The 288358-nt window shown below is 42.2% G+C and overlaps 1 protein-coding gene across 1 annotated transcript; it reads right to left on the minus strand.

Annotated features, from left to right (window-relative positions):
• Nucleotides 1-44826: 44826 nt before the first annotated feature.
• PIK3AP1 (phosphoinositide-3-kinase adaptor protein 1) lies at nucleotides 44827-211587 on the minus strand. Its single transcript, XM_089656196.1, has 17 exons — nucleotides 211262-211587; nucleotides 159969-160376; nucleotides 139826-139935; nucleotides 136345-136489; nucleotides 135148-135290; nucleotides 132538-132670; nucleotides 120608-120804; nucleotides 115973-116150; nucleotides 101793-101885; nucleotides 100607-100795; nucleotides 92794-92862; nucleotides 91374-91579; nucleotides 83803-83872; nucleotides 67584-67733; nucleotides 65299-65363; nucleotides 56247-56365; nucleotides 44827-45372 (listed from the first exon to the last, which is right to left on the minus strand). The coding sequence occupies exons 1-17, from the start codon at nucleotides 211272-211274 to the stop codon at nucleotides 45306-45308; spliced, it is 2355 nt and encodes a 784-aa protein (XP_089512322.1). The 5' UTR covers nucleotides 211275-211587; the 3' UTR covers nucleotides 44827-45305.
• Nucleotides 211588-288358: the final 76771 nt, after the last annotated feature.

Consider the following 288358-nt stretch of genomic DNA (forward strand, 5'->3'; position numbering starts at 1 on the left):
AAAGAAAAGGATGGGAAGAGATCCCAAACTCAAAGACGATTATTTGAAATTCATGAAAGAAATCCTCAAAGAAGGGCATGCAGAGAAAGTTGAGGGTCAGCCTAAAAATGGAGAAGTGTGGTACATTCCACATCAAGGTGTCTATCACCCAAAGAAACCAGATAAGATCAGAGTAGTTTTTGATTGCTCAGCAAGGTACAATGATGTTGCATTGAACGATCATCTACTAAAGGGACTAGATCTTACAAACACTGTACCTGGAGTACTCTGTAGATTCAGAAAGTATCCCATAGCAGTCATGTGCGACGTTGAAAAGATGTTCCACCAATTTCATGTGAAGGAAGAAGATAGAGACTTCCTGAGGTTCCTATGGTGGGAAGACGGAGATACAGATACAGAGCCAGCAGAATACAGGATGAAAGTACACTTGTTTGGAGCAGCATCATCCCCAGGTTGTGCCAATTATGGTATGAAGTATCTGGCCAATCAAAATGAAAAGGATTGTCCATCAGCAGCAAATTTTTTGAAGAAAAACTTTTATGTAGATGATGGTCTTATAAGCCTAGAATCCTCAGAATCGGCAATTCAATTGGTGAGAGAGAGCCAAGAGTTATGCACAAAGGGAAACCTGTGTCTTCACAAAATCATCTCAAACGACAGAGAGGTACTAGAATCCATCAGTGACTCCGAACGTGCATCAACAATGAAGAATGTGGATCTTAACTATGATCCTCTTCCAGTTCAGAATGTACTCGGATTGGGATGGAATGTAGAAAACGACAATTTTTTCTTTGAAATATCCATGGAAGAGAAAGTTCCAACTAGACGTATCATTCTTTCCACAGTAGCCTCAATTTATGATCCGTTGGGATTCTTGGCACCAGTAATCCTCAGAGCAAAAGAAATACTGCAAGAATTATGCAGACAGAAGTTGGGATGGGACGAACCCATACCTGCAGGCTTGAGGCCAAGGTGGGAGAGTTGGATAAGAGACTTGCAAAATTTGAAAGAAATTCGGATACCCAGATGTTTTGTACCTCCTGATTTCGGAAAGTACAAGAAAATAGAACTTCATCACTTTTCAGATGCCAGTAGTCATGGTTATGGTCAGTGCTCCTACATCAGAGTAATAGGAGAAGAAAAGATACACTGTGCCCTAGTTATGGGAAAGGCCAGAGTAGCACCCAACAATATTCAGACAATACCAAGACTCGAACTAGGGCAGCCGTCGTTTCAGCATCAGTAAGTCAGTTTCTGAGAGAAGAATTGGAACTGAAAATAGATGAAGAGCATTTTTGGACAGACTCACAAGTTGTCCTAGGTTACATAAACAATGAAGCTCGAAGATTCCACACCTTTGTCGCTAACAGAGTTCAAAAAATTTGAAAAGCAACAAATCCAGAACATTGGCACTATGTTGACACAAAGCAAAACCCGGCAGATCATGCTTCAAGAGGCCTAAATGTAACAGAATTGAAGAATTCAATCTGGTTCACCGGTCCAGAGTTCCTTTGGGAAAGGGAAATCATACCCAGTGAAGGTTATACAGAACTGTCTATGGGTGATCCAGAAGTAAAGGTAGTTCAAACATTGAGCACTGCTGCCAAGTGTCAAGATGACATACTTGAACGACTAGCCAGATGTTCAAAGTGGAATACAGTCATAAACATTGTAGCTCGAATTCAACGCTTAGCAAAAGGAATCAGAAAGAAAGAATCGTTGAATGTAGAGGAAAGAGTGAAAGCTGAAGAAACAGTTATAAGACTCATTCATCAAAGATTCTACAGTGAAGAATTGAAGAGACTTAGTCAAGAACCTAAGAGACTTCCAAACAACCACCCATTGTACAAGCTTAATCTTATTCTGCAGGATGGTATACTGAAGGTGGGAGGGAGGCTGGAAAATGCGTCGCTACCTAACAGAGTTAAGCATCCAGCAATTCTACCCAAAAATTCTGCCTTCACAAGATTGATTATCAATCACTACCACAACAAATCCTTGCATCAAGGTAGAAGCTTTACTCAAAGCTGTTTGAGAGAAGGTGGTTACTGGATAGTGAAAGGAAGCAAAGTTATAGCGAAGTACATAAGTAAATGTGTAATCTGTAGAAAGACACGTAGACCTACAGAAGAACAAAGAATGGCTGATCTACCAGCTGATCGTGTAAACCCATCACCACCATTTCTTTATAGCGGAATAGATTGCTTCGGCCCACTTATCACCAAACAAAACCGTAAGGAGAACAAGAGATATGGACTGATATTTACGTGTCTAAGCTCCAGAGCAATTCACCTGGAAATGTTGGAAGATATGTCAACTGGCGCCTTTATCAACGCCTTAAGATGTTTCATAGCCATTAGAGGTACTGTCAGAGAACTTAGATCTGACCAAGGATCTAATTTTGTTGGAGCAAAGAACGAACTGAACAAGGCTCTAAAAGAGATTGATAAAGAAAAAGTAACTGAGTACTTGTTAGAGAAACAGTGTAATTTTCACATGAATGCTCCACATGCAAGCCATACAGGCGGAGTCTGGGAGAGGCAAATCAGAACTGTAAGAAACGTACTAAGTTCAGTTTTGAAAAAGAACGCCGGAAGATTAGATGATGCTTCACTTAGGACACTATTCTATGAAGTAATGTCTATTGTTAACAGTCGTCCACTTACAGTCAACAACATCAACGACCCAACAAGCTTGGAACCTATAACTCCCAACCATCTACTTCACCTTAAAGCTGATTACATACAGCCACCGCCTGGCAACTTCACCAAAGAGGATTTATACGCAAGGAAAAGATGGCGAAGAGTTCAATATCTATCAGAGCAGTTTTGGAATAGATGGAGCAAGGAGTACTTAGCTCATCTCATACTAAGAAGTAAATGGCAAACGCCTAGAAGAAATGTTCATGTTGATGACATAGTGCTAGTAAAGGAAGACGACTTACCTAGAAGTCAATGGAAATTGGCCAAAGTCCTAGAAGCTCGAAAGGATGAAGAAGGACTAGTAAGAAGAGTATTGTTACAAATGGGAGACTCAAAACTGGACAAAAGGGGAAAACGTCTCACAACTCCACTCAAGTTGGAATGTCCAATACAAAAGTTAGTTGTTCTGCTTGAGAGTAACAAAGACACTGGAGAGTTGAGAAACTGATGGAAAATTCCTCAAATTCATGTTCGAATCCTATTACTGAGAACATAGAATTATAGGTAATTTTGGTGGGAGTGTAGCTGGCCAGCTAAGACCAGTCCTAGGTTGTTAATATGGTTCACATATATGTGTATACCAAACCTGCCAATAACCTCAGTATAGTATATATGTGCATATGTTAAAGCCAAAAGCAAAATCATTGCTGTAATTTATGTCTTTGATTGTTATGACATTTATATATTCATTGTGTTAGCAGAAGCAGAAAAGGAAAATATGCCTTTAAGAGTTAATGTAAGGTGAGCCAATCACAGACAGCCTTACACTGTACAGAGCCTTAACCAATCCCAGCCAGTTTCACATTTATGCCTGTGTAAAACTCCCTGCTAGGATTTTCTAGAGACACATGCTCACCAGACAGAAGACGAAACAGACAGTTCCAATCAGAAAAGCTTTATGGAAGCAGAGCAGGCCAAATAGGTATTTAATGCACTTGTGTGTTCCTCTATTGTTTAACAGTGCAGGTAGATCTGTGTCTAAAAATGTTGTATGTGTTTACTTTAGTTCCACCGAACTTATCGAATTTACGAACTTACGAATCAAGTCACTGTAGAGTAATCATAATCCAATCGAATCTATCAAACCTATCAAATCTATCGAGAAATGCTATTGAATCAACCCAATGTAATACAAATTAAACCACTGTAATATTAAAGAAACAAGCCATTGTAAGCAGTGTTATATGAAGAAGATTGAAGTTATTAAAGACGTTAACTAAAGTATTCGGTGTGCTCTTTAAACCTACTGCATCCATAGAGCGGCATTGGAGGAATTACAGAGTAAACTCAGTCTAATCAAACAAAGAAACAGCAATTGCATAATTTTTCTAATGCCACAGCGCACTAGGCACCAAAGGGTGCTGCGCCTGCCACACTGCAGAACCAACCTGAATTCGTAAGATAGATGGTCAAGGAAATCCAAAAAAAAAAAGAAATAAAAAAGGAAACCCTAAACATACCCATAGAATGTACTAACTAGAGGTGTAAGCGAGCCACATGGAGAAAGTCAAGGGGGGACCTGGCAAAAATATTCCAACTAGGAGAGAGAAAGCACATATGCTTCATTAATACAGTGCCCTTATCTTCTGTTAACTGCAATGGAACTCCCAACGTATTATCGATGGTGCCCAAAAGAAACTGGAAGACACCCACCCAGAGTCATATGAAATGGAGTAAGCCAACTATAATGAAGCCAAATATGTTATAATTATACACATATAAAATACCACTATTAAAACACCTCTTTGGGGGAGATTAGTATGGTCTCTCCAAAACCTACCTCAAAATCGGGTGACTAAAGTACCCTCGGTCGGTAGACTTCAGAATAAAGCTTATACCCAAATGTCTCGAAAAACTACCCAAAAGGGACTAAAATCAATTAAAAAAAAGGGAGAAATTACACAACCAAACTCATCTTCAAATAGTTACAACTCAATAGATATTCATTGAACCCTCTACTGAAAAGCCCAATGTGTGTCATACCCTCAGGTCCTTCTAGTCTTCCACCATCATGCAGGATGTAATCTAACAAGACCCACACAATGCACATGCATCTATATATAATGGAGTCAAATTGGATAATCAATCCCAACTGGATCTGTCATCCCCCACGTCCCATCCATCTAATACCGCCTCTAACATTGAGGTACAATGGACAGGACGTTCTACAAAGTAAGCGTCATCTCCTGGCATGATGTCACTATGCACCTAGCATAACGTGCAATGTCATGACGCATGCTGAGAAATGGACCAGAAGTGCCTAGACCGCCATGTTGGATCAGGGAGCATCAGCGCCAACATGGCACGGAGATGCACCCATAACGATCTGAAGAACAAAAAAAGGGGAACAACTGAAAAACAAGAGGCAAATTGGCCAGTTACTTTCAACTATGGTAAACCCCTCAAACAATGTCGAAATATACCACCGTGCAGACCTGACTGACCCCATGCGGCCGACACACAACAACCAGAGCAAAACAAAACAAAAACAAAAACATAACCAAAAATGAAGCAAAACAATAAATAAATAAAACCAAGGCAAAAAAAATTCAAACAATTAAAAAGACCTTCGATCCAAACAAAACTAATCAAAATACAAAATAAGAATAGAAATATCAAACAGTTACTTCAACCCACCCAAATATATACTCGGTGCTTCCAGAAAAAGGTAGAATTACCCTGGCAGTTTTACAAGCAATAAATGAAAACATATACAGAAAAATTACAACTCAGACAAATGATCAAACCCCCCTAATCATTTCATAGCGGGGAGAAAAGCAATAGAATGTGTCATTACAGATCTAAAAAGTCTTTCATAGAAAAGGGGCAAAGCTCATTTTTTCATTTAGCCCTGGTTTTCTACAGGCCTTTAAAGTAAAAATTCACCGGCATTCCCTTTTCAAAAAAGTTTTATCAAAATGCCCACCTCTTGCATGGGGATAGATTCTTTCCGAAGCCCTGAAACGTAGTCCCTTCGGACTATAATTGTGATGTTGGGAAAAATGTCTAGCTACTGGGCTCTATAAATCCCCTCCTTTGATGTCATTTACATGGTCGCGTATTCGTTCCCACAATCTACGTTTGGTCTTTCCTACGTAAAAGCAGTTACAGGGGCATGTCAGCAAATATACAATTCCTACCTTTTGGCAGGTCACAAAATGTTTCATGTGGAGGACCCTTCCATCAGGTAAAATGCCCTTTGGTTCTCCTTCAATGAATTTACAGAAATTACAGTTACCACAAAGAAATGTCCCCTGTGGGCGACCCTGACATGAGTCAACACCACCATCTGCCCTGTAATGACTTGAAACAATCATGTCCTTAATTGACGTATTTCTCCGAAATGTGATTTTAGGTGTGATATCTATTAATTTTCCTGATACTTTATCATCTGTTAGGATATGCCAATGCTTCTTAAAAATGTCCCTGATCTGTTCAGATTGCATATTGAATGTAGTAATAAATCTAGTTGTCTGTAAAGGAGTGGGTTTATCACCTTGAAATAACAACAAATCTCTAGGGCTACTTTTTGCCCTTTGATAGGCCTGTTTCAAAGATTTTGTACTATAACCTCGCCTGAGAAGTCTGTTTTTCAATTTCAAAGCTTCTGTTTCAAATTCTCCGGGGTTAGAACAGTTCCTTTGTATTCTGGTGTATTGGCCTGAGGGTATCCCCTTCACTAAATTACGGGGTTTGCACTCTCAAAATGGAGAAACGCATTACTAGCCGTAGGTTTTCGAAAGAGTTTAGTGCAAATACATATCATCATTTCCCCTATATATTTGCAAATCCAAAAATGGTAAACACCACTTAATTATGGACATTGTGAAAAAGAGATTAAAGATATTGTTTTTCAAGATTTGGTTATGTTCAAGTAAGATTTTCACTGGTCCCTTCCAAAGAAAAATGTCACCAATGTACCTCCACCACAATTCAATGTGGCAGAGGTATTTAACAGCTTCCTCATCAGAAAAAAGTCATCCCCCAAGGCACAGGTTTGCGTAGATGGGGCACACTTAATCCCCATTGCCACTCCGTGCACCTGGAGGTAGTGGGACCCATCAACTACAAACACATTATGTGTCAGAATGAATTCTAGAAGCGATACTGCGAATTCACCATAATCATGTTGTTTAATACTCCATTCACGGAGAAAGGATCTCACCATTGAAATCCTCCTATTATGTGGTATATTAGAATAAAGGGACTCAGTGGACACAAAGATTTTGTCTACTGTAATGTGGATACCGTCCAGTAAAGAAAGTACATGCATCGTATCTTTAAGATAAGATGGTAGAGTCTCAGCATGCAATCTAAGATAGTCATCAACTAGAGATCGCACATTTTCTGTCAAACACTGAATACTAGAAACTATCAGCCTTCCTGGAGGGTCTGTAGTACTTTTATGCACTTTAGGAAGTGCATAAAATGTAGGTGTCATTTCTTCTTTAATCAGTAAAAATTCTTTTAACTCAGTGATATAAAATCACGTTTATTCTCCACCAAAATACAACAAATTTTTTTAAACCAAGAGTCATTGCTTAGTATATGTATGTAAAATTGCTTAGTATATGTATGTAAAAGTTTATAATCATTTTTCAAAAAATCACGCCAATCTTTCAAAATACCTCCCAGTGGGGCTTGTCTTTGTCTGCTTTTAGGTCCCTCTATTAGATATTTAAAATTGAACTTACAGGCAAAACTACCTCGAATTTATCCAAATCCTTACTAGGACAAAAATTGAGACCGAGGGTTTAATCTCCTCCTCAGTGGAGAGGGGATAATGAGAAAGATTAATTATTTTTAAATCATGTGTGGCATTTTTCTTGTCGCCCATCAAGGCGACTTCTCCTGCCTGTGATGTTCGTTCTAGGCCTAAAAAAACTGTGTTATTTTTATATTTAGGAGTGGCCCCTAAATTAGATGGACCTACCTGCCATGAATTACTGAAAGTGTAGAACCACCACCATAGTTCGAGGCACTCAAGGGTTTCTCTACTTCACCATTAAGAGATGTGTGTGCAATTTTAACAGTATGTGAATTGTGAGATCCCTGATCAAGATTACCGCCACCATTCATAATGTTGTGTTCATCCTCTTTCTTCCCTTTAATTGCTGGTTCTGACCGTGCTCTGAAACGTTGTTTTCTGCTCTGCATTTTCCTGTGTGAGAAGATACAGACGAAGAAACAGAAGAATCAGAAATATCACCTTCATCATGTGTATTCTGTGTATAAGGGCCAGAATGTGACATCCTACTGTGAGATTTAAACTAAAGTTTTCTCAGAAGCCTGTCTCTCCACCTGCCCCCTGGATCCTGTCCCCTCACAACTACTATGGTCACCCTCTTCTTCTATCCTATGCTCCCTAACTCACATCTTCAATCTCTCCCTCTCTACTAGTGCCTTCCCCACCCTTCTAAAGCATGCGCACATCACTCCCATACTTAAAAAGCCCTCCCTGGACCCCACCAACCTAAACAACTTAAGACCCATCTCCCTGCTCCCATTTACCTCTAAACTTTAAGAACGTTTAGTCTACAATCGCCTGATCTCCTACCTCACTGACAGCAACCTTCTTGACCCTTTACAGTCTGGCTTTCGCTCAGTACACTCCACTGAAACTGCCCTACTAAAACTCACTATTGATCTACTAACTGCTAAAACCAAACTGCTCTATACTCTTACTACTTGATCTCTCTGCGGCTTTTTGATACTCTTGACCATCCCCTCCTCAAAAAAACTCCACTCTCTTGGTATCCGAGACCCTGCTCTCTCCTGGTTCTTCTCCTACCTATCGCAGCACTCCTTCAGCTTTACCTATAACTTTGTCTCCTCCTCTCCACTCCCTCTTTCTGTAGGGGTCCCTCAAGATTCTGTCCTTGGACCCCTTCTCTTGTCCATCTACACCTCCTCCCTTGGTCGCTTGATAAACTCCCATGGCTTTAAGTACTATTTCTATGCTGATGACACACAAATCTATCTTTCTTCTCCTCTCCTCACCCCTTCAGTCTCCTTTCGCATTACTAACCTACTATGTGACATATCGGCATGGATGTCACTCCACTTCCTCAAACTTAATCTTTCCAAAACGGAGCTCATACTATTCTCTCCAACCCGTGCCCCCTTCCCTGACTTCTCCATCAAGATCAATAATACAACCATCAGTCCCTCCCCTCATGCCAGGGTACTAGGTGTAATCCTGGACTCCCATCTGTCCTTTCAGCCCCAAATACAATCGCTGTCCAAATCTTGTAGACTTCACCTCCGCAACATCTCCAAGATACTCCCGTTCTTAACCTCAGAAACTACTAAGCAACTTATTCACTCCCTTGTTATATCTCGCCTTGACTATTGCAACTCCCTCCTTATTGGCCTACCTCATCGCAGGCTATCCCCTCTTCAGTCTATCATGAATGCTGCCACCAGACTTATCCACCTTACTAACCGTTCTGTATCTGCCACCCCTCTCTGCCAATATATATATATATATATATATATATATATATATATATATACATATATATACTGTATATATATATTATGTGGTGTATTTTACAAAAGCAGCCAAGAAGTCTTTGCTATGTTAATTTTATGCACGATAACCTGGGCACTCAGGGGCCAACTTGTTACAATTCAAAGTATGTAATTTGCAAACTTGCAAGGGTGATAAAATGCAGATAGCTCAGTCAGACTTGAAAGGAGTTGGTCAACATCTGCTAAAAGAGGTATTAACCACCTCCCGTCCGGCCATTGTATATAAACGGCCAGACGGTGGCAGTGCAGGTTCGGGTGGTTGTTTATAAACGGCCTTCCTGCCCCCTGCTTGTGCGCGCTCCCTGGAAGCATGCAGCACCGCGATCCGGTGCCCGCTGTGTCCTCTGTGCGAGGTCCCGATCATGTGATCACTGATTGGCCAATCAGTGATCACATGCAGAGTAGTAAGCAAGATGTCACTTCTGACATAATCAACTATTAAGAGTACAATTCAAATTTTATCGAACAAACCTCCTAATGATAACAGTATTTTTTTTAAACATAAAAAACTTACAATGCACTGTTCCAAATTATTACGCACAGTAAGTTTCAAAACTTTATAAGTTGTAAAGAACTTAAAATTGTCATTTGTTGTGTTTGCAGCATATTTACTGTTAATTAAAAGCTATTTCAATCAAACTTTTAACAACATTTGAACTTTTTAAACATTTTAACAGGTCACGTTACATTTTAGCATAGGACCCCTTATTTGATAGCAGCTTCACAAGTCTTGCATCCATTGAACTTCTGAGTTTTTGGACATTTTCTGCTTGAATGTTTGCAAGATGTCAGAATAGCCTCCCAGAGCTGCTGTTTGGATGTAAACTGCCTCCCACCCTCATAGATTGTTTGCTTGAGGATGCTCCAAAGGTTCTCAATAGGATTGAGGTCAGGGGAGGATGGAGGCCACACCATGACTTTCTCTCCTTTTATCCCCATAGCAGCCATTGATGAAGAGGTATTCTTTGCAGCATGAGATGGTGCATTGTCATGCATGAAGATGATTTTATTATGGAAAGCATAGTTCTTCCTTCTGTACCAGGGAAGAAAGTGGTCGGTCAGAAACTCCACATACTTTGCAGAGGTCATCTTTACACCTTCGGGGGCTCTTAAGGGGCCGACCCGCTCTGTACCCATGATTCCGGCCTAAAACATGACTCCACCACCGCCTTGCTGACGTCGCAGCCTTGTTGGAACAGGGTGGCTGTCCACCAAGCATCCACTATTCCATCCATCTGGACCATCCAGGGTTGCACGGCACTCATCAGTAAACAGGACTGTTTGAAAATTAGTCTTCATGTATTTTTCTGCCCAATGCATCCGTTTCTGCTTGTGAGCATTGGTTAGTGGTGGCCGAATAGAAGGTTTATGTACAGTTGTAAGACTCTGGAGGACTCTACACCTTGATGTCCGTGGGACTCCAGAGCCACCAGCTGCTTCAGATATCTGTTTGCTGCTATGTAATGGTATCTTAGCAGCTGCTCTCTTGATCCGATGCATGGATCTGGCAGAAATCTTCTTCAATGTGCCTTTATCTGCACAAACCCGTCTGTGCTCTGAATCAGCCACAAATCTCTTAATAGTGCGATGATCACGCTTAAGTTTTCATGAAATATCTAATGTTTTCGTACCTCGTCCAAGGCATTGAACTATTTCACTCTTTTCGGCAGCAGAGAGATCCTTTTTCTTCCCCATATTGCTTGAAAATGGTACTCTGCTTAATAATGTGGAACATCCTCCTGTAGTAGTTTTTCCTTAAATTGGGCTCACCTGCCAATCTAATTCTCACAGGTGTCCGAGATTGTTTTCAGGGATCAAAAGAGCCCTGACACACAATGCCATCCATGATTTAAACTGAAAAACAAAATATTTAATCTTTGTGACACTTAAATAGAATTTGTATAATAATTTGGGACAGGGTTAATTTGGGTTATTTTTTTTTTACTAAAAAGATAATGGAATAAATTTTGACCAAGATTTATGATGAAACATTATTTATTTGCAAAATGTTGTAAGAAAAACACTTTTTTTCATAATTTTTGGACTTTCATTTACATAGCAAAAAAAACAAAAAAATCCCAGTGGTGAATAAATACCACCAAAATAAAGCTTTATCTGTCTCAAAAAATGCTACAAAACTCATATGGGTACAGTGTTGCATGACCGCGCAATTGTCATTCAAAGTGTGATAGCACTGAAAGCTGAAAATTGGCCTGGACAGGAAGGGGGTAAAAGTGTCCGGACTTGAAGTGGTTAAGTATGGTAAATAGCATTCTTCAAAGGGTAACTTGTTTATCTAATTAATAGTAAAAGAATGCAGTTTAGAAAACATCTAGACAACTTTACTTCAGCTGTCCAAGCCCAAAAGGCATTACTTGTCACCCAGAAGATCAAAAAGATCAAAGGAGCTGCTAAAAGTGGCCAATTAGAGTGCTTGCCATTGTACTGAATGGGAAAAATGTGTATATTAAGGAAGCTTATTTTTGGTTAAATGTCACAGGAAGGTTTTCTGAAGGTTTCTAATGATTGCATGAATATTCTAGGTATCCTGTCATCTGCCTTGTCTGTACCTGTCTTATGAACTATTGCTGAACTGAATAAATGCATCTCTCTGGAAAAGAACTGTTAGTTGCTGCGGGAAAAGTACATTTATAAATATACACTGATCATACATCCTCCATCATTGATATAAGACAACAGATTTGTCTTATGAACTGTTTTTGTGTGGACCTCATAATTGATAAGACAACACACCTCCGCAACATCTCCAAGATACACCCGTTCTGAACCTCTGAAACTACTAAGCAACTTATTCACTACCTGGTTATCTCTCTCCTTGATTATTGTAACTCAATGGCCTACCTCAAAACAGGCAATCCCCTCTTCAGTCTATCATGAATGCTGCTGCCAGACTCATCCACCTTACTAACCGTTTTGTATCTGCCACCCCTCTCTGCCAATCCCTCCACTGGCTTCCCATTGCCCAACGAATAAAATTCAAAACCTTAAAGCTACGTTCACACTAGCCTTGTGTGCAGGAGGCAGAGAGGCGTTTGGGAAGCGTTTTTACCGCTTCCCAAACGCCTCTGCCAATTCTGCACATTACAGCACATGGTGCTGTTCTAACAGGAGCGTTTGCGTCGCGTCGCGGCAAAACGGACGCCTCTGGACGAGTCAGGAGGCTTTGAAGCCTCCTATTCTCGTCTATGGTGCCGCTCCGCAAACGCCCGGCCGGCGTTTGCGGTGCGGTTGCGATGCGGTTGCGGGGTGTTTGCGGAGCGGTAACACCACTCAAATGCATTATAGGCGTTTGTGGGGCGTTATTAACGCTCGGCAAACGCCTAGCAACCGCCGCTAAACTGCGCATGCGGCGTTTGCGGAGCGGTTGCTGAGCGTTAAAAATGCTCCGCAAACACCGGAGCAACGCTTGCAAAAACGCTATAGGGGCGTTTGGCAAGCGTTGGCAAAACAGCCTAGTGTGAACGAGCCCTTACAATCACATATAAAACCATTTATAACTCTGCCCCAAATTACATCACCAATCTTGTCTCCAAATATTACCCAAACCGTCCTCTCCGCTCCTCGCATGACCTCCTGCTCTTTAGCTCCCTTGTCTCCCCCTCCCATGCTCATCTCCAGGACTTCTTTGGAGCCTCCCCCATCCTCTGGAACTCTCTACCCCAATCTATCAGACTATCGCCTACTCTGCCCACTTTTAGGCAATCTCTGAAAACCTCTCTCTTCAGGGAAGACTATCCTGCCTTCAGCTAATAACAGAATCTCTTATTCCTCCTACCAGTCCATCCCCCACAGTTATTACCTTTTGTACCACCAGCCCTTCCTTCTTAGATTGTAAGCTCCAAGGAGCAGGGCCCTCAAATAGAGGATTATCTTGAAACAATGTTAGTTTCATTGTAAGTTCTTGAATTTCTTAAGAGCTTGCCTTGTTGTCATAGTGCTGTTGTAGTATATGCATCATCTCAATAGAGCATTCTGTAAGAGTATTTTCCCATCTTACTTCTAAATCTGTTGGTACAGAATAAATGGTGGGAAAAATTTGAATGCATAGTCCTATAGGGACTGTTTTAGTTTCAATATATTGCTGGAAATAAAAGGAATGCCAAAGAAATGTAGTTGTTTTAGTCTCCAGGCAGTTAAAGTGATCTCATTTTCATCCTTATTAAGCCCTTTGATATCTGTATGTATTTTATACATGAGTTACCAAGGTACTCTGCCATTCTGAAAAGCACAATATCTGGGTCACAAGCCACAAAAGTACAATAATTATAAACAAGAAAGACAAAAAGAATAATACATACAAAAAGAAAGATCCTATCCACACATACAAAAAACAGTGTTTACCACCTGGAGAGCTATCAAAAAATAGATTTGGATAGGACCTAATATCTATAAACAGGCACCATCTGCATAAACAATGGCAAATGTAATATTACTATCAAACCTTCTTAAACAGGGGGGCTGGAGTATAGAGAAGGGGATTTTTTTGTGTGCCATGTAAATACAACCATATAACAATTTAAAAAAAATTATGAAATTTTATTACAAGACATAGTATCACAAAAACGTTAAAAACGTAATCTGCACAACAATATCCAACAAGATAGCAGGTGATATCAGTTTGTGCATATACAATAGACCACTATGTCACTGTGTTGATAATATACGTTCAGGATCAACGCATTTCACTCACATCCCTTCGTCAGGATCCATGCAAACACAGAGACATTCACAAACTGTACAGATTAAGACAAAATTTTCATATAATACACAAGATATTACAAAACATAAATATCTTCCAAATTTAATTTCCGGTCCGCCATGTTGGAACAGTGCGCATCAGCGCCATAATGGCAAGGAGATGGCACTATAACAATATAAAGAATGAAAAAAACATTTTTTTGCCTTGGTTTTATTTATTTGTTTAATTTTTGTGTTTTTTTTGTTTTGTTTTGTTCTGGTTGTTGTGTGTCAGCCTCATGGGGTCAGTAAGGTCTGCGTTGTGGTGTATTTTGATATTGTTTGAGGGGTTTAGTGTAGTTGGACGTGACTGGCCCTGTCAGCACCTGTGGTAGTGAGCTTTATTGATCCACAACTTGGGGTTCCCCAGGGCGCGGAGTCTAAGCCCCAGCCTGCTTGTTCACCAGAGCCCCTGATGGTGGGGATGGACTTGCAGCAGGCTGGGACCAGGTCGCGGGCCCCAAGTACACCCAGCTGAGGTAGAGGAGACCGCTAGCAGGAGCAGGGTACAACGGGAGAAGACACAGGAAATCCAATAGGCAAGCCGAGGTCAGGACAGGTGGAAAACAAGCAAGGTCAGGAACGAAGCCAGGGTCTGTACACAGATAGACAATATAGAATTCACAGCAGAAACACATGGGAGCTCCAACAACTAAGCCGTTGCTCTGGCAAAGTGGCCTAGTCTGAGCACATCTTATATAGACAGGCAGACAAGGAGGCGGGACAGGAAGTGATGGAAGGGAAGGAAATAAAACCTAGAGACCAGCAGATGACGCCCATAGAAGCACAGACAAACATGAGAAGGGATCAGAAACAGGACTGCAGCAAGAAAGGTAAGAACACAAACGAAACTGCAGTCTAACATGTGACAGGCCCATTTTCCTCGTTTTTAATTTTTTCCCCTTTTTTTTGTTCTTCAGATTGTTATAGTGGCATCTCCTTCTTATTTTGGTGCTAATGCGCCCTGCTCCAACATGGCAATCCAGACACTTCCAGTCCTTTTCTCTGCATGTGTCATTACGGTGAACGTTACGCTATCTGCGCCGTGACGTCACACCAGGAGATGAAGCTCACCGCGCAGAACGTTCCATCAATTGCACAACGCTGTTAGACGTGGTATTAGATGGATGGGACATGGGGGACAGCAGACCCAGCTGGGATTGATTATCCAATTTGACTCCCTTATATATGAATACAGGTGTATTTTGTGGGTCTTGTTAGATTACATCCTGCATGATGGTAGGAGACTAGAAGGATCAAGACCTGAGAGTATGACACACATTAGGCTTTTCAGTAGAAGATTCAGTGAATATCTATTGAGATGTAACTATTTGGAGTTGAGAGTTTGGTTGTGTAGTTTTTCCCTTTTTTTAAATTGATTTTAGCCCCTTTTGGGTTGTTTTTCGAGACCTTTGGGTATAAGCTTTATTCTGAAGTCTACCAACCAAGGGTACTTTAGTCATCGGGTTTTGAGGTAGGTTTGGGAGAGACCATACTAATGCCCCCCAATGAGGTGTTTTACTAGTGGTGTTTTCTGTGTGTATAATTATAACATATTTGGCTTCATTATAGTTGGCTTACTCCATTTCATATGACCCTGGGTGGGTGCCTTCTTTTGGACACCATCGATAATACGTTTTTTTATTGCAGTTAACAGAAGGTAAAGGCACTGTATGAATGGAGCATATGTGCTTTCTCTCTCCTAGTTGGAATTTTTTTGCCAGGTCCCCCCTTGACTTTCTCCATAAGGCCCATTGGGTGGGTATGTTTAGTGTTTCCCTTTTTTTGTATTTCCTAGATCACTGATCTTATGAATTCAGGTTGGTTATGCAGTAGTTATGGTTTTAGGATATAATTAACCGCTTCCCGCCCGCAATGTACTGTGGACGGGCAGCAGCTACAGGCAAAGCAATGAACGGGTATGTTGCTCCGGTTATACTAACACAGGGGGCCGCTGTGCACCCGAGTGGGCATGCAGCACTCCCCACCTGCGACTGCTGTGTCCAGCGGAATGAAGATCCTGTTGAACGGGACCCGGTGATCATGTGATTGCTATGCGATCACATGATCACAATGTTAGCAAAGCTGTTATGAATCAATCTGATTCATAACAGATCTGTTTCTCTTCCTAGTAAGCAGTGATTGGCCCACACCTGTCACATGATACATGGGGACAATGACAGCACCAGCCAATCACAGATCACTATCTTGAGCTGTCAAAAACCTAACTCATTCATGATAGTTCATGAATGAGTTAGGTTCATGACAGTAAGCTTTGCATTGATTTGTCCTGCACAGCAAAGTGTAAAAAAAAAATTATTAAAAAAAAGTTAAAAAAAATAAAATAAGAAATACTGTATTGAGAATTAAAAAAAAAAATTAAGGGTTTTTTTAAAACTACTTGCTGACCACTTACCCATATTTTGCGGGCGAGCAGCAGCTCTGGGCAAAGCAACGTAATCTTACATTGCTTTCTATTTCGGGTTGCAAACGCGCCTCCCGCAATGTACTGGTATGTGGACTTGCAGTGTACTGGTATGCTGCTGGACTTTGAGTAGTTATAGCGGGATGATGTCTGCAGCTACATGCATCATCCTGGTATCATTTTTTTTCAGTTGATGGTCTGTTTTCATGTAAAAGCAATCCTAGTGGCAAATTAGCTGTTCGATCATTTTTACAAGCAGCGGGTAGAGACATACCCCACTCCTTCTGCTTTCCACAGTTTTCTTGGGCTCTCCTTTCCCACCAGGGAACCCCAAAATGCAGCCAGCAGTTCCGCTGGTTGACCATAGAGAGATCAGACCATCAGAGACCAGAATGGCTCCAATCATCTCTATGGTCTGAGACCGGAAGCTAAAACATTTAATCATTTCCATTTTGGCAGACTTTAGCAGCGCCATTTTTAAATTGGGAAAGCATCTGATCACACCAATCTTGGTGTGATCAGATGCTTTAAGGGCAGAGGAGATATCTAGAGTCTAATAGACCCCAGATTTCTCAGAAAAGAGAACCTGTCACTGCCTATTACTATCACAGGGGATATTTACATTCCCTGTGATAAGAATAAAAAAAAAAAAGAAGGGACATTATAAAAAAATAAAAAAAAAATATCACCCCTCCACCCTTCCCGTGGTCGTGTACAAAGGTGAACACAAGCTTTGATCCCGTGTCGGTATGTAAACAGAGAATGCACCATGCATGTGAGGTATCACCATGAATATCAGATTGAGGGCAGTAATTCTAGTACTAGAACTCCTGTGTAAATATAAATTGGTGACCTGTAAAGGTTTTTAAAGCATCACCTATCGATATTAAAAATGTATGTACTTTGTCGCCATTGCACATGCATGCACAATTTTAACTTCACCCCTGCCACCCTATAACACATATACTGCTGCAGGGCAGCAGGGTTGTGCAAAATCACGTATATATACGTGATTTTGTATTTCCTGGTAGGGGCCGCATGCAAGCCGAGTGCACGCCCTACCCACGCCGCCATTCGCGGCCGTGTCTGTCAATCACTGGGTCCCAGCCGGTGATTACCCGCCAGCGCCCGGTGATTACTGAGGATCTCCGATGGGGAGGAGGGCTGCTTTGTTTACTAAAAGTCCTCCCTGTTGGCTTGGGCACACTACTCTGGATGGCTGTGCACAGCACATAGAGCAGTGTGCTTACAGTGAAGCACCAACACACCGCCCCCCAGTAAAACACTCCCAGCACACAGTTAACCCTTTGATCGCCCCTCATGTTACCCCTTCCTGCCCAGTGTCATTAGTACAGTGTCAGTGCTTTTTTTTAGCTGCTACATGTCTTTGATTCTGCAGATTTAACTGACAATTGCGTGGGCATGCAACGCTGCACCCAGATGAAATTTAAATCCTTTCCCACAAATAGAGCTTTCTTTCAGTGGTGAAGTAACTAGCTACTTAGCTTGACTTTACTGTAAGTCAAAGTGTTACTAAACCCACAACAGTAACATCAGTCTGTATATGCAGTAAAGCATGCTTGTTATACTCACTGTGGAACCTAAGGGGTTAATCTGCTGCATTGTGTAAAAAGGATGTTTGATCCTGTCTTCTCTGATCCTCCCCTTATTCCACAGTCCAAAATATACCTCCTGATAGAACAGAGGTTTGTGGTCACTCTGCACATGCTCAGTTTGGTGTGTACTGCTAGAGAGTTTATTTTTTCTTGGGAGAGTGCATGTGATCAGCACAGGGCCAAACAGCACTATCCAAACATAGGGTCAGGGGTCATGCAGCCTCATAGGGGAGAATGAAAACTCCTACAAGCTTTAACCAGTGCTTTGCTGGACACTGATAAAAGTCACAAGGCTGTTCTAACTGCTGATAAGAAAAGGTATTTAGTAGTTCATATTTACTAAAATAATTACATTTCCATGTTCTGCGAATGGGGGAGACCAGATATAGTGTATGCAGGGTCCTGGGTTTGGTAACACTTTAAGAACACATTTCTTTTCTGTGAGCAAAAAGGGTGATACCATCAACTCCACTCTTACCAGGTCTCTTCTGCTGCAAGTAAATAATTGTCTAGCCAAGATCTGTCAGGTTTAATACATCTGTAATAACTGGCACCTTGGACAACTCCCACCGGGAAAATACATTCAGTCTGTCAGAGAAGTGGTGCTTTATCATTTTGAAACCAGCACAACCTAAATTAAAATCAGAAAAATCAGCACAAGGGACATGAATTACAGTCAGTAGAATGTGCCACTTGTTTTGAAGATTCTTCTTTAAGGCTAAATCTTCCTCTGACCATGCCCCTACCTATCTTCTAGTGCAGCAGGGGTTAATAGAACTAAAGGGCTGTCACAGGCTTTCATCAAGAGAACCCGGCTATGCCCACCCTTTCTGCCCAGCTGTACCATTGACAGAAGCCATACTACAGCTTCTGTGAATGAAACAGGATCTAAGAATGGAGGAAAAGTGAGTGAATGATTGGTCCACCCCCTCTATTCATAGATAATGTTTAATTGATAGAAGCTGTAGTATGGAAGATTATGGTGCCAGGGGTGGGGCGCATGGACAGATGAAGATTTTGCCTAAAGGAAAAGGCATCAGCACAAGGGACACATCTTACTGACTGTAAGTTACATGTCCTTTTTGCTGATTTTTCTGGGGGTTTTTTTTATATAGGCTGCACTCAAGATTTAAAGAAAATTTTACATGACTCCCTGTTGCTATAATCACATGTTTAAAGGAAAATGGTTATCCAGATTTTGACTTATTCTCAATAAATGACACATGGGCCTCCTCAAACACCCAAATTTATTTGTACAGCAAAATGATGACCAAATGTGGTCATTTTAGGGGTTTAGGATGTTGGATGTTCACTTGAGCAGGCTGATAGTCACAATCTTGCTTTCATTTAATGAACTGTAAAGTAGTTCAAAGTACCTGGTTGTGTTACTGATTGACTCAGGTTTTAGGGTTCTTGATTGTTCTGGTGGTCACTAAAGCTAGCATGCATTTACCTGGTAAGACACTTGCTGAGTAGCAGCTTACTTTTCATTTAAGGCCACAGTTTAACTTATTTATTATGTAAAAAGTATTCTTCAACTAGCTATATACAGTATATTTATATTACATAGTTACATCGTTTGTCTAGCTGAATAAAAACAAAAGTCCATCCAGTTCAACCATAGAAAAAAAAAAAGTTATGATCCTATAATTACATAGTTAGTACGGCTGAAAAAAGGCAAAAATCTACATGCTCAGACCGGACCTTTTTACTATTAACATATTTGAAGAATTTTTTGGGGTTGGTCCTGCTATCTTTTGCAATCTGTCATTCGTTTTCAATTTTTGCGGCCTTTATTTCCTTTTTGCATATTCTGTTATATTCTTTGTAATGTTTAAATGATGATAGCGTTCCTTCATTTTTATATTTAATAAAAGCTCTTTTCTTATTATCTACAGCTTTTTTAACTTAGGTTTGATTTTTAGCCTTTTAAACTTGTTGCCCATGGGAACTCCCATTTTTGTGTTGTGTTCATCGATGCCAATATCCCTCCCAGTCTAAGTCTTGTAGAGCAGCTCTCAGCCTTGGAAAATTAGCTCTCTTGATATTGAGTGTTTTATTTTTCCCGTATGTGCTCGCTGTTTACAGCTAACAATAAATGAAATCATGTTATGGTCACTGCAACCCAGATGTTCTTTTATATGGACATTCGTAATAAGCTCTGCATGGTTTTAAATTACCAGGTCCAGCAGAGCATCATTCCTAGTAGGGGCTTCTATGAACTGTACCATAAAATTGTCCTGCAGTAGGTTTATAAATGTTTGCCCTTTAACTGTTCCTGCAGTACCATTACTCCAGTCAATTTCCGGGTAGTTAAAATCCCCCATTATTATCACTGTCCCAGCCCTTGCATCCCTTTTGATCTGTACAAGGAGCTGAGTTTCCACCTCCTCTTTAACACTGGGAGGCCTATAACAAACTCCAATGATTACCTTTGTAGTACGCACCCCCATGTGCAATTCCACCCATAACTCTTCAGCCTTATCACACTCTCCATCAACTAGGTCCTTTTTCACACTCGCTCTGAGATCACTTCTCACATAGAGACAGACACCTTTCCTATTTACTCTGTCTCTCCGAAAGAGAACAGGAATATTAATGGTCCAGTAATGCAAAGAATGAAGCCAAGATTCAGCAATACCAATTAAATCATAGTTCTCTTCATGCACCAAAGCTTCCAACTTACCTATTTTTCTTGGCAGACTTCTGGCATTGGTGAACAAACACTTTAATGCATTGACACCTTGTTCACACGTATTTTTAATATTTTTTATTTTCATACAAATGGTACCAATTCCATTGGTTGTTTGTAACATGGGAACCTTCTTATCATCTGCCATAGCCTTCCCCCCTTCTTTCCCCATTCCACCCACCAACATGTACTGACCCCTGTTTAATCTGTCTACCCTGTTATAATCTAATTCTCTCTCCCTCCTCCATCCTAGTTTAAATACTCCTCCAGCCTTTCCAAAATCCTCTCCCCTAGCACAGCAGACCCCCTTCCATTTAGATGCAGACCGTCTCTAGCATATAGTATAGGCTGCACCCCAATGAAAAGTCAGCCCAGTGCTCTAGAACCCCAAATCCTTCCCTCTTATACCAGGTCTTCAGCCATGCATTGAGTTCTCTAATCTCCCCCTGTCTTTCCTGAGTTGTGCATGGCACAGGTAATATTTCAGAGAATATCACCTTGGAGGTCATTCCCTTCAACTTGCAGCCTAATTCTTTAAATTGATTCTTAAGGAGCCTCCACCTTCCATGTATTCTGTCATTGGTTCCAACATGAACCAAGACAGGTGGGTCATGCCCAGCCCCTCCCAGTAATTTATTATGCTGGTCCACCACAAGCTGAACCCTGGCACCAGGGAGACAGCAAACCATTCAGTTGAGGCAATCCTGGCGACAAATTATTCTATCAGTCCTTATGATTATAGAATCCCCTACTACCACCAGCTGTCTAGGCCTTCCTGCACTACCCTCACCACCCTTCCCAGATGGTCTACCCTCCTGGCTGTTAGGGATAGCAGTGACATCCAGGGGTGCCACCCCTGAGCTTGCCACCCCCATATCTTCACCCAACTTGGCAAATCTGTTTGGGTGCTCAAACCCAGGGCTGGCCTTCCTTTTCTGTGGGCCCCTACCACTCCCTCTCGTTACAGTAACCCATCTTTCTAATTGATAATCCTGATTAGCCCCTCCACATCAATCCCATCAATTCCATGAGCAGGGAGCAGAAGACCCCTTTCAAGGTTGTTGGTACTGCCCAGTGTTGCAACTTGGTCCTCTAGATCTCTAATGCGAGTTTCCAGAAGGGCAAGCCGTTTACATCTGTCGCAGCGGTATCCATTCTGGAGCTGTTGCTCCATTGCTGCATACATGCGGCACACTGTGCACCGCACAAAACCTTCAACCCTGCTAGCATTCATATCCCAGTTACAATATGTCCACTTGGTCAAAGGTCCGGCAAGCAAAACACAGGCAAACTCAAAATGAGCAAGCTCAGAGTGAGCTCTACAGCAAGTTATATAGGACCAGTGGTGTCCCGAGGCATGTGCGGGGGGTACTGTCCGCACCGGGTGACACCGACCGCACGGGGTGACACCAGACCCGCTCCACAAAAAGGCAAGTTGTAAAGCAAGCCAATGATCCCCGCAGGATGGATCCGATCCATCCGAGACTGACCGAGACTGACCAGAGACTGACCGAGACTGACCAGAGACTGCCAGGTGACTGACCAGAGACTGACCAGAGACTGCTAGGTGACTGACCAGAGACTGACCAGAGACTGCCAGGTGACTTACCAGAGACTGACCGAGACTGGCCAGAGACTGACCGAGACTGACCAGAGACTGCCAGGTGACTGACCAAGACTGGCCAGAGACTGCCAGGTGGCTGACTCATACCACTAACTGACACCTAGGCACCGCTCATACCATTAACTGACACCTTCTCGCCACTCTTACCACTAACGACACCTTCCCGCCACTCATACTACTAACTGACACCTTGTCTCCGCTCATACCACTAACTGACACCTCGCCGCTCATACCACTAACTGACACCTTCTCTCTGCTCATACCAGTAACAATACTTTCTCGCTGCTCATACCACTAAATGACACCTTCACAGAAAGATGTGGCCGACCACTAAGTTCCGCACAGCAAACGGTGCACTAGAGACAGTGGGGGTGCACTGGGGGGTGGGGAGACGATTTTTGTGTTGCCTAGGGCAGCACAAAATATAAATACACCACTGCTCCCATGTAGATGTCCCCCCTGAAGCAACTGTCCATGTCCTGGTTTCAGGAACAATCAATCGATGATAGAACTACTGCTATCATCAATTGATCGTGCCTGAAACCGGGACATGCGCAGTTGCTTCAAGGGGGACATATCTACATGGGAGACACATCTTGCCGCTACACCCGGACCCGCTCCAAGAAAAGGTAAGTTGTAAAGAATGCCGATGATCCCCGCAGGATGGATCTGATCTGCGGATTGAGCATAATAGAGTCTGATCCATTATGCCCAATCCGCAGATCCGATCCATTCTGCGGGGATCGTCGGAGGGGGTGTCACCAAGTGTTACCGCACCGGGTGACACCAACCCTAGGGACGCCTCTGTATAGTACTTGTATCACCTGTGACCAACTAACCCCTCCCCTTAATTAGCAGACTGAAGGAAGACAAGGAAAAGAAGAAAAAAGAAATGCTATTTAAAAAGTGACAGAAAAAAGGGATTTAAAAAAGTAAAAGCTTTTAGCAAGACCCAAAGAAGAAAATAAAACAACTACAAACACCAGCAATCACCAGCAGTCAAAAGTAAAACTTTTTCAAATTTCGCACTCTTTTTAGCTATCAGCCAGCAAAAAAATGCCAGACCTTTGAGAAAACATGACCTTGCACTCTTCTTCAACAGAAGCCAATTCATTTTGTTCCCTACTGTAGTTCGGCACTCAGGTAAAATTGACCTGTAGGATGACTTCGCACTGATCCGCTGTGCTTTGAACGCAAAGCAGCGTACTCGTGGTTTCTGTGCAAGTTAGCTGTGCTGTTCTATATGTAATGACCTCCACATTAGCTAGAAAATATTTTTGTTAGAGTCTGAGTAGTAGCCTGGGATGAGTCAGCCTGGGAGTGAGGCAGGAGTTCACCTCAGGACAGGCTGGGGAGGTTCTACAGGTTAGGGCTTCTGGAGCCCTTCCACCTTTCCAGAAACTTAGAGAACTTTCTTGAACAGGGGTGGAGGAGGGGAAGAGGCTCAGATCTGCATGTTTGATGGACCTTGGTCAATCCCCTGGCAGGAGGCTGGGCATGGTGACCAAGGACAACCCTTAAATATGACAGAGCCTGGAGAGTAGTGTCAGGTGGAAGATGGACTGAGAGGAAGGCTGGAGTTCGGAACCTGGAAGGGGGCCCCAGGAAGGGGAGCCTACCTACAGGCAGGTCACTGGCAGTGAGGATCTCTGCTGTCCCATCATCTCTTGGGGAGGACAACCTTTGCAGCAGGGAAAGAGCCAGCCCAGCATAAGGCCTGAAGGCAATCACCAATCAACCACACTAACAGGACAGGACAGTGTGAGAACTCCTACACCCCCTGGGCCAGATAAGGGGAGAGGGTGGTCAAGTGAAAGACCCAACTAGTTCTCATCTGGGAATACTTCATTGTTAGCTCTTGGGACCCGTTGCCCAGGGTTATCCTCAGGGCAGCTTCATCCAGGGTTTGAGGAGGTACATCAAGGGAACTTCAGTGCTCCTTAAAGAGACAGAGCTTTTTTTTCTAATCCACAATTGTGTACAGTTTTTGTTGCTAAGAAGTGTGTCCTCATGTTTTATAGTTCCTTGGGCATCCCATATAAACCTGAACCCCATCCAAGTTGTTAAAAAGAACTAAAAACCATCTCAAGGACTGTTTACTGACTCCAAGCATGCATCAATGTGGAAAATGTGTGTTGCCTGGCTGTGCAGCGCATGGGGGGGGGTGCAAAACTAACTAGGCAGCCCCTAAGGGGGTAGAGTTACATGTAGATTTCTATTACGTCCCAAGATTTTGGTGCATAAATAAAACCCCTCGGACCTTGAGTGCAGACATCAAGCTGAAATACTAGCCTTTTTCTTCACTTCTGAGGCCTTCTATGTTTGCATTGCGCTGCCTTTGTAAGCAAGGTGTCCTAGCAGGGTCCTCTTCCTAGTACGTATTTGCAGTAAAAGAAAAGTTGCCTTTAAAGTATATCTAAACCTAAAACATTTTTTTTTTTATTTTGGTTGGAATAGGCAAGAGTTAAAACCCTTGTTATTTTTTTTTTGCCCTCTGTGCCCCCATTGATGGTTACAAGTCTAAATCTTTTTGTGATGGATGGAGATCAATAGGCTGAAATACAGCACCTCAAATGGCTGGTGTTAAAACTGATCACATGTACAACACAATGGGAACTGCAGATATATTAGAGGCTAAGATGGCAGCTTTCTTAGTTGTAAAGGATAGGAGAGTTGGTTCTGCTTTAAATCAATAGGTTTAGTTCCACCTTAATATTTTGTACCTAGTGCAAGGACAAATAACATATTCTTTCAATGCAACTGAACGTATATACTGCAGTATGTACAAGGACTAGTACGTTAGTAGGAGTAGACCAGCGGTAGGCAAACTTTGAGAGGTGGATATCTCCCTGGCCAATGTGGAATAGATCAAAGGGTGCAGTGCCTTTTTTTTGTAAAGAAATTAACTAGCAAGTCTCATTTAAGTTAAGGTCTCATTCACAAAGGTGTACTTAGGCATACAGCTGTGTGAAGGACCATGTTTGCCCATGTAGGATGCACAGGCATTCCTGTCTGCATTCCAGGATTTGCACCCATATCTATACAGATGCCAAATTGGGAGCAGCCACTGCTTTCCAATAGACATAAATGGGACTGCCTGCCCACCATTGCCTGAACACCTGTGCTCCTCTTCAGGGCAAACATGGCCCTTTGCTGGGGTGTACGTTTAAGTACACCCATGTGAATGAGGGATAAGGATAGTATGAAAAAAACGTAGAACTTGCAGTGTACCTGGTGATGAAGCCTGAGGTGCAGAGGAAGGCCTCTCTTACAGCTCTGGCTAAATAGCAATGGTAAAGTAACAGGGAGCCCCATTGCACAGAGTGGCACGAATACCTGATAAGACTTCAGCTGATGGATGCTGATGTGTGTCTGGGTACACAGGAGCTGCTGGCTGATGGCACGCTGATAGAATAGAAGAAGTTGGAGACAGGCAGGACTCAGCTGGTCAAGGTGCAGGGAGAAGGATAAATGCAAGGCTAGACAGTCCAGGTTGGCAACTAATAGGCAGATCAGGCATAAATGACAGGCAGAGGAGTAGGCAGGAGTCAAGCCAGGGGTCAATGCGGGCAGCGTTCAGGCAAAGTCAGGAGCAGATCAGATTGGGAACAGAAGAGCAATACAGGAACAGATGCACAGATGCTTACAAATGTAGTAAACTAAATAGCACTGACATAGGGAACTAGTGCACTTTAAATAGCCTGCCTGGCGCCAATGCGCCCTCACGCAAGCGCACATGCACGCACCTGCCAAATAGCCACTAGCAGGGCTTACAGGAATTCTGCACCAGTGCATAAGTATGTGCATTCCATGACAAGAGTACAGGAGTCAGCAAGTTGTAGGGCAGATTATAGGGGTTGGCAGGGCAGTGTACAGTGGGTTAGCAGGGTAGGGGTCAGCAGGGTAGTGCACAGGGGGTCGGTAGGGCAGAGGTTAGGGGTCAGCAGAGCAGCGGACAGGGGTCAGTAGGCAGGGTGCAGTGGGTCAGCATGGTGAAGGACAAAGTTTAGCAGGGCAGAGGACAGGGGTCAGCAGGACAGTGTATAAGGGTCAGTAGGGTACTGTATAGGGATCAATAAGGCAGAGGATGGAGGTCAGCAGGGTAGAGATGTTACCCATATGCAGAGCAGGGAAGTAGCAGTTCTGGTGTGCTGATCCCGGCCACCCCTCCTCTCTCATTTGTCCCATGTGATGTCACATACAAGTTCCTGGCATTGACAGAAGAGAAGGGCCAGTGATGATCTGTGCAGTACACATAGGAATGTTGCTTCCCTGCATACTCTGAAGGTGAGGGAGGAACACTTTTCATAAAGGGTTGGCAAAGTGGGCATGCGGTCTACCCGTCAACTGCAATCCATGGGTAGATTGTGATTAATGGGTTGCCGACCCCCCGATTAGACAAATTCAGCATATATGATTGTGCACTGGCTGTTCTGGGTGCTCATACTCTTTTTTTTTTTTTTTTTTAGGCCATACTCTTTTTAGGCTAGACACTTACTTTCAAAATCTATCAATGTTATTAAGTGTTACTAAGTTTTTTAAAATAGAACTGAAGGTAAAACTTTTTTTTATCCCTGTCAGGTGTTTTTTGTCATCTGTGTCTCATTGGGGAGTTGAGAGTAATCAATAGTAGTCACCAGAACTAGTGTCCCCATTAGAATGTTTTCCTTCTAGTCCTGTTCTGGTGACCACTGAAAATGTGGGATTTTCCTTTGCTTTCAGTTTCAATGACAAGGAACACCAAGACAAAAAAAGATGGTAATTCTCCTTTATGAGGGCGCAGAGAACAATAAAAACCCAACAGTTGTTCTAATACCTCTTCCAAAAAAAAGTTTTGCCTTCAGTTATTCTTTAATAGCATGTGAAGTTCTGTCACAAATCTAAGCAACTATAAAGCAGACTGAAATGATATAAAAATAAACTTTGACTTTTACTTGTCAAGTTGTGGCCCTGCCCCTAATCAGTATGGTAGCACAGCGTGATTAGCAAACCCACCTTGAGGGATGTTGTGGTCAAGTTGTGGCCCTGTTCACTCCTTTTTTATATCAAGTGTTAACCAGATAATCTCTGCTGATGCATTTTATCATAATGTGCTTATTTTCAGTTTCTAGTTTCCCAAAATGGTAACAGTTTTATTGTGGGGGAAAGCAATAGGTTTGCTTTAATGCCCAATCCTTGGCAACACATACTCACCTTATGTCCACCACTCTTCAGCTGCAGAAAATAAGAAAAGGAAACCCTGTGTAAGCTCTGAGTCATTCTACTTGGCCCTTACACCGGGCTGAGGACTCCATCTCAGCCCTCATGAGATAGTTCTGGACAGGTTCAGTGCTAGACTATTTTGCGCCCTAGGCAAGACCAGCTACTTGCACCCCTCCTAGCACACATTCTCTTTCCCCTTAAATTTTCCACCCTAGCACAAATTCTTCATCTAAATCAACCCTCCTAGCATAAATCCCCCCAATCCCGCCTCCTAGCACAAATCCCCCTAAATCCCTCCAGCTAGCACAACCTTCACCATATTACCATTCCCAGCACAAATCCTTCCTCCCCACCCAAGTCCCCCCTCAAAAACACAAATCCCCCCTTCTAACACAAATTCCCCCCTGTCCCCCTCTCCTAGCACACATTCCCCCCCCAATCCTCTCTCCTAGCACAAATTCATTCCAATCCCCCTCCCTGTGCAAACCCCCCATCATCCCTCCTAGCAAAACCACACACACCCAATCCTCTCTCCTAGCACAAATCCCCCCCCCCCATCTCTCCTCCTACTACAAATGCCCCCTGCAACCCCCCTCCTAACACAAATCCTCCCAACCCCTTTCCTAACACAATTCCCTCCAATCCCGCCTCCTAGCAGAAATCCCTCCTCCTAGCATAACTCCCTCCAAATTACCCTTCCCGGCACAAATCCTTCCTTCGCACACAAACCCCCCTTCACAGCACAGATTTCCCCCTCCTAGCACAACTCCTCCCAATCCCCTCTCCTGGCACAAATTCCCCCCAAATCCCACCTCCTAGCACGACTCCTCCCAATCCCCTCTCCTAGCAGAAATTTCCCCCAAATTCTCCTCCTAGCACAGTTTCCCCAAATCCCCCCCCCCATCCTTCTTCTTAGCACAACCACACGCACCCAATCCCCTCTCCTAGCACAAATCCCCTCCCAAATCCCCCCTCTTAACAGAAATCCCCCCAAACACCCCTCCTAACACAAATCCCCCCCAATCCCCTTTCCTAACACAATTCCCCCCCAATCTGCCCTTCAACCACAAATTCCCCGTCCCAGCACCAGTCCTCTTCCTTCATTCCCTCCTCCTAGGACAAATTTTCTCAAATCCCTCCTCTAGCTAAACCCCTCTAAATTACCTAGCATACAATCCTCCCACCTTACCCAAATCCCCCCCCCCCCTCCTGCACAAACCTCTCATTTCAGCACAGATGATTGTTACCACTCCCCTCCTTGTTTCATTGTGTACAGTTCCAAGGGCTTGTAGAACTTACAGATGGGAAACCAGGTAGAGTAGCAGGCTGTGCTTTGCTCACTCCTGTCACTGGAGCGATCCTCCATACAGCAGATGACACTGGATTGCTCTTGGATCGAGCTGTACACAGCTTGATTACCCCATCCCCTATCTCCTCTAATGACCGCTCATCTCTCAGCAGCAGGCAGCCAGGGAATGAATCAGACACTGAACTTGCTCTCTCCTGTTATTTTTCCTTTGCAGGCTTCACTGCTTCAGGCTGCTCTCCCCTTGTCCCAGATGTGATTGCAGGGATGGGGGAAGGCACTCAGCGGCCAAGCACAGTGTCCATGGAAAGACCAGCCTGGGGAGACACAACCCATAGCCCACCCCAGGACCCCCCTAGACCCAGCCATGGCAGAGAGTAGGTAAACCATCAGTGATGGCTGTTCCCTAGGTGGCTGCCTAGCTCACTTAGTGGTAGCGCCAGCCCTAGTTCTGGACCAAAAGCCAGCACTGTCACAAGCTCTACCATACAGAATAATGGAGAAGTATCGAAAAGCAAGTGTGTGTTGATGTGCTGCTTGGGAAGGAGGCATCAAAGTGAACCTGTTGTGTTGTCCCAAAGGGGCAAAGCACAAGTTTGTTTTAAGAGTGGGTTACCTGAACCTGTGGCAGGGTAATCACTTTCACAAAGGTAACTGAACATCGCTTGGCATTTGTTACATACCCTTACCAACAGCTGTTATCTGACTTATACTTGGAATAATAGAAAAGAAGGACAAAGTGACCTCTGTCATTCCAGGGGCAGCAATCCAACGATGGCAGCGGTTACTTTGTCAGTTTTTCCTCTGAAACCTGGAAAATATATAACTGGCATGGGAATTTTTCCCATTTAATAGCGTGCAGCAACAGCCCTGAAGAAGGGAGAGGAAATTGACCACTTACTATGCGCAACAGCTCAACTTCTTTGGTTTTCAGTGTCTTTTAAAATGTTAGTTGGGGTTCACATAATGTGCGTTGTAGTTAGCATGTTTTGATACGTGTTAAAACATTTGTGCTGACATGCATTGTGGTGAGTTTTGTTGCATTGCGGTGCTTTGCATTTTTACCTGATGAACTGTCTGTAGTGCTGCCCTCATGAGGGATGCTTGTATGTTGCCTCAGTTTCCCCTTTGCTTCGCCTCGCAGCAAAGTGCACACACATTTTGGTTCATTGTCTTCAATGACCAGTCTGGGGGATGTTTTGTTTTTGGAGTTTTATTGTAGAACTGGGGATAGGGATGGGTAATTTGTAGTAGGATACTCCATAATTAGAACAATTCACATTGAGGACATCTGAACTTATCTCTCATTTGAGCAATGTAGAAGTTCCGGCTAAGAGCAGATAGCAGACTTCCTTGTAACATATAGCAGCAAGTAGTTTAAGGGGTGAGCCAAGTCCCTTTAGTTGTAGTAGTAGCAATAGGGTTGAGCTCCTCGAGTACAGGCTCGTTATGGCAGACTGCAGCAGTCTAGTAGTAATAGCAACCGAGCAAAGTCCTTTGCAGTAGCATCAATTGGACAAGCTCTTCAGAACACTAGCCAGTGTTCCCTTTCTCAGACCCACACTGACTATCAAGCACCAGAGGGGTAGCAAAGCACACAGAGTCCCCAAGATCTCTCAATGTCTGTAATCACACATTCAAAGACAGAATGATTGCCTCCTTCCAATCTTCCAAGCGACTCTCTCCAGTGGTACCAGACAGATCTTTGCCAGACAGCTCCCCTCAGTCAGCTTACTGTGGACCCAGGGTCACTTTCTCTCTAGCTTCAGGCACTCAGGTCACCCACCTGAAGCCACATGTCAGCAACTGCCAGACGAGGCAGCCTGACTCCAGCCTAGCTTGGTGCAATCCACTCCCAGGAAAGACGCTGAACCCATGAGCTCACAGAACATAAATAACACTCCCAACATGCAATGGAGCCACCTTCTCCTGCAATTGGCCAGGGCTGTATCCATACTCATGCTGCTTATTTGCTTAGTCCCTACGCATGTTCTATAAGGTTCTCATAGCTTCATGAAGGCGGGCAGAATTCAAACAAACGCAAACCATACCAGAGCATCATGAGCAGACCTGACTAATCAATTACACCACTTTGTTAAACAGAATACCACACTGAAGTTACCTTAACTATACAAATCCTAGCACCTAACTTGGAGGGTACTACATGCCTATTCACCCCTATGGACCGGCGAGTGTAATCAGAGTTGTCTCCATTTACACCCGCCTACCTCCAATTCGGTCCACTTTAAAACAAAAAAAAAACAGAAGAGTATCCTTTTTTTTTTCTTATTTTTAGCAGTAGTTCTATATTTTCACTTTCTAGATGAATTGTTGTCAGTAGTATTTACAGCTTGGTTGCACAGCAGACTTCAAATGTAATCTAATTTTACTATTGGGATATATTGAATTGCTATCAAACTTTGCCAATTTGGCACAATGTTACCTTGCAGTCTCTTTACATACTGTATAACTCCATTATATTTGGCAAGTTGAAAATAGGCCGCACCTATGGCTAAAATCATACAAGCTCATTGAGCATTTTTTAAGTTTATATAAGAGACAATTTACACCAGCGCATTGATCTGCATTTCAGTGCAGCTGTAAAAAACGCAGATCAACGGAAGGACATCTGAAAAACAATTATTTCCAATGTGTCCTATTTACACCATAACGCTGTGCATGCATGTAAATGGACATCAAAATGTACGTCAACAGACATCAGTGCACATTAAAACCCGACTAAAATGGATGTCAGTGTGAATTGGCCCTAAAATTTGAAGCCAACATCTGTGTAGTAAGCATTAGCTGAGCTTTTCAAATAAAAGCTTAAAGTTCCCCAGAAAATCTCTGTCCTGATCCTCATATACTTATAAAGAATCCACAAAGTTGCCACTCCTCATTTTATCTTTGTTTTTCAATCTATGTAATTTGGTATTTCTAGTCTCTTGTTTAACCTTTCATTACCAGAGGTCATTAAATCCTAAATGCTGACCACATTTAGAAGCTTCAGTTTAAGTGTACATAAAGCCAAAACTTTTTCTGTTGTTTTGTAAAGTGAACAATGGTTATGAGCCTTCTCGGGTTTATTTGTCCCATAAAGGAGTTTTCCATTTATCTCCTATGCCAGAGATACAGAAGTAAGTAAAAGGAGATCTCTTTAAAGCGGAGTTCCACTCACCCTGTCCAAAAAATAAAAGTCAGCAGTTACAAAAACTGTAGCTGCTGACTTTTAAAAAACAGCCACTTACCTATCCCTCTGTCCCGTGGTGTGTCCCCCGCAGCTCGTTTCACCGGCCGTCCTGTATTCCAGGTGCCGGCATCTTCAGTGTGGGCACCCGGCTGTGATTGCTTGCGGCTTCACAGACGGGTACCCACTGCGCATGCGCAAGTAGCGCTGCGCTTCATGAATGGTCCTGTAGTCTTCTGGGACCTGTCACATGTCCTAAAAGACTACAGGCATGGAGGGAGGGAGGACACCTTCCATTTACTCATTGCCTAGGCGATCGAACCAAACGTGGGAGCGGGTACCTGTCAAATTCGAGTACCAGCCCCCCCAAAGGTGCCAATCCTTAATGGGGAGCGGGGGAGCAGTCCTTAAAGCGGAACTTCCCCTTTTGGGTGGAGCTCCGCTTTGCAAATCCTGCTTAGACAGTTGCCACCAGAACAGATTTACAAATCAGATTTCCCCTCATTTATTCCTGTGACAACTCAATGTTTTTGGATTTGGTCAGGGGGTATGTTGGCTGAACACACTACTCAATACAAGCATGCTGTGTGTCTGCACAGTGTCCTGTACTTCTGAATGGCCAAAGGATGAAAGCTGACCACACTAACAAAAATCAGAGTCTGTACTTTGTATGGTCAGTTTAGAATAAGTAGAAAATTGACTAGCAGGATCAACCAGGTAAAAATGATAGAGACTATGATTTATAAAATACACATACATATATTAAAAAAATACTTAGAGTAACATACAGTAAAGGAAATATGAAACATGCTGAATAAACATTCAATCTCCAAGATTAAAAAAAAGATATAATGAATATTAATGTGTACAAATTTGTCTTCTACAGCATCTGCAAGATTAGTTTCACAGAAATACACCCTGTTCCAAATTATTATGCAAATTCTATTTAAGTGTCACAAAGATGAAATATTTTGTTTTTCAGTTTAACTCTTGGATGGCATTGTGTGTCAGGGCTCTTTTGATCACTGAAAACAATCTGGGACACCTGTGATAATTAGATTGGCAGGTGAGCCCAATTTAAGGAAAAACTACTAAAGGAGGGTGTTCCACATTATTAAGCAGAGCACCATTTTCAAGCAATATGGGGAAGAAAAAGGATCTCTCTGCTGCCAAAAAGAGTGAAATAGTTCAATGCCTTGGACAAGGTATGAAAACATTAGATATTTCACGAAAACGTAAGCGTGATCATCGCACTATTAAGAGATTTGTGGCTGATTCAGAGCATAGACGGGTTCGTGCAGATAAAGGCACATTGAGGAAGATTTCTGCCAGATCCATGCATCGGATCAAGAGAGCGGCTGCTAAAATACCATTACATAGCAGCAAACAGATATTTGAAGCTGCTGGTGCCTCTGGAGTCCCACGGACATCAAGGTGTAGAGTCCTCTAGAGTCTTGCAACTGTGCATAAACGTTCTATTCGGCCACCACTAACCAATGCTCACAAGCAGAAACGGCTGCATTGGGCAGAAAAATACATGGACTAATTTTCAAATAGTCCTGTTCACTGATGAGTGCCGTGCAACCCTGGATGGTCCAGATGGATGGAGTAATGGATGGTTGGTGGACGGCCACCCTGTTCCAACAAGGCTGCGACATCAGCAAGGTGGTGGTGGAGTCATGTTTTGGGCCGGAATCATGGGAACAGAGCTGGTCGGCCCCTTTAGGGTCCCCGAAGGTGTAAAGATGACCTCTGCAAAGTATGTGGAGTTTATGACTGACCACTTTCTTCCCTGGCACAGAAGGAAGAACTATGCTTTCCGTAATAAAATCATCTTCATGCATGATAATGCACCATCTCATGCTGCAAAGAATACCTCTACATCAATGGCTGTTATGGGGATAAAAGGAGAGAAAGTCATGGTGTGGCCTCCATCCTCCCCTGAACTCAATCCTATTGAGAACCTTTGGAGCATCCTCAAGCAAAAGATCTAAGAGGGTGGGAGGCAGTTTACATCCAAACAGCAGCTCTGGGAAGCTATTCTGACATCTTGCAAACAAATTCAAGCAGAAACTGTCCAAAAACTCACAAGTTCAATGGATGCAAGACTTGTGAAGCTGCTATCAAATAAGGGGTCCTATGTTAAAATGTAATGTGACCTGTTAAAATGTTGTTAAAGGTTTGATTGAAATAGCTTTTAATTTCAGTAAATATGCTGCAAACACAACAAATGACAATTTTCAGTTCTTTACAACCTATAAAGTGTTTTGAAACTTACTGTGCGTAATAATTTGGAACAGTGCATTGTAAGTTTTTTATGCTTAAAAAAAATACTGTTATCATTAGGAGGTTTGTTCAATAAAATTTGAATTGTACTCTTAACTAGTTGCCGACCGCAGATAGCCGAATGATGGCTGCACTGCGGCCGGCCAGTTCTGGGTGGACGTCATATGACATCCTCCCAGAACACGCTCTCCTGCGCGCCCCAGGGGGCGCGCACCCGGCGATCTCCGTGATCGCTGTGTCCTACGGACACAGCTGATCACGTGATGTGGTAAAAGGCCAATCACAGCGGCCTTTTACCACGTGATCAGCGGTGTCCAATGACACGCTGATCACAGGGAAATGCAAGTGCCGGTTCTCGGCTGCACTTTCCTCACGCTGTCAGATCGTGAGGAAAGTACTGCCGAGAACCGGCAGTTGTCAGAGCGAGGATCGGCACCGATCATTAGGGCACTGATGATCAGTGCCCTGATGATCGGTGCCCAGCAGTGCCACCCACAAGTTCCGCCCACCTGTGCCCAGCAGTGCGCCCACTAGCTCCACCCACCTGTGCCCAGCAGATCACCCACCTGTGCCCAGCAGTGCACCCACCTGTGCCCAGCAGTGCACCCACCTGTGCCACTCTGCAGTGTCACACACCTGTGCCCAGAAGTGCCACCTACCTGTGCCCAGCAGTGCCACCCACCTGTGCCCACCAGTGCCACCCACCTGTGCCCACCCACCAGTGCTGCCCACCAGTGCCACCCACCAGTGCAGCCCAGCAGTGCTGCCAGTCAGTGCCACCAGTCAGTGCCCAGCGGTTGTGCCAGTCAGTGCCCAGCAGTGATGCCAGTCAGTGCCATCTATCAGTACCCATCATCAGTGTCACCTATCAGTGCCGCCTATCAGTGCTGCATATTAGTGCCGCCTATCCGTGACACCTCATTAGTGCTGTCTATCAGTGCCGCCTATCCGTGCCACCTCATTAGTACTGCCTATCAGTGCCCTTTAGTGCTGCCTATCAGTGCCCATCAGTGCTGCCTATCAGTGCCCATCAGTGCTGCCTCATCAACGCACATCAGTGAAGGAGAAAAATTACCTGTTTGAAAAATTTTATAATAGAAACAAAGAAACTTTTGTTTTCAATTTTTTTTGCAATTTTTTATTTATAGCGCAAAAAGTAAAGCGCCCAGTGGCGATTAAATACCACCAAAAAGAAAGCTCTATTTGTGAGAAAAAAATGATCAAAATTTCATATGGGTACAATGTTGCATGACCGCGCAATTGTCAATCAAAGTGTGGCAGCGCTGAAAGCTGAAAATTGGCCTGGTAAATAAGGGGGTATAAGTGCCTGGTAGGCAAGTGGTTAATAGTTGATAACATGAGAATTATGCTGACTTATTTACATCAATTATTTAGGTAAATGAGAAAAATATCATAATAATTTGGAACAGGGTGTAGAAAGACATGGAGGAAATCATCTATGTAATATTTATATTGGTATGGTTTAGCTAAATCTATGCAGTTAATACATTATGTGAATTCAGAACACCATAAAGTGTAGTATTCTTGGGAGTTAAAAAATAATAATAAAAAAAAATGTTTGAATGTGTAACCAAAAATGGACTTTTGCTGCCCTGCAGTTATAGTTACGAGAAGGATGGTGTTACACAGTTTAGCCACAGGAGGCCCTCCTTGCATGAATTTTAAAGGCATTTGAAATGACCTGCAGCATAAATTAGCTGTGCCTTATACTGTATGATATGAAATAAAAAGGATACTGTATATGCAATAGACATACCAGTACAAGATAAATATTTGGCGCACTTAGAAGAAAAAGATAAGATGTATAATGTGATCGCTAGTATATTAACCACACAGGTAAAGTCCTTACAGTCCAAAGATGGTTAAGGGATAATCCAACAATGCTTGACTCAGTGGCAGCCGATTCAAAAAGAGCTAGAAGAGACTCTGTGTGAACCATAAAAGAGAGAGAAGCAGCGCCATCTAAGTGCAACAATATAAGCAAATCATTTATTTCCACAAAATTGGCAACTCACAATAGTAGTAGTCAAATGAGCTCTTGTCAAACTGGTGTCAACCGCTGTGCGACTCCTGGCTGGTCCCGCTGCAGGTAGGTCTCTAAAGTACTGTCCTTGGCTGTGCTGGTGGTTCCCAGTACTTCCTGGTCGATGTGGATCCTCAGGGCAGGCAGGAGTGATGTCAGCTCCAGGTACAGGAGCAGTAGGCTGGGCACACCTTTGGAGCATGCATGCTACTTTCTTCAGGCCACAGAGGGGGCATATATTGGCAAATGATAGTGGCAGACTATAAGGCCCAGCCAACTCTTCCATCAGTCTGGAAAGACAACCCTTATGCAGCCCATATCATCTTTTATGGGTATTATAGATGATATTATTGTCACACTGTAACAACAACAATATGGGGCTGTCCTTTACCTCAGTCTGTGATGCAGAAAAACAGGCTTTTCTAGATTTGGAATAAGGGTAATACCATCTATGCCCATAATTACACGAAGCCCAAGGCAGGCAACTCTTATCTACACTTTCAGAGTTGTCACCATCCTTGTTTGGTACAAAACATGCCGAAAAGCCAGTTTTTTCAGTTCAGACAATTGTACCCGTGATACAGACTATATTACCCATGGTAACTGTCAAGGCTCTGTCCACAGCAGAGGCACTCGGAGACCTGGCATTCCTACCAGTACTTTGCATGGCTGCAGTAATGCACACTGGTGGACATTTATGCTTGTTAAAGTCTATCTAAATCCAAAAAATAAAATGTCATATACTGTAGCTTACCAGTACTTAAGCGTGGTGGCTGCATTAAAGTGTTAATTCACCTTTACAGAAAAAAATGGCTGCACTAATCAATCAAAATCCATGTGGTCCACCCCGAGATGGACCATCTCTCAGAAAAGAGGGAAAACAGCAGGGATTTCAAATGCCCAGACCACTGGAGTGGCTGCGGAGTTGCTGATCGTCCTGAAACCCCAGAGGTAAGTACTGGGGTCCAGGGGGTGGGCAGGATTTCCAGCATTAGTTCAATGTTACATTTTTTCTATAAAGGTGAACTGTTGAATTTTCTTTTTATATCTGCTTTTTCCTCCTTATTTTGACCTAGTAATACTGCCAGTAACACGCTTGTCCTAGGGTGACTATATATGAGAAGGAGCAGTATTGTTACCCTAAGCTCTCACCACTAACAGTGTAATGAATCAAGTACTACAGAATGAATTGCTATACAGAACTGATACAATGCTGCAGAGACAAAACTCCATTGTTTGACAAGTTGCACATGTGTACTTGTGACAGATGCTGGTGCCATAAGGGCCATTTAAACTGGGCTATATCATGTACCTGGTGATGGAGGCCAGTGGAGAGAGGGCTTCCCTTGCGGCTAAGTTCTGGACTCCCCTGAGAGTGGGACAGCGCGAGTCAAGCCCAAAGTTGCACAGGTCGCCTGTAGGAGTGCTGGTTGGTGGTCCACTCAGAAGCACAGCTGGTGCACGGAGATAGGTCTGCGGACAGGAGGCGCCTGTGTGTGGTATGCAAGCCCTTCCGGGATTTAGATGTTTACTGGGTAGTCGGTTCAAGCCAAGGTCAGGTACCAGGTGGGAATCAGAACAGACGTAGTCAGATGGGATAGCCGAGGTCATACACAGAGGAGCGAGAGAGAGAGAGAGAGTATCCGTAAGCCAGGCCGAGGTCAGATCAGGGGTAAATCAGAGTAGGCAGGTCCAGGAGCAAGCCGAGTTGGTAACAGAAAATCACAGGTCAAAGTCACAGGAAACAGGAACAGGGCACGGGGAGCTAGAGATCATCCAGCAACTTGAGGAAGTGATGAGCCTCCTTATAAAGGCCGTCTGGCACCAGACTGAGGCTGAGGTGTTCTTCTGCGGCCATGCAGAGTACTGGCAGAAATGCCAGATCTTCCAGAATCTCTGCTGTGGACAGGACCCTGACAGGCTAGTGCTTAGGATCTGTGATGCTTTGTCTTCAGCCTCCTGTGTATCTTTTGTTCCTGTGATTCTGTACCCTAATTCCAGTTGCTGACCCGGATTGTCCTTACTGCCCCCTGAACTCTGCCTGCACTGACCTTGGCTTGTCCTCTGACCTCCGTGTTGGTCTGTTCCATTGGCTTCTGCTTCACTGACTGGCTTCCAGATTTGGCTTTCACCTAGACCATGCTTCTGCTTGTGCCCTGTACCTGATAAGTGCTGCCTGTATATGACCTGGCTTGTCTGACTCTGCTACTTTCCTGCTGCCACTGGTACCTGCTTACCACTCTGCTGTTCCTGACGATCTTCAGTCTGCTAACAGCAACTGCCTCATCTGCCTGCTGTCACCAGTACCAGTCTTCTTCAGTCCACTGCCCAACTGCCTGCTAGTCTGCCTGCCTTACTGAAGACCCCTGATGGCTTCAGCTGCCCAGCGTGGACACCTGCTCTGCTGCTGGCAGGACGTATAGGCACTAGTGCCACTCTGCGCCTTCTGTGTACACTGCCAGGGGCCCCGCATCAGAGGTATAAGAGAGGCCCTCCTCATTACATCAGGCTTTACTACCAGGTACGTGATAACTACACTGTTGCTGATGGGCACAGAAATCTTTAAACCAGGGGTGTCCTGCCCACAGCCAGCATGTGGCCCAAGAGCATTCAGCATGTGTGGAGGGATGCTGTGCCAGCATTGAAGCCATGGCTGCTGGCACTGAGAGTCCAGGCCCAGGCACAGCTGGAGGGATTTGGGGCTGCCATTTCTGGAATAGCACTGGCAGCAGTGAATGCAGGGATAGTTCCAGGCAGGTAAATGCCACATGGCTTTCTCTAGGGAGATGCTGGGGTGGGCTGCGCCCCCCAGGTTTCAGTTGTCCGCCCACAACCATTCTTCTACCTCTGTAAGAACAAAATAGCAATAGGTACATTATCTATATCAGTGATCGTTAACTTATCACCTATCCTTAATGTTAGTACATTTTATGTGTGGCCAAAGATAATTCCTCTTCTTCCAATATGACCCAGGAAGATCAAAAGTTTAGACACCCCTACTCTAAACACTTTGTACATAGTGCAGAAGTCTGCCTCAAATTATTTCCTCTTCTGGTTGAATGTTTTTAGCCTATAGCATTAGGCTATTCTCTCTATTGGTCAAATATTCTTTAACTCTTCTGGTTGAATGGTATTGTAACTTTTTTTCTCTTAGTCGGATAGTCGGAGAGGTACAAGGGGACTTTATTAATGTATTACCTCTCAGAAAGGAACAGACATGCACCAATTAAAAAACAAACTTTTATTAATGTCAACTCAACCTAGCATAACCAGGTTGATTATGCTAGGTTGAGTTGCACATACACATGGTTTGGAGCTTGACTGGTCTCTTTATCCCCCATATATACCAAGGGTCTATGATAAGTAATGCTGGGTTATATCTTCTTTCTCTTGGGTATCTGTGGGTTCCCATAAAAAGCCCGTTTGCCTTTTGGCTTGGGGATTGTCAGCCTGCCTTGTGGTGCCCCCCTTCATTTTCCCGTCTTTCTGGCAGTGGCTTATCTCATATACTTACATGGAAGATCTATCCACATCTTTTTGAACTCCCTTCTCTTGAAGAAGAATGTCCACAAAACACACTGAGAAATTGTAACCCCCCCAAAAAAAATCGCTTTGTTACTTTTCATACATTATAATATACTGGCATACATCCAGTGGGTGGATTTTATAGCCCTTTTTGGAGTAGTCATATGTCTATGCTTATATAAATTCTGTAGATGGGACTATGAATACAAGATGTTTTGGTCATACCAACAATGTGCAAATGTTTGTAAACCTTTTTGTGTATTATTTGGATTTTAGCTACAACAAACTGGTTATGCTAGGCTGAGTTGACATTAAAAGTTTGATTTTGCATGTCTGTTCTTATTTGAGGGGTAAAACACCAATACGTACTTTTCCAACTGTCTTCAATATGTCTTTGACAGTGATCTCGTTTTGTATGTCAGTGTTTGGATATGGTGTTAGGGAATGATACATTCGCCCTGCACAAGGTAATAGAAACTAACATTTTACACATACAGCATTATAAACATGATGGGTATTTTTCATGGCTTTTGTGCAAAGCAAAATTTCATAGATAAACCCCTATGTATTTTTAGTGGCTCTTGAGGATTACAGAACCTCCTGAGCACTATCCTTGACCTGTTGTTGTGTCCAAAAAAATTATACTTTAAAAAACAAAATTGAAAAAAAAGTTTAGCAAAATTACACAAAGATCAATTACACCAAATACAAATAGAACTAAATAAAAATAATATCCAATGTAACCCAACCCCATTTTGCAGTGAAATCTTCTAGAATCACTTCTCTCATTCCTAATCAGGAGGTATCTCTCATCCTCCTGACTGACAGCAGAGTGGGGCATGCACACTCCTAGATTGTAAGCTATTGGGCCCTCTGATTCCTCTTGTACCAAACTGTATTGTAACTGTAAAGTCTACCTTCAGTTTGTAAAGCGCTGCGCAGACTGTTGGCGCTATATAAATCCTGCATAATAATAATATAATAATAATATAGCAATGTCTAACTTCATCTTAAATTGGATTTGTGTACTTATTGTTGATTGAAATTTTTTTTTACTACTTGAGTCTCCAGTGCCATTTTAAAACAGTACAGGGACAGCAATACGTTTCTGTATATGGAGTGGAGTGATGTCACAGCACTTCCTGTCAGTATGCAGACTTCCTGTTACAGGAATTTCCCTTCTCTCTATACAATAATAGATCATTGCTATAGTGATCTATTGCTGGCTGATTGCCAACAACAATAAATCACTATAAGGCTACGTTCACACTAGCTTTGTCAGCAGGCATCAGACAGGCGCTTGGGAAGTGTTTTTAACGCTTCTCAAATGCCTATCAAAATTCTGCACATGGCAGCACACAGTGCTGTTCACACGGATGCATTAGCGTTGCGTCGCATCATGGCAAAACTGATGCCTCATGTCAAGTCAGGAGGAGTTGAAGCCTCCCATTCAAGTCTATGGTGCCGCTCCACAAATGCCTGGCAGGCGTTTGCGGTGTGGTTGAGAGGCAGTTGCGGAGTGTTAATACCATTTAACTTCATTATAGGAGTTTGTGGTGCGGTTTTAACGCTTGGCAAATGCCTGTCAACCGCCTCAAAACCACGCATAGGGCGTTTTGGGAGCGTTAAAAACGCTTCCCAAATGCCTAACGTCTGTCAAACGCTATAGGGGCTTTTGGCAAGAGTTAGAAATAAAGTCAAGTGTGAACGAGCCATACTTAAGTGATTTGCTGCTGCCCAGATACATTGGGGTGGGGGGCAAGTGGGAGTCTGGGTCTGGTCAGTGAAGAAGAAAAATTCCAAATAAATGAAAACATAAACTGAAATATACAGTATGTGTGTATATATTAAATAAAAAATTATTTCCTCCCCAAATTAATCCCAGGTTGCAATGATGCTATCGGATGATTTAAATCAGATTTTGCACAAGTTTCTAATGTTTACTTGAGTAATGTCACTCAAATGTCATTATACTAACAATTTATGTTGCATTGAAAGAGAAATAAAGCTCCTTTAAAGTAAAACACATACGGTAATTTAAAGCTTTAGCATTCCATTATATTACATACACTAGTGTGATCATTTTAATCAGCAGACTTTATTGTTTACATTATGCAGTAAATATACAGGGGTGCACAAATGACAAAGCATTGTGTTGCAAAAAATTGCAGGAAAATTATTTTGTTTTCACATTTTATATTTATCCCCAATTAAAAACAAGGAAATACAAAATATATGTATCCAAGGATAAGTACACCTTTGTAAAATAAATAATAAATGCAAACTTTTTGCAGGTAAAAAAAAAAAATGTATTACTGTATTTCTTTTTACTAGGAGCCTACAAAGCATTGCGCTCGCGGTCAGCAGACGGGTGCAATGCAGGGCTCTTGTAGATTGTCAGTGTGAGCTGTCTGCTTGTACCTTGTTACACACTGACAGGAGGCATCAATGCTCAGCAGTTTAGGCCTTGGGTTTGTACAGAGTACATATCTCACAACTGTTTACTATACTGTACCTACTTTCTTTCTCTCTGGAGGGTATGATGTATGGTGGTTCTTGCACTGTTGCTAGCCTTGTCATCCCGCTCTTCCAAGTGCATTTGTATGTGGTAATACACGATATATGATGACCAGTTAATTCTGTCTTTGTCGAGTTTGTTAAACCATATCTTTTACCTCAGACTTGTCCTGGGCCTATTAAATCTATATGCTTCTTAACTGGTGTGTCGGTGATTGTTGGGTCCAGGTACAGGACGGGTCATCACTGGGAGTAGCCTGAGCATATGCAGTGTTTCCACATGATATGTCTTATCAGGAGATAAGAGGGGGGCACTGGAAGAAGGGGAGGATCAGAGAAATTAGGATCAAACAACATATATTTTTTTTCTAAATATATTGGAAATATATTTCTCTTCCATTTGGGCGACTTTAGCCAGCAAACACAAATGAAAAATACTGAGCCACCTGGCTCTCTGGTCAGCAGTACCACTGGTTGTTTTGGTCTGCCAGACCACTTGCTATTCAGACTCTCTCTCAGCCTAGGTGACAGCACCTTGCTGTTCAGGCTCAGAGAGCCTCTTGACAGGCATTTCCCAATATCTTCAGCTTGCATACAACAGAGACTTCTGGATTCTCTCCAGCCCCCCTGGACTCACTGGCCTCTGCAGCTTCCTTCTCCCCCCAGATCCTCTCTTTGTCTCCCAGACTCTCTGAGCTGCCCAGACTTTCCCAGTCTTGTGCCCAGAATCCCCTTCACACCTTCTACTGCTTTCACCAGTCCATCATTATAAGGGCTGTGTGCACCAGGGCACACACTCTGCAGGTTGTCCACATTACCCAGACACTGGGTTACAGATTCTGTTCTGACCAAGAAGCCTAGGGATCTCCTAACTACAGAGCCCCATCCGGAAATACAAAGGTCTGGAGAAACCTGCAGAAACAGTTTTCTCCACTCAAAATCTATGTTCTGTAGCCCTGAAGTCAGCAGACATACAAACTATGTGTCTTTTTCCTGGTCATCTCCATAGTGACAGGGCCTCGCACTGTCACAAGGTGTAAAAATGAACAATTTTTTTCAGAATTTATCATGCGAGCCATTGTTTGGGAAGATTAAATCTTCTGTTTGTTGAATGTCATTCACCTTGGCATGCCACATAGCTATTGTGGGAACGTATTGCTCTTTCCATAAGTCTGGGCTATAGCTTCTGGCTGCACTGATCAAATGTGGTATGACCAATCATTTATATGTCAACCATGGAATATTATGGTGGTGCAAAACAAAGAAGGCAGGGTCCATTGGATTTCAAAATCTGTTCATCTATGTAATTTATGCGACCAAGACTTGCATTGATTTTAAGAGCATCTGCACCATGTAAGACGTGTATTTTAAATTATTGTTACCCCACTCTGCATAATGCATGAGCAAATAAAGGTAACTGAAGTGAAGTTTATTCAAGTTTAAATGTGTATTGAAAGCATTTGCTCTATACTTAGGTGTGTAAGGGCCTTTATAAGACATGCAGGATAATATATATTTAGGAGGCTTGCCTTCTTTTCTAGGATGTACTGTATATACCTCTTTCTACTTACAGCAAAGACTTGGGAAGACAAACTCCACAAAAGGTGAACATGTATTTATCTGCATCATAAAATATATGACAACAAATAGACCAACATACTCAAAACAGCATTATACAGTTAGATACCTTTACAGAGTCTGGGTATTATTTAAAAAAAACCCTGGAACATGCAAGAGCCAACAGGGAATTAATAAAATGTAACATGCCACACCAAATTAACAGAGAGATGCTCTCCACAAAAGTAAACATGTATTTATATCTCAAATTAATGTATTTTTTTTTAACAGGTTGTGTACAACAATCTTACAATAAGAATTCATTATTTGAAACTGGAAGGAGATAGATGGCTGTGCATAAGCATCAGTCTCATGCTACACACTCACAAAGTGTTGTATGCCACTTTGATTAATTTGATGCAAGAAGCTCCACATGGGTCTGCAAATAGAACTTTGCACAAGTATTTTTTTTACTTTTATTTTAAAATTAGTGTTTTTTACTTCCTGCCTTTTTGAGGCTCTGGTGATGCAACCAGAGCCTTATAGATGCATCCAGGGAAGTTCATGTCACTTGTTTCAGAAGGCAGACCCAGAAATCTTGGCAGAGTACTTGGAAGTAAAGGGAGATGTATTCATCTGCCTTTAGTGAAAATTGCCACCATGAGAAGAAAGGGGAGAATTACAAGCCTGCTGTTATCTATAAGGATCTGTTTGTAGATTGCCATTACAACACATTTCTAAAGGTGCCTTTGTTATAATTTTTATGATAAGGATGAATTTCTTCTTTAATATGATTTTTAAGTAATGTACATGAGGAATGTAACATGAAATAAAAAACATGTGTCAAGCTATTTCTTTTGATTCACTTTAATGGTGCTTAAAAGTCAAAACTGGTAAATTAATTTGTACAGAAAGTACCACTATTCAATATATGAATAAGAGCAAAATTATACAAACACAGCAACATTGTATCTTCAGGTGGTAACCAGTAAGTCTGCATGTATTTGGTTTCAATTTCTTAACATTTAAATTAAGGTTTTTTAGGCCCTTTTAGGGTTCATGTTGGCTGCCATTATCATGATCATGCTACGTGATGTTATTCATTCCAAGCTGACCGATGTCACATTCAGGCTGTCTGGTGAAATGCTCATTTCCAGGCTGGCTAATGGTAAAAATGAGGAGACCTTTATAGAGGTTCTCGAGTCCACTGTTATAATCTGTGATAGCTAAAATTCCTTGGAAAAGGCCAGAAAAATGACATTTATCCTCAAAAACTTTGGGGGAAGTGTCATCCATGAAAAAAATATTTTTTCCTATTCCAGCGACTCCATTAATTATTGCCTCTAGGTGGCACAGGAGGTGCTCTCCAATTGTGACTAGAAGAAGGTGTCTGGGACCTAGGACACAAAAAAAGATATCATTGAGATACATTTTTGAATGCTTAAACCCACCAGGTACATTTAAAGTTTAACTTAAGGCAAAAAAATACACATTAGAGATTTCTGCAGTACATGCACATTGCTCCATCGTTTGCCCCTTTGAAGACCCTGCAAGTAAAATAAAAATACCCCTATCTTTTTGAAGTTCAATCAGCTCTAAATATCTCAAGGTAATTTGCCTTCTCTAAATGAAAAATTGTTAGAAAAGGTGTCAGCTCTTCCCTGTTGTCTTTTGCTAAACTACAGAATCTTTCTCCCTCTTCACAACACATTACAGCGGCACAGAAAATGATACCATCTTCTCTCCCTGGAGCACATTCTGTCCAAGAGAGAGGAGAAAGCAGATCCACATGAGTCTAAGCAGCACACTTACACAGTAAAAACCACTGCTAGGTCACATTTAACCCCCCCTCCCCCCGTTAACCCTTTCACTGCCCTATCACCAGTGTCATTATTACAATGTACAGATTTTTTTACTGACCACTGTATTAGTGTCACGGGCGACTTCAGATAGCATTAGCGGCAGTTAGCGTCCCTCTCAGATAGTGTCAGTTTGCCCGACACTACATCATTCATCACATTTACCCCTTTGATTGCCAGGAACATGTTCACATACATAATAAATCTCCATTGCTAGTATAGTGTCTGAACGGATCAATATCGTTGATCAGAACAGAACTATACCAGCGTTCACTATAGTACAGTGTCCCCAAAAATGCAGTGTTAGCAGGATAAGCCCTGACGCCTACCAGCACCTGTGTTTAGCCCCTATGCTTAACCTCCCCCTTCTAGCACCAGTAAGTGTAGTGTCAGTAGATCACTGTCAATAGATACATTGCACACAAAACTGCAGAGTTAGCAAGGTCAGGCCTGATCTCTGCTAGCACTAGCAGGTAAACTGTTTTGTAGTGGTTCAAGTAGTCCCTGTCAGCCAGGTGCTCTTTTTCTCGTGAGTTGCACTAGGTACCTATACATTTAGTGGCCAAAATGTCCAACAAAAGCTACACTAGTGAAGAGACCTACAGAATTCTGAGCATGTCAGATGAGAGCGAAGGTCAAGCCTCACTGACAGAATCAGGCTCAGAATACGAACCTGTAGAGAGCAGCAACACCCTGACAGATCACTCAGACAAAAGAGTAGAGGTCCTTGAGAAGGTCAGGCGTACCCGACCCCATTTCCAGGTTGCTGAGGTGCTACAATTGCATGATGAGTCTCATAGGCAGCAGAGTGCCAGTAGTAGTGCTGCTCTAACTTTTGGTGAACTGGCAAGCATCAGTGGCCTAGTACATCCTGGTCTTTTACATACCAGCATTGCAGTATCACTTGGTGACGTGGAGAGTCCCATAAGTGCAGTATAACATGGTGCAGTCGCTAGCACAAGTAGTGTCCCACAGCCACCAAGGATTCAAACACAGGCCCGTAGAGCCCATAGTGTCCTTCCAGATGAGCTTGCAAATCTTGATTGGCAGCCTACAAATTCTGCAACACCCGTACTTCCCCCTTTTACTGCCCAACCCGTAATTCAAGTGGAAACAGCAAATGTAACTATACTCCCCTTGATTTTTTGGAGCTGTTTTTCACAGAAGATCTGTATGGATTGATTGTGGATCAAAGCAATTTATATGCACAACAATTTATCACTGGAAACCCAAATTCAAATATTGCCAGACCATTTGCATGGAAACCTACTACCGTTTTCAAATTTAAAGTTTTTGTGGGCCTAACCCTCAACATGGGCATTACTAAAAAGAATTATTTGCGGTTGTATTGGTCCACAGACCCGTTTCATCATATGTCCGTGTTCTGTGCTGCCATGGCCAGGCATAGATATGAGAATATAATGCTATTTATGCATTTCAATGACAACACATTCTGTCGTAAATCACCTTAACTAGAAATTTTCAGATGTGTACAATCCCCAGCAAAACATGCGTTTATGAGTCCCTCATTAATTTTTCTGGCTGTCTCGCATTCAAACAATTTCTCCCCAGCAAGCGTGCCAGATATGGGGTCAAAATTTATATGACCTGTGAGAGGCAAACCGGCTATGCATGTAATTTTTGGATTTATGAGGGAAAAGATAGCCACATGGAGCCCCCCGGATGCCCAGACTACATGAGGAGCAGTGGCAAGATAGTTTGGGACTTGGTGTCATCTTTTTCCCATATGTGGTACCATACCATACCATCGTGGATTACGTGGATCATTTTTATACAAGCATGCCACTATTTAGACATTTGTACAATCTTGGAATTGGCGCATGTGGCACCGCACGACCTAATCACTGGGGCATCCCCAACAGCTTGTAGATACCCAAGTGGGAGAAAGCCTGCTTGAAAAACGACAAATTGCTCACAGTGAAGTGGAAGGGCAAACGTGATGTTTACGTCCTGTCTTCAATTTACACAGCCACGACCATCCAAGTTTTCAAGGCAGCTGGTGTTGTTGAGAAGCCCCTTTGTGTCCACAACTATAACCTTAACATGGGAGGGGTGAACTTCAACGACCAGATGATGAAGCCATACTTAGTTTCCCATAAAGCCAAAAATTTCAGGAAGTGATCATCATCACGACCCTTTTGTATCCAGAAGGTGCTGTGGCACAAACCCCCAACCCAGATGCAGTGAGCTGGCTGCATGAGAGGCATTTTCCTCATGCCATTCCTGGTACCTCAACCCAAAAGTCATCCCAAAAAAGAAGTTGTGTCTGTAACAGACAAGGATTTAGTTGTGATACCTGCTTTTTTTGTCCCTCCTGTTCTGGCCAACCTGATCTCTGCCTCAAGGACTGCTTCCGTCGCTACGACACTCTAGTGGAGTGTTAATATAGGGTACAGCATGGCAGAGTCTAACAGGGTCTCAAAAGATGTTAGGTAGTCAGTAAATTCCAGTATCTATACCATGGTTTGTAGATGCTATAACTTTCACACAAACCAATTAATATACACTTATTGGGATTTTTTTTTTACCAAAGACATGTAGCAAAATTTTATATTTTTTATAACAGAAATGAGAAAATAAAGTTTTTAAAAATTTTCAGTCTTTTTTTGTTTATAGGGCAAAAAATAAAAACCCCAGGAGGTGATCAAATACCACCAACAGAAACCTCTATTTGTGAAAAAAAAGCACCTACATTTCGGCTGGGTACAGCGTTGCATGACTGCGCAATTACCAGCTGAAATAGCACAGTGCCGAATGGCAAAAATGGCCTGGTCAGGAAGGGGGGTAAATCTTCCAGAGGGCAAGTGGTTAAACACCATCAGATAACACAAGCAGAGTGAAAAGGACAGCTTTGAATTTCTGACAGGATCAACAGGTATTTTTTGCACTTACAGTTTCAAAAAGATTAACAAAATGCTTTCAATGATGTATTTAACAGACCAAGAGGGAACAAATAGGAGATGTTTGCTGTTAGGGTTTTCATATACTGTAAAGCTGTATTAATCACATGCACAAAACATTTATTTATTGCAGTTCACCAATCTTCAAATGTGGTGGCTGCATTAGGTTTCTCTTTATTTTCCTTTTTTTCACCTGGTGATCTGGCCAGAAACATACTTCCTGTCTTAGTGTGTCTCCACTCTGGATGGAGGAGTATCAGAGATACCTTTGGACAGCAGCACTGTCAATCTGGGTGGGGGGGGGGAGGCTTGGGTAGGTTAGATGCTCCAGCAGATTTCGATGTACTTGACTGATGAATTAAAGCTGAGCTCCATCTAGCAATGTTTGAGCAGTTACAGCAAAATTTTTTTTACCTTTGGGGATAAAAGTTTTGCATAAATGAATAATCAATGACTGTTGTAAGAATCCTGTCAGTGTTAAATGGTTTCTCTAAAACCTCCAACTGCCACTTTTCCTGGACAGCTTGGTCTGTTAAAAGAAGTTGAAAAATAACAGACTGACTGGCAGGGTCACAAGGTGAAAATAAAGGAAAATAGCCTAAAAATTAAAACTAATTCGGCCACCACATCTAGGAATTGGTAAGGTTAGTTAGAATACTTACCTGCCTGTTCGCAGCATCCCCCTGTATGTAAACTGAGCTGCGCATGCATACCTCAGCTTACAGCAGCCAACCCGATCCCTGTGTGGCAGACTCATGGCCTCCTGCACATGCATAGGAGTGATGTCATCCTGCACCAGCCAATGAAGATTAGTGAAAAATTAGCACGAAGATGCCAGAGAGGGACAGGGGCCATTGGAGGAAAAGTAAGTATAAGCTGCCTTTAGTTCTTCTTAGGGAAAGAGGAGTGCCAGGAAAGCCAGTGGCATGACACTAATGATCATTCTAGAATCTGGAATTCTCATCACCATTTTAAAGATTGCTATCTTCCAACTGACCACCGATGTAAGGGGAAGTTTTCTCATTGATCCCCAATGAATTGGTTTTGGTAAGGGTTCCTCTGGGGTAAAAAGTTTGGGAAAGGATGCTCTAAAGTTGGGTTTCAATTGCTTTCAGATTAACACCCACTGGTTGTTTACATTAGAGAGCTGGCAGCTTGCCCTGATCCTGTTCAGAAAAAAACAGTGCCTCTGTAGTAAACTTTGAAAATTCATTTCTTCACAATGCTTAGGGATACAGGGATGAATAAGGGTGTGTTTTAAGCTGGCACAGGTTTGCTTTAAAGTGCAATTCCATTCACATTTTATTTTAGTTATGGACATAGGGTTAGATCCTCTGTTTTTCTTTCTTTCTGAGGTTTCATCGAGATTCCACCTTGTCTCCTGCCCCAGTATGAACTTTATGGCCAGGACAGTTGGTGTGGAATAATCTCCAGTAGGTGGACACAGACAGCAATAAAAAAAAGGTTTTGGCGGCTATTTTTTATTGCCGTCTGTGTCTTGTTGACAACAATGTCTGCCCAATGGGCACACAGCATAACTAACATGAACAATTTAATGGATCCACTCTGTGGCAGCCCTTTCTTACATATATTAAACAAAATGATGTTGAATGATTAAAGATGAAAAAAAGATCTTCAGAAGCCTACCAGAAACCATTTTTTTTTATAAAGTATTATTTTACCCAAAGAGTAGTTGATACTCTGAATAGACTTCCAGCAAAGGTAGTGAGTCTATCAACAGCAAGTGGATTCAAACATGCTTGGGACATAAATAGATAAAATGGATAGAGAAAAGAATCACCCCCTTTAAAATAATCATATTTAGTTGCTTTGCAGCCTGAAATGAAGACAGACACCGTTTTTGTTTTATCCAGCTCTATTTACTCCAAGTGAAAGATATAACACCAAGATGTCAGAAAAGGTTTTAAAAAATTCAAAAACAGAATCACTGAATTGGGAAAAAGATCACCTCCCTCCTAAAAATGACTCAATCAGATGTAGCTAATGACCTTCTCAATGGCACACAAAGCCATTTTACTTTCAACTGTGAGCAACTGTGGTCATTTTGATTTGATATAAATATATGTCTGTTTTATGATTTTTTTTCTTACACTTACAGGAAATGATCTGTTTGTTGTTTGTCTTTGAAACAGAGATCAGGTTATGTTTGAATGTTTGAGTGGACTTCTCAAAAAAATGTCTTGGTAACAACTTACACAAGCTATCTTCTGCAACAATGAGAACTTAGATACCATTGTTATATGTGGGGCTTTTCTATTGTTCTACATTTAATTATGTAACTGAAAGCATCAAGTTAATCAATGGTTAACAATACCTTGACCTTCTGACATATATGACCTATGGCATGTATGATACAACAAAGCTATCTAGAGGTCCAACTGGAGAATGTTTCTCCCATTGAAACACAGTTTTCCAAAAAGACCACACCCATGTGGGATGGTAAAACTTTCCAAATATAAAGGCCTACAACAGAAACTGAAAAGGATGACTTTAGGATGACTTAACAACAAGGAAGATCTCTGACAGAAGAAGAAGACATCTTTGCCCAATCTTCTGCAACTGCTGTAGAGTGAGCCTGGGTCCTCATTGCCTAAGGAGATCGTGAACCCACTCTAACTTGAGTTAAGTAACCTTTCAGCATATTTCCATTGTATACAGACTTGCTTATTTGCTAGGATGTAGGTAGCATTTTGCGTGTTGTATGTATATCTGCCAGTTCTGTACTTGTTTTTATATAATTGTCATAGATTCTATGTACAGCATTTTCATTCAGTAAAACACATTAACACACTAAAGAGGTCAAAGTTTCCTTGACTTATACAGCACAGTAATCTTAACTAGACACCAAGCAAAAAAATAGCTGAGCATGAAAAGAGCTTTCCTGGAGCATTTTAGTTCCTGGTAGTGCAGAATCACTGAGTTGGAAAAAGGATCACCCCCTTGTGTCAGTATTTTGTTGAACCACCTTTTGCTTTAATTGCAGCCTAAAGTCTGTTGGAATATGTCTCTACAAAATTTGTAGATCTAGACTTTGCAGTATTTACCCATCTTCTTTGCAGAACTGCTCATGTTCAGTTAAATTTGATGGTGACTGTTTGTGGACTGCAGTCGTAAAGTCATTCCACGGATTTTCAGTGGGGCTTAAGTCTGGGCTCTGATTAGGCTATGCAAGGACATTCAACTTTTTCTCCTTCAACCTATGTCATGTTGGAAGGTAAACCTTCTTCCCATTGACAACCCTTTGATACTGTTGACCACACAACCCTTCTCAATAAACTCCACTCCCTTGGCCTCAAAGATTCTGCTCTTTTCTGGTTCTCCAATCTATCACAAAGCTCCTTCAGTGTTACCTATAACTATGTCTCTTCCTCCTCACTTCCTCTTACTGTAGGGGTCCCCCAAGGCTCTATTCTTGGACCCCTTCTCTTCGCTATCTACACCTCCTCTCTTGGTCACTTGATACCCTCCCAGAGCTTCCAATACCACCTGTATACCTATGACATCCAAAGCTATCTCTCTACTCCTCACCTCACTCCTTCAGTCTCCTCTCGCATTACTAACTTACTAACTGACATATCGAAATGGATGTCACACTATTTCCCCAAACTAAGTCTCTCTAAAACTGAGCTGGTAATATTGCCCCCCCCCCCCCACTCACTTGTGCACTCCTACATGACTTTTCTATCAAAATCAATAACACAACTATCAGTCCCTCCCCTCATGACAGGGTGCTAGGTGTAATCCTAAACTCTGGCCTATCCTTTCAGCCCCAAATCCAGTCACTTCCAAGAGCTTGTAGACTTCACCTCTGTAACGAGTTTGTAGACTTCACCTCTGTAACATCTCTAGATCGTGCCCTTTTTAAACTAATGAAACCACCAAGTTACTCATTAATTTCCTTGTTATCTCTTGCCTTGACTATTGTACCTCCCTGCTCATCGGCCTACTTTTCTATAGGCTATCCCCTTTTCCATAGGTTATCCTCTCTTCAGTCTATTATCATGAATGCTTCTGCCAGACTCATCTACCTTGCCATCAGTGTCTGCCACCCCAGTCTTCCAATCCCTCCACTGGCTTTCGATTGCTTAGTGAATTGAATGCAATATATTTATAACAACATACAAAGCCATCCACAACTCTGCCCTGAGCCACATCACCAATCTTGTCTCCAAATATCACCCAAACCATTCTCTCCACTCCTCCCAAGAGCTTCCTGCTCTAAAGCTCCCTTGTCTCCTCCTCTCATGTCTGTCTCCAGAACTTCCCCTGATCCTCTCCCATCCTCTGGAATGCTCTACCTCATTCTGTCCAGCTATCTCCTACTGAAAACCCATCTTTTCATGCCTCCAACAACTGAACTTTTAACTCTTCCATCAGCTCATCCCCCAAAGTTATAACCTTTTGTACCATTTGCACCATCCTATTAGATTGTAAGCTCCAAGCAAATACAGCACAAGCGACCATATTTTGGGCGTGAACATACAGTGCCATATCCTATATACATATGTTCAAAAATTCAGAACCAACAGATTCCGTTAATTAAAAGAGACTTAAAGGCACCGTACAAGAATTTGCAGTAAAGACACAATTAAGAAAATCAAAATACAGAAAATGTATTAGTCACAATTCATTGTCAAAACCATACAAAATTATGTATCGTACTCTCCCTCTAATAAGTATTTTGCAATAATTAATGCAGCACTTTGACACTCAAAAAAGTCCATATGCAGTCCATATTGTAAACTGGTGCTTGGTGTCATTATACTATTGCATTATTTGGGATCCAGGGCCGAAGACCGCTGCTTCTTCAGGGGAAGAACACGAGAGTATCACAATAGTAAAAACACATGAGGAGACATCAAGCATGTTCAGTGCTCCAACCCACCAGAGGCAAAGACAATTCCAACTCCTTCCCAACCAAATGTAGGGAATGGCATCAAATTACTAAACCACACAGGTAGGAGACTGAAGCAGCAAATAGCGCAACACCCCCAGGCAGTCAAACTGTTTTACAGTCCAGCATACCAGTATCCAGCATTTCCAAATAATGCAACAGTATAAGGACACCAAGTGCCAGTATACAATATGGACTGTTTATGGATTTTTTTGAGTCTCAAAGTGCTGAATTAATTATTGCAAAATACTTACTAAAGGGAGAATATGATATGTGATTTTGTATGGTTTCGATAATGCATTGTGATTATCAAATTGTGTGTATTTGAATTTTCTTAATTGTGTCTTTGCTGCCTATTCTTCTATGGTGCTTTTAAAGTTCCTTTCAATGATAGGAATTTGTTGGTTTCTAATTTTTTAATCGATTGTAAGCACTTAAACAGTCATGGACAAAAATTTTGGCACCCCTCCATTTCTGTCAGATAATGCACCACTTCGCCCAGAAAATTGTTGCAATTACAAATGTTTAGTCATTCTCATGTTTATTTATTTCTTTGTATTGGTATGACACAAAAAAAGTGGAGAAAAAAAAAAGCCAGATTTGACACATTCCACACAAAACCCCAAAAATGGACTGAACAAAATTGTAAGAAATAATTGCATTCCAAGTTTGGGATGCTCCTGTATTTTGTAATTAAATTCACCTGTGTCAATTAACAGGTGCTGACAATACTAAAAAATAACACTGACAACCAGTTAAAATGGTGAAAAACTGACTCAACTTTTATGTTGTGTGTCTCTGTGTGCCACATGGAGCATGGAGAAGAGAAAGAGCAGCAAATTGTCTGAGGATTTGAGAACAAAAATTGTGGAAAAGCATGGACAATCTCAAAGTTACAAGTCTATTTCCAGATTAATCTTCCTGTGTCCACTGTGCACAACATTGTCAAGAAGTATACAGCCCATGGCACTGTAGCTAATCTCCATGGACGTGGATGAAAGAGAAAATTGACCAAAGATTGCCACAAAGGATTGTTCGAATGGTGGCTAAAGAACCTTGATCAACTTCCAGATGAATTCAAGCTGACCTTCAGGCACAGGGTACAACTGTATCAACTCGCAGTATACGTCACCATCTGAATGAAAAGGGTCCCTACAGTCAAACGTGGTGGAGGTTTACAGATGTTTTGGAGTTGCTCTGCTGCTTCAGGCACTGGATGTCTTCATCGTGTGCATGGCATTATGAAATCTGAAGACTACCAGAGAATTCTGGGGTGCAATGTAGGGCCCAGTGTCAGAAACTTCAGTCAGAGGTCATGAGTCTAACAGCAGGACAATGACCCAAAGCACACGTCAAACAGCACCCAGAAATGGTTTCAGACAAAGCGCTGGAGAGTACTGAACTGGCCAGCAATGAGTCCAGATCTCAATACCATAGAGCACCCTTGGAGAGATCTCAAAACAGCAGTTGGGAAAAGAAACCCTTCCAATCTGAGAGTCCTGGAGCAGCTGGTGAAAGAAGAGTGGTCTACAATTCCAATAGAGAGGTGTAAGAATTTATGGTTACAGGAAGCAATTAATTTCAGTTATATTTTTCAAGGGGTGTGCTACCAAATATTAAATTAAAGATGCCAATAATTTTGTCCTATCCATTTTTGGAGTTGTGTGGAATGTGACAGATTTTGATTTTTGTTTCTCCACTTTTTTTGTCATACCGAATAACCGAATTTACAAATAAAAGAAGTAAATATGAGAATGCCTAAACATTTGTAATTGCAACAATTTTCTGGGCGAAGTGGTGCATTATCTGACAGAAATGCATGGGTGCTATTATTTTTGGCCATGACTGTATGAGCAGGGCCCTCTTAACCCTCTTGTATTTTATTGTAATGTAACTGTACTATCTCCTTTTACATTGTCAGGTGCTGCACAAACCTTTGACACTATAACTCCTGTAAAATAATAATCATAGAAAATTAGCACACAAAAAAATCATCGAGTTTTGATTTAGATTGGATTAATCCAGCAGTGGAAAGTATGGAAGCTGCCATTTCTGTTCCCCAATTCTGAAAATACTAGATGTCTCTCTGACAAGCTGATCCTCTGGCATCAATAAATTCAAAGACAATGGGGTTGATTTACTAAAGGCAAACAGACTGTTCACTTTTCAAGTACAGTTGCACTCATTTTTCCCAGAGCTTAGTGAATGTGATGAAGCTTCAATTTGTAAAGAATACCCAATCGGGTTGAAGAAAAAGAAAAAATAAACAGCATTTCTGCTTGTACATGATTGGATGATGGAAAACAGCAGAGTTTCAACAAATTCACCAAGCTCTGGGGAAAATTATTGCAACTGCAAAGTGCACAGCCTATTAGCCTTCAGTAAATCAACCCCAACGATTCAGAACATAAATGCAGGTAAGTTTTGACTTTACTGCCTACATACCTGTTTCAGGTCTGTGACTCAGAAAGTATTTAGCTAAGGATAGCCATGCAGGCTAGCATTTTAAAAATCAGCAATGGTAGCCTCATTACTTTTTTCCATACAGATCTTTTTTTGAAATTACACAGCTTTACCTTTTAGTACTCTGGTTTTGTATCCTTGGTGGCCTTGGAGGAGGTCTTTGTCTTGGCAGGGAAGCGTGCCGAGGATTGCATCTTGGAGGCTCCTCTGATGACTCATCTGGTAACTCCTCCTACAATATTAAACATAATTCTACCTTCATTTTTTTGTAGAAGGGCTTATGAACACAGCTGTAAGGGGGCTGTACAGCATCCAGATTGTCCATAAAAATTTTCCCCACAACTGCTGCCTGTAGCTTTCCAATTAATAGATGCAGCTGTATGCTGTTAAGAGTTAGGGGTTGTTTAAAGCACCTGCATGTGCACAAACGTATGCTCCAAATAAGTACTATATGTGTTCTCATGTCTGGGCAAGTGCTTTATGCAACGCCTGATGCATACCCACGTACATCTGCATTTTCTAACTGCTCTCTGTGGATGCCTGAACATAGCATTCCTGGAGACATTTATATGGAGGCTCTGGATTCTGTCTAAGCCTTAAGTCTTTTAATTGGTGTACATGTATATCCATAGTTCTAAAATGCTTTGAAACATATGTAGAGACAATGAATGGATACACAATATTTAGGTACGTTTAATAAGCAGTTGCAAATGCAATCATCATGTGAAAACTAAGCAGTCCATGACAGTCAATTACATTTCACCTATTATCAGCTCACAGAATTCAAAATAATGATTCCTAGTTGGTTAGAAAGAGGTTTTATGCAAAATGGCTTGGAAAAAAGTTTCTCTTGAAATCCATTGAGGGTTACCTTTAGGTTATTCTGCTGCCTACTAGAGAATTGGATGCTGGCAAGCTAAAAAAAAACTGTAGGCCAGTCCAGGATAACCCCTCTGGCTAAAATCTTGCTTCAATTTTGCATAACCATATACACAATGCGGTGGGACTTGTTGTCCAAAAGCAGTGCAACTATGGGATTGGGCAATACAGCAAACAAATTCTAACAGAACCAAGTAAAAACAACAGAGTGCTGAGGACTACCTGCAGCTCAAAGAGCCACTTGAAGAACCTTATACCTGAACCTGGCATCAGTTGAGGCTGTAATATACACCTAGTAGAACTCCAAGAACATGTGAACAGAAGACCACATGATCACCTTGAAAATATGGCAAATGGTTACTTAATGCTGAAGAGCTCAAGAAGCACTCACAATTCCAGTAGAGTGGTTCCTGACAGGAAAGGGTGAGACACGATCCTTGAGACCGTAAGCTTGGATGATGGTTTTCCTGAGCCACCTAGATATTATTAGACCTTACGAGAAGTAAATTCCTAGCTTTTGGCATGGTATGAAATAGAGACTCAGATGCCCTGTGTCTTAGAACCTGGGCTTCAGCAGCCATGCCGATAATGCCAACAACCGTAAAGCTGGATGGGAAATCACTCATTGGATAGAAGAACCTGATGATCAGGCAGGGCCCATGGAGAGCCTGACAGGAGTATTACCAAGCTGATGTACTGCATCCACCCAAGTGAATGTGGAGCAACAAGGACATCACAATGTCCTCCAGCTTGATCCTGAGAAGCAGACAAGAAAGAAGTTTCAGAGGAGGAAAGGCAAATCTCACTGATCCCACTGGTTCCATGCTGAAGGTTGCAGTACACTACTGCAGTGGTATTGTGGGACTGTATCCTGATCAGATGACCTTCCAGCAGGATGGTCTAAACTGGCAGAGATATCCAAAGTGCCCAAAGTTCCAGGATGTTGATCGAGAGATGTGTCTCCTCTGACAACAAAGTCCTCTGCACTGACAGGGCGCCCAGCACTCCTTCTCCAGCCTGACAGGCTAGCATCCTTCATGAGATCTTCCAGAAGACAAAAAGGGCTTTTCCGGGCCAGGGACAACCTGGTTTACAGTGCCATATAAATTCTTCTGTCCAGGGACCTATTTGACTTGTCTTGTGATGACACAATGTTGTGCTGTAGAAGACTGGAGTGAAACTGGACAAATAGGGCTACCTCAAAGGAGGCTACAATCAGGCCCAAGATTCTTACGCAAAAACAGTCAGACATCTCCTTGAATGGAGATCTAGAATCTGAGTTCAGAAATTCAGACCTTTCTCCTGAGGAAAAAACACCTTGGCCTGAGCTGTTTCCAAGACTAGACCCATATAGCCCAAACAATGAGTTGGCTCCAGCTCCAATTTCTGAAGGTTTGGGATTCATCCAAACCACTGTCAAAGCCCTGTTGTCCAACAGAGCCTATGCTGACTGTTTTCCACAATCGAGATGCCATGTAAGAGCAGTAGGGCTCATACTGGGACCACTTGAGGTGACAACAAGAGGCGAACAAGCAGACTTAAGAACGAGTACTGTTTAATCATCCTATAGGTGGAAGTATGAGGTACAAGGCGTCCTGTGTCCCTCAATGAGTGAGACAGAAAATGTACAACATAATTCCACCCAAATCATACATTTCACTCTGAAAACATGTCAGCCACTTACATATCTGCAAGGCTTTAGAAGACACTTTCACATCTGAAAGGCTTCAGGGGACACTTGCATATCTTCAGGGCTTCAGCAAGGCCATTTGTCAGTCGATGTTCTTGGAGCACCTCACAGCAAAGGTCATTTTTATGTTATCTAGCTTTTTGTTGCAAAAAGAACTAAACCCCCTTTTCTATGCACCATTCAATCTCACCTCCTCAATTTTAACATTAGGTAAACAGTCTGTATGTACTTTAAATTATAAATTCACCTTTAGGAACATGTTAAATGTTTCACCTGTTTTTAGGGTGGAACATATAACATGTTCCCGTTCCTGCAGTTGCTCCCTGATCCCCCACCTCTGACAGTGGGCTATGGATCTTCTCCCTGTACTTGCAGTCACAATTTGAAAAGAATGAAGTCATGCGGGCTACACCCACACGGCTGCAACACAGAGATCTGTGAATGAATGAACTACAAGTACTGAGATCCTTTGCAGCTGATGGCCTGTGCTACTAGGGAGCTGTTGAGAGCTCTAAGTAATTCATTGATTAATCCTGTCATTATATAACTGCCTGCCCATATGAGGTAAGAGCAGACAGCTTACACTGTAAGTCTGCAGGATTGCGAGTGCAATGCTTTACAGGCTCTTACAAAAAGAAATAGTAAATGCACATTTTTCTATCTGCAACAAAATGTGCATTTATTATTTTTTTTTTAAAGGGGAACTTATCCTTTAAAAGGGTAGGGTCTTCATGGTCACATCATGGTAATTCACTGGCTTCAATACACTTTGGCAATTTAACAAGTATTCATGGTACAATTCACAAAGTGAATGTTTACTGGACATTTGTCTGTATTTTACAGCATACGGCAGATTTTTGAAATGTGATTTTTGAACTCCCCATAAATCCTTTTTTTTGGAGTCCATTGTGGGACACAGGAAGTCTTTAATACCAAGCACTTTCACTTCTTTCCTTCACAGGCCAATTAATAGCTTTCAGTGCTGACACACTTTGAATGACAATTGCTTGGTCAAGCATCACTGTACCCTATGAAATTTGTATAATTTTTTTTGATACAAATAGAGTTTTCTTTTGGTGGTATTGAATCCCCACTGTGTTTTTTAAATTAAAAAAAGTCTGAAAATTAAAAAAAACAACCACTTTTCTTTGTTTCTGCTATACAATTTTGCAAATAAATACTCTTTCCTCATAAATGTAGGCCAAAATGTATTCTGCTACGTTTCTTTGGTGAAAAAAAAATAGTGTTTATTATTTAGTCTGTAGGAAAGTTATAGAGGCCACAAATTATGGTAAATATATATGAAAATAGATCAGTCCTCATGTACTGATGGCCTATCTAATTTCTTGAGGCCAGAAAATGCCAGGGCAGTACAAATACCCCCCAAATTAACATTTTTGGAAAGTTGGTAGTCCAAGGTATTTAGTAAGAGGCATGGCGAGTTTTTTGAAGTTGTAATTTTTTCGTCACAATTTTTTGGAAAAGGAGAAAATGAAGAAATAAAAAAAAAAAAATTTTTTTCACAATTGTTTTTACATACGGTCACCAGTGCAGTACAGCATCATCATCATCATATAACTGGTGTGGTGGTGATCAGGGACACTGACTAGTGACAGTATGTAAAAAAAAAACAAAAACAAAATCTTTTTTATAATTTTATTACATTTTTTTACAAATTTTTTTTTGCATGCTGTGAGCAGAGCAACACAGAGTTACCACAGTAACACTGTACTACTCTGGGAAGGTGTTCAAGATTTTTTTTTTCTAATACACTATGATCACTTATAAAACAGTGAAATCACTATTATAAGCAACCATTTTTTTCTGAATGAAATCAATTCATTGTACTATTGTGATTAGCTGTGATTTGCCACAGCTAACCACATGGTACAGATGGGCTGTGACTGAACAATCACAGAGATCAATGCAGTAGTACACAATGGATGGCATGAATGGAAGCCATCCATTGTGTACAATTGTCATATAATCTACTGTGACTGGACACAGTAGGTGACAGAACACGCCACAGCACAGCCTATGGGGCTGATGCAAGACGCGTTCTGGGGAGGACGTTATATGACATCCACCCAGAACAAGAAAGCTCCTGCCCGGCCGTCATTGTACTATAGGCTGGCGGGAAGCGGTTAACCTTCGGGCTATACTGCCATCTGCAGGAAGATTTGACTCTGCTAAACAAAAAAAAAATGTAGACCAGCCCAGTTTAACACCCAGCACTACATGCATCCCTCAATTTTGTACCAAGCAGTACCAAAGGCCTGATTATAAACACAGAGGGGTGGAACCCAGGGAAAGAAACCCAGTACCCAGGGCAGGAACAAAAACACACCTACAGTGAGGAACAGAAGTTTTTGAACACCCTGCAATTTTGCAAGTTCTCCCACTTTGAAATCATGGAGGGGTCTGTAATTCACATTGTAGGTGCATTCCCACTCTGAGAGACAGAATTGTATGATTTTTAAAGAATTTATTTGTCTTGCACTGCTGAACATAGGTATTTGAACACCTAAGAAACAGCAAGAATTCTGGCTCTCAAAGACCTGTTACTGTGCCTTTAAAAGGTCCACCTCTACTCCACTCATTAATCTAACTTAGTAGCACCTGTCTGTGCTCTTTAAAGAGACCTGTCCACCCCACAGTTAGTCAGACGCCAAATACTAGCATGGGTAAGACCAAAGAGCTGTCAAAAGACACCAGAGACAAAATTGTGGACCTCCACAAGGCTGGAAAGGGCTACGGAGCAATTGTCAAGCACCTTGGTGAAAATAGATCAACTGTTGGAGCAATTGTTAGAAAATGGAAGAGGCTAAAGACGACTGTAAGTGTTCCTCGGACTGGGGCTCCATGCAAGATCTCACCTCGTGGGGTATCACTGATGATAAGAAAGGTGAGGAATTAGCCCAGAACTACAAGAGAGGAGCTGGTCAATGACATGAAGAGTGCTGGGACCACAGTTACAAAGGTCACTGTCGGTAGAACACTACGCCGTCATGGTTTCAAATCATGCATTGCACGGAAGGTTCCCCTGCTCAAGTCATCACATGCCCTGGCCCGTCTGAAGTTTGCCAATGACCATCTGGATGATCCAGGGGAGGCATGGGAGAAAGTCATGTGGTCAGATGAGACCAAAGTAGAACTTTTTGGTCTAAGCTTCACTCGTCGTGTTTGGAGGAAAAAGAAGGATGAGTTGCATCCCAAGAACACCATCCCTACTGTGAAGCATGGGGGTGGTAACATCATGCTTAGGGGGTGCTTTTCTGGGACAGGACGACTGCACTGTATTAAGAAGAGGATGAATGGGGCCATTTATTCTGAGATTTTGAGCAACAACCTCCTTCCCTCAGTCAGAGCATTGAAGATGGGTCGTGGCTGGGTCTTCCAACATGACAACGACCCGAAGCACACAGCCAGGATAACCAAGGAGTGGCTCTGTAAGAAGCATATCAAGGTTCTGGAGTGGCCTAGCCAGTCTCCAGACCCAAATACAATAGAGCATCTTTGGAGGGAGCTGAAACTCCATGTTGCTCAGCGACAGCCCCGAAACCTGACAGATCTAGAGGAGATCTGTGTGGAGGAGTGGGCCAAAATCCCTGTTGCAGTGTGTGCAAACCTGGTCAAGAACTACAGGAAACGTTTGACCTCTGTAATTGCAAACAAAGGCTTCTGTACCAAATATTAACACTGATTTTCTCAGGTGTTCAAATACTTATGTTCAGCAGTGCAAGACAAATAAATTCTTTATAAATCATACAATGTGATTTCCTGAATTTATTTTTAAATTCTGTCTCTCAGAATGGGAATGCACCTACAATGTGAATTTCAGACCCCTCCATGATTTCTAAGTGGGAGAACTTGCAAAATCGCAGGGTGTTCAAATACTTCTGTTCCTCACTGTATGTCCCTAAGTACAAAAATCTTACTTCCTTTCCTGCCCATTGAGAGAATTCAGAAACACATGGGACATCTCATAGCAGTCCAGCTGAAGGATGGGCAACAAGCACCAACAACCCAATAAAATAGCCCTGAGAACTGTCTGCAACTCGGAACTACCTGAAGGAGCAATGACTGAAAGCAGGACATGGGAAACTGCAAACAATTAAGTGAAGGCAACAGAGGATCAATCTGTTGCTCTAGACCAGAAAAAAAAGATCACCTCTTAAGAGGATTAACCCCACCCAGAGGAATACTGAGCCAGAGCCAATGAGGCTTTAAAACTAAAAACTCACTACTACAAGTGGAACAACATAACTGCCTGATAAGGAAGAAAAAGGCCAGCAACAGAAAAACATTGGGACAAGAGGATCCTGCGACAAAATAGGTCTGCAAGAGAAGACTAGGTAGTCTACATGTGAAAGCCTAACCCTTACACGCCTATCCCTTAGCTAGAGGACATACTCTACTCCAAGAGGGGTACACAGTGTTCTGCCTGTAAACAATCTAGGGAGGCACAGAGATTTGTGCTCGTCATGCAAAAGATGAGGGACAGTCAGGTGCATAAACCTTTCCCTTCGGTGCAGAAGCCACCAGCGGAGACATATGAATGCCTTACTCCCAGGGAAGACAGTGTGGTCTCAGAGTCATCCAGTTTAGGGATAAGCCCACAAACCTGCCTGGAAGTGAATGTCCTGCATCATCTAAGTGATGTCTAACAAAGTCCAACTCAGGAAACCAGCTCACCTTGAGATCCTCTAAGGAGGAGGAGACTGAAACTCAGGATACCCAAAGAGATGCTGTCCCTGAAAGGCCATGCAGAGCAAGTGTCTCTTAGGTATAGCTTCTGCAGTCCACACTAAAATGTCTTCTGCATTTATACTGAAAGGCGACCTAGGCGGGAGATAAGGATTTCCAACCACTTATTAGTTGGGTCCTTAAAACTGGTGCATATTACATTGGAATAGTTTGTTTGTTCTGCTTTGTTAAGGTGGGACAGCTGCCAGTTCTACTCTTAGAGAAGACCATGTGTTAGCAAAATCCTGTTCAAATGGATACAAAGCAAATAAGCACTTGGGGGAGCAAACATCTTGTCAGAGTGTTTCCAGTCTCCATAGAGGAGGACTTGGTACAGTAGGTGCACTGAGAAAGTCTTAGGGGCTTTAAAGGACCCAAGACAGGGAACATCCCTGGTAGAAGCAAAAGACTGATCCTTTAGTTTTAGAGTAGACCGCACTGCATCAATAAGAACCAAACAGTCTTTTTCGATGTTGGAGTAATGGCAGAAGACTGTGACTCCTTGGAAGCAAGTTTGTCCAGAAAAGACTGAAATGACTCAGAATCAGACAGTTTCGGTGGCTAATGGCTCAGAGATAGCTAACGGAAAGACAGATCAGATACAGAAGCAGAAGGGGAAGTATATTTGCATGACTGTAGTAAAAAACTCTTACAAAAGGTCAGGGAAGTTGGCAACACTCAGTAGAGACAAGGAAAACCTTGAAGACAGGACAAAATCTAGGAACAGAGGAAAACATGATTCCAGGCTGCAGACATTGGCTTCGTCAGTAGGAGTGCTGCAAGGATTATAGGACCCATTGGTAGAGTGTGAGGAGGAGCACCCAGTACAGCAGGACTGTCCCCCATGTCTAGATTTAGACCTGCTGCAAATGGCAGTAAGGCATCATAAGACTCAGGGTATGAGATAAGGCTTCAGGTACTCACAAATCCAAAGTGCTAGTAATAGGTGCGGGCTGGATTGCTAGAGGTGAACACAAGTAACTGCAGGTGGGGAGCAGGAATGGAACAAAGATCAGAGTTCGACATGGTTCTTTGCAATGCAGGAGCAGCAGTGGGGTGATACCTCCTTGGTGCTGAATGATGGGAGAGGGAACATGGAACATGCTTGCTCGACACTCCACCCAGCAGATGACATCAGTCTCTCAGTGTCAGCCCCTTCCATGGTAGGAACCAGCAGAAAGTGTACATTTTAAAGGCACCCAGCGATCTGAATAGATGCAGTAGCTTCTAGTACTCAGTCTGTTTGGCCTAATCACAGAGTGGGTTATCAGAGACAGGGCAAAGGCTAATGCAATGCCAATGGCTCTGACGATAGAAAGTGCTCTTGTATAACTTGTTACCAGAACAGGGTATGGAAAGCACCACCAAATCACAGGTACCTTATCTCTAACAAGTAACATTCCGAGAAGGAGATTATCAGCAGCTGTGGAACAGAAAAGTGAGCACAATGCTGCTTTTACATAACAGGACAACAAATCCAAAGGTAAGTTTGCAACAATGTACAAGTCTTCTCTCCTCATTTTTACAAGTGCTTTTCTCTACCCCAAGCCTTCAATTCCAACTGCCACTAATTTTCTTTGGAAATATTAAACTGATAATGAGCACCCATAATCTATTATGATTTGTATATTTTTGCACATAATGTTTTTTCTTCCTTTCACATAACTCCTTCCTGTAGCTGGAACAGAAAATACATGTTTTACCATTTTCACTTATGCATTTAACATGACCATAAACAGGTATTAAACACTATTTGCAAAGTTGTGGTCTGGAATGCACTGGATTTTTTATTTATGATTGAATGAAGGCAATGATTATTCTGTCACTCATTGAAACATACACGCAATTACCTCATTATCTCCTTCCCTTCCACTACTTAGTGTACTTCGAGTGCTGGATCGGTTACTGTTGCTGCCTGTATTAGAAAACAAACACAAAGAACACATGTATGATAGCTTTTCAAGTTTATCTTACAGTTAGTAAGTAAATGATAAAATAAAGGGGGCCTGAATTAAATGCCTTTAAAATCTAAATGGTTGCTCTGGGTAGCGTAGTCAGCTCTTCTTTGCACATTTTAACCAATACTACCCCACGTCTTTGGTATAAATACTAGAAATAAACTACTGTCATCACAGCATCAAATTCAAATCTGCAGCTGTAAAATGAAAGTTTGAACATGATTGGCAGCTGTAAGTAATACATTAAATGCATGCACAGATCACTCCCAGTTCCTGCACCTTCACACCTCAGATCAGCCCCAAATCCTGCACCTTCACACCTCAAATCAGTCTCAGTTCCAGCAACTTCACACCTCAGATTAGCCCCAATTCCAGCACCTTCACACCTCAAAGCAGTCGCTATTCCTGCACCTTTACCCATCAGATCACCCCAATTCTTGCACCTTCACCCCTCAGATCACCCCAATTACTGTACCTTCACCCCTCAGATCACCCCAATTACTGCACCTACACACCTCAGATCACCCCAATTTCTGCACTTCCGAATCTCAAATAAGCCCCAATGCATGCATCTTTAGACACAATATCAGCCCCAATTCCTGCGCCATCAGACCTCAGATTGCCTCAGTTCATGCAGCTCCACACCTCATATCAGCCCCAGTTCCTGCACCTTCATACTTTAGATCACCCAAATTCCTATACTTTCACCCCTCACATCAACTCCAATTCCTTCACCTTCATACCTCAGATCACTTTAATTCCTACACCTTCACCCATCAGATCAGTCCCAGTTCCTGACCTACACACCTCAGATCACCCCAATTCCTGTACCTTCATACCTCAGATTAGCCCCAATTCCTGCACCTTTACACCTCTCAGATCACCCCAATTTTTGTACTTTCACACCTCAGATCACCCCATTTCCTGTATTTTCACACCTCAGATCACCCCAATTCCTGTACTCTCACACCTCAGATCAACCCAATTCCTGCACCTTCACACCTCAGATCACCCCAATTCCTTCATCTACATACCTCATACCTCAGATCACCCCATTTCCTACACCTACATACCTCTGATCACCCCATTCCTGCACCTTCACCAAATACTACTTTTAGCAACCACTGACTAAACACATCAGGGTTCCCAAAATCCCTCCTTACATCAGAGCCCCCCTCCTTCTTCTAGAGTCCTCCCCCTTACATCAGGTTCCCCAGAGTCCCCTCCCCTTATTTCAAGTTCCCAATAGTTCTCCCCCATTACATTAGGGTCCTAAGAGCACCCTATTAAATTTGAGTTCCCAGAGGCTGTCCACATTTACATAAGAGTCACCAGAGTCAACCCCTTACACTGAGGTCCCCATCTTCCCCCCATTTACATCAGGGTCCCCAAATCCCCCTCATTAAATCTGGATCCCCAGAGACCCCCCCACACTTACATCAGGGTCCCCACAGTTCCCCCACATTAAATCAGGGTTCCCAAGAGTCCCTCCCTTTATATCAGGGTCCCTAGAGTTTCTCCCCTTTACTTTAGGTTTCTAAGAGTTTAAGAATTCCCCCAATAAATCAGGGCCCCCAAAGACTCCTCCTTACATCAGGGTCCCTGGAGTGCCCTGCATTAAATCAAGGTTCCCAGAGTCCCCCACATTAAATCAAGGTCCCCAGAGTTCCCACACATCCCGGGGGTTGCTGACCCCTGATCTAATTAATACAGAAATATACAAATGTTCCTATGTATATCTGAAAGCAAGCCTTAAATTAGGAGTTAGGCAAATGGAATCTTAAATACATTTTATTGGCTTGCTCCCTGTGGCTGCAAGGCTTCATTATATGTACCAATATATAAGTTATGACTAAGTTATGATAGCAATGACTTAATAAGGTATAGGAAATAAACCAGTTAAGCCAAGATGTCATCTTCCCTGGAAAACAAAACTGATTGTTTGAAGGAACTAAGGGACTCTATGGCTGGCCATACATTATACAATTTTCTTGTACAATCTTCCTTTAGGTTTACCAAAACCATATAATATGAGGTCAAACCTAAACACTTTCAATTTGTATGCAATCAGACAGGCCCTTGCACTACATAGTTACAGTTAAATATAAAGGAAATTGAATAAGAAAAATTGTATAATGTATGGCCAGCTTAAGGCTGTATGACCAAAAGTTACCTACTTGCAGTACTGGATGTGCTGCCTGTATTCCAGTTTCCCCGTTTGATATCTACTTGTGAAGGACCTAGACTTGAAGCTTGCTCATATATCCCATACTCCTGCGTTGGCCTCAGCTTCTGCCCACGGGGAATGGGACTTGTGATCTCAAAATCTAAAATAGAAGATTTTTAAAAGGTAAAGCTACAAAAATCCAAAGTTACAAAGGCAAAAGTTACAAAAAGTTAGATTACTTACAAATAACTTCACTATACCATTTTCAGCCTATAAAATGTATTTTAGGCTCTATTCACACTATGGTGTTTTGAATCGTGGGCAAAATCACTGTGATTTCAAAACGCTTTGCCAAAATAACAAATCACACAGCAGCACGTTAAGATGCTATTCATTTTAATGGCACATAAGAACACGGTGCAGTTCTGCTGCGCTTGTCACATGAGTTATTGTGGCGATTCTGCCTGTGATTCAAAACGCCATAGTGTGCATGTGTCCTTATTCACAAAGATTATCCTAAAAACAATGGTATAATCATTATCACTCCCAGGGAGTGACCATTTGGAAACTCGGGCACTGCATGAGGGCCCGGGTCAGTAGGGGGCCCCATAAAATGCCTCTGGTACCTTTTTCATAGGCTTTTTTGAGTTTGGGCAAGGACACAGGGCCCCATGATCCCCTATTGCCTGGGGGCCTCATGAGTTGTCAGTCCGCCCCTGAGCACTCCTGACTTGCAGCACTAGGTTCCTCACCTTGAATTCTAATCAAGACTGTACCTGCATTGGTTGCATCTTCTCCCTGTGATTGTGTGGGTTTCCTCCCACACTCCACAGACATTTTGGTAGGTTAATTGGCTCTTGTCTAAATTGGCCCTAATATGCGTATGTAGGTAGCACGTGAGGTAGGGAACATAGATTGTAAGTAGTGATGAGCTTGGGTATTGTCCAAACCTGGAAGTTAGCCATCATTGCTGGGTCAGTGAACTGGAAGATTTATTATCCTGCAGCTGTTGTAGACAAAGGGGTGGGGATGCCAGAAGAGGGCACATCGGACTGATGCTACATCCACCTAGTTAAGTATGTTTAAAAAAACAAAACAAACAAACTTCTCTTTTAACCTAATATGGACACATAGTTATACTAGGTTAATGTCAGTGGTCATGTCATTTCAATGATGTCATAAGGTCCCCGCCCCTTTGTGTACATCTGCTGCGGGGAAGAGTAGTCAGCGGTATTCCACTCACCATCTTTGCTTTAAGGACTTTCCTCCAGTGTTTATTTAAAAAAAGTTCCAGAACAGCAGGTTTCCCATGCAGGGGTTTCAGCATCACACAGCAGTCAAAACAAAAAATACTGCTTCCTAGATATAAAGCTACCCAGCTGGGGATATTCTGACTGTCAGCCTATTAAATGTGGGCTCTCAGACCAGAACTTCATAGTGTCTACACTATGAACTTTCTCCCAATTATCTCCCAGGTGTCGGCCTGGTCAGTGACACACTCCTTACTGTTCCCTTGTTTCATGGCTCTCCTGGGGAAGGTGGGGGACTGAACTGCAGTCAGTTCTCCTAACATAAAGTTGTAAAGTTTGTGTACATCTGCACCATAAATCGCTGCTGATCACCAATAAAACAATGACATACAGTTGCAAGAAAAAGTATGTGAACCCCTTGGGATTACGTGGAGTTTTGCATGAATTGGGCATAAAATGTGCTCTGAACGTCATCTAAGTCACAACAATAGAAGAACACAGTCTGCTGAACATAATACTACACAAACATTAGATGTTGCCATGGTTTAATTGCACATAACATGTAAACATTCACAGTGCAGGCAGGAAAAAGTATGTGAACCTTTGGACTTAATAACTGGTTGACCCTCCTTTGGCAGCAATAACCTCAACCAAACGTTTCCTGTAGTTGCAGATCAGACCTGCACAACGATCTGGAGTAATTTTGGACCACTCCTCTTCACAAAACTGTTTCAGTGTAGCAATATTCTTGGGATGTCTGGTGTGAATCGCTCTCTTAAGGTCATGCCACAGCATTTCAATCGGGTTGAGGTCAGGACTCTGACTGGGCCACTCCAGAAGGTGTATTCTGTGCTGTTGCAGCCATTGTTTTGTTGAATTACTTGTATGCTTTGGGTCGTTGTCCTGTTGCATCACCCATCCTCTGTGGAGCTTCAGTTGGCGGACAGATGGTCGTACGTTTTCCTACAAAATGTCTTGATAAACTCTGGAATTCATTTTCCCATCAATGACAACAATCCGTCCAGGCCCTGAGGCAGCAAAGCAGCCCCAAACCACGATGTTCCCTCCGCCATGTTTTACAGTGGGGATGAGGTTTTGATGTTGGTGTGCTGTGCCTTTTTTTCTCCACACATAGTGTTGTGTGTTTTTCCCAAACAACTCAATCTGGTTTCATCTGTCCACAGTATATTTTGCCAGTAGTGCTGTGGAACATCCAGGTGCTCTTTTGCAAACTTCAAACGTGCTGCAATATTCTTTTTGGACAGCAATGGCTTCCTCCGTGGTGTCCTCCCATGTACTCCATTCTTGTTTAATGTTTTCCTTATTGTAGATGTGTCAACAAAAATGTTAGCATGTTCCAGAGATTTCTGTAGGTCTTTAGCTGACACTCTGGGATTCTTCTTTACCTCATGCAGCATTCTGCGCTGTGCTCTTGCGGTCATTTTTACAGGACGACCACGCCTAGGGAGAGTAGCAACAGTGCTAAACTTTCTCCATCTGTAGACAGTCTGTCTTACCGTGGACACATGAACATCAAGGCTTTTGGAGATACTTTTGTAACTCTTTCAAGCTTCATGCAAGTCAACAATTCTTGATCGTAGGTCTTCTGAGAGCTCTTTTCTGCGAGGCACGGTTCACATCAGACAGTGCTTCTTGAAACCAGTAAACCCAAAACAGGTGTGTGTTTTTTAAGAGCAGGACAGCTGTCAGCAACACATCCAATATCATCACACTGATTGGAGTCAAGGTTGGCTCACTCCTGGCTCCAATTAGCTCTGGGAGAAGTCATTAAGCTAGGGCCTCACATACTTTTTCCTCCCTGCACTGTGAATGTTTACATGTTATGTGCAATTAAACCATGGCAACATCTAATGTTTGTGTAGTATTATGTTCAGCAGACTGTGTTCTTCTATTGTTGTGACTTAGATGACGTTCAGAGCACATTTTATGCCCAATTCATGCAAAACTCCACGTAATCCCAAGGGGTTCACATACTTTTTCTTGCAACTGTATGGTTGGAGGCTTCATACACAAGACTCTACAAAGCCTCTGGACTCCAGGATTTAATAATCCTAGAGAAAACCTGAAAAGCCAGTTTTCTCATTAGACCAATATCCCCCGAAGCCTGTCAACCTGTATGGGAGGGAACCTTAGGTGACACCATTTCCTCTTGGCACCATGACATGGTACTGTCATTTCAATCAATCAAGATACAGTATGCTGTATATACAATATATACTTTATTTGTGGTTGATATTATCTCCAGACTCAGAACACAGCCAAATAGAAATCTATAGGTCAGTAATGCACAGGCATAGCTGACTTGCGACCCTTGATATAAACAAACACCAGAAGACTCAGCCATCTCTGCAGGGCTAGGGTGGGTTAGCTTAGATCAGAGCAAAGGGGAAAGAGAATAAAAACACATTGGGGGGCAAGATTTACTTAAACTGGTGCATTCAAAATCTGGTGCAGCTGTGCATGGTAGCCAATCAGTTTTAAAGTTTAGCTTTCTCAATTAAGCTTTGACAATAAAACCTGGAAGCTGATTGGTTTTTGTGCAGAGCTGCACCAGATTTTGCACTCTCCAGTTTTAGTAAATAACCCCCCCCCCCCCCCTTTGTCTTTAAGTGCACTTATCCTGTAAAGAAAAGAAAGTTTGTGAAATTAGTAAACATGACATATTAACCTGTTAGCTGTGCAAACAAATAAGTACCTAACATGTTCACAGTATCTAATGCAGTATCTAATGCAGGCCATAGATGGGTCAAAAATCGTTATTTTGGCAGATTTTTTTATCGGTAAAGTTTGAAAAAAATCGTCTGATTTTGCCGATCGGCCGATTTTCGCGGCAATGATGGGCAAATCGGTCGATCTTTTTACCGATAAAAAATCTGCGCATGAGCAGTGACCTGCAAAAGGAAGACAAAAAGAAGAAGAAGAAGAAGAAGAGGAAGAAGAAGAGGATGAAGAAGAAGAGGATGAAGAAGAATTCCAGTCCGGCAAAAAGTGTCCCTGCAGAGAGCTCCACTATTTATTTGACAGTTCTTTGACATTTATAGCGACTGCAACAATATATCTATTTGTTTCCGAATAAAAACATCTGTATCCGAAATGGATACAAATAGATACAATGTTGCAGCCACTATCAATGTCAAAAAACTGTCAAAGAAATAGCGGAGCTCTCTGCAGAGACACTTTTTGCATGCTGTAGACGGGATGAAAATCGGCCGATTTTTTTTACCGGTACTGGTAACGTCGGCCGATTGAACGACCGATTTTTCGTTTTTGTAAAGAAAAATCGGCTGGTTTTCTCCCCATCTATGGCCTGCATAAGTCCCCATTTCAGATCATGCACAATCAGGCCAAGGAAAGCCCCCTTTTGCCTGGTGTGAACAACCTTTTCTATTGGATCAGGATTTCCTGTCTATGCTATGCTAAAAAGGATGATGAATAGCCTCATACATATTAGCTAAGATTTATATTTCTACATCACTGCCCCTTCCCCTTCTAGCTTGTCCACTGGAATAGGAATGAGCCCTGCTAGGCTAGTGAAGCCTCTTTATGGTCTCCCCTCTTTGCTTCTTATTTTATCAGTCTTTATTATTTGTGCTTATCAGGGCTTGCCATTAAATTTGGCTTTCATTTCATTTACTCTCTCTCTTATTATCTTCATTTTCTAGTTTTAGCGTTTTGATAGCTGCACATAATTAAGAAAGAAGAAGTGAAATGGAGTGAAGACTAAAAATTAATCACTTTACCTTTCATCTGTAAAAATTCAGAATTTTAAGATGTGGAAGATGAGTTAAAACACTATACAGCGCTCCAGCTGGGTCTGCTTCAATTGTTTAATCCCAAATGAATCAGGTGCTGGTCCGGCTCAAACACTGAAGCATCAATTGTAGACATTGGATGACCGCATACCAACAGCAATAAGATCCATAGATTTAATTTTCAAAAATCAAAAAAGTCTAAACAATAAAGCACAGGGTAAACAGCAAGTGTTTACGTGTTTCACGCCAATGGGCGCTTAATCATAGCATGATTAAGCGCCCATTGGCATGAAACGTGTCCCAATAGAAAAAAGCTATGGGAGAATTAGAGAAGGATACTGATAAAAACCAGAAGATAAGATGAAAGAAGAAGAGATACTCAAATTAGCAGGTAAGTTTACCAAGGACACCAAAAATGAATGCACAGGGTGAGAACGGGAAAACCTTAGCAACAGGATGTGACTGAAGTGGTAATATCCTTATCTGTGCACCACTGAAAGTTATCATAACATTTTAATTTTAGCTTTTTATAGAACATGGGCTGTTCTCTGGAAAAGGTGAACTTAGCCTTTTTATCTCACAGGACCTAAATCTCATGCAGGCTCCATATCTGATTTGATGACGGAGGTATTTTCTTTAGAACACAAATGGTGTTCCATCTCTAATAGTCTGTATGAATTTACATGTTTTTCTTGTGTGAAGCTCTCATTTATTGTTATGTTATAAACAAAGCAATCAGTAACCCCCTGATCCGTGTTCATCTGAGTACAGTAGGTTTGTAAAAAAAAAAAAAGACACAGAGATGAGAAGGAAAAATGTTAATGTAGCTGTAATCCTCAGACATGAAATATGAACAAAGCATATTCTTCTATAGGTAAGAGCACTAAGTGCCATTTCTGTCTGCTGTTTAATTCCTCTGCTATCAGCATGAAGCACTTCTAACAAGTTTTTCTGACACAAAGAGAAAAATAGTGACAGGGGAGGGCACAGCCTGTGATTAACAGCTTCAGCTCTGTTCTTGTGTGCTGTGTGGAGGGGGGTGTGTCTCTTTGCTCCAATCAATTCTCAGAGCTCTCCTCACTGAGCTCTCCAGTATAACTTCAGCTCTCCACCCCTTTTTTCTGAACTCTCAGACAAGCTTTAACAATTCAGCACTTTGACCAGAAGTAGAGAATAAAATATGGTAGATAGAAAGGTACAACCTATGTAGGAATATTTGTTTAATATTTGTTTATCACCTGAGGCCAGTCACTTTACTGGGTATATGTAAGGTTTTCCAACCACTTTAAAGTCCAGCAAACTTTATTTATGTTATTTGATATGGTAATTCATTCTGTCGAGGCAATGTTGACAATCTAATATTGTAGCTCTTAAGTTTTCTTCTCTTTGATGGTAATGCATATTGTGGGCACATTGCCAATAGTGTGTGGTGCAGAAAGAGAGTAGGAAACTCTCTGTGTATTGAGTTTGTGTAATCGATTCATCAATACGGTACAGCAAGCTGTCATCTTTGAATCTTACTGTGTCCACTCTTCCATTCTTTCAGTACTGCAACCTTCAGCTTCAGGCTGCGGAGGTGGAACTCTGAAAAAGCGGGAGGGGGCTGCCTAAACTTCTGGAATGGCTGCAAGTAGCATTGTACAGATATTAGACTGAATTGTACCCAGCCATCCTCTTCCCTATATTCCACCCCTATTACATGGGTTTACCTGTGCATCTAAGGCAAAAGTGCAGGAACAAGAAGGCCATTTCTCATAGTAGTGTGACATTGGCATAACTATAGCCATAATGATGGGGACCCATTTGAGAAATTGTTCATAACACTGACCCTGTATGTTTCCAGGCAATAAAATCTGATATTAGACACACAGGAACATTTTTTCAGAATCATTATCCCTAATCAGCCTGTAGTAAGAGGAAGTGGTTTAGCTTTTTAGCTGTGTAACTTTATAGCCCTCAGAGCCTCTGGGTATCTTATCTAACAAATATTGTTATTACTACTATGTGTAACTCTCACTGAAATCTTTTTAATATTAGACTACCTCTTCCAGCACTCTCTTGATGGTGGAAACAGTGAGTAGATTTAGAATTTACACTGAGGTCCTGATGCCTGATATGCTGAAAATCACTGATAAGCTACAGAGAGCAGAGTAATTGGCTGAAAAATTCATTTTAAAAGTTTACAGTTGCCACTATGCCTCTTCCCTGACAGCTGTTAGGTGCAGCCCTGATCCCTTGTAGTGTACTACCTGTCCTTGATTTAGGCTCCATTCACACTTGTGCAATTCCAAAGTCGTGCAATTTCCATTGTGACTTTGATTTAACTTCAGATGGGTGCGACTTGGATGCAACAGCTTCCACTGAAATACATGGGCTGCGACTTGTCATGTAAGTTTATGTGTCCAAAGTCACGTGACAAGTTGCACAAGTGTGAATGGAACCTTAGACATACAGTAGTTTGTGTTTGGATCAAGGACAGTATTGTAACAGTTTTGACACTGCCAGGTGCTGCACAGAGAGATCGTCTAGGGGAGAGCCTTACCAGAATTTTGCTATGGGACCCCAAGACCTGTAGTTATATCCCTGTTATACAGTGAATGAAATAAGTATTTGATCCCCTGCTGATTTAGAATTTTTGCCCACTCACACTGAAATTATCAGTCTAAAATCAAATGGTAGATGTATTGTAACACAGAGACACAAAATAGCAACAACAAATTCAAAAGAAATGCATGTCTAACAAATTATTCACTGATTTGCATGTTCATGAGGGAAATAAGTATTTGATCCCCTATCATTCAGCAGGATTTCTGGCTACCAGGTGTCTTTCATACAGGTAACAAGCTGAGATTAGAAGCAGTCTCTTAAAGGGAGTGCTGCTAATCTTATTTTGTTACCTATATAAAAGACACCTGTCCACAGGAGCAAGCAAACAATCAGATTGTCATGCATTCAGCATATTTTTGTTATGTCCATTGTTAGTTTATTATGCCATGGAATGTAAGGTAAAGTGTAATATCGCCATCTAGTGGCTCTTTTGTATTACAATTTTATAGATTATTTTCTATAGTTACACATTTTGTTGTTTAAAAGCCACCGTAGTTTTCCCATCATCCTATGGTCTTCACCATGAAGTCTTAGAGACATTTCCTAGCAGCCATCTTACATCTCCTTCAGAGGACGCCACACTTATTCAGCTGCACTTCTGTTGTCAGCCTATCGGAAACATCGCCGGTATGTTTAAAAACCCTTTCTAGCTAAACTAGTGTGTCGGGACTGTATATTATGTATATTGTATACACTGATTGAATGTTATTTCTTTCATTTGTAGTTTTACTCTAACTTTCCTGCAATAAAAGTTGAAAAGAGGACCTAGCGCCTGCATCAATTAATTAAGGGAGAAGAGTTATCTGTCTAATTATACCCCCACCACGTATAGTGAGGGCAGAACACAGATGACCAATGCAAAGACCAAAGAGCTGTCCAAGGATGTCAGGGACAAGATTGTAGACCTACACAAGGCTGGGCTACCAAACTATCGCCAAGCAGCTTGGTGAGAAGGTGACAACAATTGGTGCAATTATTCGCCAATGGAAGAAACCGTCAGTCTCCCTAGGTCTGGTGCACCATGGAAGATCGCACCTCGTGGAGTGTCAATGATCATTAGAACAGTGAGGAATCATCCCAGAACTACACGTGAGGATCTTGCCAGTGATCTCCAGGCAGCTGGGACCACAGTCACCAAGAAAACAATTGGTAACACACTACGCCGACAAGGATTGAAATCCTGCAGTGCCCGCAAGGTCCCTCTGCTCAAGAAAGCACATGTCCAGGCCCGTCTGAAGTTTGCCACTGAACATCTGAATGATGCAGAGGAAGACTGGTTGAACGTGTTGTGGTCAGATGAGACCAAAATCGAGCTCTTTGGCATCAACTCAACTCGCTGTGTTTGGAGGAAGAGGAATGCTGCCTATGACCCCAAGAACACCATCCCAACTGTCAAACATGGTGGTGGAAACATTCTGCTTTGGAGGTGTTTTTCTGCTAAGGGAACAGGACAACTGCACCACACAATGTACCATCAAATCTTGGGTGAGAACCTTCTTCCCTCAGCCAGGGCATTGAAAATGGGTCGTGGATGGGTGTTCCAGCATGACAATGATCCAAAACACACGGCCAAGGCAACAAAGGAGTAGCTAAAGAAGAAGCACATTAAAGTCCTGGAGTGGCCTATCCAGTCTCCAGACCTTAATATGATTGAAAATCTGTGGAGGGAGCTGAAAGTTTGAGTTGCCAAACATAAGCCACCAAACCCTAATGACTTGGAAAGGATCTGCCAAGAGGAGTGGGCCAAAATCCCTCCTGAGATGTGTGCAAACCTGGTGGCCAACTACAGGAAACGTCTAACCTCTGTGATTTCCAACAAGGTATTTGCCACCAAGTACTAAGTCATGTTTTGTGAAGCGGATCAAATACTTATTTCCCTCATGAACATGCAAACCAGTGCATAATTTGTTAGATATGCATTTCTTTTGAATTTTTTTGTTGCTATTCTGTCTCTCAGTGTTACAATACATCTACCATTCAATTTTTAGACTGATAATTTCTTTGTGAGTGGGCAAACATTCAAAATCAGCAGGGGATCAAATACGTATTTCCTTCACTGTATGCATACCAGAAATGCTTAACCTGTTCAGTTATGGGGAAATTCTCAAAATCAGTCATCACTGTGAAAGGTTAACTAAATAATAAAGGATTATGTGCAAGAAGATGCATTGAGTGACTTGTAAGATTATTATATACTTCTTGTTCAAATATTTTGACACAGGCCATCACATGCATGTTCATACAGTGGAGGAAAACAGTTGTAGTCCCCTTGCAGGGCATACTGTGTAAAAGAACCCAAAGAACAGTACCAGGAAATAACAGTATTAGGAGGGATAAACCATAAGAGTACAATACAGATCTGATGATTGACGGCATTCACAGATTACCAAGTAAACAAAGCAATTTAGTGGGTCACCCCAACCATAGCTCTGGAAGAAATAGGGACCAAACAATATCGGGGGCATATGCAATAAGTATAAAGGGGTTCAGGGAAATAAGAAGTAAAGTGGAAAGAAGGAGAGAGAAAAGGGGAGAGAATGCTTCCAAGGGATGTATTGGCGATGACCTCAGGGGTTTAAATCGGCAACATGAGGGCTTTGCTGGTTACAGTTCCATGAAGAAAGCGTCAAAATCTGGAAGCAAAAATTTATCTATCCAGGGTTGCCAGACCTTGATGTAGTACTTCACTCTATCTTGAAGGGTTGCTTCAATCTTGATATCTATCATTGCCTGGGTGACTTGTTTTTTTATGGCAACCATGCATAGGGTTGATGTCTTCCAGGACCTGGCTATTATCTATTTCGAAGCTGTCATGATGTAAAAGAGGATCTGACATTGGTTCCTGGTCAGCTCCAAGGGTGCAACATGCAATAAGTCCACTTGAGAGTCTGGCTGAATGACCGTATCAAATAAGTGAGACAGGATAGAAAAGATTTTGACCCAAAAAGACCGCACTAGGGGACAGGTCTACCATGTGTGAAGGTATGTGCCAGTCTCCCCACAGCCCCCAAAACAGGAACCTGGGTAGCCCGGTACATATTTTGCTGTTCTATAGGGAACCAGATACTTTGTACGACATTTCCAATACTGTGATATTCTGGGACACCCTGTGAGTCGCTTGCCAAATGTCAGATGTTAAAACCAATGACAAATCAATGTCAGGAACCAGGCGGAGACAAAAAGGGCAGTTAAAAATCACACCTTTAATAAAATAGCAAATATAACATAGATCAAGAACGTAGTCAAAACAAAAGCCAGGGTTTGGATGCTAGTGAAGGTAATCAGAAGAGCCAGGGTCAGAAAACCAGAAGTCAGCATAATCAGGAGCCAAAAATCAGGAACAGAAACTGAAAGAGAAGTCAGCCAGATTAAGCTGTACAGAGGAACACAGGAAGGAACACACTGGAGATCATATACCACACAGGGGCAAGGAGGAAATAAGCAAAGCTGCTAAAATAGCAAAAAGGGCTGGCTGTAGGCTACACTAATGAGGTAGGTAATGGTATCCACGTGAGCCACTGTGGAGATGAGCGGCTGGAAATTAGCAGACAGCTGAGCAGCTTCTGTGCACTTAAAGAAAAGAGCTGCTCGTTAAGTAGCAGGAGCCCAGCCCTGACAATCAAATGTCCATTTGGACACATAAGCTGTGTGTGTGTGGGGGGGGGGGGGGTGGACACTGAAACTGCATAGAGTTTGAATATCACTCCCTCAGCATTCGGGTCTGAAAGGCATAATCATTCAAATACAGATATAACACAGAGGTCCGCTTCGGGCGAGTGTTTAGTGGTGTAGAAATGCTTTATTTGGGTGTACTGAAAAATCTCTGAATTGAGGAGTTTGTACTGAGTTTGAAGCATCGAAAAGGATTTAAAACCTGTAGATGTGACAATACAGTGCAGGTGGGTGAGTTGTAGGTACATCCAGTGGTGGAACGTTGAAGGTGAGGTTCCTGCCAGGTCAACGTTTTTGGATTGTGAATAAAGGACAGTGCTGGAGTGTGAGGGAAGATAAGATTAGCTAGTTCAATTCAGCAGCCTGGTAATATTTAGAAAAGTACAGTATGTTGAGGCTTCCGGCCTGTTTGGGTCCCAAGAGAGTAGACTCTGGGAGATGAGGCAGGTGGTGCACCAGACAAATTGAGAGACTTTATTTTGTAGGATACAAAAAAAAACAGGATGGAACTGGTATTGGTAAAATTCAAAATAGGCAAAGGATTTTTGGGAGAAAGGTTGTCTTGACTGCAGCTATTCTTATCATATATATTTCTATACAAACTTGTGCCCATAAGAACCAGGTTTGTTTCTGCTGTATTTGAATTGGCCCTTGCGCGGATGTGATAATGCGTGTTCTGACTTACAGTCTGAAAGAATAATTAGTTATTATAACTATAAGTTAAACTTGTAAAATAAAGTAAATATTTTACTTGAAAGAATGATTATTATTAAGAGGAGAACCTGAAATGGCAGTTTAAGATACCGCATCCTTTAAACAGTTTGCTAAATGCTGGTGAGTAATTATAACTCCAATACTTATTTTACCTCATGATAATTGCATCCTGCTAGCAGGAGGAAAAGTGAGGAGAATAGGATGGACAGGATGGTGATGGTGCAGCTGATACTTTTGACTATGCCAAAAATGTTGATAATTTTGATTCCCGTGTTCACCTAGTGGACATTGAAACTGTTGACTTACACTAGTTAGGGAAACTCCCCTAGAAGAAGATGATGTAATTACTTTATTTGTTGATGGCCCCCAGTATTGATCTACACTGAGGTTGGTAGGCCTCCTACAGGTTTTGCAGTGACAGCTGAGGATACACTGATTATCACTCTCTGAACAAATGTCAACACAAGAGACAGAACTTTATGCTCTAGAAGCAGCCTATGTGTTCTTGAAAAACAAAAGAAGTGATGTTTACAAAGAGAGCAGATACACTTTTGGTATCGTTCATGATTTTGGGCCTATCTGGGAGGCAAGAAACATTCTTGCCAGTTCTGGTAAGTAGGTGAAACATGCACAGTTGATAGAAAGATTGTTTAATGATTTCCAACTGCCCATGAAAGTGCCATACTAAAAGTAAAGTCCATACTAAGGAAAACTCCTTTGAGACAAGAGGGGACAGATATGCCGACCTGGCAGCCAAAAAGGCAGCATTGCTACCTATACTGATATACAGCCTCCATAATGAGATATAGACATCTAAGTCTGATTGCAGGTCTAGGCTGCAGGGGAAAAAGAATGGGTGTAACAACAGGCGATTCGTCAGCCCTCTGGTCTGTGGAACTCCAGTACACAATGGTGCCTTCCCAAATCCCTGTGGTAGCCTAGCTGGCACAAGGTCAAGGACATTTGTCCAAGACAGTTATGACAATGATAGTGGACAGGTACTGGATTGCTCCAGGATGCCGCCTATTTTCTGCCTGATACTTTACTTCCTGCCTCACTTGCTCCCAGTAAAATGAAGGGAAAATAGTACTAGTACCCTCAAAGTATTCCTTGAAGCTAGATAATCCCTTCCAGAGGTTGTAAATTAACTATATCCAGCTCTCCAAGTATGGAAATTATGAGTATGTGCTGGTCTGTATTAACATGTTCTCTGGGTGGCATGAAACTTAGCCAGTATCTTCAGCCATGGCAAAAACCACAGTTAAAATGTTAAGTGAAGTTGTCTATAGGTTTGTCTGTACCAAAATAATTGCAATCAGTCCCATCTATGCAGGAAAAGCAGCCTGCTGGATCCTGTTTATTTTCTTTGTGGTATCTGGTGCCGTTTTTATGGGCTAAAGGGGTATTTGATATTTTTTTTCTAAAAGCATTCAATTCACAACCAAGGTGTGTAATCTTTATTGTTTCACATGGAGTGAACATTTATCTATCGCGAGTTCTATTCAAGTGAAGAAGTGTGATTTGAAAGCAGCATTTAGCGTGAACCAGGGCTTAGAGTATGTATATTGATGCATGTGGAAGGGTTTCCATGGATGTGCAGCACTATCCCCGAAGGAGCCACTTGGTAATTTTGGGTTCTCGGTTCTGCACCTCAACTCCAAGGACAACCTCAGCCCCTCTGACACACCTGGTTGAATAAAAGTCACTTCAAGCACGTATAAAGACAAAATTATAAATACTTTTAACCTGGCTGTGAGTTGCCCCCCCAGAAAATAAACACACTCATTTAGTGGTAAATGCACTTAAAGCTGATCTGCAGGTTTTCTGTGGCTTTAGTTTGTTTGGACCAAGCTGATCCAAACAAACTAAAGTATTTCCTTCACTAAGTGCTGCATTGCTTTTAAGCACTGTATGAACTGCATGTAGCTTCAAAGTGCTGGGTTCCAGCTGTGAGACTTCCCGTATAACACATGGAACAATGCAGAGTCAGTCTGAGCGATGCTCAGCCATTCATAGGCAGCCTTGAATCCTGTGAAGGAATACAAAGCTTCCTCTTATTGAGTCAGAGAGTGTGATGTCATCAGCCTGTCATTAGCCTGCCTCTACAACTCAGTCAGAGATGCTTTGCTGTCGTTCATATATATTATTGACTAATGGTTGATCTATTTCTAACGAATGTATAAAACACCAGCTACACTTGTTATAAAACCAGAAATATTCTATTTACTGATGTTTGATGTCATTGTGGACTATTTCTTACTCAATTGCAGTCACAGACATTTTTTTTTTTTTTTTTAATTTAAGGAAGATTTTTAGTAAATATTACATAGATTGGTTCTTTTGACTATGATTTATTCATATAGGAAAATATAAAATGAATTTATTTGTATTGTATGCAATAAACTAATATATATTAAGAGTTGCAAAATTTGTATATATATATATATATATATATATTTTGGTTGCTTTCTGTATACCTGTTTAGTATGAAGTTTTGGATTCCAGCTTTAAAATGTTTGTTTGTATGCCACTATAATACTAATATATTAGTGAGATGGTGATCCCAATGTTTTCCTAGTAATTGTTTACATGTCTCCGTGGAGATCAGGAGAGCCTATTTAAGCAAGGTAAAAACTGATGTCCTCACCCACTGTGTAAGAGTGGGGCTTGTGACATCATCACACCTGCCAGATCAGATGAGATAGTGAGCGGCAGAGCACTTGACCATTTACCTTCTGGAAACTTCCCCTCCAGGGGTTGGAACCGATAAATATTTGGGCTGGATGATTTGGATGATTCTCCCACCCTAAGCTCTGGAAGCTTCTTCCAGAGGCAGGGGGAACCACTCAAACTCCCAGTCTGTGAGACCCTGAATAGGCCAGACCAAGCAATCACCGCTCTCCTGATTGCAAAAGGAGCCAAAGCTAAATTTGCCTATCCACCTACAATAGGAGGGTGCTACTGTATATACCCTAATAATTAACTTTTCTTATTTGCTTCCTTTTGGTCTGTTACTGTAAATAATTGAATGTGTTTTGGTGCATCTGTTCAACAAGTGCAAAAAAATACCTGCTGGTACTGCCAGGAATCTACTGCGCTGATAACTGTTACAAGCTACATTGTTCCTACTTTTTTTTTTCAGTTTAGATAAACTTTAAACTGGAACACTGATATAACAACAGAGTCCCTGCTGTATATGTAGCCAGGTGCTGGCTGTATCATTTTGCCTTTCAGGGACATTTACAGATGAGACGATAATTAATCCTTTTCCCTCTAGTGCCCAGTACTGGGACTGATACATCATTTCCTGTTTGCAGAGTGGATCTAGTTCTTCTGGATCTTGGGACCTGTAGTCCTATAGCCAATTCATACTGTATTCCCGCGTGATGACTAAACTACAACTACCAGAATGTTGACGAACGAGAAGGATGCGGGAAGAGCAGATATATTCTACAGCAAGGGACTGGCTCACTCTCTTCCAGAGACATATTGCTGGCTTACTGCTGCAGGACTCTGCACATCAGTTCAACACAGCAGTGGTGCCAATCACCACATCAGGATCGCATCAGCTTCTCTTTATAAGGACTGTCACTATCCAGTCTTCACACAGACATCTCTGCTCTCCACGCTGACAGACCGTCAGGCGGCAACTCTACACATCCCTACAAACAGTCAAGAGCTTGTGCAGGAACTCTTTTTCCAGGAAGCCGAGCCATTCATGGGATTGTTGAGTGGACGGATGCTCAACCTGTTTCTGTCATCACTCTAGAGATACTGCATGCAGACAACTTTACAACTCAGTATCAGGAGATCTTTATTTTGAGCAGTACCACAGCCTATCTGTTTAACTTCATGGAATTACCAGTATTTACTAATGTTTATGGGCCCCACCATTACTAGCAAAAGACAATGGACGACACCATATCAGTAACTTTAAATATCACAGGACTCAAGTTGCAATCTCAAATTAAAGGGACATCTTCTCTTCTAAGGCCATTGCTATTTAAATCAGGGTACTTATATCTATTATCATTATCATATCGAGTATCAGTACTCAGAGTGTCAGATGTGTTGGGCTTGCAAAGTAAAGCAACCACTGGGGACAAGCATTATCAAACAGAAAAAAAAAAAAAAAAAAGATTTTACCTTTGCCTAAAGAAAAATGCTGCATTGTTTCTGAAATATTATGGATGCAAAAATAAAAATTAGATACCTGATTTCTTAAGCTTTTTATTTTCCTCCTTCTTCTTGTTAATACTGTCTCGTAATCTTCGAAGGTTTTCCTAAAAGTAGTAACAAAAAAACAGTAATAGTTATATAATTAACAACATTTACACAGAGAAGATTGAGCTTTTCAAGCATCATGGGAGCAGAGATTTTTTTATCCAGCTTCAGACCTGCTCTGCTGTAAAGCTGGCTACACGCTAGATTTTTGAACAAACATTTATACCTATATACATATGAACATTTATATGAAAATTCTTTGCACATTTGATGACTTAAAAAATGAGGTTTAAAAGTACTTTTAACATTTCGGACTAATTTGGGATGTTGAGGAGGGGACTGAATGTGGCGCTGGCCGGTAGCGTGTGCTAGGTGCTAGGCTGACCCGCCGGAGAGAAGGCTGCAGAGAACATACCACTTGGGTTAGGAGTGGAGAACCGGCAGTGGTACCAATTGCGGGGACCCCTTGGGCCTGCCTGGAGTGAGAGGGTTGCCTTGTGTAGCAGCACAGTGCGAGGATCGGAGTAGAGGGGATGGAGGCTGCAGAGGAAGCTGTGGAGAATCTTGCGAGAGGTGCTGTCTGAACTCTTGGGAGATACACGGCTGTGTGGAGAAAGGAGAGGAAAGCCCACTGGAGGTCACCCCTGGTAATCTCAAACCCCATAGCTGAAGGAGGACAGGAGCAAGGTGCTGCACAAGAGGCTGGAATCACCATATGGGCTGAAGAAAGCGATGTGATGGTGAGTGCCCATAATTAAACATACATTAAGTGTATGCTCAAAAGTGATTTGGGAAGACACAGTGGCTGGTGGATGCAGTATGCAGTACCCAGAGAAGTTATAAAGTGGGAAAGAGATACAGGGGGTTACCCAGCAGGCATAAAAGTTAAATACTAAGGAGAAGGAGCCAGTGAATCTATGGAGGAGTGTGGAAATCAGAAATATTAAGTACTAAGGTGGAAAAAGTAGGAAGCAATATAACCCTGGGTCTCTGACGGGACGATAGTGTGGAAAAAAAAAAGGTTAGAGACCCAGGTATCTATGTATTTACCTATGTATCTACCTATCCATCTATTTGACTATCTCTATAGCTGCAAAATCCCACGCTTATTGAAAACAGAGAAGGGATAATAATAAGAACATACTCCAAGTTCAGAAACAAAAGGAAGTAATATGAAGAGCAGATTGGTGAAAGAAGGAGGGGTAAAGATCCCTAAAACAAGTATAAGTACAATTAAAAAATATATTTATCCACAGGAGAAAAGTGGGAAGCTAGTGGAAGACAAGGAATTGAAAACAATAGTGGAGATCAATCCAGATTGTCATTGGAAACATCTTATCTGAATCAATGCAGAGGAGGCCCTAATGTAGATTGTATGGGGGACAAAAGAAACACAGAAGAACAAACAGGAAGATCACAAATATGTACAAAGATGGAAATGACAGATATGTTTGCGAAATTAAAACTCTCAAGAGAGAGACGGAGGTATTAAGTGAAAGTTATAGCATTAGCGGGATTTATGGAGGCCAACACACTCTTGGACCCACGCCTCATTAGGATTGGGATGGGGTGGTGGGAGGCATACATTGACAGAGCCTTACCCCAATTAGAGGGATAGATGATGGGAATTATCCCACAACAGATCCAAAGGCTGGAGATAAGCCATAGGTTTTTAAGGTGGGGGGGAGGGGGAGTTGGGAGAGTAGGGGAGGAATGGGTGGAAAGAAAGAGATAAAAAGTTTACCTAGCAGTTACCCAATGTGTTAGACTTATTATATTACGACGTACCTTGGTGTGGACTGGAAGAAAAAGGAATCAATATAACAGGGATGGCAGATAAGAACGTAGTTAATTTTATGACTTACAATGTAAAAGGTTTGAATACTCCAGTTAAAAAAGATATAGTATCTTAAGGGAAATGTATCAACATTCAATTGATTTAGTATGTCTACAAGAAACACATTTAACTCATGATACAAGAATTAGGTTACAATCAAAAAACTTTCCGGTATGGTACTATGCTGATTCACCAATAAAACGAGCCAAAGGAGTAGCTATTGGGATAGTAAAAAATGTGAGATTCATTATAGAAGACAGATTGGAGGATCAAAAAGGGCAGCTCTTGTTTTTGAGGATAAAATTGCATGAAATGGAATATACACTAGCAAATATTTATTGTCCAAATAAGGACCCAATGACCTATTTAGAGGATACATTAAGAGAAATAATGGATTTCAAGAGAGATTGTGGCAGGGGATTTTAATTTCTGCATTGCATGAATTCTAAGTTTGATACTTCATCGCATGTGCAGATGGATGGAGGTAAGCGTTTAAGGTTGATAAAAAAGAAATTACATCAATGCCAGTTGGTAGATGTGTGGAGAATTAAGAACTTAGTAAGAGACTATACATCCTATTCCTGATGACATATTTTAGATTGGATTATATAATGACAGAACATAGATTATTGGACTCATTGATTAAATCCAGTATCGATGTTACATCATTATCAGACCATGCACCTGTCACAATGAGGTTGAAAGTGGGGGGGGGACAGAATAAAACGTATGCATGGAAATTAAATGAGACACTTATACAGATCAGGAGACTGAACTAAGATTACTAAAATAAATTGAGCAATACATTCAGTTAAATCAAATGGAAGGAGTCTCAATAGCTACGGTATGGGAAGCCCATAGGGCGTATATAAGAGTTTTCTCGATTTCCATAGACCAATATCATTATTAAACATAGGCACAAAACTATATTCAAAACTTATTGCCAGCAGGATAAAAGCTCTAATGCCAGAATGGATACACGTAGACCAAGTAGGGTTTATACCAGGGAGAGAAGGAAGAGATAATGGCCTGATATCATTGCTTCTTTTAGGAAAATGTAAGAAGGAGAAATCCCCAGTTCTATTTCTGTTGATAGACGCTGAAAAAGCATGTGACAAGGTAGATTGGGGATTTATGAGGAGTACCTTAGAGGCGATAGGATTAGGACCTAAAATTATACAGTGGATAAATTCTTTATATAGTCATCCCTCTGCAGCAGTGAAGGTTAATGGCCTCTTGTCACAACATTTTGAAATGTATAATGGAACAAGACAAGGATGTTCACTTTCACCTCTTCTGTTTATACTATCACTGGAGACCTTATTAGCAACTAAACGACAGAGTACAGATATAAAAGAAATTAAAATTGGAGAAGTGGAACATAAGGTGACAGCTTATGCAGATGATATGTAGTTCTATGTAGTAAACCCAAAAACAACATTACCAAACCTTATGAGAATATTAAAAGTATACGGAGAATTATCAAATTTTAAAATAAATCTTTCAAAATCTGAGATTTTAGATTTTAATACATCGAAAGCAGAAGGACAGATATTGAAAGAAACATTTCCCTTTGTCTGGAAGGATAAAGAACTAAATTACTTCGGAGTAAAGTTGACCCCATCACTTAGGAGTATATATCAGACAAACTACATACCACTATTAAATGAGATAAAGGAGGAGCTGTGAAAAATATCAAAAGGTACACCTTCCTGGATAGGACGAATAAACATGGTGAAGATGGTGATAGTACCTAAAATCTTATATAAATTTCAAATGCTCCCAATATATCTAACTTATTTTAGGGTATTAAAAGGAATGATAATGAGATATATATGGGCAAATAAAAAACCAAGAGGGAAATATAAGGTATTATGTAATGGTAAAATAAATGGGGGTTTAAATGTGCCAGAGTATAAAAGATATTATTTTGCAGTATTACTAACATGAATAATGGATTGGGAATATAATGCACGGGGGAAAAGCTGCGTAGGGATTGAACAAACACTGGGTGCAGCACAGTTAGATAAAATTATTTGGGTTCCACAACAATATCGGACGTTGTGTGAAAATACTAGTATTCTAACAAGAAATGTATTTAGGATATGGGATTTAATTCATAAACAAAATGTGTGGGGGTTTAATTCACCATTAATACCACTGAAGGTAACACATTTTTTCACACCAGGCAAGAGCACTATAGCAGGAGTTTGGATTAAAGACAGGAAAGCACGGTTAAAGGATATTATGAAAGATAGGGAAATAGATACCTTACAAGAAACAAAACAAAAAAGGACACGTTTTATGAGTTAGATGATTGGCGGTATCGTCAATTAAAGCACTTTGTAGCATCACTTTCACAGCCATTGAGAGGGGTTGAAAATATGTACCCATCTGAGCAATTGTTAAACTCAAATGGAATACAAAAATACGGCACTTCACGCATTTATAAGATACTGACTATGATATCTGAACTGGTACTTCCTGCGTATATGGGTTGAGAATGCAGTTAAGTGAACAACAAAGAAGGAAAATATTTAGAATTGCACAGGGGGCAATTGATATGAATACAGTGGGGATGAATTATACATTTTTAGCAAGATGGGGCCACATGTGGCTTGCAGGCCATAGATATAAATGCAGAAGAAATTAATGTGAAATTATATTTTCAATGTCATGTTCTATTGCATTGAAAAGTAAATGCATTTACATGCATTCAGAGCATTCAATATGCCCTTGAATGCAAAGATTTCTACTTTTTCTAAACACAGCTAAATGGAATGAACCTAAATGTAAGTGTACTATACCATAGCATAAAATCATTGTTATCATATCCATGTGAATGAGGGCTAAGACACGCACTTATATGCATTAATATGTATCTATAGCATATTTCTAAACACATATACAGTAAATGCATGCAATGAAATGGTATCATGCACACTTTAGGGTCTATTTTTAAAATATTTGTTGTACAAATGTCAGAAATATTTGTGCAAGCTAAGCAAAATTTCTCTGAATGCTTTCTAATAGAATAATTCTTGCATCATCAGCTGCATCTTGTGGCCAAAAAGTGGTATAGTTTTCTGAAGTACCTTAATAAGAAAATATATCACATTGTGCCCACTAGAGCCAATGATACAGGAATGAATCTATTAGAATACATACAGTTAAATGTTATTCAGCTAGCACAAATGTTTTATAAATAGATTCCTGTGTGCTCATGTGCATTTAGTTTAGCTGCATTTTAGAAAAATAGGAGTAAATTATACACTCTGAATACCTGTAAATGCACACACATTTAAACACTGAAGAAATTGATCTGCTTATACTTCCCAGATCAATTTATCCTGTGTTTACAAAAAACAAATGCAGGGGTCCTGTGTGAATAAGGGCTAAGAATGAAACATTTGATGTATTATTTAATAAAACATAGGTAAAGAGGAGGGGACACTGGAAATTCACCCAGCTCGCTGTAATAATGCTGATGACACTTCTTCCTGCTAAGCTTTATGTTAGAACCTTACACACTAACACTAATCATAAAATGTGCCACGCTAGGCTATATTCAGACAGCCAAATAGCAGCAGCCAGTAGATTATTGCCAGTAGTTGTAAATGCTGCCTGCATACACTATGTGCAAACAACTGCAGCTGTCATCGGCAGCTGTCAGATTTGTACTCTGTACAAATCTATGGTTGGTGCAACAGCTGTTCACATGTAACCTCTCAGACATGCAATTATATGGGTATATCCTGGGTCGCGTTTCTGCACAGGTTTTCTGCACACAAACATCCAGTAAACAGCCAGTTTGTATGCGGATATAGCACAGAATGTTGCTGCATCCAAAGGTAGTATTTATCTGCCTCTGAAAGCAGCTTACTATCTACTGCTATTCAGTTGTCTAAATGTAGCCTTACTGAGCTGCAAGGTCAGTCTACCTTTAAGTGACCTTTAAAGTGAACCTGTGCTTTGCCCATGAAGGGTAAAGCAATAAGATTACTGTACTGGACCCCCTCCATAGCTCCCTGGCAGCAGATACTTTTCCTTTGTTCACCAGAAACTCTGTTCAGCTGCCAGGAGAAAGGAAAGAAAGCCCTGTGTACGCTTAAAAAGTCACTTTTAGACCAGTCTTTTTCAACCTGGGCACCCAAGCACTCTGGGGCTCTTTCAGGTTTCTTCAGGGGTGCCTTGGCAAAATTCCTACAAGTTGCCCAACAACTTTATACAAGCTAGCGGGCAGATCAAGTCTGCCTTTTAGTTACAAAGCCATGGGTTTTCATTGTGCACCATTATAACCTCCAACCAGCGGTTCCTAACAATCAATGATATTGTCGGTTGATAAGGAGGGCATTGGGCACTGGCAAAGAATCCTTGTTTGTCCCCCCACCTATCCCTCTAAGTCGGCACTGGGCTCACATTAGCTGAGTGAAGGAGAGAAACCAAGGGAGAAGAGAAACATTGCAAAACTAGTCAGTACCAGTGTGCAAAATTGTGTTTGCTTTGGAAGAATAAATTACCTCCAGTGCTGGGTTTCCTACATGTGTGGATGTTGCTGCATTATGTAAAACTATTGGTTTAGTTTTTTACATTTTAGAATGAGGTGCCATGAGATTGTGCAGAATTTTACAGGGTGCATTGACTGAAAAAAGATTGAGAAATGTCTTTAGACCATATACTGAGCTGAGGACTCACCTGAAACCAATGCGTTTTGCATTACAAAACACTAATGCTGTCACATGAAATGAGTCACATACTCCTCTATACCTGGAGTATTTAGTATTTTATTCACTTTTAGTGGACTGATTGGAATTGTAGGCAGCAAAGTAAGATGAAGATGTGCTGTTGGGGAAGGGTGTATAAATGCAAACTTGAGGAAGCACTGAAAATGATCCATTATTTCTAGGTATGGGGGAGAATGTGACCTTTTCTCCTTCCCTAGGATGCAATGCTTGGGTCTGAGTTGCCTATCACCAGGTCTGAATACTGCAATTCGAGGCAGGGGATAAGTTCATTACCTTTGTGTAAAGTCCAACACTGAGTAACACGGAGCTCACACAAGGTTAGACTCAGTCCTCCTGAAGGCAAATAGAGTGGCTGGGAATACAAAGTGAAGGAAAGTACCAGTGGATCATGTGGTTTCCTCTCAAGAGTACTTGTCTTTTTGATTTGTATTGGCAAACTGTCTGATTCTCTAAGAGATATGGATACCATTACCTGTAAAAGCTTCTTAGGGCAGTCATGCTAGGCTTAAGATTCACTTGTTAGTGCCTTAGACATCACAGTGGCTAAGTGTTTAGCACTTCTGCTTGGCTGGACTAGGGTTGTCAGTCCAAATTCCAACCATGGCACTACCTGCCTGAAGTTTGCATGGTCTCTCTTTGTGCCTGCGTGGGTTTCCTCCTACACACCCAAGAGTTGCTTGTAGGTTAATTAGCTCTAGTATGTGAGATAGGGATCTTAGATTGTAAGCACCTTGAAGGCAAGGACTGAAGTGAATGTGCAATATGTATGTAAAGTGCTGCATTAATTGATAGCGCTATATAAGTACCTGTAATAAATAAATAATACAATCATTGCTGGAAATAATTGTGCTGTGAAGTGAAAACTAAGCAAGAGATGACGTAATAGTCCTTGACTGACTTCTCAGCTATATAGCTATGTCTGTGGTCACCGATCATGCATGTTGCATATTAATGGTTTTGCTTTGTGTCAATACATACCTGCTGGTACCTGAAGGAGTCAGATCTTTTCTTTTGATTTAATTGCCATTCTTTGAATTCAAGTACGGCTTCATCCACGGAAACTATACCTAGTTTTACACGTTCTTGTAAAGTAATTAATTCCCGTTGACCTGGGGTCTTCATGCCAGCAAAGGGGTCATAGACACTTGACTGTTGGCGGTCTCTCCTCAACTTAATACTTGATGCTTAAAATTAAAAAAAAAAAAACAGTCATAACCAACAGCAACAAATAATCCTCATGCATTACAGCACATTTTTTGGAAGGCTAAGGGTAACCACCTGGTATGCTATGCTATTAGTTATTTCTGTATATATCTGAATTTTGGTCTTCTCCTAGGAAAGCATAGGATCCATTCTGACAGAACTGCCTTGATAGTGCTTTTTAGCTCTTGCATATACAAATGTGGGTGATTGCTTTTATTAAGATTTTAAAAACAAGGTTTTATTTAACACAAACTACTAACCAGCAGGAATGATACTGGAAAGTAACTTGTTTGGACTTAACCCTCTCCTATTTTGCTTTCTGTTGCAAGTAAATTGGTCATCTAACACAGAATCATGCTGCAATTATGACCAAAAGCCCTTAGCATAGAAAAATCTTCTAAATTTGCGATCGTAAAACTCAGAAAAAAGAAATGCATTTGTGAGCAGCTGCAGCATGGTGCGGCAGCAGTAATGGCACAGAGTCCAGTTGCAGATCATTCAAAAACATTTATTGAAGAACATGCTCAAATACAAAAGACCCAAGCAGGAGAGCACCGCATCAGGTAAAACTCACATTTCATTGCAGAGAAGCAGCGGGTAAGATGCACTGATAGCATCTGTCTTCAAAGGGCAGAATGCGGTCTGGCCAGCCTGATCCCATAGGGGAGGCTTCCATAAAGGGTTTCATGTCCCTAGCCTGTCCCTACTTGTCAGAAACCTTTCCCTGCTACTAACCACTTTCCCTGACAGATGGGCAATCTTTCCCTACTCTTACCACTTCACAAAAGTACACTAAAACCTGGATGCAGGGACCTATAAAGGCTCTGCTGACCCAAGATGGCCACCAGGAGTCATCTCAATGCAGAGTGGCCAATCCGAACACTGTCCTCAGTGACCAGGAAACCACAGAGAAACCATGCCTCTTCGGACTTCCTCTCCAGCTGTGGCACAACTTGGGTTGAGCGACACCTACAGTGGAGGAAGTAGACTTCACTTGCCTACACATTCATTGCTTTTTAGGACTTGAGCACAGTTGCAATTTTTCCTGGATGCCATTAGCACTTCACTGGTTGAATACTTATTGTTTAGAATAACTCAAAATAACTTCCTATAAGATGTATATAGATTATTCTTGCATAATTCAGTTCGAGGTAATCAGTTCGTAGACATATAGTGAATTTTAGAGTACACGTACCTGATCTCGAACGAAAAGAGTCCACATAAACATTTTCATTTCTTGGCACTGGCATTTGCCTTGGAAACACTAGGAAAAAAAATATATTATCACATTGTTAGGGGCTTAGAATAGATATAACTACAGTAAGTATTATTTAAAGTTCCCTTTCTGCCCTTTTCTCAGCATTCTGACATTTTCTTCTGAATTGAGATAAGATTTAAAGACTTGCAGATATCAGCGGGTACTGTCAAACTTGGTTTTCAAGGAAAATAGAGATTGTACAGATTGAAAAACCTTGTCTTAGTACTATTGTTTGTCACTCTGATAAACCATGGCTGGAGATGTCTACAGTGTGGCTCCTTATCTCTCCATAGCTGACTGTACAGGCGCAGTCTAATGGACCTCTAATGTCAGTCTCTTAAGCAGAAAAAAGGGTAAATTCATAATAATCTGTGGAGGCTGTAGCTTTCTAAACATATTGTCAACATATTGAAACATGTTGCTTCTTTTTTTCTTTTTGTTTCTTGTTGGATATAATTCCCTTAACTTCCTGTTCCAGAGACAAAATAATAATTTTCTCAAAAGTGGGCAAAAATCTCCCCTGAAACAGTTGTCCCCATTGTAAGAGTCTCCATGTCAAGATCTAGATCTGAACCAGGTCCTCTGTTGCCCGTAGCAATGGCTCTTCCCACTGTGTCAATCTCCTAGACAACCTTACAACATGTCTTGTTTCTGGTGAACATTGAAATACTTGCTCCTCTCATGAACTTCCTATTTGAACCATGTCTTTCACTTCCTGCTTGCCAAGTTATTGTGCTATTCTTCAGCCAAACTCTTGCTCCTTGTGCCCCTGCTGCTGCCCATTTCTTCATTACCACTCGTTACTGACCTTTGGATTGTTCACAAACTACATTTCTGCTTGATCCCTACCTGCTGCATCTGTTACTGGACCCTGGCTTGCTTACCTTTTGGTTGGGCCATCCTGAGGCCCATGACCTGGCACTAGCACTTCATCAAAATGATTTGTTGATTAAGCCCCAAAAGGGTGAAACGCATCTGAGAGGTTTTGTACAGGTGGTGAACAGGAACTGAAGCCATCTTTTATTCATTTCATTCCCATTTATGCAATAGGGAGTCAGTGTCCGTGTGCAGCCACCATTTTGTTGAAGTCTACTAGAGCCTGATAAGCTGATCCTGTCTGTCTTGCACCAGTCTATTCACATGCTAATCCAACTGACACAGGTTTGGGGGGCATTCAAGAGGTACTATTTTTACTGCTCTGGCACTAGAACACTGTGAAACCTATCTCCACCACCAGGAGCTCTGGTGAAGACCAGTTAGTGCTTAGATCCTGCGCTTCTGATGAGCCCACATCACCCACTAGTAAGACCTTCTTGTGTATTTGTCCTGCTGATTTCTGTGTGAACCTTTCTACTGCTGTAGCTACTGGACTTTGAACCTAACCCATGACACTCTTGTTCCTGTAACAACTATAAGATTTTTCATATTTTAAAGCACCGTTTGCTGACACAGCTCAATAGCTTATGCCCAAATTTATAACCACGCATGCAAATGTAGGTGTAAAAATGCAAACATCACAAACAAAAATTAACTAGGACACTGAAGTAAAGTAGCAAGAAAAAAGGGTACTTTAAACATGTGCAGCATGTAGCACACTTTAGTCAATCAAGTCTTTTCAGGGCTTATTTAAAGCAGAACACCAAGCAAAAATAAAAGTAAATAGTCCATTATAAAATGAAATAACAAAACTGTTTTTTGCTGTAATATGATCTCTCTGCATCTCTTTGCTCTCTATTCCTATCCGAATGCTTTTTGTCAGCACACAAACTGATTTGCTCCCTTGTGCTGCTTCTTCTTCTCACATTATAGCCCTGCTGTATTGTATAGGAGACTGCAAGGGGCTAATCTCAGGTCAATTTCAGATGCTTACTCCGCTTTGTTTAAAAAAAACTAAAGCATATCTATGGTCATAATGTCAAATCATATATTCATTTCCACATTGTATTTTAGTTATCTCTAGCCTACTGCTATTACTCTGAATTATCTTGAAGTTTGTAAACTTACTTTGTGAGGATCCCCACACATTTGCTTTCTTGAATTCTGTAACACATATTCACTAGACCCTGAGAATAGGTACTGTTTTGTCACAGAATTCACAGAGCCTGCCTTCTGAACTACAGAGGTACAGGAAGGAGGAGTTCCAGGAGGCAATCAATGCATGCAGGGAATTCAGGAAGTTGTGGAAAGCGATGGCTAGCAGACAGACAGCACACACAACATGAAAAGGGATTTTTCATGTATGCTTTTATTTAATTGTCAAATATAACTATTGTTTGTATTGTTATTACAATGTTGGCATTATAAAATGAAAATGTATGTAATAATTATTACAGAGCTGCATTATTCTGTGTCTTTTATATTTGCCTAGAGTTTAGCTTTAATATAATAGTGCAACTGCAGAAACTAATGAGATTTTGTCATCAATGATTTGATATCAGTGAACAAAAATCCCAACTCCAAACAAAGCTCCATGATATTTTCTCCTGTCCATCCAATAAATGCCCTTCCTTCATGTGACTTCACTGCAAAATGCTGCAGGGCCCTGTGATGAGCCCTTCCAACACCCTATGGGCATCAACCACATCATCAGGACGGTATATGGGCACTGGAAAGCAGATCCTACCATATTACAGAACAATAGACTTGGGATCAGCATGTGACTTAGCCAGAATAGATAAGTATTTGGGGCTTTTATATTTTATTAAACAAACATTTTTGGGATGTGTCTTACAGAATAGTCCTTTTTTGATCTCTTACACTGCACTTGACATTTTAAATGCAGCATTGATGTCAGCATGGTCCTGCTTCCTGTGCCAGGACTGAAACATTGAAATACTCGGGTTCTTTCCCCCCACTCCTTCTCAACCCTCACACTCCCAAAACTAAGCTTTCTTACATAAATACTGGAAATGCAAACACAGCTTTCTCTGCTTCTCTTTTTTATGCAAAGTATATAGGTAATTGTTTCAGGCAGATACTTCAAATGAGGAAGTGTTTTATTCTTTCAGTAACACTATATGTATCTTAAAAATGTAAATGTATTCCAAAGATGAACAAAACAGAATCAGCACTCAAATCTTCATGCAAACCAAGGACATGTCAAAATGCTAACCGAAGAGGTGCTGCCCTTCTGAGATCGGGTAATCTGGCCACTGGTGGAAAAAAAACAAACAAGGGAGCACTCTCATCGTGCATTACCGTGGTAATCCACGTATTTATTAATAAAAAAAAAATTATATACTCACAAACCAACGTGATAAAAAGCAGTAAGGTGGTACACAAAAACAGTCACAATATGGCTGTGTCTAATGATGCGGATATGCTAACGCGTTTCGGGAGCTGTACCCCCTTTCTCAGAGCTGTTTTTTTTCCATATTAAAAATGTAAACAGAGATCTTTTTGCTTTATAAAAGTCATTCCAATAGCAATGCTATATACTATACCTTTTACATATATATAGTTCAACTTGACATATATAGCTATACATCAAGTTGAACTAGATGGCTAAATATACAGCTGAAATATACATGGGAGCCAGGAGTGAGCCAATTAGCTCTGGGAGAAGTCATTAAGCTAGGGCCTCACATACCTTTTCCTCCCTGCACTGTGAATGTTTACATGTTATGTGCAATTAAACATTTTATGCCCAATTCATGCAAAACTTCACGTAATCCCAAGGGGTTCACATACTTTTTCTTGCAACTGTATACTAACTGAAGAAAAACTACTATATATTATGTTTCGCTCCCTCCAAACACGCAAAAAATCTGGTGTAGGGAAGAACAGCCAACATGCAGAGTTGGGTCTAAACCTATGAATAAAAATAATAGTGCAGAGCTAACAATAGTATTAAAATAGTAGGTAGTAATATTAATTAATTCATTAAAGTTTGTATAATGGATCCCAGAAGCAGCATCAATAATAAATCAATTAAATAATGATAAAAGATATAGAAAAGTTCATGTAATACATCTAATGTGCGGCACCAGTAAAACTTCCTCTGCTGTAATACACTTGTGACTGGTAGAAATAGCAGAAATGCGCACTCACCGACCGCGCATTAGGAATGCGCATGTAAGTAACCTTCAAATGAGGTGGATAACACCGGATAGATGGCAGGACATCCCTCTAGGATATGAATCATCCAACTTGGGTGACGTGATGTACAGCAGGGCTCAGAGGTCTCCTTAATATCGGATGAACAGCCTGGATGGATGGGCTCTCTCTTCTGGATCTTGGTGTAGTAGAAAATGCTGCTGTGGATCTGAAACCCTCAATAGAGGGTCAAAAACAAAGAGGGAGTGTCCATAATGTAGTAGGTAATGCTTTATTCCAGAATATAAAATATTGCGTGGGTACAGGTACAGGTACAGGTATGCGTCAAAATGAATAGACAGGGATAGTGTACTGACCCTAGAGTAAAAGGGCCGCCGGACCTCCTCGTGGTCGTGGCGGTGTATGACGTCACACGTGCTGTCCTGAGGCTCCTCCTGAGGCCTTTCGTGCTACGGCACTTCATCAGAGGGGAGGCCAACCCTGTCTATTCATTTTGACACATACCTGTACCTGTACCCACACAATATTTTATATTCTGGAATAAAGCATTACCTACTACACTATGGGCACTCCCTCTTTGTTTCTGACCCTCTGTTGAGGGTTTCAGATCCACAGCAGCATTTTCTACTACACCAAGATCCAGAGGAGAGAGCCCATCCATCCAGGCTGTTCATCCGATATTAAGGAGACCTCTGAGCCCTGCTGTACATCACGTCACCCAAGTTGGATGACTCATATCCTAGAGGGATGTCCTGCCATCTATCCGGTGTTATCCACCTCAGTTGATGGTTACTTACATGCGCATTCCTAATGCACAGTCGGTGAGTGCGCATTTCTGCTATTTCTACCAGTCACAAGCGTATTACAGCAGAGGAAGTTCTACTGTTGCGGCACATTAGATGTATTATATGAACTTTTCTATATCTTTTATCATTATTTAATTGATTTATTATTGATGCTGCTTCTGGGATCCGTTATACGAACTTTAATGAATTAATTAATTTTACTACCTACTATTTTAATACTATTGTTAACGCTGCACTATTATTTTTATTCATTATGATATGAGGATTATGTGATTCCTTTTAGTGTTCCAGCTGCTGTTTTTATGAGCGCTCAGTTTATTTTAGCATTTTGGGTCTAAACCTATGTTCGGACCACACCAAAAGCTTATCCCTACTAGGCAGTGACTGCACGTGTGCATGTGGTATTGACATATTCTAGTTTTTGCAATAAGAATCACATCAATTAAAGTGGTTCTAAATGCAGAAGGTTTTTCATCTTCATGCATTCTATGCACAAAGGTAAAAAACCTACTGAGTGCAGCGTCCCCCCCAGCCCCCCTTATACTCACCTGAACCCAATCACGATCCAGTGATGTGCATGAGAGCAGAGGCTGTCTTGGCTCTCTCACTTCTGATTGGCTTAGAGATGGCAGCAGCAGCCATTGGCAGGGGGCAGGGGATAAGCTGCATCCTATGTGTATTATGAACACACAGAGCCAGGTCAGGAGCAAAGCTGCACAAGTGCCTCCATAGCAAGCAGATTGATATGGTGGATACTTGGCGGAGGGGAGGGCCCAGGAACACTGGCAGAGCACCTGAGAAGAGGAGGGTCGGGGATGCTCTGTGAAGAAACATTGCACAGAGTAGGCAAGTATGACATGTTTGTTGGGTTATTTTATTTAGTCTGAACATTTAGACTCATTTTAACTAAACCAAAAGTAGGTATGGATGGATTCTTTGGTTGAGATCCGAGAATGTGTACAATTCATGCATTCCTTCTAAAATGATTCAGGACATACTTCTGTCCACATCACATTGTCTCATGCATGTGTACATGCTACACTATATTGCAAAAGTATTGGGACACCCCTCCAAATCATTGGATTCAGGTGTTTCAATCATCTCCATGGCCACAGGTGTATAACATCAAGTATCTAAGCATGCAGACTGCTTCTACAAACATTTGTGAAAGAATGGGTCCCTCTCAGGAGCTCAGTGAATTCAAGTGTGGTACTGTGATAGGTTGTCACCTGTGCAATAAGTCCATCCATGAAATTTCCTTGCTACTAAATATTCCACGGTCAACTGTTAGTGGCATTTTAACAAAATTGAAGCAACTGGGAACAGCAGCAACTCAGCCAAGAAGTGGTAGGCCACGTAAAATGACAGAGCGGGGTCAGCGCATGCTGTAGTGCACAGCTCACAGAAGTTGCCAACTGTCTGCAGAGTCAATAGCTAAAGACCTCCAAACTTCATGTGTTCTCAAGATTAGTATAACAACTGCGTAGAGAGCTTCATGGAATGGATTTCCACGGCTGAGCAGCTGCATCCAAGCCTTACATCACCAAGTGCAATGCAAAGCGTCGGATGCAGTGGTGTAAAGCACACTGCCACTGGACTCTAGAGCAGTGGAGACGTGTTCTCTGGAGTGACGAATCAAGCTTCTCTGTCTTTCAATCCGATGGTTGTGTCTGGGTTTGGAGGTTTCCAGGAGAACGGTACTTACCTGACTACATTGTGCCAAGTGTAAAGTTTGATGGAGGGGAGATTATGGTGTGGGGTTGTTTTTCAGGGGTTGGGCTTGGCCCCTTGTCCAAAATGTCGTGGTATGCTGACACCTTAAGAGGGAACTCTTAAGATGTCAGCATACCACAACATTTTGGAAAATTTCATGCTCCCAACTTTGTGGGAACAGTTTGGGGATGGCCCCTTCCTGTTCCAACATGACTGCACACCAGTGCACAAAGTAAAATCCATAAAGACATGGATAAGCGAGTTTGGGGTGGAGGACCTTGACTGGCCTGCACAGAGTCCTGACCTCAACCTGATAGAACACCTTTGGGATGAATTAGGGCGGAGATTGCGAGCCAGGCCTTCTCGTCTGACACCATAGCTGCAAAGGGTGGGCCAACTCAATATTGAATGCTACAGACTAAGACTGGGATGCCATTAAAGTTCATGTGCGTGTAAAGGCAGACATTTCAATACTTATAACAATATAGTGTATGTACTTATGTAGTTTTTTAACTTCTTGATAAATGAAATTATGAAAAAAAAATATACAAAATCTGTTGGTCTGAGAGTCTATAGCCCTCAACCTGGAGCCCTCAGGGCCTCTACAGATAGTGGTTTGTGGTGTTACTCAAGCAAGCAAAAGAAAATATTCTTTAAACAGACTTCTAGTAGTTAATGGTTTGGGTTTCTTTCACACTAACTTACTTTTTTTCTGTGCTGTCTGTTCCTTTTCTTTTTTTATATTCTATTTTTTCCTCTGATCTCTAATAATGGATCTTACTGAGAGAAATACCAAATGTAGCACAAGTAAATTTTAAAGGGCTGAAGGGAAAACAAATGTGGAAGTATTAACTTGTAAAGGGGCTATAATAAGCAGTGATCTCTAGCAGTCTAATGTAACATATATCCACCCTATATCTGTCTCCTGAAACAGGCCTCCAGTCTCAAAAAACTATTTTAGCATGTTTGGAGCCTCTGACCACCTCCTATTCAATCAGCTTTCTGTAGCAATAAATTCACACAGATATTACATCGGCCCCTTTGACGATGTTAGGGATTGTACTTGAGCGTCCCCATAACAAGCAAGTTGACCATCACATGTCTATACATCTTAACTCAGAATAAAATAAGTATTTTAACAGAAAAAAATGATTGTTAAAGACTACAGAACTCACCCTGTGAAATGAAAGGTTTTGTTTCTACTGGGTCCTCTGGCCTTGGGATGGGTATAGGCGGCCGATATGTTGGGGCAATTGAGGATGAAGTGACACTACTCACTGTATCATACTCTTTATTACTACATTCTTGGTAAGGACCTTCCATGTCATTGTCATATTCTTTATCATAAATGCCCAGGGTACTTCCTAGCAATTTCATTAAGACAAATATATGTAATTAGCTGCAGGCAAAAGTACAGGCATATTACTCTTGTAATATTGTATTTGTATATGTTTGGTATTTAGAGCATCATTTGAAAATATTTTATAGCATGTTGACCACCTTTGTTGGTGAGAAAATTATGAAATGCAGCTGTTTAATGAGTATTTAGCGGTGTACAGTCCTTGTGAGGGTGATTCAAGGTGTTCTTGAGATTAATTGTTCACTTAGAGCCTGTGTCAATAGCTTTTGTTCACATTACAAATGCAATCTCTCTCCATACAAGTAAATAGGAATGAAAAGTAGGTTGATGCAACTTAGAAGGAGGTCAATTACACCTGTCCACAAACTGTGAATGATCTCAGTATCTTCTCAAACTGATCTGAATATGCAAGTGTAATGCACCTAAAAGCAAACTGCATTAGTCCATAGGCTCAAGCTCAAAGCCTGTCGATACAGGCTCTATAAAAAGGCTTCGGTGGTTCATACCCCACAAAACATCGAAAGCAGTATTCAAGCTGAGGGTCATGGTTCCAATTAGAAGAGAGGCCTTCAACATGCATTGATGTTTACACATGAATCTATATGCTTGGAGGCATGAGGCCCCACAAAAAATGTCTTGCATCTAAAAATCTTAAGTGTCAATGTACTGTGACCGCCTCACCATCAATTAATGAGTAGTGAAGTTAACAAATTCACAACTGTTAAATCATTAAGCTTATTGCACCTACTACAAGCTGTACAATCTCCTTTAAATCTATAAGCAACTATATAGTGCAAGGACCTTTGTGGTTGGATACAAATTTAATGCAGAAAAAAGGTAGTCTTTATATAGGAGATCATATAAAGATTGTAAAGACTGTAACATCTATGGTGAACATAATGAAGTGCAATGAAAGGGACAAAAGTAGAGTCATATGAAAGGTAGGACACAAGAATCACAATTGACTGTAATCTTTTTTAACACATTCATAACTTACTTACCTTCCAAAATTTTACGCAACATTGAGTCTTGTGCAGTCAGGCCATCTTTTTCCAGTGATGGATGATGGCCTTCCAATTGGCTCATATCGATATCTGAAAGTCAATACTAAATTGTTAATTTGCACACTCCTTTAAAAACATTAAAAAATCTGAGTAGAGAAAATGATAATTAAACTCAAAATCAAATGCAGAAGTTTTATCATTGTGACTAGTCATGTAAAATTTCCTATAAGTGTCATAAAACCCAGACTATGAAAAACTCTCATTATGTTCTATATAACAGAGTGTGCATACTGTAAAAGCCACTAAAGCATTCATTGTGCATAGTGCGAACTATACCTGGTTGATTCTGCCTTCAGCGGTCCCTCCCATCTGCTGTGTGTCCCCCATTGTAGCCTGGGATTTTGCAGATCAGCTGTTGTCATCTACTGCTAATGCACCCGTTTTGGTTCCCTTCTAAGCTGATTATTTTCTAATTTTTCTTCTGTACATTCCACATGACTGTAGAGTCACACTTGTGGGTGCATACAAACTGGTAAATGATACTCCCCTGGCTCTCTCCTCCTCCATGTCCTCTTATTGCTAAACACTATGGGAGCTGGATATAATAGGCTGATTGATTGCATTCACTACGAAATGCACAAAACCACTTAGTTTTAAGATATATATCAGTATTAAATATATTAAATGAATTCATAATACCTGAAAAGTAAAAAAAGAGCCTTGGATGCAGATGCCATCTAAACAAAATGAAAGCTAGAGTCAATCATGTTTGACTCCGCCTACACCATATTAATGTCCAAGTAAAAAAAAAAAACAAGTATTATACAGTTGTGCTCAAAAGATTACATACCCTAGCAGAAATTGTGAAATTTTGGCATTGATATTGAAAATATGACTGATCATGCCAAAAAATGCTCTTTTATTGAAGGATGATGGTCATATGAAGCCATTTATTATCAAATAGTTGTTTGGCTCCTTTTTAAATCATAATGATAACAGAAATCACCCAAATGGCCATGATCAAAAGTTTACATACCCTAGAATGCTTAGCTTCAGTACAGACACACAAGGTGACACACACAGGTTACAATGACAATTAGAGGTTAATTTCCCACATCTGTGACTTTTTAAATTGCAATTAGTGTCAGTGTATAAATAGTCAGTGAGTTTGTTAGCTCTTACGTGGAAGCACTGACTAGGCTAGATATTGAGCCATGGGGATCAGAAAAGAACTGTCAAAAGTCCTGCGTAACAAAGTAATGGAACTTTATAAAGATGGAAAAGGACATAAAAAGATGTCCTAAGCCTTGAATATGCTAATCAGTACTGTTAAATCACTTATTAAGAAGTGGAAAGTTCGGGGATCTCTTGATACCAAGCCAAGGTCAGGTAGACCAAGAAAGATTGCAGCCATAACTGACAGAAGAATTGCCCGGGATTCAAAGAAAAACCCACAGGCAACCTATGAGACTATGAGACTGTCTCCAGGGCCTAGGGATATCTTAAAAATCTGCTAGAAATCTAATACCTCTACACGTTATCCAAAACTACAAAATGCAATGTTTTGGCTGGATTTGTGCTTTAAAGTCCAACTGCAGTCAATCATTTTGTATTAATTTGGTGGGAAAGGGTTAGAAACCCATTCAGGCTTTTATTTTAGTTCCACTGGGTAAATTTCCCTTTATATCCTGTCTTACTAAAGTTGGGGAAAATCCCCCTAATAATAACACACAGCAATAACAATGTTACAGAGGCTCTAACCCTTCCCTGGTCTATCTAAGCAGGCATGATTGCAGTTCCCCTACCACCTCCTGACCATGCCATAGCCAAAAGATGGCCACAGCGCGGTCATCTAGTTCTGGGAGGGCGTCTATAGACTTCCTCCCAGAACCCCGTTCCCCTGTTCGCCCCCAATCGGGCACGTTCTGTGATTGCTGTGTCCTTTGGATAAGATCAAGGTAAAGTGCCAACCACAGCGGCCCTTTAAAATGTGATCAGCTGTGTTAAATCACAGCTAATCCCATGTAAACAAATGCCTCACGTGCAGTCTCTGTGTGAGGAAAGGAAAGCCGATAACTAGAATCCTGTGACAGCACACATTTACACTGATAATCAGGGCACTGATCATCAGTGCCCTGATAATCAGTGCAGTCCCATCTATGTAAATCAGTGCCTATCAGTGCAGCTTATTAGTGTCCATCAATGCAGTATATACGTGCCCATCTGTGCCACCTATCAGTGTCCATCTGTGCTGCCTATCAGTGCAGCCTCAACAGTGCCTCCTCATTAGTGCCCATCAGTGCACCTTATCAGTGCCCATCAGTACTGCTGATCAGTGCAGCCACATCAGTGCAGCGTCATCAGTATACATCAGTGCAACCTATCAGTGCCCATCAGTGAAGGCCATCAGTGCCCATCAGTGCAGCCTCATCAGCACACATCAGTGCAGAAGAAAAATTACTTATTTTCAAAATTATATAACGGAAACTAAGAAAAACATTTTTTTGTCAAAATTTCTGGTCTTTTTTCATTTGTTTAGCAAGTAAAAATAAAAAAAAACAGTAGTGATTAAATACCACCAAAGGAAAGCTCTATCTGTCTCAAAAAAATGATAAAAATTTCAGTTGGGTACAATGTTGCATGACCACCTAATTGTCATTCAAAGTGTGACAGCCCAGGGCAGGAAGGGGGTGAAAGGCCCGGTATTGAAGTGTTTGACATGTTTATGATCAGTTTGACTCGACTCCACAGTAACTGCAAATATTTATGATGCAGGTTTTGAAAATCAACATTAATATGCAACTAGAACACTAAACAGAAAGCATTTTAGTGGAATCTAAAGTGATTCTAAAAGCTCAAAGGTCTTTACAGGAAGAAAAGGCAAGGAAGTATCACTGGCATGTATTTGTACTTTATCCTGCTGGTAAAATGGGATTCTCCCTAGCGTTCCCCTTACATATAAGAACAACTTCCCTGTACCGATAAAAAGTAAGCTGTACCAGAACAGGATTAGCATTCTGCTAAATCACTTGAAAGCAAAGCAGAAAGATCAAACACTTAAAAAGGAAAACTCAATTTAAAAGCAAGATATTGTTTAAAGCAGGGGTGTCCAAACTTTTTTCAAAGAGGGCCAGATTGGATGAAGTGAACATGGTGGAGGGCCGAACATTTTTCCAAACATTCTTTGAACCATTACAATTAAATGCAAATAAATTATTTTATGCCAAGTTACCGTATTTTTCGCCGTATAAGACGCACCTGACCATAAGACGCACCTAGGTTTTAGAGGCAGAAAACAGGAAAAAAAAAATTCTGAACTAATGGACTGCAGACACAGTACAGGAGATGACCAGAGACTGCGGACAGCACAGGGATGACCAGAGACTGCGGACAGCACAGGGATGACCAGAGACTGCGGACAGCACAGGGATGACCAGAGACTGCGGACAGCACAGGGATGACCAGAGACTGTGGACAGTACAGGGATGACCAGAGACTGCGGACAGTACAGGGATGACCAGAGACTGCGGACAGCACAGGGATGACCAGAGACTGCGGACAGCACAGGGATGACCAGAGACTGCGGACAGTACAGGGATGACTGCTGACCTTTGGGGAGGTGGGGAGCGGGTACCTGAATTTGACAGGTACCCGCTCTTACTTCCGCAGTTGTTCTTTGAACTTACCTGTTCCTCGATCCAGCCGTGCGCTGTCTTCCCGGCTTCTGTAATGGCGCTCGGCATGACAGCCGGGTGCCCAGTGCGCATGAGCGAGAAGCACTTGCGCTTTGTGATTGGTCCGGTGGCTTCTGGGATCTGTCATGTGTCCCAGGTACCGCCTTACCATTCACAAAAAGCACCGCTTCTTGCGCATGCGCACTTGGCACCCGGCTGTCATGCCCAGCGCCCACACTACAGAAGCTGGGAAGACAGCGCGCCGCTGGATAGAGGAACAGGTAAGGTCCCGCTGCAGAGCTGAGCGGCCGGCCCGGTATTCTGACACGGCCGCGGTGGAAATACCGGACCGGCCACTCCATATTCGCTCCATAAGACACACTGACACACTGACATGGAGGGCCGTATTAAACCGACCCTCGGGCCGTAAATGGCCCGCGGGCCGGACTTTGGACATGCCTGGTTTAAAGTAAAGGACTAAAAAAACCCTTTTCCTTTCCAGAAATAGAAGAGCAGCTAATATGTAAATGAACAGCTCTGAAACACCCGTCACCTTCCCAAATCCTGTTTACCTCCCAAATTATCACCCAGATTGGTAAATGCATAGAGCATCGGCGCCTTCAGAAGCAGCTGCTAATTCTCTGTTTATGTCAGTAATGCAGTGCTTTCCATGCCATTAATGCCTCTGGCGATTGGCTGCTGATCCACAGAATTAAGTTATTTTTGCACTCATTTAGGAAGAAACTTTACAGAATGTTTTCTTCTAGTAAATGGTCCAGGGCATACATGGCACATTTGGGAATAATTACATTACCATTTCATAAATCAGTTATTCTATAAGCAATTATAAACCTTTATTGAATATCACTGGAACCAGCTGGCAAAAAACTTTGATTCCCCATACCATTGCTCCTATATCAGGATCGCCTCTTTTGCAGTGGATATTGTGACAATGTTTAAAGCCCAACACCAGGCTCCTATTTTAATCCACTGCTATATATATTTTGTTTAATGTACCTTTTCCAGATTGCACACCGGGTCCTCTTCCTTAGTGGTCTCCCCTGGTGGCAGGTGGTCCTAGATGTTGCAGAGCTTTATGGCAATGTAAGGACACCCGTGCCTCTCTGCATCAATACCCTTAGATTGTATTGGGATAGGGAAAAGTATGCCTCCCTACAAACTCACTATCCTTAGTCTAAGAACATCTTGTGGCAAAAAAGAAGTACTGCTGGGGACAGGTTTGGATTGAATGTAAGCATTGCTTTTTTTTTTCATTTTGGAAGATGTTGCCGTTCAGATGGACTTCAAATACAGTGGGGCTGGGTCTTCCAACATGACAATGATCCCAAATATACCACCCGGGCAACAAAGGAGTGGCTTCGTAAGAAGCATATCAAGGTCCTGGAGTGGCCTAGCCAGTCTCCAGATCTCAACCCCATAGAAAACCTTTGGAGGGAGTTGAAAGTCCGTGTTGTCCAGCGACAGCCCCAAAACATCACAGCTCTAGAGGAGATCTGCATGGAGGAATGGGCCAACATACCAGCAACAGTGTGTGCCAACCTTGTGAAGACTTACAGGAAACGTTTGACCTCTGTCATTGCCAACAAAGGATATATAACAAAGTACTGAGATGAACTTTTGATATTGACCAAATACTTATTTTCCACCATAATTTGCAAATAAATTCTTTCCAAATCAGCCAATGTGATTGTCTGGATTTTATTTCTCATTTTGTCTCTCATAGTTGTGGTCTACCTATGATGCTAATTACAGGCCTCTCTCATCTTTTTAAGTGGGAGAACTTGACCAATTGGTGGCTGACTAAATACTTTTTTGCCCCACTGTAAGCTACAAAATTATTGCCAGGAAAATATGTGGCTAACAACTATGCTGGTAAACGCCACCTCTTAATTTGTGCCATCTATAGGCACAGGCCTGTTGTGCTGAATGGTAAATCTGGTCATGCTAGCTGATGAGCTGCAGATAAAAACTGCAATTTTTTTAGCAAATTCTTAGTTATTTGTCTGTGCCCACCTCCTCAAAATCATGTTGGTTCAAAGGAAAGAAAACTCATGTTACATTACAAAAACTGCATTATTTTCTTGGTTCAACTTTCTCAACTATAACATATTAAAGTGTGGTGGTCCAGCAGAGGACTAATTTTATTGTGAACTTCACAAGCACATACATAGTTGTATTATACTGTATGTGACAAGCAAACATATGCAACTCAATATATTCATACATCAAAAATGCCTTAGGTGCATGTCAAAGATAGACCTACCTCTTTTACAATGCATTTATTATAAGGGCAGAACTTTGCAGTGTGATAATATTGCTAAAAACTCTGAAATATTATACAATATTTCACAGATATTCATAAACAAAGTAGATAATAAATGACTGGCATTATCAAAATGCCCCCACACCTAAACCTTTTGAAATGGTGTTTACATGTGACATAAAAGATGTGATTATGTAAAGCAAGGCAATAAAACTAACAGATAAGCCAGCATTTATTCTCTGCAAATAGATAACTTAACAATTATCATGTATTACAGTCAGAGGTGGAAAGAAAAGTGACCTTTGCTGTACACGTGAAAAGCTACGTTTGTGTATGTAGGCAAACATGCTTGGAATCCAGTCATTTATCCTATTTTCATTTCTGCTTTTTTGTTTAAAGTGCATCTAAACTCAAAACTGTAGTTAGTGTGGGCTAGAGTACGTAAGAGCCCTCTCATATCTTGTCTGTCAGACTTACACTTTCCTATTTGTTCTGACAACTACTGTCACCAGGACTGAAAGAGAAAGAAAATATAACATTTTCAATGGTCACCAGAAAATAAATACAAATAAACCATGGATAACATTTCCAATGGGGACACTGGTTTGGGGAACACCTAGCTAAGAGAGGGGCTCCCCTCACTTTGTAGAGATTTCCTCTCACTTCTTGTTATATCTTTGGAACAGGAAGTAAAAGAAAATCTGCCCAGCAGGTCACAGACAGAAATGTACAAGTATAGTATATCAAAAGCTTGTTAGAATTTGTTATTACATTCTGAAGATCTGCCTCTAGCCCTCCTAGAAAGCTCTGGGAAGGCACAGACTAAGTCACCAGTGCCTAAACTGAAGGCCTTGGTAATCAGGGAGCTGATCAAAGTTTGTGATTTATTAAATAGATGCTGCAGATTAGGATTAGGATGACAGACAGAATGATTTGTCCAGTTTGGGATAAAAAGTCCCCTTTTAGGGGTTAGATATGCAAGTACTTTCAGCTGATAAAGTTTAAGGGTCCTTCCTCAGAAACAACAGAATACTGTGTGTGACAATTTTATTGTCGCATTTTGGCACCAACGGTTTTGTCTTCTTGCTACCTGCCAAAATATTATAAGCAGACCACACTCTCACAACAAGGTTCTCCCTGTATTCATATACTTATTGGGGTTATTTACTAAAATTGGAGAGTGCAAAATCTGGTGCAGCTCTGCATAGAAACCAATCAGCTTCCAGGTTTTATTGCCAAAGCTTAATTGAACAAGCTGAATTTAGAAGCTGTTTGGCTACCATGCACATCTGCACCAGATTCTGAGTGCACCAGTTTTAGTAAATCTCCCCCTTTGTGCTGGGTGAATAAATGTATTTCTCTGCATACAGTTTTAATTATTTTTACATGTAATTTTCAGAAAGGGGGATTAGGAAGATTTGTCCAATTTACTGTAAAAGGTCCTTCTTGACAAATTTGTGAGTGAGCTCACAGTTTGACCGTGTTCACACAGGCATACTTACAAGAGCTGCGTTTGCCCACATAGGCATGCACAGGTGTTCTGTGTATCCCCGTGCAATTATGTCAATTGGGATGCAGCAGCTGCACGGACACAGCCTCTGCTGCTGCTTTGAGAGGCATGTGGGTGCAGGTGCAGGTCCCGAACGAAGACAGTATAGGGGGAATTTACTAAAACTGGAGCACTCAGAATCTGGTGCAGCTGTGCATGGTGGCCAATCAGCTTCTAACTCCAGCTTATTCAGTTAAGCTTTGACAATAAAACCTGGAAACTGTTTGGTTTCCAGTTTTAGTGAATAACCCCCAATGCACTCAGTGACTCGAACCTGTACACCCCCACACTGATGTCAGCTTGGGAGCAGCAGCTGTGTCCGTCTAGCCACTGCATCGCAAATGACATGAATAGGAATACTGGCAGGTAAATGCACAGAAGAAATTATTGTAAACCTTATTTTATTAAATTTAATTTAAAAAGATGCTATACCTACCTATCTGTGCAATGGTATTGAGGGACTTCTGATGGACATGCTCCTGAGCCAAGCTGTGTGCATTCACAGACATACAGTGTGGCTTGGCCACGCCCTCCGCTCCCTCCTCATAGGATTTGACTGACAGCAGCAGCAGCCAATGGCTTCCACTGCTGTCAGTGTAGCCTGTGAATTCAGGAAAACAGAGCAGCACTGCTGCAGATGGGCACATCACTGGATCAAGAAGGGACTCAGCTAAATTTGATAAAAATTATACAAATTGCTTAAATTTCATGGCAGAAGCTGATGCACGAGATTTGTGAGGTATACAATCTTTTCTTGCACTATAGCATATTTTTGTAAATGGTGAAATGGTGTACAATATTTAGAATATGTCTTTAAATTACACCTGTCTCTTAGAAATACGTGGACTGACCTTTCTTCTAAAATGCCTGTTCCTTTACAGTCATGCTTTAGGATAAGTATAAAGCAGCCTTTCTTAACTTTTTTAACACCGAGGAACCCTTGAAATAAATTTAAGCTCTCAGGGAACACCTGCTAATTTTAGTTCTTAAGGGGTGATTAAAAATATACCCTTTACAATAGGAAGAAGGGGTGAGGTAGAATGCCACTCTTACAGACAGCTAAAAAGAACACTGGCACTATGTTGCTAGCCCTGCCAGGTGGTAAAGCACCCGGAACTTTGCAGGTGCCAATAAATGTGAGGTCAGTCTGCCACCAAGGAACCCCTAACCAGGGGCGGACTGACCATTTGGAAACTCGGGCACTGCCCGAGGGCCCGGGGTCAATAGGGGGCCTCATGAGATGCCCCTGGTACCTTTTTCATAGGCTTTTTTGAGTTTGGGCAAGGACACAGGGGCCCCATGATCCCCTATTGCCCGGGGGCCCCATGAGTTGTCAGTCCACCCCTGCCCCTAACTACCTCTCGAGAAACTCTGTCTGAGAATGGTTGGTATAGAGAGTTCAGATTTTTATGCCATTTGCACTGTGCTTGTTCTGGACCTTTGATTCAGAAGTACTAAAGCCACACACACACAGCAAGGAAATTAGCATTTTAAAAATGATTAAAGGAGAAGTATAGCCAAAGCTATTTTAGTTATAATTCTGTAGATCACTGGAGTGCAATCTGTTTTGCGGTCCTGTGACCCGCTCCAGTGACATCACTCAAGTAGTGATGTAGGCTCTGAAACGATCGGACCATATAATGAGGCTCCGTCCTGAAGCCTGGACCGACACCTCTCAGCGATCAGGGAGAATCTGAGCCAGCCCCTCCCGCCCCCTTCACAGCCTAGCGCTCCAGTGAGCGCTGGAAAGGCAGAGCAGAGAGCCGGGAACTGACAATCGCTCAGTTCTCACTGCAGAGCCGTCAGGGGACAGATGCAGCATCAGATCAATGCTGCATCCACCTAGGTGAGTATAAATATTTTTTTTTAAAGGCTATACTTCTTTTTTAAATAAAAATAATAGCAAATTGCATCTAAGCAACTTAATGAGTAAAATTACTGTTATAACAAAATATCACCAACAATAAAACTAGTAATTTTGCAGTGAAAACTATTATGCTGAAGTCACTTTGTTCATCTCTAGTGCTACAGACCACAGCCGTGTCTTCCTAGCAGTTGCCCTAATGTGCAAGTATGGAGTGCATTACATGTAATAACATATTTCCTGTTCTAGGATGGCAACACTCACTCCACTGTATATATGAAGGAGTAGTGTAGTTAAGGCTTTCCCCCAGATTTGGACAAAAAACACTCTATTCATTTCTATTATTTGTGGTTTGCAGAAGATAGCTTGGAAGGAAGATAACTTTGGTATACCAGTTCAATGCACAGGTAGTAACAAAACCATTGCATTTTGCGGTAAGCTCAATGGGTATATTTTTGTACTTGCTGAAAATGTTCAAAGTCTGAAAAAAGAAAACCAATGCAATCACCACATCTAAAGACTGGTAAGCTGCAATATAGCAGATTTTATGTAATACTGTGCATTGTTACTGTGATGCTGAGCTTTATTTTGACCAGAAGATGGGAGTGTTTACCAACTCTGTTCATCACATGTTCCAATACAGGAGAGCAGGGACCACTGGAACTTGTAGGCTGCAAGCAGAACTTCTTCCTACAGTTTAGCTGAGATCAAACTACACAGCCCAGGATCAATTGCAGGGGGCAGAAGCATATAAAAGTAAAGCCTGTGAACATGTGAAGAAAGAGGGAGAGACTTTGCTGCTGGATGGATGTGTAGGGGGGAACTGTGTGATGCCGTGTGGGCCCAGACTAGACCAGGTTGGGCCAGAAAGCCACATGTGTCATCAGAAAGATGGGTAACCTGAGGTGGCAGATTGGTGGGTAAGGGCCCCAACTAAGCCAGCAAAAGAACCCAATATATAGTGTAGTTGTGGGTGTTATCTCTGACCAACTTCCTGAAGCTTAAACATAGTCTCTTCTGACTGAGGTTCTACAAGTAAGCTAGCCTTGTGTTTTGTTATTCCTTTTTGGTCACTTGGAAAAAATCCCTCTGTCTGAGAACTATTGTTTATACCTTCAGTCCTGCAGGATGGGTGGGCATGTTTTAAAGGGGTACTGTACTCTGTTGCATTGTTTTGTTGCTATACTACCTCACTTATTGATAATTTCTGGTAACTGTATTTTGCCTGCCAAACTATTCTTCGATCCTAATACAATCTAATCATTTGTTTCACAAGTGTGTGCCTATTTTTCTTTGTGTGACAGCCAGGGAACTACATGGACAAGGTGCTTTGGTGGTGTCAACAGTGGTGGTGCTCTGCCCAGGGCTCAGTGACGAACAGAGAACCCAAAAATTCTTGTGGCTCCTTCAGAGGCAGCTCTACACCTTTTATGGGGGGGGGGGTGTTAGATATTATTTATGTTTATCTCCACTTTAAATGCACATGATGAATTTTTTAAAGGCACTCAGAGACATTAGAATCACTATTACATGTGGTAAAATTGCAATACTTTATGGAACAGGTGCAAAGTTTCATGTGACTGGGAAAATTTATGAAACATTGCAGTGCCATGTTAGGAGGTATTCACAAATTGTCAATGAGATTTCATTAATGCCATAAAGACAGATCTGCCCTGGCTAATGGCTGTTCTTTTAAATACAAGGGTCAGTGGGGCACACATAGAAGCTGGTTTCCTTTTACTAGTGGAACAGCAGATCCTAAAACATGTACATGCACAGCTATCAGTGCCCACCGGAAGGAAAGTGCTCAGTACTGCAAATGGTCCTGAACCCTAAAGTGTACATTCACTAATGCTGCCAAAGAAGAACAGTACATAGTGCCCTAAAACGTGACAGTTTATTCATGTCTGCTGCTAGCCATGACCCCTGTATCTTGCCTGGGAGACCTGGTAATTTCATGGAAGAAGCTTATGGCGTGTAATGCTACCCAGTGTTCTCAACAAACACATGATATTTACTTGACTGTCTTGCATATAAAGAGGTTTATTTCTGGCTACTTCTGTTTTAATGGTCAGGCGCTAAAGAATGTCTGTATAAGGAAGTATGATGATATAATGCTCCGTATGAACCTCAGGCAGATTTTTTACATCTTACCTAGTGCTCTCCAGTTATAACTGACTTTTAGAGACAAGTAGACACCTTTCTTGCTAAATTACTACAACAACCTTTCTCTAGCATACCTGAAATCTGTCTGTTAAGTATATTTGATGAATAATGTTGATCACATTATAAAAGAATATTTCTGAGGGAAGCATTGTTCTCATTTTTCATGACACCTAAAGTCAATGCTATAAAATGGATGAAACCTTTCCCCCTAGTATATCTTAATATCTCAGTATATCTGTGCTCACACTGCATGGGTTAAATACTTGTTTTGTCTAGGGCAGGGGTCTGCAACCTTTAAGACATAAAGAGCCACTTGGACCCGTTTCCGAGAGGGAAAAAAAGACTGGGAGCCGCAAAACAATTGCAACATTTAAAACAAATCCGACACTGCATATATTGCGAAAAGCGCTCTGGTCATGAAGGGGGTTTAAGGGCCCAGTAAGCAAAGGGTTAACCAGGGCCACAGTGTATCGTCATAATCACAATCATAGCCTTAGGTCAGTGGTGGGCAACCTTTTTTTTCAACTGAGCCAAATCTCGCCAAAACCACGATTGAAATTTATTTTGAGAGAAACATTTTTAAAACTGAAAATACATCCCCCATATAGTAATTCATCCCCCATAGTAATTCATCCCCCATATAGTAATTCATCCCCCCATAGTAATTCATCCCCCATATAGCAATTCATCCCCCCTATAGCAATTCATCTCCCATATAGTAATTCATCCCCCATATAGTAATTCATCCCCCCTATAGTAATTCATCCCCCATAGTAATTCATCCCCCATAGTAATTCATCCCCCATAGTAATTCATCCCCCATATAGTAATTCATCCCCCATATAGTAATTCATCCCCCATAGTAATTCATCCCCCATATAGTAATTCATCCCCCATAGTAATTCATCTCCCATATAGTAATTAATTCATCCCCCATAGTAATTCATCCCCCATATAGTAATTCATCCCCCATATAGTAATTCATCCCCCATATAGTAATACATCCCCCATATAGTAATTCATCCCCCATATAGTAATTCATCCCCCATAGTAATTCATCCCCCCATATAGTAATACATCCCCCATATAGTAATTCATCTCCCATATAGTAATTCATCCCCCATATAGTAATTCATCCCCCCTATAGTATTTCATCCCCCCTATAGTAATTCATCCCCCATATAGTAATTCATCCCCCATATAGTAATTCATCCCCCATATAGTAATACATCCCCCATATAGTAATTCATCCCCCATAGTAATTCATCCCCCATAGTAATTCATCCCCCCTATAGTAATTCATCCCCCCTGTGTCAATTCACTTACCTTTGCTCCGCGCGTTCCTCTAGCTGTGTTCCCACGCCGTTCTGGTCTTCAGGGCGGACTGTGAGAGGAGAGGAGTTTGTCACGCTGCCCCGCCTACATCCTGACAGCCAATGTTTGGAGGAGGGAGGGGAGCGGGCGCCCGGCACATAGAAGAGCTGCATTAAAAGAGCCGCGGCTTGCCGACCCTATTGCCTGTCACCTGGTGGGCAGTGTGCTCCGGAGCCGCAGGAAAGGTGAAAAAGAGCCGCATGCGGCTCCAGAGCCGCGGGTTGCCGACACCCGGTCTAGGGGCTTAGGAAAAAGCTGTACTTACCCATTCCTCTGATCCTCTGGAAAACTGCGCTCCCCCACAGCCAGCAGTGGACTGTTCCTGCCGTCCTAACATCTAGAGCCGGTCTATGGGCATGATCACATCAGGAACTGCCTATTCACAAGACCGCTAGCATGCAGGGGGGCAGCAGTGGTGGGGACTGGTCTTGCTCTCAGAGAATTGATGGATTAGGTGAGTATATCTTTTCTTTCTGAGCCCCTAGACAAAAACAAACATTTAACCTATGCAGTGCGGGCACAGCCCCACTGCATGGGAAAATAATATTTTTGTCCAGATTTCATCTTTAAGTATGGGAGAAGAAACTGTCCCCTTACAGTACAGAAAATTTGATACTTATGGTGTGAATCTGATCTTACACAGTTCAAGATAAGTTGATCTGGTCCAACCATCATGACAGTTATAGACCATTACATGTTTTGCTTTGCATATTTTTATTTACAACAAAAGTACGTAGATGTCACAAAGGCTGATTTACTAAAGAATTTATGAATGCTCACACAATAAAATGTGTAAAGATTTGCTTCAATTATCCATTCATGTAAAAAATTAAATCTGTGCATTTAATTTTATGTGCACATGATTGAATAACTGGTGAATATTTACAAAATTTACTGTGTGAACTTTCTCAAATTCTTTAATAAATCGAACCTCAATGATTCACCTGAGACTGTCAGTGTTTATATTTTATTTTATTTTTTCATCCAGATTGAACATTGAATGTAACATGTAACTCATGTAAGGTTGTCATTTTTTAACAACTGTTTGAGATTAATAATAAGCTTTTTTTAAAAATCCCCACCATGGCCTAAATAAGTGGCACAAATTCAGTATACAAGATTGGAACTTTTATTACCTGTTTGAATAGTGACTGTGATATTTACACATAGTTACTGTCATACTTACTGTATAATGGCCAAAACAAACATAACAAACAAAACTGGATAAAGTGGGTTGATGATGTTGTAGATTAAAGAATTACTCACATGTGTCATCTACAAACCCAACCATTGTTTCATACAGATCTTCATCAGAACCTGGGTGAAGCGAACATTTCATCAGTATATCGGTGGATAGGTTTACCATGGTCTCGTATAGGGAGTCATCATTTTCTCCTTGCATTAGTTCTTCCTTAATGTGTGTTTTTAACATATCAGCAGTTTCCTTGATGGAAAGAATATACATATGGGATGCTGACACAAAATGATGTTATAAAGTGACGACATAGAGATAAAGATTATTCGTATAACAATATGCATTACAAAATCCAAATATTTTTCCTTTTATGCTGTTAAAGCACGCATGCCGAAAAAAAAAAAACACAACCCACCCCTTTTCCTCCATAATCAGTACTTACCAAATGAGGTTTAATGTTGATAAATGTAAGATTATGCACTTGGGGGCTAAGAATATGCATGCATCATACATACTAGGGGGTGTATAACTGGGGGAATCAATGGTGGAGAAGGATCTGGGGGAATCAATGGTGGAGAAGGATCTGGGGGTTCTGGTAGATCACAAGCTTATTAATGGAATGCAATGCCAAGCTGCTGTTTCTAATGTGAGCAAAATCCTCTCTTGTATTAAAAGAGGTATAGACTCCAGAGAGAGAGATATCCTATTACCCCGGTACAAATCATTAGTAATACCTCATCTGGAATATGCAGGTCAGTTTTGGGCACCATTTCATAATAAGAGCATTGGGGAACTGTAGAAAGTACAGAGAAGGGCAACCAAACTGATACGAGCCATGGAGGAGCTCAGCTATGAGGAAAGATTAGAGGAACTGAATTTATTCTCTCTGGAGAAGAGGAGATTAAGGGGGGATATGATCAACATGTATAAATACATCAGTGGTTCATATAGTGAACTTGGTGTAGAGTTATTCACCCTGAGGTCATCACAGAGGACAAGGGGACACTCTTTATGTCTGGAGGAAAAGAAATTTCATTTCCAAATATGGAAAGGTTTCTTCACAGTAACAACTGTGAAAATGTGGAACAGACTCCCTCAAGAGTTGGTTCTGGCCAGCTCAGTTTGCTTTAAAAAAAGGTCTGGATTCTTTCTTGGATACACAGAACATAACCGGTTACTAACATTTATAGGTAGAATTGATCCAGGGAATATCCGTTTGCCTCTCGGGGAATTAGGAAGGATTTTTTTCCCCTGCAGGAGCAAATTGGATCATGCTCTGCTGGGTTTTTTGCCTTCCTCTGGATCAACTGTGGGTAAGGGATTATAACTTTTTGGTTGAACTGGATGGTCTTTTGTCTTTTTTCAGCCATACTAACTATGTAATTATGTTATACTTACCATTGTCGCCACTATTCTACCATTCCGATCCCCACTGCAACCCTGAAAAGACTAGGAAAAGACTAGCTATGGAGAAGCATGTTACCTGTGACCTACATCCGCACAATCCAGTGCTTGGGGAATATGCAGCCAATTGTCCGTCCACAGAGATGTCATAAGGAGGGATGGAGTGGGGTGTCTTCAATGTGCAGCTATTGACAATACTAGGTTGGAGACTTTGCAGGTGCAGATCTGGGTGTCTCTAGGCAGGCAGGCTAGGGAGGGTATATTCCAACTCCAGCTTTATTATTTTTTTTTAAAATTAGTTTTCCTGCCCGTTTCCCCAACACTGTCCCCTGCAGGCTTACCGTCAGCCCAGAGTGTCAATGACCAGTAAGGCTGTAATGTCAATGACCCTCATTCTGGGGGTGCATCATAAAGCCACCCTAGACTCAAAAGAGAATCCTGCAGGAAATGGTGTGATGTCATTATGTGGCACCATTCTCTACAGCATTCAATACCCGCCTACTGCTGAAGGGAGAAAAGAAGAAAGAGGATCTGTGGTGTCACACAACTGAACCAAAGACAGAAAAGAGGCATGTATAGAAAAATATAAACAAAATACCTTAAGCTGGTCTTTAAGGCAGCTATTGTTGTACGACATGATTTTTAGATTTCATCCTCCTAATGTCATAGTTTTAATTTTTTCCAAGTCAGACACTATCCTTGCATAGTTTTAGGAAAACTGTTTTGAAGTCCTGAACCTTAAAATCATTGTAAACTTTCAAATGTTTTTGTTGTTTTAACTAGATATTAGTGTAGGTATATTGTTGTTGTTTGCCTTAGGCTTACCTTGTTACTAATGTAATGATGGGCTCACTTGTTGTGCAGTTTGTAGACACACAAAACAAGAGGTAACAACTCAAAGTACTGCTCTATACACTTAGTACATATCCAGTGCCTGTACAACATCAAATTGGAATTAAAGTTCAAATAATTGTGCAGTCTGTAGTGACGTTTTGCAATATTCTTCCACAATGAGTGCCCAAATCACTGTGTGGTGCTTCCCTCCTGTGTTCCCACACTCACCGACAGTTGTGAATCTCTTGGGATTGCTGGGACTTGTATTCCCCTCAATCAGTCCCTCCTCCACTGCATCTCCAGGGATCAGAAGGCTGGCATATTGTCACATGAAAGGAGTGGCAAGAGGGGTCCACATAGCATAAACACTGGTCTGGCATTTTCAATGCTTTTCTAAGTACTCTTTATGTAAGGGCAACTACCGGTAATTTTAATTGTGAGATTAATAAAAATGGAATTATGCTATGTGAAGTCCTCTTGCCATTCCTTCTTTTATGTGAGAGTATGCCACAGTCTTCAATTGTGGTTTCACACATTTTTATTATATCATATTTTTCACAATTTTGGTGACACATTTGGTGATATATTGTTTTCGCAGTCCTAGCGCGGATAGTTATTGTATTTATATATCAAGTTTGTAGACACAACTTGTACATTTATTGCCTCTGTTAACTAAAGCTATACATTCCCCTGTGTCCACGTATTATTTCAGTTACCTGGTTCCTATGTGCCAAATAGGCAAGACAATTTCCTGTTCCGGGTCAAACAGTATCTGATGCATGTCTCACCATCCCCTCTGTCTTGCAACACATTAGTATCACAAATGTGAGAATGCTAATTTGATGAAACATACCCTGTCCAGCTGATTGAGTGAGCTCTCTGTCTGTCTGTGTGATCTATATACTGTATAGCTCTCGTGTGCATGGGATTGTGGGATATGTAGTTTCTAGAGGAAAAGTGGGATATGGAGTTGAAGTGCCAGGTCTTATACTAAAGACAGAGGTCATTCATTAACTTCATTAACCTGCTCAGAGCCTTACTGAATGCCTCATGTTTCAAACAGCTGATACAGAAATGTGAAGATTTATTGTATTATAGGCTGGACATACAGGGCAACAAATTACAAACTATATGATCCACACATTGTTTTGTTTTTATACAGCATTCACTGCAGCACATTATGATGCACTTTAACTGCTTCCCCTCCGCCCTATAGCAGAAATATTGCTACAGGGCGGCACAGGTGCGCAAAATCACGGCACCCAGTGATTGCCGAGTATCTCCAACGGGGGAGAGACCTGTGTATAAACAATACAGATTTCTTCCCTGTCAGCTCTTGCACACTGCTTTGTATGGCTCTGCTATGCACTGTGTTTACTGTGAAGCACACACACACAGCCCAAGTAGTAAAACAGTACACAGCAAGCAGTTTGATCGCCCCAGATGTTAATCCCTTCCTGCCCAGTACCATTAGTACAGTGTCAGTGCTTTTTATTAGCACTGATCACTGTATTGGTGCCACTGGGGATGTCAGTGACACCAAGTCAGTTCCCCTCAGTGTCAGAATGCCTGCCGCAGTCCCGCTATAAGTCGCTGATCGCTGCCATTACTAGTAAAAAAAAATAAAATTCCAATATATATACTGCCATTTGTAAACGCTATAACTTTCATGTAAGCCAATTAATTGATACGTATTGGGATTTTTTTCAGCAAAGACATGTAGCCCAATACATTTTGGCCTAAATTTATGATGAAATTTGATTTTTTGATGTTTAATAGCGAAAAGTCGAAAATACTGTTTTTTTCTTTTCACAAAGTTGACGGTCTTTTTTTGTTTATAGTGCAAAAAATAAAAATTCACAGGCGATCAAATACCACCAAAAGAAAGCTCTATTTGTGGGGAAAAAAGGACGTACATTTCATTTGGGTGCAGTGTTGCATGACTGCACAATTGTCAGCAGGGGCGGACTGAAAACCCATGGGGCCCCCAGGCAATAGGAGATCATGGGGCCCCTGTGTCCTTGCCCAAACTCAAAAAAGCCTATGAAAAAGGTACCAGGGGCATCTCATGGGGCCCCCTACTGACCCGAGTTTCCAAATGGTCAGTCCGCCCCTGATTGTCAGTTAAAGTACCGCAGTACCGTAACACAAAAAATGTCCTAGTCAGGAAGGGGGGTAAATCCTCTGGAGGGCAAATGGTTAACACATCACTGTGTGAACTGGCAAATTATACAACAAGGCTTTTTACGTTACCTGTGCTTTGGGACACATGTAGTGTGAACAAGCTAATGTTTTAACCATTATAAATTGTTCACTGAGATAGGTGGAACCAAACTCAAACATAGTCATGGCCACTTTACTGCATGTTAAAAGCTATATATTGAAACTAGGAAGAGGCTAGTATATGCAGTAATAAAACTTTTTTTTCTGAATATGATTCTGAATGAGTACATTTACTATAGACTTACCACATATTCATCGATGAACTGTCGCAGATCCTTAAAACCGTATTTTTCTGCAATGTTGTTAGGAAAGTCTCCATTTTTATTTGACACACTATAGGCTTGTAAAGCTCCAGGGCAGGTGAGCAAAAGGGCTGTCAAATTTTTCAGCCCATATTTTGCAGAAAAATGAAGAAGAGTAGGCAATTCTTCATCTCGTTGATCTAAAATAAAATATGAAGGACATTAAAGTAGTAGTATTAAACCCTTAGGGTTGGTTCACACCAGATGCAGTCCAGTGCTTTTTTTTTCTGCACCAAAAATGCATGCACAGTGTCAATGTATTCCAATGGCCCTAGTTCACACCAGTGCAGTCAGGTCCAATCAGTTTCTGGTGCAGGAAAAACATGTAGCACATGCTGCATTTTTTTCTTCACAGAATTGTACTGGAACACAGCAACACTTATCAAAAATGCACCACAATGGAGTCTGGTGTGAACTGTGAGCAAAAACCCATCCAAAATGCATCCGGAGTGCGTTTTTGTAGTGTGAACTGGCCCTTAGTATTTTTTTAGTTGACACACTGAGCACAGTAAAAAAAAATTCTCCAGTAAAGTAGTTATTACCAAATCATTTTACAACTTTCAGTACATCTGGCTCCTGCTCTCTCAGTGCTGCTTCCTTAAACTTCCAGTCTTAACAGGAAAGAGTTAACAGTGGATAGTGCAGCTTTCAGTCAATCTGTTAGCTTGGAGAAGGGGGGAGCGGGAAATGCCTTGCCATCCTAAGCTATGGGGTTTCTATGGATGCACACTGTGTAGGGAGACACAGCATTAGTCTCTGCATGCAAGCATAGCTCTATAGCAGTGGTTCTCAACCTGTGGGTCGCGACCCCTTTGGGGGTCGAACGACCCTTTCACAGGGGTCCCCTAAGACCATCAGAAAACACATATTTCCGATGTGTAAAGAGCAGCTACTGTGTAGAAAGCAGCTGCTGTGTTGAAAGCAGCTACTCTGTTAAAAGCAGCTACTGTGTTGAAAGCAGCAGTATTGGAGGTAAAACGACACTCATGAATTATAATTACTGGGTAAATAATTTTATGGTTGGGGGTCACCACAACATGAGGAACTGTATTAAAGGGTCACAGCATTGGGAAGGTTGAGGACCACTGCTCTATAGGATGCTGCAAGTGAAAGGAACCACCCTGAAACAAGAAACCTGGGGCAGCAGTCATGGCACCATTTTAAACTGGAACAAAGAGAAAGATTAAAATATGAAGAAGCTGCATACTTAATAAATTTAAATCAGCTGCTGAAAGTCCTTAAAGAGGATCTTCAACCTGTAAAGAAAAAATTAACATTCAACAGCTGCAAATACTGTAGCTGCTGAATTTAAAAAAAACACACACTTACCTGTCCCAGGCTCCACCAATGTCCTCACCCAACCTGGCTCTTTACCCTGTCTTTGGGTCCGGCACCGCCATCTTAACTGTGGGCAGCCAACTGTGATTCCTTGTGGCTTCACAGCCATCTGCCCACTGCACATATGTAAGCTGTGCTGCGCCCCATGAATGGTCCTGCAGTCTCCTGTGACCTTTCACGAGTCCCGATAGGATGCGGGGCAAGGAGGGGGGTCGAACTTCTGCTCCAATCACCAAGGCAGTCAGAGCGGAAGTGGGTACAGGTACCTGTCAAAAGCAGGTACCCGCTCCCCCCCTCCCAACAAATATTGCAAATATGGGAGAGGAGGGGAGAAGAGGATGAAAAGCAGAACCTCCCCTTTTGGGTGAAGTTCTGCTTTAAAAACTGAGGATTCAATATCACTTCGAGCAATGTAGCAAACATTGTATTTAGCTGCTCCCTTTAGGACTGAGGTCCTCAAACTTTTTAAACAGGGGGCCAGTTCACTGTCCCTCAGACCGTTGGAGGGCCGGACTATAGTTTTAAAAAAAAACTATGAACAAATGCGGACACAGTACAGGAGATGACCAGAGACTGCGGACATACTACAGGAGATGACCAGAGACTGCGGACACAGTACAGGGGATGACCAGAGACTGCGGACACAGTACAGGAGATGACCAGAGACTGCGGACACAGTACAGGAGATGACCAGAGACTGCGGACATAGTACAGGAGGTGACCAGAGACTGCAGACGTAGTACAGGAGATGACCAGAGACTGCGGACGTAGTACAGGAGATGACCAGAGACTGCGGACGTAGTACAGGAGATGACCAGAGACTGCGGATGTAGTACAGGAGATGACCAGAGATAAATGGCCTTGGCGGGCCGCATGTGGCCCGCGGGCCGTAGTTTGAGGACCCCTGCTTTAGGATGTATCTAAACCATAATCTGAGAGTGGCTTTATATTTGTACTTTAACATTTGTACTATAACTAGCTGTATAATAAAGTGCACAAATTACAAAATGTATGATTAAGTAATTCTACTTATTTGAGTTTCAAAATTATTATATATCAGTCTTAAAAAATGCCTTCTATATATCAATAGAAAATAGGTTGTTTTCAATTCAAATATAATTCTAGGGGATGTGTGGCTTTTAATTGTCTCGGAATTGGCGCCTGGTTTGTCACAAGACCAAGACATGCATCCTGTGCAAATAAAAGCACTTTTCTGTTGTTGCATCAGATATGCTTATCATTTTTTCAACATTGTGCAAATACTTGTCTGCACACTTTGAGGTTTCCAAACTAAGTAAAATCAGAAACTATGACCAGAAACTATTTTTGGTTTGATGGTATTTTTTATCTACAGACTAGGGGTGTGGCTATGGGAGCGAAATTCGCTCCCAGCCTGGCCAACCTGTTTATGGCCAGGTGGGAGGAAGACGTTATATATGCCAGAGATTGGCCAGAGCTTGTTTTCTACAAACGATATATAGATGACATTTTGCTCTTTTGGAAAGGAGAGGAACAAGCACTAGTGAATTTCTTTGGGACTCTTAATAATAACACGCTAAATATTAAACTCACTTATGAGTATAGTAAAATCAGTATAAACTTTTTAGACCTTACATTAATGAATTCGAATGGGGCTGTTGCGACCTCTTCCTTTTTTAAGGAAACGGATCGCAACAGCTACATTCCCACTAGTAGCTGCCATCATCCATTGTGGCTTTCTAATGTACCCAAAGGTCAATTTCTCAGAATTAGAAGAAATTGTACTTCATTGGACACTTATCATGCACAGGCCTCTGTTCTGAAAAATAGATTTATTGAGAGAGGATATGAACAATCTCATCTTACTCACATTATGCAAGAAGTAGCGAACATGGATAGGGAATCACTATTGACTGATAACCCAGTATGCAAGCCATCGAAGGTTTGCCCTTTTGTGACTACATTTTCTGCTCAGTTTAAAACAATTACTAAAATTATTAACCAAAACTGGAAAATTCTTAAAACTGATCCGGTTTTAACTAGGATCTTGCCGGACAAGCCTGAGATTATGTTTAGGAGAGCACAACCTTTGAGAAACACAATAGCCCCTAATATCATTAACCCGCCCAATAAAACTACTTTTTTCAATAACATGGTGGGCTTTTTCCCGTGTAATAATTGTATCATATGTACATGTAATAGACACAGGAAAAAGAGAATTGATGACTTCACATCCACCAGCACTGGGAGGACCTATAAAATCAATAACTTCATATCGTGCAAAAGCAGATATGTCGTTTATCTTTTGCAATGTCCTTGTAAAAAACAATATGTCAGACGCACCACCAGGAGACTTAGAGACCGACTGCGGGAACATGTTAACAATGTGAAAAAGGGTTACAGAGAGCATTCATTGTCAATGCACTATAGGACACATCATAACAGGGACCCATCTTCCTTGATATTTGCAGGAATTGATGTAGTACAAAATCACTGGAGGGGAACGAATAAAAAGAGAACAGTTTCCCAGATGGAAACTAAATGGATTTATCAGATTGATTGTATGCGTCCTAAAGGACTTAACATAGACATGGACATTAACTGTTTCATTGACAATAGCTAGCATCAGTTTATTCCTCCTACTGTATTGTCGTCCTCTTTGTCACTGGTCGGTTTTTAGGTCATAGCGAAGTCAATTTTATAATTTTATAATCACTTTCTTTTATTCTATTCTATTTTATCTTATTCTATTTTAATACAGGAATATTCTATTTTTAATGATTGTATTGTAATTTATCATATATGTCTCTTATATTATTGTTGTAATTAAATTAATGCGTTATATGTTTTTATATTTGAGATATTGACTGTGAGTCTACTATTGATTGGGATACCAACAGGGACCACCAGGTATAATTCACATTTTAAGTTTAATCTTCATCTTTTGGCCCAGAGAATCATTGTCCATGTATGTGCTGGTCAGACTGATGATAATATAGCTGTCTGTCCTCGATCTGCGCTGTATATGGGTTCCTGTGGCAATACATCTTTCCCTGGTGATCCTTGTTGTGTTGTTTACTCTGCAACTCCGTACTGACGGCACTCGCGCATGCGCCGTTCGGCGGGCTACATGAAAATGGCGCCCGATACGGAGACATTTGTCTATTGGAAAATGGCGCACGTCCACGGCGCATGCGCCGTTTTCCTTATTTAGGTCCATCACAGACGTCCACCGCTGTAAGCTAACCCCCTATGACTACGTGCTTTCGCACGAAACGCGTCAAGGAGCGGCTACTGCGGTGTGACTTCACGCCGACCGGCGCCACGAGGGCCCCGGCGGCCATTTTCAAACTTATTTATGCATGGTCAGTATCTCTCCTGCTCCTGCCTGTATTGTATATTTTTTTGGGAATAAATACCCCTTTGCCATTAAGGTATCACACTGTTTGGCCTCCTTTTGTTCTTTGGGCTCCGGTGGGAGCCTTTTACATCTGCAGAGCGGCCTTTTCATGTGTGGCAATACTATCAAGTGGCGAGGGGCTCTTGACCAGATCTGACCAGACTCATATAAGGATCCTGGATGTCTTGAGAGTATCTGCTTTGAATGCGCATTGTGATTGCATATCTGGTGAGTGCGCAATCTTTACATATTTATCACCTCATCCACGGATCCAGCCATTGGATTTTTTGAAGATCTTCTTGAGATCTTTTTTGATCACGCTATAGACTATGTTTAATCACTTTTAGTCACCTATAAGTGATAAAAATAATTTTTGCACTTTATCTGCACCTTAATACTGCTTTACATAAATGTGTATATATGCTCTAATTTAGCGCTGCACCCCCTCTTTATGTATATTAAGTAAAATCAGTCCAATGGTTTTGATGAAGTCCAACTTGAGCAAGACCTTTGGAACAGTCTTACCACCTTCTTAATGACATTTATGGCTTTAACCATTCACTATAAAGCCTAGAGATTGTATAAGTCAGAACTTGCAGTATATCAAGCAGATTACCTCACATACACAGGTTTGCTAAAATACACCAGGACCTACCTTTCTTCACATTAACATTTGAGTGAATGATTGAGGGTAGCCCGCAGATCACCTTGCAATCTTCAAGTCTAATAATGACTTTACAAAGTATTTTGGCTCATTGTTTCTCCATAATGTGCTCTACTCTGATCTTGGTACAGATATTTTAACAGTCATCAAATGTAGTTGCAATCATCTCTACTAAGAAAACTGTAATGCCAATGTAAATTATGTTATGCTTTGGAGGAGATTTACTAAAAATGGAGCGTTTACAGTCAGGTGCAGCTCTGCATAGAAACCAATCAGCTTCCAGGATTTATTGTCAAAGCTTAATTGGACAAGCTGAAGTTAGAAGCTGATTGGCTACCATGCACCGCTGCACCAGATTCTGAGTGCTCCAACTTTAATAAATCTCCCCCATTGGATAAATGCCAATGTATGTGGATTTCACAGCCTGTAACACAACCTGTGAATGGAGAGATTTCTCTGACTGATCAGACTCTCCTCCATTCACAGACTGTGTTACAGGCAGTGCAATCACTTTTTTCAATAGCTAAGAGGGCAGGGAGGGGTGTGTTCTCATCGGATCATCTATAGTGCAGAGTCAGGAGACCTAAATCTGTTAACCACCACAGCACCAAAAGGTCAGCAGTAGAAAAAGAACAAGGCAGCCCTGCAGCGGAAACTTCTAAAGACTCCAGCAGCCTGCTTAATGTGGGACATACTTTATTGCAGGTAAGTAATGAAGGCATACCATTCTTCTGTTACTCCTTCCCTGTTGCTACCCTATTGCTCCAGGCTCCCAATGTCCCTCTCTACTCCTCCAATGTTTATTTTGTTTCACCTGTGCCTCAGCTACTGTTTTTTTACTGCCTTCTTAGTGCCCAAATTACATTGTTAGTGCTGACCTTGTGCCAATTACATCCTATTAGTGCTAGCCTTATGCTCTCTTAGCACCAGCCTTGATCCTCCACCACAGTGTTGCTGACACCTGCTATTAAAGCCCAGCCTATGCATGGCCAATGTTTGATTTTGTAATCCTGAATAAAGTGGGTGCGCCTTCCATTCTGCTGTCACTCTCAAGTACTGCACACTGTACAGCAGCTCTGCTCAAAAAAGATTTTACGTTGTCTCAGCAATTTATTTTATTAAAGGAAATATAATGCATAGTGATGTCAAACACAGCTTCAGCATGTGTCAGTTCAATGTGTATTTTGTGCCCCAATACTCACTGTGTTAATGCAGCCTATTCATTTGTAATAGAATGGCAGTGCACCTTAATGCCAAAATAAATTGGAATGGACAGCATAGTGTTGAATATTTATTATCTTGCCATATCAAATGATCAGGCATTTTTTTCACACAAGCAGACAAAGATGTGAAATAGCCATCCAGAAAGGTATACTTTCATGTAACTTCTTGTGTTTGTTTCATGTAATATCTTCTTCCGAGATGCTTGGCACATTACATTGCAGCAGAGATGGATTAAGGCAGAATGGGGCCCTAGGCAAGGTAGCAGCTTTGTCCCCCCTTTTCTGTACTGGCATGGCTTGCCCAATTAAAAGCAGCATGGCTTTGAACAGTTGTACAAAAACTACAGCTCTGGTGGTTTCATGGAACCCCTCGTGCTTTCCTCTGCAGTTCCCAAATTATGGGAGGATTTTTATGCTCTTGTATTGTGGCATTCATCATTTAATTTATGCATATAATATCATATATTTGTCTGATTGACATCCCTAAAGTCAATAGATATTTTTGAAGAGCCTATATACTGTATTATAAATGACATGGTGCTGTGATTCCCCATCAATCTTGCCCCATCAATCTAGAACAAACATGGTCATAGCAGTGTTTTTCTATTAGAAATACTTACAGATAAGAAAAGCAGGTTATTAAGCATTAAGCACCTGCCGAGCTGAAGGGATGGCTGTACTGCCTACATTGCCTGCAGCTCTGCCAGGTTCTCCTCCTCTCCCTCTTCTATATTTGTGCCCCCACCCCCCTGCTGTCTGGGTTCCACATGTGTCCCTCATTCACCAGTTTTCTGGGACCCCCTGTGTGCCATTTGCCTTGCAGTGCTGCCGAGGATCATTTTGGGATGAAGATGGGGGGGGGGGGGTTGTCATAAATATGTTATATGTACCACCCTCTTTCTTCTGAATAAACGCAGTGATACCAATGGATCGTGTGTCCATTCATCAGTGAAGCATAGTAAACTATGCTTCAGGTTGTGAATGAACAGAAAGCCTCTAAGTGCTTCCTATTTATTCATGTGTGCAGCTGAAGCTGCAGAGAAAGGGACTGATTAATCTATGTCCTCTGTCTCTTTCTCATTCTCAAATGTGCGACATCAGGGGTCTATTTAGACCCCTAATATTTCACCAAAGCCCCCCAACAGGGCTCTTAAAAAAGTGTTAAAAAACCCAACATTCTGCCAGGTGGTAAGCAGGTATATCGTCCTGCATTAACACTGCACTAGCGCACTGCAACCATGTGCTATGCATGCAGTTGCGCAGCACTTGAATGGGTCTTGTACAATGGGAGTGTAATTTCTGCAATGGCTGTGAGCAAAGCGCAGCTCAGCTGTGGGGTTTTACCACCCCCAATCTTACATGTGAATGAGACCCAATTAATGTGTTGGGTTTTACCACACACACACGCACACACACACACAAACATTACATGTGAATGAGCCCAATTAATGATTATGACTTGCGGCTGTGTTCCTACAGTTGTTTCATCCCCATAGCAAAACATTGGCCTCTTTCACACTGACGGTCTGATCAGACAATTCATATCTCTTTCTGTGGGGCGCTGACACCCGCCGGCATTCAAACTGATCCTGTGCACTAAAAACATACAGACAGGGATCCATTCCCCATCCATCTAGCGGACCGTTTCCATCCGACCACCCCATACAAAACAGCTGGCTGTGTCTGTGTCCACTCTGCATCAGCAGAGCAGACACAGACCTGTCGTCCACTTGCTCAGTGGGGATCAGCGGAGAGATCCCCGCTGAGCAAGCGGATCTGCTGATGTGCCTGCCCCATCTGAAAGGGGCCATAGGCTGCCTGCACAGAGCCCAAATACCTCATTCACACACAGAGCTTGTTTTAGCTTCAGCAGGAATTTTGTTGTGTTTGTGTCCACTAATATGAATAATTTTAGTGTATTTTTATCAAAAATATAAATCGATATTTTCAGGCTGCACGGGGCCCCATAATTTCTAATGCAATGTTGTATGCTGCGTTACACTGCAAAGTAGGCGTGTTTAAAATGTGTGCCATTCAGAAAAAAAGTCACTTTTAGCTCCAGAGGGCTTGCTTTGCTTTTACTGCTTCCGAATTTGTTACTTAAATGGCAAAGTCTGGGAACGGGTTCACTTTAATGTCTGTAACAGATACAGCTTTTCTATATAGTTCACGAGTTCTTGCACACAGTACTGATGTCTGAATGTCAGATTTTCCTGGCAGAAGTTCTTGTACAAACACAAAATTAGTGTGGGCTGTATATTGCATGTGTTTAGCCATGTATACAGGGTGGATAAAAATCAATGATTTTTTTAAAAAAATCAAAAAAATCAGATTTTTTTTATTTAACTCAGATTTTTTTTTATTTAAATCAGATTTTTTTTAAATAAAATGCTTTTTGAGGAAAATATATTACCATCCAAAGGTTATTCCATCATAAAATAAAGATTAGTTTTTTAATTATGTAGAATAAGGCTGTATATGTTTAATTTTTTTGGTAAATAAATTCCATTAATCCATTCACAATGTCATGCTCTTCCAGAGATTTTTGTAAGATTATTGGGCAGTTTCTCTGCCTACAAGATATTATCACAGATGCTTGGTTTACTTTGCAGTTCTCAAAACTGTATATCTATAACTACCACTTCCTCAAATATAATAAGTGACAAATTAGAAAAACCAATATACAACAAAACTTAATTCCCCATAGCACAAATAAAACCTTCACCCTTGAAGATATGAAATAGCAATATGAAAATGTGCCAAAATTACATAAATAAATAAATACTTGTACAATTCACCCCATAAAGCAACTATATATCAATATTCCAAAAGAAATTCAAAAAAGTAAAAATGTCCCAAAAAAAGTCCAAGCAAAATTAATATAAATCCAAAAAATTCCAAAAAATATAAATATAAAAAAATAAAACTGAGAAATCCTTCCAATCCTTCCTTTCTCATGATAAACCTCAAACAAAAAGAAAAATATCACATAGTGTATTATCTTTATAATATAATGAAATATTCGTGACAACACTCTGGTGATTATCCAAATAAAAATATAATTTATTTTTTAAGTAATTAGTGTAAAAAGTAAACCAAGTGAATCAACATAATTAATTAAAAAATATATAATATATAAAATAAATTAGTGCAAAACACTGTGTACTGTGAATCACTCTTCCAGTGCTCCAAAAACAAATCCACACTGTGCCACTTCTATTATAGTAAGGAATATATACCCTTACCAACACTCCTCCATAAACCTGCTTTTAATATTTATCCTATGGATGGGATCCTCCTAAAGTGCTCCCCCAGATTCCACTGTATTCAGGGAATACAGGGTATCCCTTATGATTAAGTCGATGACGAAACCCGTCAAGGGCTGTGACGTCAAGACGCATACAGGAACCGGAAGTCGACCGGTGGCCATTTTGCAAAAGGGAAAAAGAGGATAAAGACTGTATCTTGGTCCCTGGATGTTCCCTGGATGGTAGCTTGGCGGTTTTTACGGTATTTAAAGCGGTTTTGAATCATTTGAAATGTGAGCAGTTTTAATAAAGTTTCTCTGTACATTACTTTGGCGGTATTACACTATTTGTCCCTCATATGCTTTCTATCTATATGGTGCCAATGATATGGAGATATGGAAAATCCTGCTGGAATAGTGCCCTGAATACAGTGGAATCTGGAGGAGCACTTTAGGAGGATCCCATCCATAGGATAAATATTGAAAGCAGGTTTATGGAGGAGTGTTGGTAAGGGTATATATTCCTTACTATAATGGAAGTGGCACAGTGTGGATTTGTTTTTGGAGCACTGGAAGAGTGATTCACAGTACACAGTGTTTTGCACTAATTTATTTTATATATTATATATTTTTTAATTAATTATGTTGATTCACTTGGTTCACTTTTTACACTAATTACTTAAAAAATAAATTATATTTTTATTTGGATAATCACCAGTGTTGTCACGAATATTTCATTATATTATAAAGATAATACACTATGTGATATTTTTCTTTTTGTTTGAGGTTTATCATGAGAAAGGAAGGATTGGAAGGATTTCTCAGTTTTATTTTTTATATTTATATTTTTTGGAATTTTTTGGATTTATATTAATTTTGCTTGGACTTTTTTTGGGACTTTTTTTTACTTTTTTGAATTTCTTTTGGAATATTGATATATAGTTGCTTTATGGGGTGAATTGTACAAGTATTTATTTATTTATGTAATTTTGGCACATTTTCATATTGCTAGTTCTCAAAACTGAATTTGACTCAGAGGAGATCACATGCCTCCTCTTCACAGCAAAAATGTTATAACATGAACAGAGTTAAGAAAAAGACCTTAATCCTAACTTCTACAAACCTATGAATACAGAATCAACCCCTTCAGTGCTAAGTTTCAAGAAGTTCAGTGAATAGAATAGAAACAATATTTTTCTGATTGTTTGGAGTGGAATAGATCTGCACAAGAAGAAAGTGAAACTAAGTGTGAGGAGGAAGGGGCTGACAGTCTAAGTTTCTTAAAATATATATATTTTGTTTAGCCAAATTAGTTAACAAACATGGATATTTGTTTAAGCAAATAACATGCTGTAATGTTATTGTTTCAGTTGAATAAATCTATTTAAATTGTTATTAAGGTAATGATTATTTTTCTCCTTCCTAAGTACAATAGAAAAGTTGTCCAAATATGAATGATTAACCTATTAAACTGGGGATAAAAAAACTAATATGAAAAGTTGTTATTCTAAAAATCTTCATCTACTTGCATATTAAAGTTATACCAGCAAGAATTAGTCTTTATGTAGAAAACTAGGATTTAAATCAAGCCTTACTGACTAGTGATTTAAATCGTGATTTAAATCATGATTTAAATCAGTTTGATTTAAATCAAATCCACCCTGCATGTATATGCACATATGCACGTAAAAATTGTTCTAACTCCCAGAATGCCAAATATTCAAATAATACTATCTACTATTTAAGGGGGAGGTGTAAAATGCTGAACAGTAATGCCGATTTTTAAAATGTATTTATTTACTTTTAGCAATCTACACGTGGCGCTGGTTTACTGATATCTATGTGCTTATGTGTACGTGTCAATGGGCTGCATTCAGATTTTTAAAAATGGCTTGAATTCCTAAAAATGTGGCATTTCTGGAGCCTGTGTGCAAGAGGCTTACTTGTGCCATGATTCAAAAAGATGCATTGTCCTGAAAAAGTTTACATTTCCAAGCTAAATTTGGAAAAATGTTCACTCACTTGCAATTGTATTTTCTTCTTCAATCTGATTAATTCCAAAGAGATGCAGACCAGATGCTGGAATGTTGTTTTTCAATGATTCCGTCAGCAATTTATCAAGTGCCTCTCGGTTGTAGGGCATTATTTTAAATGCCTGGTAAAAAAAAAAACAATAAAAACAATCGCAACTGTTAACAATAAATTCCATGAATTATTTTTTTTCCAACAACAGAGAAGTTAGCTCACACTTTGCTTTAGAAGAGCAGACAATGGAAAATCTTGCAATCTAGTGCTAAAAGTCAATGGACCCCATTAAAAGGAAGAGAGAGCTCCATAGTATAAAACCTCTTTTTACCTAAAATCCAGTCTGGCAAGAGTATTGATGTGCTTTAACAGTGTCAGATGTGGCACAACAAACTGTGAGTCTATGGTGATTGTTTTTTAATATTTAATAAAATGCAGTTTTACACTATGGGAGCTCTCTCTTCCTTTTAATGGGGTCCATTGATATTTATGGCCATTGAGGCATAGTACCTGGTGGCACTCTGCAGGAGTCCTTGCTGGTCTGGATGGATTGCGATTCCAGTGAACTGCGATTTTGCTTGCAAGTTATGCTGGGTTGTTAAATTTACCAACAAATCTCTCTGGTGAGTTTATAGTACAATTGTGGGTGGAAGGCTCTTTATTAGTGGAGTTTGAAAGGACATTGGTCTTTTCTTTTGCACAATTCAGCACTTAAGAACTCTTTAGCACTTTTGTTTGTGGATGAATTGTACATGCACAAGACACTTTATTTTGGTGAATTGATTTTGTACAGGACACTTTATTTTGATGAATTGATTCTGCACAGGGCGCTTAATTGGACAAATAATTTGGTGGATTACATTTTGGACTGTTAATCTTTGATAATATAACACCGGGCACTTGAATTTTTTATGGCATTTATTGGAGTTGCACATTTTTACAAATATGAACTTCGTGTTTTAATGTTATGGATTTCACACATTTTTATTTTTGACTAAATTTCGTATTGCATGAATTTATATTTATAAGGTGATAGCTCTGTCTTAATAATTGATTGCTTTCAGGAGGTGTCTAACACTATATAGATAACAGCTGCATCAGGGACCAATTTTTACAATTTCTGTGATGCAGTCCAGATTTCCCTTTTTTGTTATATGATTTCTCCCTGCTGCCTGGCTCTACTGTTATCACCACTTCTGATAGCTTTTCCTGACACCAAAAAGAGAAAAAATGGTGGCAGGGAAGGAGAGCTCCAGCATACAGCCCATGATTGAAGGCCACAGCTCTGCTTGTTCTCCCTGTAGTGCGAAGAGGGGGGGAGGTGGTGTCCCTTCCATTTAATTAGGACTTCTTCTCCCTGAGATGTGCAGTATTTGAATTCGGGTCCCAGCCTCCTGCTTTCTGCTGCTGAAAGATGCTAAAAGGTTCTTTGTAAATTCTGTGTTTTGCAGAAGGGTTTAAAGGACATATGGCTGCAGATAAACAGATACAAACTATGTAGGAGAATTTGTTTCATCTCTGCGTATCATATGAGGCTAGTCAGGGCCGTGGATAAGGGGGTACCACCAGTCCTCCTGTATGGGGCCCAGTTCAGCAAGGGGCCTATGCAGATGGGTGAATCGGATTTGGGCAGGGATGGTGATCAGCTTGGTGGGGGGGACAATTACTGAAACCAATCCCCTGTTTGGCTCTCTCTGAAAGAGAAAGCCACACAGGGGATCAGTTCCAGTAATTGCCCCACACATATCACTCTCCTTGTGCACCATACATTTCTCACTGCTGCCTAGGCCCACCTGTGTACCCCCACCCCTGCAGTGCTGCCGGCTTTTCTCTTCTCCTACCCACAGGCAGCAGCAAGCGCACAATCGGATCCATCAGGATTAAGAGTGGGGAAAGGGTCTGGTAAATATGTCACATTTACCAGCACCTTTCTTCCCTGAATGAACACAATGAGTGATCAGTACTGATCACCCACTGTGTTCATTCACAACTGAAGCCTATTAGACTAGTAAACTTTTTTTTGTGGGGTTGGCTGTATGGGGCCTTGTGGTTTATAACATCAGCCCTGAGGCTAGTCACTTCACTGGGTATATACATCTAAGGGTTTTCAACCACTTTAAGAATTTTCATTTTCAGAAAAATTGGGAGGTCTGGATGGGATTTTGCTGTCACATAAGACCTTGAAGGTCACTGGGTAAGGTGACATTAAGGAAGTTTAGTGGCTTTTGAAGGCTACAAAGGACCTAAGTAGTCCCTGAGGAAGATGAATGCTTCTTTCCACTCTCCTTGACATGTTCTTGTGCCAAAATCTGGCCCTTCATTAGTCTTGTAATTTTACATTCATCCGCCTGCAAAAAAATCTCTCCAAATAAAGATAAGAGGTTAATTTACTTTTTTTTTTTACAAATTTTGCTTAAGTAGTGCAATGACCAAAGTTGAATGTAATTTCTCTGCAATCACTGCAGTCGCTCCCTAGTTTCAATACTTTCTAGCAATGTGTATATAATCACTTCACTTTGCACTTCCTTGGTAAATGTTAAAAAGCCCTGACAGAGATTTTCCTGGTAATTAATTCAGCAGCTGATAAAATATGCACGCACAGCTTACCTGGCACATGAATTCTACTGGATTAGTTGCACTATCAAGCAGCTGGGAAATTTCTTCCATATCTGTGAAATATGTGATTTTAGCTTCACCTATTGTTAAATCTCCAGAGAAAACTTTTAGAAAAACTGGCCCAGAAGGCAGGTCTGTGCAGAACAGAAAAAAACCTTGTTAAAACCAAGAAACTATGCAGGTTTTGTAAGACAATTATTATTGAATAATTTTATATTCTTCCACTCATACATTTTGAGCATATCTGTCCATAATTGACAGTGTTAGTAAACCCAGGACCCGGCATTCACTATATCTGGTCTCCCACAGTACACAGAACATGGAAATGCAATTATTGTAGTAAATATAAACTGTTAAATACCTTTTCTCATCAGCAGTATATAGTAGTCTTGTGACTTCTATTAATGTCTAGCTGAGTTAAAGCTTGTAGGAGGAGTTTTCATTCATTAATTGTCCTATGAGGCTGCCTAACCTCTGACCCTATCTGGACAGTGCTGATTGGCCCTGTGCCGATCACATGCGCCCTCCGAGAAAAAGAAACTCTCTAGCAATATATACTAAACTTAGTATGTGCAGAGTGACTACTAGAGCTCTGTACTATCAGCAGTTGGATTGGGGACAGTAGAAGAAGAGGAGGATCAGAGAAGACAGGATCAACAGCCTTTTTACACAATGCAGAGGATTAACCCCTTAGGTTCAACAGTTAGCATGCATTACTGCATATACAGACTGATTTTACTTTTATGGGTTTAGTAACACTTCAGCCAAAACCTTTTTTCAATTTTAGATAAAGAGGGGAATGATTAGATCCCCTGTTGTCAGTAGGACAAGAAGTGAGAAAAACATTTCTCTAATTAAACCCTGGATAGCAGTAAATACCTAACAAAATACCTAACAAGGGTTCTAACTCTTCCCCATGCTATCCAAAACCAAGAAAAAAAAACTTGTGGCTCAACATACATTTTTAGAGTAAATACTGTGTAATACTGTGTTGTATATTTCTATACAATAAAGTATTTTTTCAGTTGTAAGGTTTTACTCATTCTTTTTTGAAGATTAGACAGTCAACTTTCCTCAGTTTTTCATTGTTTGTCACTTTTCTAGTAACCCCTAGATTGCCTGTTTATTATAAATAAGGATTAAATCTGATGTAATTGCAGTTATCAGGCCATGCGTGGCAAGTCTTACCTGGGGCATCCACTGATAAGATGTATTCATTTTGCAGTGTAGTAGGTAACCTTACACACGGTCCATTCAGTGTGTTAAAATGGACCTCATTTTTAATTTCACTGTCAAGTTTGCACTTAAATATTAAATATATTTCTGTCTTCACCTAAAAGAAAAAGAATATGTTTACCATGGAATATAAAATAAATGTTATTTTAAAGAAATTACTTTAGTATGAACTTATCTCTAACCAAAACCTTTTTTTGGTGCTTCGACTAGGCAAAATAGGCAGTCGCCTAGGGCGCACTGCCACCTAGGGGCGCCTGGGCACAGCACAGGCCGGCACTCTCTCTGTGTGGGACGCCATGTCACGAATGATCTTTCAGCGGAGGGGAGAGCGGCAGAGGGTAGGAAGATGCCGGGTGTCTGGGACCAGTGTAGCAGCTGAGCTGTGGCTCCTTCTAGTGTTCTTCTCAGACTCGGTCTCTTACTAAAAGACAGCTGGCGGCTGCTGATCACTGTGGAGTTCTAGCCCTTCACTTCCCATTTATCAGCGGAGGCACTGCTGCGCCTGCACAGGAAGGTATAATGTCTGACTATGTCTCATGTCTGTGAGTGTTACCGGCCGGCCATCCATCACATGTGCAATGTGTCAGTGAGCGATGACATCATCACGATCCAACAGCCTGCTTTTCTAGTGCTTGCTGATCTGTGTTGTAGGTGTGTGTTCTGTGGGATCTGTCACTGTGTGGGGTGGCTCAATTTAGGTGTTCTGTGTGTGTGTGCGCGCGCGCGAGTGTGTGTGTGTTGTGCGTGTGTGCTGGGCTGCCTGCTGTCACAGAGATTTATCTCCCCCAATTGCCTGGGGAATTCCAGCCTGGGATCTGTCAGAGTGTGGATCCATCAGACTCCACTCACTGCAACTGTCACCCTGCCACTGCCAGCCACAGATACAGTTCGTCCGGGACACTGATTTTGTCTTTAACCGCTAGCCTACTGGGCACTTTTACCCCCTTCCTGCCCAGGCCAATTTTCAGCTTTCAGCACTGTCGCACTTTGAATGACAATTGTGCGGTCATGCAACACTGTACCCAAACAAAATTTTTATCATTTTTTTGAGACAGATAGAGATTTCTTTTTGTGATTTTTAATTACCACTGGGTTTTTATTTTTTGCTAAACAAATTAAAAAAGACTGAAAAAATTTTTTAAAAAAAGTTTTTTTCTTAGTTTATGTTATAAAATGTTGTAAATAAGTAATTTTTCTTCTCATTCACTGATATGTGCTAATGAGGCTGCAGTGATGGGCACTGATAGGCGGCACTGATGAGGAGGCACTGATAGGTGGCACTGATGGGCATTGACAGGCATCACTTGTGGACATTGACAGGCATCACTGATGGGTACTGAAAGGCAGCACTCATATATGGCACTGATGGGCACTGGCAGGCGGCACTGACTGGCACTGATAGGGGGCACTGATTGGAACTGTTAGGCGACACTGATGGCCACTGATAGGCGGCACTGACAGACACTGATAGGCGCAATGACAGGCACTGATAGGCGGCACTGGCTGGCACTGATAGGTGACACTGACTGGCATTGATAGGCAGCTCTGATGGGCACTGATATGTGGCATTGATGTGCACTGGTAGGCACTGATATGTGGCATTGATGTGCACTGATGGGCACTGGTATGTAGCATTGATGGGCACTTTCAGGTGGCATTGATTGGCACTGACAGGTGGCACTGATGGGGCTACACTGATCATCAGTACCCTGATGATCAGTGTAGATGCCCCCTCTGAGGAATGCCAATTACCGGCTCTCCTCTCCTCATGAGCTGTCAGCGGGAGGAGAGGACTGCTGATAATCGGCACTTCCTATTTACATGTGATCAGCTGTGATTGAACCAAGCTGATCACATGACAGAGCCGGTGCCATCGGCTCTTTACAGTGATCGGTGAGGCTGTCATATGACGTCCTCCCAGAACGATAGAACCCCCATCATTACCTTATATGGCGGGCGGGAGGCGGTTAATATTGGTGCTGGTGGCATCCTATGGCACTTATTTTTGCAAATTAAAAGAAATTGAGCAGCTTCATGTGTTGTTAATTTATTATTTTCTACTGTTTTAAAAATTTGTATTTATTTCTTGGGGGGTAGCTGGTCTTGCCTAGGGAGCAAAATAGTTCAGCACTGGCCCTGGATGGAAGATATTTCTATCAGGGACACCTTGGCAGTAAAAACACGTTTAATTATCATTGAATATTATGGATAATGAAGAGTTTCTCTTGCCTCCTGTCACACGGCAGTGTTGTCACTGGAAAAGGAAGTATAGGAAAATCTCCCCAGTGGAACACAGCAAAAATCTGATAGGGGTCTTAATTGTACCCTACTCCATTCAAACCACATGATAATCTTTTGGCTAGGAAACACTCTAAAGTGATTCTCCATCTCTCGTTATCCATGTACTGCATACTAGCTCTGAGGCAGTGAAACTAAAACCACTTTTACCCATCAATACTCTAGAATTACTTTGCAGCACATGGACCTGGGATTAGTTGCTGCTATCCCATTGCTGCTCCCATAAATCATTTTAAATAATTTTACAGAAAATTACAAGCACCTACACAATATTGTGTACACCTCACTGATATATTTAGACAGTCTAAAACCAGCTATAGACGGATCAAATCTCGGATGGATCAGCAGGGAGCGACTGAGATTTGATCCATCTATGGGTAGGCTGGTTGTACCCAAGTCAATCCATTAATTGACTTGGGTACAACCATCTTGTCAGATTTTTTACATGCGATTATTGCTGGTGGCTATAGCTGCTAGCAGTAATCATTGTGTTCTGTCAGTTGGGAAGCTCGGCAGAACACAATAGCACTGCAGGAGGGATCCCCCATTAACACTGACTCTGTTGATGGGGGAATCAAACAATTTTCTTTCCTGCAACCCGTGGTTGCAGCAAAGAAAATCAAATCTATGGCTAAATACACCCAGTTAAAGCTGAGTTCTGTTTTTTGCTTCCCTAAGTATCTGTAGCACTTACCACCACAGGAACAGGTAGAATTATATGATGGGCTATCCTAGACTTTCCATTAGTGTCCTGCCTTGTAGCTGCACCCATCAACCCACCAACTCACCCATGGAAACAGATGGGCTTCATAATCTTCAGTCATTTTGCAATTTTATTGACTTAATTGTTTGAGAGAGAGAACAATAGGCCTCTACCATAGGTCAGCCTAGATGGGAAGCCTGAAGAGCAAAATCCTTCTTCAGTATAGCTTTCCCCCACGAGCAGAGGCAATTCCCAGGAACCCTGCACTGAAAGCTACTAATGTATAAAAAATAGCAGCACTTTGCTATTCACTGAGAACCTTATGTTGAGAACAGATGAGTAATCTACTTTAGAAGCACAAATACACACAACCTAATATTATGCAAGATTTTTTACACCTTTATATAGCAAAAGTAGAGAAAATGCACAAACCCCACAACGGATCCTTTCTGGCTGTATGGACAAAAGGTTTCCCTGAATGGCCTCTGGGTGACTTGGACCTTGTTCATGTTCAGGTTCTGCATTAGATTCACAACCAGAATCTACAACAGTGGAAGACATAAAACACCTGTAGATTATAGGACAAATAAGGGCAATCCAAACATTTGCAGACCAAAGTATTTTGCGTAGTATACTTGGTACTAGGTCAGGTAGTTAAGAACAGTCATTACAAATCAATTGTAAGAGAGAACAGTTTGATGTAGCTATAGCGCTTGAAATATTTAGCAGAACTTAAAGCACAGGGGGAAGGAAGCCTTTATTTCAGAGGTTTCTGACTTAATTAGCTCTCCAGCTACACTTGTGCTCTAAAGTTTTCACTTTAACAGAAATCATGAAATTATGGGTTTTATATTGAATTTATGACTGATCGTGCCAAAAAACTGTCTTTTACTTAAAGCGGAGTTCCACCCAAAAGGGGAAGTTCCGCTTTAAGGACTGCTCCCCCGCTCTACATTAAGGATTGGCACCTTTGAGGGGGGGGGGGAGCGGGTACCCGAATTTGACAGGTACATGCCCCCAATTCCAGTCCGATCGCCTAGGTGATTGGAAGTGGAAGGTGTCCTCCCTCCATGTATTCTTTTGGGACACGTGACAGGTCCCAGAAGACTACAAGACCATTCATGAAGCGCAGTGCTACTTCCGCATGCGCAGCGGGTACCCGGCTGTTAAGCAGCAAGCTATCACAGCCGGGTGCCCACACTGAAGATGACAGCCTTCTGGAATACAGGACGGCCGGTGAAACGAGCTGCAGGGGACACACCGCGGGACCAAGGGACAGGTAAGTGGCTGCTTTTTAAAAGTCAGCAGCTAGTTTTTGTAGCTGCTGACTTTTATTTTTTGGACAGGGTGAGTGGAACTCCGCTTTAAGGATAATGATCATATGAAGCCATTTATTATCACATAGTTGTTTGGCTCCTTTTAAAATCATAATGATAACAGAAATCACCCAAATGGCCATGATCATATCCTGGAATGTTTGGACTTGGTACAGACACACAAGGTGACACACACAGGTTAAAATGGCAGTTAAAGGTTGATTTTATACATCTGTGGCATTTGTGCAATTAGTGTGTGTATTTAATAGAAAGTGAGTTTGTTAGCTCTCACATGGATGCACTAACCAGGCTAAATACTGACCCATGGGGAGCAAAAAAAAGAACTGTCAAAAGACCTGTGTAACAAAGTAATGCAACTGTATAAAGATAGAAAAGGATATAAAAAGATATCCAAAGCCTTGAATATGCCAGTCAGTATTGTTCAATCACTTATTAAGAAGTGGAAAGTTTAGGACCTCTTGATACCAAGTCAAAGTCAGGCAGACCAAGAAAGATTGCATTCAAAACTGACAGAAGAATTGTTCTGTATACCCACAGGTAACTTCAGGGGAAATACAGGCTGTTCTGAAAAAAGACAGTGTGGATTTTTTAAGGTGCACAATACAACAATTCTTAAACAAAAATGAGCTGTATGGTTGAGTTGCCACAAAGAAGCCTTTACTGCACCAATGTCACAAAAAAGCCCAGTTACAAGTTACACCCTGTCACACCTCACCAGGCTTTTTCATGGCACTGGAGACATAAATGGATTCGGGGGGGAGTTGCTTTGATTAATTTTCTGTTTTAATACGATTGTGTGTGGAAACTAATATGTTGCAAGACCAGTTTTGTCAAAATGTAAATTCCCACTCTATGGTTAAAAAAAAATGTGTTGTAAATTTTTGTAAGGCTTTGTAAGATGAAACTGAAAACTGAGTTGAAAACTGAAACATCCCTGTAAATGTTACAAAGGGTATATTTACTCCTGTACCACCCTCCTAGTTTAGCTAGGGGGACTTAGATCCTAATTCTTAGATAGGAGCTGAATAGCAGCTCAGGTGTAATAGCCAGAGGGGTCAAATTGTGGTCAGGGCTGAGAGGCTCTGCAGGCCAGCCCTTCTGGAATTTCCCCCTGCCCTGATACCTTTGGAGGAAGGCCTTAGAGGCAGTGGGTGGATCTGAGAAGTGGCTGGCTGCACTTTTGAGGGGTCCTAGCCAATCCCCAACAAGAGGTTAGCAAGGGGCTGGACACCTTTAAAAAGTATTGCAGCATGCTCAGTGGCAGGAGTGTGGAGTGGGGGAGAGGAGTCGGGTAGAAGATGTGAGGCTAAGAGCAGGAGGCCTAGTGTGATGGGACCTGCCTGCTAGCCTGGAGCATTAAATCTCAGAACTCACTGGTCCCCTGAGAGAGGACCACCAGTATGGCAGGGCAGGAGCAGCCCAGCTGACAGGCCTGCTAGCAGCAGCCAAACCACAAATGGTAGAGGAGAGGATCTGAGTGAGTACACCTGCACCCCCTGGGTGGATAGGGGAAGGAGATTAGCCCCCTTAGTGACTGTTTACCTATTTAATGGGACAGGAGTCAGATCACCTGCTCAGGAAAAAAAATTCCAGATTGCTGGGTGAAGAGGAGACTTTCACCTAGGGTCTGGGGTGATACCCTAAGGAGATGCTGGCTAGCTCTCCACCAGAGACTGTGCTACAAAATAGGAGTTTGTGAATAGTTCCAGGAAGTTTGTCCTCAGTTGCTGGTTCCCTTGGACATCCTATACACCCCTACCCTATCCCAGTTCTAAATCCTCTCAATAAACAACAAAACAAAAGCTCAAGGACTGATTTCTGCCTTTGAATGCAAGCATGTGTGGACTGGTACTGGGCGTCTAAAAGATCAATACTCCCCAAAAAGGGTCAAAACGGAAGAATGCCCATAGTGTGGTATATTAGGTAAACCATTTATTAAAGGATTAAAAGGATGCATCCGTATACAAGCAATACAAAGTGATTTGGACTGACCATCCCCGAATAAAGATGGCCACCGGAGCTCCACTATGCTCCAACGGCGTGACGCCACGGTGTGAGTTGGCTCCTCCTTACGCGTTACGTGTGCACGCACATCATCAGAGGAAGATACCATTAGATGCTCAGTACCAGTCCATTACCTCCAGAGAGGGAGCCTCCAGTTAACCCTTGTGAGCTGCACCCACCTATTCCTTAAGGGGAACTCTGGACACCACTGGATCAGCGTGACAGCGTGAGGAAAGTGCAGCCGAGAACCAGCAATTGCATTTCCCGGTGATCAGCGTGTCATTGGACACGGCTAATCACGTGGTAAAAGGCCGCTGTGATTGTCCTTTTACCACATTACGTGATCAGCTCTGTCTGTAGGACACAGCGATCACGGAGATCGCCGGGTGCGCGCCACCGGGGGCGCGCAGGATAGCACGTTCCGGGAGGACATCACATGATGGCCTCCCAGAACTGGCCAGCGCAGTGCAGCCGTCATTCGGCTATCTGCGGTCGGCAACTGGTTAAACCTGTTATAAAACTTCTCCCAAGGTGTACTGATGTGCTGTGGATCCAATATTTATATGGTTCATCACTGAAGTAAGGACAGAAGTGCCCGTTAATTCCAGCGACTCCTTCGGGGGTGAGCGCTACACATTGATGAAGGATCACATTACAAAAAAGTGCAATGTTTCAGAGCCACGCAGGGCCCCTTTGTCAGGCGTGTGATCACATGAAGATCCGTGGTTATACAGTGTTGTGCATGCTCCAGTATCCAGTATCCAAAATCAAAATCCAAAGTACAAATATAGTTCTATAAAATGTCATACCAATTTTTATTCAAACAAGATATAAAAACAGATACGTATAATAAAAGGATAGAAAGATTGTGGTTATCAAGTTATACTTGTTGACAATAATGACGTGTTTTGTGGTAACAATCGCTTCTTCACATTATTGCACTCAAGTGTAACAAATATTCATAACATCTCTATAAGTAGAAAACATATATATAAGTAACATAACATAAATAATCAGAATGTCAGCTGGCCCGTAGGAGGAGAAGAATGGATACACAACACCAAGAAAGGAAAAAAAAAACACTTTAGGTGCATGTGCTGTACATCTACAGCACAATTATTTGGAGATTTTGTGCATAATCTATGTGTTAGTTTTCCATTGGAACTAAAAACTTTCAAAACAAAACTTGATTGGTTCTTACAAACAAAAGCCTATATGCCCTGCTTAGACTGTTTGGGAGTGGTAAAAACAGGCGGCTAAGCTGCAGGTTACTGCTCTCCCCCCCCCCCTCCTTTCCCCAGTCAACCACCTAAAATGATGTAAAATACAGCTGGAGGAGTCTGTTCACATGCTGCTTTGTGTTGTGGCTGAAAAAATGTAATGTGGCATGCCAAGTTAACAGGCAATACAGTCTGTCAAACTCAGCCTTTCAAGTCAAGGGGGGCACACAGCAACTGCTAAGCATTTGCAGCGCATTGGCCCAATTAAAAGCTGCTTTGTCACACTCTGAAAAGTGTGGAGATAAACATGTAAAAAAGATCAATTTAAAATAAATAATTTTGCCAATTTACAAGGGGCAGTCATATTTGCTCATTGTTTAGACAGCATTTCATAATCTGTGGTGCAGTGGTTATACTTTACTGCTCCTATTCATGATGCAAGTCAGACTCATTAAAAACAATGTACTCCCTGTGTGGCTAGTATAATACAATTTATCAAAAGTTAAAGTGCATGTAAACCATAACAAGTACCTTATTTTATATACTTCCTTTTGGTCTGGTAAATATAGCAATGTTTTGTTGATCCAACCAGAACTGCTCATAACTTTCTGAGCTCCATTTGCACAGTTTTCAGTTAGCATTGTTCGCAGCTTTCTATGTAGTCTACAATACACTCCCTATGTTATGTATTTCCAGAGAGAGGAAGGTGTTCTCTAGTCCTGTCCTAGGTTGACAACACAGCATCTCCATAGATACAGTATAGCAGGTCCAGATTGGCCATAGGGCACACCAGGCATTTGCCCAGTGTGCCAGAGCCACCTGGATAGGAGGGGCGGCATATAGAGGAACCAATTCATCCATTTCTCTCCTGCAGCCACTGAATGCCCGCTTCATCTCCTCTCCCTCCTGCAGGCATTCAGCAGCAGAGAGAAATGGAGGGGATCAGTTCCTTTATATGCCGCCCCCGCTGCCCCTCTCATCTACCTCCTGATGCCCTGGGCTACCGTGCACACCAACAGTGGGCGGTCCCCTCTCCTCCCATGCAGCTCTGCCAGGTTCCCCCCTCCTCTCTCCTGCCAGCTGCTACAGGGGATCTGTCAGGATGGAGAGTGGGGAAGGGGATGGTAAATGAGTCAGTTACCATCCCTTTCCTTGTATGAATGGACAGTCAGTGATCGGTACCAATCACTGACTTTGTCCATTCATAACTGAGGCATAGTAAACTGTATTTACTATACTTCAGTTTGTGAATAAACAAGAAGTTCTGTACATAGATATTCCTGTCCATTCACTCTGTGCTGCTGAGGTTGCAGAGACAGAGATTGAGGGCTGTGTCCTCAGCAGGGGTGTAATTACCACAAGACAAACAAGGCATTTGCCTAAGGTGGCATTTTTCAGTGGGGAGCACCCCCCCCCTGGAAGAAGAGATGGAAGAAGGGACACACGCGGCATGGGGACCAGGTGGGGTCCAAGAGAGGCTGCGGACTGCTGGATGGTGTATGCAGAGCCTGACTCTCATTCCAGGGGACGTCTGAAGCTGTGAAGGCGAGTGTCTTTCTTTCTCTCACTGGGGGGGGGGTGATAGCCGGTGTATTTAGGGTGGTGGTAGTGGAAGGCTCTCTCAGGTGTGTGTGTGTGTGTGTGTGTGTGGTGGGGGGTGTTTTTGGTTGGTGTCAGGCTCTCTCCACGGGGGGGGGGTGTTGCCTACTGCAGCACAATACCTAAATACACCCCTGGTCCTCAGTCTCCTTTCAAAGCTGAGATGTCAGGGGTCTGTTTAGACCCCTAAAATCTCACCAAATCCCCCCACCAGGGCTCCTAAATCTAAGATATAATAAAATTGTATAATAAATAAAATGGTAAAAAATAAGTTAAAAAATAAAAAACTACTGACACCAGTGTGCCCTGGCATTTCGCCACCGGGCTAAAACAGAAGGGACCCTGGGCTCAAGGCTGCTCAGTCTAATATTCCCAGGCCTAGTTTTTGTCCCAGTCTGGGCCTGCAGTACAGTGAAGTTGTCACCATATGACAGAACATAAAGTGAAATAATCTATCAAAAAAGAAAATGAATGCAGCTACCACATCTAGGAACTGTTAAACTGAAATATATATATATATATTTTTCTTGGATTTAGGTACACTGTATGTGAGTTGCAGTCTCGCACTTCATTTAGTGTTTAAAGTACAAATTCCTATATTTATTAGAGTAACAAAACATGGACAGCCAAGCATGCGAAAAATCACATAAAACATGCCAATAATACATCAGAATATGTGTTCACAGATATATTATACTTTCCATTTAACCAAATAAAATATGTAGATAAGGCAGTAATGCTGTATTGTAGTGTCATCAAATCTTGTGATTCTGAATGAGCCATTAAAAAAAAACTGTCCCGGAAATTTAAATTGCATATGATATTTAACAACATGGACATTTTTAGTTTCACTTCCTCAAAAAGCATATTTAGCATTAATAGTTCATGGGAAAACAAAGTCACCTGTTCACTTGATATATTTCACAAGGTTTTGAATCAAGAGAAGATGTGTTTCAGTATATCAATCACGTTAGTAACATTTAGTGGGATTCATATACATTGCTAGTGTATTCTTGAATATACAGTTGACAAGTGATTGTAGGCCTGCGAGGTCAGATAATGTTTGCTATTGGCCATGGAAGAATTGGGTTTGGAGGGAAGAGTGTTGGAAGACATGGAAGTTGGCTAGCAACCTTTAGGTGACTGCCTGCCATAGCTGAAAGGAAGCTTTTCCTTCGCTAATTTTTTACAGAAACCTCTGCTAATTTATCAACTTCTCACCAATCTGTAAGAACCATAATCTGTAAGTACCAATATGTCTACAGAGACTGAGCCATTCAGCCTTTTGGGTGTTATCTTCTTGCCTCTCTTACAGCATAGAGAAGGTGAAACTAGGCTTTCAATCACCTCCTGCATGTCAGACACCTGTGACCTGCCTGTGACTCATTTGTCACTTCTGTCTTCATAAACCAGGAGTAGTGATTATAGATGCAGCTGCTCAGGATTGTACACATACTGTAGCCATGGCAGTAATTAAAAAGCATGTCACATTCAGCGCAGAACAGGGGCGGACTGACAACTCATGGGGCCCCCGGGCAATAGGGGATCATGGGGCCCCTGTGTCCTTGCCCAAACTCAAAAAAGCCTATGAAAAAGGTACCAGGGGCATCTCATGGGGCCCCCTACTGACCCCGGGCCCTTGGGCAATGCTCAAGTTTCCAAATGGTCAGTCCGCCCCTAACGCATAATGTTACCCAAGTAGGTGTATGGGACCACGCAGCAACAGCCCTGTAACCCTGTTTAACCTCCCTGGCGGTCTAACTAATCAATATTTTTGAATGTCAAAGCGGTATATTTTTTTTGCATGCAAATTTGTTGTTTTATATTGTAGGCCTGTAATTCTTAGGAATAACTCACTTAAATCTGTCCGAACAAGAGTCTATTAAACATCCCGGGTATGATAAAGTTTGAAACACAAAATCATAAATTATAATATAATAAATAATTATAAAAAATAATATAATAATAATAAATTTAATTCAATAATGTAATCAAACCAAAAACACTGAAATTTGAAACAGAACACCAAGTTCGCACATCACTGAGCTCAGTCACAGAATCGTTTTCAGTGTCTGATGACGAATTTCCCCTCGAATCACTATCGCTCAATTCTGCTAGTGATTCTAATTCACTATCACTGTTCTCTAGCTGGTCTAAAACCGCTTTTGACCTAAAGGGACGCTTTTTGGATGCCATGGATGTTTCCAGGCAGAAAGAACAGTAAAAGTGCAGGCAGGGCACAGGACAAAGCACTAGGGACAAAATTTAGGTGAAATGGTTTGATACAGTAATGTAATACTAACAGATTACATTGTATTGTGTGTATGTCAAATTTTTACTTTTTTGAATCTCCCGCTGGTTCTGCCTCCCGTACGTCCCAATGCTTGCAGGGAACGGAACCTGGAAGATGGATGCTGGCATCGGCTGGCGGACTTGGCCAGGGGACACAGCAGAAGGGCCTCGCGGTATCGCGAGACAAGGTAAGGCTCGAGGGATTGCTGCAGTGTAATCCCGAGCGTTGCTCTGGGTTACCGCTTTTGGTACTGAAATTAACCCCGAGTCACACTCGGGATCACCGCCAGGAAGGTTAATGCATGCAGTTGCAGCACAGTCAGGCAGCATTTATAGGGTTAAAACAGGCAGTGAGGAGGCAACATATTTCCTCCACACCACCTGTCAAATGCCTTTGAAATCACCAATCCTGCTGCATGTATAACCGAGCCCTGAAAAAGTTCACAATGATGGTACCACTATGTTTACATGCTTTGGAAATGAAAAGGTTAATTTCTCTTACATTCATTGATGGACACAGCTCTTCGAAATATTGACCATAGGGTTATATCTTCACCAACAGGAGCAGGACACTAGGCAGAAAAGAAACTTAGCACCGCCTATGGGCAGTCCCTTTTGACATATAACCCCTCTCTGCTATAGGCAATCTAGTTGGTCTACCTGGTCGTCTGTGCGCAGTCTTACTGACGATTATGCAGTTGATGTTTGCTCAGTTTGACTGCAAGGTTTTGCAGGCTGCTGATTTAGGTGCCTTGTTTGCCCTTTGTAGGAGATCTGTGTGGAGGAGTGGGCCAAAATCCCTGTTGCAATCTGTGCAAACCTGGTCAAGAACTACAGGAAACGTTTGACCTCTGTAATTGCAAACAAAGGCTTCTGTACCAAATATTAACACTGATTTTCTCAGGTGCTCAAATACTTCTGTTCAGCAGTGCAAGACAAATAAATTCTTTAAAAATCATACAATGTGATTTCCTGATTTTTTTTTTAATTCTGTCTCTGAGTGGGAATGTACCTACAATGTGAATTTCAGACCCCTCCATGATTTCTAAGTGGAAGAACTTGCAAAATCGCAGGGTGTTCAAATACTTCTGTTCCTCACGGTACATATACTGATCACCCAGATAACCCCACACATCTGTCACAGTGTCAAACACATCTGTCACAGTGATCATCCACATCTGTCAGTGTACCTGTGATCAACATCTGTCACAGTGTACCAGTGGTCATCCACATCTGTACCAGTGTACCAGTGTCATATCCACATCTATACCAGTGATCAACATCTGCCACAGTGTACTAGTGTCAAATCTACATCTGTCAGTGTACCAGTGTCAAACCCACATTTGTACAAGTGATCAATATGTGTTACAGTATACCAGTGTCAAATCCACATCTGTCACAGCATACCAGTGTCAAATCCACATCTGTCACAGCATACCAGTGATCAACATCTGTCACAGTGTACCAGTGTCAAATCCACATCTGTACCAGTGATCAACATCTGTCATAGTGTACCAATGTCAAATCTGCATCAGTATCAGTGATCAACATTTGTCACAGAGTACCAGTGTCACATTCCACATCAGTACCAGTGATCAACATCTGTCACACAGTACTAGTGTCAAATCCACATCAATGCCAGTGATCAACATCTGTCATAGTGTACCAGTGTCAAATCCACACCTGTACCAGTGATCAACATCTGTCACAGTGTACCAGTGTCAAATCCACATCTGTCACTGCGTACCAGGGATCAACATACGTCACGATGTACCAGTGAACATCAAAATCAACATCAGCAATATCAGCAATGAAGCATCAACATGTCTAAAAAATTATACAGCAGCGAGGAGGCTTTCCTCTGTCAGACTTAGATTCTGGGTCAGTTGAAGCAGTGGGTCAGCAACAGATTCTGAGGAGGTGAGAGTCCAAACAAGGAGGTTCAGGAGGTCTGAGGAGAAGCAGGCATCCGCCAGTAGTCCAGTGGCGAGTACAAGCAGTGCAGCACTCCCAGAAGATAGGGAGGCATCCACCAGTAGCGCTGCAAATCCTGGTGCAGTGGCAAGGTCAAGCAGGGCAGCATTCCCAGATGATAAGCCAGGTACTAGTAGCGGGGTGTCCCTTTCACAACAACCAGGTAGGACCCAAACTAGCCTCCCAGACATACTTTTAAATCTCGCATGGCTGCCCGCTAATTTGGAAGAGCCTACAATTCCCCCTTTTACAGCACAGCCAGGCCTTCAGATACAAGCAGGAAATTTTGCCCCAATTTATTTTTTTCATTTATTTTTTACTGAGAATCCCCTAAATTACATTGTAGAGCAGTGTATTCTGTATGCCAGTCATGGTGAGGGGTTTCCACACAAATGTGCTGGCATATGGTGAATTAGGATTGCTGGAAACCCCTTATCATGGAGGAATTTAAAGATTTTCTTGGACTTACTTTGAACATGGGACTGACAAAAAAAAATGAAGTCCATGCCTACTGGTCTACTCAACCTATACATCATATGACAGCCTATTCATCTTGTATGCACAGAACATACTAGGAGATGATAATGAGGTTTTTACAGTTCAAGAATAATACCCAGTGCCCTCCTTGAAATCATCCTGATTATGACAAACTGTTTAAAATTCAGCCACTAATCAACTTTTTTTTGCTGTACCCTCAAGGCAATGTTTGCTCCCAACAAAAATATTTGTGTAGATGAATCCCTAGTCCACTTCACCGGAAGGCTTGCCATTAAATAGTACATCCCTAGTAAATTGGCCAAATATGGGGTAAAATTCTACAAGGCATGCGACAGGGCCACAGGATATTCCTACAACTTTAAAATGTATGAGGGAAAGGACAGCCAGCTAGACCCCCCTGGTTTCCCTACCTATATGGGGACAAGTGGCCAAATTGTTTGGCAACTTATAGAACTGCTGTTCAAGAAGTGTTGCAATCTGTATGTAGATAATTTCTACACAAGCATCCCACTGTTCCGCCATCTCTATCTAAAGAAAATTGTGGCCTGTGGGACAGAAGGTGCCAACCGCAAGGGCTTCCCACAAAGATATGTCACCACAAAACTAAAACGGGGTGAAACAGCTAGTTTGCGGAATGAAGAGATACTAGCCCTAAAGTAGAGAGATAATAGAGATGTCTATATCCTTTCCTCAATTCAAGATGACACCTCTGTGAAACTTCAAACAAGATAAGGTCCGGTCCAGAAACCAAAATGCATACATGACTATAACCAGTTCATGGGGGGAGGGTATGAATGACCAGATGTTACAGTCCTACTTGGCCACCAGGAGATCAATCTTTTGGTATAAAAAGGTCACCATCCACTTTCAGTTTCAGTTAGCCCTGTATAGTTCGTATATCATCTTTTCACACAAAATGCACACAAAGAACCCTAATCTACTTGAAATACCAAGAGGACATTGTTACAACCCTTCCCTATCCGCATGGCCATGCCCCTGAACAAATTTGCTCTGATTCAGTGACCAGACTCCATGGGAGGCACTTCCCTGATATCCTCCCTCTTACCTAAACAGGCCGTAAACTCGTGAGGTGTTCCAGTGACGGAATTCTCCATGACACCCGATACTACTGTCCCCAATGTCCCTTGCAGTCAGGCCTCTGTATTGGAGAGTGCTTCCAGATCTATTACATATCACTACACTCTTAGTGAAGTATATGTGAAGATATTTTTCCACTGTCCACTATATGCTATTTCCCTGTATGACCTGGACTGTATATCAACAATGCCTCTGCATCCAGGACCAATACTTTGGCTGTGCTGATCATGTCTCTTCCTGCTGCTTGGACAATTGTTTTGGCTGTCGCTGACCACATTTCTGCCTGCTTCCTGGACCAATGTTTTGGCTGTGCTGGCAATATCTCTGCCTGCTGCTTCTACTGACTATGGACAGTATTCCTGCTTGCTGCTTGGGCGATTCCTTTCAATGTCGCTGACCACATCCTGCCTACTGCCTGGACCAGTGCTCTCCTCTGTGGATAATACGTTTTCATTTTATTTCCACATTTTCCGAAAACTTGTGGAAAAAAATTACATGTTAAAAAGACTCGTTATGCCTCACAGAATATACATTGGGGTGTTTGCTTTCCAAAATTGAATCATTTTGTGGGTAATTCCATTGTCCTGGTGCTCCAGGGCCTTCAAATATGTGATAGGTAGTCAGGAAATTAGATGCGGAATTTATGCCTCTGGAATGCCTGTAGGTGCTACTTGGATGTTGGGCCTCTGTATGTGGCCAGGCTGCGGAAAAGTCTTACACATGTGGTATCCCCATACTCAGGAGGAGCAGCAGAATGTACAGTTGCAAGAAAAAGTATGTGAACCCCTTGGGATTACGTGGAGTTTTGCATGAATTGGGCATAAAATGTGCTCTGAACGTCATCTAAGTCACAACAATAGGAGAACACAGTCTGCTGAACATAATACTACACAAATATTAGATGTTGCCATGGTTTAATTGCACATAACAAATAAACATTCACAGTGCAGGGAGGAAAAAGTATGTGAACCTTTGGACTTAATAACTGGTTGACCCTCCTTTGGCAGCAATAACCTCAACCAAACGTTTCCTGTAGTTGCAGATCAGACCTGCACAACGATCTGGAGTCATTTTGGACCACTCCTCTTCATAAAACTGTTTCAGTGTAGCAATATTCTTGGGATGTCTGGTGTGAATCGCTCTCTTATGGTCATGCCACAGCATTTCAATCGGGTTGAGGTCAGGACTCTGACTGGGCCACTCCAGAAGGCGTATTCTGTGCTGTTGCAGCCATTGTTTTGTTGAATTACTTGTATGCTTTGGGTCATTGTCCTGTTGCATCACCCATCCTCTGCGGAGCTTCAGTTGGCGGACAGATGGTCGTACGTTTTCCTGCAAAATGTCTTGATAAACTCTGGAATTCATTTTCCCATCAATGACAACAATCAGTCCAGGCCCTGAGGCAGCAAAGCAGCCCCAAACCATGATGCTCCCTCCGCCATGTTTCACAGTGGGGATGAGGTTTTGATGTTGGTGTGCTGTGCCTTTTTTTCTCCACACATAGTGTTGTGTGTTCTTCCCAAACAACTCAATCTTGGTTTCATCTGTCCACAGTATATTCTGCCAGTAGTGCTGTGGAACATCCAGGTGCTCTTTTGCAAACTTCAAGCATGCTGCAATATTCTTTTTGGACAGCAATGGCTTCCTCCGTAGTGTCCTCCCATGTATTCCATTCTTGTTTAATGTTTTCCTTATTGTAGATGTGTCAACAAAAATGTTAGCATGTGCCAGAGATTTCTGTAGGTCTTTAGCTGACACTCTGGGATTCTACTTTACCTCATGCAGCATTCTGCGCTGTGCTCTTGCAGTCATTTTTACAGGACGACCACGCCTAGGGAGAGTAGCAACAGTGCTAAACTTTCTCCATTTGTAGACAGTCTGTCTTACCGTGGACACATGAACATCAAGGCTTTTGGAGATACTTTTGTAACCCTTTCCAGCTTCATGCAAGTCAACAATTCTTGATTGTAGGTCTTCTGAGAGCTCTTTTCTGCGAGGCATGGTTCACATCAGACAGTGCTTCTTGAAACCAGTAAACCCAAAACAGGTGTGTGTTTTTTAAGGGCAGGACAGCTGTCAGCAACACATCCAATATCATCACACTGATTGGAGTCAAGGTTGGCTCACTCCTGGCTCCAATTAGCTCTGGGAGAAGTCATTAAGCTAGGGCTTCACATACTTTTTCCTCCCTGCACTGTGAATGTTTACATGTTATGTGCAATTAAACCATGGCAACATCTAATGTTTGTGTAGTATTATGTTCAGCAGCCTGTGTTCTTCTATTGTTGTGACTTAGATGACGTTCAGAGCACATTTTATGCCCAATTCATGCAAAACTCCACGTAATCCCAAGGGGTTCACATACTTTTTCTTGCAACTGTATTTTGGGGTGTAATTCTTGATATGAACAGTGAAGGAAATAAGTATTTGATCCCCTGCTGATTTTGAATGTTTTCCTACTCACAAAGAAATGATCAGTCTAAAAATTGAATGGTAGGTTTATTATAACACTGAGACAGAATAGCAACAAAAAAATCAAAAGAAATGCATGTATAACAAATTCTGCAGTGATTTGCATGTTCATGCGGGAAATAAGTATTTGATTCCCTATCATTCCGCAGGATTTCTGGCTACCAGGTGTCTTTCATACAGGTAACCAGCTGAGATTAGAAGCAGTCTCTTAAAGGGAGTGCTGCTAATCTTATTTTGTTACCTGTATAAAAGACACATGTTCACAGGAGCAATCAAACAATCAGATTCCAAACTCTCCACCATGGCAAAGACCAAAGAGCTGTCCAAGGATGTCAGGGACAAGATTGTAGACCTACACAAGGCTGGACTGGGCTACCAAACTATCGCCAAGCAGCTTGGTGAGAAGGTGACAACAGATGGTGCAATCATTCGCAAATGGAAGAAACACAAAACCACTGTCAGTCTCCCTAGGTCTGGTGCAACATGCAAGATCTCACCTCGTGGAGTGTCAATGATCATGAGAACAGTGAGGAAGTATCCCAGAACTACACCTGAGGATCTTGTCAATGATCTCCAGGCAGCTGGGACCACAGTCGCCAAGAAAACAATTGGTAACACACTATATCGACAAGGATTGAAATCCTGCAGTGCCCCCAAGGTCCCTCTGCTCAAGAAAGCACATGTCCAGGCCCATCTGAAGTTTGCCACTGAACATCTGAATGATGCAGAGGAAGACTGGTTGAAAGTGTTGTGGTCAGATGAGACCAAAATCGAGCTCTTTGGCATCAACTCAACTCGCCGTGTTTGGAGGAGGAGAAATGCTGCCTATGACCTCAAGAACACCATCACAACTGTCAAATATGGTAGTGGAAACATTCTGCTTTGGGGATGTTTTTCTGCTAAGGGGACAGGACAACTGCATCGCATCAAAGGGACAATGGACGGGGCAATGTACCATCAAATCTTGGGTGAGAACCTTCTTCCCTCAACAAGGGCATTGAAAATGGATCGTGGATCGGTGTTCCAGCATGACAATGACCCAAAACACACGGCCAAGGCAACAAAAGAGTGGCTCAAGAAGAAGCACATTAAGGTCCTGGAGTGGCCTAGCCAGTCTGCAGACCTTAATCTGATTGAAAATCTGTGGAGGGAGCTGAAAGTTCGAGTTGCCAAACATCAGCCACCAAACTTTAATGATTTGGAGAGGATCTGCCACAAGAAGTGGGCCAAAATCCCTCCTGCGATGTGTGCAAACCTGGTGGCCAACTACAGGAAACGTCTGACCTCTGTGATTGCCAACAAGGGATTTGCCACCAAGTACTAAGTCATGTTTTGTGAAGGGGATCAAATACTTATTTCCCTCATGAACATGCAAATCAGTGCATAATTGGTTAGACATGCATTTCTTTTGAATTTTGTGTTGCTATTCTGTCTCTCAGTGTTACAATACACCTACCATTCAATTTTTAGACTGATCATTTCTTTGTGAGTGGGCAAACATTCAAAATCAGCAGGGGATCAAATACTTATTTCCTTCACTGTACATGCTCTGTGTTAGAAATATCTTATAAATGGAAACTTTGTGTAAAAAAAAAAAAAAAATATGTTTTCATTTGATTTCCGCATTTTCTGAAAACTTGTGGAAAAAAATTACAATTACAATCAAAAGACTCACTATGCCTCATAGGATATACATTGGGGTGTTTGCTTTCCAAAATGGCATCATTTTTGTGGGTAGTTCTATTGTCCTGGTGTTCCAGGGCCTTCAAAAATGCGATAGGTAGTCAGGAAATCATATGTGTAATTTATGCCTCTAGAACACCTAAAGGTGCTACTTGGATGTTATGCCTCTGTGTGTGGCCAGGCTGTGGAAAAGTCTTACACATGTGGTATCCCCATACTCAGGAGGAGCAGCAAAATTTATTTTGGGGTGTAATTATTGATATGTACATCATTTTTGTTAGAAATATCTTATAAATGGAAAACTTTGAGTAAAAAAAACAATACGTTTTTATTTTCTTTCTGCATTTTCTGAAAAAGTGCGGAAACAAATGACATGTTCAAAAGACTAATTTTGTAGGTAATGCTATTGCCCTGGTGCTCCAGGGCCTAGAATATTCCCCTAGAACACCTGATGGTGCTTCTTGCATGTTGGGCCTCTCTATGTGCCTAAGCTGTGAAAAGGTCTCACACATGTGGTATCCCCATACTCAGGAAGAGTAGCAAAATGTGTTTTGGGGTGTAGTTGCAAGTATGCATATGCCATGTGAGAGAAATAACCTGTTAACCGCTTGCTCTCCAGAGGATTTACCCCTCTTTCCAGACCAGGCCATGTTTTGCATTACAGCACCGGTTTACTTTAACGGACAATTGCCCGGTCATACAAAGCTGCACCCAAATTAAATTTATGTTCTTTTTTTCCCACGAATTAAGCTTTCTTTCGGTGGTATTTAATCGCCTGTACGTTTTTTATTTTTTGTGCTATAAAAAAAAAGACCAACAATTTTGCGGAAAAAAACAATATTTTTTACTTTTTACTATTAAACATGTCCAGTAAGAAAAATGTAAAAAATCAAATTTCGGCATAAATTTAGGCCAAAATGTATTCTGCTACATGTCTTGGCTAAAAAAAATCCTAATACATGTAAATTTTTTTTTACTAGTAATGGCGACGATCAGCGACTTATAGCCGGACTGCGGGACTGCAGTGGGCATTTTGACACTGGGGGCAACTGACTTGGTGTCACTGACATCTCCAGTGACACCAATACAGTGATCAGTGTTAATAAAAAGCACTGACATTGTACTAATGGCACTGGGCATGAACATGTAGATTAACATGTGGGGTGATCAAAGGGTTAACTGTGTTCTGGGTGTATTTTACTATAGGGCTATGTGTTTGTGCTTCACTGTATTGAGAATTGTGTGAGAAATATAACTGAAAAGATGAGCGTGATCTGTAACGTAGAAAGAAATGAAGATTCCCAGCCACAAAAATTCTATTCTGTGGCAACATGAGGTGAAACTGAAGTCTTGGTTAGTTGAATTCAATGGTGGCACCATTGAATTACAAAATGTACAAAATTTCCAATTTTCTAAAGAAAATTTGTTCAGCATTCGACCAATGCATGGCCTGCATTAGGGCCAGTTCACACTACATGCATTTCAGTTGCTTTTTTTATGCATCCAAAATGCACAGAAAGTAGGTTATATGGTTGTCAGTGTCATAGTTGACATCAGTGCTTGCAGTTCCAGTGCTTTCCTGGTGCAGAAAAAAAGTAGAACAGGCTGCATTTTTCCTGCACAGAACTGTACTGGAACATGAAAAAACGCATCAGAAACGCACTGGAAAGCACCAAAAACACACTGGAAAGCACATGTTCCTATTTAAATTGAAGAAAAAGAGAGGGTAAAAAATGAACTGGAAAGCATCAAAAATGCACTGGAACACGTCAAAAACGCATCAAGAACGTGCACGCAGCAACGCATCTGGACTGCGTTTCTATAGTGTGAACTGATGCCGAGTGTCTCAAGAAATGACAATCAGTACATCAGGTTTGATCAGGTGTGATCAATATTCAATAATTGGTACAATAGCTTGTAGATTCTATGACTTTCACACAGATCAAATAATATATATTGATTGGGGTTATTTTTACCAAAGCAGTGTAGCAGTATAAATTTTGGCCAAACGTTATGAAGAAAAATGACTTTGCAACAAAGAAAAATGTGTTTTTTCAAAATGTTTGGTCTTTTTTCATTTATAGCGAAAAAAATAAAAACCCAGTGCTGATTAATTACCACCAAAAGAAAGCTCTATTTGTGTGAAAAAAAGGACAAAAATTTCATTTGGATACAGCATTGCATGATTGAGTAATTATCATTCAAAGTGTGACAGCGCTTAACCCTTTGAGGACCAAGGGACGTATTTGTCCCATGTTTTTAATTGCGTGTATCATCTGATTAAGAACTTAAAACTCTTTTTTTTTTTGGTTGGAGTCAAAATATTAGTTCTTATCAACAAACGGATCTAGCTTTTTGCCAATTATTTCATGAAATGGCTTAGTTACAGCAACTGAAGTGTATGAACTTTAAAAACAAAAAAATTCATTCTTTTGGCGTTCCAAAATCTTACGGTCCTCAAAGGGTTAAACCTAAAAATTGATCTGGGCAGGAAATGCCCGGAATTGAGGTGGTTAAAAAAAGTGTAAGAAATAGTTTCTACTATTATAAACTATAGTAGTCACAAATTAAGTAAAATACAGGCGTTCCTCGGTTTACGGACGCCTCAGTTCATATAATTTTCAGTTTACGAATGAAAATCTATTGAAAATAATGCCTCGGTTTACGATTCTTTTTCGCAATACAAAGCAAGTTTCCCCAGGATGCATTGCGCCTGGGAGGTTTATAGCGCCGGCCCCGTGCCTTTAAAGTGCACTTTATAAAGAGTTTTGAACAAATAAGACTTTTTTTTTACTTTTTTCTGACCTCCGGAACGGATGAATTGGTTTTCAATGCATTTACGAAGTTTTTCCCCAATACAAAGCAAGTTTCCCCAGCATGAATTGCGCCTGGGAGGTTTATAGTACCTGCTCCATGCATGCTGGAGTTTGTGGGTAGCATGTGGCGTCGAGTGTGGAGGTGTTGGAGCGGTTTTTGCATCGAGTTTTAGAGCCATTCTGGAAATTTTTAATCATGCCCCTGTACAGTATTTATGCCTTTAAAGTGCACTTTATAAAGAGTTTTGAATAGATAAAAGACTTTTTGTTAACATTTTTCTGACCTCAGGAACGGATTAACTGGTTTTCAGTGCATTACTATGGGAAACCGCGTTTCGGTTTACAAATTTTTCACAATACAAAACATCCTGGAGAATGCATTAAATTCGTAAACCAAGGTACGCCTGTACAATAAAACGCTGCCTAACAACATTTCTGTGCTCATTCATTTTAGGTTTCAAAGGTGTGGCTCATTGTTTTTTGAGAACCCAGTAAGTAAACAAAGTTTGGTATTTCTAAGACAGGCTTAGCAACGAAGATTTTCAATTGTCTGCATTCCTCAAATATAATAGGATTATTAGTTTTACAGTAAGTGTAGGATACCTAGCATGCAACTAACTCAACCAGATTCCACACTATGCGTATTAAGTTTTGTGATAAAAACAGGTTCGCAATACATACAGCTTTACTTCTTAGAGCTCACCTTGCAATAAGGTCTGCTCAAATAGGCTACAAATCAACCACTGTTAGTAGGTGTAGAATGTTCCTGATAAAAAAAACAGATTTATACTTACATTACTCCCATCTTCTCCACCACTGGACTTTCTCTGAAGTAGGCCCGGCCAAGGAGCATCAGCCAGGGCAATGTGGCCATAAGAGGCCAGATCAGTGACTCTTCTGCCTTGTCTAAAAATGGTTTTTGATACAGCTTCACATTCCGGTACAGTTTGACCACACCACGAGAGCAGCACAGCTTACCCACGGGTTTGGTGTGGGTTAGCTGCACTCTCCTGCAGAGTTGCTTTAGGTTCCACAGTTTTGGTGTATTTTCTGAAAGCATGAAGGAGTTGTGGTGTGCTTTCAGAAAGCGTACCAAAACCTATGGGGCATAAAGCACCTCTATTGGAGAGCGCAGCTAACCAGCTCCATACCCATGGGTAAGCTATACTGCTCCCACGGTGCAAATGAATCACATCAGAACAGTGTGCAAGGGCTGTTAATCAGTTCTTGATGCGTTTTTGATGTGTTCCGGTGCATTTTTGATGCTTTCCAGTTCATTTTTTCCCCTCTCTTTTTCTTCAATTTAAATAGGAGCATGTGCATTCCAGTGTGTTTTTGGTGCATTTTGGTGCATTCCAGTGCGTTTCTGATGCGTTTTATCATGTTCCAGTAAATTAATGTGCTCAGTGCTTTGCAACACAAAAAGATTAGTGTCAGGTGGGCACAGCACCCCCATTAAGTCTACAATTCTATTGAATTCATGTAAAAGTCATGCTATTCTACTTAAGCTATCTGCAAACCAACATAGAAAAATAATGAAAACACTGAGAAAAGCAGAAGCTACTATTTACATGCTACTTACCATCTAATACAGTATCCTTAACTCTTGTAATATAGAGTTCTGGATCATCCTCAGAGGACAGCTGTTTCCAGTGCGGCCAGTCTTGGAAAATATTTGTGAAGTCCTCTTTGTCTGTTACTCCACAAAATAACACAATTATTTTGTGCGGTGGCCTCAGAACTGTCCTCAAGCTCTGCAAGACATGTGGATTGTTGAGATTGCTTTCTAAATCCCCAGAGAGAAGGATAAGAATACATTTGCTATTCTGGAATGTTTTTAGACTTTTGCGTTGAATAGGCTCATTTTCATTGAGTTCATATGAGTGTATAGCAAAGTCCTGGCCTTCAGGATGATCTTGAAAAAGACTAAAAAGGTATTGGCACCATTCCCATGCATCAGGTCCATGAAGTATCAGTAAGTCATAGACACCTGTATAACAAAAAGAGAAAAATTGAGTAATATAACTGGTACAATTTTCCAAAGTGCATTATGAGTTTGCAAATAGCATTTTGACTAATTGCTTTATCATTTTGGATTATAAAAGGACTGATTTATTAAAACGACAGTAATAAATATCCTTATTCTGCAAAGACAATCCATTTACACCAGGGTGGATAAAAATCAATGATTTTTTTTAAAAAAATCAAAAAAATCTGATTTTTTTTATTTAAATCTGATTTTTTTTATTTAAATCTGATTTTTTTAAATAAAATGCTTTTTGAGGAAAATATATTACCATCCAAAGGTTATTCCATCATGAAATAAAGATTAGTTTTTTAATTATGTAGAATAAGGCTGTATATGTTTAATTTTTTTGGTAAATAAATTCCATTAATCCATTCACAATGTCATGCTCTTCCAGAGGTTTTTGTAAGATTATTGGGCAGTTTCTCTGCCTACAAGATATTATCACAGATGCTTGGTTTACTTTTGCAGTTCTCAAAACTGAATTTGACTCAGCGGAGATCACATGCCTCTTCTTCACAGCAAAAATGTTATAACATGAACAGAGTTAAGAAAAAGACCTTAATCCTAACTTCTACAAACCTATGAACACAGAATCAACCCCTTCAGTGCTAAGTTTCAAGAAGTTCAGTGAATAGAATAGAAACAATATTTTTCTGATTGTTTGGAGTGGAATAGATCTGCACAAGAAGAAAGTGAAACTAAGTGTGAGGAGGAAGGGGCTGACAGTCTAAGTTTCTTAAAATATATATATTTTGTTTAGCCAAATTAGTTAACAAACATGGATGTTTGTTTAAGCAAATAACATGCTGTAATGTTATTGTTTCAGTTGAATAAATCTATTTAAATTGTTATTATTAAGGTAATGATTATTTTTCTCCTTCCTAAGTACAACAGAAAAGTTGTCCAAATATGAATGATTAACCTCCTCGGCGGTCTGATTACTTCCGATTTTTTGTGCTGAAAGCGGGACAATTTTTTTGCATGGAAATATGTAGTTTTTTATTGTAGGCTGTAATTTTTAGGAATAACTCACTGAAATCTGTACGAACAAGAGTCTAGTAAACATCCCGGGTAGGATAAAATTTGAAACACGAAATCATAAATTATAATTTAATAAATAATCATAAAAAATAATAATATAATAATAATAAATTTAATTCAATAATATAATCAAACCAAAAACACTGAAATTTGAAATACAGAGGCAAATTCACACATCGCTGAGCAAAGTCGCAAAATCATTTTCAGTGTCTGATGACAAATTTCCCCACGAATCATTATCACTCAATTCTGCAAGTGGTTCTGATTTACTATCGCTGTTCTCTAGCTGGTCTAAACCCTCTTTTGACGTAAAGGGACGCTTTTTGGATGCCATGGGCTTTTCTAAGTTTCCAGGCAGAAAGAACAGTCAAATTGCAGGCAGGGCACAGGACAAAGCAGTAGGGACAAAATGTATGTGAAATGCATTGAAACAGCAATGTTTTACTATGTAATAGTCATTTTAAAAAAAATGACATTTTTTAGAAATGTCAAATTTGCCGCCGGTTCCAGCGCCCGTACGTCCCGACATCACAGGGACCGGAACACGGAAGCTGGATGCCGGCATCGGCCGGATTCCGGCTTCGGCCGGAGGAGATGGCCGGGGACACTGCAGGGGACACATCGTGGGAGTGAAGGACAAGCTAAGTGCTGCAGGGACTCCCTGAGCAACACCGCATGGTAAGCCCGAGTGTAGCTCGGGGTTACCGCTCTTGGTACTCAAATTGTACCCCAAACTACACTCAGGAATACCGCTAAGGAGGTTAACCTATTAAACTGGGGATAAAAAAACTAATATGAAAAGTTGTTATTCTAAAAATCTTCATCTACTTGCATATTAAAGTTATACCAGCAAGAATTAGTCTTTATGTAGAAAACTATGATTTAAATCAAGCCTTACTGACTAGTGATTTAAATCGTGATTTAAATCAGTTTGATTTAAATCAAATCCACCCTGATTTACACACACTTATTATTGGCCCTGTCATCTACTTTTCATGAAAGTGTTTATTACTGTGTTTTTCTGCTCCTTTGTAATGCCCTCTGTAATCTCCCAAACCTCTCCTGCCCCTCTTGCTTCTGTTTGTTTGGAATGCGCAAAGCAGATTAGTTGCAGTCATGTTCAGAGCTGTATGCACACTACAAATCCCATAGCCCATAGCTCATCTCGGTGGCAAGCGAGAGAGGGTGGCTGTATTCCTACATACAGTGGGTCTATGAAGAATTAATGTAGCCACCCTCTAACAGGAAGTCAGACCATAGCAGCAACAAATAGGAATTTGGAGGAACTGAGATCAATAGAAGGTGCTTTTTAAAGTGGTAGTGAACTTAAAAAAAAATTTTCCTGCTTCAAGATAATATAATATGCTAGCACATTATGAAAGACTTACCTTAGAGTGAAGCCTTCCAGCAGTACACTGCCACCGCTGCAGAGGCTTCCATTTTCACCCGGTCTTCCTTCCGAGTTTGCGGGCTACGACTGCTTGAATGACCTAGCTGCCGATGATATCACATGCGGGGGAGTCTCAGGCAGGGCACACAGCTCTGAAGGAACCGCATGGGTTTGCCGTTCCTTCAGAGCGCGTACCTCGGTGAGGTCACCAGCATCCGCTCCGTAGAATACCTCCTAAATGGTGAATGTTTAAGATATTCATTTTACCTACAGGTGAGCTTTATTATAAGATTATCTATGGGTAAAAATGAAAAAAGTGACTTTACTACCACTTTCATTTATCAATATATACTTGGTTTACTGGAAAAAATGAATACGTACCTAAAAAAATTTTTTTAAAACAGATGTTTAGCCCTGGTTCAAACTGATTACAACTTTGAAATCGCACTACTTCACTTGAAGTAGCGCAATTTCAAAGCTGCAGATCAGTGCGATTTGTACCTCTGATTTCACTGTGGCTTGCAACTTCATTTAACAGAAGTCAATGCAAGCTGCAATGAAATCAGAAAAAGGTATTGCAGTAATTATTTTTGAAATCGCGCTACTGCGAATCGCACTGATTAAGACAGTGCCATAGAAATACATTAAATACGACTTCAAGTGTGATTTGTAAATCGCATGCCGCACCTGAAGTCGCACTGGTGTGAACCAGGGCTTAGTGTCACTTTATTAAAAAAAAAAGTACAAAAATGTACAGCAACCTATTGCTTATCAGTTGACCTGTGATTGGTTGGTTATGGGGTACTGCATGTTACTGAAGTTTGATCTTACGATACAGAAAGTCTTTTGATGTATCGAGTACAATGCAGAACACACATAAATATGATTTCTGTTTGTATGTTTGTTTTACTTTCTTCACTTCTATATGATTTACTCTCTGTAATTACAAATGTGGCCACATAGCTGTCGAAATCTTCCGAGCCAGGTCTATGCATATGCTGTGTGCTCTTTATTCCACCACTGCAGCATAGGGCACAAACTCTGCATAAGATTGAACAAACAGTGAACATAACAAGCGCAGGATCAGCTCAGGAGGTTTTGACAGCGGTGCTGCGACCCTGTGATATATCTTGTTGGATTGTCAACATGTAAATAAAAGATTGGTAGGGGGCAACCGGGGACAGGCAAACTAAAATATAAGTGTAACTACATCAAAGATTAGGTAGAAAAAGAAATAAGATGTCACTATAAAAACAGTGTGATAATAAAAATATGACACCAAAACAAAAATGTAAAATGTCAACCGGGGCGGACTGACCATTTGGAAACTCGGGCACTGCCCCATGAGATGCTCCTGGTACTTTTTTCATAGGCTTTTTTGAGTTTGAGCAAGGACACTGGGGCCCCATGATCCCCTATTGCCTGGGGGCCCCATGAGTTGTCAGTCCGCCCCTGATGTCAACTGATGGTGCTCAGTGGATTGTTTAACCACTTGTAGACCTTGAAAGTACAAGGTTCTCTATGGAGGAATTCAGGTAAAATATATGTCAGGGCGGAATGAATAAAATATTTTTGCAGCAATACAAAGTCTGCAATACATACACATTTCCATGTGTTTTATCACTTTAAAGCGAAGTTCCACTCACCCTGTCAAAAAATAAAAGTCAGCAGCTACAAAAACAGCCACTTACCTGTCCCTCGGTCCCATGGTGTATGTCCCCCGCAGCCTGTTTCACCGGCCGTCCTGTATTCCAGGAGGCTGGCATCTTCAGTGTGGGCACCCGGGTGTGACAGCTTGTGGCTTCACAGCCGGGTACCCACTGCACATGCGCGAGTAGCACTGCGCTTTATGAATGGTCCTGTAGTCTTCTGGGACCTGTCACGTGTCCAAAAAGACTACAGGAAGGGAGTACACCCTCCGCTTCCGGTCGCCTATGCGATCGGACCGGAAGTGGGAGCGGGTACCTGTCAAATTCGGGTACCCGCTCCCCCCTGCCCCCCAAAGGTGCCAATCCTTAATGGGGAGCGGGGGAGCAGTCCTTAAAGCGGAACTTCCCCTTTTGGGTGGAGCTCTGCTTTAAGGATCCTTCAAGACCAATAATACACTGTTAATCCTGCCAGAAATTTGCTTTTCTCCTAATTCCCAGTTGGGGGCTGACAACACACTGCCTTTGCTATACTGAAACGCCTGCCTTTGTGGACTGAAATTGCAGCCTACCCATTTGTACTTTGCTAAACTACAGAATATCTCCCTTTCACCCACAGCAAGAAGGGGGAGGGTGGAGTACATGGGGAGAACTGGGAGGGAATTGATTCCATCATGACAATGGGACACATTTTCCATACTTTACATGACACTATCCCAGTTTTTGACGTTATATGGGACCCCTGGGAGGTTATCCGTGATCAGTTACCATGAAATTATGGCTATAGGACCAATTTCCTATACTTTATAATATATAGCGCATATTTACCGAGACTTATTGATATGCAGTCATATTTGTTTACATTTCTATCATACAGTCATTGCATTATATGGCTTTGAATTCTTGTTTCTAATTGGAATTCCTTGTTCTTTCACCTTATGTTTTTTTGGCCATGTATTCATTCATGTGTCAACTGATCTTTTGCCACACAAAAAAACCTGTAAAAGCTCTGTATTGGATATTGACCTGTATTTTGTATTCTTTTTAAATAAACTGTTTGTAAACAAAAATAAGTATATTTTACTACATGTATTGTGGTGGGTTTACAGAATGAATGGGGTTGATTTACTGAAGGCACATAGACTGAGGACTTTGCCAGTGCAGTTGCTCCAGAGCTTAGTAAATGAGGGGGAGCTTTGCTGACTTTCATCGTCCAATCATGTGCAAGTAAACGTGCTGTTTTTTTCCTTGCATGTGATTGGGTATTCTTTTTAAAGTGAAGCTTTAACTCATGTAACTTGCAAACTGCACAGTCTATATGCCTTAAAATAGAACTATAGGAAACATGTTTTCTTTTTTTGGATATTTCATTAAATTTGGATAAAGTAAAGGGAATAAAGTAAAGTAGTAAAGAGTAGTAGAGTAGAGTAAAGTAAAGAGTAATGGAGGGTTATAACCCCTGTCAGGTTTTTTTGTCCATCTGTGTCCCCCATTGGAAGATGTCCCCTCTATTACTTTTCTGGGGACAATACAAAATTTGGGATTTTCTTTTACTTTCTCTTTCAATGATAATGGTAGACAGGACAAATAGAGACGGTGAATCTCCCAAACGGGTACAAAGACAGCAATAAAAACCTGACATGTTCTAATCCACCTCGGCTCTATCAAAAGTAAACAAAAATAAAATTATTTAATTATTCTTTAGGTAAATCCACCCCAATCATTTGCATATTTCCATATTTAGGTTTCTATGCATTACTGTTGAGAGAACTGATCCAAAAAGGCAGAAATGACTCCAAATTCCCTATTATATTTTTGCATTTCTTAAATACCGTATGCCTGGATGACTATTTAACTACCGAATGCATTTAACTATTTATTTCCTTCTGTGAATTGACTTTAATGCCTTTTCATGCAGTATTTACTGAGTGTTTTGTGGTAAATACAGCAAAACGGTATAGTGACTTGACAGTTTAAGGATCGCATGCGATATTTAGGCAAAATGTGTCCAGACACCTAAATATCGCATGTGATCTGCTTTTGTGAATGGAGCCCATTGACACTAGTACTGTAGTGACTAGAAATGGCACACAACTCCTTGAGGGTTAACAACAAGGAAGTAAACCCACTTTGGTATCTTTTACCTACAGGTAAGCCTTCAAAAAGACTTACCTGTAGGTACTGTAACTATCTCCTAAACGTGCACCGTTTAGGAAATATTTACTGTAGAAGCGGCGGTGATGTCACCGGCATATGCACACTGCACTCTCAATGGATGGCGAACCATCCATTAAGAGAGCTGTGCATGGCAAAAAACTCCTACACGTATGCACAAGAGTGATGACATTGCGGCTTGACCAATCAGATGACTACAGCTCACAAACCCAGAAGGAAGACCAGGTGAAGAGGGAAGCCTCGGGGAGCCGGGAGAGTGCTTCACTGGAGGGCTTCATTTTCAGGTAAGTCTTTCATAATGTGCTAGTATGTGATGCATACTAGAACATTATGCTCTTAACTTGCAGGGAGAAGATTTGTTTGAATTTTTTGGGGCGATTTACTACCGCTTTAACCGCTGGCTAGGATACTTGCCAGAAATGCAGTTTGCGTGTTTCTTCCTGTGAATTGAGCTTAAACAATGTGAACTTTGTACTGTAAACAACTGTAGCACTAACTCTGTAGGAAAGGCTGATTAGGACGGGTCCCCTGTTCGTGCCAATAGGTGCACACTTTCCAAATCAAGTGACCACCAATCAGTGAACAATACTAAGGTGACCCACCACTTCACGGCTCATGCACCTTACCAGATATTCTAAATTATGAAGTGTTGTCTATATATATATAATCACTGCTACAATTCACACAGTCTTCACTCCTGCCGATACTCCGCTCCCATGTTGATATATATTATTAAAGCAAAGTAGGCAAACTATAGTGTTGCAAATCGAGTAAATTAATTTAATATGTATTAAAAAGCACTTACAATATAGTGATGTACATCAGCATCTAGTATACAGCGTCTAGCATACAGCTCCTTGCTCGGACCTCAACCAAGATGACCGCCACTGAACTTCTGGTTGGCGTCTGACGTCACCCTGTGACGCGTTTCATCATTATGACTTTTTCAAAGGATGTACACGTCAGACATGTCCTTTGACAAAGTTGTAATGATGAAAAGTGTCAGGAAGTGAAGTCAGACGCCATCCGGAAGTTCAGTAGTGGCCATCTTGGTTGAGGTCCGAGTGAGGAGCTGCATACTAGATGCTGATGTACACCACTATATTGTAAGCATTTTTTAATACATAATAAATTCATTTACTCGACTTGGTACACTATGGTTTGCCTACTTTGCTTTGATTATATGTATTAACATGGGAGCGGAATATTGACAGGAGTGAAGACTGTGTGAATTGTACCAGTCATTATACATGTCCAAAGCTTCATAATTTAGAATATCTGGTAAGGTGCATGAGCCGTGAGCTGGTGGATCACCTTAGTATTGTGCACTGATTGGTGGTCACTTCATTTGGAAAGTGTGCACATATTGGCATGACTGGTATCTATGCATTATAAATACTACACTATATGAATTTTTGTTGTGTCAGAGAGCAATTTATCATGTATGAAGAGTGAACGATTAAGGAGAAATCTACAAGATTGATCTCCCCTTACAAAGCAAAGAAATTTTGATTGGAGGGTAAGAGTAGGAGAGTAGGAATTACAGATTAAGAGTGGTGGCACATGGTGAAGTTTTGGCACTATTTGAGCACATTTATATGAGTGTAATACACCTGGATGTATTGCATTGTAAAAGAGATAATGCAATATGTGCAGTTTATATATTTTTATTTTTGAGGGGTAACACTTTTTGAAAAGAGGAAGAGGATCACATCATCTTGGTGATATAAGAATTGAGCATTCAAATATTCATGGTGAAAATTCTGGAAGAATGAAAGACTTACAATATGAATTTCTACAGAATGAGCTTAAGGACTTTTTGCTGGAATACTAACTTGGACGCTGAGCATATGTTTTTTTCTTGGCTTCCTAGGGAGGAAGTAATACCTTGGTGACCGTGAACGTCATGTTATGTGGATTGGTTAATTGATTTTATTTGTCTGTGTTTGAAGATTAGTGATTGGGGTTTGTCCTGGTGTCAGTTTTATATAGTAACATTGCAGATGTGATCACTGTGGTCTATGCTGTGCTGCCCCAGGTGTCTCTGGCTTTGGTCATTCGCCTCATTGGTAATCCGTGTGCACCAGGACTGATGTGCACACCTCAGTACCTGTGTTGTAAAGATGAAGAGGTTTCCAGTACAATCTGGTAAAAGCTATTCCACCACTCCCCTTCCTGCTCAATGTCCTTTGGGTACTGTATTGTAAAGGTCCATAAGTCCTATTCTGTGACTGATGTTTCAGACTACAATTCTGATGATCCCTTGCTTTTTGCATAGAAGTCCATAGGGTTTCCTAACTATGGTTCTCCCTTTGCTGACTGGAAGGGATAGTGCAACACAACATTCAGCATAACAGCAGAAAGTGAAAGTAAACTAAATGTAAGGGTCTCCTTCCCCATGTTTCTGTAGTCCAGCGCCTGGCTGCACTACTAATCTCTCCACCCCCCAAGCAATGGAGATGAAGAAAGGAAGATATGTTTGAAGTCCAGCATGGGTGACACATATGGCTCTCTGTATAAACCAAACCACAAATCTTGTGAACAGCTTCTACAACAAACTGTATTCCAATAATTTAAATGAAAAGCTGCCCACACCTACACATACTCAAATAAATGCGCTATATCAAACTTTAAACTATAACAGTGCTGCGCTTTTCTCTCAGTGTAACCAGTGATTAAAACCCCAAATGTGATAAAGAATATTCATCGTTGAGATTGATGATGATTCATTGGTGTTTTGGGAACTTGAGATTCTTTATCTATTTGCATGACATTTTTATCATTTATTATTTATTCATTTTTGTTGTGAATATTGTTTATCACATCTGGGGTTTTAGTCTCTGTATGGATACATTGGAGAAGTGAGTACAGCCATCCAAGGAGGGGAAGTGTTTTATTTGAAGGATTACTACGTGAAAATAAATAGATAAAACACTGAAAAATTAAAAAACAAATTAAGTCATGTCAGGTAAGGACAGGTAAATTACAATATATTACATTTTTGTTTTTGGGTTTCGAGTTTCAATTGGGTTTCAATTGTGTGGGTAAATTTCAGCTTTAGCTATTAACCTCTGCATTTTTTATGACAAGTGTTAAAGTAAAAGTGAAAATCTGTGAAAAGGAGACTAAAATTCTACCTGGTTTGCTAGTTGGGTAGACTACATAATATTCATATGAAATATTAAACCTCTTCCCAGTGACTTAGCACATGTATGTGGCCACTCGGTGGGTGGGCTTTAATGCTGAGCAGCCACATTTATTGAGGCCCTAGGTCAGTGATGGCGAACCCGTGGCACGCGTGCCACAGCCGGCACGCCGAGCCTTATCTGTGGGCACGCCAGGAGAATACCGTATTTTTCGCTCCATAAGACGCACCTTTTTTCCCCCAAAAAAGGGGGGGAAATGTCAGTGCGTCTTATGGAGCGAATATAGAGCGGCCGGTCCGGTATTTCCACCGCCGCCGTGTCAGAATACCGGGCCGGCCGCTCAGCTCTGCAGTGGGACCGTACCTGTCCCTCTATCCAGCGGTGCGCTGTCTTCCCGGCTTCTGTAGTGTGCGTGACAGCCGGGTCCCAAGTGCGCATGCGCAAGAAGCAGTGCTCTTTGTGAATGGTAAGGCGGTACCTGGGACACATGACAGATCCCAGAAGCCGCCAGACCAATCACAAAGCGCAGCGCTTCTCGCGCATGCGCACTGGGCATCCAGCTGTCCGACGAGCGCCCACACTACAGAAGCCGGGAAGACAGCGCGCGGCTGGATAAAGGAACAGGTAAGATAAAAAAAAAACTCTGCAGAAGTAAGAGCGGGTACCTGTCAAATTCAGGTACCCGCTCCCCCTCCCTCCCCAAAGGTCAGCAGTCATCTGTACTGTCCGCAGTCTCTGGTCATCCCTGTACTGTCCGCAGTCTCTGGTCATCTCCTGTACTGTGTCCGCAGTCTCTGGTCATCCCTGTACTGTCCGCAGTCTCTGGTCATCTCCTGTACTATATCCACAGTCTCTGGTCATCCCTGTACTGTGTCTGCAGTCTCTGGTCATCTCCTGTACTGTGTCCGCAGTCTCTGGTCATCCCCTGTACTGTCCGCAGTCTCTGGTCATCTCCTGTACTGTGTCTGCAGTCTCTGGTCATCTGTACTGTGTCCGCAGTCTCTGGTCATCTCCTGTACTGTGTCTGCAGTCTCTGGTCATCCCTGTACTGTGTCCGCAGTCTCTGGTCATCCCTGTACTGTGTCCGCAGTCTCTGGTCATCCCTGTACTGTGTCCGCAGTCTCTGGTCATCCCTGTACTGTGTCCGCAGTCTCTGGTCATCCCTGTACTGTGTCTGCAGTCTCTGGTCATCCCTGTACTGTGTCTGCAGTCTCTGGTCATCCCCTGTACTATGTCTGCAGTCTCTGGTCATCCCTGTACTGTGTCTGCAGTCTCTGGTCATCCCTGTACCGTGTCCGCAGTCTCTGGTCATCTCCTGTACTATGTCCGCAGTCTCTGGTCATCTCCTGTACTGTGTCCGCAGTCTCTGGTCATCCCTGTACTGTGTCTGCAGTCTCTGGTCATCCCTGTACTGTGTCTGCAGTCTCCGGTCATCCCTGTACTGTGTCTGCAGTCTCTGGTCATCCCTGTACTGTGTCTGCAGTCTCTGGTCATCCCTGTACTGTCCGCAGTCTCTGGTCATCCCTGTACTGTTAATTAGTTTGCACTACTGTACGAGTTGTTTTTTCTAAACCAAAAGCTCGATATTCAGGTTTCATTGCAGTGTTGGCACTTTGAAAGAAATAAGTTGGTTTTGGGTTGCAGTTTGGGCACTCGGGCTCAAAAAGGTTCGCCATCACTGCCCTAGGTAAACACTTTACTGTGTTGTACTGAGTGTGCAAGTGTAAAATCACACGTTCCTGCGTTAAAAATGGCTGTGTGTATAAGTGGGTGCTGCAGTGACCGTCGGCTGGAACCAAACAAAATCAGCAAGGAAGAAATGTCACCAGCACACCAAGGATCACCAATATGGGTCCAAAGGTTTTAATAAACCATCACATAGTTACAGCAAGGCAACGTTTTGGAGTCTCGCAGGACCCCTTCATCAGGCATGTGACGAGAGTGCATTCCCAGGGACCAGAAACCTCCTGATGCATACTTGCGATCAGAAGCTTTCCAATCATATGACTGCCAATCACATCGGTCACATGATTGGAATGCCCGACTCGGCCTCCTGGCATTTAAATCCTCTTAAAGGGCTGGGAGGAGGTGGCGGGAAGGGATTAATATACTATATACCTTAGATAGCATACATTATTTGTCTCATGAAACTTCCATAAACTATCCATGTATTTCCATAACTGCTGAGAACCAAAGGCTAACTCTAACTTTAATACCTTTAAAGGACTCTTTGTAGACCTTACCATCATCAAAAAATACACAAAAACTTTGTTGGAAAGGCAGTGCCACAGCTTTATTGGTTTTAAACCACAGTCCTAATAAACTGCTTAGGAAACCAAAAAAAATGCCTGTCTTAAATTCATACCAGTCAAAGATAGACTTTGTCTAACCACCTGTCTAACGACCTGTCTACCCCAGACAGGTATCCATATAAACCAAGGTTCTCATAGGTTTTAAAATCATAACCATTTTGAGTAGGCAAGGTAAAAAAAAGTGGCAAAAATTGATTGGCATGGCACTTGCTTAATGGCTGATTGTAATCCCACCTCTATTTTCACTTCATTGCTCTATCTTTGTGATATCCAATAAATACACCTATTTTAGTGGCCTTTGGGGAAGGGGGGGGGAATTTAACCAATGCCTAAATAGATCATATTTCCAGCAGCCATGTCACCTTTTCATAAAGGGGGAAAGTTCCAGGAAGATTTGTGCTATAGCTGTCAGACTGCTATACTATTCCTTTTCCCTGGATCTGGAATGTGTGGGATGCCACAAGTTGTCCAAGTAGTCCGTCCTTTCTCCTCTTAAGTTATTTACAGCAGCAAAGCATACACTATGTACCTGCAGGGGTCAGGGACCAACATTTCCTCTGGAATTGAACTGGGTTGCCTTGCAACCACTGAGAATATAACTTATATTTTATTTCCCACAAAATAAAACATAGGTTAACACTTTAAGTGCCCGTTACTTAAAGAGTACTGAAGTAGATTGTATAGACCTGACGTGATATGTTCCTCTCAGGACACATTTATATTCTGTCAGATTGGAACTACAAAGGATGTTGTGGTCGATCTCAAAACACCTAAGCTATAGAAGTGTAACAGTGAGTGTGCAGCAGTGCGCACAGAAGAGGAAGTAATGAGGGGGCTTTTGTAGTTTAAATGTCACAGTCCCAGACATTATATGCCTACCTAAAAACATACCATTCTATTTATTGACTGCCCTAATAGTCTTCTGCTTTATACTGTGGCCTGTGGCCAGAAACCTCATTTGTGGCTTTGCTATATTTATTAAGGCCTTAATCACACAAATCTCTTGTGCAAAGGGACGTCTCTACCTGCATGTGATGCACAGGTCACCTAACAGCTACCTGACCTTCATAAAAAATATAAACAGTAGCTCTGCAGACAATACGTTTGGGATCCTTTTCAGACCTAGAAACAATTTGGCAAACTTTATTTAAGGTTTTAATATACAAAGGAACTGAACTCTGAAAGCTATGCCCCTCAAAAAAAACAAGCAGAGGACTAGAATGCATTAAGGTAAAACACCTTAAGGCTTTAGAACCACTTTTATTACTCATTATCGCACAAAGCTCAAATTATATTCAATAAATTGCCTTTACATGCTACTTGTGTATGTTAGCAGGTTGCCCCTGTTCCTTGCACATGGCCGATACATGCAGATAGGTCTCACCTGCACCCATGGGGGTTAATTTAACAAAACTGGAGAGTTCAAAATCTGGTGCAGCTATACATAAAAAAAAAACAGCTTGCAGTCTTTTTTTTTGTAAAAGCTTAATTGAAAAAGATGAAGTTAGAAGCTTCACAAGATTTTGCACTTTTCAGTTTTAGTAAATCAACCCCATGTGGGTAGATGAGACCCATCTGCCTGCACCGGCCATGTGCACCCCAGGGTCTCCTTGCTAATTCCAGCATTCTCCACTCACACCCTGACTGAAGTCATTTGTACGGATGCGGTCCTAGACCTCTTACCACATCCTCTTGGCCATCATTTCATTAACTCCTTATCACCTGGAGCACGTCTTACACAGGGTCTTGTGATTTACCATGGTCCAAGGAACAGCTCCTGCTACCAAGCTCCCTAGGCCTGTGATACACTGGAAGCCTGGGTCAGCTTGATCCATGGGTAGGTCCACTTTCACCATCAACAGAGTGCTTTCCTATCCCCAAACACCACCCACTCCTAAGCCATTCAAGTTTACACCGGTACATAACACCTTATAGTAAATATCACAGTACTTATCCTCCCCAGGTATTGGTTGCACTCTTGACTTCACTTTATCCTTCTTCTAAAAGAAATCACACTGAGGCTTCTTGATGCAAAATCAGCTTTACTTGATATAAAAATAGTAATACATTCCAGTCAAAAGATAATAGAGAAATTCCAAAAAATGGCAATAAAAGGCCAACACAACAGAACGATAGAACACAATCACAGTTGTTGGAAGAAATTAAGGGAGCATTGTAGTACTCACAAGACATGCTTTGAACTCTTCTTCCTTAATCTCATTCCTGGGCCTAAGCCCTACAGTCCTCGCAAGCCCCTCCCCTGAAGAGGAGAGCACACACAACTCTTCCTCAGTGCTTTTCTCTTCCCTTTTCCAGCTCCAGGCTGTCTGACCCTGACCTGACTCCTTCGCCTTAGAAATCACATATGACTCAAGGCTCCTCCTACCAGGTGGAGTAACAATTAAAGGGGAACTAACCCCTGCCTACATATAGCTTATACCTGTGGGAGAGCCTACACCATTGGGAGGCATTCTATTTGTTTAGTGATTGCTACTTCTATTAATTAGTTTCTAGTGAAAATGGTACCAAAGCTGGCCTTCACGTCTCCTTACTGACATTTCTTCAGTTCTTTTTTTAAATTCAGAAATAAAGTTTATTGAACAAAACAAGGACATGTTCCAGAGTATCTGTGTCACAATAACAGCATTCAGCAAAAACAACAGTAAGTATGTAGATGCACAGTCTTACAAGTTACTCAGACATAGTACAAACACAGATGTCATTTCAGTATCTTCACCCTCCATTAGCCAGCAGACAAGGAGGGGAGCATCATACCACTAAAGGTAAGAGTAATACCCAGGAGCAAAATCAAGTCTGATCCATCTCAGAGAAAAAGCCATACACTTAAGGAGCCCAACCATTGCCTAACAGACTTGGTAACACTAACTCCACTGGCACTAGGCCAGGTACCGATAGCTAACCAGCCAATATTTTATCAAATTTAACTGGACATCCCTTGTGTTGGTTGGGTTTTCATAGTGCAGAGTGGTATTCATAAAGGCAATCTAGTCCTGAGTGGATGGGGTGAAGAGCTCTTCCAGTGCAGCAAGAGCACCTTGCGAGCCTGGAATAGGACTCTAGATATCGCTTCTTTAACAAAAGCATCGGGAATCACAGGGTCCAAAAAGCCCAATATGCAGGACAAAAGGTCGAAAGATAAATTTAGTTCATAAGCCTGATTAATTATGCCTAGGACACTGTCCCAGTATCTATGGAGTTTGGGAAAGAGCCACCACATATGGATCCCCATTGTCTCTTTGACGCCTAGGACAAAGGGGGTATGTCAATAAGCCCATCTAATGCAGAAAAAGAGGGGTGTAACACACTGTAAGTAATATTTACAGCTGTGAGCACTGCAACAGATTTAGAGAACTGTAGCAGACCGCCTCCATAGCCTCTTCCCACTGCTCTTCGGTCAATTCCCCCACATCTGGCACCCATTGTACCCTGACCTTGCAGGTGTATTTATCTAGATAGGTCCCTAGTAGCTGTAGGTAACAGTTTGAAAGAAAGTCCTTGGTGGAACAAGTTTGTTGCATCATATGAAACACCTGGGGAGAAAGACAAAAGTTAGGGGAAAACACTGAGTCGTTACAGAGTGTCTCAATTGTAAATAATAGAAGTATATCTGCTGAGGGACACCAAGTTTAGTTTGCAGAGCAGAGATATGTAACAACTTGCCATTGTCAAAGACCTGTTTTACATTTGTAATACCATAGATTTGACACTTGGGCGCGTATTGGAGCTTGGCCAGTTCAGGGTATGTGGTATTATGTCAGAGAGTACTGAAGTTGGTGTACCCTGTAACTTCTTGCAGTTGTTTGGTTTTATGCCAGATCTTATGCATCAGCCTATGAGTGAGGAAAGATCTGTTTGGTTTAGCAAAGGAGTGTGATTCTAGCCCTTCGGGTAGATATGATGTGTTAACAAAGGTAACAACTATAGTCAAGGTGGCATTATGGGACAGCAAGATATTACGAGCTGGGAAAAACATACTGCTCACCATGTGCTGCAGTTGTGCAGCCATATAATATAACCAGGGGGAAGGCAATGCCCCCTTCCATTTTAGATGTTGAAGTTGTTTGAGTTTGGGAGGCCCCGGCTTCCACAGAAGTGAGCGGAAAAGGGAATTAATTGTGCAAACGGTCATAAGAGGGATCGGCACTGGGGAACTGTGTAGGAGGTACAGTAACTGGGGCAAAACTATCATTTTAATTAAGTTCACCCAGCCTATCAAAAAGATCCATAAATTCCACCATACTGTACCTATATTTTATCTTAGAAGTGTTTAAGCAGTGGGTTAATATTTAGCCCCAAAAACTCAGTGACTGTTCTGGAAATCACTATGCCCAGGTATTTAATGTTAGAAACAATAGGTACTGGACACGCTGCGGGAAGAGTAGGAGTTATTTGTCCATCTAGATCCAATAGGGCCGACTTGGACCAGTTAATAGTTAGGCCTGAGATCAGGCCAAATGACTCTATAACATCCATTACAGCTGATGAGGAGGAAGAAGAGTCCTATAACAAAAGCAGCATATCATCTGCATATAATAGCAACTTTTTACACGCTTCACCATACTGGAAACCCCGGATAGATGCAAAGGCCCGAATATGGGCGGCCAGTGGCTCTATTGCCAGTGCTAATAGTTAGAGCGAAAGGGGACATCCCTGTCGAGTGCCCCATCCCAGTGAGAATGGGTTGGATACCAGACCTCTCACAAGGATAGCAGTCTTAGGAGCATAGTATAGAAACTTCACCCAAATGATAAAGCTATCTCCAAAGCCATGTCAGAACCTCCCAAAGGTACCGCCATACAACACTATCAAATGCCTTTCTGGGGTCCAACGACAACAATACTCTCGATCCCATATTATCAGAGGGAGTTTGCATGTTCAGGCAAAGTGTGCTCAGGCTGATGGCGGTATATTTGTGAGGCATAAATCCAACTTGTTCAGAATGTATGATGCTGGCAATGACATTGTTCAATCTCCTAGCTAGTATTTTGGCCAGGATTGTTATGTCTGTCTGCAGTAAAGAAATTGAACTGTATGAGTTGGGGTCAGTGGGGGTTTTGCCCGGCTTCAATAAGATAATAGTGGCCTGAACCATGGAGTCAGGCAATCTCCTATTGTGAATAAAGTTCATATTATGAGTAAACTTCTATAGGGAGTCCATCTGCCCCTGGAGCTTTTGAAGTGGGGAAAGAAACAACCGCCTCCTGTACTTCCTCAATAGTGATAGGAGAATCTAGCAAGGCCCTGTGGGAGCTGGACAACTGTGGCAGTCCCTTCTAGTCTTCGATTTTAATGGCTCCTCTCTTAAAGGGAGAAGATATATGGGTACTTCAGCTGGTGCATTGTCATAGCTGATGTTGCAAACTGTATGGGTCCCTACACTACATCATGGACCTGATTTACTACAGTTTAAAGCCTATATAATTTGATTTACTACGTAGAGAGTCAACTGAAGTGATCCTGTGTGCATCTCAAACATCCATATTCAGGGGAATAAAAAACACAAATAAATAAACTTCTTCTGTACCCAATTGGATGTGTGAAGTGCATAAGGGAAGTTTGTTTCAGTTCATGTTCTACTTTCGTAAATCTGGCCCAGTAAATTATTGACTTGGAACAAGAGGGAACTAGATAAGCTGGAATTCCCTTGTGCATATTTGTTTTGGATTTGTGACTTGCAGCAATTTGCATCTTTCATCTACGTTTTCTGATAGTTTATTGTAAAGGGAACACAAACGTGGCTATGTAAGAATTTTGTTTCTTATTATAGTTAGGACACAAAAAAAAAAAAAAAACTTAAACAATTTTTCTCTTTTAGCCCGGGTTCACACATGTGATTCGCACAGGAACCGCACCACATTTTGTATGGCTCTAATCACACCGCACCCGCACCAAAAAGGTGCAGGACCCTTTTTTTGGTCTGCACTAGAATCAGATTGCATGGGTATTCACACCTATGCAATCCGATTCTGCACATCACACCGCGTTTTGCAGACCGATTTCGCATTACCGGGGTGCGACTCTGATGCAGTGTGGAATTCACACAGAAAATGCTGCAAATTCCGAACCACATCAGTGTGAACCCAGGCTTAGTCAGGTAAATATGAAATGTTTCATAGGAACGTCACATGTCTTCTAGAAAGTAAACAGATGGAACTCTTGGTTCTATTTCACGTTTTCCATGGACTCATTAAAGACCATGTTCAGGCAAGTGTAAAGTTCTTGCTTAAATCTCCCCCACCACTGTATACAACCCCTCCCCAGCTTTTTAAAGCTGAACTCCAGGATCTAACTATCTTTGAAATTACTGATCCTCTAAGTTCTCTTGAACTGCTGACACAGTTTAAATGATAGTGCCTTATTTTTCTTGTAATTCAAGAGTTTCAGCCCCAGTGACGTCATATTTCCTTAAGAAAAAAGAAGAGGTTGCTTCTGGCGCCGGAAGGAGGACTTTCCCTCATGCTGTACATCACATCTGAGCAGGGAAAGAGGACTACATTTACCACGATGCAAAGGGAAGTGCAGGAGATGTGTCAGCATGTGCAGTGAACCGGGGGAGAAGCGAAAGGCGGCATTAGCACTGAGAGCTACATCTGCTATCCTGAGAGGCAGCATGTACAGGGAACTGGAGGGGGAGCGGAGAGCTGTATCTGCTATCCACAGTGGGCGGCACAGACCAGGAATCGCAGACCTTCGAGTCTGCCCACTACAGCGAGCAGGGATGGAATTATGTCTTTGCTCACTGCAAAGAACTACAGCAGGGCAGAGACAAGACCAGTGGCCACATAGATACAGAGCACCACCGGTCATACAAACAGGATATCAGAGGGATTCAAGCTGGGATTCAAATAATGCACCCTGGATTTCTCAATGATTACACAGTGGGGGAAGAAACAAGCAGCACATTGCACTAAGGTATGACAACGCCAATACTGCCAGCTAATAAATGTTTTGCCCGGAGTTCTGCTTTAACACTCATATCTGCAGAATTTCCTAGGAGAATACAAGCGACATTATCAACCAGTGTCCCAATTAGTAGCTTATAGTGGTGCAAGGGGGAAGGATCTGCAGTGCACTTTACATTATGTAGGCACAGCATGGAGCGCTAGTGGGGGCTAACAGCTGTTTGGGGTGACTGGTACTTTCACCAACAAATGCTGCCCCAAGCACAATTATAAGGAACATTTCCTAAATTATTAGGGGAAAAGAAGCTGGCGGAATCACAGCTTAAAGTCAACATTTGTAAGCTTATTTTGCAATTCAAAAAAATTTGAAATGCAGGCAAGCCACTCCCCTATGCTTGCATCCTCCCTTCTCCAAGTCAGTAGATAAAGAGCTGCTGGAGACTATGCTTTTCTTTGTAGTCTTGTGCTCAAAAAGAAGTTCAGGGAAGTGGAACTGAGAGTGATGGAGCCAGCTATTTAGAAATATGATGACTGTAAGTGCTTGGGCAAAAAGTTAAAGAAATACTTTGCTGGACAATGTTTCACCTGGATTCATTATTCAAAAAAGTTTGGGAATTTAATACTACTTTAAACATCTTGCTTCTATGTTACACTAAAACCTTAATAATTAACAAAAAGAAAATCAGTGCACTCTGGTCTGCAAATCACCTGCCTAACTGCCCCAGTGCTATCCATTAAAGCAGAAATGGCTGTTTCAACCTATTTTAACCAGTGATCATACATATAAGCACAACCGCCAACCATCTCTGCACTGTAAATATAAAAATCTATAGTGGTAGGTCTCCTTAACCTATTTTTTTTTAACAGTTGCTTTTATTGAAATTGTACAAAAGTAGAAACAATCCAAGGTACATGAAAACAATCAAGCATTTAGTATACAGAAAATAAGCAGCATACACCTGTGTTCCAAAGCTGAGAATCAACCTGAGCAGGCTCAGTAATCACATACATATTATAGTTCAGATGTAAACAACCCATAAGGGAATACAATGGAGAGGAAAATTGAAGAGTGTGAGAAAAAAAAAGGAGGAAAAAGAAGCGGGAAGGGCAAGCCAGGGAAGAAAGAGATAAAGAAAAGGGAGAAGGAAAGAAGGTAAAGGAGAAAGGTAAATCACACAATTAGTATCGAATCAGTTATTTCAAACCTGTCACAACAATGAGCTAAAAACACCAAAGCTTATATCGTAAGGCCCTGTGCCTCCACCCACCTAGCTCAGATTTGATCAAATTTAACTGGACAGTTGTGGTTCATATATGTAAGTTTATACAAACGAAGGGCACTATTGATAGCTGCCTTCTAACCAGAGACCGAGGGCTGGGTGGACTGCTTCCATCTCAACAAAATTTCTCTTCTAGCGTAGTATAGCGAAAAAAAGACAAACCGTTTGCTATGTTTAGATGCTGCTATGAGGTCAGTAAGGCCAACAACATTATCAGCGGATCCATGGGAACAGATAGGTTGCCAACAGCGTTAATGTTGTCTAATACCCCGGTCCAAAAGGGACATAGCTTCGTACAGTCTCAGAACATATGGTTAAACTTGCCGACTGCCATATCACAACGGGGACGTGTTGCTGATCTACCAGGATATATCATAGCCAGTCGCCACGGGGTGTAATATACTTTATGGATAAAGTTTAGTTGTATAAAGCGATTTATGAATAAGGACACTAACTCCACGGGCATATGAAGAATACGTAGCATTTTAGTAGTGTTCGACCCAAACCCTCTTTAAGCCTAGTACTCTATGGCCCATCAGATGGGTTTCTTGCAAAATACAAATGTGTTGGTTTTGAGAAATCGTAAGACCAAGGAACGCTTCACAGGGGAGTTGAGGCCCCGCACATTCCAAGAGATACAGTTCAGATCAGGAGGTGCCATAAGGTAGGTGTTCTAAAACTACCACTCAGGCCGAATCAAAGAAAACACAGACATTTACGACATGCAGCATAAAAACCTGTATATCAGCTTGATACCATATACAAACTGGACTACTTGAGATAGCATATGTACCTTGCAACATAGAAAAAAAAACATAAACTACCAAAAAACATAACCAACCCTCCACCCCCACCCCCAAAACCGGGAGAGTCTTACTTCCCCGAACTAATTCAGGCAACAAGCCATAGGGAGGTCCGTGGATCGAGTACATAGAGCAAGTCTGTGGAGCTCACATGCCATAGAGATGCCGCCTATCAAAAAGGGCAGATCACTCTGCTATAGCAGAGGGTACAAGCTTAAATCATAACTGAGAAATGTAGAATCTGGGAATCCCGATTCAGAGGAGTGACCGGGAGCAAAGTGTCAAGGCCCTACCTTTTCCCAGAGGGTATGCTGCTCCATGTGCTGGCATCCATCTTGGGTTTCTGCAAGCATGGTGGGAGTCTTTTATGCTTTCAGGCCTCTGCGGTCCATCCCCCAGAGGGGTGTGGTTGATCACATTTAAGCCTGTTGTCTGCACTTGCTCTTTGCATTCGTGTCCTGTATGATGTGTTGTTGCAAGCTCTTGTTCTATTCTCGTGTCTCTCCTGGAAACTGACTCGGCTTTGACTAAGACTATTCTCAGCCTTATCCCTTTATCTGACCTCCCGTTGCTGAACCCCACTTGTGACCTGTGTATTCTTGTCTACCGTTCTGTACTGTCTGTCCCGCTGTTATCGACCCGGCCTGTCCGACTACGCTATCGTTCTTATCTGGTTCCTACCAGCTATACACCATTGGTGGTGGCCATTACCGCAGCTGGGGTTTCTTGGGGGCCGCGACCTGGTCCCTGGCTGCGTCAAGTCCATCCCCACCATCAGGGGCCCTGGTGAAGGGCAGCCTGGGGCTTAGACTCCGCGCCCTGAGGGACTCCGGTCTGTGGGTCGTGGTTGTCGTCAGTCGGTGCGTGACCCTGCCATTAGGCCTGCCTGTCCATTCCACAGCTCCTGCCCTGACACAAAGGCATCAGATCGAATCGACCGGAGTAATCTTCCAGTGGAGAATCAAGATCAACGGATAGGTCGTAGGGTTTCCAACCAGGAAGCTGCCTCCTCAGGCACAGTAAAGAAACGTGTGGTTTCTCCATCTTGGACTCTGAACTTCGCAGGGTACAGCATGCCATACGTAAGGCCTTTTGCTCGCAGTTGGACCTTGACAGCATCAAAGGAGCGACTCTACTGTTGGGTATCCACCGAGTAATCGGGAAACAACATCAGCTTATGGTTTTCATAGCGTAGTTCCCCCTGAGCTCTGGCCGCTCTCAATGCCAGATCATGATCACAGTAATTGAGCAGCTTAAAAATGAAGGTGCGGGGCGGTGAGCCAGGTGGGCCCCGGGTTGTTGGCATCCGATGGGCCCTCTCGACCACGAAAAAGCTAGAGAAGGTGGCTCAAGGCAACAAGGAGTGGAGAAGGTTCTCAGTAAACCGAAGCAGATCCTCTCCCTCTGCCCCTTCAGAAAGACCCACCACGCGGAGGTTATTGTGTCTACTGCAGTTTTCCACATCCTCTGCTTGAGGTATTTTACCTTGATACGCATTGCATTCAACTCAAATGAGTGCTTGCGGATGGTGTCTTCTGTGTAACTGGCCCTTTGTTCGACTGCAGTCACTCGATCCCGGAATGCGCCAAGATCTCTCCGGATCAGCCCTGTGTCTGCAGATGTTCAATTTTCGTGGTGAGCACAATTAGTAATAGCCATTATGAGATTTAAGGTCCGCGGGTATGGCAGGTGGGTTGGGCTCTTGAGAGGAAGGAGCAGCCATGGTTGTTACCTCTTTGGCCCCTGCAGGCCGATTAGGTTTAGCAGTTTGTGTAGTTTCGGATCTTCTGCCAGCAGCCGAAGGTTTGCCACTAGTCATCCAAAGACCTCATCCACACCAGCAGAAAAGTGTGGTTACTTTAATAACTGACCCTCAATATGAGTATCCAGCCCACAGGGCCATCACAGGCATCTGAAAATGTATAACTGAAACTGTGCATATGCAGGAGACAAATGACTCACCCTGTGGCACTCACGGATGGCTATCACCCCAAAGGGGGGAGGGGAGGTATGAGCCGCAGACACAATTGATGCCCCTCACTAAGGCCGGAGGCCCAGGCCTCACAGGAGACAGATATCACTGGGGCTCCAATGCAGGGCCGGACAGTTCTCCCCTGCCGACCCACCCGACGGGCGCTGTGGGGGCTGAGGGTATGCGAGCTCCAGCAGGAGCTGAGCCCCGGTTAAGAAGCAGGTAGAATGCAGGGGCCATCAGCACTCAGGCTGCAGTAGATCGCAGGGTACCAGTGATTCAGGGGGTGTAGATAGCCCGGATTCACCCCCCCCCCAGCAAGCAGCAGCAATCTCCAGGAGGTCCCTGGGCATGGCTGGAGCCGCATCACCCCGGGGATGGGTGCACGGGCCCCACTGGCGCATAGGCCTCAGCAGGCTGCAGGCCTCTAGAGCCCAGTCGGGGGTCAGGCGGCTGTGAGATCCTCCCCCAGGCAACAGGTTTACCAAGCGGAGTCCCAGGTGTCAGGGCCGCGGCACCTCGGACAATGCCAGTTCCGGTCCGCGCGGGGGTCACTGCAGGCCTCGGTAGGCCACGGATGTCCGGTAGTTCAGAGGGAGGTTAGACTGACACAGCTCCTCTCCTCAGGCAGTGGGAAGAGTCAGCAGGGCCCCCGGTGCAGGTGATGAGAGTGCTACCCCCAGGATGGCATTGGATGACAATTTGAGGAGGCAGAGCTCTAAACTATGCGGCTGCTCCAGTCGCCATCTTAGACACGCCCCCCCCTTAACCTGTTTGAATGAGAGCTGTATGACAAGTGAAAAAAAATGGACAAAATGTAGAATCCTGATCCCTCCTTTTATACTAGGTAGGAATGTTTAAGCATAGTTTGGGTATACTTTTGATTTGCTAATGCAGGAATTAGAGAGTCGTTGTCATTGAGTTGCGCAGTGTTGTAAGTCCATTGTAGTGAAGTAACTATTTCGAAATCTTACATGCCTAAAAATTCAAGCTTGGGGAAACAAAGGGGAAATTTAGAAACTGAACATTATGAAATTTTTTTTCCAGGCAACAAAGGCAAATGTTCATATTTATTATTATACAAACCTTTTTTTAATAAGCACATACAGTTGTGTTCAAAATAATAGCAGTGTGTTGAAAAAAGTGAATAAAGCTCAAAATCCTTCTAATAGCTTTTATTTCCATACACACAAATGCATTGGGAACACTACACATTCTATTCCAAATCAAAACATGAAGAAAAATATATCAAATTTGTGTTGTTCCTCTAAAACAATTGAAGAAAAGTGAATATTACACTGTTCAAAAAAAAGCAGTGTTTGTATTCTTCTTTACAAATTCAAACATTCACTATATAAACTGAAAAATGTTTGAAGATTTTGCTTTCCTTTGAATCACTTAATTAATATTTAGTTGTATAAGCACTGTTTCTGAGAACTGCTGTACATCTGTGTTGCATGGAGTCAACCAACTTCTGGCACCTGTGAACAGGTATTCCAGCCCAGGATGATTGGACTACATTCCACAGTTCTTCTCTATTTCTTGGTTTTGCCTCAGAAACTGCATTTTTGATGTCACCCCACAAGTTTTCTATTGGATTAAGATCCAGGGATTGGGCTGGCTACTCCATAACGTCAATCTTGTTGGTCTGGAACCAAGATGTTGCACGTTTACTGGTGTGTTTGGGGTCGTTGTCTTGTTGGAACACCCATTTCAAGGGCATTTCCTCTTCAGCATAAGGCAGCATGACCTCTTTAAGGATTCTGATGTATTCAAACTGATCCATGATCCCTGGTATGCGATAAATAGGCCCAACACCGTAGTATGAGAAACATCCCCATATCATGATGCTTGCGCAACCATGCTTCACTGTCTTCACAGTGTACTGTGGCTTGAATTCAGTGTTTGGGGGTCGTCTGACAAACTGTCTCCGGCCACTAGACCCAAAAAGAACAATCTTACTTTCATCAGTCCACAAAATGTTGCACCATTTCTCTTTAGGCCAGTCAATGTGCTCTTTGGCAAATTGAAGCCTCATCAGCACATGTCTTTTTTTCCCAACAGTGGAACTTTGCGGGGGCTTCTTGCAGATAGCTTGGCTTCACATAGGCGTCTTCCAATTGTAACAGTACTCACAGGTAACTTTACACCTTCTTTGATCTTCCTGGAGCTGATTGTTGGCTGAGTCCTTGTCATTATGGCTATTCTTCTATTAATTCGAATGGTAGTTTTTCGCTTTCTTCCACGTCTTTCAGGTTTTGGTTGCCATTTTAAAGCATTTGCGATTATTTTAGCTGAGCAGCCTATCATTTTCTGCACTTCTTTATATGTTTTCCCCTCTCCAATCAACGTTTTAATCAAAGTACGCTGTTCTTCTGAACAATGTCTGGAACGATCCATTTTCCTCAGAATTTCAGAGAGAAATGCACTGTAACCAGCATGTACAACATTTGCTGCCTTCCTTCCTTAAATAAGGGCAATAATTGCCACCTGTTTTTCAAAGAATGAATGACCTCACTAATAGAACTCCACACTGCTATTATTTTGAACATGCCCCTTTCAACTAGTGATTCAATTACACAAAATCAGCAGCCTGCATGTCATGACTGTTGGGTCTTTTGGATTTCTATTACTCTACTACACCTGCTAGTAAATTATTTGCCATGTAGAAATATTATTTCTACCAAAAAGGTGATTGATCAGGTTAGTGATGTCTGACTGCTATTATTTTGAACACAACTGTATATGATGTATTTCTTCATTTTCCTAATTTGTTTTATAACTGCATGACAAATATGTTTGCTATGCTGAAAAATTTCTACCATGCTGTGACGAATGCGGTGCCCGACCCCTACCCTTCTCACCAACTTGTAAAAAGGACCAGCCAATCTCACACCGCGGGGTCACTTGCGTAACAATGCCACTCTCAACTGCACACTGCATCAACATTTTCCACAACCTAGGTGCCAGCAGCCTGAGAGCGATTGTCACTGGGTTAGGTTAATTTTGCAATTAACCCTTCAAACTCCAAACTGCCACCAGATAGCTTTGGGAATATCAAACCTTCACAATGTTAGCAAGAACAAATGTGAACAATAAATGTCTGTAACACACACTGTCACTACAGACAGGTATATTCAGAGGATTAATTCAGAGGATTATTATCAGTAGCACTCTTTAAGAGACAGGGATTCTTTAGCTTGCTTTAAAAGCCTTAGAGCTAATTTTAACACTTTTCAAAATATGGTTTATTAATGAAAAGGTCAAATGGTGCAATTAAATTATTTCCAAAAAGAGATGTTACAAAGAAATAAAGAGAGCAATAAAGTAACAGAGAAATAAAAAAAAGGAGTTAAGAAGGAAAAATACTTGCAAAGTCAAATTGCCTAAGCCACAAAAAGTTGTTGTGGCTCTCTTGGGTGTTCCTTGGTTGATGGTAAAATGAGAGCTTTATCTTAACAAGTCCTGTCAGTGCCTTTTCTGTGATATCAAAAGTGTGTGGTCCGAGAACAACTGACCAATCCTCCGGTGTAGGGAATGGGTGCTAGGAGGTCACCAAGTTTAAGTCCCAACTACAGTTTGATACTAATATTAATAACTTCCAGTATGTGCAGGTGGTATTCTTGCAACTGGCAGATTAATATTCAGAATTGTATTTCCAACCCAGGGATACCAAACACAGCGTAGCTTGTTACCCAGAAGGGAAGAGTCTGCTTTCTCCCCTTTCGTATGTGAGGTGCTTTTGAAGTTCATAAAAAGTTACAGCTACAAATTCCATAGTTTGCAAAGGGGGGGGGGGGGGGAAGTAGGAACACTGCTCATGAAAACAAAATGTCTGAGACGTTAACAAGATGGCTGTCACGCACAGCTTCCATGTCTCTATTGTGCACAATCGTTCCTCATGCATGCTAGGATTTTTTGTTATTTAAAATGTCTATTATTGACCTTTTTACCAGTTTTATTAGATCAGCCCAAAGTTTCTTGGAACAGGATTACTACTGAAGGATTATTACTAAAGGGATCCCTATGCAACATGTCAGTCATCTGCATTTGCAAAAGTGCAAATTTTTCTTGTCATATTTACCTTTTTTAACTACAAATCCCTGTTATAGACCGTATAGGATGTTCACTAAAACTTTCTCTGAATCTTGTGTGCCAAGCTTGAATATGTTTAAAGGGAACTTCGCTTTTGTTATGAAAAAACGATCACCTCTGGGTGATCAATGTCAATTGCAAGGCATTTAATAAACTTTGTAGCAGAGTCTCTCCTGTTTCTGCTCTGATTAAAAAGCTGTTTGTTCTGCTATGTCTTTTGGATTCTGATTCTGAATGGGATTGATTTGATAAGCTGATGAACTTGCAGTGCTCTAATGAGGAAAGCTGCAAAGTCTACCTGAATTGAAGTCCTGAATTTTGAGCCTATCCACACATAAGTTAGATATGCATTATAAAATATTCAGGAGGAACATTTTGATTAGCTACGTACCTTGATTCCATATTGTGACGGAACACCTAGCACCCAACTTGTGCCTTCCATCAGAAAACCGCCTCCTTGCCATTGGGACCCAGGACCAAGGTATTATAGCTGGGCATTGCACCCAAGACTAGGTGACACTAGCTGGATGCAAACTGGAACTACTTTATTGAACAGAAATACAGTTTTTGTACACTCCAGAAATAGGGACAGTGCCCCTACATAAACAATAAAACAAATATTACATCCCACACTGACTATATAATGAGGTAAATCTGACATCAGTCTAATCTGATCATGTAGGAGCCTCCAAGAGGACTTGCCAACAGACCTGCAATAGGTGACTCAATTAACAATGGGAATTCACACCTAGGAGGCACACAATGGGAGAGGATAGTAGACACATAACACCTTAAAAACACATTAGAGCAATAGTCCTCACATCAGGTCATTTTGCTAATTACATCAACATCTTCTTAGAGTCTCTGAGTCTGGGAAGGAGGGGGTTGAAGCAGTAAGTGCTAGTTTGGGCACAGAGACTCCAAATCTGTATGTTGGTCCTCTAGTTCTCAGAGTCTGTGTGTTTAGGGGAGACATGGACTTGAATCCCAAGTAAACGACTCCAAAGGTTCCCCCCCAGGCACATTAAATAATAGAGCCCCCTCAGATGCCAGGGTCCTGGACAGTAGGCAAGAGGCTAGCCTGCAGTCCCCTCCAAAAGCCCTTCTCCTGGTTGGGTCTGTCACATATATAATATGACAACATCAAGGCATCTTAAGACAATTTTTAAGACAAACATTTTCCTACAGTTATCTACCCATAGTAGTGCTATTTAATGTCAGATATCTTTGCATGTTCATTGACCATACAAAAAGCCAGTGGTATTGTGTGACTGATATATTATTAATCATATTAAGGCTACATTTGTGCAATTTACTGATCCTACCATGGTTTCAAAAAGGTATCCAAAGACAACTGATTGGGTGACGATGTTATGTCTGTGGGTACCTCAGAAGAAATGAAAACTTTTGGCAGTTGCTTAAAGTTAGCTTGGCCAGAGAGGCATTTCAAGCATTAGGTGGTAGAATGGTAGCAGGAAATTGCAGGCTTGGGACCTGTAAAGTTTTAAATTTATTAATTAGGCCAATTTAAGGTACACTGAATCAACAGGAACACTAAGACCTCTAAAGTTTCCTTTTTGTCTGCATTCATATGGACTGGACTGCATATGTTAAGTGATATCCCCAGAGACACAATCATAACTTATCTTTGTTAAATCTTAAAAAATAAAAAAATAAAAACCACACAGAAAGCCTATACTAGTTGAAAAACCTGGGAGGTTATTCTTCTTCCCACTCAGTGCTCAGCCAAATCATTAGTAATCTCATAGTTCCGTGGTTGGTAAGGTTGAATAAATAAATAAGTCTATCCAGTTCAACTTGTGTGGGTGTGGGTGTATGAGTTTGTATGTATTTATGCCTCTACCATTTCCCATATCTCTGTACTGTGTATTGTTGCTAAGGTGCCCATCTCAGAGTTTTGGAAATTATCAACACTCTCTGCAGACACCACCAATTATGGAAGGGATTTTCACACCTTTACCATCTTTATGGCTCTAACAGTAAAGAACCTCCTATGCAGCAAATCTGCTTCTTGTTCAACTTCATTGAATGGTCTTCTTGAGTGACCTGTGACGGAATACTTTTTTCCCTATGCTAGGATCACCATTTAGATATTTGTATTTTGCAGTTATATCTCCTCCTAAGCATCTCTCCTACAGAGAGAATACTTTTAATGTATGTAGTTGCTCCTCATAACGGAGGTCCTCCAGTCCCCTTTTCAGGTTTGTTGCCCTTAACTGGACCCTTTCCAGTTTCAGCACATCCTTCCTGAAGACTGGAGACCAGAACTGGATGGCATACTAAATGCATGTTAATAGTCTGTTAACTGTGCAAGCTGCAGCTTGGCATTACATGCTATTGTTTACCCTGTGGTCCACTAGGGCTTCCAGACCCTTTTCCATTCTGGATTCCCTCAGAGGTTCTCCCCCTAGGGTGTAACTTGCATTCATATTTTTTTAGTCCCCAAGTGCATCACTTTACATTTAGCAATATTAAACCTTAATTGCCATGTACAGTAGTTGCCCACCCCTCTATTATATCAAGGTCTTCCTGTATGGTTGCTATATCCTGTTTTGAGGCTATTACCCTACTTAGCTTTGTAGCATCAGCAAATACTGAGACTGAACTATTCCAACCCCTATATAATTTATGATACGTTAAACAGAATACATAGACCCAGTACATACCGCATGCCTCAACCACTACTTAACTAGTTGCCGACCGCAGATAGCCGAATGACGGCTGCACTGCGGCCGGCCAGTTCTGGGTGGACGTCATATGACGTCCCCCCAGAACGCGCTCTCCTGTGCGCCCCAGGGGGCGCGCACCCGGCGATCTCCGTGATCGCTGTGTCCTACGGACACAGCTGATCACGTGATGTGGTAAAAGGCTAATCATAGCGGCCTTTTACCACGTGATCAGCTGTGTCCAATGACACGCTGATCACAGGGAAATGCAAGTGCCGGTTCTCGGCTGCACTTTCCTCACGCTGTCAGATCGTGAGGAAAGTACTGCCGAGAACCGGCAGTTGTCAGAGCGGAGATCAGCACCGATCATCAGGGCACTGATGATCAGTGCCCTGATGATCGGTGCCCAGCAGTGCCACCTGCAAGTTCCACCCACCTGTGCCCAGCAGTGCGCCCACTAGCTCCGCCCACCTGTGCCCAGCAGATCACCCACCTGTGCCCAGCAGTGCACCCACCTGTGCCCAGCAGTGCACCCACCTGTGCCACTCTGCAGTGTCACACACCTGTGCCCAGAAGTGCCACCTACCTGTGCCCAGCAGTGCACCCACCTGTGCCCACCCACCTGTGCCCACCAGTGCCACCCACCTGTGCCCACCCACCAGTGCTGCCCACCAGTGCCACCCACCAGTGCAGCCCAGCAGTGCTGCCAGTCAGTGCCACCAGTCAGTGCCCAGCTGTTGTGCCAGTCAGTGCCGCCAGTCAGTGCCCAGCAGTGATGCCAGTCAGTGCCGTCTATCAGTACCCATCATCAGTGTCACCTATCAGTGCCGCCTATCAGTGCTGCATATTAGTGCTGCCTATCCGTGACACCTCATTAGTGCTGCCTATCAGTGCCGCCTATCCATGCCACCTCATTAGTACTGCCTATCAGTGCCCATCAGTACCGCCTATCAGTGCCCATCAGTGCTGCCTCATCAACGCACATCAGTGAAGGAGAAAAATTACCTGTTTGAAAAATTTTATAATAGAAACAAAGAAACTTTTTTTTTTTTTTCAAATTTTTTGCACTTTTTTAATTTATAGCGCAAAAAGTAAAGCACCCAGTGGCGATTAAATACCACCAAAAGAAAGCTCTATTTGTGAGAAAAAAAATGATCAAAATTTCATATGGGTATAATGTTGCATGACCGCGCAATTGTCAATCAAAGTGCGGCAGCGCTGAAAGCTGAAAATTGGCCTGGTAAATAAGGGGGTATAAGTGCCTGGTAGGCAAGTGGTTAATTACCACATGCATTTATTTATTTCCTTCTGTAAATTGACTTAAGGTCTTTTTATGTGGTATTTACCAAGCGTTTTTGCTATTTGTGGTAAATACCACATACTAGCAACAGTGAATTGACATTTTCAGTATCGCATGCAATATGGGACCAACATAATACATGCAATAACCTTTAGTGAATTTTCCCCACTGTATCAAATGCTTCAGATACACCATGTCCATAGTCATATATCTGTCCAGATTACAGCTTACCTCCTCATAGAATGTTAAAAGGTTGGTCTGGCAAGAACAGTCCTTCATAAATCAATGCTGGTTACTACTAATGATGAAATTGTTATCAGCACATTTTTTAATATAGTCCCTTATCATTTCCTCCAATCATTTACATACTACGGTTAGATTAACTGGTCTGTAGTTTCCATTTATACAGGTTTTATGACCAGATGTGATATGATATGATATGATATGATATGATACTCAAAACCACTGAGTTATGCTAGATGGTGGAGCACATAGTTTTGGTGTATGTCTCCTGCATCAAACCTTTGTCAGGGATTGGAAATCTGCTCATATTAGGGGTAGAGTGGATGACCAGGCCTTTGTTGTAGCAGCTGGCAGACAGTGGAGAAAGCCATAGAGTAGTCATGGATAGTTTGGCACGCACACCTGATTATGGATGGTGAGAGCCATGGGGAGGGCTGAGGCACAGTATCTAAGGAACCACCTGATCTTCACTAGAGCACCTAGAGGTGGAGATGTTATGCTGCCGACAAATCCCAGTGTAGCAGAACCCTTAAGGGGACGCTGACTGATGATGATGAAACGTGACTGAAGTACAGTCACACCACAGATGAAGATGATAATCAGAGTTCATCTCCTGATTGTGCAGAGGTTGCCAACACACACACTTTGCTGACTCCAGGCACACTAACTCAGTGACCAGTCTAGGGGATGTCTTTTTAAAGTTTAATGCTGAATAAACTTGGAACTGAGGAGGGGTGTAGTGCATTGGATACTCCGATAATTAAAAATTCAAAGAAGAGGACACTGGCTTCACTGTCCTGAAAAATAACAGGTCTCAGCCCCAGAGACTGAAAGGGAAAGGCTAGATTAGGGGTAGTTGAGTATTCTATCCCCATCACACTGCATTGGCTTTTTTCTCTTTGCAGCAACAATGTCACCCAGATCAGAACAGTCTTTTATTCATGAGGCCAAGGATTAGCTGCCCAGACTTAGATTCCTGATGCCTTTCAGCAAGGTGATAGTAGACTGGATCCTCAGAGGTGAAGTCCCAGAGGTGTTCCTGTAATTGCATGTGGGGCTCCTAGGCTCTGCCACAGCCAGGTGATGAACAGGATTTGAACTTTCAGAGATAGCAGATTTCTCAGCTGATGAGTTTCTTAGGCCAGATATGCAGCTTTGTGTTCCAAAAGGTTGGTTAAACCCCAGTGAGGCTTCTGGAAACAGCAGCATGAACAGTCCAGCAGCAGATTCTCGGGTCTCAGCCTGAAGCAAGGGAGCTAGCATATGCCTTTACCAAATATTTATACTCTACCTCATCATGCCCCAATGGCTTGAACCTCCTACTGGAATGACCAGGAGGAAATGGATATTCATAACTCAGCTAAACAGAAATTCTCATTCTATGGCCAGTGAAGTAACGATCCCTACTGGTGACAGTGAGAACCACCAAACCTCCTGAGCTTAGGGAGAAACCAAATGTGCACCTACACAAATTAACTACCAACCAGACAAACACTAAATTTACCTATTTCTTAGCAACCTGACTAAGACAGTGCTACAATAGCTTGTGCTCCTATGATTCACCCGAGCAGGCAGCCACTGAAAGCAGGTGAAAGTCCTTTGTAGCACTAGAGCACAGGATGCACAAGGCAGTAGGTAACACAGTAGGAGTCCTCAGGAACACACATAGGCATAGAGGAGAGACACAGGCTGGGTGCAAACATGTGCATCTAACAAGAGGCTGGTTGGAACTCACAGGTAAGCACATTAGTGCAGAGTAGAGATAAAGTCAGGAGCATTTGGATCTTAGTCAGAATCTACCTGCTTTATCCTGCCAAAAAGCTGTCACAGCACAGAGCCAATGATTAGCAGCCAAGGCATTCCTCTCCCTGCAGCTGAACGCACACAAGGGGCATTTCTCAGATGCTTATTATTGGCTCTGTATGACAGTTTCCTTGTGTGATAGCTCAAGTGGGTTCAGATTAGGATTCAAACCTGCCTGACATCATCCTTAGTGCAGACAAGCAGCTAACTGACTGAAATGTTGCTGAAGGAAGACTGAATGCTAGAAGGTGTGCAGGGGTCACTGCAGCAGGATACAGACTGGGGAACCTGAGGATCACAGGAGCAGGTTTGGGGTCACAGGTTGGTGTACACCACAGGGCTGGGATGACTAATGACACTAGGAAACGCTGGGACCACTGAGACACACAGGAGCTGGGTTCAGGCTGGATGGACACTGGGAACACTGGAGGTCACAATTGGGGAGGCACTGGGCAACATTAGACACATGGTTTGGGACCATAGGATAGTCTGGTTGCTAGCATGTGAATGCGTTGCTCGAACAATGAGGAACCTGCATGACAGCCCTTTAAGACAGTGCTGATGACTGCACACATAGGGAAAGATCTGGCGCAGGAGCATGGTACATGTGAGTCTAACAGCATTGCCCTGTCTTCAGTACAAGCATACACCCCAGGGAAGTCAAGGTAAATATAATATATATGGAGAAACCTAAAACTACTCCATCCAAAGTTGTTTTTGTTATGGGTTTTTTTTCTGACTATGTCCCCGTTAGGAAAATTCCATCTTTTACTGTTGCTTGGAAAGGAGAAAACATGCAATCTTCCCAACAGAGATACAAACAGTCATAAAAAGATTTTTACAGAGTGGGCCAGAGTTAAAGTGTGAACTTCTTTTATTGGCTACCTTTTGGTCTGCTAAATACACCAAATTGTTTTGTTATATCTGTTAATTTCTGTTAGTTTTGCCAGATATCCTGTGAGCTGATGGCTTCCTGTGTTCTCTGCCTGTGCACAAGGAGGGGTTATGGAGATAAACAGATGCAATCCATCAGAAAAAAAACAGGCATGGATGACAACACATACATGGAAACTCAGAACTGTGTTGTCATGTCAAAGAAGAAGATAGGAGCACACTCTATTCTACCATATCAACAGTTATTTTTCTGTACTTGGATAAGGGATAAGATGTCGTAAATATGTATGCATTCTAGAGATGTACTTTTTTAAAATGTTATTTTGACATATACTTTAAACCCTCAGTCAAGTTTATTATTGTTGAGTCCCTAGCACAGTTGTTTTAAATTTCCTGAAAAGCAGGTCACTGATTTTAAGAGTTGTCTGGTGTGTCTCTAAAAAAGGTAAACTGGTTTCATAGTTTAATAGTTTTTAAATGTCATTTTAATTTTAAACCAGAGCTGAAATGTAACAAAAGATACTGATCCACTGTACTTGGCACAACTGCAGTCTTTGCAAAGAAAAATAAATACAACCATTCAGGTTCACATATACTTCACAAGACCGGTTTTTCATCTTTCTCAAAGCAAACTTTGACATTGATTCAATCCAAACCACTGCATGTTAACAGGTGCTTAGCGAATGATAACACCCATTTCATTATCTTATAATCAGCACTATCATCACTGAGCTTTTGCTTGTAAAAGGTATTGATTGCCAACTAACTGTCACATTCTGGTCTCCTAAGTAACAGATGTACACAAAATGGATTGACATAAAGTGGAACTGTGGGCAAAATCAAAAATTACATGTAGGCTGTTACTAGCATTAACACAACTACTTATTTTTATCACCCATTGATCCTGCCAGTAAAGATGGCTATACACGTAGAGATTCCTCCATTCACACTAACATCTCTCCCACTGCTGGCTATTGTAATCTGGCAGCTGGCCCTGGCAGCTGTCTGAATACCTGAACAGTGGTTGCATCTGACTGGATGCAGCAACTATTCAGCCAACAATTTTATTTTTTTCAGATGAAGAATATCGAGCGGAAGGGGACTGACAAGTCATCCCCTAGGGAATTTCAGAAGGGTTATCATGAACTTTCTCAAATTTGATGAGTGTATGGCAATCTTAAATGATAATAAAGACTCAATTTTTTTCCCTAAAAAAAAAGAGGTTTATACCTACCTGTTCTGTGTGATGGCATTGCACAGAGCAGCCCCTTATTTCCTCTTCTGGGGTCCCCCACTGGCACTGTTCACTCCTCCTCTTCTCTGAGAGCCCCATAGCTAGCCTTGTGCTATGGAGGTACCCAAGCAGCGGTGCTCTCAAGCTGGGCTGTATGTGTCTTCATAAGATCTGACAGCAGCAAGAGCCAATGTTTCCCGCTGCTCTCAGTCTGTCCTGTGAAAGCAGAGACCAGCACTGCTGCAGGTGGGTACAGTGCTGGATCGAGAGAGAACTCAGGTAGATATTTAGGGAAGGGGGGCAGCTAGTGAATGATTTTTTACTTTAATGTAGACAATGCATTGAGGTAAAAAACCTTTTGACTTTAGAACCACTTTAAGTCTATTATTTTTTAACCTCTTTTACCAAACCAAGCTCTCCAGTAAAAGAGAATTTAGAGGGCTGAAACAAACTGTTTAACACTGAGAGGGGTGCTTACAATGGTCAGTTTTTATTCATATAGATGAAACCCTTATTCCTTTGTGGTTGCGTGAAACCCAGAAATAAATGTGGTCCTGCCTGATAGCCCAAGCCTTATGGAAGCATGTCTACAACATGGTAGCTTTACTGTTAGGCATCACTCTTCCGATGTTAATGGGTAAGGCACTACTTAATCTTAAACCAGATGGCTTCTTAATATATCAGTGGAAACTCATGTTGCATGTTTTGACAGCATTCATCTCTTTGTCTGCTGTCAAAAACAGGCTTCACTCAACATTCACTAATCAGCAACTTACAGCAAAACTATTTGACGTAATGCCAAAATTAAAAAAAAATTGGGATCCTTAAGTCTCCCACTTGCAACCAGTGGATTTTGATTTCTGTCTGACTGACCTGTGAGAGTTGCCCAACCACCCCTTAGATCTTGTAATTGCATACCTTGGGTACATGGCATGTTTAGATGATCAGTGCATGCTAATCAAAGCTATCAATGCCAGGTAAATCATTTTACATGAACAAAGTTATAGTACACTTTCCTCTAGTAAACATTTTTATCACTTTTATTCTCTAACTGCACATTATCTACAGGCTGGGGATCTGCAAAACCACATTCCATATTCTATTTTACCTAGAGCTCATCTCACAATAAGAACATTTGCAGAAGAGAAAAGTTCACAATCCACAAACAATTTAGTTGTTTGTAATTGCATACAAAGAGTTAAAGTGTATGTATAGGCAAACCAAATGTTCTTTATTCTGTTCCATATGCATTTTGGCCCTCTTTATTAGATGCTGTGGTTACATAAACTTAACAGGACATTAGAAAAAGTCTCCCAAAGTGAGGGGGATTTCCATCTTTGAACCATGACCTTGGTGAAAGCATCCCCATTAGATTTCAGCTTACCTCTTGTCCTGGGGACAACTCTAAAATGTTGGATTTCCCCTTACTCTCTTTATTTGTGACATTAGTCACCAGCACAATGTCTCTCTAATGGGGACACAACGGGGGCAGCAAAAAAAAAAAAAACAAAATACAGAAAGAGGGTCTAACCCTCCCCAGTTCTATACAAAATTAAAAAAAGGATTTTGCCTAGAAATACATTTTCAATTTGACTTATACCTCATATAAAATTGTATAATAAGCATACCATACAACTTAACATTTGTTACATTGTTACACTATGGCCATATTTACATGGGGTTAGTTATCTCTATGCCTGCAGACATAGCAAGATTTAACAAGTAATTGACAATTCTTTCCTCAGCCTTCGAGCAGCTTTGTTGATTCCTTTAAAGAATCCTTCAGCTCCAGTTTGGGATGTTAAAGTGACTCTGTGGAGGCTGGGAATTAGGCCTTTTAAATTTAGTGAGTTTAAACTTACAGTTCTGAAAGACGAATAGAGAGAACAAATTAGAAATGGATTGCCCTTGCACTTTATTATATCTATAACTGATGCCGTATTTCCTGATGGTTTGGGGTCTTTGATGGGGTCACCTCATGTATATCTGCTTCCATTGTATTTTGCTGCTCTGTGAGTGCTGGAGACGGTAAATAAAGAATTTACAAAAAAAAGAAATGGAATGGGGCCCTAGACAAGGTAACAACTCCACTCACACCCCGTTCCCTTCAGCTGACATTGATAAGGATTGCAATAGGCACAAACAAGACAAAACTGCACTATTCCCCTGGTCAATATAGGGACATTGAAGTTGTAGCTTGGCCCCTTGGACATCCATGGACTATTACTAATGCATAAGTTGTCTTGTGGATGCTCTACCCTTGGGTAGAGTGTCACTGGGGAAGGAAGGGGGGAAAACGCTATCAAGAGAACTGTTAACATTGACCTGAATGTGTAAAATGACAGATTCCCTTTAAACAGAGATTATAATGTAAGTGTCAATTGTGATTTTAAACAAACTGCTAGAAAGATAAATGCTTTGTAAATCCTTGCTGTACACCACGTCTTTATACAAAATGAAGTCCCTGTGTAAGTCCTCATAGTCTATATTGTCTATTAGTTGACCTTTGTTCCTTCAAAGATGAACTTGAATTTGTGTGGGATAAAGCATGAGTCACTAGCCTGAACATCAGTTGACACAAATTTTATTTTATTCTTAAGAAAAAAGGGAATTCATTTTACAGTCAATGTTTTTTTTAAATTCAATTTGACTATGGCAGTAACTACAAACATCCATATGGCTTTTATTCAAGTTGAAAGACTGGTGGTAAGTAGTATTCATCTAGGTATTCATCTATGACAGATATAATTTAGTGCAATCTAAGAGGTTCACTGGATAGTTTGCCCCTCTGTTGATAATACTTACATTTCGGCATATGGTCAGCATGTTACTCTCCCCCCTTTTTTCCATGATGCAGTATGGACCAGAAGCTTACACGGGGACAATGAAGGGTCTCCAGCAGGTGAACAGCATGGAGAAGAGCAAATTAAGCAGGGTAACACTGACCAACAAGCCTGTTAGGCTGCCTTGAAAGTGCAAATTCACTTTATGTGAATGTATGTGACCAAGCTGTGTGTGGGATATATAATGATCTTGCTCAAAACAGCTAGTTATTTGGCTGTCGTGGAAATACTACAATAGTTTTGGCAAGGACAATGTTACATGTGTTTAACTACTTGCCAACCGCAGATAGCCGAATGACTGCTGCACTGCGGCTGGCTAGTTCTGGGAGGGAGACATATGACGTCCTCCCAGAACGCGATCTCCGTGATCGCTGTGTCCTACGGACACAGCTGATCACGTGATGTGGTGAAAGGCCAATCACAGCGGCCTTTTACCATGTGATCAGCCGTGTCCAATGACACGCTGATCACCGGCAAATGCAATTGCCGATTCTCGGCTGCACTTTCAGCGTGAGGAAAGTACTGCCGAGAACCGGCAGTTTTCAGAGCAGGGATTGGCACTAGTCATCAGGGCACTGATGATTAGTGCCCTGATGATCGGTGCCCTGCAGCGTCACCCACCAGTTCCGCCCACCTGTGCCCAGCAGTGCCGCCCACCAGCTCCGCCCACCTGCGCCACCCACTAGCTCCACCCACCTGTGCCCAGCAGTGCACCCACCTGTGCCCAGCAGTGCCCACCAGTGCCACCCAGCAGTGCCACCTACCTGTGCCCAGAAGTGCCACCCACCTGTGCCCAGCAGTGCCGCCCACCAGCTCCGCCCACCTGCGCCACCCACTAGCTCCACCCACCTGTGCCCAGCAGTGCACCCACCTGTGCCCAGCAGTGCCCACCAGTGCCACCCAGCAGTGCCACCTACCTGTGCCCAGAAGTGCCACCTACCTGTGCCCAGCAGTGCCACCCACCAGTGCCCATCAATGCAGCCCAGCAGTGCTGCCACCAGTCAGTACCCAGCGGTTGTGCCAGTCAGTGCCCAGCAGTTGTGCCAGTCAATGCCTAGCAGTGCCGCCAGTCAGTGCCCCGCAGTGATGCCAGTCAGAGCCACCTATCAGTGCTGTCTATCAGTACCCATCATCAGTGCCGCCTATCCGTGACACCTCATTAGTGCTGCCTATCAGTGCCCCCTATCAGTGCCCTTCAGTGCTACCTATCAGTGCCCATCAGTGCTGCCTCATAAACGCACATCAGTGAAGGAGAAAAATTACCTGTTTGAAAAATTTTATAATAGAAACAAAGAAACTTTTTTTTTTTTCAAATTTTTTGCACACTTTTTGTTTATAGCGCAAAAAGTAAAGCGCCCAGCGGCGATTAAATGCCACCAAAGTAAGCTCTATTTGTGAGAAAAAAATTATAAAAATTTCATATGGGTATAATCTTGCATGACCGCGCAATTGTCAATCAAAGTGCGACAGCGCTGAAAGCTGAAAATTAGCCTGGTAAAGAAGGGGGTAAAAGTGCCCGGAAGGCAAGTGGTTAAAATTTCACGAAAAAGTTAAAGCAGTAGTAAACCGAAAAGCAAACATTTATTACATTGCAGTTTACCAGTTCTTAGATGCGGAGGCTGCATTCGTTTTCTTTTTTAGGCTTTCTTTCCTTTATTTTCACCTGATGATTTGGCCAGTATGTCTGTTGTTTTTCAACACATCAATCCATTCTGCAGAGGTAGCCATTCAAGGGAATGATGCAAGTCATTTGCCACTGACAAGGGTGCTTACAATGGGCAGCTTCTATTCCTTTATTTGAATCCTTTATCCCAAAAAGGAAATACACTGTTGCTGCAACTGCAGTGTGAGCTGGAGTTTGGCTTCAATTTGTTAGTGTATCAAAATCTGCTAGGACATCTAACACTCCCCTCCCTCCAGATTAACTGCTGTTCAAATGTGTCTCTGTTGCTCCTTCAGCAAGGGTTTATGCACAAAAAAGACAAGTAATGCAGCTAGCACATCTAATGATTGGTTGGCTGCAATATGTTCATTTTTTTATTTTAGGTTTATTATCATTTTAAGTGCACAGTAAAATATGTAGTTATATGTAGCAGTTCAAATAGGCTTCAAAATGTTCTAAAAATTCTACCACAGAAATTAAAAATATCAGATTATTTCTCACACATGTTAGTCATTTGAGGGGTGTGTGTAGAAAAAAAGAAGTACCATGGGATCACTGCCTCAAAGTCATATGAGAATGTGCGTGTCTATAAGTCCTCTAGACTGGGAAGAAACCATTCACTGGTTTGGTTGTCTGTGAGTTCCCCTTTGACTGCTTACCATGTCACCACAATGCAGAGTTATTAAGCCAGCCTAGATGCCTGTCTCTGTTCTTAAAGTGTAGGTGCCTGCAAAACTGACAGGTTTTACTGCTAGCCAGGGCTCTGTTATATGGATTTTTCCTCACTTACTATGCTGGTGACAACAGTTTTACCATGCGACAGTAAGCCCCCATTCGCACCCCAGCATTTTGTAGCTTGAAGCTCCAAAAAACAGAGCAAGCCAAATCCCATTCTGTTATAGTCCATGCACATGGGCTTAAAAAGCACAGCTTCTACACGAGTTTTGTGTTTTGCCTGTGGAACCAGCTCAGTGTTATCCTATGTGTCCGTGCACATTAGGATGATTAGAGGCATATTTTAACGTCAGCGTTTAGAGGCAGGGAAAAAACCCTTTTGGTTTTTGGTTTTGATTGAAGATTTCTGGCACAAAAAATTCTAAACCCACCTAAACTGTGTACAAAATCACTCTATATGAGTGGGGATTTTTCTGCCAAGAGAATTGGCGTTTTTTAATCCCAGTGTTCATGGAGCCTAAAAGTGTAGACCAATCACTTTTCCAAACAAACAAGTGATCTTTCTTTCAGAAGGCAATCATGTCCCTCAAAACTGGGTTGATCATTCTTGGTGGGGACTTCAATGTACCCCTAAACCCTATCCAAGGCTGCAGTTGCCTCTTCACTCCAGTACAGAGCCTTGTGGCAAATTCAAATCGAATTATCTACATTACGTTACACCTTACACCCCAACAGAAAAATTTTTCTTTGTACCCCACCATTCTCAAATAGACTTCCTTTTCATGACCCAGGGGACCTCACGTTCTTACATAAATCAACTATGGAGAGCATGGTGCTTTCCGACCATCACTCTTGACTTTGACTTTCCTTGAGAGGGATCTTAGGACAAAAACTGGATATGGCTTCAAAGAAAGAAAGTAAGCATTGCACTGCTATACTGAACCTTAATGAGCTTATCCATATCCTTGAGTCCTAACATAAACCTTCCAGAGCTCTGGAGAAGCCTGAGGACTTGACGGAGACCAGAGCCCTCTAGTTAGAGAAGTTAAATAACAAAAATGATTCTACAATCAAGGGAACAAAAGTGGTTGGTTCCAAGCCTAGGCCCTGAAAGCCCAGAGAGCAGGAGCTACTAGTCATCACATTTGTGATGCAATGGGTACAGTCCTTTCTAACAATGAACATATTGCCAAACAATTTGAATCCTACTACAGCTAACTCTACAATTTGAGCTCTCAGAGGGCTAACACCTCCCTGGACCGCAGACGAAAGCATCTTAATCGGGAGTTCCTGGTTTAATACAACCCTCCATTCTCCAACAGAAACTAAAAAACTGGAATCCCATCTTTCACTGGAGGAATTCAAACTCTTGTTGAAGGAAATAAAACCAGGGAAGAGCACTGGACCGCATGGGCCGGTGCAATACTACAAAAGCATGTCTGATCTTTATCATTGTGGTCCTCATCCTTTAGAAAGTCTCCTAGAGGCATATGTGACAGTTATATTCAAGGAAGGCAGGGACCTCTTTTGGGTCTGCAATTATCGGCCAATTTCTCTCCTTATCATAGATATAAAAATCTTTGCAAAAAATCTTAGCAAATCCTCTGGCCCTGGTGCTCCCATCCTGGATTGCCCTCAAACAGGTGGGGTTCATCCCTGGTTGGGAGGGGAGGGATTACACCGGAAAGGCCTTGAAACGACATCATTGGCTTACCTTGAACAATCAGGAGGGCTTTCTCCTGTCTATGGACGCTGAAAAGGCATTCAATAAGGGAGCCTGAAACAATATGCTTGCAGTCTTACAGGTTATTGGGCTCCATAAAACTATGTATGCTAATACTATGTCTCTTCATGCCAATGCTGTGGTAAAAGTTAGGTTAATGGCCACCTATTGAATGCCTTCTGTATTGGCAATGGAACCAGACAGGGCTGCCCTCTTTCGCCACTAATTTATGTATTGCCTTTGGAACCCTTTTTGCATTGATTTAGAGTGGATCAGAATATATTAAGGGGATATCAGTAAGAGACTGGAAATTCAAAGTGGTAGCACTCGTGGACAATGTCCTTCTCTTTCTATCAACGCCTCATACAACCCTCTCAAACTTCATCTGTGATGTGAAGATTTACTCAGTATTTTGAAAAAAAATTATGCAAAATCCTTAGCATTAAATGTATCCCTTCTTTCAGAAGTGGTCACCAGTTGCCAGGTTAACTTTCCCTTTTGTTAGAGGCATTTCATAATCAGAACGGGCTGCCACTCACTCCCTATGAATTGCTATGTGCAGAAATCAAACCAGAGGCATCAATTTACCTCTACCAGTTTAGTGAGCAACTAAATAATTTTTTAACTCAATTAATACAATATGCTACCGCACATTTAAAAAAACTACTTACCTCTAAACCCTGAATGTGCACTTTTGGCTTAACTAATACACCAAGTATCAAAATCTCAAGGGGCTGTAAACAACTCCTTATTGTCATTTCCCTTATAGCACGGAAAACCATCCTACACAAATGGATTTAGCTGGAATCCCCGCTATCTTTGTTTATAGACAAGATATCATATGTTTTTCCAATGGAGTGGATGGAGGCCTCCTTAGGCAAGGAATCACAGATAAAAATTCTGATGTTTGGGGATCTTTCATTAAAAACTTGCCTATAGCTTCTAAATAATATAACCAATGATCCTCCAGTTGATGTACCCTCCGACTGAATTGAAACATACTTTATATTTTGATTGCGGAGGCCTCCCCCTTTTTTCTTCCACTTGCTAACTGTTAAACCATCCACCATACACCCAAGTGCTTTTTGACATTCATGCTAAAGCAGGGGTAGGCAACCTTTGAGAGGTAGAGATCTACCTGGACAACATGGTAAAGATCAAAGATCCAAAAATAGTGTGCAATTACTTGTGAGCCAGTGGAAGGTGCTCACATACAGTATATATCTCTATATACAAACTACATCCCCCAGAGGAAGCCACGAGTCTCTGTGGCGTAACGCGTAGGGGAGGGGCAGTGACGTCACTACGCATCCACACTGAGACACGGCGAGTATTGACAGTGTGCGCAGGCACACCAACGAGGCTGACCTCACCGCAGTCGGCGGTTTTATATACATATACAAAGCGCATCTTTGTCTTTTTACATGTGAATGCATTACCAACGCACATTAAAGTCTTACACCCCAGATAAGACACTATGCATCTTCTCTTCTTTTACATATATTCCACTCGAGGAGGATGTGATCAAGTAGCCTGCTGAGGAAGTAAAGGATTCCGTTTATTACACTGACCTACGGTGCAGCTTCTATTGTACACCACATCTACCATATTTTAATTACCACAAAGGAGAGTATACTGAACTCAATGGTGTATTGCATTTATTGGGAGACTGACAACATATTGCATAAAGGATTTCTCCTATAAAGTTTAAGATCACCACCGGATTATCAACTAAAGAACCTATTGTGTAATAGTGTCTAGATTTAATGCATTGTAATGATCGATATAAGGGATATATATATACACACATATGGTGCACAACTGTTTTTATAGATTAGTTTATGTTTCTGATGTTGCATGATTGATAGAGCGCGCCATCACATGAATTCAAAGATCACTGGGGTGTGGCACCATTTTTTTATAAGTAATTAGCTAGCAAGCCCCCAATAAAAAGGACAAGGAGGGCATAGAGAAAACTTAGACCCCCACAAGTCTGATACAGGAGTCCATTATGAAGGTAGAACCACTGGAACTGCAGGCTGACTTGCTCGACTAGTTTCAGGCCTTGCTGGCCTTGCTGTCTGCTCTGAGGTCTGGCCAGTGTAAGTAATATGTAGAGCAATGTACAGAGGTCAATAGGGTGTACAGCAGTGTACAGGGGTAAGCAGGATGTACAGCAGTGTACAGGGGTCAGCAGGATGTACAGCAGTGTACAGCAGTCAGCAGGCAGGATGTACGGCACTGTACAGGGGTCAGCAGGATGTACGGCACTGTACAGGGGTCAGCAGGATGTACGGCACTGTACATGGGTCAGCAGGATGTACAGCAGTATACAGAGGACAGTAGGAAATATAGCAGTGTACAGAGATCAGTAGTAAGTAGGACAGTGGACATGCGTGAGCAGGACAGGGGGTCAGCAGGGCACTACACAGAAGAGATAGGAGGGAACGGTACTGGGAGCTCAGGAGGGCACACCACTGGGAGGGGGGGGGGGGTCGGGAGTGCATGGTACGGGGAATCTGAAGGGCACACTATTGTGGGGTCAGGAGGGCACAAGACAGGAGCTGTCAGTAGAGTACACCACTGGGGGAGGTGTCAGGAGGGTACACCACTAGGGGGGGGTCAGCAGGGTACACCACTGGAGGGGGTCAAGAGGGTACACTTATAGAGGGGGTCAGGAGGTTACACCACTGGGGGGGTAAGGAGGGTTCACCACTGGAAGGGGTCAGGAGGGTACACCACTGGAGGGGGTAAAGAGGGTACACTTATAGAGGGGGTTAGGAGGTTACACCACTGGGGGGATCAGGAGGGTTCACCACTGGGGGGGTAAAAAGGGTACAAGACAGGGGGTCAGAAGGGTACACCACTGGAAGGATGTCAGGTGGGTACACCATTGGGGGGGTCAGGAGGGCACACCACTGGGGGAGTCAAGAGGACACATGATGGGGGGATCAGAAGATTACACCGCGGGGAGGGGTAAGGAGGGTACACCACTGGGGGCTCAGTAGGGCACAGAAGTGGTTTCAAAGCAGTGCATTGTTCTAATGCTGATCCTCTCTCATCCATTCTACATGATCTCATCCAGAAATGCCAGTAAGATGGACTGCAGAGAAGGATCAGCTGGAATAAGCAAAGTGCACGTCTGAGAAGAGCTCAGGCGCGTTGGCACAAGAGCCCGAACCGGCCGTGCTATTCTGCAGCTGTCATAGGCGACAGAGGCAGCCCCCCCCCAGCACGCCTTTTGCTCACGTGCAGATGCGGGGCAGGGACTACCTCTGCTGCCTGTGACAGCTGCAGGATAGCTCAGTGGGTTTGCGTTATGCCAGCTAGGATTACTTATGGCACATCTCTGCTTTGCTGCATAGTTTAGCCAGTTGGGAGTTGGAGGGAACGGTACTGGGGGCTCAGGAGGGCACACCACTGGGGGGGTCAGGAGTGCACGGTATGGGGAATCTGGAGGGCACACCACTGTGGGGTCAGGAGGGCACAAGACGGAGGAGGTCAGAAGGGTACACCGCTTGGGGAGGGGGGGGGCGGTCAGGAGAGTACACCACTAGGGGAGAGGTCAGGATGGTACACCATTAGGGGATGTCAGGAAGGTACACCATTGGAAGGGGACAGGAGGATACACCACTGGAAGGGGTCAGGAGGATACACCACTGGGGGGGGAGGAGGGTGCAAAATGGGGTCAGAAGGGTACACCAATGGTACAGGAGATGACCAGAGACTGCGGACATAGTACAGGAGATGACCAGAGACTGCAGACATAGTACAGGAGATGACCAGAGACTGCGGACACAGTACAGGAGATGACCAGAGACTGCGGACACAGTACAGGAGATGACCAGAGACTGCGGACACAGTACAGGAGATGACCAGAGACTGCGGACACAGTACAGGAGATGACCAGAGACTGCGGACACAGTACAGGAGATGACCAGAGACTGTGGACACAGTACAGGAGATGACCAGAGACTGCAGACATAGTACAGGAGATGACCAGAGACTGTGGACATAGTACAGGAGATGACCAGAGACTGCGGACACAGTACAGGAGATGACCAGAGACTGCGTACACAGTACAGGGGATGACCAGAGACTGCGGACATAGTACAGGAGATGACCAGAGACTGCAGACACAGTACAGGAGATGACCAGAGACTGCGTACACAGTACAGGGGATGACCAGAGACTGCGTACACAGTACAGGGGATGACCAGAGACTGAGGACATAGTACAGGAGATGACCAGAGACTGCGGACATAGTACAGGAGATGACCAGAGACTGCGGACATAGTACAGGGGATGACCAGAGACTGCGGACATAACACAGGAGATGACCAGAGACTGTGGACATAGTACAGGGGATGACCAGAGACTGCGGACATAGTACAGGAGATGACCAGAGACTGCGGACATAGTACAGGAGATGACCAGAGACTGTGGACATAGTACAGGGGATGACCAGAGACTGCGGACATAGTACAGGAGATGACCAGAGACTGCAGACATAGTACAGGAGATGACCAGTCTGCGGACACAGTACAGGGGATGACCAGAGACTGCAGACATAGTACAGGAGATTACCAGAGACTGCAGACCTTTAAGAAGCGGGGGAGGAAACCGCTCCCACTTCTGTGGAGTTGTCCTCCCCACAGTCTTGTGGGACAGGTCCCAGAAGACTACAGGTGGCCATTCAGTGTGAAGCCACATGCCAGCCCCGGGGAGAGAAGATGGCCGGTGAAAGCAGGACACGGCTGGACCGAAGAGGAACAGGTAGGACCGAGGAGCAGGTTCTGCAGTAGAGCCGAGTGGCCAGCCCAGTATACTAACACGGCAGCGGCGGGAATACCAGTGCGGCCACTCCATATTCGCTCCATAAAATGCACAGACATTTTCCCCCATTTTTTGGGGAAAAAAAGTGCGTCTTATGGAGCGAAAAATACGATTGCTTCTAGGAGCAGAAAAAAAATGCTAATAACAGCTTCTCGGAGCTTAAATAAACGTTAGTGTGCATGTGTACTTCGAGCCAGTACTGCGATTTTGTTTTCAAAATATTATTATTATACAGTATTTATAAAGCGCCAATAGTTCGCTCAGCGCTGTACATTACAAAGGGGGACAGAACATGTGACAGAACAATACCAATACAATGCAAAACATGAGGGGATTGAGGGCCCTGCTCTTTTGAGCTTACAATCTATACTAACAAACTACACATTGTCATTTTTGCATTGCCTTAATGGCCAAATGATGTGGCAACTCCTTTTGCTGCATGCATTCTTGAATTAAAAATAAACATTAAAAAAAAAATAAATAAAAAAGTCTGCACCACTGTGCTGCAATGCATGCAATTGCAGCACAGTCCCATTCATTCAAGTGGGTCTTGTTCGGTGGGTGGGGGGTAGTTTTTGCTGTGTCACAATGTAAATCATCATGCCCATGGCATGCATATACGCCAGTATGGCTGCTTTTGCACCTTGGGGCCTCAGGGCATCTGGGGGAGCAGTAAACCTGGCTTTGATACCTGTTTTTACCACCCTCCAACCGCATGTGTAAACAAGGCAAAAATCTTATAATTGAAATTCTCAGAAATCTTGTTTTGTTGCCCCAAGCAACTAGCAATAATTCTCACTATCTTGTTACCATACTGCTGTGGAAAGGTCCAGTGAGGTGACACTTTACCTCCTCTACTTGCAGCACTGGATGATAACATTCAATAATAAATATCCTGCACAAAAAGTGCCCATGCAACATTTTCAAGACCCTAACCTTTCACATAGAGTTTGTTACCTAACCAAGCTAGAAATGAAAGAGTCCGCCAATTATTCAAGTCATTCTAGGTAGGCCTGGAATGTGTATTTGCAACTTTATGTTGCACAACCCTAAAATGTGAGATATCACAGGGGAAACACGCTTTTTAAAAAGACAGACCCGTGTAAGACATGGGTTTCATTTTCACAAACATCTCTTTTGAAGAAGGGATTATAATAGATTTTTGCAGTGTTCAGATGCTGCTAAACTCCACATCTGGACGCAGCAGTATTCTGTGCTATGGCTGCATATAAATGCATACTGTCTGTGTCCAGGACCATTCAGAGCCACTCATTGCCTGCTTAGATGAGCAGTTCCATGTCAACAGCAGTGCCACAAGCCTTTGATTTGTACAAGATGCAAATCTGGTCACGTTGCTGCTAGTCATGGCTGTTCGCACACAAAGTGTGCATTGTTGTAGTTTCCCTGCCAGCAAAAATTGCAGATTCTCACCATCAGCTGTTCATCTGAATAGGGTCCAAATCAAACATTCACCGCTCAGGTGAGTATGATGACTGCAGGGTGCAGGTGCTCACCTTGGCTCGCCACCATAACTGAAAACAGAAAAAAAGATGACGGCACACCACACCGCAGGACTATATGAAGTAAAGAAATATTTATTAATCCATACCAAGCATGAATAAGTACATATTCATGTGAAACGCATCAACATACAGCCTGCTTGTCCACTGTTTTGTTTCTCTGACTATGGATTAATAAATATTTCTTCACTTCATATCAGTACCGTGGTGTGGTGTGTAACCATCTTTTCTTTTGTGTTGATCTGAATAGGGCCCATAGACATTAGCTGAGAGGTAGACCACTTTATTTGATATTTATCTGAGTGCTTTTTAAAAGCAGCAACATAGTCCATGATGCTTTAGTCCCCGGTCACACTGGGTGCGACTTGGCATGCAATTTGCATGCCATAAGACTTGCAGATCACACGGTAAGTCGCACTCTATTGTCCGCAATTACAACGGTCATATCGATGCAGTTCCGGCTTGGTTGGAGCCGCACCAATTTCTAAGGTAGTTTATGCACTACTTTTGGTGTGATTTGCATAGACATCTGTGTCAGATGACTTGCAAATCACACCTCAAATCGTCATGTCATCCAATTTTGAAATCGTGCGACTTCACTGTAAGTCGCAAGATTTCAAATTCGGGATCGGTGTGACCGGGGGGGTTACAGAACACATTAAGGCTTGCTTAGCACTGTTGCATTGCAGTGACGTGTGTTACATTTAGAATGGCAACCAAAGCATTGTTACAGTAGACTGCAACATCTCTGGGATGCAGTGCACCACATACCATGCATTGCGGTGTGGTGTGTTAAAAGCTAGGGTTATTTCTCATTTCTATGCTATCATTAGTAATAAGATGTCTTCACGCAACATGCATCAATGTGCAACATATCATGAGTTACGAATTGTTGCAATGCAACAAGATAGAGAAATGTGAAGTGACCTAAACCTTACAGTAGTCTCTGCCCCAGAGGAACCTACCATATAATGTCTCTAATTAGTACACATACATACTACAGTGATCACTGCTGTATTCCAGTTCCCATGCTGAGCAGCTGCCCTACTGCATAGTAACCACAGGCGGTCGCTCACTCAGCATGGGTGCCATTCACTGAACAGCTTGCATTTTTCTAAATGAATGCAAAGCATTTTCTGACTGGATGAGGTGAGAATTATGACATCACTGACTCTCCATCTTTGTGGGTCCCAGATGACAGCAGCAATCACTGTACTAGTGGTGACTACTACAGTGATTTTCTGCTTACACAGCGGTCCTATATGTATGGCATCTGCATACTGACATTGGTCCAAGCTGGACCAATGTAGGTATGCAATAAAAATCCAAACCTGAAGTTCAGCTTTAATGAATCATTGAGTTACGTGCAAGCAAATATCTTGTTTTTTTTCCCTTGCAAATGAATGTGTATTAACAGTGAACACAGATTCACCTTATTACTTAGTAAATCAACCCTGCGCTGTAGACTACTTCAAAGCATTGTGAATGCTGATTATTGCCTGAAAGAGACAATCTAAGATGGAATATGATCTTTTCACTCAGCAGGTGAAGAGATAAAATTAGCTAAACAAATCAGAATAAGCTGCTCAAAATGTTCGATGACACACATTTATCCATATGGTTAGAAGGTGCAAATAGGAAAGTGCAAACAACTATGTTTAACTGTGGCCATACATACTTCAATAGATGATCAATTTCTTTTTCCGATCAATTTTTCCAATAGGAGTAATCGACAACCCATTTGATCAATATGCCACACACAGAGAACTGGATTTTGATCGAAAGTTAGGATATGATCATAAATTCCAATCTTGAGTTATCGATTGCATCTCTATTTCCACCATGTAATCTCATAAATAATCTGATCAGAATACCATCGTATTCATGATAAAAGTATCTCAGTGCTTCTGAAAAAATGATCAATCCATTTTTTACCCTAGAAAATTTACTCAGTTTGATCAAATCCGATTCAAATGGAGTCTAAATCAATTAGAAGGAAAGTTATGGCTATTTGATTGTTTGCAGATTTGATTGTGTTTATCAAATCACACATCAATTGGATAATAAAATTGAAGCATGTGTGGTCAAACACTTTTAAAAGTTGAGTGTGGGATATACTATACCCTTCTCAAATGTACAGAAATATTTGACCATTGCCTTTTAAGAGATACATATGACAAAATGACAGCAAATGACAGAAATGACAGCATTACACATAAACAGTTTTCGAGGTCTCAGTTTGCATTTCGGGATCCATATAAAACAAAAAAACTACATATAGTAACTCATTCTGTGGACTATGACCCCATTTCCCAAAGTGAGATCAGCCTATTTCCAGGTTAGTATATCTGATCTCTAAATTCACTCTGTTGCAAAAAAAAGTTAATAAAAACAAAAGTCATTAACTGCACTTTTTGCTGCAAGTAAAACAAATCTTTTAAAATTATCTTCTTTTGCATGCAAAGAACACAAAAAAAAAATCAGCCTTGAAACAGAAAGTATAATCAGCTCGTTCACTAAGCTGATCGAAGAAAGGGGAACTTTCAAAGGAGGAAATGTCTATTTTAAAGAAAATATACATGTAACAATATATATATATATTTTCTTAAAATATTATAATGTATATGTATAACTAAACATACCTCTAGATGCCATTGTGCAATTGTCAAATGTTGCCTTTTTCAGTTAAAATGAAAACAGTATCCTTGTCATGTGGTTAAGTTTCTTCATTTTCAAATTGGGTTTTCCTGTTATTCCATCAGATAATATTTTCCACCCTGCTGTGGGTAAAATGATAGGATATCCAGCCAGCGGACCAAGTGGGTATTCAGTCGAATGTTGGGTTGCAATGAACAAGTGCACACACCTGTAGTCTCAGCTACAGCAAAGAGTTACAGTAATACTGTATATACTGCACTTCCTGATTTCTGCGTGTCCTATACTTCCTGTATATACTCTTACAGGCACCAGTGACAACACTTTCAGCACAGCCGCCTCTTCACCAAAGCTGTATAGAGATGTATGCAAACTTGCTAAGCTGCAGCTGTATGGAGGAAACTGTCACTGTTAGCCAGGTGTTACGCCAAGCTGTTAGTGCCACAGAGGAGGGTAAAGGGAAACTGGAATAACTGGGGAATTCTACTGACTAATGTTCTCTTGAAGAAAAACGATTAAACTTTAACAGCTGAACTACGTACTGTGAAAACAAAGAGTACTTTGTCTTGTAGATAACACAGCAGACTTTATAACATCGTAGTACCTGATTATCGAAACTATCGTGTTTTAACCACTTGCCCTCCAGAAGATTTACTCCCCCTTCCTAACCAGGCCATTTGTTGCAATACGGCGCTGCGTTACTTTAACGGACAATTGTGCAGTCATGCAACGCTGTGCATAAATGAAATGTATGTTCTCTTTTCCCACAAATGGAGCTTTCTTTTGGTGGTATTTGATCGCCTCTGCAGTTTTTATTTTGTGTGCTATAAACTACAAAAAGAAGTGACAATTTTGAAACAAAAAACATTTTTTTACTTTTTGCTATAAAACATAGCCAGTTAACCTCCTTAGCGGTAATCCCGAGTGTAGCTCGGGGTAAAATTTCTATACCAAGAGCGGTAACCCCGAGCTACACTTAGGCTTACCATGCGGCGTTGCTCAGGGAGTCCCTGCAGCACTTACCTTGTCCTTCGCTCCCGCGATGTGTCCCCTGCAGCGTTCCCGGCCATCTCCTCCGGCCGATGCCGGCATCCGGCTTCCATGTTCCGGTCCCTGTGACGTCGGGACGTACGGGTGCCGGAACCGGCGGGAAATTTGAAATTTTTAAAAAATGTCATTTTTGCTGTCATTGCTGTTTCAATGCATTTCACATACATTTTGTCCCTACTGCTTTGCCCTGTGCCCTGCCTGCATGTTCTTTCTGCCTGGAAACTTAGAAAAGTCCATGGCGTCCAAAAAGCGTCCCTTTACGTCAAAAGCGGTTTTAGAACAGCGATAGTAAATCAGAACCACTTGCAGAATTGAGTGATAATGATTCGTGGGGAAATTCGTCATCAGACACTGAAAACGATTTTGCGACTTTGCTCAGCGATGTGCAAATTTGCCTCTGTATTTCAAATTTCAGTGTTTTTGGTTTGAATATATTATTGAATTAAATTTATTATTATTATATTATTATTTTTTATGATTATTTATTAAATTATAATTTATGATTTCGTGTTTCAAATTTTATCCTACCCGGGATGTTTAAAAGACTCTTATTCGTACAGATTTCAGTGAGTTATTCCTAAAAATTATAGACAATATATACATATAGTGCAGCGCTGAAAAAGTATAAAAATGAAATGTGTAAAATATATATATATATATATAAAAGTCTTTCTTATGACAATATAGTCAAATATGTGCAGGTCTTCTCCTCATTAGGTGACTGGAAAATAACAAGATTGCGCACTCACCGACCGCACATTTAAAATGCGCCTGTGTGTGATATATTCCAAAAGACCAGCCAGGTATACAGCTCCAGAGACCACACGGATCCTCCCTCTCCAACACTCTCGTTTGCCTTGGGTGTAGCAATATCTCCAGATCCAAAGGTAGAAAGACAGAGATCCCCCTTTTTTGGTTCCAGACACCCCAGGAATGGAAGATGTGTATCTGCACTCTCCAACAGGAGAGTCAAAGAAAAAGGGGAACGCCAATAGTGTGGTACTATCAAAAAACTTTATTGGAGCAATAATGCCTGGGTCATATGCACACATATATCCATACACCATAAGCCAATAACGGACAGGTAGGTATGAAAGGAAATAGTAGTACTAACCCGGCAATGGCATAAAAACAAAGACCACCAGACCTCCTCTTGGTCCCAGTGGTCTGGAAGTCACACTTGCTACTTGGCTCCTCCTCAGGCTCCTTTAGGAGGAGCCAAGTAGCAAGTGTGACTTCCAGACCACTGGGACCAAGAGGAGGTCTGGTGGTCTTTGTTTTTATGCCATTGCCGGGTTAGTACTACTATTTCCTTTCATACCTACCTGTCCGTTATTGGCTTATGGTGTATGGATATATGTGTGCATATGACCCAGGCATTATTGCTCCAATAAAGTTTTTTGATAGTACCACACTATTGGCGTTCCCCTTTTTCTTTGACTCTCCTGTTGGAGAGTGCAGATACACATCTTCCATTCCTGGGGTGTCTGGAACCAAAAAAGGGGGATCTCTGTCTTTCTACCTTTGGATCTGGAGATATTGCTACACCCAAGGCAAACGAGAGTGTTGGAGAGGGAGGATCCGTGTGGTCTCTGGAGCTGTATACCTGGCTGGTCTTTTGGAATATATCACACACAGGCGCATTTTAAATGTGCGGTCGGTGAGTGCGCAATCTTGTTATTTTCCAGTCACCTAATGAGGAGAAGACCTGCACATATTTGACTATATTGTCATAAGAAAGACTTTTATATATATATATATATATTTTACACATTTCATTTTTATACTTTTTCAGCGCTGCACTATATGTATATATTGTCTCTATTATGAGGTTTAGTGATTCCTTGAAGTGTTCCAGCAGCTGGTTTTTCTGAGCGCTCGCTTTATTCATTATTCATTCCTAAAAATTATAGCCTACAATAAAAAGCTACATATTTCCATGCAAAAAAATGGTACCGCTTTCAGCACAAAAAATCGGAAAGAATCATACCGCCAAGGAGGTTAAAAAAAAATAATTTATTTTTTTTTGTTTACAAACATATTTATTTATCAAGAAATAGGCTGTAAAAACAGCTTCACAGAAAGTATAACATACAACATAAAAAAGGCACATCTGTAATATTAATTTCAAATAAGTACAGTTATGTAGAACATAAAAGTTAAGTACATGAGCAAGGTAGGCAGGGAAGTAGGCTGAGCAATAAAGCCGCCGACAGAAAGACACCATCAATTAAAACATGAATATAATCATTGGTCAGACAATTGATGTCTATGAGTTTTCCAAACATCCCATTTTTTATCAAATAAGTGCATCCTATCCAGTAACATAAAGTGAATACATTCCATGAGCATCACCGCATCGACTCTTCGTAAAATTGTAGGTAATTTCCACTGAACAGCAATGGCCCATAGGGCTGAGACATAGATGGTATGAATCAGCCTCATAGCTTCAGTCCGTATTCCCGGGATATGGCCTCCCAGTAAGCAAGTCTGCATAGACATATGCACCGGGGCATCAGCCACAGCAGAGGCTACTGCAGAGATCTTACTCCATATCAGGGTAAGGCCTGGACAGACACAAAATGTATATAAAAAGGTGCCAATTAGGCCACAACCCCAGAAGCGAAGATGGGACGTCTCTGGGAACATGATGTGTAGTCTAGAGGGGGTATAATACCAGCGGGTTAATACTTTAAGGGCTGTCTCACGGACAGAAAGGGATCTAGAGCTCTTACGTATGTTATCCACCATGGCGTCCTAGTCCTCCATTGGGAAGGTGACAACGCTATCAACTTCCCATTTCTGTCTATATAAAGGGGGTGAGGGAAAGGTAGTTGCCAAAAAAAGACGGTACAAATCTGAGATAAGACCTCTACCCCTAGGAGAGTCATGGCTTATACGTTCGAAAAACGTAATCGAGGATGAAGGTATCAAACCAAAATGTTAGTTGAAAAAATGTCTTATTTGCCGATAACGATAGTATTCACGAAGTGGGATATCGAAAAGTGTTCATAACATCTCAAAAGTGATATAAGACCCACCTCGTTGAAAGTCAGATAATTTGATAAGGGATCGATTGTACCACCAGCGTAATGCCTGTGGAGACGAACATGCCGCGATGAAATTCGGGTCACCAAAGAATAATGAACCCAGTGAAAAAGGGGAGACAAGATTTAATTTAAGTTTATAACGGGACCAAAGTATCAGTGAGTGGACAACAATCGAATTATAGGTTGACAACAAGCGTGGGGGTTTTTCGTCCATAATAGACCCGGTAGATAGAACGGGCATATAGATTGAGATTTAAATCTGATCCAAGGGACCTGGGAGTTAATAGTCGCCCACTGCGATAATTGTGCAAAGCGTGCCGACAGGTAATAAAGCAAAAAATCTAATTTCTTCATAAATTTAGGCCAAAATACATTCTGCTACATGTCTTTACTAAAAAAAAATCCTGATACGTGTAAATTAATTTGTTTATGTGAAAGTTATAGCATCTACAAAGGGCGGTATATTTACTGGAATATATATTTGGGAAGTCTCCGGCGGCGCGTACGTGTCCTACCCGGAAATGCGAAATAACATATATATATGTGATTTTGCGCAGCCCTGCCTCCCTGTAGCAGTAGTTCTGCTATAGGGCGGTCGGGAAGCGGTTAAAGAAAACATGCTTTGAAAGGCATATGTTACCACCAATGCCTTCTGAAAATGATAGTCACCTAGTTGTCTTGCTCATCCCATGACCTCAATATATTAAATCAATAACGTAAAAATGCTTGCAATAGGTGAAGCAGGAGAAAAGTCTAAAAAGTCAAACTCTATCCAAGTATATATTCTTAACTCAAAAACGTCCTGTTGCTCTCAGCCTATTCTAAATATCCAAATTTTTTTTTTTCACAGCTGTGGCAGGCAGGAGACCGGCTATTTCTCTGTTGCAGTTATGTTATACTTGAAGCCCCCTATTTTAAGTAATGCGGGCCATAGACGGGGAGAAAACCGGCCAAAAATTAGTCCGAAAGAATAATCAGCCGATTTTCGGATTGTTAGTGGGTGAATTGGTCGGCCGTTTTTGTTGATTTTGACACATTTTTTTAATCGGTCATGTTGGAAAAAAAACGGCCGATTTTGTCCATCGGCCGATTTTCACGGCAATGATGGGCAAATCGGCCAATCTTTTTACCAATTAAAAAAATGCGCATGGGCCATGACCAAAGAAAAAGAAGAACATCTGTATCTATTTAAAAGTATAGCGGTTGCAACATTGTATCTATTTGTATCCGAATAGAAACATCTGTATCCGACATGGATACAAATAGATACAATGTTGCAACTTTGCTATACTTTTAAATGCCAAATATAATAGCAGAGCTGTCTGCAGAGACACCGCTATTATATTTGCCGGACGTAGACGGGACGAAAATCAGACAATTTTTTTTTACCAATGGTGGTAACGTCGGTTGATTGAACCGATTTTTCGGTTTTTTTTTTTTTTAAAACGTACAGTTTTCTCCCCGTCTATGGCCTGCATTAGGCTGGGTATTAGACATGTGTTTTGTTTCATTATGAATAATTTTTTGGATGAAGATTTGAAAGTATACAAAAGTTCTAACAAAATTAACGAATGCATTAATTTCATCTGTTTCATTCAGATGACTTCTCATGATGTGATAGTAGTTCGAGCCCATGGGGGAATTAAATAAATTTTCGAATTTGTTTGCTAATACAGATTCTGACAACGTATGGATCAGAATTTTGTTCCATTCGTTAATTTTAATGCACTCGACGACAGTCGATATTGTCCAATCAGCTAATGTCATTTCTCTTGGTAGGTTGGACTAGTGTCTGAAAATATTGAATCCTTCCAATTCAAATTTGACAGATTGGATAATATATCAAATATTTAGCAATCTTCTGGAAAAGCTGTACTATTTTCTTTCAAATCCACCCAGGTCAATGAATATATGAAACAAATGCCCAAGATACAAACAAATTTTGAAAATTAACCACTTGCCCTCCAGAGGATTTACCCCCCTTAATGACCAGGCCTCTTTTTGCTACTCGGCGCTGCACTAATTCAACTGATAATTGTGCATTCATGCAATGCTGTACACAAACAAAATTTACGTCCTTTTTTTCACACAAACAGAGCTTTCTTTCGGTGGTATTTGATCACCTGTGCGCTTTTTATTTTTCATGCTATAAACAAAAAAAAGACCAAAAATTTTGAAGAAAAACAATATTTTTTGCTTTCGGCTATAAAAAATATATAGTAAACTCAAAGTTAGTTATAAATTTAGGCCAAAATATACTCTGCTACATGTCTTTGGTAAAAAAAAATCCCAATAAATGTATTTTGATTGCTTTGTGTGAAAGTTATAGCGTCTACAAACTATGGTATAGATACTGCAACTTACGCCATTTTTTTGCTATACAGCGCTGCACTAGTTTAACGGACAATTGGGCGGTCACACAAATAGAGCTTTCTTTTGGTAGTATTTGCTCACCTGTGCGCCTTTTAATTTTGGCGCTATAAACAAAAAAAGTTTTGAAAACTTTTTTAAAAAAAAAACAATATTTTCTCATTTCTGACATAAAAAAAATCCCAAAAAACTAAAATTTCGTCATAAATTTAGACCAAAATGTATTCTGCTACATGTTTTTGGTTAAAAAAATCCCAATAAGTGTATATTGATTGCTTTGTGTGAAAGTTATAGCGTCTACAAACTATGGTATAGATAATGGAATTTACACAGCTTTTACTTTCTGACTGCCCATCACATTTCTTGGGGTGCTAAAATACCAGAACAGTACAAACACCCCCAAATGACCCCTTTTCGGAAAGTAGACACCCTAAGCTATCTGCTGAGAGGCATATTGAGTCTATGGAAGATTTCATTTTTTTTTACAAGTTTCTGGAAAATGACAAAAACCTTTTTTTTTGTACACAAAGTTGTCATTTAAATTATATATTTCTCGCACAAGCCATGCATATATGTAGAATTACACCCAAAATACATTTTGCTGCTTCTACAAAGTATGGAGATACCACATGTGTGAGACTTTTTGGGAGCCTAGCCACATACAGGAGCCTGAAATCCAATGACCACTTTGAAAGCCTGAACTTCCTCATTTCACTTCCTCACTACCTATCACAGTTTCGGAGGCCCTGAAATGTCTTGATAGCACCAAACCCCGCAAATGACACCTTTTTGGGAAGTAGACACCCCAAGGAATTTAAAAAGAGGCTTGTTGAGTATTTTGCAGATCTCATTTTTTCTCACAAGGTTTTGAAATATAAAAAAAGAAAAGAAAAAATATGTTTTTGGTAAAACATGTGGCAACAAACAAGATCTGCAAAATACTTACCATGCTTCTTATCAAATTCCTTGGGGTGTCTACTTTCCAAAAAGGAGTCATTTGGGGGGGTTTGGTGCTATCCTGGCATTTCAGGGCCTCCGAAACTGTTATAGGTAGTCAGGAAGTGTAATGAGGAAATAAAGCCCTTTAAAAGCCTGAAGGTGATTATTGGATTTGGGGTACTGTACTTGGCTAGACTGCCAAAACGTCTCTCACATGTGGTACCCCCATACTCGGGAGAAGTAGCAGAATGTATTTTGGGGAGTAATTCCACATATACCCATGGCATGTGTGAGAAATAAATCATTTAAGTGACAATTTTGTGTAAATAAAACATTTTTTTGTCATTTTCAAAAAACTTGTGGTAAAAAAAATAAATTCTATTGATTCAACATGCCTCTCAGCAAATAGTTTGGGGTGTCTACTTTCCAAAAAGGGATCGTTTTGGGGGGTGGGAGCATTTTATGCCCAGCATTAGAAGTTTATGCCACACATCACTCATTCTTCTAACCACCTGAAGATCAAGCCTTTTCTGACACTTTTTGTTCACATGAAAAAAAATCTGTGTTTTTTGCTAGGAAATTAATTTAAACCCCCAAACATTATATATTTTTTTAAAGCAAACACCCTAGTGAATAAAATGGTGGGAGCTACAATTTTTTATGTCACATGGAAAAAGGATGACACCAAGTCCCAAGCTATCTTACCACTACTCCCCATGTAGTCTGGGCATCCGAGGGGCTCCACATGACTATCTTTTCCCTCGTAAATCTGAAACTTATATGTATAGCCTGTTGCCCTCTCACAGGTCTTATACATCTTGACCCCATATCTGGCACACTTGCTGGGGAGAAATTGTTTAAATGCAAGGTGGCCAGAAAATTTAATGAGGGACTCATCAACGCAGATTTTTTGCTGGGGAGTCTAGACATCTTTGGTTAAAGTGATTTATGAGGAGCTGAATTTTGTGGAGCCGGTCAAATTCAGGGTCATCTCGAGGATGACAAGAGTATTGTCGTTGAAATGCATAAAACACATTATACTCTCATATCTATGCCTGGCCATGGCAGCACAGAACACGGGCATATGATGAATTGGGTCTGTGGACCAATACAACCGCAATTAATTTTTTTTTTAGTAATGCCCATGTTGAGGGTTAGGCCCAAAAAAAATTTAAATTCGGAAACCGTAATGTGTTTCCATGTGAATGGTCTGGCAAGGTTTGAATTTGGGTTGGTGGCAATAAATTGTTGTGCATATAAATTGCTTTGATCCACAATCAATGCATACAGATATTCCGTGAAAAACATCTCCAAAAAAAACAAGGGGAGTAGTTAAACTTGCTGTTTCCACCCGAATTCCGGGTTGGGCAGTGAATGGGGGAAGTACGGGTGCTACAGAATTTGTGGGCTGCCAATCAGGATTTGCAAGCACATCTGGAAGGATACTATGGGCTTTATGGGCCTGTGTGCGAATTCTTGGTGGTTGCGGGACAATACTTGTGCTTGCCACTGCACCAGCTTGTATTGCACTTATGGGACCCGCCACGGCACCAAGTGACACTGCAGTTCTGGTATGTGAAAGACCAGAATGTACTAGGCCGCTGGTGCCAGTTCAACAAAAGGTAGAGCGGCACTAGTACTGGCACTCTGCTGCATATGAGAGTCATCAAAATTTACAGGCAAGTGCTAACAGAGATCAGGCCTGATTCTGCCAACACTGCGGTTTTGTGTGCTATGTATTAAGTGACAGTGACCTACTGACACTGCACTTGCTGGGGGAGAAGGAGGGGCATAAGCGTAGGTGCTGGCAGGTGCCGGGGCTGATCCCACTAATGCTGCGTTTTTGGGGGCACTATACTAATGTAAATGCTGGTTTAGTGCTGATCTGATCAAAGATATTGATCCATTCAGACACTATACTAGCAATGGATGTTTACTGTGTATGAGCGTGTTCCTAGCAATCAGGGGGTTAAATGTGATTACTGGTGTACTGACGGGCAATCTGACGCTATCAGGGAGGGGCGTAGAAACCACAGGAGCACAAATCACATATATATATGTATATATATATATATATATATATGTGTGTGATTTTGCGCACCCGTGCCGCCCTGTAGCAATATTTCTGCTATAGGGCAGTCAGGAAGCGGTTAAAGAAGCGGTTTGTGTTATGGCGCTGCGTTACTTTAACTGACAATTGTACGGTCATGCAAAGCTACAGGACTGCGGCGGACATTCTGACACTGGGGGGAACAGTGACAGTGAACAGTGCAAAAAAAAACCACTGATACTATACTAATGGCACTGGGGAGGAAGGGGTTAATGTTAGAAGGCAATCAAAGGGTTAACTGTGTGAGGGGAGTGTTTCATAAGGGCGGGGGGGGCACACTGATCCGGAAGGCTGAGCTCAGCGATCCGGATCAGTGTGCTCAAACTAACAGGGAGGAGAGCTGCATTGTAAACAATGTAGATATCCTCTCTGCCAGTGTTTGTCCATAATCACCGGCCGGGACTCGGTGATTGACACCCGTGGCAGTGATCGGCGGCAGGGGAAGGGAGGGTGCGCTCCCCCTACCCGAAATGAAAATTCAGGTATATATACATGATTTTGCGCAGTGGTGCCATCCTGCCGCAGTATATCTACTGTGGCTTGTCGGCAAGCGGTTAATCGACTCAATATAACAAATATGACAAAGCAAAATTCTTCAATGAACAAACGCATCCGAAACAAAACTAAAATTTCCAGCGTATACATGTCAACTGGGTACGCAAGGATCTAAATTTGTCCAGTTAAGCTGAAACCTGCTGACTTTTGGTCTGTGTACTGCCCTCCCTATTCACCAGAAGTGGATTGACTTCTGTCGAACAGAACTGTTGGAAAACTTTCATTTGATCAACCACTGCAGCTGTAGCGCTGGTTAGTGTATTCTGACAGCAGTAGTCCTTGCTGTCAGAATACAGTAATACAGCAAGGAGGACTCCTCCATCCACCTCACATATGTGGATGGGTGAATCCATTTGTTTTAATTTTGTTCTGCCTGCCCACTGAATAAAAAAGACTAACTATGTATACCCAGCTTAAAGGGGTAGTAAACACATGTTTTATACTTTTACCTACGGGGAAGCTTATAATAATGTATCCTGTTTCAGGATCTCAATAGACTGCAATTGCAGTGAATGCCCAATAGATGACTGCCTACTTGACACAATGTTGAGAATACAGAACAGTATTCATTATCTGGAAATTGCCCACTCGGTCACTCCAAATTTTCTTCAGTTGTCTTTTTTTCAAAGCTAAGAGCTTGCTGGTGATGCAAATCTGTTAAAGTAACATCAGCTTGGATGTAGGTATCATACCGCAAGACTCCCTTAAAGTGGTTCGAAAGGCTCAAGGTTTTTTATCTTCATGTATTCTATGCATAAAGGTAAAAAATCTTCTGTGAGCAGTGCCCCCACAGTTCCCCCAATCCTTACCTGAGCCCCCTCAGGTCCAGCGGCATTCTAGACAGCCTTTGCTGTCAGGGGACTCTCCCTCCTCATTGGCTGAGACAGCAGCGGGAGCCCATTGGCTCCTGATGATGTCAATCACAGCCAGTGAGCCAATAAGGAGACAGCGGGGGCTGTATATGTGTCAGGGACAAGCACGCAGCAGTACCTGTATGGCAAGCATCTTTCCCTGGGGGCACTGCTCGAGGGGGAGGAGCCAGGAGTGCCGATGGGGACTCAAAAAGAAGAGAATCGGGGCTGCTCTGTGCAAAATCACTACACAGAGCAGGTAAGTATGTAGACATGTTGGTTATTGAAAAAAGAAAAACAAAGCTGTAGTGTCACTTTAAGCTTTGTTTGCTTATGAATGACTACACAATCCTTTTGCCTTCAGTACTAGCACCAGTGCACAGCAACTGTCAGTAAATTCAATATACATTGTGCAATCTGTTGAAGGGCTTATCTACTCTAAGGTATTAAGTACTATGTTTTTACCACTGTACCATGGTTATACAACAAAGAGGAAGTAAACTGATCATGCCAAGGGAAAAATAACTGAAAGAGAGGCAGCAGAGCATGTCAGATAATATAGCGTTCATGTATTTTATTCTGAAAAATGGTTTTCCTTATAACAATATTTTTGTGTTTTCAATTAGAAGTTGCAAATAATGACAGATTAAAAACGGCTTATTTCCATGTCTTCTTTCCATATCACAAGGTGTTGTTTGAGCTATGGGTAATAACATCATGGAGTAGTACTAATGCCTGTGCCTTTTACAGTGTTACAGTGTGTGAAATGTGTATCCTTCTGTCTAATATTTGATCAAATGTTCTAGGACGGGGTAATGAATTAAAATTCATGGAGGTCCGATCAGTAAAATTCTCTTCTAGCAGAGGTCCGAATCGCATGTTGGTGCGATGTCGCATATCCTTTCCATCACAGCCTCCCACATAACATCAGTGTCCACTTGCCCCTTTACATCAAGCCCCCACAGCACTGCTCCCACTTTACAGTACTCCCGACAGCACTGCCTCCCTTTACATCACCCCCCACAGCTCTACCCCCCCTTTACATAGCCTCTCATAGCGCTGCCATGCTTCACACCACCCCATTCACAGCACTACCCCCCCCATGGCATCCGCCCCCCTTTACATCACATTCCTCCCACAGCACTGCCCAACTTCAAATCACCCCCTAAAGCACTGTTCCCCCTTCACATCACATCTCCCCCCAACAGCACTGCCCCCACCCACAGCACTGCGCCCTCTTTAGATCTCTCCCCCAGCGCTTGCCCTCCTTTACATTCTCTCCCACAACACTTTCCTTCCTTTACATCACCCCTCCCCCCCACTCACAGCACTGCCCCCCTTCACATCACACCCTTCAGGGTCCCAACAACCAATCACTGGCTAGTTAATCTGGAAAGCTAACTCATGCAGCTTCCCCCTTCCATCCAGTGTGCCGGTGCCTCCCACCCTCCATGCATTACTATACTGCCTCCCACTCTCCGCTCTGCCTTGGGAATGGAAGCAACGGAGGCCAGGGTTAAAGAAGCGGCTCCTAAACGGCGCGATCGCAGATCTGAATGGGGTTCCGCCACTTAGTGATGCCTGTTCTAAGATAACCTATAGCCAAAAAGCAATTTGGTATACAGTAGCGAAAGAGTGTTATTTTATGGGGAAAATCCAACTTTCTAGTGTGGGACCATCTAAAAGTCCCCCAAAATATTTTATGCATGTGTCTTTTATTAAAAGTGCCCAGCTATACCGGTTGCAGTTTGTAGGCAGGTGCGATCTGTTTTCTTCACTTTAGGTTGCACTCAACCTGAGTGGTACTACAGCCTGGATAAGTCCAGGGGAAACATGGTTTCTCTATGGTTTCCTGGGTCAGTGGAGTAGCATTCTTGTTGGCTGCACTGTGGCCATGTAACCCTTGGTGGGCCTCTTGGGTCAGCAAGGTCTACTTAAGTCCCTGCCCCCGGGGTTTTGGCACGCATCTTGCGAGTGGCTAGTGTAGAGAGAAAGACCCCACTTGACGGGGCCAGCAAATAGCGATGGGGAAAGGTTGCTGACGAGGAGGGAGAAGCTAGGGACCCGCTAACCTGTAAGGAGTCTCCCCTTTCAGAACCGGACCCCCTGGGCCGCATCTCACCCTCTATATAGACGTTGTTGGAACCTCTCCTCAGCTGCATCTGTGACTACTTTGAACTTTGAGTTATTTCCCTAAGCAGCACTTTCCTGCTAAGGTTTTTGTAACATTCGCATTCTGCTTAATGCAAGTTTCACACTTTGCTACAACTGGACTATGTGTATTTACTGCCTGCACCACTCTGCACCTCCCCATACTTGGCGGCACTCGACAGGATATGTTCCTTGCAGCGGGAGAGGAAGAATGACTGGGCTGCAACATTGGTCGGTCTTGGCCCTGATATCTAAGTTTAAGGCCTCATGCACACGGGGCATTTTTGCAGCCACTTTTAGGGACGTCAGGCGTTCTTTTTACTGCTTGTAAACAGCCCTCAATGTTATCCTATGTCCTATGTTGTCCATGCACACATAGTCTTTTAGTGGCGAGAGTGTTTACAAGTAGGAAAAAAATACAGGCAGGAGCAGCAGCGTTTTGGTAGAAAAAAAACCTGATGCATCTAAAGGCATCTAAACGCGCCTAAACATGTGTTAATACTAAATTATTCTGGCCAATGAAATGAATTAGCACCCAAGCACTTGACACCTGTAAATGCACCTGAACATTTGTAAAAGCGTTAGATACTTTTACAAGCAACAGGTGTTTTTTTCTGCAAAAAGGCTGCTGGCAGAAGGAAGGCTTCTAGAAGAGCTTTTTTTAATGTCTTGTGTGCATGAGGCCTAATGGCTTTAACATCCCCTTGGCAGAATAGGAGAGGCTGGAGAGTTCCATGTGCCTGTACCAGGTCCCTTCCAGGCTAGTGGTGGAGCTGGCTATTAACGCTTTAAAGAAGGATGCCTGAAAGGCAGTGATGTCACTGCCAGAGGAGCAATGGGCCACTGTGCAACAGATTGTGTCATATCTGGAGGGCCTCTTTGGGAAGAAGATACCACTGCTGAGGCATGAGAACATCTCCCATTATGCAGTGGCTATATAGAACATCTGGAGGTGCCTAGAGAGGTGGGATGTACGTGGATGACATAACTGACTCCGTTTACATGCTGAGGGATCAATTAATCACAGGCCTGAAGCCTGGCCCAGCCCAGCCTAGAGGGCATTACATGAGAAGGTTAAAGCACAACCTGCAACAACCTTCTGTGAGGCAGTGGTGGATGTGGTTGCCCAAGAGCAAGAAGAGGCAGACATAACTGTAGCAGTGACCAAAAAGTATGAACCAGTGTATCTCAAGGAGGCCTTGGCACCTTCACCACTGTCAACCCTGCAATCTGCACTGAGGGAATTGGCTCAAGATGCAGCAGCTTTAAAGTAAGACAGAGCCTCTTCCAAAAAGGACTCTCCCCAACCCCAGAAGGATGAGAACCTGCTGCACAGGGACCCTGAAGAAGATTGGAAATGCTGGCAGTGAGGCTGGTATGGACATATTCCAAGAACTGTGGAAAGTCTGGATCCAAAAATTTCTCCAGGCCAACTTTAAACTAGTGTCTCACCGGGCAGAGGGACAACCCCCAGTACGCCAAAGTCCCAATAGACCGGAAGCTATGGCTGCCTCCAGCCCAGTGGTGTCCACCCAGGTCAGCGATTTGTCCTAAACCATTTCTGGGTGCTTTTTGACGTGTGCTTTGGGTCATTGTCCTGCTGTAAAACCCATGACCTCTGACGGAGACCCAACTTTCTGACACTGGGCCCTACATTGCACCCCAGAATTCTTTGGTAGTCTTCAGATTTCATAATGCCATGCACACAGTCAAGACATCCAGTGCCTGAAGCAGCATGGTAATCCCAAAACATTAGTGAACCTCCAACATATTTGACTGCATGGACTGTATTCATTTTTTTAAAAAGTAGAATGAGGTAATTTTGTTTTGTCTGTCCACAGCACATTCTCTCAAAAGGATTTTGGCTTCCTCAGGTAAATTCTGGAAAACTACAATCTGGCTTTTTTATGTTTCTCTATCAGCAGCAGGGTCCTCTTAGGTCTCCTACCTTTTTATTCAGATGGCACTGTATAGTGCGAGTTGACACAGTTTTACCCTGTGCCTGAATTCAGCTTGAATTTGTCAAGAAGTTGATTGACGTTTGAATAATTTTTTGTTGCAATTTTTTATACATTTTTCTCTTTAGTCCATGTCCAGAGAGATTAGCTACAGTGTCATAGGCTGTAAACTTCTTGACAATGTTGCTCACAGTGGACACAGGAACATCAAGATCTCTGGAGCAGAACTTTTACCCTGAGATTGTCCATGCTTTAGCACAATTTTTGTTATCAAATCCTCAGAAGATTCTTTGCTGCTCTTTCTCTTTTCCATGCTCCATGTAGAACATAGAGACACACAACAGAAAGGTTGAGTCAATTTTTCACCATTTTAACTGTTTGCCAATATGATTTATTTATTGTCAGCATCTGTTAATTGATAGGGTATGTTTAATTACAAATTACAGGTGCATCACAAACTTGGGATGAAATTATTTCTTACAATTTTGAGAAGGTGCCGATAATTTTGTCCAGTCCATCTTGGGAGTTTTGTGTGAAATGTGTCAGATTTGGCTTTTTGTTTCTCCACTTTTTTGTGTCATGTCAATACAAACAAAAGAAATAAACATGAGAATGCCTAAAGTGGTGGGTTATCTGACAGAGGGGTGCCAATATTTTTGGCCATGACTGCATGCATGACTTAAATATAAGTATATTGAACTATATACTATAAATAATATCTCTTCCATACCGTTATAGATGTATTATGTTCAAGAAAGGTCATATTTATCTGCTGTTATTCCAAAGAGAAAAGGTATCCATCTCATATGGTAGAAAGAGACACAAGAAAAACGGGTCCTATGACCCCCGTGCCCTTAGCAACAGGGAGGAAAGGAGAAGCCCTTCCACTTCATCTACCACCCCATACACCATCCCATTGATGGAGGCTCCCGAAGGATGTGGGCGGCTTTTGGGAGTTACCATCTTCTTGGAGATATATATCCACATGGCCACATGGACCAGTGTGTTTGGACACCCTCTTGGAGAAACCCAGGGGAAGCTGTATGTTTAATGAGCAGACTTAAAGTGATTCTATAGGTTTACATTTTATTTTTACAAAAATAACAAACATGCATATACTTACCTGCTGTTTTGTTTTTTCTTGGGAGAGTGCATGTGATCAGCGCAGGGCGAACCAGCACTGTCCAGACAGAGGTCACGGGTTCTGCATTCTCCTAGAGCAAAATGAAAACTCCTCCTACAAGCTTTAACGTGCTTTGCTGGACACTGATAGAAGTCACATGACTGCTATGTACTGCTGGTGAAAGAAGGTATATAGCAGTTTATATTTACTAAAATAATTGCACTTCCATTTTCTGTGTACTGTGGGAGACCAGATATAGTGAATGCAGGGTCCTGGGTTTAGTAACACTATAATATTTGTGTATATATATATTCAATTGTTAGAGCTTCAAATATAACTTATATAAAACATTACAATTATTATGTTTTTTTTCCACCTTCTTCAAATAGGGGGTAGGATATTTAACGAATTGTAATTTTGAATAGTAGTTTTATTTATTTATTGGTGTTAGGGTATAAAATCTTTTGTATATATTTTGTATGATGTTTAATGTGTAGTTATTTGATACCTTTATAGTGACTTATCTGTTGTTGGAGGTTCAAGGTTCATATGTATATATATATATATAAATAAATATATATATATATACCGTATTTTTCGCTCCAGGATGTACTACAGGAAATGACCATAGACTGCAGACATATTACAGGAGATGACCAGAGACTGCAGACATAGTACAGAAAATGACCAAGGACTGCAGACATAATACAGGAGATGACCAGAGACTGCAGAACATACTACAGGAGATGACCAGGGACTGCGGACATAGTACAGGAGATGACCAGGGACTGCAGACATAGTACAGGGAATGACCAGAGACTGCAGACATAGTACAGGAGATGACCAGGGACTGCAGAACATACTACAGGAGATGACCAGGGACTGCGGACATAGTACAGGAGATGACCAGTGTCTGTGGATGTATTACAGCAGATGACCAGAGAATGCGGACACAGTACAGGAGATGACCAGAGACTGCAGATATAGTACAGGAGATGATCAGAGACTGCGGACACAGTACAGGAGATGACCAGAGACTGCAGACATAGTACAGGAGATTACCAGAGACTGCAGACATAGTACAGGAGATGACCAGAGACTGCAGAACATAGTACAGGAGATGACCAGGGACTGCGGACATAGTACAGGAGATGACCAGAGTCTGTGGATGTATTACAGGAGATGACCAGAGACTGCAGACATAGTACAGGAGATGACCAGAGACTGCAGACATAGTACAGGAGATGACCAGAGACTGCTGACATAGTACAGGAGATGACCAGAGACTGCAGACGTTTGGGGAGCGGGTACCCGAATTTGACAGGCACCCGCTCCCATTTCCGCTGCGATCGTATAGGCGATCGGAAGCGGAAGTTGTCCTCCCTCCCTCCCTGTAGTCTTCTGGGAAACGTGACAGGTCCCAGAAGACTATGGGGCAATTCATAAAGTGCAGCTCTTATCAAGGTAACACTGTATAGCTCTGGTCCATTGTGATAAAAAAATTAATAAAAAAGATTTTAAAAAAATTTTCAATTAAAAAAATATATATTTATTTATTATATTTAAACATGATACCACCAGTCAGTGTCCCTGATCACCAGCACAGAAGTTATATGATGATTCTGTACTGCATTGGTGACAGTATGTCAATTTTTTTTTAAATTGTGAATTTTTTTTTTAATTTCTTAATTTTCCATAAAATTGTGACAAAAAAATGACAGCTTCAAAAAACCCTCTATGCCTCTTACTACATACCTTATACTGTCTACTTTCCAAAAAGGGGTAATTTGGGGGATGTTTGTACTGTCCTGGCATTTTCAGGCCTCAAGAAATGAGATAAGCCATCAGTACTGATCAATTTTCAGATGTACTGTATATACCATAGTTTGTGGACACTGATTTTGGCTATTTTCACCAAAGAAATGTAGCAGAATACATATTAGCCTAAATATATGAAGAATGCTTATTTATTTGCAAAATTATATAACAGAAATGAAGAAAAAGCTGGATTTGTAGCCTCCCTAGCTGTCTGATTATGTCAGTATTTCTGTGCTCAAAGCGGTACATTTTTTTGCATGGAAATATGTAGTTTTTTTATTGTAGGCCTGTAATTTTTAGGAATAACTCACTGAAAACTGTCCGAACAAGAGTCAGGTAAATATCCCGAGTATGTTAAAATTTGAAACACGAAATCATAAATTATAATTTAATAAATAATCATAAAAAATAATAATATAATAATAAATGCAATTCAATAATATAATCAAACCAAAAACACTAAAATTTGAAATATAGCGCCAAGTTCGCACATCACTGAGCAAAGTCACAAAATCGTTTTCAGTGTCTGATGACTAATTTCCCCACGAATCATTATCACTCAATTCTGCAAGTAGTTCTAATTTACTGTCACTGTTCTCTATTTGCTCTAAAACTACTTTTCACCTAAAGGGACGCTTTTTGGACGCCATGGACATTTCTCAGTTTCCAAGCAGAAATAACGGTACAAATGCAGGCAGGCCACAGGACAAAGCACTCGGGACAAAATGTATGTGAAATGGTTTGATACAGTAATGTTTTACTATGTGATTTTAGTGTATTTAGTGAATGTCACTTTTTGACATTTTTAAATTTCCCGCCCTTCCGTCCCCTGTACGTCCCGACGTCACAGGGAACGGAACCCAGAAGACAGATGCCGGCATCGGCCGGATGACATTGCCGGGGACACTGCAGGAGGGACATCGCGGGAGCGCAGGACAAGGTAAGTGAAGAACAGATCCCGGAGCAGCGCTGCAAGGTATTCCCGAGTGTAGCTCGGGGTTACCGCTTGTGGTGCTGAAACGTTACCCCGAGCTACACTCGGGAATACCTCCAGGGAGGTTAAATAACATTTTTGGTCTATTTTCATTCATTTAGCAAAACAATTTAAAAAAAAACAATGGTGATTAAATACCACCAAAAGAAAGCTTTATTTGTGTGAAAAAAAATGATAAAAATTTCATATGGGTACAGTGTTGCATGACCGCGCAATTGTCATTCAAAGTGTGACAGCACTGAAAGCTGAAAATTGGCCTGGGCAGGAAGGGGGTGAAAGTGTCAGTATTGAAGCGGTTAAGCTCTTATGACCAAGACTTCTTCTCCTGAGGCATTATGTTTTGCTACCTATTTTGTCTGAAATTAGACCACAGAAGGCTACAAAACCTGTGACTGTTGCATTGTGAAAGCACACATTAGGAAATCATTTTCAAAAAATATTTTATTGACATTTTTCACTTCTTGTTTGGCATTGGAGATCACAATGCTCAGACAGACAGGAGCCTTAGCTTAGAAAGCCTGCACAGTTGTGCAATTGTGCAGATGACATGAATGTAAATATATTATGGTAAAAGCAAAATCAAAACCAAATCACGTTATAAAAATTATATGACCACGTAGTTTTTTTAAAGGGGAGGTCTTAAGATCTTCATATGTGCTACCCTTGGCTAGGCCCCTGATTTAATGCCCCATGTTTAATTCCTGTTAATGCAGCATCCAGGAAAACAGCATGTTCACAATTCAACTCAGTAAACACAGTCCATGAGGGTTACCTTTTTGAAGTTTTATTGCAGCATTAACTTGGATGGGTTCAGGGAGCTGTGGGATACTCCATAATACTAACTGGAACAATGAAGACACTCTTCCTTGTAGTAGCTCTCCTAGTCCCATAAGCATTAGGACATTAAGTGAACAGCACTGGGGCACCCAGGCAATCCTTGTATTTTGTGCAGCAGGGGTGATAAATGCAAACAGTCACTGAAAATTCTTTCCCCTTTTGGGTCAGTACTCACTGTGTCCTTCCAGCACATAATGCAACTCATAATTCCAGCAGACAGGCTCTCCCTGTGAACTCCCAAGGCAAGTCTTCAGTGGCTCTCCTCTTGAATCCCTGAAAGGGTTTGTGGCTGAGCACAGGCTGGGATCATGATGAGCAGACTGGACCTTCAGTAATACACTCAGGAAGGCAGGAGCCCTCCCTGGCTGGGAACTTCTCCTGGACAAGAACACCGCTCTCAGAGGCTCCATACTATTTATGCACTCCCCAGCCACCTTCTGAGCAACGCCTCTGCAGGGATTGGCTGGAGTTACATAAATATTCAAACTGCTCATCTAACTTTCTAACCCACTGTCACAGACTGCCAGTGCCTCTCCCATCCCCCGCCATATTCCTCCACCCCTCCCTTCCCCCTTGCACATTCCGATGTCTGGGGAGCTTCCATGGACAATGCTGGGCCGGCCGTTGCCGAGGCAACCTAGCCGAGTCCCACTTGGTTTTCAAAAGTCTCGCACAGGAAGCAGCCCTCCTCTCTCTGTTCCTGTCCATGCTGCTGGAACAGCAATGGGCAAACTACGGCCCGCGGGCCGTATACGGCCCGGCGGACCTTTTAATCCGGCCCGCGGAGCTAGGCTCCCGCTAGGCTCCTCTCACAGTCCGCTCTGAAGACCGGTGTAGCATGAAAATCTGTCTCCTCTGAGGATCTGTCCCCCTCGACGTATCTGCGCATGTGCCGGAGATCGCCGATCAGCTGCTAATGCTTGAAACTGGCACATGCACAGATACGTCGAGGGGGACAGATCCTCATAGGAGACAGATTTTCATGCTACACCGGAACGGCGCGGGAACACGGCGAGAGGAACGCGCGGAGCAGAGATAAGTGAATTGACACAGGGGGGACTTGAGGACTTAATATGGGGGATGAATTAATATGGGGGATGAATTACTATAGGGGGGGATGAATTACTATATGGGGGATGAATTACTATGGGGGATGAATTACTATATGGGGGATGAATTACTATGGAGGATGAATTACTATGGGGGATGAATTACTATGGGGGATGAATTACTATATGGGGGATGAACTACTATGGGGGATGAATTACTATGGGGGATGAATTACTATATGGGGGATGAATTACTATATGGGGGACGAATTACTATGGGGGATGAATTACTATATGGGGGACGAATTACTATGGGGGATGAATTACTATATGGGGGATGAATTACTATGGGAGATGAATTACTATATGGGGGATGAATTACTATGGGGGATGAATTACTATGGGGGATGAATTACTATATGGGGGATTAATTACTATGCTTACTATGGGGGAATATTACTATACTTACTATGGATGACACATACACATCATTCATCTACTCTTGGTCCGGCCCCCGGGTCCAATATATGAACCCATTGCGGCCCTCAAGTCAAAAAGTTTGCCCACCCCTGTGCTGGAATCATCTTGCTCCCAGAAAGATGCTGGGAGGCTCGGGTGAGGGGGACCAAGCCTCCCCAGTCATCCCCCCTGCGCACTCTGCAGACCCCCAAAAGGTCAGGACTGTAGCCCTCTGCAATACACCAGGGTTGGGAGTCTCCACAGCTCTGCATGAGCCTTCTTCTCAAAGGTCAGACCCCACAGCTAAGACCTTGCAAGTCTGTAAGCCTGTCTACGGGGCACCCTTGCATCCTGTCTGCTGCTAGGTGCCCTGGGAGCTGCTGCTGAGGGACCCTGCACACTGTCCGTGGCTGCGTGTCCCTGGAAGCTGTCTGCTGCTGAGTGCCCTGGGAGCTGCTGCTGAGGGACCCTGCACACTATCCGTGGCTGCGTGTCCCTGGAGGCTGTCTGCTGCTGAGTGCCCTGGGAGCTGCTGCTGAGGGACCCTGCACACTGTCCGTGGCTGCGTGTCCCTGGAAGCTGTCTGCTGCTGAGTGCCCTGGGAGCTGCTGCTGTCTGCTGATCGCTGGTTGTCCCTGGAACGCTGACCGCTGGTTGTCCCTGTCTGGAGCCGCCTGCCGCTGAGAGTCTGCAAGCTGCTTACCGTGAGTGTCCTGAACTGTCCCCGCTGTGTGCCCCGACCACCCATGTTCTGAACTGTTCCCGCTGTGTGCACCGACCACCCGTGTCCTGAACTGTCCCTGTTGTGTGCACTGACCACCCGTGTCCTGAACTGTCCCTGTTGTGTGCACTGACCACCTGTGTCCTGAACTGTCCCTGTTGTGCGCACTGACCACCTGTGTCCTGAACTGTCCCGCTGTGTGCACCGACCACCTGTGTTCTGAACTGTCCCCGCTGTATGCACCGACCACCCATGTCCTGAACTGTCCCTGTTGTGTGCACTGACCACCTGCGTCCTGAACTGTCCCCGCTGTGTGCACCGACCACCCGTGTTCTGAACTGTCCCTGCTGTGTGCACCGACCACCCGTGTCCTGAACTGTCCCTGTTGTGCACACTGACCACCCGTGTTCTGAACTGTCCCCACTGTGTGCACCGACCACCCATGTCCTGAACTGTCTCTGTTGTGCGCACTGACCACCTGTGTCCTGAACTGTGCCTGCTGTGCGCACCGACCACCCGTGTTCTGAACTGTCCCCGGTGTGTGCAAAGACCACTCGTGTCCTGAACTGTACCCGCTGTGTGCACCGACCAGCCGTGTTCCGAACTGCCCCGCTGTGTGTGCACTGACCACCCGTGTCCTGATGGCATGCCCGGAGTATAGCTGCCTGTGGTGCCCCTGAGTGCTTGAGCCATCGTTACTCGTTGAGTCCCTGTGAACCCAATGACCCTAGAAAGCTGGGTGGGAGCTGTGCTGTGGCCAGACTCCACAGCTAGAGTCCCGTTGAGTCCCCGAGACCCCCGCCCAGGGGTAGGTTGCCGCCTGTTGCCCGAGACCCCTGCCCAGTGGTAGGTTGCCCCCTGTTGCCCAAGGTCCCTGCCCAGAGGTAGGTTGCCGCCTGTTGCCCGAGGTCCCTGCCCAGTGGTAGATTGCCGCCTGTTGCCCGAGGTCCCTGCCCACTGGTAGATTGCCGCCTGTTGCCCGAGGTCCCTGCCCAGTGGTAGGTTGTCGCCTGTTGCCCGAGACCCCTGCTCTGTGGTAGGTTGCCACCTGTTGCCCAAGACCCCTGCCCAGGGGTAGATTGCCGCCTGTTGCCCGAGGTTCCTGCCCAGTGGTAGGTTGTCGCCTGTTGCCCGAGACCCCTGCTCCGTGGTAGGTTGCCACCTGTTGCCCAAGACCCCTGCCCAGGGGTAGATTGCCGCCTGTTGCCCGAGGTCCCTGCCCAGTGGTAGGTTGCCGCCTGTTGCCCGAGGTCCCTGCCCAGGGGTAGATTGCCGCCTGTTGCCCGAGGTTCCTGCCCAGTGGTAGGTTGCTGCCTGTTGCCCGAGACCCCTGCCCAGAGGTAGATTGTCGCCTGTTGCTCGAGACCCCTGCCCAGGGGTAGATTGCCGCCTGTTGCCCGAGGCCCCTGCCCAGGGGTAGATTTCTGCCTGTTGCCCGAGACCCCTGCTCAGGGGTAGGTTACCCGCCTGTTGCCCGAGTCTCCAATCCGCTGTCCAGTCACGGAGGGAGCTCGGCTGAGGCCCCAAGCCTAGGGGGGAGATTGCCTGCCTGTCGCCGAAGACCACCCGTGCCTGCAATCGTCCCTGGTTTGCACACACATCACCCTCCCTGCCATTTCCCCATTGAGTGTCTGTCATTTTGTTGCTTTAATAAATTTTGGGTGTTCCCCACCTTCTCCGTGTGCTCTGTCCTGCCTACTCTTCCGTTACACCCACTATATTCTGGAAAGCTCCAGAAAAATGGGGGGAAGCAGCCAGACTTGCCTTTATACTCTAATACATTAACAATAAATAATGTGAATATTTACGCCAATGATCCGATTACATGAAAAGCCATTTCCTGTTTTCTTATTTCATCTACACATGATTGGAAATTTGAAGTTAAAGTGATATTAAAGGCAATTAAAAAAAAAATAACAAACATGTTATACTTACCTATCAAAATATTGGATGAAGCGCTCTGCTATAATAGTGCTATAAAAAATCAAATTTTTATACACATATGTAAAAGTGACTAGTACATAAATAATATATGTGTTAAAATTATATAAAAATTCATATAAAACCAGTCTGCCCCCAAGTGGCTAAAACTGGTTATACATGTGCACACACAACAAAATAGAAAGTGACCAGGTGCTTAGGTACATAAATAGTGTCTTAATAAATATAAAAAAAATTATAAAAATAACAGTGAATAATCGTATATATATAAAAATGCAGCGCTTGAAAAAAGTGAATATAAAACACAGTTCAGTGAAAAAAGGTGCTCCGTATATCCTAGTGCAGATGGTAAGGATTTACACTAACCAGATAGCGTAAAATAATACGCATGTATATATGTATCCTGTGGAGTCCCCTTCTCCCCTCAGATCTGGTCAGATAAATAGCCAGGAAAGGTAGAAATGGTCAGATGAATAGCCAGGAAGGTAGATATCCTACGCCCTCTTGTGGTGAAACAGCAATCCAGCAGATCAAACGGAATAAACCTTCCTTCTCAAGAGTTGATAAAGGAAATCCTTTGGGGCTGTGAAAGATGAGGAAGCTCCTCACAGGGGACACAGGATAATACTCATAGTGTAGTAGGTAAGGTTTTTAATAAGTAAAGCATCAATACACAATGAACATAGGGTACAGACAGGTGTAGGTGAATACACTGACCCCCTGGATTTAAAGATGGCCGCCGGGCCTCCTCGTGGCACCGGCGGCTTAGTGTCAACGGCGTCCTAGGTCCACCTGACGCGTTTCGTGCGCACGCACTTCTTCAGAGGTGGAACAAGGACCGCCGTGACCGTCTTCTCAATCGTATATACCGTATCTGGCGCATGCGCACTGGAGCGGCGCCATCTTGCCGAAGTCCGGGCGTCCGCAATCAACCAGTGCGCATGCGCGGGCGCCATTTTACCATGGGCATAGATAAATGTCAATATCTAGACGACGGCGCATTGCTAGTGGAGTCCGAGCGTCCGCGCTGCGCAACCGCGCATGCGCGGGCACCACCACGCCATACACCAAACAACAGGACACCCAGCGCTGACAGAGACAAAATGATCCTATCTAAGTGTCATATACGCTATAGTAAAACTGCATATTGAAATGTGTGGGGAACCCCCTCAGGGGATATCCAATATAGAATAAAAAGAATATATAGACAAATTCCCATAAAATGTGGATTGACAGGAACAAGGATTCATAAAATAAATGAACAAATGTCATAAATACGGGGCCAATAAATACATAGGTCCCGTAAATACTGTAGTGATTAAAATATGAATTGTTAGCCAAAAGGGGTATAAAACCCTGCACTTAGGTAACAATCACATAAAAAGGTGGGCGAAGCAACATGGTAAATTGGCATTGTAAAACATATAAAATACTTATCACGTAGGGTAAATAAAACACATGCCTATGTTCAGCAAACACTATAGAACAGATATCAAAGGCCTGTGACATAAAATACAACAAAAAACGAAAGGGTGGATAAGATACAGTTCTAATAAACATCCTCAATGGATATGTAGATATTGGGGTTGCACTAAATGTATGGTAACCATACACATGTAGTGAAAATGAATTGAAAGTTAAAATAACAGATACAGTGATCACCCATAGGCACAAAGAATCAACGTGATTTCTCGTGCCAATAACATATGATAAGCTCTAATGGGTTCAGCTGTTATCAATATAGCAATTGACGTCAAGCTCAACATTCAAGCCTGCGGGGTGCAAAGTGTCCAGTTCAAAAATGTATTTGGTCTCCATCTGTGAGACCGCCCTGGTCTTAAAAGTTCCTCTCCAGTGTGTGGTTACTATGTCGATGCCGACAAATCTAAGACTGGAGGGGTCTCTATGATGGTGTCTCCTATAGTGGAGGGACAGGGAGTGTTCCTTGTACCCCTTTTTGATGTTATTGACATGTTCACGGAGGCGGTCTCTAAGCCGCCTAGTTGTCCTTCCAATATATTGCTTGGAGCAGGGGCATTCTAATAAGTATACAACATACCTACTGTTGCAACAAATAAATTTATCAATATTGAAGGATTTTTTAGTCTGGTTGGAGGCAAACGTATCTATCTTTCTCTTCCTCACCCCATTACACTTACAAGCGATGCATTTATTGCATGGGTAGAAGCCAGTGTAGCTAAACAGAGAGGGAGGTGGTGTGGGCAGGGAGACCACATTAGGAGCTATTTTGTCCCTTAGAGTAGATGACCTGCGGAAAATAACTTCAGGTTTATCCGGGAGTATCTTAGAGAGAGTGGAATCAGCCTTCAAGATCCCCCAATTTTTAGTGATGATATGTTTAATAGATCTATACTGGGCGGAGAAAGTAGTGATGAATGGACAGACCAGATTTTTAGATGGTTTAGTCTGAGTACTCAATAATTCATGTCTGTCCATATTAGCTATTGATTCCATGGCGCCATCTAGCATCACCTTATCATAGCCTTTTTCAAGGAATCTATCTTTGAGGATACTGGCCTGCGTATGAAAGGTGTCTAAATTAGTGCAGTTTCTCCTGAGCCTAAGAAATTGTCCTTTAGGTATTCCTGCCAACCAACTAGGATGGTGACAGCTTCCTAGAGGAATAAAGCTGTTACGATCGGTGGGCTTGAAAAAGGATTTTGTGGCAATACGCCCCTCTAGGTTTAATAAAGTGAGGTCTAGGAAATCAATTTCTGTATTGCTGTAGTTATATGACAATTTGATATTGACCGTATTGTTATTGAGGGTGGTGAAAAAATTGATGAGGGACTGCTCCGTACCATGCCAAAATAACAGTATATCGTCGATGTACCGCTTATAGAAAAGCAATTCGGGCCAGTCCATAGCGTAAATATTGTCCTCCTCCCAAAAGGACATAAACAGGTTTGCCAGGCTGGGGGCAAACTTTGCCCCCATGGCAACACCTTTGACCTGCAAATAGTACTTACTGTCAAACCACATATAGTTCTTTGACATAGCGAAGTTCAGAAGTTCTAATATGAAATCGATATGTGGGGAAAGTAACAGACTCTCATGTGTGAGATAATGTTTGGCGGCAATCATCCCATCTTTATGATTGATGTTGCTATACAACGCCTCAACATCCGCTGTGACCAGAAAGACGGATGGAGGGATACTGATATCTTTAATAGAGTTGAGAACATGCTTCGTGTCCTTTAAATAGGATGGAGTATGGAGTACTAATGGTTGTAAATGCTGATCAATATAGGCGCCTATTCTTGAGCAGAGTGAGTCAATGCCGCTAACTATCGGCCTTCCGGGTGGTTTTAATGGATTCTTATGGACTTTAGGCAGGATATATAAAACCGGCAGGCGAGGAGCCTTAGGACACAAGAATTCCTTCTCTTTCTTGTTAATGATGGAACTATCATATCCATTTTTAATGATATTCTTAAGGATGCGGACGCCCGGACTTCGGCAAGATGGCGCCGCTCCAGTGCGCATGCGCCAGATACGGTATATACGATTGAGAAGACGGTCACGGCGGTCCTTGTTCCACCTCTGAAGAAGTGCGTGCGCACGAAACGCGTCAGGTGGACCTAGGACGCCGTTGACACTAAGCCGCCGGTGCCACGAGGAGGCCCGGCGGCCATCTTTAAATCCAGGGGGTCAGTGTATTCACCTACACCTGTCTGTACCCTATGTTCATTGTGTATTGATGCTTTACTTATTAAAAACCTTACCTACTACACTATGAGTATTATCCTGTGTCCCCTGTGAGGAGCTTCCTCATCTTTCACAGCCCCAAAGGATTTCCTTTATCAACTCTTGAGAAGGAAGGTTTATTCCGTTTGATCTGCTGGATTGCTGTTTCACCACAAGAGGGCGTAGGATATCTACCTTCCTGGCTATTCATCTGACCATTTCTACCTTTCCTGGCTATTTATCTGACCAGATCTGAGGGGAGAAGGGGACTCCACAGGATACATATATACATGCGTATTATTTTACGCTATCTGGTTAGTGTAAATCCTTACCATCTGCACTAGGATATACGGAGCACCTTTTTTCACTGAACTGTGTTTTATATTCACTTTTTTCAAGCGCTGCATTTTTATATATATACAATTTGTGGGACTTTATATGCGTTTTTCCTGTATGTTCAGCTGCTGCCAATACTGATGAGCGCTTACTGTATATTTTATTCTATAACAGTGAATAATCATAAAAGTGCCAAGTGTTTAAATAACAATCAATATACATATAGTATAATCATGTGCAAAAAACATGCTATCACTCTTCTGTGAAAAAAATATATATAGAAGTGCTTCTTCATTCAAATAGTGCTCAGACCAAAGTGTCACTCCAGTGAATCAATCCTAAATATCCAGAGTGCCTCCTCACCTCCAACATTTGACCCCTTGAGGTCACAAATCATTTATTTAAATGATGTTCCAAAAACGACACCAGGATATAACTTGCCCCACGATTCAAAATCTCAATATATACGATGCCTCAGCCATATGTCCATGGACCATGGAAGATTTAAGCACAAAGAGAGATCTCCATAGTGCAATATGTAGTTTTATTATAAAGAAAAGACAGATGGAAAACTCACATGCTCTTAGAAGTGTACAAGCAGTTCCCCCATATCCTATGGGTGTAATAGGAAATCGTGTTTGCCGAAAACCGGAAGTGCGTCACCGGAAGTGCATCACCGAGCTCCACCCGGAAATTTTTTATTTATGTTATACTTACCTGCTCTATGTAATTGTTTTGCACAGAGCAACCCCAATCCTCCTCTTCTTCGGTCCCCAGCCGGCACTCCTGGTCCCTCCTTACTGCCGAGAGCCCACCAGAGCAAACAGTTTGCTATGGCGGTACCCAAGCAGGCTTGCTCATGATCCGCTACTCTGTGTGCCCATTCACACACAGAGCCATGACTCTGCCCCACCCACGCTCTCTCCCGATTGGCTCACTGGCTGTGATTGACAGCAGTGGGAGCCAGTGGCTCCCGTTGCTGTCACAGCCATTGAGGAGGGAGAGACCCAAAGGGCCAAAGCTCTTGTGCACATCGCTGGATCGTGATGGGGCTCAGGTAAGTATTAGGGGGCTGCTGCACATAGAAGGTTTATTTACTGCCATGCATAGAATGCAGGAAGGTAAAAAACCTTGAGTCTTTACAACCACTTTAATATTAGCACAATTTATTGTGTTTATTGTGTGGTGATTTTATTCACATAATAAACACAATTTATTTATTGTGTGAAGAGTCTCAACTTCTTTAGTAAATCAGCCTCATTGCTGTTGCCTAGATTAATTGTTTTACTGCAGGCCCAACGTATTAGAAAATGTTTTCAGCAATATTATTATTATTATTATTATTCTCATCACCAAGGGGATGGTCATGGTCAGGAGATTGTCATTGTTTTCATTGTAACTGTTTACTGTAATTCCAACCCACACACTAATACTGCCTATAATTCCTGCTCATACACTAGCCTTGCCTGTAACCCCTTGTTTGCTCATTCATGTACAGCAGGATCCTCTGAGCCAAAAACTAATTTTACTGTACTGATAGATACCTGTGCAAGGTTCCAGTGGTATATTCTCCTTTTTCATTTAAACTAGGATCACTGTTTCAAACACCTGCAAAGTCAATAAAGTATAACTAAGAAGCACCTGTAATGTGGTTGGCTCAATGTATGGTGTTGGTTGGCAATGGGGATGTTATAAGTTTTATCCAATTTGACTAAGATTATTGTTTTTTATTTTGCATTGGAACATAATTTCTAATGTTAGTAATAATAGCACTAGATTTTTAGAGGTGCTGTGGACATGGCAAAGTATAGCTAGTGAGCTGGCATTGGGGGGTTAAGGGTAATTGTTAAGGATTTTGATTACACACCCAGCTGTTACTGCTCACTGTCACCATCACAGGAGGAACAAACACTTTCTCTGATTCAAATCCACTCGCATGTGCTTTCTTTCCCCTGATGCAGTAGCTCTGAGCCCAGCACTTGAGAGCTTACTGGGAGTTTTTCAGTCAAGCTTTCTGAGGTACGTAAATGGCAAGGCCATTATTCAACTGTGATCAAAACTGCAAAGTTTGTAACTACTGATGTCCCTTACCAACATACAGTTTTTTTTTGTAAAGGTGAACAATGCCTTTCAAGGTTATGGATTTTGGTTAGGAGTTAGGGCTTACAATTACAAGTCAAGGGTTGAGGTTAGGGTTAGAGGTTATAATCCAGGTTTAAAGTGGTTCTTAGACTGGTAATTATGTTTCAGACTGTAAACTCTCTAGCAGAGGCGTAACTAGAACGTTCAGGGCCTTGGAGCCAGAAACCATAGAACTCTTCCCACTAATCCCAGGGCCCCATTACTCCCATTGCGGAACCCGTTATTACGGTCCTGCAGCAGGACCCTTTTACATGTTCTGCAGTAGGCCCCCCTTCCTGCCATCTTGGCCCCCCACAGTGGCTGAACGCCAGGGCCCGGTCACAAGTGCAACCTTTGGGACCTTGGTCATTCTGCCACTAGTGTCAGTAGTTTTTATTTTTGTTATTTTTTTTTACTTATTTTTTACCATTTTATGTATGTATTTATTTATTTATATCAGGGGTCTAAACAGACCTCTGAAGTTTCACCTTTGAGACAGAGAAAGGAGATTTAGGAACCAGACCTCAAGCTCCTTCTCTGCAGCCTCAGCAGCACAGAATTAATTGACAGGAATAGCTCTGTACAGAATTTCCCTTTCCTTCACAAACTGAAGCATAGTAAACACAGTTTACCTGCATGGACTATCACCTTACAGAGGTATGCCTGGGCAGCCAAACAAATGAATTTAGTGTTAGGGAAATGAAATTGTTTATATTGAACTGTACTGCCAAGTTTCATTTATTTATTTATTTATTTATTTATTTATCGAGTTTATATAGCGCCAAAGGGTTTGCTCAGCGCTGTACAATAGAGGGGGGACAATACATGAAACAGTACAGTAACATCAAACAGCACACAAGGGGTAAGAGGGCCCTACTCTTTCGAGCTTACAATCTAGGAGGGAGGGGGTAGAGGTACAGGAGGAAATGGCTGTGGGGGATGGAGTGGTAGGAGGAGGGAAGGGCAGCGGCTGTTAGGTGAGGGTGGGGTAGGCTTCCCTGAAGAGGTGGGTTTTCAGGGAGCGCCTGAAGGTGAGGAGGGAAGGTGACAGTCTGATGGATTGGGGTAGTGAGTTCCAGAGGATGGGGGAGGACCTGGAGAAGTCTTGCAGTCGTGCGTGGGAGGAGGAGACCAGGGAGTAAGATAGAAGGAGGTCCTGTGAAGAGCGAAGGGTACGGGTAGGGTGGTACTTGGGAATCAGGTCGGTGAGGTAGTTAGGGGCAGTGTTGTGAATGGCTTTATAGGTCAGAGTGAGCAGTTTGAATTTAATGCGTTGGGCAATGGGGAGCCAGTGGAGGGAGAGGCAGAGGGGGGTGGCAGAGGTGGAGCGGCTGGTGAGGTGGATGAGTCTGGCAGCTGAGTTCAGGATGGTCTGAAGCGGGGAGAGTTTGCACTGGGGTAGGCCGATGAGGAGGGAGTTGCAGTAGTCAAGGCGTGAGATAATCAGGGAGTGAACGAGTAGTTTAGTGGTGTCTGGGGTAAGGAAGGAGCGTATTTTGGCGATGTTGCGAAGGTGGAGCCTGCATGTATTTGTGAGTGATTTGACATGAGGTTGGAAGGAAAGGTTTGAGTCCAGAATGACGCCAAGGACCTTGGCTTGCTGGGCGGGATTGATGGTGGTGTTGTTGGTAGTGATGGAAAGGATGGGGGGGGGGCACGGGAAGGGGGAAAGACGAGAAGCTCGGTTTTGGAGAGGTTGAGTTTGAGGAAATGGAGCGACATCCAGTCAGAGATGTCGTTTAGGAGGTGAGTGATGCGGGCGGAGAAAGTGGGGGTGAGGTGAGGGGTGGATAGGTAGATTTGAGTATCATCAGCATAGAGGTGGTAGTTGAAGCCGTGGGAGTGTATGAGTTTGCCAAGGGAGGAGGTGTAGATGGAGAAGAGAAGGGGTCCAAGGACAGAGCCCTGGGGGACCCCAACAGAGAGGGGGAGGGAAGAGGAGGTGGCGCCGTTGTAGGAAACGCTGAAGGAGCGTTGGGATAGATAGGACGAGAACCAAGAGAGAGCGGTGTCTCTGATGCCAAGGGAGAGTAGTTTATTAAGGAGGAGGGGGTGGTCGACTGTGTCAAAAGCCGCAGAGAGGTCTAGGAGGAGGAGGACAGAGTAGTCGTCTTTGGCTTTGGCGGTTAGTAGATCGTTGGTGATTTTGAGGAGGGCAGTTTCGGTGGAGTGTAGGGGACGGAAGCCGGACTGTAGTGGGTCAAGGAGGTTGTTGTCAGTTAGGTGGGCGCTTAGGCGATCGTAGACCAAGCGCTCAAGGAGCTTGGACATGAGTGGCAGCAGGGAAATTGGTCTGAGGTTGTTGAGGTCAGTGGGGTCCAGGGAGGGCTTTTTGAGTATGGGGGTGATGTGCGCATGTTTTAGGGGGGAGGGGAAGACGCCAGTAGCGAGGGAGAGATTGAAAATGTGGGTAAGGGAGCGGATGAGGGAAGAGGGGGGTGACCGGAGGAGTTGAGAGGGGATAGGGTCCAGGGGGCAGGTAGTGAGGCGGGCTTCTGAGAAGACTCTGGTGACTTCCTCAGTGGTAGTAGGGCTGAAGGAGTGCAGTGATGGGGGGGTTACGGTAGGCAGGGCCTTGGGTGTGGTGGGGGGCAGTGCCGTTGCAAGGTCAGAGGAGGGGAGAGATGAGAGGGTGATGGAAGGGGAGAGGCTAGATGGGGAGGTAGACTGCAAGTTGACTATGTCCTTGCGGATTGCGTCAATCTTGCTATGGAGATGAGTGGCAATCTCGTGGGCGGTAAGTGAGGTACTGAGTGGAGGAGGGGGGGGGGAGAGCAGGGAGTTGAAGGTGGAGAAGAGTCGGCGAGGGCAGTTTGAGAGGGTGTTGATCAGGTCAACGAAGTAGGCCTGCTTGGCGGCGTGGAGGGAGGAGGTGTAGGTGAGGAAGGCAGATTTGTAGAGGGAGAATGCATGAGGGGACCTGGTTTTGCGCCATAGTCTCTCCAGCGCACGACTGCGACGTTTGAGGCATTTAGTGTGGTCGTTCTGCCATGGTTGGAGTGGTCTGGGTTTGATGTTGCGTGTGGTTAGGGGTGCCAGAGAGTCTAGGGTGGCTGATAGTGAGTCGTTGTACGCGGTGGTGGCTAGGTCAGGACATGACAGTGGAAGGATGCTGTCGTGTAAGCGGTCGGCAGCCGAGTGGAGGGGGGCCGGGTGCAGGTTGCGGAGGTTGCGGCTGGTGATGGTTTGGCGCACTGGGGGGGGGGAGTTAGGGGAAGGGGAGATGGAGAATGTGAGGAGGTGGTGGTCGGAGAGAGGGAAGGGGGTGTTAGTGAAGTGGTTAAGGGTACAGAGGTGGGAGAAGACGAGGTCCAGGGTGTTCCCATTGATGTGGGTGGAGGATTGAGTGTGTTGTGTGAGCGCGAAGGAGGTGGTTAGGTGGAGGAGTTGAGAGGTAGCTGGGGTGTGGTCGTTGATGGGGATGTTGAAGTCCCCGAGGATGATGGTCGGTAGCTCAGAGGAGAGGAAGAAGGGAAGCCAGGCGGCGAAGTCATCCAGGAAGCGGGCTATGGATCCGGGGGGCCTGTAGATCACTGCGATCCTTAAGGGGGTGGGTGAGAAGAGCCGGATGCAGTGAGCCTCGAAGGAGGAGAAGGTTAGGGAGGGGGGGTTAGGGAGGACCTGGAAGGTGCTCAGCGGTGATAGGAGCAGGCCGACACCACCACCTTTGTGACCGCCCAGTCTTGGTGAATGGGACCAGATGAGACCTCCATGAGAGAGTGCCGCAGGGGAGGTAGAGTCGGTGGCCTGTACCCAGGTTTCGGTGATGGCTAGGAGGTTGAGGGAGCGGGAGATAAAGAGGTCATGGATGGCAGTTAGTTTGTTGCAAACCGAGCGGGCGTTCAGAAGTGCAACCATCAATTTTAGTTTAATCAAAAAATAAATTTTCAAATTTTTAAATTTTTAAAGAAATAAGTTTCATCAGTAAAAGTTACGTTAACTGTTTTGAGCCTGGTCTGAAGTTATTCAAAAGGGGTACATGTTGGTTCTGCAGTATCCAAAAGACCCAGGGTCAGTAAAGCACTTACGGGATATGAATTCACATTACATGAGGTTACACCAAAGCAATAAGGAGTTTAACTCAGCAAGTCAAGGAAATATAAGCCTTTGCTAGGAGTAACCAAGCACGATTTCAAAACACAAAGAAACTAGTCATAGGCATGGTATCTGGTAAGGTAGTGGGTCCTCTGGTCGCAAGAGGGTTACTATTTGGCTCTCCCAAGCGGTGCATCTCGCATAGCAACTGGGATCAGACCAGCATTACAGAGATCTATAGCCTGTCACAAGGTACATGAAACGGAGGAGTTAAAGCAGAACTATACTCACCTCAACTCCAGCAATGTGGTGTCCCCAAGCACTCCGTCCGTCTGCTGACATCTTCAGGTGGCTGGCTTCTGGGTCTTGATCACTGGCCACTTTCAATGGCCTGGAGTGGATGACATTACTCCCTAACATGTGTGGGAGTTTAATCAGATTCAGCATTGCTGAGTTTGTACAGTCAGCTGTGCGTGTTCTGCTCACTGTATAAGGGAGGACAGGCAGGTAAGCAACTTTAATGCAGAAGAAACAAAGCATGTCTCTTATACATTCAAATTCTTGCCTGTTCGTCCATTTTTACATTTGGCCTAAAGTTCCAATTTAACATTGAGCACTCATGAGGTCCGTGCTTTGTGCTCAGCAGGACCCCACTCTGTTACTGGGAGTGAGGTAACAAAGGTACGCTAGACTGGTGGAGTGGGCGCAGGTTCAGCGCGTCTCTCTGAATGCTACTAAGGTGGAAGGTACAGTGTGTAGTAACACGAAACACCACAATTTCAGAGGAACTCTGTCGTTTTCTGCGCACAGTGTAAAATCATCTCTGAGTTGGGAAACTGCTTTAATGTTAGACTTTTCACATGACTGCATTCTCTGCCTGGTCCCAGGCATTTATGGTAGATGTTAAAAGAGAAACAGAAGAAGAATTGACCTATGCCAATGAGAGCTCCCTATAATGACTATTTTGTAAATTACTATATTTCTCATAATAACAAAAACTGTAAACAGGCCTCATGTACACTGCTGCTGCTAAATGTGAGTTTAGGAGCTTCTGGCAATTTTTTCCAAAGCCCCTGAACTCAGCTCAATAAAAGCCTATGTGTCCATGCACACATAGGCTTTTATCAGAGTTTAGCAGCAGCAGGCCCCATGTACACATGAACTCACCTAGTCGTTAAACTCTCCTGGCAGCAGAAAAATGGTAAATGCGGTAAAAATGCGTGTAAATGCAGTACTGAGTTTAGCCATGTTTACCCGCATTTAGTGCTTGGATGTTTATTCATTTGACTGGCCAGAGTATTTTTCATTGACATGGATAAACATCCAAGAGTTAACTGCAGCTAGTATTTAGCCACATCTAGACTCGTTTAAACACGTTTACACGCATTTTTGCTGAGTTTTTGGCCAGAACGTTCCTCTCCTGAACTCGATTATTCTGCGTTCAGAAGAGGAGCGTTTAACTGCCCCTAAACTCGGCTGCTCCTAAACTCTGGTAAAGCCTATGTGTACATGGACACATAGGTTTTTATTGAGTTCAGTTCAGGGGCTTTGGCAAAAAAACACCAAAAGCTCCTAAACTCACGTTTAGGAGCAGCAGTGTACATGAGGCCATTAAGGGTCGTTATATGTCCCTCTCCTGAACACAGAAGAATCGCGTTCAGGAGAGAAACATTTTGGCCAAAAAATGCCGAATGCAGCAAAAACGCATGTAAACGTACCTAAGCGCTAGCCTTGTTTAGCACTTGGGCTTTTAGTCTTTATTCTTTTCAATAAAATGTACTCTGGTCAATGAAATAAGTAAATGTCAAAGCAAAAATCGCAGCTAAATGCGGTACCCCATTTTTCTGCTGCCAGTAGAATTAATGTCTAAGACAGTTCCAGTGTGCATGTAGCCTTAAAGTCTTACCTTAACACAGTATAAATAATTCAAAACATGCACTTGCTTAAAGGCATTATAAACCTTCCTACCCACACCTTGTATTTCACCTGCAAAATATGTGATGTTGTCATGTACACAGTTTCATGGTGTCATTTGTTGCCCTGTATGCTATGCACAGCTTACAGCTTCACATTCCTGTGTCAGCAGTGTTCCATGAGGGATCCAGCTAGTGAAAAGCCCGAAGGATATGAGAGCCATCCAATCTGGGGTTTCCCCTGAAGATACCAGCTACTGGAGAATGACACTTTTGGTCCTTGCTTTACATGGACTCTACCTCTGCAGGAACACTAGGGCAGCACAAAGCCTGGTTAGGAATAGAGACTAAGGACTGTTTTAATGAAGTTCTACTGGACTCTGCTTTGGACTCCTTTGGAATGTTGTACTTTAAGTCTAATAAAACGTTAAACATTGTCTTTTGCCTGGTCTGTAGTCCCTTGAAGGGGTTGCATTGCAAGTGACTGGCACTATTGTACCCTTAGTCTACAGCTTGGGTCACTAGCACATGGGGTATGAAGGTTCAACATGCTAAGAGTCACCTTAATGCAATGTTATAAATGTGCTTGCCACAAGCAACAAAGGTGTGATCAGCAAGCAGCCTGTCGTAAATATGTACCTGTTATTGGTGGAATTACCTCTAGCCACAAGGTAGATGTTGTCTACATTCCCTACAACACATTCTGTCTCCCATAGCAACCAGAGTGAAACTGCACTGCAGAGGTCCCCATCCTGTAAAGAGGTACGGAAGTTCAAGAGTTAAAGTCAAGTGCACATTGGAGCTCACACTATTTGCACGGCAGGGCTCCATGCTGTTAGTAGTAGGCAATGCTTGACAGGTGGCTATGGTCAGTGTTTGGCACGGCCCGCCTAACTGCAGGCTACAGTGGGAAGATGTAAATTTACATGGGGACCCGAGATTAACTGGAGGACAGTTGTAATGCAAGTGTAGAGGCCCACCTTAAGGTCGAGTATTCCTTGATGGCAACCTCAGCTTTATCCCAAGGCACTGATGAATCAGCATGAAAGTAAAGGTAGTCCATGTGTGTGAAGTAGAGTGACCCTGTCTCAGGTGCCTAGTTTAGCCCAGTACCGGGGAAGGCCTCCTATGGTACCCACACTTGGCGCCCAAAGAGGAGGGGAACATGGAGGAAGTACTACCCACCTACCCTTACAAACTACATATCCAATCCCTGCATTTCTCAGTCCTGTGCTTTGTAGGCAAGAGCTACAGAGTAATCAGATCTGAAACAGACATAACTGACAGAGCAATTAGAGGGAGAGCTCACCTAGCAGTGTTTCATCCCAATAGCTGTCATATTTGTGATGCAACAATAGGAAATGGTGAGGCATTGATTGGAAGCTGTGTGACTTGGAACAAGAAGTTGCCTGTCCCTTTGGAGAATAGGGAAAAGCAAGCTGAAATAATATATGTACATAAGGGAAATGATCAACCAAGACACTACCAACTGCAGCCATAACATGTACTGTAACCCATTATTACAACTTTAAAGCAAACAAACAGTGCAGGGAATATAACTATGCCAATACCTAATTAAAACAATTAAAACACTTGAAACTACACAATGCCTTTAAAACATTTAACGTCACCCCAGTAGGGGCTACTGGAAGATGATGGTTCACAAAGGTTGTCCTCACCTTGCAAGCCTTCCGACACCTTTGACACCCTGGGTTAAGACATGGTTTACAAAGGATTACACTTGCAATGACACCAATATGTAGTAAAGCAATTCGGATTTTACTATAAGCTCTCAAGTCAACCGACAAACATACCTCCCAACTTTTGAACTTCAGAATGAGGGACATTTGGGGGAAAAAGTGACCTATGGCGTGTGTAGTGTGCCATGGCAAAATTGCTTAACAGTGGGAAGGGCCTACATGGCATGGTTAAGTAAAACCTGGGCTTCCTTGTACCTATAAAAAATGTTTTGATTGCTGTGCCTGCAAGCAAGATTCCCACAGACACAAACCCCAGCACAGTCATTTAAAAAAGAATAAAAAGCTTCCATTACAAATGGTTTTGCAAAAACTGTGGAAGAGTGAAATACACAAAGTGTGGAAGGATTCATGCATTATGTACAGAGTGCAGGATTCAGGACTCAGGAGTGCGTTTCATACAGAGTGCAGGATTCAAGAATGCGGTACGTACAGAGTGCAGGATTCAGGAGTGCGTTTCATACAGAGCAGAGGATTTAGGAATGTGTTATGTACAGAGTGCAGGATTCAGGAGCGCGTTTCATACAGAGCACAGGATTCAGGAATGTGTTACATACAGAGTGCAGGATTCAGGAGCGCATTTCATACAGAGCACAGGATTCAGGAATGTGTTACATACAGAGTGCAGGATTCAGGAGCGCATTTCATACAGAGCACAGGATTCAGGAATGTGTTACGAACAGAGTGCAAGGTTCAGGTGTGCATTTCATACAGAGCACAGGATTCAGGAATGTGTTATGTACAGAGTGCAGGATTCAGGAGCGTGTTTCATACAGAGCACAGGATTCAGGAATGTGTTATGTACAGAGTGCAGGATTCAGGAGCGCGTTTCATACAGAGCACAGGATTCAGGAATGTGTTACATACAGAGTGCAGGATTCAGGAATGTGTTATGTACAGAGTGCAGGATTCAGGAATGTGTTATGTACAGAGTGCAGGATTCAGGAGCGCATTTCATACAGAGCACAGGATTCAGGAATGTGTTACATACAGAGTGCAGGATTCAGGAATGTGTTATGTACAGAGTGCAGGATTCAGGAGCGCGTTTCATACAGAGCAGAGGATTCAGGAATGTGTTACGTACAGAGTGCAGGATTCAGGAGCGTGTTTCATACAGAGCACAGGATTCAGGAATGTGTTACATACAGAGTGCAGGATTCAGGAGCGCGTTTCATACAGAGCACAGGATTCAGGAATGTGTTACATACAGAGTGCAGGATTCAGGAGTGCGTTTCATACAGAGCACAGGATTCAGGAATGTGTTACGTACAGAGTGCAGGATTCAGGAGCGTGTTTCATACAGAGTGCAGGATTCAAGAATGTGTTATGTACAGAGTGCAGGATTCAGGAGCGCGTTTCATGCAGAGCACAGGATTCAGGAATGTGTTACATACAGAGTGCAGGATTCAGGAGCGCGTTTCATACAGAGCACAGGATTCAGGAATGTGTTACATACAGAGTGCAGGATTCAGGAGCGCGTTTCATACAGAGCACAGGATTCAGGAATGTGTTATGTACAGAGTGCAAGGTTCAGGAGTGCGTTTCATACAGAGCACAGGATTCAGGAATGTGTTACGTACAGAGTGCAGGATTCAGGAGCGTGTTTCATACAGAGCACAGGATTCAGGAATGTGTTACGTACAGAGTGCAGGATTCAGGAGCGCGTTTCCTACAGAGCATAGGATTCAGGAATGTGTTACATACAGAGTGCAGGATTCAGGAGCGCGTTTCATACAGAGCACAGGATTCAGGAATGTGTTACGTACAGAGTGCAGGATTCAGGTGTGCATTTTATACAGAGTGCAGGATTCAGAGAAGCAGATTTCAGAAGTTAGTTAAACTGCAAAGACACCAATTAAACATACATTCATGTTCTAAAATCTTGATTAACAGCATACAGGAGCTGAGGCAAGAATGCAGGCATCAGGTGGATAACAAATGAATGCAGCCGAGCAGGACCTGCAGCAGTGTGAGCATCTTCCACAGCCAGGGATTGGTGAATAAGCCGGCGGGAGTGCAGCTGTCAGGTCCAATCTGTGATGTCGGGGATGGGCGGGACCGATATGCATTATAGGAGCTCCGCCCTCTTTCAAAAACAACCCGTTCATAAGGAGACAGCCAGCATTTATAAAGTGCCAACCGTTAAATAGGTGGCAAGGGGCAGGACCAATTGGAACTACTGCATGTGCACCCACAGCTGTGTATAATTCAGGTTTATTATACACCGCTGCGGGTGCACATGCAGCAGTTCCAATTAGTCCTGCCCCTTGTCACCGTCTTCCCTGGCCAGTATAAATGCCGGCTGTTTGTCTATGCAGTCCTTGCTTGACAAAGGGGGCAGAGCCCCTGAAATGCATATTGGCCCCGCCCATTCACGACATCACAGGTTGGAGTTGACAGGTGCACACTCTCTCGCAATGCAGGCCCTGCTGGCTTGCCCATCAATCTCTGGCTGTGCTAGATGTTCACACTGTTCACACGCTGCAGGTCCTGCTCGGCTGGAAGTTAGCATATAAAGAATAGATAGAATAATGCGGGACAAAGCCCCTGTACAACGGGGCCACGGGAAAAAGGTGAAAATGTGGGAAAGTCCAATCTGGGACTGCTGACAGCAAAAACCTTTGGTATAATCTGCTAAGGCTTTGAGGATTTAGGTCACAGATATGCAAGAATGAATCAAACAGCAACTACAAGCCGGCCCTTGAAGAACCTATGACCCCAGGTATAAAAGGAAGAAGAAGACTTTCCTGTGTCAGTCCTCTCCCTTAAAGTCCTGTTGCCACCGGCAGTGGTGTATTTTGGTGCCCTAGGCAACACAAAAATCATCTGCCCCCACGGACACGACCAACACAACCCCCCCCCTCACATGGAGAGAGCCTGACATTGACCAACAACACCCCTGCCTCCCACCCTGGAGAGACTTCCACTACCCCCTCCAGCGATAGAGAGAAACTCATCTCCACAGCTTCGGACATCACGGCGAACGAGAGCCGGGCTCTACATATCATCAAGCAGCACGCAGCCTCTCATGAATCCTACCTAGTTCCCATGGTGCGCGTGACCCTTCTTTCATCCCTTCTTCTGGGGGGAGGTGCTACCTCCTTGAAAAATGCTGCTTAGGCAAGTGCCTTGTTTGCCTTGTGGTAAATATGCCCCTGGCCCAAAAATATCAACACAATTTATAATAAATCAATGTGTAAACCATTTCTGGATTAGAATTCCCCCAATACACACAGAGATGGAATATAGAGTCCTTTAAGTGAGAATGGGAAGACAAGAGAGAAAAGTCTTGCCAATGTGATGTGTCCAAACCATTCAGATAGCTCAATCAAGATCCAAAGGGATTTCTGTGCAATGTTGACCATCAATAATGAATAGCATGTGCAAGTGCTTCCTGTTAGAAGCCTTGGGGTCTAAGGAGGTGAAGTAGAGGTGTCTGCATGCAGTGTCCTTAGGAAAAGTGTAATCAGTGTGGGCATCTGCCCGCTCACCAATCCTGAAGATACCGAGGCTCAAGGGAAAGAGATGCCCTGGAACAGGCTCTTGAAGAATCCGTATCTAGTTAGAGGCGCCAGAACTGTGCACCTGGTGATGCTGGGTCTCAGTTGGGCCTGTCACAGTGATGATGTAAGTGGCCTTCGACAGTCACTCAACCACCAGGGAGCTGGAATGGATGGTCTGCCCACAAGTATATGGATCACCCGCAAGATTCCCTGTGCTTTCTAGGCCGTAAAGCCTTCTTTAAGTCTCCATAGAGGTCAGGCCCTTCCTTTCAGCTTCAAGTGGTGGTCCCAAGAAAGCAAGCTTTTCCCGGGCCAGTCTATATACAATATGTCCTCTCCCAGAATTCCCCCTTCCTTTCCAGTTGGTTGGACCGTGTTGCTCACAGCAGCACTAACTCTAACGCTGCCCCCGGACTACATGTCCCACAATCCCCTGCAGTCAGTAGTGTCATTTCTTTTACTCTTTCTAGGGCACAATGTTACTCGCTAGGCTGATCACTAGAGGGAAACAAGCTCATGGCAGTCTTTGTTAAGAATGTCCTTCGTTCGTGCGGGTAAACTAGCCAGCACTTGGCTACACACATATTTTCTCTTTGTGTTGCAATTAATTTTCCTGCAGTTTCCTGCATAGTCACAATGCACAGGCATGAGAAAATACACATGCACACAGACTATATTAGGCTATTTTTATGCCCAGCATAAATCTCCCAGTGCTTTTCTGCACTCGGGGAGCTGAATGTACTTTGTATAGCCTGCCCTGCAAGTGAATGGCTGTGCACGGCTGTCCTCTTGTAAACACCGATGTTTTATAGCATTGACATTTACCCACACATGTGCATCTGTTATATTTCCAAAATGTGAAACTTCCACGTTCAGGAAACCCACTGGACATGCAACCAATGCAAAGAAACATCGGTATTTACAAGAGTACTGGTAAGTATGCGACACTTGCAGCTCCCCAGGCATGGGAAAGCGCAAGGAGATTTATGCAAAGCATAAAAAATATAGCCAATGTGCATGATCCTTAATTGATATCACTTCCACCTCCAACCTTTCTGCTTTCTTTGATGGCTGACACCAAACAATGCTTAGCTGCATCCATAAAGTATATTCTTGTAATGTACTGCCATCTAGAGTCTAATACATGCAGTAACCAATGGACTGAAATAAAATGTTTTCCGGAAGAGCAAAATACTTCACAGTGCACTTACGAATACACTATTTGTCTAGTATTAAGTTACCTTTCCTGACCAAAAAATAGGGGCTGCCATTGCTGATTTCACATTGTCCAAATCCTTTTTGTCTGGCTATCATGATAGCCCTAATAATTTAAGTCACTAACTCTAAACAAGTTACAGATAAGGACTTCTGATACTATTCTGACTTTTCTGAATTGTATACTGGATCCGTGACTGATAATAAACAAATAGCCTTTCAAAAGTATTTTAGCAGGTCTTCTCTTAGAATGGGTCTTTGACTTGGCAATGTACTGGATGCAAAAGGAATGCTTGTCTCATTGCTGTTCCCACACTGGCGAATGTTATTTGAGAAACTTGCAAAACCCTCTACTTCTGGATATTTCTCTCTGCCAAGGCAGTTTTCAGTCTGTTTCACTACTATCGTACTGGCTCTTTTGATCACATTCAACCATCAGTGGAACATTTCAATGAGACATTTATTATCCTAAGCTTTTCTGTACAAGATACCCTTGTAGCTCTACCCTCTTGAGGGCCGCTGAGTTTTTGCATCCCCCTAACCTCTGCACAGCCAGGCAACATGCATTTTCCACACATTCATCCAAAGTCAGTAAACAGCCCATGAGCTTGGATTTTGTTGTTTTATCAGGGGTTAAAAACTTGGATGGGGTCTAGGGGTATATGGGATGTCCAATGGAACTAAACAGCTAGGAGGACAACTTCTTTGACAAAAATGACACACAGCACAAAAATGAATTCTAGGTTCTCTACTCCTTCAGGAGTGCCTCTTCCCTTCTGAAAAATCAGCACACAGTCTTTGCAAGAAGGACTTGGTCCCTTTAAATGAACCTTCTCAGACCCCAGATGAAAATCTCCTCATCCACCTGGCTGTCTTGAGGAGTATCCCAGGGCAAGGGATTCTGAGACACACTAAGAATGTATTCGCAGATACAACTAGTTGGGTATTGTACCTGACCACCCTCTCCCATCTTTGGCCCAGGGGGGTGAAGAAGTACTCACACTGTCCTGTTCCTGTAGCTTAATGGTTGAAGCTGCTTTTACTCCTTACACTGGGCTGGCTCCTTCCCTGCTGACAGGCTGTCTTTCCTCAGTAGACTGTGGGATAGTGGAGGTCCATCTGTCCAGCTTCAGCCTGTAGGCAGACCACCTCTCCTCTGGGGCCCACTCCCAGGCTCCACACCAGCAGCAATTCCTCACTCCATCTTCCACCCAACTCCCCTGCTGACCAGGCTCTCCCATATTTTAGAGCTGATCTAGCCACCATGCCAGGCCTCCTGCCTGGGGATTGACCAGATTCCCCTAAGTATGCAGATCAGCCCCTCCTCACCCCCGCCCACTGATTCTAGAAACTTCTCCAAGATTCTAGAGCAAGGGGAAATATAAAAGAACTGACCCTCAGAGCCCTCCAGCCTAACCTGAAGTAACCTCGATGACTCACTCCCAGGCTGACTCATACCCAGGTTTCTAGCAAGCCTCTAACTAAACACAAAAAACCTATATAAACTAGAGGGTGTTACAATTTCTACCTCATTTTCTTGTAAATTCTTTTGGTGATTTTGATGTTAATGCTCTACTAGGTTATATGTGCCTGACTGTGACAATTATTTATCGGTTCTCAAGCAATTTATTATATTTATGCAATTTCTTCATTTGCACATTTTGTACTTCTTTGAATATCCTATTATTAATGTATTATGTGAAAACTGCCAATAAATCTTTTGTAAAAGAAAGACTAATAAGCCCCACTTTCCTTACTACTCTCCATATAGATGTGACAAGATATTATCAGATATAAGGGATTAATCCGCTCTGCAAACAGTTCACCCTATTCACAAGCATGCAGAATATGGATTCAATTTTTAAAGTGTCTCATCAGTGGATTCCATTTTTAAAGTGACTCATCAGGAAAAAAAAAATGTAAAAGGTCACCTGCAAATTAGGTTTAGCAATACTTATAGGTTTGGTGTGTATTGACTCCTATCTTCCCTCTCTTGTAGAGCTATGGGGCCAAATTATCTTCAGCATCTCATATACTTGTGAATGTGTCAAATGCCTGGTATCTGTATCCTGTAGTAGCATAGCACCCAACGAGTGGAACACCAGTATGTATCCTGGAACTCAGACACCCACATATTTAGCCACCATATCTGCAAGAGAGCAAAATTACGAGTCACCACCTGATTGGTAAATGTGAATAATCTTATTTTGCAGGTTGATTTAAGAAAACAAATATCTGGTGAGTTACTGTAACATCGATTAGAAATATTAGATTTTTGAGAAATAGGGAAAGAAAAAAAAAAACTCTAAAAGAACATTTGTTACATGAAACTGTACGATAAGCAGTATGTAAATAAGTTAGGTGATATGCTTAAATGACTAGTGATTTCCTGTGACCAAGCAGAGGGTCTGGAGGTAGGAAGTACAGAATTCACTGAATTTTGTAACAGGATGGCCAGACACCTCGGCACTGGCCATTTGGGCTGAGGTCTCTGCTGTGCTCAGAAAAAGCAGTCAGACTGTTCAAAGCGTACTGTGATGGACAGAGGAGCTCATGGCTGCAGGACTCACTAGAAGGAAGCTAGAAAATGCATGGAACTGCTGAGGCAGTTAGTTCCGTATGGGCTGTGTTTTGCTTTCTGCACTGCTGGGACTTGTAGTTCCACATTGTTTGTGTGGCTTTCTGGACACTGGGACCCTACTCTACCATCTACTCTTCCTTCAACTACTACCTGTGTGAAGCTGCAGCCAGGTAACACAGCCTTCCAATGACCTCCAATGGGATTATGAAGGGCCTCTATTATATAGAAAATCCCCCTGCGTGGCTATGGAACCTAAATGATATGTTGCTGCTCACACCCAATCCTCTACCTATGTGTGGACAAATAAATAAATATACAAAAATGGTGTAGCGCTAAAACATAAATCCTTAATATACACTAATTATTTGTAGACAAAAAATAAAGTGCAGAACATTAATATAAAATGCAAAATTAAACACATACAATATTGTAAATACTGTGTTAGATCCTTCAGGATCTATAAAAGTGTCTTAAACGAGATGAATTTATCGAATTGTGCAATTACATAATAATCAGGTCCTATCCTGGGACCTTATAAGTGACAACAACCTGTCCCAAATGGGACCAACCCAAAAATTACTATGTGATATATATAAAAGTGGATCCCTATTCAGGGATATATGACAAATAATGCAAGTGACCAATGTTTATAGTCCACATAAAATGCTATGACATATATATCAATAACCAAGTGTCCAAGCAATGCAAAATAATCAATAGTAATTGATGTGTAGCAGTGCCTTTTCTTCATTAAAGTGCTCCAGTGCTGGTGCAAACGGTGAGTATAAATCCTAGATGGCAGGCATACCCCCTCACCTGCTTGATGCGACCCACAGGGGTCAACACACCTTTTGTGTTTGGTACACAGGGGTGTATTTACCACAAGGCAAACAAGGCATTTGCCTAGGGCAGCATTTTTTCAGGGGGGGGCAGCAGTGCCCCTCGGAAGAAGGGATGGAAGAAAGGATACACGAGGCATGGGGACCTGGTGGCTTCCGAGAGTGGCTGCGGGTTTCATGACAGTGTATGCACAGCCCGATTCTCATTCCCGGGGACGTCCGGAGCTGTTAAGGTGAGTGTCTCTCTCTTTCGCCATGGGGGATGGTGGCCGGTGTATGGGGGGCAGTGGTAGTGGAAGGCTCTCTCAGGTGGGAGGCAGGAGTGTTGTTTGTCAATGTCAGGCTCTCTCCGTGGGGGGGGGAATTTGGTAGGTGTTAGGCTCTCTCTGCCGGGAGTGCCCATTTTTGTGTTGCCTAGGGCAGCACAAAACCTACATACACCACTGGGCACATCGTGAGCAATATCTGACATGCAAGTAGTGTGTTACAGTACATGCTATGTGATGTTAACTGTATGTCTGCTTACTTATTCTCATTGTCTCTGTGCAATCACTACTTTCAGGCAAGCCCTGTATGACACAACGAGCTACCCTTTCTCTGTGTGATTTGAGTGGTTGATTGAGATATGTAATTTATGGTATATAAATAGTCGTTATGGAAACACTTTCTTATTATGTGAGAGACACTGGTCATTATACAAGTTGTGTGAATAAGGGTTGGCTGCTGCTGCATAATGACCTTCTTTTGCATATATATATTGTTCATGTTTATGTCTTAGTATGTGGATTTATTATGTACTAATCTTTCTGTTCTGAGGCGTTAAAGATTTTTCTCCACGTTTGATTACCAGACCTTTATTCCATTCAAAGTAGTATTATGGAGCTACATTGGGATGGAAGACAATGATACCAATGATCTGAGTTTTTAGGGTACAGTGTTTCATCCAGTTATCAGTAGATGTATAAAACAAAGATTGGGATATTTGGCTTAGTGTTTTGGGGTTTTTTTTTTACTATTTTGTTTTTGTTTATTTGTGGTAAAAGATTGCAGTTGGTTCTCATACACCCCTTAGAGAAACTGAACTCTGAAAACAGTTCCCAAAAATGGCAGTCAGAGGACAAAGGACTAGCCACCAGTATTGCCTGTGGTCTCCCTGCAAATGATCTTTCCCCATTTTTTACTTACCATGTCTTGTTTAGCACTGTGTCCCTATAACGAGGCAGTCATCTTGGGAAAAGAAAAGGTTTGCTCCCCCCATGTCAGAGCTTTCAGCAAACAGAATCAAATCTCACTTTAAATTTTCTAAAACTCGTAGTCAGAGGCAGCAGTGACTTAAAGCGGAGCTCCACCCAAAAGGGGAAGTTCCACTTTAAGCCTTTGTCCCCCACTCCCTATTAAGGATTGGCACCCTTGGGGAGCGGGTACCCGAATTTGACAGGTACCCGCTCCCACTTCTGCTGCGATTGCCTAAGGCGATCGGAAGCAGAAGTTGTCCTCCCTCCCCGTAGTCTTCTGAGACACATGACAGGTCCCAGAAGACTACGGGGCCATTCACAAAGCGCAGCACTTCTCGCGCATGCGCAGTGGGCACCCGGCTGCGAAGTCGCAAGCTGTCACAGCCGGGTGCCCACACTAAAGATGCCAGCACCAGGGAGAGAAGACGGCTGGTGAAACCAGCGGTGGTGAGGATACCGCTGGACCGAGGGACAGTTAAGTGGCTGTATTTTAAAAGTCAGCAGTTTGCAGTTTTTGTAGCTGCTGACGTTTATTTATTTTTTTCAGATGGAACTCCGCTTTAAGCTGGCTGTAGCAGGATTGAACTTCCGAAGATTCAGTAAGGACTAGCCAAAATTTGAACCCTGTTAGATTGACTTCTATTGAACAAATAAGCTGAATAATTGTTGTCGGTAAGTGGTTGCAGCCACTAATCAGTGTATGCTGATAGCTGAGAGTCACACTATCGGAGTACAATGTTCCGACATGGGGCGGAGGGTTCCTCCATCTACCTTTCTTATGTGGATGGGAGGAATCTGTTAACTTTTTTTCGTTCAGTCTACTGGCAGAACCAGAAAAGAGTGAACCATTTAAAGTCAGCTTTGGATTTACATTGCAGATATTCAACTATGAGACTGTAGACACAGGAGGTCCCAGGCATACTCACATACTTGAAAGTGCACGACAATCTCTGGGGAATCCAAGACAAAAGGTACATTTTCATGGGATTAACTTAGGCACAATTTAAAGCGATTCTAAAGGTTCATTTTTTATTTTTGTTTGGAAAATAACAAACATATCTATACTTACCTGCTGTGTTCAGTGGTTTTGCACAGAGCAGCCCGGATCCTCCTCTTCTCAGGTCCCCCGCAGGCTGTCCTGGCCCCTTCCTCCTATCAGATGCCCCCACAGCAAGCAGCTTGCTATGTGGGCACCCGCTGCTCCATGAGTTCATTCACCATTCACACTCAGAGCCATAGCTTGGCGTGCCTCTTTCTCCCCTCGTTGGCTGGCTGTGATTAACAACAAGCTCCTGCTTACTGCCTCAGCCAATGAGGAGGCAAAGACCCGGGACAGCCGAGGCTGTCATTCACATTGCTGGATCGTGATGAGGCTCAGGTGAATATTGAGGGGGCTAGGGGAGCTGCTGCACACAGAAGGTTTTTTACCTTCATGCATAGAATGCATGAAGGTAAAAAACCTTGTGTCAGGAATCTAGGAATGACCAGAAAGGTGTGGACTGACACAGGGAAACGCATGTTTCAGGTATAGTATAATACAGTTTATTATTAGCCACCCAGATATATATATATATATAAACGCACAGTGTACAAACCAACCTTCCACTAATCTTAGTAGGTGCAGGAACACAGGCGTAGTCAGGGCTGGAGAGGTGGAACGGTCAGGCCGGCCGTAGGGTTCTGTAATGACCATTTGGTGGTACCTCTAGTGGTCCCCAGGACAGGATTCCCCAGGGCGCGGAGTCTAAGTCCCAGTCTGCTTATTCACCAGGGCCCCTGATGGTGGGGATGGACTTGGAGCAGACAGGAACCAGGTCGCGGCCCCTGAGTACACCTGCTAGTGGTAGAGGGATCCGCCAGAGGTATGTGCAGGTACGGCTGGATCCGTGCAGAATGGATGGATGGCAGAGTAGTTAGCGTGGTCAGACGGGCCAAGTCAGCAACGTGCGGGCAGCAAGGTACCAAAGGAGCAGGCAGAGAATGGTCAAGGTCACAAGCCGGGTTCAGTAACTCACGGACAGCGCGGTACAGGGGATCAGGCAGAAGGATGGTCAGGCAAGCCAGGGGCTCAACAGGAGACGGTCAGCAGAGGTCAGGATCAAGCCGGGTCAGCAACAAAGCAGGAACACAAGATACCAGGTACAGAGGCTCATGGGAAAACATATACCAAGGCCCAGATCACAGGCCTGGTCATGCCTTAAATACACCTTTCTGCAATCAGCCCCAGGTTTGGCTGATTGCACGTGTGAGCTTCTGGCTGCTGAGAGCACCCGCTGGTCAGCTCTGGTACTGCAGCCCACACGGCAGATGAGTCCCACCACCAGTGCTGAGTCCATTCCTGACACCTTGAGCCTTTACAACCACTTTAAGCTTTAGATGTTACATATGACATACAGTAACATATCCCCACTTCTAAGTTCAGTCCACCGCCTAAGGGCAGCTTCAAATTGCCCCATTGCACTTTTGCTAAAGCACAACTAAAGAACATCTGGGTAGCAGTGACCATAACATGATTTAATTTATTGTTAGCTGTAAACAGCAAGCACATACGGGAAAAATAAAAACGCTCAATTTCAAGAGAGCTAATTTTCCAAGGCTGAGAGCTGCTCTCCAAGACTTGGACTGGGAGGGAATATTGGCATTGATGAACACAACACAGAAATGGGAGTTCTTCAAAAAGACTGTATGTGAACACACTGCAAAATATATTCCCATGGGCAACAACTTTAAAAGGCTAAAAATCAAACCTAAGTGGCTTACGGCCAAAATTAAAAAGGCTATAGATAATAAGAAAAGAGCTTTTATTCAATATAAAAATTAAGGAACACTATCATCGTTTAAACATTGCAAAGAATATAACAGAATATGCAAAAAGGAAATAAAGGCTGCAAAAATTGAAAACGAACAACAGATTGCAAGAGATAGAAGGACCAACCCCAAAAAATTCTTCAAATATATTAATAGTAAAAAGGTCCAGTCTGAGCATGTAGGAAATTTACAAAATAACCTAGAGTGGGTGACTGGGGACAAAGAGAAGGCTCATTTGTTTAAAACCTTCTTCAGCTCTGTATATACAAAGGAGCATGGGGGAGGGCAAGGTATTGACACAGCTCCAGATGATCCACATTGGCTCACAATTGATATGATCCAAAAATATTTAGACAGAATAAAGGTGAATAAAGCACCTGGACCGGATGGCATACACCCCCGGGTCCTTAAAGAATTGAGCTCTGTCATTTCAAAGCCATTGTTTCTAATTTTTAGGGATTCTTTAATGACTGGTATAGTACCACTGGATTGGCATAAGGTCAATGTGGTGCCAATATTTAAAAAGGGGTCAAAATCTTTACCAAGTAATTATAGACCTGTTAGTTTTACTTCTATAGTTGGGAAGATAATGGAGCGTTTAATAAAAGACCACATAGGTGAGTTCTTGCTGGAAAAAATATTTTAAGCAACAGACAGCATGGATTCATGAAAGACAGAAGTTGTCAAACAAATCTTATTTCTTTTTATGAGGGGGTGAGCAGAACCTTGGACAGAGGGGTGGCGGTGGACGTGGGATACTTGGATTTTGCAAAAACGTTTCACACAGTTCCCCACACACGGCTAATTTGTAAGGTAAAGTCTACGGGCTTGGAAAAATCAGTATGTAAATGGATAGAAAACTGGCTAAAAGATCATATTCAGAGAGTAGTGGTTAATGAGTCATATTCTGAATGGTCTAAGGTTGTCAGTGGTGTACCCCAGGGTTCAGTGTTGGGACCCTTACTTTTTAATATATTTATAAACGATATAGGGTCTGAGATTAAAAATCCTATTTCAGCCTTTGCAGATGACACCAAACTGTGCAGTGGAATAACATCCTTACAAGATGTCTCCAATTTACAAGCCAACCTCAATGCTCTGTTTAATTGGGCAACTATGTGGCAAATGAGATTTAATGTCGATAAATGTAAGATTATGCATTGGAGGTTAAGAATATCCATGCATCATACATACTATGGGGGGGGGGGTACAACTGGGGGAATCAATGGTGGAGAAGGATCTGGGAGTTCTGGTAGATCACAAGCTTAATAATGGCATGCAATGCCAAGCTGCAGCTTCTAAAGCGAGCAAAATCCTCTCTTGTATTACAAGAGGTATAGACTCCAGAGAGAGAGATATCATTTTACCCCAATACAAATCAATAGTAAGACCTCATCTGGAATATGCAGTTCAGTTTTGGGCTCCAATTCACAATAAGAACATTGGGGAACTTGAGAAAGTACAGATAAGGGCAACTAAGCTGATACGAGGTATGGAGGAGCTCAGCTATGAGGAAAGATTAGAGGAACTAAATGTATTCTCTCTTGAGAAGAGGAGATTAAGGAGGGGTATGATCAACATGTATAAATACATCAGTGGTTCATATAGTGAACATGTAGCGTTATTCACCCTGAGGTCATCACAAAGGACAAGGGGGAACTCTTTACGTCTGGAGGAAAAGAGATTTACTCTCCAAACACGGAAAGGTTTCTTCACAGTGAGAGCTGTGAAAATGTGGAATAGACTCCCTCAAGAGTTGGTTCTGGCAAGCTCAGTGGATTGCTTCAAAAGGCGCCTGGATTCTTTTTTAGATACAAAAATATAATTGGATACAGGGGCAGACTGACCATTTGGAAACTCGGGCACTGCCCGAGGGCCCGGGTCAGTAGGGGGCCCCATGAGATGCCCCTGGTACCTTTTTCATAGGCTTTTTTGAGTTTGGGCAAGGACACAGGGGCCCCATGATCCCCTATTGCCCGGGGGCCCCATGAGTTGTCAGTCTGCCCCTGATTGGATACTAACATTTATAGGTAAAGTTGATCCAGGGAATATCCGATTGCCTCTCAGGGGATCAGGAAGGAATTTTTTTCCCAGCAGGTGCAAATTGGATCATGCTTTGCTGGATTTTTTGCCTTCCTCTAGATTAACTGTGGGTATAGGATTATAACTTTTTTTTTTCTATGGTTGAACTGGATGGACTTTTGTCTTTTTTCAGCCAGACTAACTATGCAACTATGTAACAACTAACCCGCAGTTTCCGTGTGGGTTAGCTACGCTTTCCAATAGACTTCTGTGAGGTTCTGCGGTTTTGGTGCAGTTTCAGAAAGTGCACCAAAATTCCTGCATGCTGCATCTTTGGTGTGCTTCGGGGTAAAGCAAGGTCACATTTAAAGTTTCAAGGCAGGTTAGAATCTGATTGGTGGCTATGAGAAAATTACACAGCACTGGCATTTTTAGCATTACGCTTTCTGTATGATACAACAAGGAAGATTTACCAGCATCACCAGGTTGGGGGGCTATATTTCCTGCATACATCTTAAAGCTAACATTTACTCATTACCATGATTTTACATGGTTGTAGTCCTCCTCTCCTCAGCAATATATAAAGCTACTTTTTTTTTACATGCTCTTATATATTTTTGTCTAGCCTGCCCCCCTCCTCCATTCTCGCTAGGTGAAAATTATGCTAATCTGCTCCTGCAGCCTGCTGTGATATCCATGTCATGTATCCCAAGAGGTCTCAGGTTCCATGCAGCAATTAGAGGAGGACAGACACGGTTTGGCGTGTTGTTACCTGGACATACCTCTCAACTGATTGAGATGAGAAGGAGGGATACCTATTAGCAAAAATATGTAGGCATAGGATATACCCCCTCTCATGCCCCCTTAAAGAAGAATTATGCAAAAAAAAAAGATTAGCTAAACCTACAGGTTTTTTTTTAATTACTGTTCCTTTACAATGGCTTTTGATAACCTTTCAAATGCAGCAATTTAGAAATTGGATGAAAGGTTTAACACTTGGAAACACTTTTTGAACAATAAATATTGCATTTTTTTATAGATCAGACCAAAATGAGGGACAAATGAGGAGGAAAGAGGGACAAAAGGAATTTATTCCAAATCAGGGACAGTCCCTGGAAATCAGGGACAGTTAGGAGCTATGCCCGGATTGTGGTGACAGAACAGCAGGATAACACTGGATTTGCTGGGTGGGTAAGTATGTTTATGTAGATACTAGCTGCGACAGAGGGAAGGGGGGGAAACGCACACACAGTTAATAAAGTCCTTCTTTAAGACTTTGTTTTGACTAGACTGTACCTTTTAAGGGGTCACTAAAAGAATGCCAGGCTTCCTTTTACTTTAGTTTACACACTTTTTTGCAATGTTTGCAATTAATATGAAACAGGAAGTAAATGCTTCATGAATCTTCTGCCCTTACTCAAGATGGCCACAGCCAGAAATAGTGGTGGTGGTGGGGGGTTGAAAATGATTTCTCAGCAAAATAACGCATGGAGACATGGATGGATGGTGGAGTTTGCTTTGAATATTTAAAATGAATAAATAGCATTTTGTTTTTTGGTGCTCAGATGCAGTGTTCTGCTGTAAAGAGGCCTTTATTGAGAAAATTTGGAGGTTGGTAGGTTGTCATTTCTCTCTCAGAATTCTGGCTGTATGGTTGCCATGTTGACTCAACAGCTTAAAGCTGAATTCTAGGTATTTTTGGGGGTTCTTTTGCATAGTTACATTGGTCCAGCTTGGACTAATACAGTTATACTGTATGTATTCCAAACCTGGCCGATGCCTGTAGAAGTGGAGAATTGCTCTAGTATCACTGGCAAATCACTCTGCTGCAGTGATCATCTCTGTTTTCCATGTCCAGTGTTGGGCATCATCCAGACAAAATCTTGCATTTTTATTTTAATAAATGCAAAACATTCTCAGATTGGATGAGGTGGAGAGGCAGGGTGGTGATGTCATGCTCTCTACCTAGTCATACCAGAGAACGCCTTTTATCTACAGAGAAAAATACAAGGCATTCTCTGGATGGCACCTGAAAGTTTATAAATCTTGTATAAAAACTTTTTAAATAGACCCCTATGTGTTTTGCTTTTTATAATTTTATCATGTACAATTGGTAATTTAGCTATGTGCTGCCTCCAGGCTTTGTAAACTGAAGCATGTTAGCAGTTTTATGCTGTACTGGATTGCCTGATTAATAATCACCAAAGAAATTACAGATCATATCCTGACTCCAGCTTTAACATTTTTCTGGATGCACTGCCTCCATATACTCCTGGTAAAGAGCATTGAATGAAGAAGTGGGGAGCATGTTGGAACCTTCTTGAGAGAATGCATGTATAGGGGTGGCTCATAACTAATATTTTAGTCCATTTCTTGGAGGCCCAGTATGTTGCTCATGTATTAGGCCTATTTTGGTAATAACTACAAGGCACCGTTTATTTTTAGACATTATTTATTTAGGACAGTATTTTATGTTCTGAATATTTTTCGGATTGATTTGGGTGCAGAAACAACATTTCACATATTTTTTAAGTTATAGTTGTTGTTGGTTCACACTGTATTTTATCTATACTTTACCTTGTAAAGTGATATTGAGCTGCAATTGCTATCAGTAACAGAGCAATCACATTTTTCACTTAGATACGTTTCTATGATGTATCATAAAAGCACTATTATAAAGTTGGTAAACATTAGCTAAAAGGTATTTCATTTAGCCTCTAACTTAGAGATAACAGCATACAGTAGTAGTGTCACTGCCTACTACCTATTAATGTCACTACCTACTAGATTTGCCCTGGCCTTTACCAGAGTATTTCTTTATTGACATTTTTACACATGCTAATAGTGTGTAAAGCAATGGTGGTCAACTTAGGGAATGTAATGTTACAGAAAGTTGTCTGAAACTGAAGACATGCTGCAAAAGATGGTTCAAGACATACAGACATGATACAGGAGATGGTCAGAAACTGCAGAGATCATACAGGAGATGGCCAGAGACTGCAGACATGGTATAGGAGATGGTCAGACACGGCAGACATGGTGCAAGGTATGGCCAGAGACTGCAGATATGCAATTGAAGATGGTCAAAGACTATAGATATGCTAATGGGGATGCTTGGAGGCTGTATACATGCTACTGCCTGCTGTGCAACTGTCATTTGTGGTTGGCTCTAGCTGGGAATGAAAAAAACTTCATCCATACTCTATATCATTCTAAATTATTGATAACGGAGTTTATTGATTTTAGGCACAAGATACAGAACTTCTATAGGATGATGGATAGATACAGTAAATAGAGAGAGAGAGAGAGAGAGAGAGAGATAGTGTCAGGGATCGCGGCTCCGTTCCCCGCGCATGCGCATTGGTGGCGGATCGCGCCGGGACACAGGCACTAGGTCCCGGCGAGCCACGGATGACAGGACGCCGTGCATGCGCAGTAGGAGCCGCAGGCGCGCCTCAGGCGTCCAATGACAGCCGGGGGCGCGTCCTAGCCGGCCAATGACAGTGCAGGGCGCACTATTTAAAGATGCCCTGCACTGTCACAGATTGCCGCAAGGTCTTTCTGTGATTCTGAGTTCCTGCACCCGTCTAGTGACCCTGATTGACCCTGACTACGCTGCCTGCCCCTGTGATTGACCCGGATTGCCCTGACTACGCTGCCTGCTCCTGTGATTGACCCAGATTGTCCTGACTATTCTGCCTGCTCCTGTGTTTGACCCGGATTGCCCTGACCATTCTACGGACTGACTTACCCTGCTGATCCTGCGTGTGACCCGACTACTCTTTGCCCACCGATTCTGTACCCCGCTTACCCTCACGGGCCCACGATCCGTTACTACCATGCTGGGGCCGCCATCCTCTTCACATCTGGCTCTCCCGGTACCTGTCCCCGGAGGTCTCCTCAGCCACTGGTGGGCCTGCTCGGAGGTCGTGACCTGGCCCGGAACTGTTTCAAGTCCATCCCCACCATCAGGGGCCCTGGTGAAAGCACAGCCCGGGCTTAGACCCCACGCTCTGAGTAGGTCTGTCAGTTGGCAGCCTGAGGCACCACCTGGCGGATCATAACAGATAGCTATAATAAGTATATAGTTGGGTTTGTTCTACCTGTGTAATCAGTGATTACATCTGAAAAAAGAGGGACACACAATGCACACCATGTAAAAGATAGGGCTCTATAGTTACCAGTTTGTCAGTCTGTTTAATAAAACGACACTGCTTCGCTTTTTCCCAGTTGCGGCAGATATTTGGCCCTTTGGTTGTGTTGAAAATGGTTACCTCCAGTGGTTTCCCTTGTGAGCTTGTAGTTCTGCATTGACTTATGAGCTGGAGGGAGGAATTATTGTTTTATAGGGTGTGCATTGTATACAAGTTACCTTGTGGCATTTTAAAGTGTATGCATATGCAAAACTTTTACTTTTGGAGTTGAGATAGTGTCAGTTGTCCCCAAGACAGAAAGTAATGGGAAATCCAATGTTCTACAGTTGTCACCAGAACAGGATGAGAGATGAAATCTTCTGATAATGACATATGTCCTGGTGACAACTGCCTGTGAGAGGAACTCCTCCCACTTCATGGAGATTTCTCTCACTTCCCATTTTGTCCCTGGAATAGGAATTAAAGGAAAATCTTCCCAAATGGAACACCCAACAGCAAACAAAACGGCAGATGTTTTATTCCTTCCTTCTCTACCAATAAGAAAGTTTTGGCTATATATGCACTGTAAATATTTGTGTTTGAACACCACCTCAAAATGAAACAACTAAAGGATAAGTCCACCCAAAAGTAAAAATTAAGTTCTGGGTGGAGCCAAGTGGACCAAGTCATGTCTTTGATACTCCAAAAGTGAGATTTCAAGATATCAGGGTCTAGGTCTGAACCTGCAACCTCTGTAGTGCCTGGTTGTATCTATTCTCGCTGTGCCCCCCGAGATGCTGGACAGCTCCCTGTCTGATCTTTTGGACAATCCTGCTTTGTCTCTTGTTTCTGGTGAACATTAAACTCTTTGCTCCTCCCATTAACTTCCTTATTTAAGCCATGTTTCTGCTCTTCCTGTTTGGCAGATTATTGTTCTCTTCTCCAGCCAATATATTGCTCCTTTCACTCCTGCTGCCATCTGTGTCTTCATTACCACTTGCTACAGACCTTTGGCTTGTTCCTTGACTACTCTTCTGCTTGATTTCAACATGCATCCATTTGTTATCAATCTTTGGCTTGTTCCTCAACAGCGGTTCTGCTTGATCCCAACATGCGGCCACTAGGTACCGTCCTTTGGCTTGTTTACTGACTATGCTTCTGCTTGATCCCTACCTGCTACATCTACTACCAGACCCTAGCTTGCTTGCCGCCTGGTAGGGTGATTCTGAGGACCGTGACCTGGCACTAGCATGCAGAAAGACTCATCTTCACCATCAGGAGCTCTGAAGACCAGTTAGTGCTTAGACCCCATGCATTGGATGAGCTTGCATCATCCACCAGGGTGACCTGTTCGTGTTCTTATCCTTCTGGTCAGTGGGAGCGCCTCTGCTGCTATAGCTACTGGTCTCCAAGCCTGACCCCTAAACGTGACACAAGGATTACATATCCTGTTTCTGACATCCTGGAAAATAGAGATCAAAAGGGAGAGAGGAGAAGATTAAGATACAGGAGCAAATTAGAAAGGAACAAAGAGAGAAAGAGAAGATAAATAGAGTGATGGAATGGAAGAAAGAGGACCAGTTGATGAGAGAGATGAGAAAGAGATGTGAGGTGAGGCAAACAGAACAGAAAAGAAAGAGAGAAGAGATTAGGAAGAAAGAGCATGAAACGAGAAGAGAGATTTATAGAGATGACAAAGGCAATGAAAGCACACAGGGAATGGAAAAACATTGGCAAAGATAAAGAGAGAGCAGGAGATAGAGCAGAGGAGGAATAAAGAAGGCAGCTGCAATGAAAACAGAGAGGGAGAGAAAGAGACAGTGTTATAGAAGAGGAGAGATAGAAAGAGAACAAGAGAGGGAAGGAGAAGAAGAGAGTGAAGTGAAGAAAGAGAGTGTAGGAGAACAAGAGATAGAGGGAGAACAAAAGAGAGAATGGAAACAAAGAGAGGGTGAAAGAAAAAGATATTGAAAAATGGAAGAAAAAGCAGAAGAGTTAGAAGGAGAACAAGAGAGTGACGGAGAAGAAGAGAGTATGGGAGAAGAAGAGAGTAGAGGGGAGGAAAAAAGTGCATGGGAACAAGGGAGTGTAGGAGAACATGAGAGTGCAGAGTTTTCTGCCAAAGACAGCGCTGCCTCACAATCAGCTATAGATGGGTAAATGTGGATACGGTTGCATATGGCCATGTTTCAACCAGCCAGACCACCATAATAAGTATCCTGTAATGTTATACTTCTTAGGTAGATTACATACACTGCTCAAAAAATTAAAGGAACACTTTTTAATTAGAGTATAGTATCAAATCAATTAACTTCCTGGGATATTGATCTGGTCAGTTAAGTAGCAGAGGGGGTTGTTAATCAGTTTCAGCTGCTTTGGTGTTAATGAAATTAACAGATGCACTAGATAGGCAACAATGAGACAACCCCAAAACAGGAATGGTTTTACAGGTGGAGGCCACTGACATTTTTTTCCCTACTCATCTTTTCTCACTGTTTTTCACTAGTTTTGCATTTTGCTAGGGTCAATGTCACTACTGGTAGCATGAGGCGATACCTGGACCCTACAGTGGTTGCACAGGCAGTCTAACTCCTCCAGGATGGCACATTAATATGTGACATTGCCAGAAGGTTTGCTGTGTCTCCCAGCAAAGTCTCAAGAGCATGGAGGAGATTCCAGGAGACAGGCAGTTACTCTAGGAGAGCTGGACAGGGCTGTAGAAGGTCATTAACTCATCAGCAGGACCGGTATCTGCTTCTTTGTGCAAGGAGGAACAGGATGAGCACTGGCAGAGCCCTACAAAATGACCTCCAGCAGGCCACTGGTGTGAATGTCTCTGACCAAACAATCAGAAACAGACTTCATGATGGTGGCCTGAGGGCCCGACATCCTCTAGTGGGCCCTGTGCTCACTGCCTAGTACCATAAAGCTCGATTGGCATTTGCCATTGAACACCAGAATTGACTGGCGCCCTGTGCTTTTCACAGATGAGAGCAGGTTCACCCTGAGCACATGTAACAGACGTGACAGGGTCTGGAGAAGCAGCGAAGAACATTATGCTGCCTGTAGCATTGTTCAGCATGACCGTTTTGGTGGTGGGTCAGTGATGGTCTGGGGAGGCATATCCATGAAGGGAAGCACAGACCTCTACAGGCTAGACAATGACACCCTGACTGCCTTTAGGTAACGGGATAAATTTCTCAGACCCTACACTGGTGCAGTGGGTCCTGGGTTCCTCCTGGTGCATGACAATGCCCGGCCTCATGTGGCGAGAGTATTCAGGCAGTTCCTGGAGGATAAAGGAATTGATACCATTGAATGGCCCCCACGCTCGCCTGACCTAAATCCAATAGAACACCTCTGGGATAACATGTTTTAGTCCATCCGACGCTGCCAGATTGCACCTCAGACTGTCCAGAAGCTTAGTGATGCTCTGGTCCAGATCTGGGAGGAAATACCCAGGACACAATCTAACCTTTCATTAGGAGCATGCCCCAATGTTGTCAGGCATGCATACAAGCACGAGGGGGCCATACAAACTACTGAGTACCATTTTTAGTTGCTGCAATGAAAATTTCAGCAAAATGGACTAGCCTGCTGCATAATTTTTTCACTCTGCTTTTCCAGGTGTCTTTGAATTCAGTCCTCTGTAGGTTGATCATTTTAATTTCCATCAAACGATGGGGCATCCTTACGTTCCTAACACATTACCCAGTTCACATCAGTATAGATATCCAGCATGAAATGCTAAACCTACTGGATAGATGGAGGCCATGTTCCCTCACATATTAATTACAATTCATATGAATTTTCCTTTCCTAGAAAATTGGGGGGGGGGGGCAGTGATGTCAGAATCTGCTATTAGCACTCATTTCAGGGGGCTGAATAGTGATTGAGACATGGGCCCCCTGGCCCCATTTACCTACTTCACCAATCACAATCATTTATTTACTATGCATAGATAATATAGATGGGCCCCAAAGTCTCAGGGTGTGCTTGTGCCGCTGCACGGTTTGCACACATAGTAGGCCTGTCCCTGAATTATCTCCATACCTTAGGACCTTCAGAACTTTTTGAATACTTTAGTCACTAAATGATTGGCAACTCTTTGTAAAATGCCTAAAAAAAGTCTAATAATATTAAAGTGGAACACGAAGCAAGACAGTTAATGGATTTTAAATGGAAAAGGGGGAGGGTTAGAACTAAAGTTAGATGTTTAGCGCTGTCTGCAATCTTGATAGGAGGTTTCCGCTCATGATTTTTCCTCCTGAGATGATATAACGTAAAGGGAAAGTTTCCCAGTGAGGACATAGAAAACAATAAAAACCTTTGAAAAGTTTGAACTTTTTCCCCACTCCATCCAAATATAAAAGAAAGGGTGGAATTCAGCTTTAAAATCTGTCCTTCCTGATACTGTACAAACAATCGCACAAACTATCCATGTCAGACTGGTACCTCTCCCTCATCCTCACACAACCTATCCTCCCCCCCCTCCACTTCCCCCCCCCCTATTACTCTCCCCCTGCTTAACCCCCCTACTACACCTCCCTACGGTTCAGTCCACCCCAAGCATACCTCTGATGCTTATGCCGCAACTATAGCTCCGACCTCAGCCAAAAGGTGGGGTAACTGTCTAATAAAGCTGTATTGTATGCATACATTCTAAACTGAACCAAATGTTTATCTCTGTTAAACAATTTTCTTGAAAACCTTCAATAAAAATTATTGAAATTAAAATCTGTCCTTCCACTTACCTTCTTTTTTTTTTTTAAAGTTGATATGGACAGAAGAGGAATGGAAGAAAGGAGTGAGAAGGATATGAAGGAACATGAAGTGAAAGTAGAATTGATGACAACAGAGAGTGCAAGGACACGAGAACAGAAGAATAGAAGAAAGTGTAGGGAGAGAGGAGAAGGAGAAAAGAGACCATCATTGAAAGCCAAAGGAGACATGGCAGAGTGAGGGAAGGAAGAAAAAAGATCATGAGAAAAAGAAAGGTGGAAAAAGGCAAAAAAGAGCAGAGAGGAGTAAAAGAAAAGGAAAGATGAAAAGAGGGGAGAAAAAAAGAATGGAGAGGAGGAAAAGAAGAAAGAACGAGAATGAAAGAAAAAGAGAATGAAAGAATAGCAAAGGCAGATAAAGGAGTATATAACAATAGTGGAGGAGGAGAGGAAAGAAAGAAAGAAAGAAAGAAATCAACAAAAAGAAAGGGAAGATGAAAGAAATCAACAAAAAGAAAGGGAAGATGAAAGAAAAAGAAAGGAACAAAGAGGAGTATATAGAATGAGAGGATCAAAAGAAGAAAGAAAGGGAAACTAAAAGAGAGGAGACAAAAAAGAAGTGAGAAGATTATTAAAGGATAAGATCACTTTTTGGAGCGTTACACGTTTTTAAGGTGGAACATGTTCCCTGTGCTGCAGCTGCTGCCCGATTTCCAGATCACACTGCAGTTACACAAGCAGTTACAGTAACAGGTTTTTTCCTTTTGGGATAAAGGTCTTACAGGAATAAAAAAAGCTGATCGTTGTAAGCACTAAAAACACCCTGTCAGTGGTAAATAATTTGTCTGAATACTCTGAAGTCATACATTTGCAGGGCAGCTTGTTCTATTGAAAAACAACAGACTTATTGGCAGAATAACCATGGGAAAATAAAAGAAAGAAATCTTAAAAAAAGAAGACTAACGCAGTCATCACATCTAAGAACTGGTAAGCTGCAATATAATAAATGTTTGCTTTTGGGTTTAATACCACTTTAAAGAAATCATCCATTAAATTATGCAATTTTCTGAAATTACTGATTACATTAAAGTATATGTGCATAGAGGCAGCAGTGTCTGCAAATGATCTGTAATAATGTAGCAGACAGTATGACATCTACATTATTATTACCTAGGCTGGGTGGATGCAGAGGATTACAACAGTTTACCATGTTGAATAATTAATATTCATCTGTAATGGTGTTCCATGCTATAGCTGGATCCAACTCTGAGTGCTGAGTGTTTCATTGCTAGGACACCACTTTCTCAGGGTCAGCGAGACTGTGGGTCCAGAAGAAAGTCCTGCACATAGAGAGGCATCTTGGTAACACAGAGAAATGGGGTTCATGCTTTGTTCAACAGCATGTCATTGGCTGCTAGGATGCAAGCATCTGCACAATTGCAATGGTTACTAGGATGCTGGCAGCCGCTATCCCACTGCCTGATGGCTTGTTTCAGATAGTATATAGCTTTGTTTCATAAGTCCTGGGGACAAGGGAAGGGGCCTGCTAAAGGTGAAACTGCAATCACTTGCTACTGGCGTGTCTGCGTCCGGATCTTATAAGTGCTCTGAATAAAGGAACTACAGAAGTAAATAAAGGACCATAAATACACCAAAATGTACATCTGACTAAAATGGCAAAACAATAATTTGTTTTAAGCTTGAGGCTTCAAATGGCAAAATCACCCATGCTATCACAAAAGGCTTGTTAGCCCCTTGTGAAAATAATACAAGTAAATAAAAGGGAAAAATAGTGTCAAAAATTCAAATAAAAAATAAATCCCAGTATATATATTGCCATTTGTAAATGCTATAGCTTTCACGTAAACCAATTAATTTACATGTACTGGGATTTGTTTTAGCAAAGGCATAGCAGAATACATTTTCATGTAAATTTATGATGAAATTTGATTTATTTTACTGGAGATATTTAATAGCAAAAAGTCAAAAATATAGTTCTCAAAATTGTCAGTCTTTTTTTTTTATAGAGCAAAAATTAAAAATGCACAGGTGATCAAATACCACCGAAAGAAAGCTCAATTAGTGGGAAAAAAAGGACATAAATTTCATTTGGGTGCAGCGTTGCATGACCGAGCAATTGTCAGTTAAAGTAACACAGCGCCGTAATGCAAAAAATGTCCTGGTCAAGAAGGCTGGTAAATCCTCAGGAGGGCCATTTTAGTGTATTTTTTTCCTGAAAATGTACATTTAAAAAACATTCAGGCAAATATAATGTAATATAGAAAATTGCAATTGCCACCATTCTATTTTACAGAGTCTCCACTTTAAGAAAATGATATAACTGTTTGCAGGTTTTAGCAAAAAAAATGCTAATTTTAATGTGTGTGAAAAATGTAAAAAGATTGCTCCGAACTATAAGTGGTTAAATAAACTGTCATTTGATGAGAAAAGAGTGGGACTCTGCCTTGTCTAAAGAGAGACAGCACTCCTATAGTAAAAGAGCCTGTACAGCCCAAGCTGGATAGCTCAATAACAGGAATAGACAGGAGTCTCTGAGCTAATCTCTATCCAAACTTCCACTTTCTGCTTATTTTCTAGTGCAATCAGCTGCAATCAGGGTCATTCCTCACCCCGCAGCACACGTGAAGAAAGGGACAGGGTGCTGGTGACATTATTTCCTTACATAGACCAGTCTTTCTCAACCAGGGTGCCCAGGCACCCTGGGGTGCCTCAAGATGTCTTCAGGGATGCCTTGGCAAAATGTCTAAAAATTGCCCACAGGTTTTCATTGTGCACCATTACGACCCTCTAGCAATCGGCATCCTGACAACAAATTACATTATCAGTAGATAAGGAGGATGTCAGCTGGCTGCAGAGCATCCTAGTTTGACCCTCCCCTGCCCCTCTCCTGGGGTCACATTACCTCAGTGATGGAAAAATACTGAGTGAGAAGAGAAACACTGGAATTCTACTCCGTACCAGTGTGTCATGTTTCACATGACTGTCATATTGACTGTCATATGCCTTTAAGTGTTTTCTAGATTTTGTCTCTGATCCTCCTTTTCCTTTGGTTTAAATAATACTGTAGAGATAGCCCACCCTTTTTCCCAGAAATGCATTGCAGCTCTAGCCTCATGTCATGAAGCAGGACACATTATGATCTTTTGACCTATCGAATGTTCATTGTTGTAAGATTCTCTCAGTTTATGGAATAAACTTCACAAGATCTATAAGATATCATCTCGATTGAGTCACTGACTGTGGTATCCAACTGAGATTGGGGTTATCGCTATCTCATCACAGCTGTAAGATACAGAGATCACACTTTCAATGCTTAGATTGGAAAGGCAGAACACAGTGTGCAAAAGCGTATTTGCTTTGGAAGAGTAAATCACCTCTAATGTTGGGTGTCCTGCATGTGTGGATGTTGCTGCATTATATAAAACTATTAGAATAGTTTTTCACATTTTAGAATGCGGTACCCTTTTAACATCATGGACAGTCTAGAGGCACCCCATTTTAGAAGACTGTCCATCATTTTAAAGGGTGTCTGGGGACTGTGCAAAATTTTAAAGGGTGTCTTGACTAAAAAAAGGTTGAGAAACGCTGACATAGACACATCCCCTCATTTAGTCAATAGAAGGAGTTGGTATTTCTATGGAAGAAAAGAGAAATACAAAGAGCAATAGTCTACACCTTGTAAGTAGACAACCACTGATGTAGCGTAGAGAAGGCTCTGTCTGTGTACGGGTGAGGTGTGGTCAGGAGGACAATAAAGCTGACCATAGATGGATTGAAATTTGACCAGTTCAGAAGGGACCTCTCTTTGGCCTGTTCTCCATTGGTTTATCACTAGAACAACCAACAGCAAGATGAGAGGTGGGCCAGAGCCAACAAACACTCAAGCTCTTTGCTGTCTCATTGTCAAAACAAGCCGCTTCCCTGAAGTTTAGGGGTGCCAGCAGTATGTGTCTTTAATTTTGTGGCTACAGGTTCAGTTAAGCCATGACAAATAATTAAAAAGAATTTATGGAACTGGATGAATGCCATGTAAAACTTTTATAGCTGGGTCACCTTGCTAAAATTAAAAACTGATTTGTGTCACTATGAAATGAATATTAGCATGAGAAAGAAACACGCTTTGTAAAATGTTCATTTTAAGGAAAGTTGGCAGAAATCCTGAAGTTAAAACCTTTTCTAATACATTTAACTAATACTAGGACATTAATTCTATTGTTCATAATGCAAGTAATTATTAGGGCTTTCCCTGAAGAGAAAAATCTTCCCTCATTGGTGTCAGAATTCATTACCTAATTTATCTCAGAGCTTTCTTATTAACAGTCTCGCCTCCTTCCCTGAACCTTTTGGGTTAGATAAACTCCGAATTACATGACTACAATACTCAAACTTTGGATGTATAGGGCTTATTTCACACGGATAGCTAGTAAAAACAGCCAGCTGTGCCACAGTTTCACCTCCCCCCGAATGCCTACCTAAAGTCTAAAATACAGCTAAAGGAGTCAATTGTAATGGCATGTTGAGTGGGGCAAGCCAAGTGTTTGGCTCACAGTTTCATTGTCTCCATCTTTGAGTTGAATGACTGAGTGTGACATCCTTTCATGTCAAAAGGAGCACACTACAACTAGCCAACTGCTTGGTTTGTAGTTGCAGCTCATTAGTCCCATTGTACATTGCTGATCTGCAAAAAAACATAAGTGTTCAGGAGGTGGCAGGATCACTTCCCAAAAGATTGACAGCAGCCATTTAACTGCACCCTGAAAAGCAATCCACCAAGGATTGCTCTTTACAGCAGGGACTAATGTGAACCTTCTGTTTCCTACACAGTTTAACATACTGTATGTGAAGGATGTTTTACACCTTACCAGCATTGTTGAGAACAAGAAAGTTGCAATGAATGTTCATAATTTTAGTAAGTATATAAAGTGTAATCCCTGTTAACTGTGATTACATTTTGGGAATCAAAATAGTGGAGATTTCCTTTGATGGTACACATTAAATTCCTGGATATAAAGCAGTATGTGCCATTCCCTGGACAAATCACTGTAGGTGAATCTTCCTTGTACATGTGTTTTGAATTACAAGAAATAATTCACCTGCAGTGAACGTTGGAGGAATGTTACTTTCACTGCCTCATGTCCCTTACCAAATGCAATCTATCATTTTGTAATGTGTAGGAAACTGTTGTATTCAATAAGGTGAGGCACAGTGCAATGATTATGTGCAAAGAGCAGTACATTTCACATATTGTACAGTAACACTCATCTATTCCTTCAAAGAACACTTCTGTCTAGCAGCCAGAGGCGGCTCTAGGCTTTGTGAGGCAACATTTAGACATTATTATTGTTACTTATATAGTGCCGTCAATTTACGCAGCGCTTTACATATATATTGTACATTCACATCAGTCCCTAACCCTCAAGGGGTGTACAAGCTAAGGTCCCTAACTCACATTCATACATACACATACTAGGGACAATTTAGACAGGATCCAATGAACCTACCAGCATGTCTTTGGAGTGTGGGAGGAAACCGGAGTACCCGGAGGAAACCCACGCAGGCACAGGGAGAACATGCAAACTCCAGGCAGGTGGTGTCGTGGTTGGGATTCGAACCAATGACCCTAGTACTGCCAGGCAGAAATGGTAACCATTTAGCCACTGTGTGAGGACCCACTCATGCCCATCCATCTGTCCGTCGTCTGCCAGCTATGCAGCAGCTTCCCAGATTGAGATCCTCATGCGGTGCATGGGAAGAATGACGTGCGCGGACGCAACATCACTCCTCATTGGCTGGCAGTCAGAACTCCTGAATTCTTAGATTACGTGAGAGGTGTGTGTGATAGGGCTCCTAATGCTACCTGCGCACAGCAGCATTAACCAGTTTGGCTCCAGAATATACATGCAAAAATCTAAATTATTGGCAATTAAATTTCTTAAACCCCCAGAACATTATATATTTTCTGAAAGAAGAGACCCTGTAGAATAAAAAGATGATATTTGCGCAACTGTTGTTTAAATGCAAATTTTCAGGAAAAAAATATAATAAATATAATTATAGTGCAAAAACAAACAATAAAATACCAATTTTCAGCTAAAATATAAAAGACGAGGTTGCATCAAATAAATAGAAACCAAACATTCCATGTTTTAAAATGATGTGCATCCATGATATCGCCAAAAACTTCAGTACCCAAAAATCACCATAGGTGACGCTTTAAAAGCATTTACAGCTCATCAGTTTAGAGTTAACTAGGTGCTCTTATGCTAGAATTATTGTTCTCACTCTGCTGTTCGTGATATGTCACGTGTGGTGCGACCACGGTTTTTTTTTTTCCAAAAAAATATTTTATTAGAAGAAAAAAAGGGCATATCAACGGATCGCAGTCCGAGCATAGACACAGTAGACAGCCTCCCGTATCGCAGATGGGTCATAATTGTAGACTACAGTGCAATCAGAGTATGACAATACAATAGGACAAGTGCATATTACATGTCTGCAGATATAAAGAGTATACTAGACGAGGTAATATATATAATAATGGATACTGACCCATGTAATAGTGAGCTCTTATGTTGAGGGAGTATAAAGTGTTGGGTAAGGGTAGCCTTGAAAGGCGTGTATGTTCTGTGTTGTGCACTCGGATTAAGAGTATGTGAGTTATATTGAAGTAGTTGCACCTGCAAGAGAATAAGTGCTATATTCTGTTGGGGCTAAGTGAATGATGAGAGTGTATACGAAAAGAAGAATAAAGATAAGTCCGAAAGAATAGGACAGTTAGAGAAAGGAGTGCGGAGTAGTGTAATCGGGGGGGAGAGAAAAAAAACAAAAAAAACAAATGGGGAAGGGGGAAGAGGTAAGGGGAGAATAGATAATTGCAGATAAATAGATCATATCCTTATGTAGGAGCCGTGCCAGGAAAGTCTTCATTTAGCTTAATAATAATATGCATATGGTCAGTCAATGGGGCAAATGTAGGTCAAAAACTCAGATGAAACATTATGCTGCAGACTTTCAGCCCATCCAATTATGAGTCAAAAACATCCTCGATGAACCGGGTATTCTCTAATACAGCATTATGTCTAATCATTCAGTCAGGGGGTCTAGATTGTTCATGTAGTACTGTGTGATAGATAGCGGTGGTTTTGAAGTGACTCCAACAGCCCCATGTCCTCCTAAATCTCTCGGGGTGTTCCTCCATTTCCTCAATTTTGTTGATTCTAGTAAACCATTCTCGAATAGTGGGGGCATGTGTGGAGCGCCAATGGACTGGGATACACTGTTTTGCTGCGTTTACCATATACAAGGCCAAATATTTACGGTACGTCTTAAAAGGGAGTGAAGAGTGGTGGAGCAGGAATTGTGCGGGGCGACCATGGTTTTCATACACATGCACACCCTGGGCTTGAGTTTGCAGCAATTTTTTTTTCATTTTAATATATTTTATTATAATATACATTTTTTAAACGTTTTTTTTTTTTTTGCATATTTTTACTTAATAAACCTCCATATGATAGCATTGTGCAGGTGACAGGTACTCTTTATGGAGACATTAGCTTTCTAATAGACACCAATGTCTCCCCTGCCCTTCACACCATCTAACCATGCAAGGTTCAAAGAGGGGACCCCAGAGCAACTGAACATGCCATGAAGAACTTTTTCAGACACTTCCTATTGTGGGGTGACAACCGTCTTCCAACTGTGCCCCTGTGCTCTCATCCTGTCACAATTACCACTGGTGGAGACTACAAGCACACACTTTGCATAGGCAAGGTCCATTGTTGTCACTTTAGGAAGCAAGTCCAGAGCAGTGGTGTATCGCCATTTCTGGAGTGAACTCATGTAGACAGGAAGTGGCTGAAAAAGGATAGAAAAGATCAGCAACACTGAGATAAAAGGGGAAAACTGAATTTTATGGGAAAAAATGCCTTTTGTTCATTATACACAGTGCTTTAGCAAACTACGTTATCCATTTAGGGTTTAGTCCTCATGCACACTTGACTTTTTACAGCGGCTGTTTTTGTCTTTTGACTTATATTTCTACAGCTAGTAAACATCAGCATGTTATCCTATGTGTCCATGCACACATAGACTGTAATCAACGTTTTTTTGGCTATAAAAATGCTCTATAAAAATGCTCTAACACTGAAAAACGCCACAAACCAGCGTTTTTGGATTTTTTTTACCGCAAAATTCTTTTTTGTAAAGAAAAACGCTGAAAAATGCAAACGCGGAAAAAACGCAGCTAAACGCTAATGCAAAAATGCTAAAAAAGCTGAAAAACAAATTTTTTTAAAGTGACTTTACACAGCTAACGTTACCAGCGTTATCAAAACGTCCCGTGTGCATGAGGACTCAGATCTACTTGAATCTAATGGTTAAACGGAACACAGATTCACATTTATTTTAAAATAATGTAACATTCAGCTACTGGAATGTTTCCAAATATTGTTTGTACCTTCTATACATTAAGCAAAATTGGCTCATAAGGTAGGATGTAAAGTTCTTTAGGTAAATTACAGCTAAAGGCAATATTTTTTTAACCAGTTCCTTCCAGCCGTACGAATATGTGCGGCCTCTCAGCAGGTGGGCTTTAACTCTGAGCGGCAGAATATATATATATATCTCCATGTAAACATTTTACTGTGCTGAGAGCGTGCTCCTAGCACAGGAACAGGCGGGTACCATTCACTGCAGTCACATGATCAGAATGCTCGCCTCCGCCTCACAGCATTTAGAACTGCTTAAAGGGCCAGGAGGCGGTGGCGGGAAGGGGTTAAATTTGGAGAGAGTGATGAGGGACTTGTCAAGAAGAGGCCACTGTCAAGTTTTATTGCTGCTGTGTCCCCATTAGGGAGATTTACTTCTATAACTGCCCTGATCATAAAATATCAGTGGGGATGAAAGTAAGGGTAAATCCACATTTTTTTAGAGGAGAAATCTTCCAATGGGGACACTTGTTCCCATGACAACTATCTAAGAGGGGATGTCTTTCACACTGGAAAAATATCCTCCTGTTTTCTATAGAAGCTACAGGACAGGAAGCGAAGGGAAATCTTTGCAAAAGAAAAATAATTGACTTTGGTTTTAACCCTTTCTTACTCTTTTCAACATTTTCAGTTTACATATGTTACCGTCAATGTGTGAAATTGGGCATTGTACAGAATGGCAATCTATAAAATGGCGAAAATGGGACATCAAAGTATGAAACGCCTAATAGATCACTTCTTCTTTATAATGCCTAGGTGTTATATACAATGCCTAACACAGACATTTCATGCTCTGCCTAAAAGCATTCTATAGGTTCCCTAGGCATTCTATACAATGTCTAATTTCACATATTTACAGTAACAGATACACTTTAACTACTACAAAAGTGCCATTCCTAGCCTCAGTGGTGGATCTGTGAAAGATGACATCTGACAATTCCCTTTGTCTACATCTTGGTATATAATGGACAAAAATGGTCAGTGAACTCTTGCAAGTAACAAAGAACTTCAGTGAACATAATCTGCCAGAGCCCACCCCAGCTTGATGAATGCGCCCCATAGAAAAGTCTTATTTTTTTTTTCTATTAGACTGCTCTTTGGTGAGACTTATTGCTTTGGGCACATACAGTCTATAGCACAACACAGGCAGAGACATTAGAAAGTCATTCAGGCTCTTTATATCCTGTTGTATTGTATGCAAGTTTAAATGTACATGAAGAGTACGTTACAAGTAAAAGGTTACAGTCATCCAAATTAACTCAGAGTATGCCATGCATGCTCAGTATGTAGGACATGTTCATTCCAGCTAAGGAGCTCCCTTGCTGTTGTTGGTATTTATGGACAAGGACATTCCCTGTCTGTTAGTGGCTAGCTATACATCATGCTCAGTGTTTAGTCTTAGGACATTCATATCCATCAAACTGCATTCTGTGCCTTTGGCTATTACTTTTTTTTATGAGTTGTAACATTTGAAAGCTCCCAATTGCTTCAAAGTCTTATCTGAATCAGATACTGAAGCTGCAGATTTTGCCTTCCTTCTCTTGTAGGACCACAATATTGGAATGGTCAGTGTGTCACTATAAAATACTAAATACTGTACTGTACATACCACAATAAAAGCCATGCAGGTCATAGCAATTTATTTCTATCAGGTTTCTGAGTAAGTAAGAAAACAATAATATTTGACTGGCGTTTGAAGGCAACAATATTTTGTCCACTATTACCATTACCGCTTGCAGTCTTTGGTGAACCCCACACTTGGAACATTGATTCCACCATCACTCTCCATTTGTCCCTGTATTTTCCAGGGTATTGCTCTGCTTTACATCACTGCTGCCTGTCATTTCCTGGATGCCATCCATCCACCATGTTCTTCTCCCTTTTCCTTGCTTTACTGTACTCTTCCACAATCTTGCATAGCTACTTTCCAGTCAAATTGCTTGCAATATGTCCAGAAATGTGGTATTTTCACTTCATATTTCTTCCAATAGATGTGGTTTTACTTGATTGTTACTTTGCAGACCCTCCTTATTCGTAATCACGTCCATCCAGCTGATTTTCAAGATCCTTCTGTAGCACTACAGTTAAAAAAGTGACCTTTTTTAGAGGCATTATGAGGAAAAATGTTTCTGAGCCATACCTGAGAATGCATCAGACTTTTTATTTGTAGCAGCCTTTTTTGTGTTTAGAGGTAGATTGTTCCTCATCAGCTCTTTATGTCTCCAAAAACTTTGTTTTGCCTTTGCAATTCCAGCCCTGACAGCATCGTTCTTCAGGTTTTCATTAATCCATATTCCAAGGTATTGGAAGTTGGTTCCTTGCTATTCTTTCATTTTCAAGCAGCAATACTAATGCTTTGTTACACTAGTGTTATTTTTTTAAATAAGAAAGATAATTTAGAAGCTGGACTATACCAAAATACAGAAACTGTTGTCAAGTATAAAGTGTAGGTACCTAGAGGTGCTGGCATGCTTACCTCTAATGCAGGTGGTCAGGCACTATAGCTGACTTCTGTGTTCTTCACCTATAGCAGCCCCCTTTCCCATAAGGCAAGCAGGCCTGCCAGTTCTTGGTTGCCCCCAGGACTTATACACAATGCTATAGTGCCTGGCTACAATGACAGTCCAGGTACAAGGCAAGCAAGGTTCAGAGTAATCAGGGTCCAATTCATAGTCAAAAGGCAGGTAGAGTTCAGAGAATAGTCGATATCCAATCCAAGGTCATAAAAAGGGGAATCCAAACAGCAGAGCAGGACAGACAGACAGGGAGTTTGAGCACATATTACACACGCTATCACAGGCAAGAGACTGCAGGCTTGGCTGCCTTAAAGCAGGTTTGGTGAATCGTTGTATGTGTACTGGTGATGGCGACTTTATTGACATGCTACCATTTCACCTTCTCTATGAAGTACTCTGTAACCATCTCTGGTCTTATACATTGTGGAATACTCTGTCGGATATCCTTGTATCTTTGGATATCCTCCTTTTTGCATATTGCTTGTCAGTGTGCTTCACTGTTTGTAGTAATACAAATGTTATGTTTCTTTTGATTGACAAATAAATACGTAGCTGTAAAAAAGAGAAAATCAAGTTTGGTCTCCACCCGAGACTGGCTTCATCAATCACCTAGCAGGTGGACAGACAGCCAGACGGGGAGACTGAATACAGCCTAAACCAGGATGCTGGAATGAGACCAGCAGCTGTGGTGGAGCAGGAGCGCTAGACACTTCTGACAGGTACACATACCTGCAGCAGGCTCAGTCTGATCTTCCCATTATGCCCAAATGCCAAGCTGTTCTGAGGAACAATGCTAGTTGTCTGGTTATAATGCAGACATATTGGTTTTTGATTGACTGACATGGAACAGGTAAAAAAAAAAATTAGCAAACTAGTTTTAGTTCTGTCACACGAGATATTAAAGTAAATGGATCAACATAATTGTCAGGCATCTGCTAGCTTCTTGGTTTCTTTTAATGGTGCATGTTTTCTACAGATTAATACATTATTTCTAAAATTTGGGTTCAAAGAAAAACAGCTGAGACATCCTCATAGCATCCTATCTCAGTCTCTTGCCTAAGGCAAACTTTAGTGCTAGTATTGCTAGATCCAGTCTGAGTGTCTTCAGCATCCCAGTAAACCTTAGATTGTCTTCTGTCCGACCACTATGGCTGGATCCACTGCAGGCACCCATGCCACTCATGCTACAACCTGCTACCACTTCCAGGGGGTATTGGATTGGAAAGGTAAGGGAAGCCCTCTCATCAAATTGACTAGGTACAGTTACTCACAGTGGAGAGCTCTGTCAAAGAAACAAAAGGGTGTATTTTTGCATGAGGGTTTTTACATAACATCAGAACTGAGTAGGTATAAAGGGAAAATACATAGGTTTTTTTCTGTAAAGGAGTATATTTGTAGTCTATGTCCACGGCTGACATCCAAAAATGAAAAGCTGGCAAGGCCTAAAGATAAAGCCTTTCACCTACTAAGGTGTTAGCAATATTTTGTATTTATGCTTGGAGGTTTGGAATCCTTGCTGATTACCTGGTTGATGTATTGCTAAAAAGCTCATGAGTGTGAAAAATATCAGAAACAGCCTGACAGCAAAAGGGTTTACTATATAGCTAAATGTAGCATAATTTATGTTCAATGTGATGCTCATTTGTGTGAAATGAAGCCACAACACAAAGAAATTGTTGCCTCGGGGTTTGGCACCTTCAGCGATTTTCTACTAAGCTGAAAGTTTTTCCCATAGTTACCATGTGTTTGGGCTAATACACACAGCTAATGATGTCTATATGAAAGAAGTAAGTTATTTATGTAAAGGCCAAAGTAAGAATGGAAGAACAGTATAAAGGACAGTCATGGTTACATTAGCCCATTCTCTCCGAAACATTTATAACATTTTGTTGGATATTTTGGTAGTTTAATGGCAAACGGCAAATGTTCTGCAGTATATATGATGTAATTAAAGGGTAGCTCCAGCCCAAATATTTTTTATAGAGAATTGTGAAGGGTTAAAACCTCTAAACAAACAAGATATACCTGTGAGCACAGGTGTATCTTGTTTGTTGTATTGTGGGTCAGAAGCCAAGCCTAAACCTCGTAGCTCTCCCCCACTTTGTCCGTTTTCCCCTATATTGGCATTTTGTCAACAGTAGCATTTGCGTAGGCAGAGCAGAGTAGGACTGGCCATAGGGGGATTACTTTGACGCAGTTGGCCAGCGTAAACATGTATTGCAATGTGTGTGAACTAAATACCCTATTTTGTATTGCAAAGTTTTCTGGAAAGGGTATATAGCAATGTGCAGAGGGTTCCTCCTGAATGCCTAGAATTAAAACCTCTGAAACACATCTTCTGATGTATGTATCCCCTTTTAAATGATTTCTTCTCACTTGTTCCAGGGCCCTCTGTCTTGGACGTTTCCACAATAGGCAAACAGAGATCTGCAGACTTCTGAAAGAAGGTATACCCCTTCCCTATTCTATCCAAAAGTTTTGGCTGGATTTCTAAGAGCTCATGTAAACAGATGTTAAAGAATATGTAAATCCAACATTTCCTATTTCTGATATGTGCCTACTGTTCCATGTACATGTACGAAAAACTATCCTGTTCTCTTTGTATTGCTTCCTTTGTGTGAAATCCCTGGTGTTCCTGCTAGTCCCTCTGCTTTCCTATTAAAAACTGACCACACTAAGCAGGAGAACACACAGTGGTAGGTTCTCTAGCTATGCTGGGAACTCACCCTGCTCTTCTCCAATGATCAGGCTAGTCCTGACTCACCCTCCTGCACAGTCTTTCACTGAGAAGATCAGTGTATTATGCAGCTTAGAACAGAAGGAAAATTCAGAAGAACATTAGGCATGTTGACAGCATCATCTCCCTCTCTCCATTAGCGGTTCCCACGACAATTTACTCCCGCACTCGCACTCAGATACCTCCAACATCTCAAACCTGTAGCACTGACTTCTGCTTAGACGTCGTATATACCTTCCTCTCCTCTACAGATCCACACTTCGAGACATTACTGTAGGAGGCCTGGCGTCTCTATATTTCAATCGTTTGACAAGAATACCTGAATATTACAGGCACAACCCTGTCATGGCCTAGTTCATCCACATTGATCATTCTTGCGCCACATGTCCTATGTACATTTCATTTGCACATTTTCCTGTGTCAATCTGTATTTTTTTCAATAAACTTTTTTGGAAAAAAAAAAAGAACAGAAGGAAAGTAATCACTTATTGTTGGAATGCAGTGTTCATGTATTTTGTGTTACAACTACATCAGTATTCAGTAGAGATATATTCTTCAGCCAGTAGTGTTTATAAGTTTGTTGTTGCATCTATGGTAAACTGTATTTTCTCTGAAAAAAGTTCCCTTGTTGCAGTGAAGCAAACAGAAAAGCACATGTGGACAGTGCACTGTTTGTTCTGTAGGGCTATATACAGAATTGCTAACACTTATAAAAAAGGGGAAAAAAAGGTATTTATATACATTTTTTATATCTATACACACGTTTTGCCTTTCATTTCTATTTTATAGTGAATAGGTTGTTTTACTAGGTGCCGGCTTACAATCACTTTAAAATAGAAATCAATCAGTGCTGCAGATAACATCCATTGAACCCAAGACAAATTTCTGGGCAGCATAGATGTGAGTGTGAAGTCATAAACTAAATAATTCAGGTGCTAAAGTTTTACAGTATGCAATAAGTCCTTATTTAGTCCAAAAAGACCACCAGGCCATTCTGCCAAATGATGGTCAAATAACAGGTGACTTCTTAGTGCTGTACGGCAACCCAGCAACTCCAAAATGAATAACACCAGGATAGGTGCAATGCAAAGTTTTATCCAATAATTCACATACTGTACTTAGGAAGAAACCATATAGATGTGAAATCACCACTCAAAAAAATTAAAGGAACACTTTGAAAACACATCAGATCTCAATGGGGAAAAATCTCATGCTGGATATCTATACTGATATGGACTGGGTAATGTGTTAGGAATGCAAGGATGCTCCATCTTTTGATAGAAACAAAAATGATCAACCTACAGAGGACTGAATTCAAAGACACCCGAAAATCAATGTAAAAAATTATGTCTATTTTGCTGAAATTTCATTGCAGCAACTCAAAATGGTACTCTGTAGTTTGTTTGGCCCCCCATGTGCTTGTATGCACACCTGACAATGTTGGGAAATGCTCTTAATGAGACGATAGATGGTGTCCTGGGGTATTTTCTCCCAGATCTGGACCAGAGTATCACTGAGCTCCTGGGCAGTCTGAGGTGCGACCTGGACCGAAACATGATATCCCAGAGGTGTTCTATTGGATTTAGGGCAGGCGAGCGTGGGGGCCATTCAATGCTATCGATCCCTTCATCCTCCAGAAACTGCCTGCATACTCTCGCCACATGAGGCCGGGCATTGTCGTGCATCAGGAGGAACCCAGGACCCACTTCACCAGCATAGGGTCTGACAATGAGTCCAAAGATTTCATCCTGATACCTAATGGCAGTCAGGGTGCCATTGTCTAGATTTTAGAGGTCTGTGCATCCCTCTATGGCTATGCCTTCCCAGACCATCACCGACCCACCACCAAAACGATCGTGCTGAACGATGTTACAGGCAGCATAATGTTCTCCGCATCTTCTCCAGACCCTTTCATGTAATACTGTCACATGTGCTCAGGGTGAACCTGATCTCATCTGTGAAAAGCACAGGGCGCAAGTGGCAGACCTACCAATTATGGTGTGCAATGGCAAATGCCAATTGAGCTTTATGGTGCCGAGCAGTGAGCACAGGGTCCAGTAGAGGACGTCAGGCCCTCAGGCCACCCTCATGAAGTCTGTTTATGATTGTTTGGTCACAGACATACACACCAGTGGCCTGCTGGAAGTCATTTTGTAGGGCACTGCCAGTGCTCATCCTGTTCCTCCTGTACAAAGGAGCAGATACCAGATAAGGACCTTCTACAGCCCTGTCCAGCTCTCCTAGAGTAACTGCCTGTCTCCTGGAATCTCCTCCATGCTCTTGAGACTGTGCTGGGAGACACAGCAAACCTTATGGAAATGGCACATATTGATCTGCCATCCTGGAGGAATTGGACTGCCTGTGGAACCTTTGTAGAGTCAAGGTATCGCCTCATGCTACCAACAGCAACACTGACCCTAG

This window comes from Staurois parvus, unplaced genomic scaffold, assembly GCF_062004578.1.
Source record: "Staurois parvus isolate SC_StPar_1 unplaced genomic scaffold, SC_StPar_1.0 ptg000894l, whole genome shotgun sequence".
Lineage (NCBI taxonomy): Eukaryota > Metazoa > Chordata > Amphibia > Anura > Ranidae > Staurois > Staurois parvus.

Excerpts from the sequence above, each read along its gene's own strand:
- PIK3AP1 (XM_089656196.1), bottom strand. Across the intron at positions 136,490-139,825 it reads CAGAAAGGATCCGTTGTGGG|GTGAAGACAGAAATATATTT; the intron begins GTTTGTGCATTT and ends TTTTTCTTTTAG. Across the intron at positions 91,580-92,793 it reads CTCTTTTCGTTCGAGATCAG|CATCAAGTATTAAGTTGAGG; the intron begins GTACGTGTACTC and ends TTTAATTTTAAG.